A 288358-nucleotide genomic window follows, 5' to 3' on the forward strand; every position below is an offset into this window, starting at 1 on the left:
TAATGACTAGAATAAAGGTCGAGACAGAAGAGAGTCACTGCTGAGGTAAAATACCCAAAGAGGTATTTTGTTTTAGCCTGAGGAAGATGATGATTTATTACATTATTTGTGTTAGTGTTTAAGGCAGTAGATTCAATAAGTGTCTCTATCCTTGTGCCACTTAAAAGTTCACATTATTAACATTTAAAACTTTTTTTTTCTCAATTCAAAATACATAAATATGTATTTGTAGTTTGACAAAAGCCTGGCAGCTTTCTTATGATGTAATGAAGATGTTTGGGAGAATCTCCACTGGTATGAATCAAGTTAGTTTTTTGGAAGTCAGTGCGAGCAGCACCGACTTGTAGGACTTGGTCTATTTTTGTGTGCAATTTACCCCATTCACCCCCACACTTATGCCTTGCACTCACTTTGCACGAGCAGTTACAACCAATTTAAAAACATATTTTTGATTCACCGCAATGAAACACTTACGCTTGTCATATGTATTCTCTGTTGACATAGAAGCCTGTGAAAGCTTATTTCTGTGTATTTGTGTACGTTCTGGTGTGTGTATTCCTGTATGTACTTCTGTGTAGGAGTTGTGTTGGTGTGTCCACCCCTCAGCACTGCGCAGGGGCGGAGGGTCCGTGGATTTGGGTGCAATTCTCTGTACGTGCAGGTAGCCATGGTGTGTTTCTCTCCCTGTGCTGTTAGTGTGGTGTGGGGTGTGCGAGGTGTGTGTGTGAGCCCAGTGTCTGGGTGTGCTGTGTGAGTGCGGCGGTGGGGCGTGCAAGTGCATGGCGTGTGGAGTGTGAGGGAATGGGGGATGTGAGTGCAGGGTGCGTGGGGTGTGTGTGAGTGCGGGGTGTGAGGGGTGCGTGTGGTGGGGGGCGATGAAGGAGAGCGGGCAGCTGGTGTGTGTGTGTGGAGTGAGGAACTGCAGGTGTGTGGTGTGAGGGAGCGCGGGCCGTGAGGGAGCGCAGGCGTGTGGTGTGAGGGAGCGCGGGCCGTAAGGGAGCGCGGCTGTGTGGTGTGAGGGAGCGCGAGCTGTGTGGTGTGAGGGAGTGCTGGTGTGTGGTGTGAGGGAGCGCGGGTGTGTGGTGCGAGGGAGTGCGGGTGTGAGGGAGTGCGGGTGTGAGGGAGTGCGGGTGTGAGGGAGTGCGGGTGTGAGGGGAGTGTGTGCGCGCAGGGTGAGGAGATGAGGGGGTGCGGGTGTGAGGTGTGCGTGTGACGGAGTGTGAGGGGGTTTGAGGAGGCTGAGGCCGCCCGCCCGCGCTCTCGTCTCGCCGCCCCGCCAAGCCGCTGCCCTCCGCTGGCCCGGCCAGGCCTCTGGGGCCGGGCTCCGCCGCCTTCGCCCTCCCCGCTCCGCCCTCCCTGCCCGCCTCTCGCTCCCCCCGCCTCCCTCCCCGCCTCCGGGGCTTCCCTTCTCTCTTCATTCAGTGCTGCTTCAGCGCGGAGCGCTTGTCGTGCTGCTACCCCGGCATGTCCCGCAGCCGGGCTCCGCTCAGCGACCGGCCCCTGTAGCGCCTCCACCCGCGGGCGAGGCAGGGCCGAGGGGGCGGCAGAGGGTGCCGTTGCTCAGCCGCACCGGGCACCGCGCGGCCATGGGGGGCTCCTGAGGCGGCCAAGGAGAGCGGCGGGGAAGCGGAACGCCTCGCCCCGCGGCCCGCCACCATGGAGGAGCCGTCGCCGCCACCCGTTGCCCCCAGCGCCGCGGAGCCCGCCGGCTGCCCCAAGGACACCGACCGCCAGCTGCGCCTCCGCCTCTGCGTCCTCAACGAAATCCTCAGCACGGAGCGGGACTACGTGGGGACCCTCCACTTCCTGCAGTCGGTGAGCGGCGCGGCGGGGCGCGGGCGGGGGAAGCCCCCTCAGGGGCACCGGGGGCGCTAGGCGGGCGGCCCGGCCCGGAGCGGAGCGGCTCCTCCCCGGGCGGGCCGGGGGTGCGAGCGCGTCCCGGCGGGGCGGCAGCGCTGGGCACAACTTGCGGGAAGTGCCTGGGGCCAGGCCCGCTCCGCCGAGGGGGAGTTTCTTCTGCTCGAGAGGCTGAGGCGGGGGATGTGCGAGGGGCCGGCGTGGGTCCGCCGTGGGCAGAGCGGGACCGTCAGCAACCGCCTTCTCTCCTCCGGTGAGGAAAAGCCCTGGGGCCGGAGCGATGGAGGGGCCGGAGCGATGGAGGGGCCGGCTCTCGCAGCATCCTGGCGGTGCCCTGGCCGCTGGGCCGGGGGAAGCACGCTGCCTCGCTGGGGTGACGGGACTGATCCAGAAATGAATCTGCTTTTCAGAATGCCTCATCCCTTTTGTTGTTGTTGTTTATAAGTTGCTGTTACACCCACTTGGAAACTCTGTGCTTACTGCCTGTTATTTATAAATAAATATTACTTTTTTTTTTTTTTAATGGTAAACATAAATATATGATTGGGCCAGGTGTGTCTGTGCATGTGGAGACAATTATACCCACCCTCTGAAATTATTCACGGACTAGTTCAGAAGTAAAACTCCATCTGGGTATTTCCTTTTTCCTATATGGGCTCTAGATGTGGAATTCATCAGCATACCATCACACTCCTGCAAATAACTAGAAGAGCCTGCAGTAAAAGTTACTAGATAACAGATATGCAATAAAAAAAGAAGAATAAACTATTTGATCACACAGAGATCAAGAATCAAAGCAAGGGAAGTCTCTGCAGAGATTTCTAAAAGATTGGACAGGGCAGAAATTCTTTCTGGTGTGTTGCTAGATAAGTACTAAACCCTGATTTCATCTAAATGGTCTTAGACCCTGGACCCTTTTTCACTTGTCTTTCTGGCAAGGTTTTTGTTTGTTTGTTTTTTAAAATCAGTTTGTCTTCACTGTTTTTCAGAGTCACCCAAGTGGCAAACTGTCTAGCATAAAAGATAAATGAAAAGGATGTGGTTGCTTTATGAACTAGTCTCTACTTAAATCCTCCTTTTCTCTCTCAAATAGTTGAACTCAGAGTCCTTAATTTCAGAAAGCTTCCGACTGAAGTGCTGGTTAGCTTCCTTTAGAACTGGGATTCTGTCTCAGTGTGAGGAGATTCTTAAAAAAGCTGCAAGTTGCAGAAGTGCCCCACCCTAAAGACAAAACAAAACAAAAACCCTCAGAAAACTCCTCTGTCCTAAGTACTGAATTTGAGATTTTGTCAGCTGCAGGCTGGAATGCAGATTCAAGCTGCATGTATTTTTAGCTTCAGTGCTTCCAGCTAAATGCATTCCCAGTGTTAACTAATGGGACTTTCATATATTAAAAGACAAAACAAATCTTTTATTTGTTTATATTCATTAACTTGGCAGTTTTCATGAGGAATATGCCTTAGGTAATGGCAGGAGAAGATACTGACAGAGTACACTTGGCTGTGGTCTCAGGATGGCACTGCAGACAGTCAGAGCCCTTCACAGTCACTTTGTTACTAGCTACTAGGTGTAGATTTGCTGGAGTATTATCTTGGTGGGTTGATTCCGATAGTGCAGCTTTACCCCATTATGGAGTTTGTGTTTTGGCAATTATGTTTGAAAAAGCACTGGGGGCTAGAATCTTTCCTATCTCTAGACCTTGGTTTAGAACAGCATTCACATACAGGCTTAACTTTAAGCATGTGTTGAATGTTCATGTGCTGTCCTAAATAATGACAGTTTCTTCAGTCATTGACCTAGTTCTCATGGGCTGAATCTCTATACAGCTGCATTCAGATAGCTGAATGGTGTCAGTGCCAAGGAAAGGAGAATGAGGAGCTATTGCAGTATATGAGGGTAAAAACAGCAGTAGTGGGATGAAATTTTTAAAAATAAAAGTTGGAGTGAGAAATATTTTCTGCATAAATTTGGTGGATGGCCATAAGTTAATACCTTCTAACAAGATACCACAAAAAGAAAGAATTCTGCCCTGCCTCCCACATTGGACAGCTGACATGACATGCAAAGATAATATCATCTACATAGTCACTGGAATTACAGGCAGTTATAGGGTAAAAGTTTTGCCTTATGACACTAATAAAAGTAATGCTGTAGCACTGGGACCCTGTATTCTCAAATCTACGTGGGCCTCACAAATGAAGTCCACTTTACTCCCATTAGGTTGTTTTTCTGAGTGCTCTGACGTTACTGCATAGGAACTGCTGCTCCTGCCCCATGGGTCTCTTTCTTACCATCTCATGTTCTGTGTGAGTGGCACTTACCCAGTGCAAAATAAATGTAAACTATTACACTTTCTGAGGTAATGCAGCTAGTTAACACTCCGACGTGTTTGGGTGATGTTAGGTGTTTGTGGGTTGGTTGTTTTTTGTTTGTTTGTTTGTTTGGGGTTTTTTACAGTGTGAATTGTACTGAAATTGATTATACTTCCATATGCTGCAGAAACAATTTTGGCTGTAGTGGAGAAAAGACTGCTGTTCCTCTGTGCAGGACAGCTGCAGTTCCTAGATCTTATGGAAACTTGTTCCTGTCAAACATGAGATGAGAGATATGTGGGGTACAGGTTCCTTTGCTTAAGAAACTTTAATAGCTTTGATAAATAAAGGAAGGCTAAATCTCATATCTTTCTATGGTCAGAAGGAGTTTTCCCTAAGTAGGATGGGACAGTTGTGCTTTAGAAAAAGGTTAGGTGAGGGAATTTGTGCTCTTTGTTAAATATTTGCTATTGAAGCCCTAGTCCTCATTAAGTATTCTCAATAAACAGTGTTTTAAAAAGCAAACAACTAAATTCTATGGGTTTAGTCACAGCACTGACGTTGCTTGCTAGCAGCAGCTTCCTGTGTTCCCTGGTAATGTAAAAGAATCTCTTAAGTATTTAATACTATGGATTTGCAAATAAATCAAAGTACCTTTGATTTATTAAGAGTATTTTCGTCCTTTTTAGAAGACTAATATGCAACCATGTTAAAGGAAAGGTTTCCTTTTTCTTTTCTTTTTTGTATGCTTAGAAACCTTTTTGCGCTAAGCTGCAAGGAAAGTAGGTTTGCTATAAACATAAGGACTCATTCCTTATTTGCTTTGCCTAAAAGATTGTGGTCCTTATTTTGCTTCTATAGATTAATACAGTGGGTATCATTAAAGTTATAGAATATGGAGTTCTCTTTTCTCACAATAAAAATTGTGTTAGTCACCATGAAGAGCATTTTGCTCTGAGTTTTGTACTCATTTAATAAAAATGCTCCAGATGTTTACCTATTTAAATAAAATTTAGTCTCTAGAATCTATTATATTTCATACCTCAAGTAATTCTGCCAAAAGGAGTTATATCTGCAAATTTAACTTAGATGTCCTGTACCACTACAGATAAATTAGGCTATTCAGTCTGTTAGGTTTAATACATACTGTTAATTTTTCACTGTGTATGTTGTTTGTAACATTTTTATTCCATTGAATTTTGGACACAAGAAGGTGTTCCTAGTCAGTTTTACTCCTATCTAGTTTCTCCTGTTGAGAGATCACGTTACAGTATTATGTATCAGAACTGTGGTGAGAATGAAACCCAGCAGCTTTTCTCTGTGGTTTGTTCCAGATCTCACAAGATGAGATGATCAATTCCAAGGGATATAGCTATTTTTTTTTTTTTAAAAACAGAGTCTGGATTTTATATTAAATGGTAATACAATACAGATATGATACTCATATGCATATCATTATTTTGATAGTCTTACTTTTCCTCGGTTAGCCCTCAAAATGAGGAGTTACCATGCTGAGAGAGGGCAAACTCTTTCTACCAGCTCACAGCTGATGATCTGAAGTTATTGATTTAATTATGAATATGCAAATGCTGTATTGTGCCCTGTCTTATCTGCCATTTTGTTAGGTAGGTATGATGTTGCAAAATATGGAATCCTTCTTGAAGAAATGTTGTGTAAATCAGGAGTATTAATAGATAATACTGCAGTTATGCAGATATGTTAATAACACTACTAATAAAGGCTTGTTACACAGCCAAAGCTTTTAAGCAGCAGGGAGAACTACAGGGAATGGATGAAAACATACTGCTGCCAACGTCATTAAAGAACTACTGATCAAATAAGAAGCAAAGTGGAAAACGGTCAGAAGCTAATGGAACTTTACTAAAAGTTACTGTTGGAGTAAGATAAGAATACAGAGAGATAAAGGCAAATAATTCTGTTGTGAGTCTTTGGTGAGAGGTGAAACCATAAGGATTTTCAGTCTCCAGATTTCAAGATTCAATTAATCCTTTGCCTGCCTTTAGCCTCTTAACTCTCTGCAACATATGCAGAAATGTTTACGTTTTATATGTGGTCTTGCAAATATTTCTTTTCTGTGTGACTAAATTAAACCAGATGATAATTTAGTTTGGGTGACCAGTCAGGTAAATGTCAAAGCCATCTGTCTGGTAGCAGAGTCTTTGGGTACTGAGGTGCAATGTCTGCACATTGCAGTCCTTAAGCTGTTCTCTAGGTAACTGTTCTTGCCTGTGTTGTCAATCTGTATGGAAAAGTCGTAGAAAATTCATTGAGAAAAGAAAGGTTGTGGTTTGTTTGAATACCATGTGGTTATTCCACAGAATCCCAGTTAAATCTGTGATACTAATATTGCAGTAATTAAAGACCAGCTTTCAAGTAAGGAGGCACAGGAGCCCTGAGTAATTTCAGACATACTCATTGACCGTCATTCTAAAAATAGCTCGAATAGTGGGTACACAACAGTTAGATGTCAGTATTTAAAGGCTTGGTTTACCAGTTTGTAGATATAATCATATGAATTACATGTGAAAGTGTAGTAGCAGTAATTATCCAATACACTAGATTGCAAAGGTAGGTATTTTCTTGAATAGACATTGTTTTTTTTTTTGCCATCCTTTAATTTCACTGAACACTTAGCTCTAACCTGCACATACAGCTCCCACAACTTAGATAATTGCAAGTCTATAAAGCCAGATTGTTCTCCATGTTGTACGTAAATATGGCTCTTTCATCTTTACAAAGACAAACCACCAACTTGTAAATTTTAATGTCAGAATGACAGGATGTACTTTTAGCTTCAGCAATTGCTGCGTGTTCTGTGCAGGCATGAAAACAGTATGGAAGTTGAACTGTCCTTATCAGACAGGTCTCAAGTTGGATAAGTAGCTGTACCAGGACTATTTTTAGGTTTTAATATTATGCTATCCTTTAGTTTTATATGAAGACATTTCATCAATTGTATAAATATGTTACGTTAGGACATGTGCCATCAGATAAATTAACCCACATCCTACAGACTCAAAATATTTGTTATGCTCCCTTTTCTTGCTTGCTTTGTAGTTGTAATTGATCTAGTATTTTGCACTCCACCCATCTTGAAACATGATAAGCATCACACAGGCCTTTTTTTTTTTTTTTTTTTCATATTTCACAATCTTGTTTGCATCCAAGATCAGGGCTCTGGTGCTCAGATAGGGTAGCAAACAGACCATTTGTCTCAGCTGTGAGGTGTGGTTTCCTGTCCTACCCTGTTCTCTGCCTGTTTTACCATCAGTAGATACAGATAAACTCTGATTCTGGAAGGTGAACCATATGGTTTGGGTAATGTTGCTCCTTTATTATGAGACAGCTAAAAGAGCAATTGGGGAGAGGAAGGAGATGGAAAAGGAAATTTGTTTGGAAGTAATCTAAATTAGCTGTGCCCTTCTGTTGTTTTGGTCAGTTAGTCACATGCACTCACCTACAGCTGGTTGTTACGATTGTGAATAACCAAGATCTTCTACTGCTGAGTCTTAACAACATGTTAACAACAGTCTTAACAATACTCACATTGAGGAAGATCACAGCTTTCATTTTAAATGGCATGTGTGTAGCCCTTCTGGTTGTAAAGCAAAGTTTGAAGATATAATATCAGCAAAACATAAATGCTCATGGGTTTTCAGGAGCTTGTGTTATGACTCTTGAATATTTGGGGCTGGCAATTCTGCTAGTAGAGTTTTCTGTTCAGACTAAGTGTAGTGCAAAATTAGTTGCTAAAGGCTGAAATGCAAGCAGATTAAAAGGTTCTTTTGCTGTGGATACAAAGAGAGAATGTGAAGAAACCAGTTTATGTAGAAAGTGAAGCAGAACTGAAAAACAGAAAAGCAAAGCAAAGAGAAAGCTCTGAAAATATTTATTCCTCTGAGCCTGTGGTCTGCAGAGCCCAGTTTATGAGCCACAGGTCTAAGGGCAGGGATGGAGGATGCAGAATTCCCACGTTCTCTTCTGCTCTGAGATGCATGTCTGAGCTTAATTTTTCACTTGGAAAATTGTGTGACCAGCCCATGCCTTTTACAGCAAAGCTTTACAATTCAAAGGTATATAGGAGTACAGCAGATTTTTCCTATGAACAAAGCTGTTTAGTTCTTTTCGCACTCTCACAGTCTCCACAATGAGCAGATATCAATAAATTCCCTATGTAGTTTCACCAGTTTACTGCCACACAGGTGACAACTAAAACTCCTTTCTCTTTGCTTCCCTTAGCTCGTTCCAGCTTGGTGTGCATCTGACCCTTGTTATCCTTTATCTCAGACCTACTTTGGTCTAGTTACATCCTTCAGAATGAGGTGTCTGACCTGACTCTGGCTCTGCATCTCTCCCTCCTCTGAATTGCACTGATATCATCAATCAGCCCTTTTGCCATTTGTCCCTCCCTCTCACTTCAGGGATGCCAGTTGTTGTCATGATCTCTGGGGTGGGAGGGAGAGGTTGGCTGCCCTGTGCTTTCCCAGCACCATGCTGGTGCCTCTGCAGCAAAACTCACTTGCAATAGCAGTCTGGGAGCTGAGTGAGTGTAAGGGAGGGACAGAGACCCTGGGCTTTGGCAGGAAAGGGCACAGGGATCAAAAAGTGAAACAAGCATCACAGCAGAAATTATTTGAGTGAGTTGCTCCACACATAGGTGAATGTGTGTTTGATTATACACAAGTTTTGGCTGATTTTTGCAGGAAGCAGACTGATACCTTACGGGAGCTTATTTGTCCCTAAATCTAGGAAGAGAAAAAGTTTGCAAGCTTTGCTAATTTTCCACTTCCCAGGTCACACAGTGTTTGTGCCGTAGGCATGAGTACTGCTTTGAAGGGGTGGGAAATGTGGTTTTACAGTTTTACATCATATCATATAATCATGGAAGATAATCTTGGAGAGGATCTTGACAAACCATCCCATCAAAGGAGGGTCATTTCTGATAGTTTATCCTGGTGTTTCGATGTCATTATTATTAGAAATGTTCTCCTAATGCCTAACGTAATGTCTAATCTCGGGTTTTTTGCAGTGAGCACAGAGGTGATCTCTTTCTCTTTGCATCAGTCCCTCAAGTATTTCATGGATATTTTCACCTTTTGTTTCAGATTAGACAAAACTGTCAAATTATTTAACTTTTCTCTCGAAAACTGTTTAATTTTACCTCTGATAATTTCTGTGCTATTATCTGGATTCTCTAATCTGTATGTTTCTTGAACTCTAGTGCCCAAAACGCAGGCACAAGACACTCTCAAGGCTTTAGCAGTACTGAGTGAGGGAATGGATTACTTCACATTTTTTGTACATTATACGGGAGTATTATCATACCACAGGAGCCTTAAGAAAGGTTTATCTGAGTTTGTACCTGTATTTGAGGATAACTCATTGCTCATACCAGTGACTGTGACTAGGTGTCTGCATAGAGTATTTATGGGAGCAGTCTAATATTTAGACTTCTGGGATGTACCCTGAAAGGGCAACACTGAACCCTCATTAAGGGGAAGAGTGATGTGTTTTCAAGCCAGCTTTCCTATGTTCAGATCCTGGCAGTCCCAGAGGCATCCCACTCTGAGAGGGTATCTGAGGCTTGAAAAAGCAGGATCTCCCAAGTGCAGTGTCTGCCTGCAGGCGTTCAGATGAGTCCGTGACAGATGAAGCTTTCGAGAAATTACTTATTTCTGTTGCCTGCCTATTGTTTCCTTCAGGCACTTGCCAGAAAATGTAAGGGACTATGTGTGAGTTTTCCTCTTCTTTCCAGCTGTAGAATCCTTTTTTCTGTTGTTGTTGTTTCCAGCCTCAGATGGATTCCCAGCCTGCAATGGGTGTTTTCTCGGTAAAGGCGTTGCACAGTTGTAGGGTGTTTCAGGGTGCGTGAAGGCTGTTTGAATTAAGGATGTAAAAAGTAGAGTTGAACTTGTGGCATAGGGTGGCTGCTATCTCCCCCTCTGTTACGGTGGCTTCAATCCATTCCTCCCCTGCCCCCCTTTTTGTCCCTGTTTCTGTCTCAGTATTTTGTGTTCTGTTTTCAACTTGTGTTGAAGCAAACAGTCCTGTCTCTTTGAAGGATGGACTGGAAGTATCATTATCTTATCATGCTTCTTATCTATTTTGAAGAGTTCCCATTTAGCAGGGGGAATGACTGCAGCATTTTTGGCCTTTAGCAGCTAGAGGCAAGAAAAAGATTTGAAATATGCAACAACGTCATTTCTCAATCAGCTACAGAGACTTCATTGTGGAGCAATGCAATTCATGCAAAGCCATCTCTCATACAGACACTGAATGCTACCTTTTACTACTTTTCCCTGCTGGATCACAAAGTGAGGCTTGGACTGGGGATTGCACCAACAGCATGCCTAAGACACAAGCGAAGTCTTGAATTTAAATGTTACTGCAGATGAAGATTCCTGCTTGATTGCCTAGCCAAGCCTGATGAAAGCTTTAACACTGCCTTCTGCACATATGATTGAGTCAAGCTGCAGCGGACATCCAGAACTGCAGTAGGTCTGTACTGGGAGAGAACCTCAGGGTGGTTATCTGGACTAAAATGCCTGACTTCTGCATATACACTCTCCTTCACCCTTCTGGAGAAGCCACTCATCTGAAGAGGCTTTGGCTCCCTTTGAACTGCAGATCTCAAGACCAGAGTAAGAAAAAACAGCTCAGTGGGAAGAAAACAGTTCCTTCACTCTTCCTAATGAGCCCTCCTCCTTAGAAGAATAACTCATTGCTTACACAGCTGATAGCCATATGTCAAGCCATGAGATAGTGATTGCCCAAAGCTGAGTGGGAGCTCTGGTAGGCCCCTTGAAACCTAGTGACAGAAAGACAGGTATTGACTATTCTGGGCATCATGATGCTTATGTGTGAAAGCCCACCTACTTTTTCACCCAGTGCTAATAGTACAAGACCTTGTTACAAACTGGCTGGCAACGTGACTTCCTACAGTTCCAGAAACAGCTGCAATTTTATGTCATATATCTTTGAGTTGCAGAGAGAGCAATAGATTTCTACACCTCGATTATTTAAAGATTAGGGTGGTTACTGAGATGATGGGACTGTGGAACTGAGTTGAAGGAACATTTATGTTTGTGTAAGGATATTGTGTCAATCTCACTGCTATTGCCTTTGCTATTTTTATGGAAGCATATCAGCCATACAAATAATACCTTGCTGCAGCTTATCGGATGCCTCATGACTCATGGAGTAAATTTTGTGACCATTCTCAACCTGACTTTCATTTTGTACTTCTGGTTTTGCTTGTGGTCAGTTCTTGTGCCAACAGGTTAATTTGTTGGTTCCCAAACCACTTAACTTATATAAAATCAGGGCACTTTTTTTTTAACAAACACTGTCTTTTAGTCATTAAAAATCTTTGTAGACTAATCATCATTTAGTTGGCCCAGTAATACACTTTCAATTTAAAAAAAAAAAAAAAAGCAAAAATCAAATATGCAGGGTGCTGATTATATATTCCCTGTGGATTTGTCAGTTTTTTAGTTGCCAGTGTCTAAGATTTAGGGCCAACACATTCAGGGCTCCTTCAAGCATATATTAGGAACTGCTTGGCTGTATGTTTTGGGTGTGAAACTTGATGTGATTGGGCTAGGAGTTTGACTTGCACGAATCAGGCTGCTGGTTGAATTGTGAACCAGTGTCACTACTAGTGATACCAAACCCACGTTCTTTCTGCTAACACGTCTTGCTATAATGTGTCAGAATGAGCAAATATTGATCGCTGAAAGGTCACACTGCTCACCCCTTCCTTGAGTGGACCACTTTTAAAGAGAGAGGCTAGCACAGTTCTTTGCAACTGGTGACCCTGACTGCTGAAAGTTGCCACTGAGCAGTGATGCTTGTCTTTGTGATCTGAGCAATTTATTAAGAAACAGCTTTGAACCTGTGAGACTCCTTTTACTGGATGGCTGTCAGATGTTAACTACCTTTGAACATGATAGAATGGGCTTAGATTTAAAAATGCCTAACAACACCATCCACATCTTCTTATACATTTTCTTATCTATAGTAAATCACTTCAGTGATAACACTTTTGTCTTGGAAGTTTTGTCTGCTCATGCTTCTGGCATCCTAGTGTAGTTTGAGTAACTTGAAACAACCCGCTATGGGATACATGAGGGAAATCCATGTCAGGAAAGAGGGGGAAACATAAAAGGTTCCATTTGGGGATTATTTTGGAGGCTGAGGAAGCTGACAATGAGAGGAGTCCCTGATATTCAAAGTGCCACTGGTGGAGGGCCCTGCTTTGGGGACAGACTCCTGATAAGGGTTTGCATTTTAGTGAGTTCTTATCTCGGATAGGTGGGCGTGTTTTAGCTACATAGCAAAGTCTCTGGTCCCATGGGTCTTTCTGTCTAATCTGACAACTGCTTTGAATTCATCACCTCACTCACAGGGAGCCGTTTGCTGTTAACCTCATCACTAGGTGGCTAAAGAAGCCCCTTTCATTTTCTTTGAAGGGGCAATAACAGAAGGTTGTAAAACTTCTGAGCTGGTAAAATGTTTCGGGCTCAGAAACCTGATTCTTAAACAGAATCTAGGTGGTTGTGGGAACAATGGACAAGCCTAATGCAGGTATATATGAGTGGGCTGTGTGCTATTTAATATGTAGGTCACAGAGGAGGAGGCGTGGAGGCAAAAGTTTATCTGTCTTGTTAGATCTGATCAGTGGTTAATGCCCTGTATTGTTAAGCAAGAGACTTAGGCTACAAATGTAGTAAACAAAACAGTGCCAGGCTTTATTCTCTGGCCCTGAGGCCAACTGGCATGATCTGGTCTTGACCCACTGAAGTCTCAAAGTAGGATGGCTGCATTTGGACTGCCTACTGGGGATGGTCCTTGGCCCATCCTAACTCTGGCACCATGCATGAGAATTGTTTAGGAGAATGCTAGTAGGCCTGGGCCAAAGGATGCTAGGAAATATTCTAACAGGATTGCAAGGCTCAAGCCTGTGTCCTGGCACTGTTTGCTTACTAGTATAGGCATAGCCTGAGGTCCTACCCCAGGCTGTGGCACATCTGGCTGAAATAGGACTCTGGTTGAACAGTGATTGTGGCAGAGCTGACACCCAGCCCCAGTGCTGGCTTTTCTGTGCTGGTGCAGATGGGTTTATTTCCGATGCTTTGTTGTTATGTGAAAGTTCTAGATGCCAGGCCAGAAGTGCTTGAAATACGTTTTGTCAGCCTGCCTTAGATTTTTGTTGTTACTGACTCCGGTGTGGTCATTACTTGGGGTCTCCTGTTTTCTTGATCTATGGAGGAGGAGACAGAAAGGAAATACAGTTTGAATGGGTGGGGACTACTTCAGGACAGTGTGAAGAGGAACTGGATGTTAATTACGTAATCCTGACTGTCATTACTAACAGTTGTGAGCTGAGATCTCGTAGACTGAAAGCACTTTGGTCCTTCACATTAAGTACCACTTGCTCATTTCTGTTTTATTTACTTCCCTTTTTATTGTGGAAAATCAAAGGCTTCAAATGATAATCACTGGACATTTGCATATAATTTTTTAGCTCATATCCCTCTGGGTGCTGGTGGTTCTGTCTCTGTGTTACCGACACTGTGCTCAGAAATCAGCTCAGATGGGAAGCAGCTGTTTGTGAGGAGGGGGTGTTGACAAGACACAGAATAAAGGAAGAACAGTGGGGGAAGATTTCCAAAGAGAGCTGCAGAAGTGTGTTTGCTATGAGCATTCAGTTGTCAGAGGCATGATCCCTCAACAGGAAAACGAGAGATGCATATTGGGAAGACACTTTTCCCAGAGTTTGCCTCCTTTGTCAGCTCTTAAAACTTTGCATGTGAAACTATCCCTGTTGCAAATACATGTCTCCTTTGTATTGGCACAAGTGTTTTGTTCACATGTAAGGAGAACATGTTCTGAAAACTTCTCGGTAACGATTTTCATGCTATATGGGCCAAAGATGATTTTTTGGGGGAGGTACAGTTGAAAAGTGAGATTTACCAATTACGTTATTTATGCAAGACAAAACTACCACTGGAGTTTTTAACTTAGTCATTAAATGGTACAGGACACACACAATCCAGTGCATTTGGTGTTGCAGTGTCTGTTTTACTGGGCTTTTTACTGAGTGAGACCTCTAGCTTTGCCAGCACTGAATTTCTAGAATTCTGCTGCATTCAGTCTTCTGGCCTTCACATTGCACCCGCGTTCTTGGTTTACCATTGCCTTCCCTTGCAGTGGATTGCAAAGCTGCTGTACAAGGACAGATAATCTTACTGCACACATTTTCTTAACTTCTGTGCTTCCCTCCTTCCCTGTTCAGCGCTTACAAATAATATTTGCCAGAGTAACTGCACCTAGAAGTTAGGGAGCAAGGGCAAAAAGCATTTAGAAACAAAAATGGACCAATAATTTTAAGGTATAGTCAAGGCTTTTGAACTAAATGCAATTGGAAAGAGTGTTGGTTCTAGATGAATGGAAGAAGTCAAAAAGAAGGCCAGATCAGTACTTTTGGAATTAGAACGGGTCATTGCAGACATATTACATCATTATATAGTCTTTCAGTATTCACCAACTATGATGATTCTCTGAAAAAAATCAGGTGGGCAGTTCCTGTTGTTATAAATTAAAAATTGTGCACAGTTTTTACTAGTTTGCTTTGGTTTTTGTTGTTGGTTGGGTTTAGGTTTTTTGTATGTTTGCCAAATGGGGCAAAGCTTTCTTACTCTTTACTCAGTGAGCAAAACATTTTCTGAAGTAATGTGTATTTTCTTCTTTTTTTGACTGTTAAGTCTCTCTTTCTTTAAATATTTAATGTACTCAGCTGCATCTTGATTCTGACGTGAACAGATCAAGCTGATGAAACTTTGCTTTATGGATGGATTTGTTGGTGAAGGGTGCTGGAAGTTTTCTGTAGTTACCCTGAGTAGCAGAGGAAAAGGAAAGAAAAAGAAAGATTACTTAGGATGATAGTCTGTTTTGCATTATATCTGGTAGAGCACCTTTTGAGGATTCTGCTGTCTCTATGGACTTTATCCTGCAGGGCGCTGAAGCCAGGAGGAGCTGGGAAAGCTCATCCTGTTCTAGCAGGTGCCTGCCACCTTGCAGTATCAGCATTTTCTGGGTATAGAATATGAACATCATGAACAGCAAGGTACATCTGGGAATTTCACTCTGACCTCTGTTTCCTTCCCCATTTAAAAACAGCTTAATATGCATCTTGACATAAAATAAAGCTAGAAAGAACAGCCAGCCTCCTGACTGGTTTTGTCTGTTATACTGTGTATGCGGTGTATATGCATGTGTCCTAAGAGATCCTTTTGCACAATAGTGGCCAATGCATCTTTCTTAAGCGGTTGCACAAGAAAAGCCACAATATTTGGAAAGTAAAGTATGAATCAAAATTTTTACAGCGCACAACCAGAGGAACTGAAATTTGCAATCAGCAAGCAAGAATTAAATTGCAGTGGCAGCAGTTGCTGTGTCCAGGTGGTGTGTATTTGGAGGCAAGGCTGCATGACATCAGTTCTTTTTTAATGTAGTTCTGGGTGAGCTGCTGGGGCAGCATGGTATCAAAAAACAGCTTAACCCAGTGGAAAGGAAAGTTTCAGGCTATTTTACTTTCAGAAGAAGAAGATTTTCCTCTCAAGTGCATTAAGAATAAAGATACTAGTCTGTGTTTATGCAGCACTTTTTTGGCTGTATTATCTCAAAATAGAAAACCAGGATTTAGCAGGTGGAGAAACTGAGGCACAGAAAGGCAAAATGACTTGTCCGAAGGTTGCAGGGGAAGTGACTAACAGAGCCAGCAACTGAAGTTAAATATCTTGTCTTCATTCCTTACCTCTTTTAGGAGAAAAAGCAGAGCAAAAGATGTCACACAAGCTATGCATCTTTTTTTGTGGAAAAAGTGCAACAAAAATTTTAACTCTTTAATTCCGTCTTCTGGCAACCAGCTGACACATCCTTGGCAGTTAGTGCTTGATGAATTGGTGGTCTTAGCTCAGTTCCAGGGGGAACTTCTGGTTAGGCATAACCAGAAGCAGTATCGACAACCTCTGTGCACAGACCAAGAATCAATGGGGACGGGAGGCATTAGCAATTTTCTGTTCTGGAAGTACCTCTGCTGGATGCAAGGGACTGTGCTAGGAGAGTTTTCCTGCTGTAGTCATATGTGAACATACGGTGTAGAATATAAGTCTTGGCTCTTTAGGAATTGCCAGTCAGCAGCTTCCCATTGCTCTCAGTGAGTAATAAAAATGTAAATAAAGAAGCTATGTTATGTCTCAGAATTACTCAGTGGCAGTTGTCTCAACAGTTGTGCTTATGCTAGAATCTCAGCAAGTGCAAGTGCAAACACTCAGACATCTGGTTGTTTCACACTTGCCTAGTCTGTTTGTGTATGTGTTAGCTGCTGAAACTAACTTCTCAACGCTATGCAGAAGTACTTTTTAAAGGAGTAAGTGCAAGCCTGAGTTCCGCAATCGAGCACACATTGAGCACCAAGCGTGTAAAAGACAGAAATGAAGTGAAAATGTCAGTGGTTTGAATATACTGCTGGTGCTGCCCCTGCGTTCACTAGGAAAAGCCAGTCTGTTCCAGCAAAGTAAAACTGTTGAAGGCCAAACTGAGTCCATGGAGAGATTTGGAAAAAGTTTAGTTATAAAAGTCAGTATATAGAACATTTCACTTGTGTGGCTTCCCTGCACTTCTTGATTTTTGGTGAGGAGCTGGAACTTAAGAGATGCCATAGAAAGGAAGTCTCTTCCTCTGTAATTTTTTAGCTCCAAGGTTCAAACTTAAAGTTTGAAGGTGAATTAAAGAAGTAGTTGAATCCTGAAATTCACTCCACCAACCCGTCCTTTGGGACAAGAGAGTTTATTTTTGGTATGTTTTGCGCCACTGATCTTCCAAGACTTCAGTTGCCTCCTTTTTATTAATTTTGAAAATATATCTTCAGTCAACACCCTTGTTGGGTGTTGTCCTAATTCTCCTTATTTTCACATAAAAATATGTTTGTTCACCAGCTCTGACTCTGTCAGAGGCCACTACTGCTTTGTTCAAACTAACACAGTACCAAAATTAAAACAGTAGCATAACATATCTCTGCAAAATCATGATACTATTGAACCTTTTTAAAAAGAAATTGGTGAGATTTTGAGGGAGTGTGGTTTGGGGAGAGGTGGAGTAATACCGTCATAGGAACATTACTTTCCTTTTCTCTCACCCCAACTGATGTGATCTTTCTAGAAAGCCAAGACTTATGCTTGAGACATCTGATATGATGGGTACTGTAGCCCAAGATGATGTTAGACTGTTGATTTCTCCACTTGACTCAGTTCACTATCCCTGCACCAGTGCAACCTCCTGTTGTTTCTTGTTTCCCACATCAAGTATGGCCTTGCTGTACAACTGCTTGCGTCTAGACTGAGCTCTGATGGCTCTTCCAAGCCTTTGCTGGTCACCTAAGTCATCTGCACTGAGCCTCTACCATAAGGCTAGAGCTTGCTTTCTGGAATCAAGAAATGTTAAATACAGATGATATTTGAGTGACAATTTCAAAGGAGGAAGAGAAACATGTGCTGCCTTAGTCTGCTTCTGTTTTCTAGGCTTATGTTATTTTCTTATATTTGCTGTGTAAGCAAGTTTCAGCTGAGCTGGTGGAATTGGTGAGAAGGGTTGAGACATTAGGATGAAGGTAAAACAGATTCCCTAGGTGGTGTGCGTTTGGTTTTTTTTTATGTGGCGAGTAATTTGGGCTTGACTGTACTTTTTTTGTGACTAATGATACACCAGCTGTGGCATTAGTGACAGAAACCTCATGATCTTTTTATTGCACAGCTTCTCATTTAGAGATGTATTACTTGCCCATTCTAATGTGCATTTAAGTGGAATTTGGCTAAATGAATACTTTCTGTCTTCACTCAGCATTATATAAATCTTTTCTTAAAAAGTCTCTCTTTCCCAGCAGTCTAAACTCCAGGCAGTGACATGAACTAGGTACAAATCTCCCTGTATGTTGTGTGCCTTGGTAACATGATACTCAGTTGTCAAACTTCCCTGTTTTTCTGGGGCAGCTCTGCTGCTTTTAGAAGCTTTCGGATAGGATGCACCATGCCATCCACGAGTAACGTCCCTCCAATTAGAGACGCTCGGCATTATTTCCAGCACATGCTGCTTCATATGAGGCTCTGTGATGCTGTCAGGATTCTGGGATGCCTCTCCAAAGGGCTGATCTGCTTTGGAGTACTTGGAAGAAAAAGGTTTGATGCTCCGTAATATGTAGATCTCCTTAACAGCACTCTTCTGAAAAGGGGGGTTCTGTTTGTGCCCAGTGAGGCAGTCCTTTTATCACACCTTGTCCTTATTGGAGTTATCCTGTTTGTAGGAGTGAGGGAGAAGGAAAAGACGTATATTGATTTCAGATTAGTTTCAAATGTAGAGCTAAGTTCTGACGTGTAAAGAAATCCTATAGCAAGTTCTCTCTCCACATCTTGCTGTAATCAGCACTGAAATGAGATCTACGTGAGGTGTGCATGTTGTGCATACCAGCATTTCATGCCCGATGAAGAAGTTCTCAGTGATTTCAGGCAAAATATATTTCAGGAGATAGAGAGTAACCATGAAATGCCAATTCTCCATGTGTTCTATCTCTTCTTGTAGAGTTATGGGTGTGGGCAGGGGAGGGTTAGTATGAGACATAAAGATATGAAAGTTTTTAATCAGATACCATCAGCTATGAAAGTTTTCATGGGTCCAGAACTCGAGGAAAGTAATTGTATAAAGGTCTCCTGATTCAGAGTTATGGGAGAATGCTGGAAAAGCTGTTAATTTAATCTTCAGGGCTATGGGGCAGGGTTTTTTTTGTTATTTTTGGTGTTACTTGCACAAACCCCTGCTTTTTCCTGGATTCATCTCCCCTTGCTGTTCATTTGCCAGCTCTTCTTGGAGCTGCCCTTGTAGTGATTATAGTGTAAAATAACTATTTTCAAAGTGGCTCCAGTACTTATCTTAACCTTCAAGGTGATAAACAGAAGGGTGTGAACTGCTGAGAAATAAAGTATCTTTTTTTTTTCCTTCATGTAAAGGTTCTCAGTCATTTTGCTTATAAAGGAAGTGGATACCCAAAGATGTAAAGAAGATGGCAAGAGAACGGATTAGAAAAATAATCTTTTACATATTTCAGATTCAGCTGAATTTAGTCTGTGTCTATATGTAAAAAACTAATTTTGCAGGCAGTATTACAAAAGCAGGAGTAGTAATATTTCTAAAACACCCCTGAAATTGTTTTTTTGTGCAGTAAGTGGTGAATACACAAAAGACGAGGGGTATTCAGTTAGGTTTGTACTTGCACAAGAAGAGGTGGTGTGTGCAAGTCCCTGCCTGCACAGGGCCTGGGGTCCGCATGCTCTGCAGCAGGAAGGTACTGCACCCTGCTTACCGCCCAGGAAGAGTAAAAGATGAGGCCTGGCTAGAATACTGGCACCATCCTACCTAAGCATCTTGTTTGGCAGTAAATTGCTGCTAGTTTGGAGCAGTTTCCTGCTTTCTGTGTTTGGTTTTGGTTTCTAAAACTTACGCCAGGATGGTTCCTCCCACACCACTTATATACTTTGCCTATTTATTAACGGGATGTACCTTCTAGACTATAGCAGAATTGTGGGATTCTTGTTTCTTGGTGGTGAGTTCTTGGCTGTTACTGAGTCAAGTGGAGGCTTAATGAGTTTACATAGCAGTCATAACTCCAAATTCATAACCTATTGATGTGTGGTACCAACTGCTAAAGCATGCATGAGCTGGAAATCTTGGCAGAGTCTGGAGTGAGTTATGGAGGGTATTCATGCATGAAGAGTGTGGTGTTAAATATTAGATGATGCTGCTCCTCCTCATCAGCTCATATCTGCTTTCCAGGTCTTGAATTCTCCAGTTGCAGTGGCTGTTTATAGCAAATCTTTTGTCATTTTATTTTGATATGTTTTGTTGAAGATTTTCATATACTACTATGTATGTATTTCATTACATAAAATGTCAGGGAGGTATAGATTCACTTCTGTGGTGGGAACACAGTAGAAACTTTAATCCCTGCTGCTCTGAATTTTAAGAGGGAAAAATGGAATCTACAAATGAGTGGAGGAAACTGAGGCCAGCAGTTCTTCAGAGGCAGAAATAACTTGAACAGAATAACATGATTGCTCCAAGGGCTGGCTATGAGGGACCAACAAGAAAGCATTTCTCTTCGTTTCTGGGTGATAGCTTGCTTTGTCGGAGAACAGATGAGCTCACAGCAGAGCCAAGAGTAGGCATAGGCACAGCCCTGGAAGAAAATTAAAAGAAAGGATTTTTGAAAAGAGAAGGAAAAGGCTGAAAAATCCAATCAGAAGACTCAGAAACTGATATCTGCTTTTCCCTTTAAAAAGCAACCAAAGAGCCGTTAGCACGAGAAGAAACTGAAATGCCATTTGTCTGACATACTACTTCATAGCGTTCACTGTGTGCAAACCTGAAGTGTTTGTATACAAGAGCAGGGAGCCAGTCCATGTTTCCCTGTCTGGAATTGCCACCTAGCATCACAGAATCACAGAATGTTAGGGATTGGAAGGGACCTCGAAAGATCATCTAGTCAAGCATGTACTGCTTGGATGCCGTGCTAGTCGGTGTATGCAGCCTTGGCTCTGCTCCTTAGAAAATGAGCATGGTGATCGTATCGTTTACTGAATAAACAGCTGAATACCATTGTCTGTTTTTTGTTTATCTGTATTCATGACAGATGTAATCATCATATATGAGGACAAGGAAGGCTATGGGAGACACTGTGGACATGGGAAAAAGATTAATGGGCTATAAAGCAAGAATGACTGAATTCTGGGAAGCTCTTTTGAATGAATCTGATACTGTTAAAAATCAGTCACAAATAATAAATTCGTACACCTGTACGGCTAAAATGGAAAGAATTCTTAAATTATTCATTTTATTATTGAAGTTCTTTGCTCAACAGGACAGTGTCTAGTTTTGTGTGTAAGGTTCCCAAGTTGTTGGTATCCAGAAAAGAATAACAGAAATGTTCTAAAGCAAAACTTGAATGAATTTGGGTTGCTCAGAATGAAAATGTTGCTGAGATGGAGTAAACTCTTCTCTGTAGTTGATAGGACAAGAAGTAATGGGTTTAAATTGCAGCACCTGAGAAAATTAGGAGATGCTTTCAAAAAGTCAGGATAATGAAGCAGTGGAATAGATAAAGGGAATGTTGTGAAGCGTTGTGAAACTATTTCTTGTTGAGAATGAATGAGACAGACTGCTGACAGAAATGTAAAAGTTACTGTGCGCCTGCCTTGGTGTACAGGGTGGCATTCTGATCTCTTGTAGTCCTGATTTCTTTCATTCTTTGATTTTGAACAGTGGAGAGGAATTAGTCAAAGGCTTTTCTGATTGCTTTTAGGCAGCTTTCCTGTCTGATTAGTTCATCTTACCTTACCTTATGTGTTCATAACTCTTATCCTTTTGGTCTCATTGAAACTTGTGAGAGCTCTTTAATATATCCGAGTGAAAAGTTAGGAAGTTTAGCTTGAAGTGTTTCTTTGATGCCTTGAACTAAGCTGGCTGACACTATGCTGAAGCAAAGGAATAGCTCACACAAACTGGCTGAGAGCAGGCACCAGTAACTTCCAGCAGTGAAGTGGTAATGAAGTGGAAGTGGTGGTGAAGTCCTAAATCACTCCAGTCCAACAAAAGTAAAGTAAATGTGACTTAGTTTTGTAAGCCACTCTAAACAAGTTACCCTAACTTCTCCGAAAGCCAAGCGTATTTAAAAACAGAAAAAATCCTTAAAGAACATAAAAAGTGTGGATTCTTTTTTTGAAAAATAGTAGTAAAACAAGTGAAACAAAAGTAATCTTGGAAGTACAAGCTTCCCCAAAGTCAGAATGTGGAATACAGTTTTACGATGCTGTTACCAATGGTACAAAGGGGTACCATGGGGGACATCTCGTGATACTGGGTGGATGTTTCACATTTGGGGGAGATTAATCATGTAAAATTATTGCCTAGATTGTCCTTTTTTTTGCCAGGTGATTTCTTTTCTTTCTGTTTCAAATATGTCCTGCAAATATGGTGACCTGAAGATTTTGTGGCAATCCATATGTCATGTTTGGAAGCTCTCACCTTGTATAAAATTAGCCAAAGTCTCTCTAAGTGAGCTGGTTTATATGTTTTAAATTCGGAATGTTTCAGAAAACTCCCTCCCTTTTCTCTTTCATTCTTACCTGAAGAAAATTAGCTGGATTTAACCTGTCTTAGCATCCAAAATAAATTTGTGACGTGACTGTCAGAATACTAATATCCTCCATCATATGAGGAACTCAGTTGTTTTATACCTCTCTCTGTTTTTGTAGATACACACAATCACCTAACTTGATTAAGACTTTTCTCCTTCTAATTTGGGACAGTGTGCAACTCCCCTGCATTTCTGGCTATTCACTTGGGTCAAAAGAATAACATCATGTTTTGTCTGCCTGGATTCTCAAAGGTATAAATCACTGGACCATTTTCAATTGTACAGTGAAATTCTCTTTCCAGGTTCTCCTGGGGGAACTAGATGCTGCCTGTCAGCTTTCCCTGCATGCCTGGCTCTGCTGTCTCTGCACAGAGGAACACCATAGTAGAATGGAGGTTTGCTGTGCAGATGAAAGAATTTTGCCCATCGTTCATAAGTTACCATTTAGCTCCAGAACCTGGCTGGTTTCACCTTTTTTGAATGTTCTTGGCATCCAGCTGCCTCATTTCCAGTCATCTTTGTCCTGGCTAGCTTCGTTTTGCTGTGAAGTGGCTTCCTCACACCACTTCCTTACTGGTACAGCTGCGTTTTTTGCTCTTGTAGACAGTATTTTCCCCTTGGCACTCTTGCCTCTCAGCCCAGTATTCCCACACTTTATAAATATGCTTGCAGTGCTGCCATAAGCTATCCCTTCTTATTTATGGATAGAGTCGCAAATTTGATCCAGATGGTGCTGTTTTCTGAAGTCTGCTTCTGAAATCTGTTTGCAAGATACGATCTGCCTGAGCATATGCCTGATCAGCTGTTTTCAGGAGATCTCCTTTCAGGACTCCTGGTTATTTTTGTTGTATCAAAGTTGTGCTTCCTTAAATGTCTTGAGTCAGTGGGATGGATGCTTTTGTTTGTCACAGCAGCACATGCAGTGTCTAGAAGCTACTTAGACTTTTATTTTGTCATAATTGTTTCCAAGAGTCTTTGTGCTCTTTGAGCTTAATGAGAACAAAATATTATTTTATGTTATGTAGTAAAATGACAATTAATGATACCATTAATAATAATTACTAGCTTTGTATCAAGAGACATTTGACAGTAGCTCTAGCTATAATAGGGGATGTGGTTTCTCAGAATGCGTAGCAGAGTGCCAGCCACATTTAATGGTACACGTGCTGACTCGGTGTGTCTGAGCTACCCAAGACCACTTGCAGCTTGCACACTATCCTTCTTGGTTTCCCTTGTGGGCTTATTCTCATACAATTCCTATTGCCTCTTTTCTCTCCCTCTGTTATCTCTTTACGTGCTTACATTCCTTTGTTCTCAAAACTGGAGAAAAAAAATCATCTTTGGAGTGTAGTGTGCCTTAGCATTTTTTCTTAAGCATGCGAATTATCACAGAAGGCCTTGAGGAGGTCTCAGCTTCAGTTTTACAAAGTTGTATCTCTGGAGAGCAGAATAAAAAAACCACAGTTACACAGCAGAGGTGTGTAATGAAGTATGGTGAAGTATGGTGAAGTCTGTTCTTCAGTCAAATTGAGAACAGCTTGTAGAATAAGAGTGTACCAGTACTGAAAGGCTGAGAACTCAAAAGACAAGAATTAAAATACCACTCTCCCCACCCCCCACTCCCATAAAAACCCTGCTAAAAACCCCTTTTGATTTTAAAGACAGCTAAACTCTTATGGTTGGCAGGCCTCTGCTCTGTATCATTTGTCATGTAGTTAATTTGCTGGTCCGTAACTGTCAGTTTACACATTCAGCTACTTGTTCTTCTAGGTAGAAATTATGCTGGAAGTTTAGCAGGAGGAACATGGGTGGCATTGTCTTCTTCCGTGGTAAGCCTGAACTGTGCCTCTTCATGGGACAGAGCTCTGGTTTGTCCATACATTTAAGTCTGTTAGTAGCTGGCTTTGAGGAGACTGAATAACTAATGAGCGTGGGGGGGAAAAATAATGCAAATAGCTTGTGTCTTGAGCTTTCAAACCACAGTGGTTGCATTTTGAAAAAAAGACTTGGAAAACTGATATTTTTTACCATCACCTTCCACGCATTCAGGGTCAAGGGAACTTAGCAAAACCTGCTTTTGAGTGCTAGTGCCACACTGCACAAAACGTGTAGGATAGTGACCCAAAGCCTCTTTCAGGCGACCTCCAGCTGCTGTTGACAACTACTGAACAGATACATGCTTTGATGTGTAGAATTGTTGAGGCAATTTGACTTCTCTGTTTCAATGGGTGCAAAACCTCAACAGTGTGTTAAGTGCTTGGTAAAAGAGAGGCTGGAGCTCTCTCCTGCAGCAGGAGGGCAGTTGTTCTGTTGCATTGCATTGGCGTTGCAGCTTTTTGGTAGTTCTATTTCCATAACTTTCCAACACAGAAGCAATGCATACATCTTCAGGCAACATGTTAGTAAGACTAGCCTCCAGAAGAAGTTGTGACACCAGAAACCATTGATATTTGTGGACCACTACTTGATTATTTGGCAAACTTAGTAAGTGGAACTGGGAGAATAGTTACTTCTGCCTCATCTGTCTTACCAAGAGTTACCATCCTAGCAGTGACAAGCTGTTAAAAATTCACTCCTCCAGCAGTCTTGAAATTTGTTCCTTGGAGGAGTTTGACTTTGCCGTTGTCACTGTCCCTCTGTGTGCACCTCTGGAAGTGCTGTGAAGAGTTATATGCATGTCATCAGCACTCCCACTCAGAAGAGATGAGTGTATAGCCCAGAGAGAGAGAACATGCGAACAAACAAGCAAACTAATTAGGCTGCCTTCTGGTGTTACCCTGTTATTCTTACAGCTCTGCAAAGAGATTACTGCTCCAAGTCGTCTTCGTGTTAGTGGAGTGCTGAGGCAGGTTATTTAGAATACGGACTTGTCCTTTCTTTGTATCTTGTGCAGTGTACTGCTGAGCAAACTTTGTAAATGTTTGTCTTAAATCACACAGATCTCCAAAATTGGGGAGAGTTCTCTAATGCCGTGTCAATATTGGCTCAAACAGCCACATAAAAATATAGACAACTATGTTTTCTCACAGCAGAACACTCAGTATTGTACTAACCCTTGCTGAGAAGGCCTCCTCCCTTCTGCACTGCTTTTTAACTAATTGGAATAAAATATAACAAAATGGTTTTTTTTGTTATGCTTTTATCATTTTTGTTGTTATTACCAGGGAAGTCATAACTAGTTTCCACATGCTGTGTCACTTATCAAGCTGCTGGGGCAAGGGCTGAGTTGTTGGGGGTCTTGAGGATGTGAAGGAAAGAAGGGGGTCAGAGAGGTGCCTGGTTTGCCCTGTTTTAACTGATTTGAAAGAATAAGTTGTCTTGATTTCATTAATATTTTTGAAAACTTTCTGAAGGTCCTGAAAGAAACAATGGATGAATTTTCTCTGCTTCCCTCACTCCCCCTTTAGATTTTCTTTTGGGCAAATATTCATCCATATGCCTATAAAGTAGATTCTTCAATTGTTCCTTCCAAGTAAGGTATTTGAAATGAAACATCCTATCATCATATGTATAGCTCAGTTGAAAACTAAGCTGTTTCCTGATTTTTATTTTTTTTTTTTCTTTCCCTGCAGATCATAACATTCCTTTCTCTGTATGAAAATTTTCAACCAAACCCCAGGAATTTCCTACAACACAATTACTTTAATTTCAGACTTCTGGTTCAAAGCTTTGGTTTTTCACATTTTTGCGTTGAAAGAATATTATGAGTCGAAGACAGCGTTTTTGACATAGCAACTGTCAAAAAAGAGTCCAGCATGGAGTCTAGGTCCTTTCAAGCTGACACCTGTTGCCATGTTTATTTCCTTTTTTTTTTTTTTTTTTTTTTACACACTACAGACAGTGTTAATAAACTGGTTTTGCCCAGTAAGTGAGAACAGAAAGTGACATCACTGTAGTCAGAATTCATGTTGCAATGAGGAAATCAGAGTGTGTTGTTCATCCTTAACTTCTCCATAGTTAACTGTTGCGGAAGTTACACCTTCGGTTTACATGTTTTTGTTTGAAACTTGCTGTCCAACACAAAGGATATCCCACCTTTGCAAAGGTTTAGTCACTGGTGAACTGCTGTTCAGGTATGTTAACACAAAGCAGTCTGCCCACGCATTTAGCATGAGGGGTAGCAGTGGGTTGTTTTGTTGTGTTCTGCACGAAGACTAGAAATTCCTGCGGAAGCCTGGGGGCTGTTTTAAGAACAGGTGCCAGCGCTTGAGAGCTTTGCCTTCCCTGCACACATCAATATCTTGGAGAAGTGTGAATTTGATTTATAGGGAAAGGGAACAGCAAAGAGAAAAGTTGGAGAGGAGGGAGGGGGAAGGGGAGAAGTGGCTGAGGAAAGGGAAATGGCGACAGACGGACAGAAAGACAGAGAAAGAACTGTATCCCCTTTTATGAGGAGAGAGCGCCTCCAAATCAAGATGACTTAGTTCAGCTGTGCAGGCCACTTAATACCCATGAACTTGCAATTAAATGAGGAAGTGACAGACAAGAGGCAAGCTAAAGGAAGGTATTGTTAAATACTCAGCATTGGAGGATGCAGGGGGAAACTCGGAAAATGGACAGAGCCCAAGTCATGAATAAGCACTCAGTTTCCTGGGATTCTGCTGCTGGTGGGAGGAGTGCTGGAGCTGCTGGAGGCCCCTGTCATTCAGAAACGCTGCAGTGGCAGAGGCCTTTTGTCCTTCTCCCCTGGATGCTGCCACAAAGAGACGTTTTATTCAATTTCATGGTGCTGAGTCGACAGGCCTCTTTCTACTAAACGAAGGGTTTCTTCCCCAGGCCAGGCTCTCGGAGAGCTTTGCAGAGAGGCTCTGTGAACCTCGATTGTTGTTTGGCTTGGAAGTACATTGTTTGCTGCTTGAATTTTTCTTGATCTTTTGCCTAGATAACCTCAACTGGTTCCTATTTTGCTTTGGAAAATTACATATGCCTGATCAGTTTTTCCTGGATTATTTTACAGTATGGAGACACCCAAAAGGAGTCAGGATTGTTACTTTGTGGGATGGCCAGAAGGTTCTGAACTGTTTTTATTTTCTTTTGGGTTACAGGGTAAGAGCTTACCTACTCTCCTAATGACAGTTTGCATGTAATTGTGTGTTTTTAGTAACCTCTGCTGGCTGGTGAGAGGTAATCCCCACTTATTCCTGAAAGTGTGTTTTACCTCTTGCTTCTGGCCAGAAGGTAAACTCTTACAGTTGAAACATTAGCTAAAGCTTTGAAAGCATTTTGGAATTCTTTAGGCTAGAAGTTGCTGTGTGTGTGTGTGTGAGGTTCCTGAGAACCAGGGGCAGACAATGATTTCATAGGATAGGATAAAGCTATCACGTTTATTCCCCTGTCATATACTTTTTGAATATTGGAATGGGAAAAGTTTTCTTAATGTTTATGAAGACCTTAGTGGAACACAAAGGATGCTTTGCTGACTTTAACAACATCTGATCTACAAAATTCATAACCTGTGAGAGCAGAATCGGGGTTTTCACATCATAATCTGCCAAATTCACTGAAGTAATGGAGTTTTAACTTCAATAAGGACTCAACAGAAAGTGAACCATTCTTTGGGATCAAACCTTATCTCATGAGTCTGTGGCAAGCGTCTGAAATGCTCATGTATTAAAGATGTTTCTGTAAACTAGGTTTTATTACTCTAAGGACTAAGGCAATATTCAGATTATAGCACATGATTTAAACTGAAGTTTGTATATTATTAATAGGGACTAGGATGTGTCCCAGCTTGTAGAGAGTGAAAGTAGGTCATTCTGACTCCTCTGTAACATTACTACTCCAACACCAGTTTGCCTCAGCATATTAAATCAGGCTGAGGGAAGCCCTTGAATGGGGTGGTTATTTTGATAGCTGCTCTGACTGGTTCTGTCATAACATTCTGCCAGTTCCTTTTAACTTGGTTCTCTTCCCAAGATTGTGTCTGTTTGATTGTTTGAAATTGTTTCGAAGGTTATTTTATTTCTTTCACATGTACAGTGTTGGATTCGAGAGGCTGACCTGTATTGGTGCTGCTGTGGAAGGGACAACAAGCAGTTTTTCGTGCTATCATTTGGCAGGGAAGAGATCCAGAAAGCTGATGCAAAGCTAGTAGTTCTTTTTGTTACTACAGTGCTGTGTGGATTAGGCATTGTTGTAAAGGAGACATTTGGCTGCCTGATACCAGTTGTCTGCAAATTGTCTCTACGATGCAAATGTAGCTGTTAACTCACTCTGTTGCATTTATAACTTCTCACAGTCAAGTATACTGGCACTGGGTAACATGCTGCACTACCCACTATCAAATATCGATTCCTAGTAATTACAGACGTGTGGTGGGACCAGCTTTGTGTGAATTTCTGATTCTGTGCCCAGTGCACCTTGCTATCCACTCAATATGCTCTCTCACCTTAACAAGGTGCATGACCTGGGAAAACCTATTGCAAATTTCACCTCTTGTGTCAATATAAGCAACTGCTGTGATCACAAACCATGAAATGATTGGAAGTCTGGGAATAATGACATGCAGTCTTAAGCATGTTCTGACATTTTCTTTGGATTGGAGGAGCCCCCTAAAAGTTCTGCAGACCTGAAATGTCCCATAGAACTGGGTTGGTAATCACAGAACAGGATGTGTCTTAAATAATACACTCTATCAATACATGCCTGCTGCTTGTAGTCAACACTGTCAGACTTGGATGGAGTGTGAAATAAAGCAGCTCCCCAAATGGAGACTGCTTGTGTCTCCCAAACTTTTGTTTGTGGTTAGGGAAAGCATTGCTGGGAATTTTATTCAGAGTAGTTCATCTCCCATCATTTCCAGCTCTCAGTACTCCTGGCTAATTTGGTGATTTGGCCCTTGTGCAAAGATTCCTGTCTAAGGGAAGAAGTGTCTGTTTATAATTTTTATTTCTTTCCTCTCTGTTTTCAAGCATATGGAAAAAATGTGGAATAAACAATATTGAATAAATTTACTCTGCTCTGTCATCTTCATGATTTAATCACAAACTACTGGGGCTGCATTGTGCTTTGCCAGCATGAACATTTTATCTCATGAGGCCTTTCAGGCTGCCGCATGAGTTGTCGTTGCTGCCTAAACCAAATCCCTGGAAAGGATTATTGCCCCGTGGCAGGCAGCCATTTGACTGTTTCTTGAAACACTCAATTCCAGTGGCTAGTTCTAGTTCTGTTACTGTGACCAATTGGCCAGCATGTAACCTGTGATTCTTTGAGCAAAAAGGGACTGGTGGAGATGGACAGCGGATTCATGGGAGGACAGGATGAACAATGGGAAAAAGGGCAAGACTTTAGATTCAGGTGGGAAATCAAAGGCAGGTAGAGGAAATAAATGATTTTGTTCCTAGCAAGATTGATTACACATTAGCAGCTGGAAGTGACATGTGTCAAAGATCTCTTTTGTTGCTATCCTGCACCAACAGCCATATGGTAGCACTGTAAAGGAGTTACACATCAGACAAACTCCAGCTGTCCCTACCTTCAGTTGAACACTCATACTCTTTTGCCCCAGTATAAACAGATGCCTCTTTCTACTCTTATTCGTGTTTCACTGGGATTTCAAAATAAGGAGACAGGAATTATTTTTTTTTGGTTTGGGTAATATTTCTTTTTCTCTGTAGACTATAAAGCTGGGGAGAGCCCCTTGTAAAGAAATAGTATTACAGTAACAACTTGCATTGTATGTTAGGATTCCGAGCAATGTAGCGTAGAATACGAACAGATGCAGCAGCTAAAATGCCTCTGGTAACAACACCAGCATTTTAAAAACACATACACATGTGCATGTTTGAATTGAGAACTAAGAAAAGGTGGCAAGGAAAGCTGATTAGTGTCAGCCAATGTCTTGGTAGAGGCTAGGGCAAGCTCTCAGAGTTGGATTGGGTGAAGTGATGCAATGGAGACATATTGTCCTCTACTGTGAACTGACTGAATTCTCTGTTGGATTCAGTGCAGACAGATGATTCTGGCCCATGCTTTTCAGGAAGGAACTATTTCTGACAGAGGCCAAAGCACAGTCATAGTACACAAGGAAGGAGATCCAGCACTGCAAGTTAGTGTGGCTGAGTATCCTGTAGCCAGGACCGGCAGTGTTAAAGAGGAAATGCTGTTTGTTCACGGAACACTGAGTAAGGGACACATCTGCATCCTAACTCAGCGTATCTGAGGTGGAATAAGGTACGTGATGGACTTTGTGTATAGCTCGAGTGCAGATTCAGTGGAGCTTAGTAATATTGCACCATGGTGTGCATTATGTCTTTCCTGTACTCTTTGTGTTTCACAACTGTTGTGACTCCTCATTTTCTCCTGGGAGTTTGCATCCTTTTGCATATGTAGACCTGACCAGCCTCACCAATATGGGATGAGTGAATAAAATCTTCCAGTTGCAACACCTTAACCCAATTCTCTCTAGAAAGATGATACCCTTTGGTGATTCCTCAAAATGGTCCTGACTAGTAGTCCTGTTGGCATTTGTACAAAAAGTTCAGGCTATTGTGAGAACAGACATATTCATCTTTCTCTCTGCCTGAAGATTGCAGGGCTGCTACATAGTGGCTGGGCAGTCATGAGATCTCACGTATAAGTGGAATGAATCTTGTGTTCCCCTTTTGATGGATTTAATTTTCTAAAGTGTGAATCCAGCTTTTTTATCGATACTTGAATACTCTCAAAAAAAAATTAAAAATCTTATGAAATCTTTTACCAAACAGGGTTTTCTCTAAGGATTAAGTAACTGAGGGCAGTAGAATGGGATGTAAAGGGTCAAGAAAACAAAATTTTTTCATAATGTCTGGTACAGGTTCTGGAGTCACCTGGATTTTAGCTGGGAAAGCTGTGAGCAGAATGTGATTTGGTAATTTTGTTTCAGTCCTGAGTGAACTATCAGGTGTTCTTTGTTCTTGCAGCACATGTATTTTTTAATGATCTGAATCTTTCTTGACTAAATCTGTGTTGTTCTGATACCCTCATAATGCTTTTGAAAGCTGAAGCACAGCAATGGGTTCCCTTCGCTGCTGTTGGCTGGAGCTCCCTTGGCACTCACTGTCGCTCATCTGTTGTTGTACATTATTCAGAAGCAGTCAAGTGGAGACAGCTTTATACAAGTTCACAGGAAGAAAATGAGGGCAAATCTCCAGGAGATGGTTCTGGCTGATAGTACGTTCTCCCAGATGAGACTACTGCAGAGAGGAGCTGCTCAAAATGATTGCATTTCCTTCTCATGAGTTACTTGTTACGGACACCAAATCAAAGTGAGCTCAGGAATAAAGCAGAGGAGTTTTTAAATCCTCATATATTCCTTGCATCTTAAAGACCTTTTGTAGTTGTTTAATGCAGCATTTACAAGGTTTAAAGCTATGTCTGCAAAGATAATGATAAATAATAAAAATACTTAGCAAGACCCTGGAGTCTGGAACTGAATCACTGCTCCTCACAGGATTTATCTATCTAAAGTCTAAAGAAGTATCTAAGGCTAGAGAAGAAAGGGAAAACTAAAGAGTTAACCCTGATTACAGCCTGAGATCACCAGGAAGTTTTGGCACTGATTCTAAGGGCAGCTATGGGAAGTCTGAAGGTGATGAGTATGTTACATCCTGGTCTAAAAACATCACAGGTGGGGATGTGTCTCTTTATGTGGTGGTGTTCCAGTATTTTTTTAATGCATTGTCTTTGCTAATACATATATTTTTTTTGGTGAGGTGCCACAGTCTCGCCAGCAGCTATTTTGATGGAAAAAAAAGATCGTTTTGGCTTAGCAGTCTTCCTGAAGGAGCTTTGTCCTCTATTGAATTAGATGTCCTTTTATAATTAGCCCTTTCTATGAAAAGAATATGGCATCTGGGTCCAGTCAGTGACCTACAGATCTCATCTAACAGCCATTAATACTGAAGGGGATATTTTGTATACTAGACTGGCTCTGACCTTTAACTGACTTTCCCAGGTGTACTGCTTTCTCTTGTAGTCACTTGGGCCAGAGGATGGTTTCATATCTGCAGCCTTGTTCTGCACCCAAGACAGTGTAGGTGCTAAATATTTACTGTAATTATTACATTGGCGTAGCAAACAGAACTAGCCTATATCATTGTCATTTTAGTATGTAGCCCCTATATTTTACATTTTTATTGCTTGCAATTGAATTAATTCCAGTGAACATCATTCCACTGGGTCAAATGAAATCAAACACATAGGATGCTGCCCACAGAAATTTTGGAGCCTTCTTCAGTCTTCCTTTAACCCTTTTTCCTGCGTTCATGTATCTTACTAGAATAATTTCTGGATCAATCATGTGTTTCCAGGGGCAGAATTAAAAAAGGTGTTTTAAATTCTAAATCATATTGTGGCCTGCGGGCTGCTTTTGTAGATAGCTTTGATTTTATGTGTGTTGATGTTCAGCACTTGCTTTGACTGCTGTATGTTGCTGCTAGAGATGAGTAAGACATGTGCTTTGCAGCCTAGTAGCCAGGAGAGAGGGAGACAAAGACAGGCCCTTCTCATCTGTGATCTTCAGCAGAGAGCTATTAGTTACAGGAAAGGGGATGTGATCTTGTAGTTACTGCAACAAAAGAAGAAACTGGACTTCATGTGCTCTGTAGTTCAGCAAGAGAATTATGCTGTAGTTTGGATCACTTTTCTGTGCAGAGAACATTTTTTTTTTTTTACCTCTTGGGGTTTCATCATTTCTGGATAAAAGCTTTTTTTTTTTTCCTCCTGTTTTTCTGTGTTCCTTTCATTGGATCAGACTGAGTTCCCAGGAAGACTGCAAATAATTCTTTTAGAAGGAGCTTCACGTGGCAGTCTTGAGGCAAAATTCAGCACATCGTGTGTAACCAAATGGCCTGCTTTTTAGTACTGACTGACTTTCAGTATTCCCCTCTGCAGTGCAGATGCGTGCTTGCAAAGGGCTGGAATGACAGTGAAACTGCACTGAGGTATTAGGACCAAGAAGCAAGTCAGGAATGAAGCAATAGAGATGGTGAATGAGTGGGAAAAGGACTGGGAACACTCTCCTTTTTTCATATACACCATTAGAAATGGTGGAAGTGACAGAAAAAACATGGAGCTGAAGGGAATACACACACACACAGAGCCATGGCTTTTGTTCATGGACTACCTATTTTTCCCTTTTCTTCTGAACTAGCCTTTCTTAACATGCAGGCCAAGAAATGTGGCTACCCAGAAGCATCAGATTTTCTCTACACACACAGTATAGACACTATTTCCCACAAAGTGATGGGTTCTTGCACGCTACTCGATTTGGCTTTGAAAAGCAAATCCTATGCTTCCAAACGCAGAAAGAAGATAGCCTTCCATCAGGTTGAATAGGTCTGGCTTAGAGCATCAAAAAGTGCAAGGCTTTTCCAGGCAATCCCTTCAGGAGTTGCTGCCCCCACCACTGGCCAGCTGGAGGTTTTCTGTTGCCACAACAGTTTTGGAATTGGTTTCTTGCACCCTTCCCTCCTGTTGTGTGTGACTAATTACTGTGGTAAATCTAAGTCCTCTCACCCTGAAGGGTTAAAAATGATTTCTTGAGAACTGCTTTGTATCTCATCTCTGCTTGGGGGAGTCTGTCCTTGTGATTTCTTGCAACTAGTAACTCAATTCAAATTAAAACAGGCCTGAAATGCAGGGCCCCACACCTATCAGGTAAGTGCTACGATCTCCCCCACAGAGCTCTGTGTTTGAAATTATTCACAGCTTGGCCGGACTCTGCATATAGGGAGCAACGCTATCTCTGAATTGGTGTCTAGGCAGTGTCTAGCAGTCTAGCTCTCTCTGTGTCACCTCTGCTGATGGATTGAAATGTCCTTGTAGATACTCATCACTTCATTGGCATTGCAGATTTGGTACTGAGGCTGCTACATCACTCAGCAGGGGGTGGAGTAGGTCAGGGTGTGTGTGTAGGGGAGGGGCTGGGGGGGATGCACGAGAGCTGCCCATCGGACAGCTCGGTCCCTTTGCCTCCTTCTGTTATCCTATAGGAGATAGCACACTGTCTAATGGCTGAAGCAGATGACTGGGTGGAACGAGCCTCAGAGTGCCAGCACTTTAGACCTACATGTGTATATTTAATGCCACATCACAGACTGTGGTATAAATAGAAGAGATGTGATGCTGGAGTATCCTGAGAAGCTGACCCTAAATTAGAGGTGTGGTTCTGAAGCTGTTCCCATGGGTGGAAAGAATAGGGAAAGGAGAGACTTCCATAGCATGTACTTTCCTGTTTAACCCCAAGAGTACTGGTTAATGTGTTACACTGGAGGAAATGGAGTGCAGGGCAAGGTAACAGCAGCTTGACGGAGGAGGAAAACAGGAAGATTTAGATGACATTGATCAGTGGGCTGTAGATCACAGGTCTCTATAACCTCCTCTTATGAGAGTGAAAGGAACAGCACAGTGCTAGCTTCTGTGGCACACAGCTGACTGCACGGCTTGGGCCTCTTTGAAAGGAGTCAGACTCAAGCAATGCTGTATCCTTTTGCAAAAGAAGCTAAATTTTAAAGAGCCCAGATCATTTCCTCTAGTGTGTTATGGAAGAATCCAGAGTAGTTTTAGTGACTGGGTAGAAGTTATCTTCAGAGAAGTCAGGAGCAGAAGTTAGCTCAGAATGTTTTGCCCAGAGAGACTTGATCTTTTATCTGTTGGGGCAAATCCAGGTTGTTATTCCGTTCTGTACTTGGGCAAAAGAGAAGCTGACATTGATGCTATTTTTTGTGTCAGTGCTAGCAGGTGCACAAGAGCGGGCAAGACAGAACATACTTTTTTTCCTGTGTAACTCCCCAGGGACCCTTGAAGACTGCATGCACAGAATGTAGTGACATAGAGAAGAATCAGGCCTAGTCATTTTCTGAGTATTATGTGAGAATTGAAATATTCCCTGTCTTGCTTGGTTCAGAGGAATGATTGTGGCTGCAGAGAAGAAAGTTGAGGCGTGTTGCAGTGAGTGCATGGATGTTACTCATTTTGGGAGGCCTTTAGACTCACTGTTCCCTGCTAATGCATTTAGGTCTGTGATGCATTACAGGCTGAACATCTGGCTTGGTTTTTACAGGCATCACTAGAGTGTTATCTTCTCCTGAAGTGTTAAATTCCACAAAATACTGTAATTCTAGCCAAGCCGAGAAGTTAACCTCTACAGTATCATGAAGCTTGAGCTTCACGTGGCTGCTTGCATAAGGCTAGAAAGCAAACACAACATTAATTGTGATGCCGTTAGGAATTGTACAGGACTTAAGTCAGGTAGATAGTAACTCTCCCTCACTTCCTTCCATAGTAATGTTTTAGATGTGTCTGAAAAATATATTCCCAATCAGACATTGTTGGTATCTTATTTGTTTCACTTCCATGCAATTTTTGTGAGGCTGATGGGCTTGATGGTCTTTGAGGCCTTCCATTGCAGAAGGGCAAACACAGGCAGTAGCAGCACGCTTTAACCTTCAGTGCAACACACCTGATCTGTGTTTGAAAGGAAAGATATATTTCTCTCTGTTTAGACCACAACCAAGATTGCAGACGAGTGCCTACAGCAGTGGTGGTTTTGGAAGAGTTAATTTGTGACCCACAGAACTTTTTTCACACAGTTGCCAAATGAGAAAAATATTAAGACATTACTAGAGTGAGCTAAATTCAACTTGATGACCAAATTTTTATATAATTATATAAAAAAATATTTAGAGGAATATATTTTAAATATTCTTTACCAGCTCTAAGCCCCTGAAGTACCCAGTCTCCTCTTCCCTGTATTGTAATTGATTAACAGCTATACAGCAGCAGGATGTATCAGCTTCTGTCTTCTATTCACATCTTGCACCACGTGAGAATTACAACTGCCTTGTTGCTGAGATGGTAAATAACCGAATTACAAAAGAGTCCCTATTCCAAAAGGAGTAGGAAGATCAAAGTAAAATGTTGGACAAATGATGCTACAAAATATCACTGAAAGTTTGCTGTACTTGAATAATGCCAAGGTGATCAGCTGATTATTCTGGTACAAAGCTTCTTGTCTTGGCTACCAGAACATGGCAGAGTCATTGAGAAGAGATGGCACTTTTCAGGTATGAAGGTCATCAGTTTTACAGGTAAATCTTGAAATTATTTTGGCCATGGTGTTCATAGAATTCTAATCCTCAATGAGGCAACTCATGGTGTCGTCTTACCTTTTTCTAGATAACCTTGGTTTTATTTTTTTCTCCTGACTAAAGAGAAGGGAAGTCTCATGTTCTTAGGAATATGAAGTTGGGTTGAGCAGTTCCGTATGTGCAGCACTTGCAAATGTGTGATTATGCACGTAATAGGATGAGGATGAATCCATGTGGTGGATCTTTGGGCCTCTCCAATTTCCTCTGGAAGTGATTTCCCATAAGCTGAGATGGATTTTAGTAAAGCAGAGAGAATGCTCACAACAGGGAGCCACCTGAATGGGAGCTTTTGTGCAGGCACAACGTGAACAAAGCAAAATGATAAATTGACGTAAGCTTGTCTATCTTCCTCAAAGGATGATTTGGTGTCATATTTACCGACAGATTATGAGGTCAATTCTTCGCTAGAAACAATGGGTCTGTTGTTCAAAAGCCACTTTTGTAAAACAAAATTTAATTAACAGCTACAAACAACAGAAATATAAATTCAATATATGTATGGTTAAATCAGTGAACTAAAGAACCTAAAGCAGATCAAGAGAAATGCATGTATCCTTGACTTGTAAGCGAGAGGAGCTATCTGAACAGAAAGGACAAGCAGAGTAAGAAAGAAGTTTTGCTCAGTTAGTCAGACCCCAGGGCCCTTTTGAGAGCTAACATAGCACTGGATGAAGCCGTATGAATCTGCACTGGCTGTGAGAGCTGGATCTCACCACAGCCCTCGCCACTCTGTCCTGTCCTAGACAGCATTTGCTTCCATTTTGTTTAAAAATAAGCCACAACTTGTCTTCTGTGTGACTAAAAAGAACATCGCAGAACATATTTGAGAGATGTCTGTATGAAAGTCTGCATACAGTATGATCAACTTCACTGAATAGCAGAGAAAATAGTTGATAAGCTGTTGTGACTAGACTGCTGATGATTGCACTAGTCAGTTCAGTTTGCATAGGTATGGCTACTCATGCTAAGTGCAGCATGGACACACTTCTGAGTTTGCAGAGAGCCTGAAAGAGTAGATCTGAGGATGTGAACTATGTCGCACATCTGAGTGCTGCACTAACTCTGAGAACCCTGTTGATAATGGCAACTGTGTTAATTTTGAATAAATTTTACAGGTCATCATTAATATGACTTTCAGTAGTTTTGTTATCATGGAAAAAAGTTTACATCTTGAAAATAGTCTTCACTTCTTAAATGCATAGTGAATACATATGTATATATTGAAGAATGGATTCTCATCGTTGTCCAGTGAAGACCCTTTTAGAGAAAAAAAAAAAAAGTAATGGAAAACATTGTACTAGTTTCATATTTATTAAAAAATCTATCTTCTTGTGAAATGGGTATACTTTAGGGCCTGACAGTGTTTGTCATTATGAAAGCATTCTATATCATTTACTGAGAGATGAGACAGTATGTGTTCTCCACTGCTTGTTTTAGAGAATTCAAGTTTCATTCTACGTTAACCTCATTAAGTTTATTATGCAATCCTCATCTCTTCCCCAGAGACTTGCCCATTGTCAAGGGCAGCTGCATTTGCTTATTACAAGAACCTCAGTCATCAATACAAAGCAAAGCTCTTAATAGAACCCCAGGTTACAATTATACATCAACCCAAATTTCTTTTTAAGTGCAGTAGCAATGTATAGTTTTTGATGCATTCACCCTAAGGGCTGCTACTTATGTATTTTTTATTGTTTTTCCCCGAAAATTGTCTTCTCTACTAAGTGGAAGAATGAGTAGAGTGAGATCTTATTTATTTTGAAGATGAATGGATAAAACAGAGAATCCTACATCTGTGGAAATTTGTGTCTCTCAACAGTTCTCAGACATATTCTAGTGCCTTGCAGACTGAGTATCCTACAGGCAGAGCTGGTTGAAATTCAAATCCTGCAATTCAGATAGATCTTCTTATATGTTGACTTCTAATATTTCAGAAAGTCCTTTCATCCCAAATCAAGACTAATTAGCTAGTTTTAATTATGACAGTAGTGGGTCATAACATGAAGGGTGAATCAACATTTCTTTTGCTCATTGTGGAAACGGGTTACGAGTTGGGGCTGTCCAGGAACTATGGCTCTTAAGGACAGACTGGCTTTTGCAGCATTATTCCATATCTGTTTAGGCCATAGTTGTGTGGGTTTTTTTAAATCATAGCATTTGTGTTTTGCAAAATCAGCGTTATTGCTACAGATAAGTGATGCACAGAACTGATTGTAATGCTTATGTAGTAACTGGGACAACAGAATGTGAGAAGCAAGCAATGCAATGTAAGCCCTTGGTCTCAGTCCAGGACAGTGAATTGTTGTGTTAAGGGGAAAGCTTAAAGTGTCTTGCTATTACACGATCCTTCTGGGTCAAAGGAACTTTGCTTCTTGCCCACTGTGGAGAGGGGTGGTAGAATTTCACTGATCCTCTCCTTCTGGTACCATATACTACTAGTGCACTGGGATTTCCTATATACAAGCAAATCTAAAATCTCTGGGGAGGGAGACCCCTTGCATCAGAACTGGATTCAACTTTCTAGGCATGATTCCAAGATTCAAGTGTTACTGAATGCTTTGGGAAGAACTCGGAGCTGACATTTCTCTGGGAGATGTTAATGAAAGGAAGGGGGTGAGAGGCAGCTGGTTTCCTTAGGAACACAAAGACCTTAATCATTCCAGTTCTGCATTCATGTATTGGTTGCCTGTAACATTTTACATTGATTTCAGGATTCTTTTACATTCACTGTACTGCAATAATTAAGAGATTTGTGAGCATTTGACTAATGTTGTGTCATCTGATGTACATTGTGATTAAAAATACCTGGATTGTTTTGCATGTCTCAGTTTGATTATCAGAGTAATTTATAACGCTGCTTCTTGAAAGTAGAACTGATTTTTCTAGGGACATCTGTGCTGATCAGTTGCTCATCTTATTTATAACAAAATTTAAATAGCATGCACACTTCTCCTTTTAAGTACTCTGAGCACTGTTGATTTTGCTTGCATTTAATAGTCAGATTTCCTGTGGCTTCTTTTGTGGGTACTGAAGTTGTAAGTGCATTTTTGTTGATGAGACTTCAGAAACAGAGAGAAATGCAAGCCATCAGTGAAAATGTGTGCTGTGTGCAGAAGAATATCACTTGCAATGGGAGACTTACCTCAGTTTTCCATAGTTACTGTAATGTAAAATTGATGCTTCTGGGTCAGTGACAGCTTATGTTGCCATGTGACACTTTGGAAACTGAGCCTATCTTTCTTTGTGAGGGAGGCTTTCAGCTCCTCATATTTCTTCTTAGTGGGTGAATACTGAAGAGAGCATTGGGGAAGTAAGTTTTCATCGCACTCTTTAATGTGGTAACAACTTTAGAGGCTCTTGGGAATCCTGGAGTTACAGTCTGATCGTGTCATCATTCCTCTAGTTCCCGGAAGAGAGAGTTGCTGAACTACCAGGCACACTGACAAGACCTTAACTTTGGTACAATCTGCTTCCAGATAAATGTCCTAAGTCAATCAGGCATGTCTGATGCTTTCATTTTGTTAGTTAAATGCCCCAAATCCTGGGAACGCTGGAGATTCAGGAGTGAGAGCTTCATGAACTTCATGAATACTCAGATTTTAGAAATAGAAGAACATCCTTTTTCACCATCTGAATATGTTGTCCTCAATGAATGACAAAAGAGCTTTGGAACAAAGAGGAAACAGCCGTATTTTTAATGAGAGGGTTTGTAGGTAGTGTCAATTATAATGGTTGCTATGCAAGAATGAGGGCTGGAATCCATCCCTGTGTTGCTATGTAACATCAGTGTCACACTTGATACCTGAGCAGTAAAATCACATATCCTATTTAAAATGCCTTTCCAGATTTCACTCCATAAATAGAACCTTTATGGAGCATTTTAGAATTGGAGCTCCTCAGGAGCCAGCATCATTGCAATCAGCACACACAAATAGGTTACTTCAAGCTATGAAACTGGCCCTTGAGCAGAACCTTGAATCAAAGGAGCTGTTGGCAATGTTATGCAAATGTCAGCCTGACAGGCTCATGCTTTTTGATGCTCTTATTGTGACTTGAAGCAGAGATTGAAGGGATGGATAGAGCTGGACTGTGACTTCTTTTATTATTTTCATGTAGCCCTGTATGAAAAAGTATTCATTGCTTCCCTGAATTGTTTCCTCCTGACCTCTGCTTGCCACTCTTTCTCCTACATGCAGACTGTCACTTTAGTCCTTGTTTACACAAGCAGATGTGCTTATGTAACGCGAGAGGTGATTTTAAACCACATCACTACTCTTAGGCAGACCTCTTTTAGCAGTGGTTGTTTGCAGTTTAGCTTAGATCAACTGTGAACAGTTTAAAACTAACCTGACATAAGATACTTCCTTAGAAATCAAAGCATCTACATAGAGGTTTGCACCTGCTTAACTAAATCACTTCAAATCAACAAGGTCAAAATACTGTCCTTTCGCCACAGTTGAAAAATGTGATGCTTGTTCATTGTCACTTAAAGTCTGGATATGAGTGATTGCTTCAGCTCAGTTATTGTAACTGCCTCGTTTCTGGCCTCAGTGATACCTGTGTCCTTTCCTGCAAATTGCCCAGTATTTGCCAAAGTCAGATCAGCGCATCAGTAAACCTAAACCTTTGCAAGCCATTAGGCTTAGTTTCCTCAGCAGTCCAAGCAGTGAAATACTAGTTTTGGCTTGGTGAAGGGCTTTTACTAATTTAATTAAACCAGTGTAGACTTGCGTACAAATAATTCTTTACATTCACTGGATGAGCTAAGGAGGTTTAGGATTTTGATAAGTACTCAAGAGTTCAGTGGCTTTTAGCTAAAGCCTCTTTGGAGTTTTCTCCATTGCAAAATTTGACTAGAAATTGCATGGATTATTATTTGTTTTTTTGTGATGTTGCCATGTTTCTGTAGTTACATTTTCAGCACAGAAGCTCAGAGATACGTGAACTTAAGGAGCAAAGAGGGAAAAAAAATAACTGAACATGATGCAATCAAAAATAATATTGACCACAGGCTCCATCTTGAAGATTAGGTCTGGTGGTTTTTTTGGTCATCAGGCCTTAATTTCATTCTCTCACTGCTTTTGGCTTCTGAGAAAGCTGTCCTGTACCTGCTTGTTGAATGTGCAGTTGTTCACAAAACCAGCTTCACTGGGATGCTAGTTCCTCTCTGGCGTTGTTAGTGTAAATTTTTCTGGATTTGTATTATTGAAAAACCTTATTCACAAAGATGTTAGGAAAATTCACTGCTGGAGGAAAATACACTGTATAGGTTGCAAAATTGTGTTTTGTCTTTGATTCGTCTTTCTTCTTAAAAAGTAAAATCTATTTAGAACTTTTATTGGATGTTTTATCTGTCCGTTGGATCTTCCCGCAGGAGATTCATTTCTCTAAGCAGAATTTTAACCAAATGATTTCAGCTACTTTTGCTTCATTCTAGAAATGTTGAAGTTCATGTTCACGCCCTTCTCTCCCTTTCTGTTGGAAGGGAAATGGCTCTGATGTCTGATACTCTCCTTGAGGTTTTCTGTTTTTGTCAAATAACTAAGCATTTTGCTGTAGTTAATTTAAAGGGAAATGTTAGTAAGTTGTGAGGCTGATAGTGATTACAGGAATTCATACAGATACCTACATAATCTTCATAATTAATGCTAAATTTGTTAGCATAATAATTATAATAAATGCTGAATCAGGATTCAGCCCATTTACTGAGGAGCAAAAGACCTTTCTCTTTCAGAAGAATCACTTCCCTTAACATGAACATGTAATCCCAGGTATACCAGAGTATTGTGTTGCAGAATCTTGTACTGAGGATAGATTTCACCACTGGAGAGCAGGCTCTATGTTTTCCCATTACAAACTTGGTGTGGAACCACTTGGAACAAAAAAAACTGACTCCTGTAGTAGAGCCATGAAGGTGGAATAACAGAAGTAGCAGCCCAGAAGAGCTGATAACTCAGTAATGCACCAGTGAACAAAATGTCTTGCAACTATTCAGACTTCAGGGTCCGAGTTCTTAACAAAGAAAATAATTTCCCTGACTTTCTGTACAGGGCCAAATGTGGAAAGAATATGCCAGGAGGATATAACTTTTATTCCTCTTTAATATTTTCTGGTTGTCAGGCTGATAGGGTCCATGCTGATCTCTGTAATTGACTTAACTGTGTTCATTCTGGCAAACTGTTTTAATTTTCTGTACCTTATTTGAAGAGCAGCATGTATCTATTTTTCTTCTTTTGTTTTTATTATTGTGTTTGTGCTTTGAAATCCCTTTGCAGAGGGCTGGGGGCTGTAAAAACATGATCACTGCTTTTATAAAATGCCTCGAGTACCTCTGATGACAGACTCAAAAGAAATGGAACTTTTTTTATTGCATTGTCATGGAATTTAAGTAATTCCCCAAGTGTCAATACAAAGCACAGAGTCATTCCAGCAGCTGGTTTTACCTCTGAGTAATAATACCTGCTTTTATCTCTTCTGTTCTCCACCTAGATCATAGATATTTTCATCTTCATTACAGTGGAACAAGATGTGAATGGAGTTTGATATTACATTATCCTACCACTGGTACACTTCATGGAGAAAAGAATATAGTTGGCTCATGGTTTTAGCAGCCAGCATGTTGATGGTATCAATAAGAGCCCAGGGATATTGTAGAACCAGCGATTTTTAAAAGCACCTGCTTTATAGAAAGAAGCTGTAAATCTCTGCAAGAGGCTTGTCATTTCTGGTGTACATTGTGTAGAGGGTTTGGGTGTTTTGCAGAAAAAAACGCTGCTTCCTTGTCCATGCAGCCAATTCAGAAGCAATTTGTCAATCCTGAAAGATGATGTACAAGAGCAAATTGTAAGTGCGTGTCCTGCAAAAACTATCAAAAACATAACATGATAGAATACAGGACATGGAAATAATAACTTGTGAGGTATTCAGCCAGTCACAGAATGGTCTCTGGAACATGCTTAGAAAGGACGAGCAATTCTATGATGATTGAAGTTTTATCTGGTGAGTCGGAGCATTTAAAACGTTCTTGCGTGACTCACTGGTATTACCTAGCATAAACCTTCCCCTAGTTAATGGTCACCATGATGAGCCTTTGGACAACAGAGTATGTCTTTTAACCATTTATTCTGTGATTTATGTGATAGAGGCTAGCCTACACTAGTGTATGCAAATGTCTTTTAAAATCTGTGAACATGAAGTTTTTATAAAGGAAAACAGTTGGAAAATGTTCTTTGTTACTATTTTGCTGAATTTGAAGGGTGTCAGTGACTGGTGTGATGACTCGAAAGGAAGTGGCACGTAGGGGAGGCTTTTTTTATAAACTGTGCTCTTAGTTCTTGAATGCCAGGTGAGAGTCAGCAAAGAAGGTTCCCCTTAAGGAAAGCAGTATTTCCCTGCACATTTTAGGCAGATGACTTCTATTGCCTTGCAATACAGCCGTATCGGCTTCTGTCGCTATGTAGTTCAGTCAATATCATTTTTACCACTAAAAGCTTTGTTCTCCAGCCTGAAGATACTACAATGGAAAAATAATAATAGTGCAGGTTAGACTTAATTGTTCTTGGTGAGTGGAATGGTAAGGAGAAAGGATTTAAGTGTATTTGCCGGTGTCTTTAGATGCTTCTGTGGTATATACCTCAGTGGTACATCATAAGGTATAAGCTGATTGATGTAATCTTTTGCTGATTATGGAATAGTTTTGAAGAGCTCAACTTCCATGTTGTGATCAAGCAGCTTTCTGGTACCTGCTTTCTTAAGCACTACTTAAGCTGCTCCATGAAAAATTGATGGCAGCTGTCAGGAGTAGAAGGTACTTCATGTGCAAGATAGGTCCATTAATAGGAGATGTACATTTTTGCGTCCATTTGTGAAGTTAAGAGTAGCTCTGTGTTGTTATTGATTTGGTTCCCTTGTGTTATCCTGGAAGCACATTTTTTGATTCCTTCCCCCCTCGCCCCCAACTAAAATATGATGCTTTATCCATTGCTAGGATGTGAGTTTTCTATTCTTTCTTCTCAGATCCTGTTTTCATGTTCCCTTACTAGGTTTCTTTTATGCTAGGGTGCCAGAAGAAATTAAAACTAGAGGGACTTTATTTATATCAACTTCAAAAATCTGTATCTTAAACCAGTCCCTTAAGAACATAAGTAATTGTAAACAAAAGCTACTAACTGGAGACTGGGACGGCTCTGTGATTAGAATGGCTGCACTCTAATGCTGGTCCTGCTGCTTGTTTGTAGTTTGACTTTGTAATCCTCTGAGGCCTACATTTCATCACAAGTTTGCTTCTGTTTTTAATTGTACAGCCTCTGTAGCCAGTGCCCCGTTTTCACGTGTGGTCACTGCCATGGCTTGTGTTCAAGTCAGTATGACTTCTGTCACAAGACTGGTGTCTCTTCTGCTCTGTTCATATTTCTCTGTTGATCATAATTTAAGGGCATCTCTGCACAAGGATGTTTCTTGTCACAGTAGTTTCTCTGAGTGGTTTACTTACTTATGTCCTGTTTCTCTAATGACTCTCAGCTTGCCATCTCGTATAGTTCCTACAGCTTTAACATAGTTTAAAAGCATATATCCAAGTGTGTGCTTTTTTAGTACTAGTATATACAAAATGGATCAAATGTGGAAAAACAAGATGGTAATGCAGTAAATGGAGAACTGTTCATGGAAATCTAATATTCATTAAAAAAGAAAACATGTAAAAACTCCAGTGGGAACCTCATCATAGACGCAATGGGTAAAAGAAAGAGAATAACAGAGACTTATTCAGAGTTCAGGCTTTCTTAGGGATGAACTTTTCACTTCAATAATATACCTAGTGCCCCATTGACTTGATAGGATTTCACCTATATTTCACGCATGAAAGCAACTAATCCACCCCCCCAAAACTGGATGCCAAGCACATGGCGAAGAGGTGCCCTGGTGAGTATTAAACGTTATGATGTGAATGTCATCTCCAGAAATTATCAAAAACTAGGAGAGTATGCTGGTGGAATGAGCAGTTTGTACTTGCTCTCCTATGTTTATTCCTTAAGCAACTGCTGCTTGCCACTGTCAGAGATAAGATGGATAGGCTTTGTCTAAGTCTATATAATGTTTATGTTGTCACAGTGAGAATGCAGACAAATTATGTTATTTCCATTTTACAAATGAGGAAATACAACTGGAGAAGTTGAAGTGATTTGCTGCGAGTTGTAGGTGGCTTATTCCAGGTTATAAGTGGCAACATTTTATTGGTGGGATTTAAATTCAGGCATTGCTAGTTTGTCATTCTGTGTTTAAATTTAACGCTGAATAGATTGTGACTAGAGAACAATAAAAATTAACCGTTGACACTGAAAGACAATGACTTTTTCTCTAAACAATCCTGTGTATTCTGGCAGGGGGTGAAGTAATTCCCTTCTGTTGGGCTGGTTATGTTGATATAACGAGCTGAAGTCTCTAGAAACAATATACAAGAAACACAAAGGGTAAGAATAAGCTGGACTCTCGGGAAAGAAGCAAATGAGAAAAAAGTCTCTTGATACTTCCTGTGAAATTCTTTACCCAAACAAAAGTCATGGACAGCTGAAGAGAGGGAAAGTGTAGAGAGGGTTAGAGGAACTGAAGATATATACGTGTTTGTGTACTTGTTAATACAAAAAGCCATAAGCCTTGATATAAACCATAGGTATTTTGGTTTCTATAAAATCAAAATCCTTTTTAACCAGTTGTAGGTTGCATTGGTGGTCTGACATGCAAGCCATGTCCCACGGTGTCTTACTGACAGGGAGTTCCCATGTTAAATATCTTTCTGAGAAAGAGGTAGATGGTGAGTGCTTAGCATGAAATTTGGAGATACAAATGCAGAGGCACCTAGACCAAGAGGAACAGATCGTGCGAGATCGTAAACCCAAGAGCATATCTTGGAGTAATGTGAACCAAAAGGCATAGAGCAGTCAAGTGTGTCTGCTGTCCTTAAAGAGACCTCCATGAACTGACCACATGGAGCCCGTGTGGGTTGTGTTGACTGTCCCATCAGGACAGCAACTACCTTCTGATAAAGAAGTGATGCACGGGCTTTCTTCTTGCCACTGAAGTAGAACAAAACATCCTATCACATATTGTAAACCCCAAAGCAAGGATGTTATGACTGGATTTAGCAAAGAGCGAGAAAAGAAACAATGGAGCATAGAAATCTTGGCAAGGTATGGAGTATGTTCCTGGGCAGTGCTCATATTGCCACCATAACTTTTTTATCATGTCAAAGACAGCATTTAATACTGGCTTAGGTCAAAATTAGTTAATAATTTTTGGGACAACATTTAGACACGTTCTAAATTTTAAGCAAGGGTTCTCTGAAGTCACTCCACTGAGACGCAGACTAGTTCACACAACAGTGCTGTCTTATGCCAGGGCAGTATGTGAAACTTTGTAAGGAAAAGTTGGCCTTCTCTTCACCTCCCTCCCTTCTTTACAGGTCTGCCTTTCTCCTTCACCCCTGTTCTCTATTGTTCCTTCTGCTGTTTCTGGAAAAGGCTGAAGGAAAGAAGTTTGAATTCTGGGAAGGAAATTGTCACTTGTGCTGTACCTCCTTTTAACAGACGCTTTTGGATAATTGTGATTTAAATGCGAAACACGTATATAGGTATCATGAAGCTATTTTGATGAGAACAGTGGGCTTCAGTATCTCTAACATGTCTTTGTCCATGCCTAGCTATACTATGATTTTTTTTTACATTGTTATCCAGTTTCTGATCAAAGTGCCTCTCATAATTACCTGAAAAGACTTAGTTTCTACCTATTTTAATATGATCAGTGTTCTGTTTGTTTTACAGAGGGGTTTGAAATATTCTAATATTTTGCATAGAGTTTGCTTGAACCACACCATCCCTCCCTTGCAAATTAATGGTGATTTATTAAGCTTTTTTAGGAAAGATAATAAAACCAAGAAGCACTTAAACCAGATTTTCCTGTAATAACCCTGTGGTTATTTTGTGGCTTCAGCATTCAGATATAAAAAATTAATTCTTTGAATTAAATGGAAATGATTATTAAATAAAATACTTAGAAAAAAAAATCTCAGCATCTTTATGATGGAAGAAAGGCATTTCCTAGAAATTGCTCTAGTTCGTTTGGGGAATAAGGCTTAGTATTATTTGTTATAGTAGTAAAGTTATAATGTCATTTAATTAAAAGCTATGGATTTTGAAGGGAATGCTGGGATAAAGGGAAGGTTTTGTAAGTATGGGACTATAATTAGTTGTTTAGATTCTGAACAGTCATTGCCATTAGCTTCCTGCCTCCTGTATAAAGTGCCAGCGGCGCTATAATGCACAGGAGGACCTTGGATCCAGGGCCATGGATTACATCTCAGATGATTTCTGGCATCCCTGCATGCATGGTTCATTTCTTTAAGAGTTCTGCCCTAAAGATAAAGTTTGGTTTGTGACAGTTCTGTAATTAGAAGCATTGCTGGCAGCTTCAGGGCAAGGGATAAGATAAAGATGAGGTACCAGGCTGCCTCTACATTCAGTAATTGACAAGGCATCAGGAGCAATATGATGAAAGTTATGTAAATTAGCACTATGATAATGAGCCATAAATCCCATCAGTAGGAAAGGACCTGTCACCTTTAAGGCTGAGGTCAACACTTCTTAATTCTGTAGAATTATGCCAGTTCAATCAGCATGTGCATATGAAACAGATTGATCCTTTATTACATGGTGCCAAGGAGGGAAGAGCAACCAGTTAAGTGAGAGTCAATACAGACAGTGAGTACAGAGTAATTCAGGTTGTCTGTGGTGTCTCAGCCCGTGCATCTGTATTGCTAATTACCCTTAATATGTCCTTCCATCTGACCAATGCAGCCTTTCAAACTAACAAATAGTATGTATTTTGGTGATACCTTGGCATGCCAAAATGGCATTTCAGACTTGTATTTTTACGCTACTGGCATTCAGACACAGCAGAGTTAGGAGAGCACCAAGCCCTTTGTGAGAACAAGGAGAGAAAGTAAACCAGAAGGGGAAGGAGAGGGGAGAAAAGCTGGAAGACTCTTCCTCTTAGGAATGTCTTAGGATCTCTCTAATGTGTACATCACAGGCTGAGCCTTTTTTTTTATGTTATTGGAGAGAAATGCGCATGTAGGAAGTGGTACACTGCCCTCTTAATCTGTTTGTAGTGCTGAAGGGCTCAAGCAGCACGAAGAGCTGGGATGCAGTGCTGTCATGCTGAGGAATTTGTAGATTCTTTCTTTGAAAGAGTGTCCACTTTTGATCAATATGATGGGTGACCTCTCCTTGTCTTTGTCTCAGGAAGTTCTCCCATTCTGATGGAGTTATGCAGAAGTAACAGCATGTTCTTCTGGTCACCCAGTTTTCTTGTGTGTAGCTCACACAAACTTGTGGGATGGTTCTTCTTGCTGAAGAACCCCCAGTGCAACCAGTCCCAGTGCAACCAGTCCACCTGCACTGGCCTTTGAACCTATATGGTTATGCATAGCTTTATAGTAGTCTTTAATAAATAGGCTCTGTGCAGTTCCTGTACCTAGCAAGCAGTAATAAAATGCTTTGCTTTTATGGTTTTCTGCTCCAGTTGCTAGAAGTCATAACGTAAGAAATAGCATATAGACTTCTGTGGGTAATCACATCTTGCCTGATGTCGCTTTCCAGAGCGGTAAGTGAAGCCAACAAATGTTTGAATTCCTAGCTGGAGAGAGCCAGGAGTCACTGGAAAAGTATTAGAGCAGGCAACAGCCATTTCCCTTGGAGGTGTCTTGCATGGCCTTAAGGACTGTGCTACAGGGGGTGGCAGGAGGCGGGGGGGGAAGTCAAAAGAAAAAAAAAAACATCCACCTTGTCAGGTATATACAAAGGGATTGCCATGCTGACTTCTTACAGGTTCCATTCAAATATAGAGGCACTCATAGCATGACAGACGATATTTTCTATCAAAACAGAAAAGGCAGCAAGCATCAGAATCGAATTGTACAGAGGCACCTAGCCATAATGGTGATGTGTTTCCAGTTGTGAGGCTTTTTCAGCAGAGCATGTAGGCATGTGCATTGCCCCGAAGCAGGTTTTAGTTTTTTTTGGAGGGGAATTAAAGAATAAGTAAAATAAATATAAAGACTTCTTGTGACATCTTATGCTTACTACTTCCTGCTGTGGTTTCTCGGTGTTTTGCATGGGTGTTTTGTATCACCCACTTTCTATCTTTAGTGGGTGGCTGACAGCAAGAGCAAGCCACTGTTCTTTGGCATGGCTGTTTTTGTCTTGTCAGGAATGTTGGTGTCAGGGCTGTGTATTGGTTTTTCAAGGTTCAGTTAAGTGTCCTGAAGATTTTTTCAGTTATTTCTCATTTTGCTTCCCTTCTGCTTCCTATCTGGGGGACTAGCAGGGAATATTTTCCCTCTGGCTGAGCTTTCCTCCCAAGACATCCAGCAGAAGTTAAGCCTTTGGCCACACTGAGGCCATGATTTTGCCCAGCTCATAGCCATTGCTGAGTAGACACGAAGCTGCACCAGTGCAAACCTTTTGCAGAGTGGCAAAAGTTCCTATCTGCAGTGCTTTCCCTAAAAAAACAGAGTAAGCTGCTCCAGTGCCAGCTGAGGCTTGCAGCACTTTGTCCTGTGTACATTAGGGTAAAGCAAGAAGTATGGCTTGGGTCTGGCTGCTGCTGATCGTGACCAAAACCAGTCCCTCGGTGTAGGCAAGACCCGAGTTATGTCTCCAAGTCTTTCCTGTGCTTAAATGTGGAAAGCAGGAGCATGCATCAGGAGTTGTTGACTCTTTGCCCACTTCTTTGTGCTCCAGCTTAGCAGATGTAAAGACATGTCCCAAAGATGAGAAGCCTAGAGTACCCTTTGGGAAAAAAAAACAGGGAAAATGAAACAGGTAGCACTGTATAAAGTAAAATGGAGAAGTTCGTTAAGTACAGGGAAGGTCCTTAGATTGCTGAGAGGCAGATACCATGTTTTGTTTGTAGCTTCATCACTGCTGAACTGCCTGTTATTTGTTTTAGTTTAAGGACAAGCAGGCTGCCATTGTAACAGGAAAAAAACCCACAATGTTGAAATGAAAGCAGCTCTCTGTGCTTGAGTGGATGGATGGAGAAGGCTTGACACTGAAGCCACATGTCTTTTCTTTTGAAAATTTTCGAGAAAAATCCTGTGCCGTCCTCCCGGAATATTAAGCCATGCTTCTTGCTTACATACACTTGCCACTCAATTAACACTTCTTATGCACACACCAGCAGGGTGTTAGCCACAGGATGTTACAGTGAAACCCTTAAGCCTCTGTAATTTACTTTATAGTCAGAAAGTGTACTCAATAGTAGATTAGTGTAGCAAGTTCTCCTGTCGCTTTGGGCTTGATACATGGAGAATGGTGAACTGTCCTGCTCTACTGGGCCGTACTGGGCTTCAAAGACAGGGTGTAAATCTAAACTCCAGTTTAGACCAATCATTGCAGCCCGATCCTCACTGTCTCCCCAGTTTAACTTGAGTAGCTTAGTATGTTCTAGTGGAAGAAGGGTGCTTTCCCACGTAAGTTTTAGAAAGCACGAAGAGACCTGTGAGTGCAGTAACTTAAGCAGCTCTAATTTGTGTGTAACTTGCTTATGTATATTAGCAGTAATGCTCAGGTGGGTGGGTGATAAGGCAGTTTAGGAAGCTAGGGTGGCTTTAAGGGGATTATTTAATTTTTATGTGGTTAGTGTTTGGCTGTTTGAGTTACCTCAGCCGGCTGCAATCAGGCTGCAGTTGCCTAATTGCATAAGCAGCAATGTTGGTACAAGGCAGAGGATAGGAATGTGCAGCCAGGGAGTGGGTGCAGAGGGCGTTTTGGTTGGTGTAATTGCCTGTGGAATCACACCCTTATTTCCATCTTGTATTGCTTCTTTAATACCTAGGCTGGAGAAAACCAGAGGACAGCTTTCAGTGTCAATAGATTGAAACAGGAAGATGGGCTCTTTCCAGGTCGGAGGGGAGTGATTCCCCGGAGTACGGAGAGCAGGCAACTCTGCTTGGGCTGTTAGCGGAGAAGGAAGAGTTGCAGTCCCACTTTTACTTCTGTTTCTGCTTTATCCACCATCTGTAGTGCATTTAAACACAGTTCCTTGGTACATGCCTCAAGTAAAAACAAGAAGGTTTTAATAAAGGATCCTGTATCGAGGTGATAGTTGACTGAGTATCAAGAGTTCTTCTCTTGGGATCTTCACTGTACAAGAAGGCTGAAACAAACTCTCTAGAAAAAATATTGCCTCTATAAGCTTTCAGGGTAATTTTTATAAACACTTATTCCTAAAAAGCTTTTATATCTATTGTATTTTCTAAGGGAATGACCAACACTTTAAAACTCAGATGTCTAAATGCGATTTTGTATGTGCGTTTTGCCTTTAAGTTGGCTTATGCAGTTGTGCTTAGGTATGCAAATTGGATGTGTTTTTTCTCTGAACAGTCAGCTATTTAGGCAAAGTAACTGTGAAAATACATCCACAAATGGAGCCTGTTTACAATCCAGGACCTCACACTTTATTTTGTATAAGTAAAATTGGTTACTGTTTTAATACAAAACTGAGTTAAAACAGGCATTTATTTAATTGGCAGAACTTGAAAGTCCAGCTTTATTTATGTAGGGAATTCCGAGCATCTGAATAGATGCACCACAAATCATTGGCAATCTGAGACTGTTTCTTTTATTAAATTCTGGGGTGTTTTTCCACTCTAAATATTTTATTACAAATAAAAGCCCTGCTATGTGTGAGCACTCAGTAACTGGCAATCAGCTGGGTTTACAGATGCGGTTAGGACTCTTGCAAAGGCGAATTCAGTCCAGTGTGTAAACGCGGTAGATGAAGTGTTAAGTAAGCTATTTGCTTTGGCCCAGCGTGGACCTGCGTTTTGGCAGCATATTTAGAGGTTTGTTCTTTGGACTGGTAGAGATGGGTCATTTGGGGAAGTAGTGCCAGCAGTGTCTGAGGTGACTGATGATGGACTTGGATGGGGAGCTGCTGCATTGACAGATAGGATGAATGGCAGGAGTATTGGCTCCAAAGGGAACTCCTTGTGTGAATTTCTTGGCTAGACAGTAGGTGCTACTATTCAGCCTCTAATGAAAAGGCAGCTGAGGGGAAAATATTTGAGAAGAGAAAATGGCAGCCTGAATGAATGGACTGCTAAATGCACCAGTCAGTGCACTGGCACGTAGGCGGTGTGGTCAATGTCCTTTTCTTGGCAGGGACAATTCCTGTGGCTGGATGGTGGTGGTGGGCAAAACCGTATCTAATCCTAGCTCAGGTCTGCAGATACGAAGTACCTGCATTAAAGATAGTTGTTTCAATTTTCAGAGGACTGTCCTGGTGATAGGGCTCTAAGTTGCTTTAGTCATTCTTTTTGCTTTGCAAGGGAGAAACCTGTGGTGTTAGTGAAAAAAGGGCGGGTTGCAGAAACGAAAGTTGCATTGGGGAGATGTGCTTCACGTCTCCCAGCAGTATAACTGTGTTGACTTCAGATGAAGGGAACTCAAATTTTAGCTGTTTTTCATTTAAAGACATCAGAATACTTCGAACAATCTGTTTTGATCACAAAGCCACTTCTAGTAAAATTTAAATTTTAGTAATTCCTTTTAAGTTTTTCCATCTATTTGCACCTCTGTAAAGAAAGAGCAAATGGGTACCAAAGCTACATTTTTAGCTTTGCTCTAGAATATACATAAATTAGAAACACAACTGCTAGCTCACTTTCAACACCGCCCTCCTAACAGAGCACAAAACATTTGACCCGTCAGTTCTAAATAGCTCCAAGTGAAGATGACCTTTTAATATAGCCTATAGTTAAGAGAGCCCTGTCCATCCTCGTACATATCCAGGCAGTACTACTATGTCCTCGCAAACATTCAAAACTCAAAGTCAGAGGCCATGGGAATGCTGGGGAGGGCAGTCTGCTTGCTGGAGCCATTCAGTTTGGGGTCTGCTAGCAAGCTTCTCTCTCAACTTCCCCTTTATGTTTAAAGTATAATGGTCTAATTCTTTGCTGTGATTCAGAGGAAGCTGGGGTTTAAGACTGTGTGATATGATTGTGTTCTGCAAGAACATGTGTGCAGAGAAGAAATGCCACAATGAGAGGGAGCTTTTCTTTAGTCTGTTGCAACAAAATAAATGTACGTGAAGGGGAACCGTGAAACCCAGCTCTGTGACTGGCCTGGGGCAGTAGGACAGGCGATATTTTTAGACTGTGCTCTTGTCTAGCTCTTTGACCTGGCAAAATGGCATAATTTTCCGTTTGTCTGAGAAGGAATGGGACAGGTTACTGTTGAGTGTTGGATGCAGTGAAGTATGTAGGTCTGGCTAGGCACCCCAAAGTGGTGCTTTTTTGAATAGCCCAAATATTTTAAGTCTGTAAAACTGGGCAGGAACCCTGACATGAATAAGCCCTCTGAGGATGTTTCTGAGGTGTTCTGTGGATGGAGGTTGGCTCCCAATCACTCCGCAGAGGGCTTGTGCTTCTCTGTAGAGGTTAGGGCTGTAGTGCTATTTGGGAAAGAGAAGGAAAAAAAAAGCAAGGCCCATAAGTGACATTGTCTGCCTTCAGGAAGATTTCTAGTTTGGTTAAAATTTCAGCATCATATTTTGTAATTAATAGAGGATTTTCTCCTGCCTGCTTGTCCAGTTCAGTCTTTGCTTACTACTTTATTCCAGTATAGGAAAGATGGCTGGAAAACACTGTGTGCCATCACCGTGAACAGCTGCACTCAGATGGTGCACCCTTTAAAACGGTGCAGACGTTGTTAGATTGGGCTCAGTTAGGAAAACTAGCTCAGATCAGCTACTGTACTTTCAGCAAGCAGCTTTTCATCAGCTAAACTGTTTGTTCCTGCTCAGGGCTAGTGATGAAAAATGTGCTTGTGAGGTTAATTTTTCTAATTCCTCTTTTAAACCAACATGTGAAAGACGCTATTTCTTTTTTTTTTTTCCTCTTTTTTTGTGTGTAAATAATTGCAAATACATCAAGGCAGATTTTGCAAGGTGCAGCTGTGTGTGCAGCCCATCTTTCTCTGCGTGCAAGCATAATCAGCAGTTGTGTGTGAGCACTGACTGAGGGTAAAGCACATGCAAAGTGGCAGCTCTGAAGCTGTGTTCCTTTCTTTTCTGTGGTAGGAAGTATAAATGCATTGTGTTTCTTGCAAAAAAAACCCCAATGCTAAATTAACAGCTTTTTTGACTAGTTAGGTTTAGTCAAATGTTGAACTATTTCCTGCCATGTTGCCTGGAAATACCTCTCCTGAGGTGAAATCATGGTGTAGCTGAAACCAGACAAAACTCCCTGTTTTTGTTTTTGTTTTTGTTTTTTTTTTAATCAAAGTTGAGTGAAAAAACCTGAGTGCTTGGATAGAAAAGGTATGTTAAGTGCTGGGTAGTTTTTGTAAACTTGTTCCCTGTGTTTATAGAAAGGTTGGTGGCCTGATCAGAGACCAGGGACCTTCATTCTTATTTACAGCATTATTCTTTAGTGAATTATGAAATTGTAATACAGACAAGTATTTACTATGTAGTCAAAATACAGAAAAGGCTAGCTCTGTAACCAGATACTTTCTTTTCTCAGAAGACAGATAGCATGGCCTAACCGGCAGTTTGTATAAAGACAATAAATTGGAGACTAAACTTTGCTTTCATTGATTTCGGGGAGGTCATGTGTCACATTGCCTTGTGGCCTTTGCATGGGGAAGATGAAAATTCAGATCAGCATCCTTCTTGAGATTAATTTTCCTTTCCAGTTACCTGTAGAAGGTTAATCCTTTAGCTCACAAATAAACATACCCTAACCGCTGGTTTTATGAGATGGGAGAATCCATAGCAGGGAGAGCTTGACATGCTGTTCGCTTCTTGAAAGCAGCCAAAGCTGCATGAACCACACATAATCTGGTGTGCTCTGGTAGGAGGGGAGAGAGCCAATTCCATGAACGTCAGCCCATCCTGCCTTCAACAGAAAAGGCTTGGGGCTGTCAGAGTTCCCTTTTTCCCCCCCCTCACCCCTCCTCCCCTTCCCCTTCTGGTGTTCTACTCCTTTTCACCAAATCACATATTTTTCCATGCATTTGAAGTTCTTGGAAACCTTTCACAGGCTACAGAGAAACAGCCGCTCTCCTTAGGCTCCAGTGGTGAGAATCCCAGGACGTCACGGCCTTTTGTGGAGTTTGTACTGCCTCCACGGAAAGCTGCATTCCCCATTGTCCCACTACAGGCACTTAAGCAGATTTCTCCCAGCAGGAAATGTCAAGCTCCAAAGGCCAAGGCCAGGAATGCTAATGCTTTCGAGCTGCACCAGAGCCCCAGTTGCTGGTTATGAAGGAAGAAAAGTTCCATAAGAATTTAGAGCCCCAGCCAGGGAGCCCCTACAGACTCTGATGCTTGTAAGGAGCCTGAGGGGAGCTGACTGCAGGTGCTGCACAGGCAGATACCAGGATAGTCTCCTAAACTAGAAATAACTTTGGAATTTAAGTCCCTTGACCCATGACTGCACTTGTGTCTAGTATACCTGCATGGAGGTTCTCAAATGCAGTTATTACTAATTGCTACCTAAAAGCTCGTGGCCAATATGCCTGAAATCAGGACAGTTTCACTGGGATTTCTGGTAGTTGCTGCCAATTCCAATGCTAGTTTTCTGGGTAAGGCACCTACAGATTTCAGTGCTTCCCATTTTACCTCAGCTATGAAGACTGATTAATAGGAAACCTGTGAGTGCATAAACAGATCTGATGCAAATACTTCTGAGGACCTCTCTAAGGTGAGATGTCCAGTTTTGACATTTTGATTGGTTCTTTTGTATCTCTGAATTTTATCAGTTGAGAAGGTACAATTCTGTTCAGTCAGCTTGAACTTTTGGGTCCTTTTAAATATAAGAATCAAGCACAAGTATTTATACGTTATATGTACATTTGAGAGTTTGATACACAACCTGATAGAAACCCAGCACGTGTAAGTCAGTGCATGGAATACCGTTTGTTCAGCTTGTTAGCCACTGATATACACATGAATTGAGGTCAGGTAGACATCTCCTTGAGAAGATACCTGTAGAAACAATCTCAATATTTAGATCTGAAGTCTGATGCTAAACTGGCTTATGGGGCTCTAAGTACCTATCACCTGGGCATAGACAAAATGTTCCTAATGAAATAGGATCCTGGGATTTTGTTACGTGTTTGCAGCGTAGATCAAGTTTTTGGGTCACCAGAGATCATGGTACTTGGGCCCAGTGTAGATTCACAATGTAATTTAGAACAAGTGTCAGTGAACCTCATGGTAGTAACCTGAACTGGTCTGCTTCAGTTAGCTCAGAGATAAAATCTAAGCTTGAAAATTCATGTTAATCAATGTCATCACATAAACTCAGTTGGAAGACTAAGGGCCAGGTTGTCAGGTGGGTCTAGTCACATGCAAATCAATAAGTTTATGTGGATTTACACCCCTGCACATTTTGGCAGTTCTGTTACCTGACCATTCGCTTGAAGTGAAGTGACTCTGAAATGATCAGCTCATTATACATATTCAGAAAACTGAGTGTGCAAGACAAGATTCAACATTTTTAAAGCTTTTATCTATTCTCTATGATCCTTACTTGCTGAGAGGATAACACTGGTGAAGTCCTAGCCTATGTTGCAACTAATGTAAAAAATTCCTTTAATAATACTTGATTTCGTTTTAAAGTTTTTCTCTGTCTTGTCTATTTAGTGTTTAGTGTATTAAGACACCATCACTGGAAAGAGTAGAAAAGGGAGAGAAGAATCTTTCTGATATCAAAGTTCTTTATGTTAGATTGGAATCTTGAAATATTAATTGAAGAAATTCCAGTTTTTGCTACAATTACATTCAGCGTCTGGTCCTTACTATTTTTGGGGACCACTTGATATTTCTAGTCACACTGGAGCTTCTACCTCCCTCTTGAAAAAGGAGTAGCTGTGTAGAGCCTGAAACCTGGTTAACATTCCCTGGTACTGTTAGGATCTAAGTAGTTAGAGACATCACTGATCTAGAACTGACTGCAGTCTGCAGGCTTCTCTCAGTTATGGACATAGTGAATGTAAGTAATATGGGTCAAATCCTGAAGTATTTATATGTTGTTTACTGGGCCCTCACTCTTGAAGCAGACTTTTGTTAAAGTAACATAAAGGCTAAGCAGACACAGAGTTGTCAGGATTTATTCCTCTACATAAAAGAGGAATGAAGTAAAACACACTATTCAAACAAACGACATCCCGAAAGCATTTTGAAGAGTTCCACAGTGCAGTAAGAGGATCAAAATCATCTCATGATTGTAGAACAGGGAGAAAGACATGAAGAGGCCAGTAAAAGGGAGAATATTCCAAAGGCTTGAGAGAATTAGGCGCATAACTTTCTTAAGCTCCTTTGAAAATCCAAACAAATACATTTTCTGTTGTACTAAAAATGGGCTGGAGTCATACAGGGATAGATTTTCACAGAAGAGCATGCTTAAGCTGTGGATCTGCAAAGGAGAAAAGGGTTTTTTAAAAATCTACAATAATGAGGATATTCAAAGTGATTTAGGGGTAGTGTTGGAGAGGAGGGGGGAGCATGAGGAGTCAAGAGAGACAGGGTATGGGAGATATGAAGAAATCAGTAGAAATGAGCCCTGAAGGATTTCAAAGGTGAAAAGTGTAGCTTTGGCTGGGCCCTGAAATGAATTGGGATCTTCTGACCTGCCTGAGGATGCAAATATTAGTGACTGAGGGGAGGAGGGGATAGCAGAGGTCAGGGCAATGGTAGAGAAGAGACAATGGACCCCTCTGCAGCACCAGCCTTGCTTTCACTTCACAAAAAGTTTTTTGTAATTCAAATGAAAACAAACCCTCCTTAAGAAAGGGACCTCTCTTTGGAGTGAGAAACACTGCAACATATTTCACTCTCACTTCCCTTTGGTTTCACCTTCCTTCATCAGTCAATGCATGAATGAATTTGGTCTGACCTTTTTTTGTTTTTGCAGAATTCCATTGTAAACATCAGTACACTGGAAATACAGATACAGGCCGGGATCTTTTTGAAGCTTTCTTTGTAAATTACTTTTTCTGGGAAGTGCTGCTAGATCAATTCACTTGTGATGAGTCCCAGAATACTACTGTGCTGAGAATGTCTGTGCACATTAATTTTGCATGTGTCAACTTGCAGTGCCCCCATGTTCATAGCATCCATGCTGAGAGACACAGTCACTGGTTCACTTTTCGAAACGATTCAGTAGCACTTATTGCCCTGGAACTTTGTATTTGCAGATGCTGTGAAACTGCTACAGGCAAGGAGGGTGGTCTAATCTAAACTTGTCACCCAGGCTCTCTCTTGATGGAAAGAAGGTAATTTCTAGAGGGTAATTCAGCCTTTCTTCTTGAACATCACTCCTAGAGTGTAGTGACATCCTCTGAGGATGCCTGCCCATTGCTTTCTGTTGTAGAGGGAACATGTATCACTAACTTAAGGTAGGCTTCAACTTTTAGGTGGGTGCAATTAGATGAGGTGAATCCTAGCCACAGTGATTTGTTGACAGAAACCATTTTGTGGTGGACCCATGTCAAGAGAGTCAAGGTAAGTAAAAAGCAAATGGAATGTGTGACTGCCTCAAGCACCACTGAAAATCCCACTGCTATGCGATGCCAGTATTTTGCAACTGTTTTTCATTAACTTTGATGTTATAGACAGTATAACACCCAATGGTGACACAGATATAAGATAAATCAGCCAAGCATGGTCATAACTGCATGAGCATTAAAATGCAGGATTGGTTAAGGACAAATCAGTTTGATTTTTGGAAATATCTGAGGCATATAGCTTACATAAGCAGTGGCTATTTCTTTTATGTAGTATATAAAGAAATAATACGGTTTATTTATTCAAGCATTTTATTCATACATACACTTACATAATTTTAAACAGCTGAGTTTCTGAATGCTTCCCCATATTTCATTTGTTATTTATCAGGATTCACTGTATGTCAGACTAAGGAGTGGGGAAGAGGTTTCAAATTGCCATGATCAGCGCTTAGTTAATGTTTATTAAATTGTCAGTATCAGCGGAGGTTTTGTAATGTGTATAGATGTATTTGTTGCTTATATATCTATACAATTATAAAAAATACCTGTTGAAAATATGTTTCAGATAAAAAGATCTCTCCCCTGTGATACATCTGGATTTTGCCACTGAAGCTGCGTTTTTTTTTTCTGATGGTCTTTGCAGTTTCATTTGAGATGGAGTCTTCTGTGGGAAGAGATGATTCATGCTGTAACATCCATGCTTTTGTGTGTGTGAAATGGTTGTTACTCTAAATGACAACACTGAAATGAAAAAAGTCTTCTTAAAAGAAGGAAGTGTGGGTGTGGGGGGTGGAGTTGGGGCATACGAGCAAGAGAGACGTCCTCAGGGGTATGGGAGTAAGAGTTCTGAAGAGAGATCCTCATATTTTGTTTCAAAAATACTGCAATGAGTATCATAGAGCATAGGTGATCTGTATAAGCAGATCACCTCATTTCATGTCTAACATAGCCCAAGATTATGCAAGGGCTGTAACCTTTGGAAAAGAAGTGTCATTTTAAAAACTGTACAGTAGAGTCTATTTGACCTTCTGCTTAGCAGTGGGTAATGATGCAAGCTTACAGCTCAGACTGCCTGAGCTGTTTGCAGAGAATGTGTTTGATATTCTGTAATGTACATGACTACTTTTTTTTTTTTTTTTTTTTTTTAAATCATCTTGGCTAGCTAATAGTTTAGTTCCTCTTCAGGGGATAGATCAAAAAATAAATATGTACCAATAAGCTTTGAGGTTTTAAAGCCAATTTGATACACAGGAAGCCTGAAATTAGGGCAATAAAAGATATTTCTGATGCTATTTCCTCTTACTGAACACCTCTGCCTACCAGGCAAGTCCCTGTTCAGCTGTTTGCTGGTGAACTAATTTGGCTGTAGATCTGAGCTACTTTTTGCAGAGTTGCTCTCTCTCACAGCTGTGGCTCTTTATTGTTTTAAGAGGATCTAGAGAAAAACATTCTTCATAGGTGAAATACTCTGTGCAGGAATTTCAGTATAATGCGCTCATCTGATGCTTAAGTTCTTTCTTTCTTTACCAGACACTGGTCATTTAAAATATGTTTTTATAGAAATCTTAATGTAGGAGCCTGTAATTGAGCAATGAGTGAATATGGAATTGCCAGTTTAGAGTGTAAGAAGTACAGTAATACACTCTTTAACAGTAGTAGAGTTGCTTCAGCCTTGCTCAGTTTTACCTGTGTAATGCTAGTGATGTCAAAGGAGTTGCTTCTGATTTCCAATATTCTAACTGAAATTTCACAACTGAAAAACCTGAATCAGGCCCAGTATTCTACATGTATGTGCTGGATTTTGTCCAGGAAAGTAAGAGATGTTTGAAAACCAGTTGTCTGAATTTACACAAGAATTACTTAATCTGTCCTTAAAATCCAGCTGTCTCTAGGATGGAAGTCAGGATATCTTGGTTAACAGTGTGCAGTACTGCAGACCACTCTAGGAACAAGACAACTGAAGTAAGTTCACCTCCAATTGAAGTGACCTGATTCCCAATTGGTTGGTAACCCAGAGCTGTGCTGGCATTCAGTGAAAGATCTGCATTCAGGTATTTACAACATACTTAAAGGGAAATGCTGAAAGACTTAGTTTTCTATGGAAATGCACACTTCGTTGTTGCAAAGGCAGGGGGTGGGAGTGGAAAGTTGTGATGGGATTTATTTTGTATAAGTAGCCCTGTGCAGTCATTGTTAGGTTATTTTGAGATTATTTATTGCATTGTCTTTCAGACTTCAGTGCAGGTGACAACTGCGGTTCACATGTAGGATGCAGGATATTTGTTTCCTGTCATTTGTATAGAGCTTTAGCTTATAAACTGCGTATCTGATAGAAAGCAAAAGAACATGATCAGGATGACAAGGTTCAAAGCTCACAATTGAGTAACATGAGCAAGGATGCACCTGCTTTTAAAACACAAACTTCAGCAAACATTAATTTTAAATTGTCAGACTTTCAGTAGAGCCGTGTTCCCACAGGACTTTCAAGCCACTTTGCTAAAGACAATGGAGTTTTTTGGTGTCTTGCTTGTACTGCAATGGAGGCAAAGGCTTATCTAACAGCTGTATTTAGTGGCAACACTTACTCAAGTGATGAAAAGAAAAGAAATTAAAATTACACTTAAAAGTTCTTGTTCAAATCTTTATGACAATTTTTACTCTGTATTGTCAGAGACAGATTGATGCATAGCCCTTATGCTGTTGTTGCAAGGTGAAGATGCTAGTGATGGTCAAATGATGAAATTAATTGTCCATGTCACCTCTTCGTTTTTCACTGTGAGCATGTTTTTGTGGAATCAAAATGTCTGCACTTGCAAGAAGCTTTGAACAAATTGACTGCACAAGTGTAAAGCAATTTATACATTTTAACACTGAAAATACTAGGCTCATCTAGATCCCTGCGTTGTTCTGAATCAGTCCTGATCACTGATGAATTTAACAAAATTGTCTCACTTGTCTCTTAAGAGCAATATGAAATTCCAGTCACTTGTTCAGAAAATGTGTTTTACAGGATTGTGCCTTCAGATATTGCTCCTTCTGGATATGGTAGCCAGTTACCACATCATTGTCTGTTTCTGTTCTCCCTTTCATTTCCCTCAGGGTTATGCACAGTTTGCCTGCCCTGCTGTTTAATCAGAAATCTCTTGCTATTTCTGAACATTTGAGGAAGTATCTGCCTTAGACGTGAATTTTGAGAAGGGACATGAGCCAACTCTCACTGCCTCATCCCTAGTATTTGCCATGTGTTACTTATGCTACATAGAAGGTAGTAAACACTAATTTTCCCTAATGACGTTAAGGCTACAAGTCAAAGTTGAACAAGGACCATTTGAAAAGCATTTGAGAGAAATCCCAGTTGCTTCAGTCTGTTTCATGTGAGAACAACTCATAATTAGCAGATTCTTTCCTTGAAGTATGCTTTGTGCTTTTATGGTTCAGAAGTGCAGCAAAGACACTCAAAGCAACAAGGTTTCCTTGCAACAGTAGGTTGTAAGGCTAGTGAACTGAAGCAGAAAACACCATCATGAAAAAGGGGCCATTAAAAAATACTTATTTACTGAAATGAACTTTTATATCTAAATTGCGTTCTAGATTTGCGATGTGTTTGTATTAGTATTTATTGGAAGGAACTTACCCAACGTGACATGGTGCAGAAAGGAAGCATTTCACTCTGCTCATTCTAATTTGTCATAGATTTGCTTGAATCCTGCAAGGCATTTTTACTGTAAGACAAACTATAAACCGTGTTTATGCATGACATGAGGAGCATCAGACATGGCCTGCTGAGTTTGGAAGCAGCAAACCTCTAGGGCAACAAGCCACAGTGCACAAACAAATATGTTGATGCAGCAGCAGAATTTTAAACAAAACCAAATCCTCTGTGGGCTGCTTTCCTAATGATTAGCACATATGCATGGAAGATGAGACCTTCACAGACCTTTATCAGGAGAATGAAAATTTGTCAGCCTGGTTTCCCATAGTTTCCCTACATTGTGCTGTGACCTGTTTTTTGTTCTGGACCCATGGGCTCTACCAGTCCTTCTCCCCTCTTCTGTTGTTCAAGCAGTAGTCCACCATACAGCTTGGGTTGCTCAGACACCTGGCCCAGTGTGAGCACAGAAGAACACTATGAATGGCAAGAGAGCAAATGCAGCATCTGTGGGGATAAGAAGGAAAGATGTCATGTTATCTGCCATCTTCTTATCTCTGTTTTGTGAAGTCTTTAACCTTATATCAGTCCTGACCAGCGTACAACAAGCAGATAGAAGGGAGCAGAGTCTACTTTTGTTGCCTGTTCATCTATTTCTAGCTCTTCAACAGTGTCTTACTGATCTGATGTGTGATATGTCTATCATAAGCTGCTGTCCTTCCCTGAATTCCTGGTAGTTTGTAAGTGTAGGAAACCAACAGCACGCCACAGTAGAGAGTTCCACTTTTGATTGTGGTGGAGAGGTGATTGTGATCATCTTACTGTGTCCTAGGAATGATTTTCAGAGTTCCAAAGTCCTAGGAATGTTTTTCAAGAGCTCCCAAGAAACCCCATGTGCTTCCATATATCCCTGGAGGATAGTGAGTTCATTTTTGCAGAGATTGAAAGTGTTGCAGGTGAAGAGGGTTATACTGGGGGGTCCCTGAAAGTTCCTCATGGAAAGTGTCGAGGACTAGACTCCTTGAATTCATATATGAGTTGTGTAGAGTGTGAAGAGGTTGGAGCAGCCAGAGAGAGCATTTGCCTCAGTAACTTTTTAGGAGGCCAGAAAATCCTTTACCCCTTCAACTACTTCCTCTTTAATAATGATATGTTTTGGAATATAAATAAGATATGGGCGTGGCAAGTTTTCTAATGTTCACCACCACCATGCACTCTCTTACATCACCTTTGTCATGTCCTGGCCCAATACCTGTCTGATTTTCCAGATAAACCAATAGGTCTAATAAAAGATCATACCACTCCCTGTAGCTATTTCCCAGAGTTGCATACTACTTGTTGAATGGGTGTTAGAGTCGGTGTCACCAGGTGAATAGAGGGATGGTGTTGGTACGGATGAGCTTAGAGCCTAGTAAAACTGGTAGTACAAAAAAAATCACTTGAGAAGTTTGGAAAACACTGACCTGAATGTCTGAACGTCTCTGGGAAAAGGGCTGCTTTTCCAAGCTAGAAGCGGTTTGGAAGGAAAATGGTGTTGTCATGTGAACAGGGTATGCAACATTAGCTCTATGAGCTGCTTTTTAATAGCTTGTGTTTATTATGCTTTTTAATTTGAATGACTGTGTTGCCAAAGGTTTGATTTGCACATGAGAAGGTATTGAAAACTGGGGAACAAATAGTTCTGCATCCACCAAGTTTTGATATTTTGGGGGAGATTGCAGTTTGGAAAGTAGACTACTAAATTTCTAGGACCAAAATATCTTGTAACTGTCTTGTTTTGTTATTACTGGAGAGTTATTACTTGATGTGCTGTTCATGCACATCAAGACAAACCGGAGGCTGTAGAAGATTTGACAAACTTATCTACAAAGTTGACTGCCTCTTCCCCTCGTATGTCTTTCATCCTTTTTTACTCTCTCCCTACTTCTATGCCTTTCTCATTTTTTGTTTGATTTTTCTCTCTACTTTTCTCCCTTTCTCACGCTCACATTAAATGATCTTTTCAGACAAGCATCAGAGAAAAGCTGTTCTTTAGATTAACACAGACTCTGCTTTTTTATTGACTAGCCTGTAACAGCTAATGTGATTTGCACTTCTGTTTACCAGCTTTCTATTATTAGACCCACCATACTGGGACTAATATGCAGGTAACTATTAGTCACCAGTGGAGCTGCTAATTGTGTAGATTAATTAATCATTCCAGTTGGATTTGTTGTCTCCAGACAGAGATGTGATTAAAGCAAGGAAAAGTCTCTGCCTGGCTTATCTTTTGAGAATGAGTGACTTTAATATGATGTGCTACCTCATATAAATCAGATGCCTGATTATTAATGCTCAGATATCACACCCAACACCGAAGTGGGAGGGCAACAGCTATTCTTGTCAATCCTCCTGCCATTAGTCATCACACTGAACACTTCATCTCAGACAGTTCCCTGACAGTTGCCAAGGTGCTGGGCAACACATTAACGTTGCAGCAGTTCCTGGCCAGATTATTGGCAAGGTGGACTGGCTGGTTCTTATAAAATGACTCTTCTGCCGCTGGCACAAATGTCTTGTCCCTTTAACGCAGGAATCTGTCCTTCAGACATCTTAGTCCACACAACCTGCTCCAAGCTCTCTGTATCTAGCTGGAGTCTAGCCAGGATCTCCTTCCTGTTTAGCAATACAAGAGAAGCAATGTGGTTATAGTCCTTGAGATTTGTTGAAAAGCAGGTTGAGGATCCAGAGCCAAAAACAAATGTAGGGTCTGTGTGTCTCATTAATCTTTTTTTATTGGTGCCTGTCCTGTAAAGTGTGAATGGCTGACAAGTGACAGAAAGCCATGTCCAAGCAGAAACAGAGATGTGCCCCTTTTAGTGCTGGAAGTCAGACAGAGGGGCATGTTCACTGTCTTCCAACCAAAATACCAGAGATGAAGGCATTCCAGGAGCTCCAAGTTTGGTTCAGTGACATTGCTTCTTATCAGCTTGTAAGCTGCTGCCAATTCCAACAGGCAAAAGGAAAAAAGAAAAAGCTGAATGTGCATCAGCTGACATGGGCATTGCTCAGGAATAGTTCAACTTTTAAAAGCCTTTTATTATCAAGCTGTAACAAAGCTGCTTTGTACCGTAAATACAAAGAAGTGACCCGCTTCCCCTCTCTGTCTCAGGTGGATGAGAAAAGTTCCTTTCTTCCTTGTTCACAGCACTCCCCAAGGCTCACTCCTTTGTGTGGGAGGCAAATTAGAGAACAGAGAGGAAAGCCCTCTACCCTTCTGTGCATGGGTCATGTAGTTTATCACAGCAGATTCTGTCCTCACTGGCTTCCCTTCAGTCTCACCTGCGGGTGTTTGCAGCTCTCTTTGCTGATGCCTGTGGACGGTAAAATTCCCTACTCTTAGTTCAGAAGTACCCTGTAGCCAATAATTGCTAAAACAGTGGAGACTAGAGGTAGAAATCCCATGCAGTGTGCTTTGCTAAACCCTTCCCACTGGATCAAATATGTTGTGGGTATGTTCAGTGCAAATCTACTTGCGTAGATCCTGACTTCCATTAGCCAGAATTAAGCTTTGAAGGTTGATATTTGGATCACTGTCCATTTCTATCTGTCCTGGAGCTTTTTATTGATTTGCCTGTTAAAGCCAAAGTTGTGCAGAGCTGAGGAAAGGGGTAAACTGGCCTAGGTGAAAAGTTCCAGCATTGTTTTCTCTATTTTTAACCAGATGAAGTACAGCAAGCAGGATAATGTGTCCCAGGCGCTGTCTGGCAATTTCCATATCCCTTCCCCAAGTATTGAGTCTGTTGAACTTGTCCATAACCCTAGCTCATAGCTCTGACATGCCTCAGCTCCAGCAGCATGAATATCCTTTTGTCGTTCTTTGCAGTCCTTTTTGCTGACATATGTCTTGATGTGCGTCAGGCACACTGCCTCCCAAAGTCAAACCAGCTGCATCTTAGAGACAGGGCAAACCTTCAAAGAAAAAACAAACAGACCCTTGCTGTGGTCTGTTGGTAGTAACAGATAATTAAGTCTAAAAGTTTCAACAGAAGGAAGACATTTATGGCTGGGCAAAACCCAACAACATTGGAGGAAATGTCTTTTGTGTTACACTGAATGCAGCCCTGACTCTAAGAACTGTGCTGGTGATTTAGTAAATGTTTACATTCTTTCAGTCTTAAAGGTAATCAGCCACACTGTGTTGATGGGAACCTAGAGGATATAAAAGAGTGAAATCAAACTGTATCAAGCCATTTGAACATGATCTTTTTATCTCTGCAGGCATTTCTTCACCGGATCCGCCAGAATGCTGTGGACAAAGCTGAGAAGTACATAACAGAGGAGAATGTTAAGGTATTTATTCTATCTTCCTCATTTTCTTGGTACGGAAAATGATACATAATGAAAGGCTAGATTCAGGGGTATGAATATCAAATATCCTTATGTCATATTGATGCTTATTATTAAACTGGTTCCCTAAGGAAAAGAGTCTCATGTTGACAGTTTATCTGTCAATCTGTTTGCCCATTTGTATAGCTGTCATCTTCCAGCAATTTTTCATCCCACCAGCTAATTTCAGTAAAATTTGACAACAGTTTAGTGTTGTCAGAGGTACTAACTTTTGGCAAGATTTGTGAAATGGTGGGTAGAGGACAGAGAGGCCTTCTCAGTGTCTTTGAGAGGAAAGGCAGGGAATGCACAGCCCTTGTCTATTTTCCTTGGCAGTATTCAGTTAGCCAATTTGCATCTGCTGTCTTTTACAAATCTGAAATTGATAGGGCTTATGAGAAGGAGGCAGGAATATTCCTTCGTGTTCTAGTGGGAAAGAATTTGGGTTCTTGTGGGAGGACTAAGTAATGGAAGACCCTTGCATGAGGAGATTCCTGAATTAATTTTGCACTGAAAGGAGACATGGGACATAGAACACCAGGCTGTGAGGTACTAGCTTTTCTAGTGCCTATGGTCACAGGAGGCCTTGTTGTTGGTTATTTTCATAAATACAAGCAGCACTTTCTTGTAGTAATTTGGCTTAAAAACGTGCATTGTACACATATGCAAGTGAAACCTGATGATCAGTTGGACAGGGTGTGTTTTGTTTGCCATTAGAGGCTTACTTATTGGGCTTGCATTTGATCCTGTAGCTCCTAAATCAGCAGAAACTTTGCCCTTACACTTGTGGGAGCAGGGCACAGCAGTAATAGGTATGTCACACCTAGCCAGTGCTACTGCAGCTGGCATGCATTTCCCCAAGGCTGGTTCCTCCATTTCACATACTAGTACTGCCTGAATATATAGAGATCCTAGCAGGGTTCTAGCCCCTGTTTTTGCTATTCATTCGACAGGCTAGCTATACTGTCATATTGGAAGTCCCTCCTCCCCAGAAACTCACCATCTAGAGTCTGAAGTAAGTTTGAGGGTGGCTGAAGAAAACGTAGACAAGTGATTAGTGACAATAGATCTCGTGTGCAGAGAAGTGTGCAAAAAGTAGGCTCTGCATGGGAAATAAACCTACAGAACCGTTTGCCAAGTTGGTGAACAGCCGCAGAGGTTGATGAAAGTTATTATTCTATCATTATTCATGTATCATCAAAATGAATATTAATTATGACTGCCACATAATCAGGTGCAGTGCCCACAAAGCCTGTGCAGAACAATCCATATTTTCTCTGCTCATTTAAATGTATTTTTATTTGAAGTTTCATCATACTTCTCTGGGGAAGTACCTCTTCATTTTTGTGTCATATTTGAAGTGCCTTGGGGGTCTTTGTGAGGCCACTGTGAGACCTCATTTATTCTTACTATTACAATACCCAGCTTTCAATAACAGAGCTTCTCATCAGTAATAAAGGGCCTACACCTATTGCTGGTGAAATAGAATCACAAAGGCACAGTTTTCCTGATCAGAGTCAATATTATCTCCCCCTCCTGCCTCCCTTCCCCCCCTATCCAAGTAATTTCATTGTCTTTCCTGCAGTTGAAAGATATTTGTTCTTTCTTTCTGTCTCCTTTCTCCCTCCTTGCTGGTAGAGGCAGGACAAGCAAGGTGGTGTTGGGACTTCTGATAACTTTGCCTGCTAATATTATGTATCTTGAGTCGCCAGAGAGCTGTGAGGTGGCTGGCAGCAGCAAGGGTGATAGCAGAGACTGTATAAATGGTTTGCCAGGTTATGTAAGGAGACACTTGTCTTTTCCTCTCTTTCTTCATGCAGCAGAAATGTCTATAGAGGAAAATACAGGGTATTCTGGCAGTCACTCAGCTCTGAGCAAAAGGAGTAGGTACTTTTGAGGATAATTTGGGTTATTGCTCCTAGTATTATTTTTGCAGGTTTCTCCTACAGCTGGCACTAAGCACTGGAGATTTCAGTGATCTTTGGCTACTGTATCCCCTTCCAGAAAGGTCACACTGAGTCCTGTGCCAGGCCCAGATCTTACAAGTACTCCAGTGGCTAACAGCTGCAGCAACATCATAAAAAAATGTCTTTAGTTTATTTGCTGCCTCATGTAGGAATAACTCTATTGGTATGTTAGTATTATGCTACATTCACAGCAGGGCACTGGTGCCATTTTACTGATACACTACCTTGAAGGTAGTACAGCTTGAGGGTGTACGCAAGCTGCCAGACATAGATCCTCGCATGAGGCTTATAGATGGTAACTGTGTATTAGATACAGAAGCACGTGCAGTCAGGATCTGTCTGCTGCCTTGATTTTCAAGTGACGACTCTGATCTGCGAGTTCTGCTGCAAGCAGAGCTCTACTGACCACCACAGAATTCGTTAGATTACACAGATATTCCTTGGATCAAAAAATACCCCCCAAAGACTGCTCCTGAAGGATAAAATCATCCCTGACAGATGTTTTCCTCTTTCTTGTTAATCCCCTTTTGGCACAGCTTCTGGCAAAGCCATGCAGACAGAGGCTACTGTGTCATGACATCAATTTCAGCCACGTGACAGAACCATCGTATGCTCTGCTTGAACTATCATGGGAAGTTTTCTGGAAGCAATCAAATGGTCCTAGCTCCCTGTCCTTTATTTTGGTTCAGAGCCCATCAGTGCAAATTCAGTGTGTTGCAATCTTTTAGTTTATTGAGAGCTAGAAAGGAGCTGTGAGGCACAAGTATGCATTAATGATGGTGCATAGTACCATATCTCAGTATTCCTGAAGTGATAGGGAAGCAAAGACAAGGAAGACTCTGCTCTGCACGTGCAGCCAACTTGCAGGAAGAGTTTGAGAGAAATACTCTGCCTGTCCTTGAATAAGAGAAGGTATAGAGTTGAACCTGGATGCATGCAGAGAGGAAGGCACCTTGAAATCCTGATCTTGTCTACCCCTGCAAAACCAGAGAGAAACTGGTTTTAAACCGGGAATTGAGGTTTCATTCCTGTCTTTAATGATTAGACTTAATTTACAGATTATTGTTTTTCTGAATTAATGCCACATCACCAGCCACCAGGCTAAATCAGTTCGCATCTGGTGAATAAATACCACTGCATAAATTTGAAAAGCTTAGTATTACGATAAGGTGCTTTGGGAAGTGTTGGAAGATGTTAGGCTCCATCGCTTCCCACACTGAATGCCAGGAAGATGAAGACTGGCTCTGTCAGGCTGCACGCTTTGGGGTTCAGAGGAGTGTCACCCACTCACTCCAAGACCTGGGGGCTGCTTCCAATGTGAAAGCAGGTTTGACTGCAGATCTTCTCTTTGCAAGTGGCACAGTTAAAGGAGTGATAGAAAATGTCGTCTGCCATATGTATGTCACTGCAGACTCCAGGATTTACTCTGCCCTTTCAGGCTTTCCTCCAGTGGCTGCCAATGCTGATGGCTGTGTCACCATGCATCAGGACTTCTCCCCCTGTTTAGGTAGCATTTCATCTCTCATATGTGTATTCACACTTTCTTCTCAAGTTTTGTATGAAAATGATTAAGACTTAAAAAGCTTATGTGTTTATAGCAGCTTTCACCGTGGCAGTTTATTCCCCTTAGCATGTGTATATTCACATCACTAGGGATCATTTAACTGTGAGATTGCACAATTACCTTTTAGTACACATCCAGACTAGGGGCCTCTATCCCATTACATATGCCTTTTAGAACCACTGAGATCAGTGAAAGAGAACTCAAAAATGCTGCTCTTGTGGTTTGCAAGCATTTTACACTATTCTGTACTTCTGTCAGTGAAATGCTAGATACCACATGGCAGAGATTTGGTCTCTCATTTGCAGGTACATCTTTGTGTGTGATAGCTTCAAGTCCCTTTCTTCCAGAAAGTGATTTCTAATGCATGAGAAGGAAAGGCAAATGACTTCCTGCTTCTGTCTCCTGCAAAGTGAGTTTGATCCTTGTGATTCCATTCACCTGGTTGGTCTCATAGGAAATCTTCTCTAGACTTGAAAGAGGTTGCTCAAATTCATCATGCTCAAGTACCTGGAAAGATAACAGCAAGTACTTCACTAGCAGTAAAGATTTCCGTACGGGGCCAGGAAAGGGGCAAATACAGTGTAATTCGTTCTGTTTGAGTCTCTGTCTGTGCTTTAGATCCTATCGCAGCAAGTCTAGAGCCACAATATTTTGGTGCTACTACTTTAACAAAACACTCTCAGATATATTAAGAGCTAGCAATGCTTTTCTCTTTATATTTCAGATCTTATTTTCTAATATTGAAGACATTCTTGGTGTTCACAAGGAGTTCCTGGCTGCCCTGGAATTTTGTTTACAACCAGAACCTCAGTCTCAGCATGAACTGGGAAATGTTTTCTTAAAATTTGTAAGTACAATGACTTAACGCTATCTGAAAATGCAGTTTCCTGCCGTAAGCTCCCATGCCCCTTAGCTAGTGCTAATCTCTAAGGCTTGTGGCAATACTATGACAATGTGTGTCTTGTATGAAAGTTGTAGGTAGGGTGGGAAAAAACTTGTGAATGAGGTTAGAACAATGGAAACCACATCAAACTCAGCTAAACAACGAGGTATTTTTAGAAACTCTTTCTTTTCCCATTGAATATTTTTTTTTCCTTTTTTTCTCACCCAGCTGAGATATTTTATTGCTGAGAATTTTGTCTGCTTTGGTTCCAAATGTTTCAAAAAAGTAGCAATTGCAGCTTATGATCCTACCATTGCTTCTCTCATTGTAATTTGTTTCTTATAATGTGAAATTCTGCCTGTGGTAGATTTTTGTTTTGTTTTGTTTTTAACTTGACCCGATTTTCAATCATGTATGTGTGCCATCCTCTGACTAATATGTATGTAGAGCATACTGTATATGCAAGATCAGGTATTATATACACCTAGTTAGAAGCTGGACTCATTTAAATGCAGTTACCTAATTTACATGTATAATAGTTTGAAGTTGCACATTTTTTTCACTTGAAGCAGCCCTCCTGAGATGTTTGAAAATTAGAAAGCACGTACATAATAGCCATTTCTGCAAATTCTTATTAACTGCATTAAGCCACAGGCCAATTTTCTGTCAAAATATGTTCTATTATGCTTTCATAATCAAAATTCGTGCTTTCACAGTTCATCAGGTTTGAGAGGACATCAATTATACGGCCGTTCATTACTCACAGAGCTTTACCAACTAGCCCTCCTTGTTTAATTTTTATTTATGCTGTGAGAATTATTAAAAAAGTGTGTTGGAAAGTGTTATATTGAGAACATGCCCAAAAATTGTATCAGATGTGAGGACTGACTGTCAGCTGCTGCAAAACATACTGGTGAACTTAGTTAAAGCCTTGAATACACACTAGAATCACCAACCAACAATATGTGCTGTACTAATATATTAGCATTCATTAGCGAAGGTATCAAAATTAGAGGGCTTTTGCCTTCTTTTTTTGCCCTCTAATGCTGTCAAATTGTCTACTGTGTTTCAGAGTGTCACGGAATAACCAGAAACGTTAACATCCTGTCATTTGACTGAATTTAAGCCTTGTATGGGTAGTCATTGGTAGTGTTTTCTTGTATATCAACATATAATTTTGTAACTTCAGTACTGTTAAATTTAATAGTTATATAATGTTCCTTATTTATCAAACATACAACAATACAGGAATTATGAAACTATAATGCTTAGGGATGAGTGCTGATGAGAATTTGTCTTCTGATAGAGGCAGTTTGACTGAGATCAGCTTACATTGCTGTCTGTGGAGTGTATTGCAAATAATGTGTACATCAACTGTTTCATAATCCCCTAGAGAAGAAGCACCTTTTCCTGGTTTACCTTGGCCTAGAAGAGCCTCACTCAACAACAGTCCACTGATCTTCAGAAACAGGACACCACTTCTAGTTGTTATGAGTCTCTAGGATCAGAGTTGATCCATTTCTAATAATGCTAGGACATTCTCCCCTGGATCCCCATCTCATAAGGATTCAGATCTTGAGTAACACCTGAAGCAAGCAGGCAGATTTTGCAAGGGTTCCAAAAGAGCAATCGTTGCACATTGACTTTTTGAAGTATTTTAACAGATGATGAAATGCACTTGCTCTGACATTCAGGTGTGAAAAATTGTTTTGCTTCAGAAGACAGGCATTGTTTGCCCTAGTGTACTCCATTTGATCGGATGATCATAAGTTCATTGTATGATGCTAGCTGCTAGAATTTCTTCTGGAAATAGAAGAAGAAAGAATTTCTTCTTCTTCTGCTAGTTCAATATGACCATAACAGACACTGAAGAATGTACGTAAACATTCATTCAAAATTGAATCTGTAGCCTTAAACAAAATGGCATGTAGAACAAGTCTTTAACATCAAAGAGAGCATATACATTAGGCTTGGAATAATCATACCTCATCAGCATAGGCTCTTTTGTGCAGGTCATGAAAACATATGACTGTCTGCAGAGCAAAAGGGGCAGAGAATTCATTTCTGATATTGCCATATTGCTAGAGGTTTGGCGACATAATAGCTAGAAACTCGTTCGAGGGAAACATATTTTCTTTTCATTTTTAGGAGCAAAGTTGCATGAGTGATCAATTTTACTGTCTAAGTCATCAGGGATCTTGTTTTGTTGAGAATTATATCTTCTGTTTTGTTTAGGTTTTTCATGTTGACGAAATTGGTTTCAGCCTGCTTTGAAACAAGAAAATGCAGTGCTTTGTTAAAAATATGTCCAAATAAAATTGTTACAATTTTCCAAATGTCTTATTGGCTTTTCCTAGTCAAAACTATTTTCAAATTTGCACTAATTTGTGGGCAGTTCTAATGGACCCAAAATAACATATTTGGAGAATAAACTATTGGTTGAAGATTTATTTTAACCAAACTAAGAACAGTATAGACTTATTTCTGTCACCAAAATCAGAAGGTCTAGCTGTGTATCCAGCAGATTTGCTGAGTAAGAAGGTGCCATTTTTATGTGGTTACATCTTTAACCATAATTGCACTTTAATATAGAGTAACTGCAGGTTCAGAATTCCTGGGCTAACATCTGTAATTATGTAACTGATAATCTCCTCACCAGGAGATGGGAGAGTCCAGGACTGATTGTCACCCAGAAAGGAAATTAAACACTTCAGACACTGAGTAATTTAAAACATAGTTCTCATATTTGTGGGTCTCATGCATAAAGGACAGCTGGAAAAGACTTGATGAAAGCACTCTGGTGTGTGTATAATTACTGTATTGACTTGAGCTTTAGCAAAGGGATTTTGTCATGATCTAAATATAACCTCCCAAAACTCCAGGCACTCAAAGCTGCAGTCAGAAACCTGAGCAATGACATTTTGTGTGCATTGATGTAACGGATGCTGTTGTGTTAATAGTTACTATTTTTAGTTTCAAGAATGCTGCTTGTATGCATCCAGGGACTTGAGGAGAGGTGAGAGGAGGAAATGTAGGAAAAACTCAGATATCTGTCCCTTCATTCTGTAACTCTCCAGTTTTTATGGTTGAAAACAATCCCATGCCTCTCAATTGCCTCTTTTCTATTGTGCAATGGACCCAGCCCTGCCTTTTCCTGCATCTGGTGGTCAGAAGCTAGGAGTCCAATCAAAACTCAAAAAAAAAAATTAACTTCCTAGTTCTGGGGAGATGAAAAGGTTCAGATAGAATGTTTTCAGGCCAGGATCCTAAATAGAAAATGAATGATGTGAATGCCACAGCAAACTCTGGAGGGCATTGTCTACATGGCATGGTGCCCTGAGATGCCAGCTATGGAAGGCCTTGCATATTACCCCTGGCAGAGTGCCACACTAATGCATCTAAATTACTTCTGATATGCAAAGTATCTTGTCTGAGTACCACTGCATGGGGCTGCATTGTGGCATAGAAGCCAACCTGAACCAGGAAAGAAACTACTGTTGTGAGAAGCACCCAAAAAATGATGGGTCTTTTTGGCTTCTGAATCATTTAACCTGACTAAAGCTTACTACAGTCTCTTGACCCTGCTTTTATTCCAGTGAATGCAATACTGGAATCTTGTAACATAGCTGCTGAAAGTTCAGCCCTTCCCAACAGTCTTGAAAGGATCAGATAGCTCCTTGCCTGATCTGATCAGGCATGGAAATAGTTGTTACTGCTTCTTTTGTGAATCATTTCAGTGTTTCCAGATATCTGATGTTTGCATTGAGTTTAGCATCTCTGATCATTTTAGTTAGAAGAAGTTGCACTGTCTTTGATTCTGGAGATCAGTAAAGCAGAACTCGGTGCTGCCAGCTGACCCTTGTTTCTTAACAGGGGAATTTCATTCCACTGCGTGTGCTGGTGGGTGTGAAATGTTCCTGTGCAAGCACCTCAATGTAGTTGTGAAGCTACCTTTCCCTTCCTTTAATTTCTGTAATATGTTGGTTGTTTTGTGTGTATTTGATGAAATTCTTCCATTTAGGGAAACTGTTGTGGACAGCTGACCCACTGTTTAGTGTTGCATTGAAATAGTGAAGTCTGCTGCTTGTTTCAGAACACAAAGTGAACCAACCAACTCACTGAGGGTTCCATCTCAGCCCTGAAAGGCAGGGAGTTTCCAGATGGTTGCTTTGTATTATAGTTCCCCTCCGTATCTCTGAGCTTCTTCCAGGCCTTGGTTCTTCCCAGCCACCTCTGTTTCTTCCTCCTGCAGGAGTGGTCAGCACAGCTCAGAAATGTCCTGGCTACTCTGCTGGAATATCCTGACACACATGCAAGTATCCCGGAGATGGCACAATCCATTCTTTCAGCAAATAATATATTATTTCAGTGGTGCATTAAGAGGAAAAGTGCTGGAAGTCTCTGTGCTCAGAAAGCTGATGTTAACTTACAACAGAGTCAGTTAGGAATTAGTGGAACGCCTCTATACCTTATTCGCATTAGAGGAGTATTGCACATTTCATGTAGACTGCCACCCTAATGCCACTCTGAGTGTACACCCCTTTGTAAAGAATGTGGTATCAGACTGACAAAATAGTCACTCCAGTTTTGTCTGAGTCAATAAGTTACTACGTTTTTCCTTGCAGAAGGACAAATTCTTTGTGTATGAGGAGTACTGTAGCAACCACGAGAAAGCACTCAGACTACTGATGGAATTGAACAAGATCCCAACAGTGAGAACATTCCTCCTGGTAAGCACCTTTTCTAGCGCTCTTGAGTTAATGATCTGACTTTGCACTGTACTCATAATAACCCTTTGGTATCCCAGGAACGCTGGGCATTTTGCAAGATATTACCCATTCCAGGTATGCAGCACTCAGGATGGATAGGTATTGAAGTCACTGATGAGTTCAGGCACAGAACTAAGCACAGCTCTGGTATGAGTGTTTTAGTGGAAACAAGGAAGATTTTTTTTTTTTTTTTTTTTTTTTTAAAGCAGCAACAGAAAATTTGAGCAAAGGTTGTGAAAGGAGTAATGCAATAAGGCAACAGCAGGGCTGTGACTAGTTCCCAGTGGATCTGATTTCCTGCTCAGTTCTCTGACCAATTGACCATCTGTAGACCCACCAGAAAAATGTGGCCTGCTTCTGACACCCTTTTCGCAATGAGTCCAGTTGTGGGCAACAAATGTATGAATGATGAATTGTTTTGACTGCGTCATTGGTGCTTGTATCAAAAATGACCCAACTCCTCATCCAACCCATGACATATTAGTATCTATGTTGGGAGGAACTGTGGCATACAGCCTTCAAATGCCTCCTACAGATACTGGGCTGGGAGGAGAAACAACCAGTAGACAGTGCCTTCTGCCCAACATTCCTTGTTTTTCTTCTCCTTAGATGTGTCTTCTCCTAGCCTTCACTACAATTCTGCTTGATTTTTGGCTGTCTTGTTTTCCTGGACATGGATGCATGGCATTTGGAATGGGGTTGGCATGTGGGTGAGGGACTAATTCAGCACATTAGCTTTTTTTCTTAGTAAATGCTATGAGATAAAAAGAAAGGCTGTCTTTTTGCAAAGGATCTGCTCTTCTTTCTGCTCTTCTTTCTGCTCTTCTTTCTGCTCTTCTTTCTGCTCTTCTTTCTGCTCTTCTTTCTGCTCTTCTTTCTGCTCTTCTTTCTGCTCTTCTTTCTGCTCTTCTTTCTGCTCTTCTTTCTGCTCTTCTTTCTGCTCTTCTTTCTGCTCTTCTTTTTTCCTTTCTACCAAAGGTCTGCTCTTTCCCAATATAGTACAGCAAAAGAAAACTTCTGCATAAATGTCTGTCACAAGCAGGGCCAGAGCATTCTTTTAGCCACAAAATATAGGCCTCGGAGGGAGCAGCAGGGACAAGCAGTCATGGTATTGGGTAGTTAGAATCTCTTTGTCATGTCTGAGTTTTAATGAACCTCGTTAAACCATTAGTTTGAGTCACCAAATGACCCTTTCCTTGTTTGTGAGTTCTTCTGGGTGCTTCTGTTGAGGGAAACTAATGAGAAAGAGAAGAGACAAAAGTACATGTAAACACCATCCTTCCCAATGTTCAGAGTGTTCTCTACTTCCACTGGACTGGCAAAAGCCTCCTGTCTGTGTTACCAGCAGCAGCTGGCAAACTGATTGTGAGGCACATAAAAGATGTCACACTGTCTGCTGTGGCTTGCTGCAGCACCTGAATCCAAGAGACTTAAAATAGCAGTAAGTATGGGAGGAGAGGCTACACTGAAGTGTCTACTTTGCTGTGGCTGCTGTAATTTCTTCCAGGCTTCCCTTTTCTTCTCCACTGCCTCCTAAAGCCAATGCTATAATGCCACCGTGCAGAGAAAGCTGCATTAAAATACAAAGCTTTGCTTGTGAGGAAAGATTTGGCCCAATTGCCCCCTCACAGCTGCTGAAATATAGAATGTGGGAATGTGTTTGAAAAATCAGTAAGTGTTAAAGGGCAGTTTTGAGCCCAGAGCTAGAGAGAGGGCTGAAAGAAGAGACGGGAAGGACTGAATCACTCGAGACTTGGAAAATTGGACCGGGAGCATTGTGAGCTGGTAACCAAGGCCACAGATCTAGAATAGCCTGGGGAAGGGTTATTTTACAGATGATTGTCTGTAAAAATACCAGTTAGGACTAATGAGATTTATGTATGATGTCTGTGAACATTCTTTGAAGAGGATTGTTGAACTACAGCCAAAAGCCCACTAAATTTCACAGTGTGTCTGAGCCACAGCACAAATTTCACAGGGGAAAATGTTATCAGTGATATCTCAAAGCAAGCACATCTTAGCTGAACTGAATTTAAACTTCAGCTTCTGTTGACAGGACAGGTTTGCAACTGGGGTGATTTTTGGAGCAAAGTTGTCCAGATTCAAGGTCGAACATAGGAATGCAGACTAGTTTATCTGAAATAGATTTGAAGTCCATCTGAGTCCACTGCCTGTCTCAGGCAGCAGCCAATAACAGAATCTTCAGGGAAATGTATAAAAAGCTTACAGTAGGTTACTATTTGTTTATCACACGGAGATTACAGATTATTGTGACAAAATAAGAACAGGTCAAGGACTGTAGATTTTTTTTTTTTCAATGCCTTATGCAATTCTTATACTCCCCTTTCACGTCAATCCTGAGAAATGGATTTCCGTAATCTACTGAGAAGTTGAGCATCACTTGTTTTGAGGTAGTGTGCGCAAATTTGTCTGTGAAATGATTCTTCTGGGCTGCAGGGACCCTCCAAATTTGTGCGAATTCATTGTGTGTGTATTGCAAGGGTTGATCAGTTGCTTCTTTTCCTCAACCTAAAATCTATTTGGACTTGGATTTCTTTTGTGTATTGGCCTAATACTTGTCACCTTCCTTACTGTGTTTAAAAAACACTGGGAGAGTAGTAATTTTTCTAGGTAGAGAAATGCCCTTCACCTTCTTTCCGTTTGGAAGTCACAGAGCTTCACAAAATTAATGAGCATCAGAATTAATGAAACCTCATTTCCTTAAATTTCACTGTCTCTTGCACCTCCTACCTATAAGGTAGCCTTGCCTGCATGTCCCATAGCTTTTTTTAGCTGGGCAAACAGCAACATGTTCTGTGTCTGGTTGAGAGCTACGTGTGTGCTGGTTAGCCAGGCAGCGTGCCCGTGCTGTTTGTCCAGCTGTGCTTAGACGTAATGTTTTGCCAGAGAATTGGTGGATGTGATGCAGATGACTCATTTATTTCAATTCCACTTTGATTTTCTTCAGATATAAGGATTGGACTAGTTAATTACATGATTAATAGTGAGCAGGCTTTATTTTATCTTTCAAGAGTTTCTGGACCAACAGTGCAAACTTGGCATAGTGAACGAAGACTAATGGTTGTATCGATTGTGAGGGTGGGCTGGATTCTTTCAGGTAATGGTGCATCTGGGTTTGCTGATGGTCATTGTATTGTTATGACATTTTTTGAGTCACCAGCTGTATAATATTTCTCTGGGAAGGTACCTTTCTACACAGCCCATGTTATCCACAGCAAATTTTCTTTTGGTGATGCACGAAGAACTTTGCAGTCTTGATGGCTGTATTTCAGTGGTGAATGAAGTCCCATTTCCTCTACCTTAGGTGTGGCAAAGTGCTTTCTGACCATAATATGTGTTACAGGAATACAAAATCATGTCAAGGAGCATTTGAAAGCTTTGTGTCTGAGGTAATATTTGTTTCCTTTTCTGATCATAGGGTTGCATGCTGTTGGGAGGCAGAAAGACGACAGACATTCCACTAGAGGGTTATCTGCTGACTCCAATTCAGAGAATTTGCAAATATCCACTTCTGCTTAAGGTAAACTAAAGAAAGTATTTCTCCACATGGTTGTTTTATTCTTGGAGTGATTCTGCAATTTTTTAGCCCTGAGTTTTGTTGTCACTGCTGCCTTCCTAGTTTGCACTTCTAAAAGTTGGATCCTCTCTGAAGAAAATGGCTTTTTATGGGTACAGTCAAAAAAAGCTGGCTGATGCTGACAGGCTGCTAAACCTTGTAATGATGTGGGTAGACCAGACAGGGTAACTTACTGACCAATGCCTTTTGACTTCAGTTCTCTTCTAGTAAACATCTCTAGATGTTTACTAAGGCTTGTGAGTGCTATTTTAGCCACTTCCTGAAAAGCTGTGTTCTGATAGAATTGTGTCAGTGTTCTGAGGGACTGGATGGCTCTGGGGACTGGAAATGGGATACATCCTTCATCACGAGGTCCCTAGTTTGAGTGTGTTCAGGTCAAAATCCTGTATCATCTGACAGCTGTTTGGCAGCTTGTTTGAAAACTGATTATCTCAGATGAGTTCCCAATGGATGGGTGTCATTGCAGAAATGACTGCTGCAATTGGCACTAATTGGCCCCCTTGCTAGTGTTCTTACCTTGGGGCTAAAGAATAAAAGATCTAAAAAGATCTAACTTGCCTCTCATCCCTCCAGGTCAGGGCTGGGTCACACGCCTGGTGGGGACAAGGAGAGGGGAAAAGGAAGAAGCAGTTTCTGAGAGAGCTTGCATCACTGGTGGCCTTGTAGCTACTCTGTGGCTAACAGCCATCAGTCTTCAGTGATGTCAGTCTCTTTCTCAATCAGAGTAACATTACATTTACTAAAAGAAAATTAATTAATTAAAAATATAAGAAGAAAATGCCTCATATTTTGAAAGAAAGGTCCCTTGAGTTGTTACCCTTGTATGAAGGGAGTCATTAATTGGTAGAAAGCCTGAAGACAAGGTTCCTTCATCTATTTATTCCATGCTGGAAACATCTTAATCCAGCCAGAATGGTCAATATCTGGTGTACCCTTGCTATGCTTATCTAAAAGTGATCTTTAACCAGTTTTATCCCAGTATTTTCCAAACTTTTTGGACCAGAAGATCAGTGTGTTATCACTCTGTATTTCTTGTATTTTGCTCTGTGGCCTTGATAAGCTTGAAGTAGCTCTGAAGTCAGTGTGGTTTCATCAGACCTGACCACTCAATATGTGGACCACCAGTCATCTCTGGAGCACAGTTTGGGGATCTCAGCTCTAAGCCATGCCCATGGCTGTCGTAGGGAACTCCCTAATTTTCTTCTGCACCTCAGTGCCTCTTCTTTTTCTGTTTTTAGCCTGACTTGGTTGCTGGATCACCCATCGCTAATCAGACCTACTTAATTTATAAGCTTTTTGGAAAACATGATTATGAGTGGTAGATTTCTATCAGTTTGGATAATCTGTAGACTTTTTATTTACTGACAGAAGCTTGACTTGCAAATTAAAATCTCTGTTCTGTTTTAAAAGCTCTTCAAAATACTAGAATGGCAGAACCTGCCAATACTATAAAATTTTCTGAAATCTCAGGGCTTTTACTCAAATGCCATGAGGATGCTGGCTACAGAAACACACCTAAAGGAAACACACACGTTTGATTACAAGGTAGTAGCATCATCAGTGCAATGGTATTTTGGTGTTCTTCAGCTTAAATTTTTCCATTCCTCTGTACCATTCTAGGGCAGGTCTTGCGAAAAGTGTGGGGTTCTGTATTGGAGATTGGAAGAGCTGTGAAAGGACCAGTTTATCTTGCTTTTCTTTAAGAATTTGTTTTGCAAGGGGTAGTAAACAAAAGACTAGAACAAAATAAATATTTCTAAACCATAATTCAAATCTTTTCAAGTTCAATGGCAACTGAAGCCATCGTGCTCTGGGGATCAGAAATTGGCCTGTGGAAATAAACTGGCCATTTCCACTTTCTCACACGTGCACAGTTGTCTATGTCAAAAGGCCTGCTGGAACAAAACTCTCGTCTTTGAAAGCCAAGACCAGCAAGGCTAAGGCTGAAATAGTATTTTTTGCCTTCAAGCCACAGTGGGGTAGAATAAAGATAATTTTGTCCTCTGACGCCAACACTGTGCCTGCCTTCTGGGATGGGGACTCTGGTGTTTGTCTCCGGTGGTTCACCCAGCCCCGTGTGTACTTGTCGAACAAACAGCCGTGAAGGGAGCGAACGGGAGGAGCTGTGACGAGGTGTCTCGTGATGTTGCATTCCATTTTTCTATGGATTTCTTTTTGTTTACAGGCTGATACAAATCACACACTGTTCACTATGTGAAATTTCCTGGACAGGAAATACAGGTTTTAAGAAAAAGCTGAGGGGAATTTCATTTTGGTTAGGCAACAAATCTGCCTCAGCCAGCGAGATTATGCTGTTACCAGGGGTTGTTCAGCTCAGAAAATGTCTGCGATCATTAGCAAGTGTAGTTGATACTGATTCTCAAAGGTAGTGAATTCATAGTGAATAAACTGTATCCCGTTGGAGACTTGTTTGATACTTGCTAGCACAAAATTACCAGAGTGGACACAAATGTTTCAGACATGAGAACAGCTAAGGGAAAGTACGGGCTGATTCTGTTAGTGATGGCCAGGAAAGTGCAACTCTCCAAGCAAGCGGAAAAAAAAGGTAGATTTAAAAATAACATAACCCTCAAATTAAGTGTTTGCTCTCCCTTTGCTACTGAACTACAGTTATTGCTCCTGAAATAGCTGTTTTGTATTCATGGGAATTGGATCTTATTTTATTTAATTCCCAGGGCAAACAGATACTATTGTATTCCAACTGATTAGAAAAGTCATAGACCAGAACTATCCTACTTTCCTCTTTTACTTTGTTTTTAGCAAGAGTTTGTGAACATCCAGGTTTTCTGGTAACTTTGGTATGACCTTGTTATAGCATAAGAATTTAGTCTAGCTAAGTAGTTAGGTTTGATATAGTATGAACACAGTAATTCAGACTTGTCTGTGTTTGAAGGTCAACCTCAATAGTAGGGTAAGGCACATATTTAAAATACTATAACTATTTTTTTTTGTGTAATAACATATGTGAGTGTTCTTCAGAATAATAGTATCTAGCATGGAGTTAATTTCGAATAATAGTTAGGAATAATATACTGGAATATCTCCAAGTGCAGATACACCTTAAGCATATATTACCAATCATTTCCAATATAAAGTATGGCATCCTGCAATTAGTGATCTTATGTTTTCTCATCCTCTGATTAAACTTCTTTTTTTTTGATCTAACAAATGATGAAAATAGAACAATGATTCGAATGATGGTGATTGATATATTTCAATTTTATTTGTAGTTTCCATTTTTTTGTGAACCAAATATTGTAGCTTTGGAGTGTCTGTAAACAGGTTTTCTTGGTTGTTTTTTTGTTTGTTTTTAAATTTTGGTTGCTTTCTTTGGAATTTTGTCTAATTTGCAAGCCTTAAGTATGTTTTGAAGGGTGAGACTCAGACCTAGCCATGGTGTTTCATAATCTGTGTGCAAACAGAGCAGTAATGATATTAATATTTTTGTCCCTAATACAGTTTTTGTGTGCTTCTGACAGCCTGAAAAAAATTAGCACAGAATTTGTTGGTCAGTAAATTAGTTTTATTCCCAGTCCAAAACCTTCCTAATGTGGCTTCCACTTCTTTTTCTTGCTGTCAAAGTTCGGCAAATTGTTTGAAGTCTATTTGGGGATGTAGGAGCTCTGAATATTTGTTAGCAATGAGCTTCATTATAAAATTTCCTTAAAACTGAGAAAGGGGCTTGGTCTAGGCTTGAACAAAACAAAACTGTTCTTGCTGCGATGGGCATTATGATTTGGTAAGAAGAAAAGAAGCAAAGGCAAACAGATGCACAGACCTTGAGAGCATGCACTGTGTGAGTGACTTAAAACTCCAGTGCGTGTATGTACACCGGAAAGCGTGCCGAGTCAACATTTCTAACAGAACGTTTTGGATTAAGGCAGCTCTGTCTCACCGATAATAATTGTATGACTATGTATTAATTAATGTGAACTGTACTGCTTAAGAGTAGAAGCAGCTGTTGTGTAAACCAATCTCTGCACAAAAATAGCCTTTTTCCCTTAATAAAGAGCATTTATGTCAGCAAGAAGAAAACCCTGAAGGAGTGGTGATCATGAGTTAATCACACCACTGGGGGTGGGGATTAGGAGCAGTCCTTTCTGCCTCCCTCCTCCCAACACACGAGGAATGCACAGCACATGATAGCTGCGCCCCTACGGGCTCCTGATAGCCCAGAGCATGTCGCAGAGGTTGGTTCTTGTTTGATGTCTATTCTCTTAAGGAATTGCTCAGGCTCCAGCCAGAAATGCACATTCCATCTCTGATCCTTTAAAAATATCTCATAATGTACACAACTCCATGGATGTAATTGTGTATTGCTTCAAGTGATGGAATACTCATTGGTCCTAGGAGGGAAAGAAAAACCTGGATGCAAAAGGAGAAAGCCCAACAGTGAGGCACACGCAGGTCTTAATAAATGCAGTGCCTGGGCTTTGAAAGGGAAAGATGGGAAGCCAGTGGTGAGGGTACAGAACAGGATGAAGAAAGGTTAACTCACCATCTCCCCTTTTCTCCCTCTCCATTTTTCTCAGAGCTTTTTAAGGAACAGAGGTTTCTAATTGGCCATAATTGAATATATTTAATCTTTGGGCTTTTTTTCTTTTTATTCCTTTTTTTCCCCCAGGAAAAGTGGTGTTGTTCTTAGATTCATGAAATTGTGTGGTTGAAATCCAACTCTATGTAGCACAACATTAAGAATTATATATACACTACAGAGTTGTAAGGAACACTGCCAATTTATAAATCATACTTCTGTCTTCCACACTTTTTATATATAATCGCAAATATCTGGTAATATTTATAGAACTGGAAACGTGTTTTTATTACATTTTAATTTAGCATATGTCATAGATTCGATGGCACATTGAATATAGTCAGTTTTACTGATTTATCATTGTTTGTCTAGTCTTTACCCTGCAGAAACACTGACATAAATTACAAATTTTAAAAATACACACAAAAAAACCCTGCTTGGCTGGTACACAGTAACATTTATTTTCTGGTTAGTGTAAGTGGAAAATAAATTTTATTACAAGCAAATATTAAAAACTGTAAAATACAAAACTCCAGGAAACGTCTGTATTCACAGAAAGGGTTTGTTTGTTTTTTTTTTTTAAAAAGGAGCATATTTTGGAGCTGAACTGTTTATTAACACAACATTTTCAACTGATAAAGAAATATGTTGTGTTTCTTATCTCTATAATCCTGACATGTTCAGTAAGTAACCAACGGATGTATCTCAGAAACCCTATTTTATGCATGTGCTGGTTTGTAGTGCAAAGCGAGACAGCCTGGCAGGCAATGATTTGCACCACTCAGTGCACAGTGTTAACATTCATTGCGCAAAATCCATGTTAAGCCACGTCTGAGTGTCCTCAAGAGTGTAAAGATAGGAGGAAGGAATTTTTAAAATAGGGACTTGTAAATTTCAGCTGCAAAACATGTGTTCAATTGTCAGCTTTAGGTACACAAACAATCATTTTTGTGTGGCAAGGGAGGACATGGGGAAGATGACGGAGACTTCTTTTTTTAAAAAAGATCAGTTAAGCAGAGTAACATCCTTTTTTCTAGGAAATATTAGAACTGTTTTTACATTTAAACACCCTCTAGTTTCCTCTGCCTGCCTGCATTGTTCACTCATCATCCCTCCTGCCACCTCTTTGCATCTTCCTGTGTAATGTTCTTTTTGCTGAGTGCTCTCCTCATAGGTTTTTTTTGGTTTGTTGGTTGGTTTTGTTGGGGGTTGAGCACAGTTAGCAAATAGACAAATGTATGAGCAGCTGATATATCTTTTTAAATTTAGATTCTGTCATGTTTATAACTCTTTTAGTCTTAAGCTATTTAAAGCTGCATCTGAGATTGAAATACTTAAGTTGGAAATCCTTTTACTCCATTGCATAATCAAAACCTGGCATTTCTGAGTAGATCAGATGTAAATGTCCAGTCTTTCCTTTCTGTATGCTGTTCAGGAGGACGCTACAGCTGGATGTAGATGTCTTGGAGTGCTCTGTTACTCCCTTTGAAAATTAGTTGTGTTCGGTGTGTAGGTGTTATGAGTGGCACAACCTCAATCTTTGCAGCTATGAAAGAGGAATGAAATAAAAGGAAAATTCTGTGCCCAGATGATGCAGTTCTTAGTTCTTTAAAGGCTGTGAAAAATACCAGCTTTTCTGTTTTCCAATGCTGGTTACTCTGAAGGATTAAGAAGTCTGCAGCTAGAAAGTAGATGTGTTTTATGAATTAGTTTAAGAAACTCTTTGCAAGGAATAGTTTTCTTCAAGTGGCAGCAACCTCCTTTCCTGGTCCTGTTAGCACACAAGTTGCAATACATAACATAGTAATTCCAGACAACAATATATATGAGCTTTATGGAGGACACGACAGTCATACCCAAGGTTTGCCATCTGGTCTGTCTCAGCTGCCTTTCAAAATGTTGTCAAATGCTCTTAGAGTTTACACATCATAAATCTGTCACTAAAATAAATTAGCACCCAGAGCTCCCTGACTGTATTTCAGAAGTGCTAGGCTCTTTCGGGCAACGGCAGTCTCAGAGCAGCGTGGCTCTTCCTCAGATGGCTTAAGACTAGGCAGTGGTGGGACAAGTTCTCTGACTGTCTGTGCTGCTTATGGTTGTTGAGGCAATGTGACTGCCCCAACCAGCACCCTCCCTCCCTTTTCCAGCCTCCTCTCCTGCTCCTTGGGCAGAACTGCAGGCAGCTAGCAGGAGTGGGGAGATGCTGTGTTTATTGCAGCAGAGGCCTGCTGTGAATGAAGAGTTCTTTCTCTGTGGCTTTGTGATATTTCAGAAAGGGATGTTTAGCCAGTGCTAGTGTATACATACCTGTTTCCAAAGCAGTGTGGGTGACACTTGAGCTGCAGAACTGCACTGATCTTTAATGAGAGTCATGTAGCAAAAATTCTGTACTCTGTTTTGGAAGCATGGAGCAGAGGCCAGTGTCACCAAGGTGCAACACCTCTCTCCTGCCTTTTCTTTTTGAACACTTACTTTCCTTGGCCTTACTTTCAGGAAAAGTGGGGTAAAAACTTCCACAGGGAATTTCATTTGTTGATATCAACTGACATTTGTAGCAGCCAGCCTCTTTTTCCTGTGCATGTGTTACTTGCTCTGTAAATCATCCAAGAGTTTAAGATCATTAACTCCTCTCTCTTAATGGGATTCCCAGCTGTCAGTGTATTACCCATCTCCTCTGTCGTCTGTCTGACAAGAGCCATTGTCAATTTTCATTTACAATTTTCTGAAAAGAGAAATTGTAGCTATGAGTAAATTCTCAAAATACCAAATCTGTGCAAAGAACTGAATAGTTATATTTCATTGGACAAACATCCGACGTTCCCGTCCATTCATTTGGGGCTTTCTGTCTCCAGGACCTGTGTGGGAATGAGAGCGCCTCCCATTGCCATATTTTGATTCTCATGAGACCTGCCTCTTGTATTACTTAAAGGAGTCGCAGTGGCCAAGCAGTTTAATCTCAAGATTCAGATTTCACTTTAAAACATTCTGCAAACCAAGATTTTAATAAATAAATAATTAAAAGACTTTGCACTTCTGTAACACTGGGTCTCAAGATAGTTTGCTAGTGAATTAAGTCTTGTTCCAACCAGTGTGAGTAAGCAGAGAGGAAGCACTGAGAGGGTCTGTGCAAAGGTGGAAGCAAACCTGTGCTACTTTTAATTCTAGCTTCCTCCTTTCACATATGCTTTCCAATTTTGCTGATATCGGGGCACCTCACAGTCTAATTATTTATTCTGCAGTTACTTCTGCTGGTAGAAAAGTACAGCTAGGTATGCAGAAACCTTTCACATGCTAAAGGTGAATTCTGTCTGAAGAACTTTGTAGAGCAGATCAATGAATCAACACTAGGACAGAGAAAGTTCCTTGATTTAGCAAGTCAGAGTGTCTGGATTAGCAAAATGATTGGATTAGCAGCTATTATAGTTACTGTAAATCAGTACAAGCTTCAGCAGAACTTGGACTTCAGCCCACATCCCTCCACTCTCTGACAGGCAATGTAACTTGAGCCTAAAAGTACCAGTTAATTTGATCTAGAGGTTGTGTGTGGGCATAAGTCAGTTTAGGAGCAGTGGTCGTATTACAGGTTGTGCGACCAACTCGGGCAAAACAAACCCCAGTAATACTCAGGATCATACCTGAAATCAGAGTATGTCAGTGCCAAGCAAGACAGCATGGCACAAAGATCTTTAAATTAATGCCAATATGGCAAAATTTTGTGTGGTGAAGAGACACTTGCTGATGTGGAGAAGCAAAAGACAAATCAAACCACAGATTAAGCCTAGTTGGAGCCCATGACAGGCATTGGGGGATTGCAATCACTTATTTTGGATGAACTACAACTGTAACAGGCTGTCTTTGCCCTTAGCTGTGGGAACTATGGATTGAAGCAATTTAGCTGTGTTCAGACCACAGTGCTGTGCAGGCTCTCTGGCTATATTCAAACCCATTCTTGTGTCTCATGCAAAATGATGCAATTCAGCACCAGTTTGCCGTTTAGACATGGGACTTTAAAACAACTAAATACCATGTTGAGGCAAAACAGAACATAGTGAGAAAGTTAAATATTCCAGGCAATCTAAAAATGTGGGTCTTAAACACCATATTATGTATCAAGATGAAATTACCAGCCTTAGTTAAGGTTTCTTTAATGTATTTTTATCCAATTGTGGCTGACTATAAAATACTATTGGTCTAAAACATTATTAATTGTGAGTTGACAGTGGTTACCCCTTTTGCCAAACTGGTTAATATTGTCAGGTCCCAAGTTTTCCCACTGCTGTTTTTCAGTGGGCAGTGTTTAACTGGGCTGTTATGCATTGAATCAAGTGAAGCAGTCTCTTAGGAACTCCTTCAGAGCAGACACGTTGTTCATCTCTGTGTTAATCTCTCCAGTCAAAACATGTACCGTAACCTCCTAAATGTAATGTGGGGAAGAGTCCCTGCTAAACTCCTGCTGCTCTTTTGGCCTCTCTATTTCCCACTCCAGCAATTTTTCCCACTTTGCCTTTTGAGGAACCCTCTCCACTTGCCATGGGCCTGTCTTGGAGGTTAAAACACTGAACTGAATGCCAGAAAGTCTTGGTTGTACAAGTGACTTGCTGTTGGACAACTTACTTACTCTTCATTTCTCCTATACTACTTCATTTACTACTATATTACTCCCTACAATAAAATGATTATTATACTTCCTAACACATAAAAACGTGAGACAGCTGTGGCTAGTGCATTTCCCTGCAATTTCTGGATGTACAGACTCATCATGCACGTATGTGTAGGCACTTATCTGCATGTGGTGGGTTGACCTTGGCTGGCTGCTGGTTGCCCACTCAGCTACTCTCTCACTATTTGACAGGGTGGGGGAGAAAATGAGATGAAAAAATGCTTGTGGATTGAGATAAAAACAGGGACATCACTTACTGATTACCATCACAGGCAAAACAGACTTGACTTGATTTATTGCCAATTAAAATATATTTGGATGGTGAGAAACACAAACACTTTTATCCCAGCTCCCCCTGTTTTCCCCAGGCTGAACTTCACTCTCACATTCCCAACTCCTCTACTTTCCCCCCAGCCCTGAGCGGTGCAGGGGTTATGGGGAATGGGGGATTGCAGTCCATGTGTAACACTTCCTCTCTGCTGCTCCTTCATCCTCATGCTTTTCTCTGCTCCAGCGTGAGCTCTCCTGGGGCTGCTGTTCTTCAGGGTAAACCTGGTCCTGCGTGGGTCCCTTATGGGCTGTGGTTCCTGTCAGGAGAACTTGTTCTGCATGGGCTCTCCACCTGCCCCATATCCTTCAGAATATCCACCTGCTGTGGCACGGGGTCCTCCCCAGGCCGCAGTGTGGATATCTGCTCCGTCATGGTCCTCTCCAAGGGCTGCAGGGAGATACCTGCTCCAGCCTGGTCTCTCCAGGCGCTGCAGGGGAGTCTGCTCTGGCGCCTGGAGCGCCTCCTGCCCGCCTTTCTCTCAGGCCTTGGCACAGGCCTCACAGGGCCGTTTCTCTCATGTTTTTCCTTTCTGCTGTGCCGAGTTTTGCCCTTTCTTAAATGCATTTTCACAGAGGTGCCACCAGCTTCTCTGAGGGGCTCAGTGGGTCCTGCTGTGGGTCTGTTGTGGAACCAGCTGGAGCCGGCACAGGGCAGCCCCTCACCTCTCCTCACAGAGGCCCCTGCGGCCCCCTGCCAGTGCCTGGGTACGGACACCCAGTACACTGAGGTGTCTGGGTTAGGAGAGGTATCACTGGAATCCCTCCTTGGTCAGTGGAAAGAGACAGGCTTCTCACGAGGGCAGTTCCATTCCTAGGTACATCTGATTTGCACTTTGGTTGCATTTTTCTGCTGGTTAAAGATCTAAACAACCTAGATCCTAAAGCTTCATGTGGGTTGGGATTAATCTGTACCTGATAATTTCTGTAAGTACTGTGGGTGGGTATACAGCCGAGTATTATTCCTGTAAAGCAAAAGTTCACAGAACATTCCACTTCCGTAGCTCTAGTCATTCCTGATAAGACCTGCTATGGGCAGAATTTTACCTGATCGGAGGGGCCTGATCCAGCGTCACTGAAATACTGGATGCACATCACTGGGGCTGGTACAGCATCTAGACCGTGGCTAGGTTGACAGTCCATCACGTCTTTGAAGTGAACAGTGTGTTTTTTATATAATCTTTTCATTTATTTGGCCTTGGTTCACACTAGAAGCAAACATATGTGAACACAGCAAAATGTATTTGGCTTGAGCTCTCTTAATTTGGCCTATTTAACATGAGCGTTTGCTTCATTTATTTAGCAGCATTCATATAAAACGGCAGCCCTGCACAGATGAAGAACAGAGAACAACATCTATAGTAACATGCCCGCAACTTCTCTTTAATTTTGCAGTGGTTCTGGCATTTTCCTGTGGGATTGCACACTAAAGCTTGTGCCTTTCCATGAGCTGCTTCTGAGTTTACATTGTATGTTTTCTTTCCTTTTTTTTATTTTAAAGGAATTAGCTAAGAGGACTCCCTCTAAGCATCCTGATCACCCAGCTGTCCAGAATGCATTGCAGGCAATGAAGACAGTCTGCACAAATATCAACGAGACCAAGAGACAGATGGAGAAACTGGAAGCCCTTGAACAGTTGCAGTCCCACATTGAAGGATGGGAGGTATGATGTAGGACTAGCAAGCTCCCTGGAGGCAGTTCACTACACAGTTTAATGGGCTGAAGTTTAGTGACTCATACTGTGTACAGGGATTTCTGTTTCTTATGTGATGTGTAAATGCCCTTGAAGGTGTGGGCGGCATCGCTCTGATGAATTTAGAATTTAGTGTGTATTTTGGGTGTGCAGGCTGCTACTAAATTGTAGCAGAACAAATGGATTATGAAAGAAAGAAAGGTGTTAGAGCTAGAATGGACTGAAATTTCAAATGGACAGATCTCATTTGAAAGACAAGTAGGTCTAGAAGATTAAATCACGACTAGTTTAAATAACAGAAGTTTCTCTTCCCATTCCTACAAGCCTTTAGATTTTCCAGGAGCTTTGAAAGCTTCATATAGATTTCCTGAATAAAAGATAAAGATTAGATTAGCAAACATTAGATTAGAAAGCAACTGGTATATTTGTGTTTGCTTCAGTTAAGTTACTCATGGATGTGTTTCTAGTGATGTGTTTATCAGTAGGTGGATCTGCATAAGTAGAAGCATTTACTGTGGAAGGGAGAAAAATAAGAGAGGGAGAAAACTAGAATGTGAAGCTTGGGGGAAGATGAAATCTGGAAAAAGAGCCACTCAGCAGAAATACTGGGAAGTCAGGCTGGTGTGCAAAGGATTGGCAGCTTATCTTGTGATGACTTTAGTTGAGGTCTTTGAATCAGTGGAGTTGGAAGCCTCTGGGAGGTGCACCATAGGGAGTCAGTGGTGTTAAATGGTCTCATGGAGAGAATGGCGTCGGCGTTTAGTGAGACTGACATTTAAAATGTCGAGGCTGATCATTGCCAGCTGAGGATTTCGTAGCTGAGGACATTTTGTTAGAGGTCATGTAAACTTCCTCATGTTCGAACTCTTGGGTGCTCTCCATGACTCTCTTTTGGGTTGTTTTTTATCTTTCGTGTGTGTTTCAAACCTTGCTCATTTTTCCCTGAAGGATGTTCTTGGCATCCATGTAAAGACGTGAGAACAGCCCAGATATCCAGCTGTGTATTTTTTGGATAGCAAGCTCAGCAAACAAAGTCATACCATGTTCTGTATAGCAAGACTTCTAGAAACAGTTAAAACCATTTTGGGTTCAATGCAACTCATGGGTCATCTAGGCAAGAGACATAGTTTGAACTCTGGACCCTGAAGCATGACTGTTAAAAGTGTCTATGATGCCATAAATGAAGTGGTATCCAAACTTATTGCTTTTTTTTTGAGGATTTAACTTACCTACAGCAACATTCTGGGGCTGAAAACCCTTTCAGATTTGTTTATATATACTGTTTTGTAACGAAGTCATCTAGGTCACTCAGCTCACAATTTCAAAAAGGAAGAAGTGTTTTTCCCTCCCAGTAAGCTCTGGAACGTTTCTAAATTATTCTAGTGGCATATTAAAAGGAGGAAAACTAGCTCTATAAATCAGAGATACATGCCCATGCTCAACATGATGGCTTTTTTTTTCTTCTGTACATGTAAAGAAGTTTGAAACTGATTGACAGTTTCCTATCTTGGGTTTCCACAGTGCTTGGGGTCTTGTAAATTATATCTCTAGAGCAAAGTGCTATGTTCGTAAATACTGGTTTTAGTTCTTTCAGATGTATTTCACAGTTTATTCCTAATGAGAAGGGCTCCTAACTTCTATCTGTGGAACGCTGCAATTGCTGAATTAAATAAATTTTTAGCTTAACAATGCAGGAAGAGTCTATACGGCAAATTTATGCCTATTTTTAGTTTATCTGATGGCAATCTCTCCTATGAAGTAGAAAATTTCCCTTTTCCGTTAGCATGGATATGGGTTCTGAAGCACTGGTGCCCTGTATATATATGGTTATATACCATATATGCTAATTTGACAAGGCCTACGGCTTCCAGCTGTTTTAATCCAAGGCATCTAAATTGTCAAAAAGAAGTGAAGATCAGCTTACTTATGACCAAGTATTTTACAATTATAAGGAACGTAGCCTGAACCTGGGGAGTGTGCGGGCAGCCCAACATGAAGTTTGGCGTTAATTTGTTCACATAATTTGGAATAGGCTCCACCTTGTCTAATGTTTCCATTTAACCAAGCCCGCAAATCTGCGTCTCCCTGTCTAATACAACTTTCACACGCCAAACATATACTGGCATCATCCTGCCAGTCTCTTTCTGAGACAGATGATAATGAAGAGACATGTTAAAGGCCAAATCTGGGAAGCTGCTGAAGGCCTGCAGCTGAACCGGAGGTCTGTTCATCAAAATGAACTCTGCTCAGATTCATTCTTTTGGAATGTACAGAATCCTTGTAGATGTATGTTATGGATTAGTCTCGGGCAGGTCAATTTGATTCTGCTTAATCCTTCTGGGAAACAAAGTTTAGTTTAAAAAAACGGGAAGGAAAAGTAGAGGATGCATGAGAAGACCAACTTTTGTATACAATGTTTTTGTCTGCTTAGTGAAGAACAAGTTAATATGCTGTTTCTGTAAATTTTATACTGATTTTTCTGTGGAGAGAGCTCTTCCTCATGAGTCCTTGTGAATTATTTTTATGAACAATTGCTATATATCCCCCAATTCTCCCAGTCTGAAATGCATAGGGAAGCAAAACCCTCACCTCATCACAGAACAGCATGAGTTGTAAGATATGTGTTAGTCCTTTTTCAGATCAGTCATTTTATAATTGGCTGTAATTTGCAGTTCCACCAGCCATGATGTTTTCTTTTTCTCCTTCCCACCCCTGCAGCTTAAATCCACTTAGAAAGGTGAGAAATCCTGTGTTGTCTCTGAAAACATCAAATAAATCTTTTTACTCTTTCTTACTATTGAAAAACCCCTCAAATCGGTATAAATAGGAAGTAGCTAGGTCAACAGCAAACAGGAAACGCATCGACAGTGCTTAGATACCATCATGATGGGCCTGATGGAAAAATAAAGATTCTTAGATTTTAGGGCGAGAAGCGGCTGTTGCAATAATTTGCTTTCACTTCCTGCTCAAAATAGGCCAGATAATTTTACCCAGTAATTCCTGTGTCAGTAAAAGATTGACTCCAGTTACTGATGTCACTGTGCTCATTGCTTTTTCTGTCTTTGGGTATCTTTTGGAAAATTAAGTGCTTGATATTGAGGTGTTCTGAAGCCTTGATTTCTCCATGGGCAAACCACATGAGGAGCGTGCTTTTATGTTGTACAGTCAGTTGGTTTCTATTCCTATTTGTGTATGTGCTGGTAGGCCTTTGGGGTCAGAATTCTGAGATATGGTGATTGCTTCTGGAGATAGTAACAGGTCACTTTCAAAATAATAAGGGCTCTTTTCTGGACATGTATTAACTCTTTCTGGAGAATGATTAAGAAAATAAAAACTTATCAGGACAGCAGATGGAACTATTGCATCTAGCTAGTTCCTGCATCATTCTGTCCAGAATGTATAGAAACACATATGTGGAACACACAAATTGGTGCTGCATACTTGGCAGCCTTTAAAGAATAACTGCTTCCTTGTTAATTAAAAGCAAGACATGGACAGCACAGCTGGCAAGGTTTGATTTAGAAAACGGTGTAATCAGAGCTTCATTCACACCTTTAGGGTGACTGCATTGCATTTAGAAAGGCTGATTTCTATTCAGTGATTTCCCCTGAATAGCTTGATGGCAGCAAATTGTACCTTGGGGGAGGGGGGGTTGAGAAAAAAAAGCCAATCACTCCTGCAATGTCTAAAATAGTTCAAACAAATCCTTCTGGGGTGACTTTCTAGATGGAGCTGGATTTCATGCCTGCGCACAGAGATATCTTCAGTTTCTTTAAGTGCAATGAATTGCATTTTACAAAACTTTTCTATTATTTGTGAATATAGGGTTAATGGACCCTTGGAAATCAAGCAGTTTTGTTGATAATGAATGCCTTGCAATCCAAAGTCAGTTCTCTTTTCCAGTTAAGACTCCAGGCAGTGGGTCATATAATCTAGTTTACTTCCTTATCTGCATGCTGACCACGGAAGGAAGTTACTGTTACCCTAAGTTGTTCTTCCTTCCAACTCAAAGAGAAATGCAAAAGCTAATAAGTGATCCAGAACAGGATGGTAGATGTTTCCGATGCTTCAGGGTGTTTTTTTGAAAAGGGACCTTTATTGATAGGATGCTCTTGGACCTTTGAAGTAACACTAGATCAAGGAATTTAAGGCTAGTGCCTAAGATTTAGCCAAACCATCTTGTTTGGTCAATGGAACAGTTGAGTAGCAGATTCCCAACTGTGTGCATTCAGAATATGGGGACACTTGGAGTTTGCCTGTCCTGAGAGCAACCTGGGACAGTCCTGTAGTTGTTTTTCATTTGGACCCAACTGCTGTGGTCCTAAAGGGCCCCATTTAAGGGACTGTATGATTGCTTTTTCTAGGAATAATCTGAGTAACAGTCTGGGGAGTGAATGGTTTAGAGTGATCTACTGTGATTTTCAGCTTCTGGGCATCCTCATAGGCTAAAGTGTCTTTAGCAGCAAGCTCAGTTATCTCTATGGCTGTCTAGTGCATATAATGGCTTGCACATAGGTAGCACAGTGTCCAGGACCCAACCTCTGATTTTCATGGCTATGTTTCTAACTTGCATGTGTTTATTAGAACTCCAGAAAGGAGAGCACCTGTGTATATTTTGAACAAATGAGTTGGAGAAACATCACCACTGAGATGATTTTGCAGAGAGATGGTTAGTAGTGATGTATGTTGGTATCAGAGCTACAATGTTAGGGAAAAACCATTATTCTTTTATAAAGCATTCCTAAAGCCATCACTTTTGATTTTTGCAATGATAGCTCAGGGTATGAAGGGAAGACTAATGGTCTTGAGAGACTCACAATACAGCTGCTTTGAGAGTGAAAGATTTCTTCAGGAAAAAGTCTCCTGGAGTTTAATAGGGAAGATTTATTGCAGTGTATGAGGACTCTCAAAAAATATTTGTAATCCAGAGAAAACATGATGTGTTTAGCCACATTAAGAAATTGAGGACTTCCTCCTTATGAGTGCATCAGTTATCTCCAGTTTAGTGACATGCAGGTAAAATAACAGCATTTTAGTAAAAATTCTTCATTGTGCGCACACACAAAGTTAAAAATAAAGAATATCTCTTTTCTATTTCAGGGGTCAAATCTGACAGATATCTGCACACAGCTCTTGCTCCAAGGGACTTTGTTAAAAATCTCAGCAGGCAATATCCAGGAGAGAATGTTCTTTCTATTCGATAATCTACTGGTCTATTGCAAGAGGAAATCCAGGTGAGTCCCTCTGTCTTTACGGTTTTATAATGGGACCATTCAGAAGTTTTGTTAGTAGAAGCTATGATCAATTACTCATCACTCACTGTATTCCCTGTTGCTCTGTGGGGCTGAACCGCAGGTGTGACTTTCCTCTGTTCTTGACTATTGCTATTACTTAGAGTATATGAGAAAGAAGTCACTGTATGGTAGGATAAATATGCCAGACAGTAATGGGGTCCCGGCCCTGAGAAGTGCACAATCCAAAGACAGAAGTTGATACAATGCAGAAAAAGCACAGAGTGAGTTCTTACAACTGGAAAGCTTCCCAGAGCAGATGGGTCTCCAGGAGTGATGTGAAGAGGGAGGCCTTGCCAACTTTCATTGTGAGGTTATTCCAAGCAGAAGAAAGAGGGTGATGTGAAAACTTATACAAAGCCAATAAAGGGGAAAGTGGAAGACTAAGAAAGCATTAAATAGATGCAGGGCACAGAGGAGTGAGGAAGAGATTAACATCAGCAAGTTTTTGTTCAGCATTTGCAGCCCATGTGTTCTGTGCGTTGTCTTCCTTTCTTATCCTAGTAACAATTTTTTCATCATTCCACCTTACAAAACTTAAACATTATTAACACCTACTGCTTATTATTAAAACACCATTGGCAGTGTGGAGGGCAATTTGCTTCTGCAGCAATTGTACTGTATTTCAGTTCTTAAGCTTGTCACCTTCACAGCTCCAGTCCCATGCTCATGTCTTGGTCCTTTCTGAATTCACAATACATTCCCTACACTCTGGATTCTCCTACTCCGTTTCCTGTAATATCCTCCCCCTTCTTCAAGTTATACTTCTTTACTGGTGATGGCCAAGTAGAATGGCCAACCCAATTAGAATTTCTCAAAAACCAGAGTGTTCTCTCCAAAGGAAATTCTCATATCTCAAATTTGCGTTTATTTCCCAGTTTTTTCTTCAATGGAAATTTTGGAACCGTTACGCTGGGAAAAAAATAATTTTAGTAATGTTCAGACTTTTTGTGTGGATAATGCTGAAACTATACAATATAAATACAAATTATTAGGTGAAATCTACATTAGCAATTATTAGAATGTGGTGTAAACATTTAAATGAAATTTAAAAAAATTACAGAATTCAATGTTATATGGCTTTTAATATTATCTAACTGAAGCATTCTGACTCTGCCGAAATGAAGCAAGAAAGATGAAACATTTCATTTTGACACTTCACCAGATTTGTCAAAATCCAAACTTCCATATGAAACAGAGTTCAGAAATGTGTGTCTTCTAACAGAAAACTATTCCTTACAAAAAGAAAAAAAAAAAACCCAATTTGATACCTAGTCTTTTACTTCGTCAGAGCTCTTAGAAACTGGTTTTCTAGTACCGTTTGTAGTTCAAGTTAGCCTAGCCCCTCCCATGCTGTCCAGGCATTTTTCCCAGAATTCTAAGATTTAGAAAACAAAATGTTCTACTGCCTTTTAAGCAACTTTCTGTTTTTGTACAGAAGATATTACTGGGCTACTCTGTAGTTTGGCTTGATTTTGGAGGAGGCTGCTGTAACACTTTGATTTTCCCAAAGGATCAATATTGTTTATCTTTGTCTAATAATGTAGCTTGAACGGATGAAATAGCCAGAATCTGATTTTCATTAAAAAGTAGAATATTTTATTAAGTCTGCTGGGAATTGCCTAATGTAAAAGATATATTTAGGGATTGCTGAGCGACTTTTAATTTTGGATATTTCTCCTGTCTAGCTGCTATTTATAATTAGTCCAGGATGGAAATGAATGTCTATCCAGTTGTGCTGGTGTGATCATTTGGCCGGCTGCTTGACAAACAACTTACATGTTAGTGGGACACAGATTTTGAAAAAAAAAAAAACCCCAAACCTGCCTGTGTCTGTTCCTAATTTGAAATTGAGTGACGGTTCTCATCTCACTTATATTATGCTTGTCTTGTAGAAGCCACTGGAGTTTTTCTTGATTGAAAAGTGCAGTCAGAATTCAGGCCTCAATCTTTGATAAGCAGTCAACAATGCAGCCATTTGAATTTGGGCATCATATATTTTCACAATAGCATAAATTAGGAGTAGTGTTGTTGAAACCAATTTAAGATGTGTTTAGAATCAGAATTAGATCTGTGATTTTAGATCTAAGACTGCAATCTCACCTTTTGCAGAAGCTTAGGGAAGTCTGACAAACTGATGACATAGATTTTCAGGGCTGAGTATTGTTTTGTGTTTTTAGCAGGATCATAGACTGCTGTTTAAATTGAATCCTGATGTCAGGAACAATATGTTTCATGTGGGGAAATGGGCTGAGTGTCTAAAGTGTTTCACTGTGGCTGCCAGGACAGCTTTTCTTTTGACTCCAACAGTCGTCTTTAGGAAATGATCTAATAGCTCCAAGATCTCAGTCCCTGTCAGTCTGATGGGATGTAAATATATGGTCATCACTAAAGGTATACTTGTCACTAAAGCTAGTTGTAAAAGGAAAAATTGTTCAGAAAAACTTGGTGATTCTCCTCTCACCTCAGTTTATCATAGATATTTCACTTTGACAGAAATTTTCTCCCCAGCTGTTTTTTATTGCAATATTCCTTGAATCTTATGAGCTCCTGGCAAGTTGCCACAGCAATCCCGTCACTATACAGAGTTTGGACACCTGCCAGCTCAAATGATGATCATTTGACCAGTTGTGTTTTGGTTCACATAGCAGAGTTGTTCTTGGATATTAAAGCTCAGCAGGTGTCAGTTGGATAGTTTTAAACCTATTCTAGACATAAAAATCGGAATATAACTAGGAAAGAAAAGTACTTTCCTGAAATTTTTAATGAGACACTTCAACAGAGGCACTATAAAGCTTATGGATAAGGATGTAAACTTTGGTGCAAAATCGTCACAGCAGCACCTTCACAAATGCTGCGTACAATGGCATTTAACACCAAGAGACCACGTGACACTAGCCTCTTTACATGTTTCATTTTGTATTTGAAACTTGGTACACATACCACAAATTTATCAAGGCTTTAGGCAAACAAAGGAGGCAAATGTAACATTGTGTCAGGTGATACTGCAGTTTTTGTCCCAAAGCCATGTGCAGTTCAGTTGTACTGGCATTTCAGTCAGTTAATCGTCAAGAATGTAAATCTTGAAGGCATCCCAGTCTTCACATAATCTTGCAAAATAAGCTCTTTATCGCTGTACTGACATTGTTGTACGCTTATCTTTGTGAGCTGATTGAGTATTCCAATTATTTAAAATCAGAGACATGGTCAAATGCCACAAAACACTCTATTGGAATCCTTTTTTTTTAGTCGTATCTCATGTTGATTTATGCATATATATGTTACACTATTTGCTTATGTGTGGCTAACAGTCTAAATGCTAATTGCAGAGTTACTGGAAAAAAAACATCTAAACGGACAAAGTCAATCAACGGGTCGCTGTATATCTTCAGGGGCCGAATAAATACAGAAGTCATGGAGGTGGAGAATGTGGAAGATGGAACAGGTAAGAGACCAAATTCTGTCTTTTAACAACAATGAAGTCCAGATCTTGCATTGGAAGTTGGTACAGAAGTACTCGTCCATCTCCTTTAATGAAATCTTAAGTACACTTTGTAACTTCTGATGCCTTCATTATTAGACCAACTTATATAGTTGAAAGACTGGATGTGCTTTCAGGCACTAGTCTTCATTCTGAAATGACCTTATGAAGAGTTTGTGTACCCCAAAGCTTGTCTATTTTTTCTCCTAATCCAAGTTAATTTAGTAAAAGATACTCTTATCTTCTTTCCATCCTTTCTTTTCTTACATCTTAAGCCATTACAGCTATAATAACAGGACTTTTGGATGTTCTTCTCATTTAGAATACTACCAAATATTAGTCTTAGCATCATGGAATGTGGCTATGAACAAAACACAGGAATGCAGTTGTGTTAGATTCTTGTGTTCTGACACAGGCAGGAAGACTGGATGGGTTTCTGATTACATCCACAAAGGTCACATCAGCCCCTGCTCCTATTGTAACAAGTCAAGAATTAATATTATGTTCTTTAAACAGTTAACATTTGATGAGTTCCCATGTCTCATGGACAAAAATCTTTCCAGTGCAAGAAGTTAGCATCTCCCCAGAAAGTTCAGAACAAATAACCTGAACAAACATCATAGACTTTTTCACTGATGTCATTGTATTTGCAATATTTTAGTTCTTCTTTTGAGGTGAAATTACGAAGTGTCACTTGTAGGACTGAAACATTCAGTCAGGTGAACAGCCTAGCCATGGATACTTCTATTAGTATTTGTACTTCCAGAGTGGTAACTAGCCACCAGTCACATGGACAGTCAGTAAGACTGATTCATGAGGAACACCTCCAGAAATCAAGCTCCTCAAAGAAGAAAATTTTAATTGCAGTGTCCCACACTGATTTGATTAAAGTAGCAGGCCTTCAGTTCACTCTGTGTGTTGTGCTTTGGGTTTTTACAGCAGATTACCACAGCAACGGCTACACTGTGACAAATGGCTGGAAGATACACAACACAGCCAAAAACAAATGGTTTGTCTGTATGGCCAAGACTGCAGAGGACAAACAGAAATGGCTGGATGCTATAATCAAGGAAAGGGAGCAGAGAGAGAGTAAGTGGATAATGTATTTTCTAGTGCACTGAATGAGCTTGTGTACAAAGTGGAAATGTATATGCATGTATAAGTATCTGAGAGAAAAAGAAAAGGTGGCAGTTCCTCCGTGGGCAGAATTAAAACCTGTCCTTAATGACAAAGAAAATGAAGTGTTTGAAAACAAATATTTCAGAAAGTGTACCTTGGGGTGTTTATGGATTTGTGTCAGTATATTTATCAAATATTTTTATTTGCCAGAGTCAGTTTCTTTGATGCAGTGAATTACTGTGAAAAAATTACATTTAATCCATTTCATTTTTTGGTCTTTTATTTGTAAAGAAGATAAAATTGTATTTATCAGTAAAAGGAAAGAAGAAAATCCAGCGTGCAGCCTTTTTCCAGAGGCAGCGGCACAAACTCGTTCTCACAAACTCAGCCTCCATGATCTTGAAATAAACAGAACTTTCCATGGAGAAGAACTCTAGAAATATTACACTTAGACTGAGAACAGTGACAAATGTACGCAGATGCTTGTCACTTTTATCTTTTCTTGTGGAATGAAACAAAAGCTAAGCTTATCTTGAAACGGTTTTGTACAATAGAAGCAAGCACACAAAGCCATGAATCAGGGTGTGTCATGGAAGTTCTGAGTTCCCTTAAAAAGTCAGAACTATCTTTCACAAGTGAACCTGCTTCCCTGTTTGCTCAATGGGAAAAATAATAGCTCATTGCCAGAGGAACAACACTTATTTTATCTGTGCTTGACTTCTTGAAGTGGTTCCCCTCTCTGCACACACAACTCCAGTAAAAATGTAATAGTTCATCTATGCTAATATTGAAAGAGGTCAGTCTGAAAGCCTTTTTTAGTAGTATGTTTTCAGAACTGTACTTGCTAAGCAATAATGCTTTAGATTTTTGAAGTATTTTAAGAAAGTTACAGATTTGTCACTGAAGTTTAACAAAAGCAGAGAATCTAAATCCTTTAATGTCCTTTGAAATTCAAACCTTAGTTTTTGTGTTACAATGTTTTGTATCTAATCTGCTAAACACAACGCATGTTGCAGTGTTATTTGTTACCATAGAATATAAACCATTTCTAACATACCTTATCATATATGAACCCCAAAGCACCTTTTGATAATAGCAAGGATACTACCTTCAAAATGTAGGTCGAGCATGGTGTAAGTTCAAAAGAACTACCTGAAGGCAATGGAGAAGAATTAGTTTTGTTTTTTTTTTTTTTATTAAAAGGAAGTGTTTTACCATTCTGAGCTGGTGATTTGTGCTCATTGGTCAGTTCTGCATCCCACTGTACTGTAAGGATCCTGATCTTCCACATGATATATTTTTTTAATAAAATACATTTCTTGGATCTTACTTTTACCCTTAGAGTGCTAAATCATATCTCTAAAAGATCCAGTGAGTCTCCATTTCATAGTGAGTTTTTGCTTTGTGAGGTCACTTGCTCTGCAGAATTTCCTGTGCATCAGGTAAAATGTGTGAGGAGAGAGAAGGTTCAGTAAGAGGTAAAAAGACAGGACTAGAAAAACAGACCATATATAAACAGGGAGCTTGAGAATATGGGGAGGTGACTGAAATAAATACTAAGAAGGGAAAAGAACTATTCCTTAATAGAAAGTTTTTCAAAATTTTCCATGCAGCATTGGCCTGTAAGAGTGTTTTTTTTCTGATGCTTTTTGTCATATAGTTTTATGATGTGGCAGCTGATGACAGGCACTCGGGATAAGCATAGATGTTCTGGCAGACATTCCAGGCCTTATTGGAAAATCTCCTTTGGATCAGAGTACTTGCAAAGTCACAGAGATACGAGTGTTTGGATTAGAAAGCTTGGTGAGATTCCCAATTCTGTAGGATGAGTTGGGTAGAATGTGCATTCCAGTCTGCCATTTACATCAGAGCCTGGGGAATTCAGTGATGTAAGACCAGCAGGAAAAATGTATACTATTACACAGGCTGTTTTCTATCACAAGTTCACGTTGCAAATTAGCCTCGGCTACACGTGTCAGCATTCGCATTGAATTGGATCGCAGTATTGGGGGAAGAGAAGGATGGAAGAGTAACGGCAATAAGCCAGAGGATTTGTGGAGCCAAAACCTTTAGCCAGATATTGGACACATGAAAGAAATACTTTATTTGAAAGACAAAATATTGTGCAAGTCTAATTTCTGGATCGTGCATTTCAAGCCTCTAAAACAAATGCATTAAGCGTTTTCAGAAAGCTAGAAAGCAGCTCTGATGACACAGAAGACTGTTAATTCATTTCAGTATCTTACCATAAAGCAACAGGATTTATGTCCAGTTAGGGTGAACTGCTCTTCCCAAAGAAAGTCCAGTTTTCATTTCCAGCCTTACACTGGGCACTTAAATTCTGCTAATGTCGATCTCTGTAAAAATTAGGCACATAAGTACAGGCCCAATTCAGGCTGCCTGTTTTCAAGCTAATCTTAAAGATGTCTAAAATCTGTGCCTCTGTTTTAGATTCTGGAGTTGCCTAGATTTGCAAGTTCTAGAATAACATAGCCAGAAAACAATATGATTTTTCAGGCTAGAGGAGACAAAACATCTACAACAGCAAAACAGCTTTTCTCATGTGCTGTCCTCCTAGAGTAATTTGCAAGCCTAAAGGGAAGAGTGCCAGAAAATGCCAGTTATGACGATAGTTGTAACGTAGACACCTGTTGTTTTCAGAGATCATCTTTCTGACTGTAGCAATTTTCAAGTTAACATGAGCTATGTGGAAACTCATACAAAGTAGATGTGAAATTTCCTCTATATCCGATTGTCTATCATTCCTTAAATCATTCAGTATTTCTTTCATTGACTGGATAATATGATTGTCAAACTGTATTTTTAGCCGAGGGGTATTAGTAAATAGGCTAATTAAGAAACGGTGAGAAAATAATGTTCCTGTCTAGTTTTGATTTATTTAAGGATGTGAATTTGATTTCAGCAGTTTTGTATTTTTGGCTTCAAGTAATAGAACACTCAAAAAGTCATCTGCTCTGTCAAGCATTTAGCTGCCTTGAACAAGTCTTATGCTGGCAGTTATTTCAGGGTCAAAAGTGAAACTGCAATAGGAAATCAGTTTCAGAAGGTATATGTTTTATCTTGCTTTGTTTGGAACTTCTCCATGTTCTGTAAACCATTCTACTTTGTGTGATGTGATGTAACCATAAGTTTAAAGCTACTTTTTAAAATGGAGAAGAAAAGCTACAAGCATCTCGTTGGTGCTAAACTCACCAATGACAGTTTTGTACTCAGATAAATAAATGACCCAATTTCCCCCTTATTTGGAAAATAAGTCAGTTAATTTTTGTGTTTCTACCACTTTGTCTCTTTGGCCTCAGCTTTTGACTTTGAGCAAACACCTTATCTGCTGCTAAGGATCTGAAGGAATTTCTGCTTTGTATTCTAGGTTTGAAACTGGGAATGGAGAGAGATGCATACGTCATGATTGCAGAGAAAGGAGAGAAGCTGTACCAAATGATGATGAGCAAGAAAGTGAACCTTATCAAAGACAGGAGGAGAAAATTAAGTACTGTTCCCAAGTGCTTTCTTGGCAAGTAAGTGGCATTTGAATTAAAAAAGCCCTTTCATGCCAATTAAAAGAATAGATTCTGGATGTGCTGGGTGTGGCGCTGTGAGGTCAGATCAGACGTGCTTTGATGCAGCTTAATTGGAAAGGGCAGAAGCCCCATTATATTTGTGATTTATTAAAATTAATCATCGATTTCTATTTTATGCCATACATAGGCTGTATAGTGACAGCTCATTCTATTGTACAGTAACTCATAACATCTGTTTCAAATCAGCAAAAGGAATAAGAAAAAATACCCTAACTCCCACAGGCTCAGGGCTGTTGGTGGCCTAACCTGTGTCCTCTTTTGTATACAAGCAAATGCTTACCAGGTGATGTTTGAATCCAGCAGAACTTTCCAAGTCTCAGGATTGAATTTAGATGTTTCCTGTTTGTCAATGTAACAGACACAAATGAAATTTTGTGCATCAGGAGACCTGGTGCATTTGTTAGAAGTATAGGGCTTTATTGTCTGGAAAAAACCTATTTCACTCAGGCTAGATATTACAAAATAATTCTTAAGAATGACATGTATGAGACAGTAGAAGAAAAACCCCGTGGACGAATCAGATCAGAGATTAGATATGATAGCAGTGGGGCTGTTGTAGGGAAATGTCCTGCATGGCACAGAGAGACACATCAGTTAACCTGAGGAGACTTTTCCACCTCAGCTGTTTAGGATTGAAATGATCAGCTGTGGGAGGAAAAAAAAGTTCTGAGAGGCAGATTATCCATTCATTTCCCTTCCCTCCCCCTGGTCTCCGTAACTGCAGTTTGCAGGCAGCATTCCTTGTGTACAGGGTGTGGAAATGATGCATTGTCTTTCTGCCTGACAGAAGGCAATCTGGTAGCATAGGCTGGCGATATTTCAGCTACAAAAAAAAATTCTTGGTTTTTGGAGATTTGGTTGCTTTTTTCTTTCCCCTCCACGCTCCCCAATTGATCTTACTGGATTCAAATTGAAACCTTTAAGCTCTGATTTTGGAGGCATTTCCTATTTTCCATGCAACAAGAAGTACCAGCTCAGAAACTTATGTTCTTCCAGTGCTGATATATATGAGTCTGTGGTGGATTCCCCGATGTTTTGCTTAGTCTCAAATCCTACCTGAGGTTTCCTGCTACCTTTTTCTTCTAAAATGTCTATTTTCTTACATGCTCCACAATCTGTCCTGCTCATTGCCCTCAGTTTGCTTGACAGCCACCTGACGCTCCAGTAGTGAGGATTTGACCTAACCTTGCCAATGGGTAATTGAGCCCAGACTGAGATACCTACAAGTATCCTGATCTCTGACAAAAACATTGTCTGCTAATGTGCCAGCCTTCCCCATAGAAAATAACTCTGCTGATATCTTTTCAACAGTCACTTTTTGTTACAGTCCTGGGCAACTAGATGATCTTTAAGGTCCCTTCCAACCCAAACCATTCTATGATTCTATGAACTCAGTTGAGTGCAACTCAATCAGTGCAATCCAGTCATGACTCACAGACTTTTCGTATCATTTCTGGGGCTTCCCCTGAACAATGCACATTGGCTGTGACCTGTTCATTTTTTCAGATATTGCTGCCTAAGGGAGTCACTAATAACTGTGTAGAGATGTACTTAGTGGTTTTCTGCTATGTGCAGCCGAGAGCAACACTAAGGCTGCAAAAAATAATTTTTCTCTTGGCCTTTGGATATCAGATGGCATCTAATAATTCAAGAGATAAAATGTGTTTCCAGAAAAAAAAAAACCAGGAACTAATCCTAATAGCTTCAGAAATATCACATGCATTTATTTATAAGGCTGTTTATTGAACTTCACTTCAGCAACTGACTGGCTTGAGTGCACATCCGTTTTGCTAACCACTCCCAGGTATACTGGCATTTAGGCATGTGACTAGTGATATAATGGGAAAGATGTGTGTTGGTGCCAAAATATGTGAATAATATGCTTGCCATGCTTCTTTTCAGCAATGCACTAAATTGATTGCAAAACCTTGAGAGGATCTATTAACCTCAGCAGATTCCAAACATAACTGATCAGATTGCACAAACCTGGGTGGGTTGGATTTTCCTGTGTATTTCTTGAGCAGAAACCTAACTATTCCAAGTCCCTTAATTTCAGAGGTATAGTTGGGAGATGCTGTCCTGACTTGCATGCCAGATGAGACCTGAGCATGGCAGCACTGGGAAGTGAGAATACTCTCAGTTATACTGGAGAACTGCTATAGGACAAGATGAGGAAACAAATCAAGCTTTGCCATCCAGTTTTTGAGTTGATGCTTTTTTAGCAACAGTCCAGCATGTGCCTAAAAAACATCTTGGAATATTTCTGGATCATGCACTTTTCCATGCCTATAAAGCCTTCAGAGCAAATGATTACTGATTTTGCTTATGAATTAAATGCCACAGAAGTCTTAAAGTATCTCTTAAGAAAACGATCCCATGGTTCTGAAGCTTCAGGGCTGTGAGAGTAGTGCTCAGTCATTTTTCTTTTTCAGCTCGCAATTTCAAACTTTAAGATGGCTGCCTTACATTTACAATCCAAATGAACTCCAGGGACACAATTCCAACTAAAAGAAGCAGGAAAGCTGACAGGGTAACGGTGTTCCACTAAAGTTTTGGGCAACTGTTTAAGTGCTGTAAACAGCCCTAGACCCATTGCACCTGGTGGAAAAATGTATAGCAACTGGGCATCTACCCTGGGTACTTAACATGATTACAGTCATTGGCCAGCATGTCCATGATGGGGCACTCCACAGAGTGTGTGTCTTGTATTCTCAGTAATGAGTGGGGAGGATCATTCTTACTTCTCCTCCCTCTGCAGTTTATATTCTGTTTCAGCTTTTAAATACTTATAGAAAGAGTTCAGAATCACTGGGAAATTGAGAATGAGCTTTCCTTTAGGAGACAGAGAATCTGACTCATCACTACAGTACTCTGGCTTTAGGAGTTTTACAAAACTCTGCTGGTTTCCATGGGATTCCCCTGGCATAGTTGAATAGATTCTGCTGCTTTTTCTACACTGTGACAGTTACAGAGTAGCCCTTCAGCAAACCAAAGTTTTCAGTATTGAAGTTGTTGTTGTTGTTATTCTAAAGGCAAAATGAAAATACTACCTACAGCTTAGATGAGTCAGCTCTGATAAACATGAAGAGACTAAAAATACTTCATTTAGAGCCCACGGGCAGAGGCATGGATACTGGTTTTGATAAGCAGCAACCCTCTGCACGTTGGCAAGCACCCAAGTGGTTTACTGAACTCAGATTTCCCATATGTCGCTCTACTTTCATATATTCCTTTTGTTCTTCTCTATGAATTCAACATATTTCTGGTATAATCGCTAATTAACCTGGCAAACAAGTCAGCCCCCTAGGGCCTTGACAGTGCTGTATTCATCAGGCTTGCAATGTCTGTTTTTCTGTACTTACTGTTTCTAATTGAATAACATCCTACATATCTATCCATTTTTTGGCTTTTATTCTGCCCATATGTGCAGCTCTGTCCCTCACCAGAGAGAGGTTTTGTTTTGTGCTGCATGAGCACACAGACTTAGCACCTCTTGTCTATAAATTAGAAGCGTCATTTATGTATCTGCCAGGCACCACCTCCAGTAAATGACCTTAAATTAACCTGTCAGTAGGACTTGTGCTCTCTCTTACTGCTCTGTGCTTGAATTCAGTAGGTTGAATCTTCTGTCGTAAGTCCTACTGTGATTCCATTAAAGCCAATGCAATTACACCACTGGGCTGGGGGCAGGTGGGCAGAAATCAGACCCAGTGAAGAAAGGTGAGCATATGTAACTAAGACCACAAACACTGCTTGGAGGGATAGCTTGGATAGAAGTAGCTGTTTTCTCTACTGTCCAACTTGTTGTTTTTAAGGTCATCAGTTAATCTCGCTTTCCTTTCCCCCCTTGGATGTCTGGATTGCTCAATAAAGTAAGGATTTGCAGCATCTTTATAGATTCAGCCAGGTTGTCTTTCCTTTTGAGTGTATGCTAATCATGATGAGCTAAGGGGAATGGTGGGACAAGTCACGGATAGGAAATCTGGGTCTTCTGCAGAGCATTTCTTCCAGAAATGTAGGAAATGAGCCACCTAGTATAGGTATCATCACTTACAACAGTTTTCACACTTCCTTCAAGGAGAGAGTCTCCTGTGGTTGGCTGATGACTTGCAGAAGCATGTGTCTGCTTATATTCAGAGCAAAAGAGATAATTGTTTCTGTTCTGCTTCCTTTTGCAGTGAGTTTGTATCATGGCTCACAGAGATTGGAGAGATAAGCAAACCAGAGGAAGGGGTCAACCTGGGACAGGCACTATTGGAAAACGGAATTATTCATCATGGTGAGTGGTCCATGCCATAAAGACATGTCAGATTTGAGTGATGCCCTGGAAATGAGGGTGGAAAACTGACTGCAGCTGTTCACATGATGTTCAAATATTTTCCTGTACCATACCTATCAAATCCTCAAAACATTTAATGGCTTTTGGGATTAATGAGTGGGCAAATTTATGTCATGAAAACATGACTTGTCGGGTATCCTGAAAGCATTTATGCCTGCAGTTGCTTGATTTCTCTGCAACATCTTTGTTGCAGTGTATATTCCTTTGTACTTTGTGTGTTTGAAAAATCTCTTGTGATCAATAAATACAGCTTTCCATATGAGACATCAGCAATACAGAGGATAGTAGAGCAGCGCTCCTTTAAAGTGGGGCACAGGTATGAACAGAGTGAGGGGCTCCAGACAATGTGTCATTCTTTCTAATGAGACTGCTTGTCATGAGGAGAAGAGTTGGTGGAGGGTTTGTTGTGGGATTTGTTCTTTCCAGCTCATTTGGCAAGAATGTGTCTCTTTAAAATAGTGACGCATCCTATTTCTTCATCACACCCAGCAGATGATCTTGAAGCGTTGTGATGAGGGGTATTTTAGAAGAGTAGGATAGTGCATACAAAAGTGCTGCATGACCAAAGTAGCACAAGATGCTTGTTTAAAAATTTTCTGTTCTATCCATGTTTCTACTAAAATAGGGTCTTTCTTCAGCTTATGTCCTTTAAATCCAGATTTGTCCTGCTGTTTCCTATTATTTTCATGTTATGTTATGCAGACAGAGGAACATAGTCATATTCTAGTTAAACAGCAAATGCCCTCATTTCAACTTCCAGGTGAGTTTAGCTGCAAAATGCACATCAAAGGAATAAGGTATTTAGGTCTTAAGTCACCAGTGGTCTACATTTCCATACAGTCTCTTGGAAATCAATTTAAATAGGGGAGCCATTTAATTAGGCTAGTCTTGCTTTAATCTCTTGGTAGCTCAGCTCCACAAACTTGTCTTTCGGGTGACAATAGCCCTGTTAAGAAATGCTGTCTGTTATCTTCTTTTAATTAACATATAGAGAAATCTATTATGAGCAGTCCCCTAATCATTCATGCACATGTACTTCCAGCCCCAGGTATCAAGAGCACATTCAGACTTTGAAGGGCTTTGAGCAGGAGCTCAAAAGCACTGAATGCTTTTGAGTATTTGGCCCTAACTGTGGCTTTGGTGAACTGAATCACTCTGGCTCCAATGTGTAGGGATCCTCCTTTGGATTAAGAATGCTTGTTTGCGCTCACACCCTTACTTGCCTACGTTCTGAATGTGTACGCTTGCACTGTTGGTGCAAAAAGCTCTCCTGAGACTTGTTATTTCATGACTGTTTTACCTTGCCATAACTTCATACTTTGACACTTTCAGCAGTGGCCTTTTTCTCTAAACACAAATTTACAGCTCAAAGTTGTGCTGTTATATCTACTGCTCCCCGTATTCAAATGCCCTGTGTAAGATGCATCTGGTTTTGTTTTAATGTTGCCTTTGGTTAGAGTTCCTGATGTTAGTGTCTCCAATGACAGTTATTGCTAGACATTGGAAGGTGTTTGCAACACTGCATTTACTTAAGGAAATATCCCTTGAGATTTTGATAAATCATTAGATATGAAAGTATCCCTTTATGTGTCTCCTAATGTAGCAAGAACTTAAGCACCATAATGAAGCCCTTACCCTTATTCTACATTAGGCAATATCTTTTATCTTTTGTTTCCACTTGGCATAACACTACTGTCAGGTGAAAACTGCTGATCTCTCAGCCTGCCTGAGAAGCAGGGCCATAGAAGATTGCTAAATGCTGCGCTTTGTGCTAAGTGCTGAGCTCTGTGTGTTTTATCACTCAGTTTCCTCTATCTCCTTTAATTCTGGCTATTTTATCTGGGACTGCTGATGTGGAAGTTCTGGTACCTGTCACAGAGAGCAGAAGTGATCAGAACCTGATCTGCCGTGTGCCAGACACAAAAGACGCTTTCTGCAAACTCAATTCTTGATTGGATTTAGGAATACAAAATCCAGAGCATGCAGACACCCAAAGTCAACAGCTTACACAGCTTAGAGATGCCACTGTATACAAAAGGATATACATCAGATCCTGCAAATTTTGTTTTACTCTGTGAAATTAAGTCAAAATATCACCAAAAGCAGGAATCTTAATTAAATATTCCTAGACCAGGATGTCCTATGTAATGAGGGAAGGTCTTAAAAATTTCTGGTCTCTGCCTTCTAAACAATTATCCTGCCCACTCTGCAAGGGGCAGACTAAATCTCAAACTGTGTCCTGGTACTTCTGAGTCTGCCTAACCCAGTTTGTCTTTAGTCATCCAGTGCAATCAGTTTTCTCAGGTTAATCAAACTCAGGCTAAGATGCATGTTAAGTAGTGTAAATCGATATTTTCTCTCAGTTCATCAAATGCTGTGCCTGCACTGTGAAATACTGCATCCAAAATATTCAAGGGTGCTCCAGCACAAAGATCTAGCCATGCTTTTGTTACATTGGCAAAGGCAGGAAAGTTTACAGTGACTAAGCTGCCCCACCTTATCTGCTGTCTGCTTTGCTTGCTCTTCTCTATGTAGTTGTAACTGATCTCCATTAAATTAAGCTGTGAACAAGGGCATTTCTATACCCCTGTCCTGGCTTCATGGGGATGAAATTATAGAAATAGATTTTCTGTTACATTTTCAGTTTGTGGCCAGCTGTGGGATGGTGATCAAGGCCATTAGCAGTGAAAGCCAGGGCAGCTGCCCCAGGCTGGCCCACAGGTGTGTTCTATAACATTAATGTCATGTTCACTATAAATGGGAAAGCTGGGGAGGGGGGGGCTCTTTGCTCTGCTCTCCTCTTTCTCCTTCTTCTCTTTCTTCTCTCTTCTCTTTTTAATGGTTATGATCCCTGGAAGGACTTGCCACCACTCTATGGGCTAAGTACAGTTTTGTGTCTTTTGTATTAGTATTGATATTGGTTTTCTTATTTTATTAAATCTGTTTAAATTTCAACCCACGAGTCTCCCTCCTTTTCCCAATTCGCTTTCTTGGTCGGGGAGGGGAGATTGAGTGATAGAACAACTGGTTATTGTTTAGACCTGGGTGTGGGCTAAATGGAGACAACCACGTAGTGTAAAATCTGGAGGATACTTTATTACTTATTTTGAATTTGAACAATCGTTGGTGCTTTCTTCTTACAATTGCCACTTATTTAGTAATCAGTGAAACAAATAATTTCTAGTAGTTACTAAATTACTGTCTTCAGTATGAGGATTTCCCACCTCCATGTTCTATTTAAATAGTTCAACTTAGAATAGAGACAGGATAAACCTACATATAATTGGATATAGACTTCAACCCTCTTCCAGTCTGGTGCATTGGATAAATCTGTTTGAACCTGGGTATGGTTTTTAACTCTTTTCTGATTTTGGCCAATGCTTCTTTCGAAACGGTTCCTTATCACACTGAAACACCTTTTGTATCCTTGCCTTTAAAGTCTATCAGTATGTATACCTCCCACCAGTATGCTTCTGCTTTTGGAGTTGCAGAACTTTGGACAACTGCAAAAAGTACTTTAGTGCTGTGATAACTGTTGTGGGAATTTGCAGGCACTTTGTTCAAAACTTATCGAAAAAAGTCAGATGGTCCCGATTACCTTCCCAAGGACAGTTTCCAAAGCCTTACATAAACTGAATCTGGCGTACAAGGAAGAAATTTCAATTTTATTTGAGCTGCAGGATTCTAGAAAACTGCTTTTGTTGGTGGAGCTATTCGGAAGTGCACATGAGCATATATAAGGGGAAATTTGAGGACCTGTGTCCTCTCTTCAGAAAATGAGACATACCAGCAAATACTTAGGTGTAGATGTACCAGCTGGCCTTTGAAGAACATGGCAGGGGATAAAAGACTAATTTTAATTTTCATACTGGTGTTTTAGTTTCAGATAAGCACCAGTTTAAGAATGAGCAGGTGATGTACAGATTTCGCTATGATGATGGAACGTACAAGCCAAGAAGTGAATTGGAAGACATCATGTCCAAGGTTTGTATTATCATTCTTAGTTGGAACCTTGTGATTTGCACCAAAAGAGTTTACCTCTGAATGTCGTTGACCTGTTGTACAGGAGATCCCTAATGCTGTTTATCTTTGTTGCATTAAGCTATCCATCCTAATGCCATAGGAGATATTCACTCTAGGGAGAGGAAGCAGAGCTTAGCACTAAATAACAACACAGTTGTGACTGCACCCAAGACTGCTGGTTGCAATCCTAATATAGTAACAGAAGGTCTTAAAAGAAAAGAGTAGGCCATAATACAGCATGTCTGCTGAAAATCTGGGCATTATGGTTCAGGGAGATAGGAGAGATCAATATTAACTGCCATTCCTGATAATTGTATGTCAGATGATTTCTCTTGATCCCATATCTGCCCATATACCTTTTAATAAATTGGATTTCTTCTTATGGACATCAGTTCATGGGTTAATTGTGAAGAAGGATTAATGGAGAAAATGTTGGAATGGAGGTGATTAGAGATAAAAGAACAGATTTTTCGGTTTCTGAAGGCAGGGAAAGAAGAAAGAATGTTTGACAGAGAGGATAAGGGAACTGTTTTGAAAAACAGTTAATAGATAATTCCAGCTGAGTAGAGACATCAGTGTCCAGGTTTTGCTAGCTTTAGCTAGTCAGTGTTTCTTTGAAAAGGAAAAAACTGATAATACCATGCACCTTTCCTTCTTCAGGGTGTGAGGCTCTACTGCCGACTGCACTGCCTATATACTCCAGTGGTAAAGTAAGTTCATCTTCATGATCCCCTTATATATATTATCTGGTTTTGTTAAAAGGATCACATGTTACTGTTGAAATCTTTCTTCTTTCTTATTATAAACAGTAATTTTCTGCATTTTCTTGGCTCTTTCACTATTCCTCTATTTCCACAGTTTAGATCTAGTTGTACTTGTGCTGGAGGATGTTGGAACTGGGTTCTGGGAGAGTTAAAGGCTAGTGTTATAGTCTTCCTGCCATTTGCTTCCTCAATCAGCTCATGAGAGCTGTTAGCATGACACAAGTTTGTTTGTTTACTCTGGCATTTTCGGTGAGTTAAAGTGGGTGTGATTAATAAGTGACTACTGATTCAGGGCAGGTTGTGCAGTGTGATTGCAGCTGCTGTATTATTTCGGTTGTAGAAAATGTAAACAGATGCTAAAGTGATGTAAACAGATTCCAGTGTGATGCTAGGATTCTTTCACTCAAAGCACCCTAAACAAACAAAACCCAAATGGAATAAAACCTGAAGCTGTAATTTGAAAAACAACTCTGAAAATTTTGGGTGGATAGTTACAGTTCATCAGTCATAAATTTGCCTAATTAGATATCTGTTTTTTTCCCAGAATAGCCGTTCTACAATAGTACAGATTTTAGTTAGCCTAAAGGGTATGGAGGGAGCAGGAAAGCGTGATGCAGCCCATGGTAGGCAAAATGGTTATGTATATGCATGTGTGTATTTGCACATACACATTTCACCCCTTAAAATGGCAATTCATATGCAGAACAGGAATAATGGTAAGTGAAGCTGAAAAAATTTCACTGACCTCAGGGTACCCACAAACTGAAAGGGAGGTAGTCTTATGCTTTAGGGAATCAACAAGGACAAAATAACTACCATAGGCCTGTCTTGTGGTGTTTTATTAATGTGCTATTTTTGTAATAGAATCCCAGCTGGAGAATCTTGTAATATCACGATTAATCTGTGTTAGTGACAGCATGAATCTAAACTGTGTATGACCAGTGAAAAATAGCAGACTCTCAGAAGTTTTAGGATCCTTCTGGATAAATGTAACATTCTCAATATGCTCAGGCTCTTCTTCCTGCCATTCTCTTTCCTACTCACTCTTCCTTTTATCTCCCTGTTAGAAAATGGAATCGCCTAGATTGTCATCCTTTCTTGTCTTCGTGTCGTGTCTTTTTGCCTCCAATAAGCCTAATGTTAGCCTAAAGGAGCTAGCTTTTAGCCAAGTTAGTTGTGCAAAGCTATTACTTTCTGCTGTGCCTTTGGACCACTGCTTTATCTGGCATCTTCAGACTGCTGATCCCTGCAGTCATGCTAGCAATGTTGATGAGGCCTACTTTTCTGGTGCAACGTTCCTTCTAGAAAATCAGCAAAACTGCTTGGAGTAGCAGGTGCATATGCCAAGAGGATCTGGAAGAATCATAAAGTTCAAAATTCAATTATTTTGTTGACAACCTTGGAACATAAGTTTGCTTAGTTGTCTTCCCTGGAAACCTGGGAGTGTCCGTGTAGCCTTTGCCTTTATAATTTTCTTTAAGTAAACTCTGACACTGATGTACTTTGAGGATAAGATGATATACCCCACTGGAAACAAAGCATTCTACTTTGGCAGATGATACATAAAAAGTAAAACATTATGAAAAATCTTAGATGCAGAGAAGATTCTGAATATGTCTCTGATCTACTTTGAGGAAGTTGTGAGGGTGGGAGAGAGGTGTGGGTGCTCACGCTTACAGGTGATGGACAATACTTCAGTGCATAGATGGGCTATACCCTGTGAAGAACACTATATTCCTCTAGTTTCTGTGAGGCAGCAAGGTTCTGTCAAAATTCCAGTGGTTCCCACATCTGTATTTGACTATTCACCTGCAGCTCATGGTTCTGGATAACATTCTATGATTCATGCTATACTCTTGTTCAGGCTAGATCAAAATGGGGGGAAAAGTCAGTGAACTAATGTTGAAATATTCATCCTGACAAGCATTTATCTACAAGCAGTGAAAGACTGGGCCTTGGACCAAGATCCTGATGCCAGCTTATTCAAAACTAGCTCTATGTCAGCATTTGTATTAAAATGTTGGGAGTTGCTTCTCACAATGTGGAAACCCCTGCTCATTAGTACTCAATATTTTAATGCTTTGCTTTATTGTTTTGACATTTCAAAAGCACATTTTCTCAAGATAAGAGTGTGAGAGGGAAAAACTGCCCAGAAAACTCCCACAGTTTTGTGCTGGGTTTAGCACATTACTGGAAGACAAGTCGAAAAATGTGTGTAAGCACTATGAGGAAAGCTTTTGTTCTGAGGACACATATTTCTGGAAATGCTGTCATGTTTGGCTGTTTGTGTGGTGTTTTTTTTTTTTCCTGAGTTCTGAAAGTCCTGCTTCCCTTTCTAATTTCTCACACCCTGCATACTGCAAACACACAGGCGTTTCTGCTGCATTTATTTACAAAAGCCAGTCACAACATATTTGTATCTGTAGATGATTAGTAAAAGGAAAACATAAGTAGGATGAATTTTAGATGGTGGTTTGATTGTAGATTTTTTGGAAAAAAGGAAATGTCAAACAGTGTGGTGCTAATGAGACTGATTTGACAGAACTGAAGAATAAAGTCTTCTCTTGAGCTGCTGTACAGATACATCCAGACTGTAAAACAGTCACAGTGGCTGTGAGAGTTTCCTTCCACGGTCATGCCAGTGGATCTCAAGCTTGAAATAGGAGGACCACCTCCAAGAGCGAGAGAGGAATTACTTCTTCATAGGCATTCAGCATTTGGCCTCTCTACTGAGACTCTCAACAAGAGGGAGCCAATTAATGCAAATTAATTGCGGTAATGGCTTTTGTGATGTGAAACTAGGAACTGGATCAAGACCACCAAACTTATTTCACAGGAGCCAGTAAATAGCCTTAAAATGGAAAGAGCTTTTCATTCTCTCATGAGCTGGATTAAATCCAGTGACCTGAAGGTGAAAGGTGTTAGAGCCTAATGTCCTGAGCCACATAGTCCTCTTATATTTGTATCAAAATTCTTTAGAAGTATTTCATGAAAGACTAAAAAAGTCAATTACCTCCGTGGCTCTGAGAAGAGGAGTGGAAGAAAACTGCTAAATGCAGTTCCTTTTCCTTATTTCAGGAACAGTGCTGCTCTCTACAAAGGTTGTGTGTGATATGGTGCAAGTTGTGTTACAAGACCTAAATACAACACTTCTTTTTTTATTTACAATGGCTGAAATTAACTAATGCCATAAAGAACACTGTGTACTCATTGTATCTGGCTACTCTGTGATATTTTGCTAAAGGAAATAAAATCTGAACAGGTGTAGAGAATCGGGAAAATCTCTCTTGACAGAGTAGACTAAAAGGTGCTTAATTCGGTGAGCCTAAGAAAAACGGGAACAGAGGGAATATGTAGGGTCACTGTCTATGAATACATTGATGGGTAAAGACTAGAGAAGAACTATTTAAGCTTATAGATGGGGCTGGCACTGAGCCAATAAATGTAAACTGGACACGAATGGATTTCGGATGGAAACTAGAAGAACTTCTGACTTCCAGCCAGAAGGATGTGATTTTGAACAGGACCGATGGTGGTGGTGATCTAACCTGAGTTAAAGCAGCAGCTCAGCGCATCTGTGACAAGAATGTCCTGGTTGCCTCTGGCAGGAATATGAGCTCTCTGAAGATGGCTTGAAACAACTTCTAGAGGAATTTGAAGTAACACTGCTCTGTATTGATCTGAAATATCTTCCTAATTCAAGTTGTTAGAAAAGTTTAAAAAATAGTCCTTTCTTCTAGAGAAAAAGGATATCTGCTTCCTATTGTTTGTCTTATTTGTGACTTGGAGTCTCATTTTTTTTCCCATCTATAATTCTTCTTCTTTCCTCAACTTCATAATAGTAGGTCACAATAGTATATGTAGGTTTAAAGTGTAAAATAAATGTTTACCTTTTTGTCCTGATTTTCTCTGAATTCTCTTTCTTAATTAGAGACCGTGACTACCACCTAAAGACCTACAAATCAGTAATCCCTGCAAGTAAACTAGTGGATTGGCTTATTGCACAGGTAAGAAAATTCTAAGATACTGCTGTCTTTGACAAGTAGCTTAATTTTTCAGTTCCGTTTAAAAGCAAATAAAACACATTTATCTAGAGAATATAATTAAACATATTTTGATTCTTTGAACTTAAAATCTTATGCTTTCTGTTATTGTTCATTTGGTGAAAACTTATTATTTGGCAGCATAAAGAGCAAGAAAGTTCTTTGTTAGCCCTAGGAGTGGTGAACTGGCTGGTCTCAGGTATCTTTTCTATTTCTTGTGATTTTCTGAAGACATTTAAAGCAATGTTGATCTCATTTAATATCTCATAGAGGTGTGGTACAATTTTATTGAAAAATTAATCTAGAGTTTTACACCAACAACTACACCATCGTCTTTAGAAATTGCGGTTGCCCCACATTTACCTTGTAATTACAGAGAAGAGCCTGTAGCTTAGGAAATTAAAAATTTAGCTTTGATAGTCTAAAGCAACCTAAAGGGAGAGTGTGCCATGTTGCTCACCATCATAGAGTCAAATGCACATTCTGGTTTTGTCTTAAATGGTCGTCTGATTCACAATCACATTAAGTCCTATACTGCCAAAATGACATAAAGGGAGCCTAGTTTGAATGAGAATCAGGCCTCTGACAACCAGGGATATTGTCCTTCAGAAATGTTTCCTGCAATTGCATTTGACATCCTTCTACATTAATAAGATTGATATGATTTAAGGTTGTTTTGTGCCAAATAATTGAATGAGAATGGAATAGTCAATTGTTTTCCTGCTAAGAGCATAGAGGAGAGCAAGGATAGTAGTACTGAGGCTGTCATATCAGCTACATGTGATTTAATGGGGTCTTATTCATGGAAAGCTGAGGGAAAAAAAAAGTCTGCTTTAGCCAAAGAAGAGAGATGTAATCAGGCTAATCCGGCCAATAGAGTAGTTAATCATAGAGCTGTAGGCAGTAGAAAGACCCAGATAGCAAGGTAAAACCATCAGCTCTTGGTCTGGAAAAGGTAGCTCGTTTCCTTCCCCATTTTTCTTCATTTTGGTAGGTTAATCTGGCTGTTAGTTCTCCTGTTTACTGAACTTTACATTAAGATTGAACAAGAATGTACTAAAGCCAGATATGAAGATATAGAAGACTCTGTAGTTTATATTGTATATATGTGTGTGTACGTGCATATGTACAGATGCAAAGCTGAGGGAAATTTCTTCTGTGCTGAGTTAAAGGGGGATATTGTTAAACATTTAAATCACTGTTTGGTCAATCTAATTTTCGGGGGGGTTCGCTTGGAGTTTTCATACTAGATTGAGCTATTTTCTAGCAACCATTCATACTTTGTCTGTATTAGCTAACAACAAATTTTAGTGGGAGCTAATGAATACTGAACTTTTTACAGAGTAGTGCATTTATTTAACTGCTCAAATATCTACCTTTCAGTTTAAGTTTAGGCATCTGTTCTTGAAAATCTTAGGGATGGTGTCTGGTCTGATAACTGCCTGTTTCACACAAATGCCAGGATATATTTATTTCTGGTTTTGACAATCAATCTGCATCATGATTTTAGTTTAGAAGCGGTGCACAAAAAAGTGAGGACTATTGTTTCTGTTAGATTTAGTGGCATAGGGATGACTGTCTTGAAGGGTAGTCTCTCTCATTTCTGTTTGCAATTTAGACTATAAATGCCAGCAGGAGCCCTCCCTAATGAGAGCTGTTTTTCATTTCCTTGACCTTTACAAATATTCATAAGACCGAACAGAGCAAAAGAGTAAGAACTTTTTTTATAATCAAAGAAACAGCATCAGCTGTATTTGGTACCCTGATCCTCCTACCTTGAAATTGTTGGCTATTGTACTTCTGACAAGAGATAAGTTGTGTCCTCAACGAGGCTTAACCTTGTACATTTGAACAGTTGTATTCAAATGTGATATATGTTGTTATCCCCTATGTATTGTATGCACCCAGAGTCTGGGACTGGATAGGCATTAAGAGCTCTGTTATTAGATGTGCAGTGCATTTGTGGCGCTGTAGACATCAGGGGTCTGCAGGAGCTGAGCATCTCTGACTATCAGTTTTATTAATATGCCCTGTGATAAGCTAGCACAGATTATTCACTACAAGGGAGTTTTTGCATGTAATAGGGGATGGTCAAGGGATTTCCTAATGACTTGGAGATTTAATGCTGAATTTGTTTGATGTCTTTTTATGTTTATAGCTCTTCACAATAGCTGGATTGCAGTTATCCCCATAGTATGTCTTAGGCAAATTGTGCATGAGACACTAAAATAAAGCATTAAGTATGATGGTGGAGAGAAGCACGTATGAGCATAAGTGCTGATTGGAGATGGAAGTGATTATGCCTCTTCTAGAGGCACAAAGTCATATCCTGCAAAACATATTGCTGTATTAGAGTTCTCCATAGGCATTACTTTAGTGAGCCTTTGAATGTAACAGAGAAATGGTTTCAGCAGTCAGAGCCTGAAAGGAGAAATTTCTGATCTATATCCATGGATTTAGACTAAAAGTGTCTGTGAATCGTATTATGGTCTTTATGTATATTTAGAGGTAATCCTTGAAGGGAAGGGCTTCATTCTTCCATTGATTCTGGGCCCTCTCAACTTTGCAACTTAATCTTTCTCCTGCCAGTAGGCTGAGAACAAAGAGGAACACAGACCTCACTTATAAATGTCAGAGCCCTTGTACTTCACAGAATCTTAGGTGCTACTGAGGGTGTACTAAAAGACTGCACTGTTACAAAACCAGTACTTTTGTCATCTGGCTGAAGATTTATATCCAGACCTCCAGAAATGATCTGTGATAAAACACTACCAGTTGAATGCCCAGTCCGAAGTCTAAGAAATTTAAGATGGCAATTTTATGAAAGGTAGAATGAAAGTAAAGGGACAAATGCAAAGTAGAAACCTGCTGGTAAGATTCTTTAGGTCTTTTGCTCCAGTGGGTCTCTTATCTCTTTCCATTCATCCATCCTTCCATCCAGCCATCTGTTCCTTCTTTCTATTGCAGTATATATTGCATCTCTGCATTGCATTACCTTGGGCTTCCTTCCCACTTGGAAGGAGCACTTCATAATCTTAAAACTCTTTTCCATGATGTCAGCAAAATATTTAAAAGTGGTTTGGTTGCTCTTCTTAACTTAACCTGTGTTCATCTGCCGCCTTTTCTCCTACATGTGGGTTGTAAACAATCTAGGTCAAAGACCATCTTAATTGCTGGGCTTATGCATTTCAAAACAATCAGCCATGGACCATGATTAGGTCTTTAAACATCATATCATTACTAGAACTAGACAACAATAATGGTAAATAGTAATGGTGGCAGTAGTAAAAGTAATAATAATAGTGTGCTCTGGACATAATTCTTCACTGTGATACTGACTGTAAACTGTTTCTGTAATTCTGTTGACTCAAATTTAGTGATTGTATTTGAATAAACCTAAATTATCTTGTCAAAACTAGTGTATCTAGTTTCACATCCAATTTCTGTATGAAAAAGTTACAAGACGCGTTCTGTCAAGATTGTCGATTGTAAGTGGTTCTTTTTTCTTAAGATTTTTGTAACTGATTTCATTGTATTTGGACAAATTGCTACATGACATTTAGAAGTACTTACAGGTGAGCTGAAATGATATATTTAAGTTATATTTTATAATGAGAGAATGCTGTTTTGCTCGGGGAATGTTTTGAGGCCAAGTTAACATCATCAGAAGTAGCCAAGTCTGGTTTAGAGCCTTCCTACACAAAGATTTTGTTGCCTAAAACAAAAGTAGATTCCTAAAGGTTAAGAGAGTAACATTAGAAGGCGTTTCTCCTCCAGTTTATTTACAGTTGAAAGAATAAATTAGATTTTAAGTCGCAGCCTCTGTAAAATAAACTACCCATTTATCCCATAAAGTAAGGCAAAGTGAATGTTGAGAATTGTCACATGACAGGATGTTGAAAATGAGGAAAGACTTATGAAGACTTGAAATTAGTTTATAGTAACAGCTAAACTTTAGTTTTATTAAAGCCCTTTTCTTGGCTTTCCTTGTGTGATTACATAATCATGCAGTTCCCCCAGAACTGCCTTGGTCTTTTTCCTACCAAGACAACAGTATTTAGTTCTGAATTTGTACATGTCATGCTTTTATTTTTTTTTTCGCTCTCAGAAAGTCTCTTCAACAGGAGCCAGTAGCGCTGCTGATTGTCAAGAGCTGATCCTGTTTTATCCTGTATTTAAATAGTATCTTTACACCATAGTGATGTTCTTTGCCATTATTTGCCTGGCAAATGGCTACTGCTTTCCTTAGTAGGACTTGAAGTAGGACTGATGTTCTGCTGACAAGATCAGAGGGCTCTTGGTCTGCAAGCTGGTTTGCTTAAAACAAAGTCGGTATGCTACTCTACAGTTGATGCTAGAGCTTCAGGATATCTAGTTCTTCAGCTGGAGGGGAAAAAAGAAGGTATAATACTTGTGTAGGATACAGCTTCTAATTTAGTAGAACTGAAAGTAATATGTAGAAATTGGTCCTCTACCAAAGCAGCAAGTCCCCTGCCTGCTGCAATGAGCTGACCAATGGCTCTCAGTGAGATAGCAGATCTCGGATTCTCTTGTGCCTGTTTGGGATCTGGGAAGCAAGTAAACTTCCATCAAGTGACCAGTGTTAACAATATTTTTCATCTGGGTAAGACCAATAGTGCCTGCTGATTTTTACCAGCACTATTTAGAACTTATGTGTCTGCTTAAAAAGTACAACCAGCATGTTTGTAAAGTCTTCACTTGAGGCTGCAAATTAGCAGGTACATAGAGAATACCAGGCATTTCTTGTATTTAACTGAATTGTAGATGCAGAACTTAATGCTGCCATTTCAGGTAAATTTGCAAGTCACCTTTGGTAGCTGTTTTGAAGGTAGTGAGAAACTGAAGCCTTTGTTTGTAGGTCTGCTGTGTAAGAAAAGAATGCCACTGCAGTTTTAACCAGTCTGACCTTTGGAGTTCACATACACTGGGTTTACTCAGGTTTTTCTCCCTTTGGTCGAATATAGATAACATCTCTTAACTTCTCTAAGAATGAGTTTTATTGTCTGTGGCTAATGGATCCTGAAGTCCGACACTATGATTGCAAATAAAAAGTCTTTACCTTGAGATAATATTATGTCCCTTTGTGAGTTAAACAGCTACTTTCCAGAATCCTGGTCTTTGTCCTCCTGGTTCCTGTAGGAGGCAAGAGATGCTATATATAGGAATGAATGGGATCTGGGCAACAGGGTAGCTATTTTAATTTCTTGCTATTGTTCCCTACAAAGAGCATCCTGGTAATTTCAGAGCCACAAGCTATGTGGTGGGGAAGGGGAATAATTTAGCTTAGGAAGTTGTCTGAGATGTAATATTTATCGTCTTGTTTCTAGGGAGACTGTCAGACTCGGGAGGAAGCTGTCGCACTGGGTGTTGGACTCTGCAATAATGGCTTCATGCATCACGGTAATGAATCAATATTACTTCCCACGGCCAATTAAAGGAGCTCTTACTTCAGTCAGATTAGCTGACTGTCTGAAAATCCCTCTTCTATAGGCTGTGCCACACATGCTGACATGTGTACAATTGCAGGCATCCCAGCGGGTCCTAAAATACAGTCTTCAAGCTTACACAAAATGTCTAAGCCTAGTACCGTCCCAAGTGAATCCCCTTGCTAATATGATGAGCCCTGAAGTGAATAGACAAGCTAGAAGGGGAATGTTTGTTTTCACTGCATCTCTTCCAGAGCCATCAGACCAATGCACAAGCCAAGTACTGTCCTGAAATATTACCTAGAAATGTTGGGTATGACGTAAAATTGCCTAGTTCTTGCTACTTGGACAACAAGCACAATCCTCAGTGTTGAATCTCTGAAGTTTCCAAATCTGAACAGCCAAATGTTAGACATCATCCATCCTCAGTGATGCTGCTGCTACTAAACTGGGAAAGTGGACAAACCCCATCTGTATCAGTATCAAATAGCACATAGAAAGTCCTAAGAGTAAAACATAAGTTTGTTCAATGAAGCATTCAGTTTTAGTCATGAATAACATTTGCTCTCCATGTTTTGAATAGTGTTTTTGAGAGCAGATTATTGTAAATAACTAATAGAGAATTTGCATAGTACTTGATAAGAATGTAAGAATAGTTGTTTTTCTTTAAAGGATTTGATCTATTTTGAGCCCATGTAAACTTCTGGCATTCATAGCATCCTCTGGCAAGGAGTGCCTTTGCATTAGTGTTGCATGAAGAAGTTGTTCCTCAGGTTTTAAAATTGTCACTTGCTGCTTTTATTTGAAGCCCCCAGGTCTTGTATTTGAAAACATAGTAAAGAACTCTGTCATGCCTTCCAGAATTTTATAGATCTCATTTCCCTCTCAATTCCTTTTTAAGTTGAAAAGCCTTAGTCCGTTTAGCCATCTCACTTGCCTTTAAACAGCCATTTTACCCTTCTTTGCTCCTGTTATAGTTTTACCATATTAATTTTAACATGGGAAAGGGGCATAAGGTATTGAGTAACATCTTTCTTCCACGAGGATCTTCTGCATTTTGTATGCGTTCTACATGCCAGGGAGGTCAAAGATCATATCATGAGCTACTATGCACTGTGAAGGAAAGTATATCCCTAAAATACAGTAACAGCTTAAAAATAGAGAGCTGAATAGCTGACTGGTAGGCATCTGACCTTTGTTCTGTAAAGACTGGGGAAATGTTTAGGATTTCCTTTAACTTTAACTTTCTTTTTTGTTTCTCTCTTTCTTTCTCTGTGTCAATCCATGTACGTATTTCATATATATTGTTTTCAGTCCTGGAGAAAAGTGAATTTAAGGATGAATCCTTATATTTCCGCTTTTATGCTGATGAGGAGATGGAAGGTACCAGTTCCAAGAGCAAACAATTACGTAATGACTTCAAGCTTGTGGAAAACATCCTGGGAAAGAGTCTTCTGGTAAGAAATATGTTAATGTAAACGTTGATGTTTCTGTGAAACTGGTATTGTTTTATACTAGAGGAGGATGAGATGGAAGGGGGAATTGCACCTGTAGCTAAACTTTTCTTCACTGCATCAATACTAATTCTTGAGCTACTTGGCTGTAGAGCTCCAGCTTCTGTAGCTCTGACTTTTCTAGCTGGGCAGACCACACAGCTTATTCTAGTAGCAAGGGAAATCTGTAAGTTGCAGGGTCCCTCCTCTAGCATGTGACCATCCTGCACTACCTGGGAGCTTCGGATTCACAGCTCACACACACATACACAAATGCAAGTAAGTTTCTGCCTATTTCTGATAGGCCTCAAGAAAAGAGGAGACGCAGAGATATGACCGTTTCATCCAGTTTACAGCCCAACCCCTTTCGATTCCCATGGAGCCCTTGAGAGAGTCTGGACGGGAGCTGGAGATATTGTCTTAGCAGGCACCATATGTTTCTTGAGTTCGCTGAGCAGGCACCACAGTGTTGGTGTGGTGAAGGAGAAAGTAATGGGCACTGCTGTCTTGGGAGAGGTCTGCCATCAAGTTTAAACACAGTTTAAGTTTAAACACCCTTATATGTGAGGTAGATTCAGATGCAAGTTAAAGGACTGATAAGAACACAGATATTTCATGACACATTGTCTAAGTGATACGAATATGCCCTGCATTACTGGATCAAGTATCAGCTTTACTTTCTTTATGGAAACCATTTTCCAAAAAATACTGTTCTTTGTGTTCATGCTTTTGCAACATTACTGTTATCTCCAGATTCCCACCTCACTAAATGCCATCGCAGTCCTTACTGCACTGGGATTATTCTAACGCTGTTTGGACTTGGTAGTCGGATTGGTGCAAACTCTTTGTTCTGAGATCCTTGTTTACTGCCAGTGGCTCCAGGCCCATCTTTTTCTGCCTTTGAATGCTGACAAATGCAGGAGCAGGATAAAAACTTGGGTCAGAAACTACAAAAGCAGAATTGGTGGAAGAGATCCAGAGATCCATTATATGGGAAAATTGTTCCTGTGGTTCACACAAACTTCTCTGTCTCACTGTTGTCTTGTCTCCCAGGAGACCAGACAGTGTTTGTCTGAATGGCCAGAAGTAATATTTAAAGCACCATGGTCCCTCAAAATTATTCCTGTATGCATCCAGTGCCAGAGACTGGAGCGTCAGTTTAATATGATTATCTTCATGGAGAATTGTTGGATAAAGGTACTTAAAAGGTGGTAAACTTTGTGGGTTTTTTCAATTGTGATTTGTAAAGCACTCGGAGATCAGTTTCATGTAAGTTGGTGGGAACTGCCATTGTTCAAATATTTTTAATTTTCCTCCTTATCAAGACCAGAAAGTTTGAGGAAACAATAACTAGTATGTCTCTTCCGCTTTTTTCTGTCAGTTGAAGGCAATTCTGTTAAAATGACAAAACTCACAACGGTAGTATGTTAGCTGTGAAATGAGCGATTTAAAGTTCTTTGATTCTGTTTTCTGTTAATAATCATTTATTAGTATTCACTGAAGAGACAGAACAAACAAGCAAGTTGCACATGGACTATTTACTACTGATGAATCATAATCCCTAATTGGTCCTTCCAGTCACTCCATAATTTGGTAACTGAAATATTTGCAACAGGAATAATTTTAATATTACTATTATTGTAGTTCTGAAGTGCATCGGTCAGCCTCTGTCAAAATACAGTCTCATCTCAAAAAGTAAAAAATCGGAAATGAACAGCACGTGCTGAATAAGAGGTCTCCCACTTAGAGGGGACAGATTTTTGTCAAATGAGTAGAAGTCATGCTAAAGTTTTGAGTTGCCCTCATTTTCACAAATAAGTCAGCAGCTCCCTGAACATTTGTAAAGAAGATCCCACAAATAGCACTACAGTAAATGCATTACAGTTACCCACAAAATAATTTATGCCTGACTTCTGTGTTATTCTGTGTTTAGCAATTACGAGCAGCTGGAATCCTGAGGGTTTGCTGTCTGTGGAACATCACTACTTGCCTCTTTACGCTCATGATAGGACATCGATCCTTCCCATCCCCTGATCCCACCATAGGAAGTTTAATGGAATTTCCTCAGCACTGGCTTTTGAAACATGCTTTTATACTGCCATGAAATCCGAGCTGTTTAATGCACAGCTTCCCCCACCCCCTTCATCTAAGTTTGCTCTATCACAGGAGAGCTTGCCCTTGAAAACAGAAAACAACAGAAGCTTTGGCAAATATATCATTAGGAATGCCAAGGAAAAAAGGGCTTTCAGTCTCAAAAAATGCACTTCAAACAAAACTTAATGCTCATTTATTTGTGCAATTGTTTCTCATTGAAGGACATAAATCTTGACAAACTGGGAAAATATACAACATTCTTTGCATAGTTGAAGAGAATTTGGATTTTGGATTGACTCCAAGCATTGTGACTTGGTTACTGTGGTGTGCTGTTGACCTGTGATCAGCACCTCTACTGTTAGCCCAAGCCAACCACAATGCAAATTAAAGCCGGTAGCTTGGAGCTGACCCTCAGACAAGGATAGTTGCCTGTAGAGATGGGCCTCCGTCAAAGTTGCCTAAGAGGTTTAACGCACACACAACGCTAGAGTCCCCAGAAGACTCTAGTGTATCACTTACCTGATCTCAAAAGAAAAGCATTTCCCGTGATTTCTGAAGATGACGCCTGTGTACATTCTATGTAGCGTTCTCAAAACTGTTGTGCTGGATTGGAGATCTGGACTGTAAGTCTAAACCTCATCAACTTTCCAGACCTGTGATATCTCCTACATTCCTTCAGGGTACCCCATATTTCTTATACTCAGTAGTATGTTGCAGTAGTTGCAGGAGAGAGTAGTGGCCATGTCCCACTGCAATTCACAGCCAGGGCTGTGGCATGTCCTGGAATGCAGCTCATGCAGGGGCCTGAGTACTGCAGCATATTTGATGAAAGCCAATGGTTTGAGCACAAGAGTCAGGGCTACCTGGGTTTTAATTTAACTTCTCACATTAACTCAGTGTGGCCTGAGTCACTCCGTGCTTCAGTTTACCATCTGAAAATTAAGATGCTAAATCTCCTCTATCCATAGGGCTCTGCTACTGCTGTTACATCTAGAATCAGCTTTGAAAACGAGAGTGTCCTTATAATTCAGCATTTCAGATACCAAGTTTTTAGTTAATAGGTAGTATTATGATTTGAGTTCACGTCTTCTCCATTTTAAACCAGCTAATCCAATAAACGTAGCATTCACCTTAAAATTCTTATAAAACTATAGAACACATTTCTCCTAACTATGAATAAATAATAGTAATTTGTATTACTCAATAAAGCCATACTTGGTCTTTAATAAAAATCTCTTTCATCTTTAATCATTCCAGGGGAATTATTTTTGTGTGTTGTGCTAATATAAAATGACCTAATTCTGCAAAATTTCAGCAGAGAGTGAGCAAAAAAGAAATTTCCCTTTGTTCTTTACCATACTAGTGTACCACAGTCTATTGTAGCTTGAGAATTAAGATCATGGATTTAAACACCCCTGGGAAGAGAGCCACTAATAAGAGCCCATCCTCTAGGGATTTCTGATCTCCCAAGGAGAAAGGCTGGCAAGTCAGTAACAAGAGGCATCCATCATCCAGGCATAGGTGGCCAGATAAGGGCTTTGAGTGGATTTGGATACTAAAAATTACAGTGAACTCTGAAGTGAAAAACACCCTTTGGGTTGTAAATCTTTCACTGTTCAGAATGAACAGTTTGATTTCAGTGCTCGATTTCAAAGCTCACAAACCAGAAGCAACTTTGAGTAATTTTGTATATATTAAGCCTATTTTGCTAATGTGGCAAAACATACCTTTAAGAATAATAAGAGTAGGGCTGGCTAAGGTTCTGGAGCTTCTCTTTGGGAAGAAATTTTGTCTTTTCAAATTTTGTTTTAGTGCCTCAGAGCTGTGGACTTTTGAAAGGCTTGGGAGACTGGAACAACCTGGGACGTGAGGCGGCAGGAAACTAGCTGTCTTCAAATGAATGCTGCTGAGGGCCACAGAAACCTCATCGGTTTTGTGAAGCATTCAGACTTGCATTATCTGATAAGTCACTGCTCCTTAAGAAATTCTTAACCAAGTCAGACTGTTCAAGTGTGTCCAACAGAGAAGAGTTTATGCTGGAGAGCTGTAGGGAAGGCTGTGGGAGAAGGATGTGGATCCTGGACCCTAGTTTAGGAAATGGCGGTTGATCTGCCTATGCTGCATCTTCTGCTGCTGATATCCCCAGGAGTTGAGGCTGACAGTTCCTGCTTCTGCATTATATACGTGTAACAGACCATTCTTTGCACAGCTTTTCTTCTTCCCACTACCCCCCACCCCCAATTCTCTTTGAATATGTTCTGATTATGTTTTGATTAAACATGTTTATTTCTCATATGGTCTCATTTTTTAACGTGGTTGTCTTTCAAGTTAAACAGCTGCTGCCTTATGTTCAAAAACTGATTGGATTTCAGGGACACAGAAATAATTCTTGTAGATGGCAAGTTAGTTAATTGCTTTGGAGTCCTTAGGGATGAATGGTGTTCAGCTGTGGAATTGCAAGGTATTACTACTTCATAATAAAGAACGAATCATAGCCTTTTTCAAGTATTGCATATTAAATATTATCCATAGTCTACATTTTCATAAGAGAGTGTCCCCCGTACAGGAGCGTCGGTATACAGAATGTGAGATTTCTGTCTTTACAACATGGTGATAAAGTTCCTAATTTGATGCACTTGGGGTTTCTTAAAAATATTTTGGTTCTTTGCTTTCAAACAATACATGTTTGCAGAACTAATGAACAGAGAAAGGTATGTTATTAAAAATGATAGCATATAAAAGATCTTCATGCATAGTAATGGTAGATGCACCCAAGAGATCATGTCAGTGTGTCTAGCTGCTGGCTTCTTAAGCTTGGCAAATCAATGCCTCCAAATTTTTAAATATCTTTTTCACATATGCTTTCAAAATCCAACAAAAGAAACTGAACAGTCTCTTCAAGTGTAAAATGAGAATTGGATGGAGAGCTATCCTGGAAATTTTCTATTTAATCCCAAATGCAAAGTGATAAAAGTACATATTTTGTTGGGCTGAAACTCATTACACTTGCAACACTAAAAATCTAACCAGTGATATACCCAGTTTTCTAAAGTGTCCTTTTATTAAACATGCATAAATAGCGTTGCTTCTGAAAATACTTTGTTAGGAATGTCCAAGAATGGCAAACCTACCTTTCAGTCTTTTTACTTTCCTGTCCATCGTTTAATCTGAACATCATCTGATGAGGACTTTTTCCCTGCAGATATATTATGTCTTACGTTATTTTAACATGGTTGTGTTGCTCCTGCAGGAAAGGATTATTCTATTTCTTTAATTTTTATTTAAGGTGAATTCCTGTAAATGATAAAGCTTATAACCTGATGGCATTGACTTCAATAGAAAAGGGACACTATTGTACAATAGTGCAGAAATCATCAGAATCAAGGAAATAATTCTCAGTAATTTTTTTCCCAGTGGCATGCTAGATTATAGATAGCTTCATTTTTCCTTTTAACTCAATTGTAATTTATCAGATGGTTCTTAAATGTGTAGTGTTTGCTCAAATACAAGATGCTTATCTGGTAAAATTTCCACTTGTCCATTTACTAGTGGCCAGGCTTGCTTTATTTTTTTTAAATGGGAAGTGAGTTGTTAAGCTTTTTTTTCATTGTTAATAAACCCCTAGAAAAGGATGAGTGAAACATATATTTGCTATGATTGATGTGATTTTAAAAAATATTTATAAGGCAAGTCTGTGTGACCTCAGTGCAAATAAGAGGAAGCAGTGTGTGGTATTATAGATAAGAGATAGGCCTGAGATCCCCAATTTATCTGAAACTGAATGCTAAGAGGAACTCATAGATTGTTCGTTATTGGGTGTGTGGGATGTATTTTAAAAAATAAATAAATGACTACACTTTGATCTGTAAATACATTTGTCAATGAAAAATACTGAATATTGATGAATTCTGTAATCTAAAAGTGAAAGATCTATTGAAGAATGAAGAGCTAGAAGTTAAACCAAGTACAGTTTCTAATAGAAGAGTTCATTAACCATTGGAACAAACTCTCAAGGGTAGGAGTAGATTCATCACTTCTTAAAGACTGCAGATCATAACTGGATAACTCTCTGGAAAGTCTGCTTTAGTATAGTAAGGGCTTAATGCAGAAATAACTTGATTAAATTTTATGGCTTATGTTATGTAGGAGATCAGACCAAATGACCTAATAGTCCCTTTCAGCCTTAAGATCTACAGGTCTGTCAATCACGGCTTGCAATGACAAGTCCAGTTGCTCATCTCCATCCTTCAGGTTTTCAGCTAACTCCATATTTATGAAGCATTACCTTGTGCTCTTTTTAAGATTTTACCAGAAGAGGATGACTATGGATTTGACATAGAAGAAAAGAACAAAGCAATCGTGGTGAAGTCAGTTCGACGAGGGTCTTCTGCAGAGGTAGGATTTGGGTTTGGTACCTAAGAATATTTCAATGCTTTGAAAAGGTACAAACCCATCCTCTTAAATTCTGTTTAATTTTAAAGGCAGCTAGTAGAAAATTCGGTATCTTCCACAATTCCTGTGGTAATAAACTGTCTCTGTAAATTGCTAAGTGTTTTGGCATCTTTGGGTGACTTGCTGAATGTTTTTGATAAGTGATAGGACAACAGCAGTATCTCTGGTGACGATAGCGTACCTCAGGTTCGTTAGCAACTTAAATTTGAGGAGGGAGGGAAAGTAACATGTTTTGGGATAGCAAAGATGTTCAATGAGAAACAGGTTTATTGGAGTGAAAGCATGCATTTTTTTCTTAAAAAGCATGCACTCATTTCTCTCATGAGCCCTGGTATTTTTTAAGAGCTCTACAGAATATATTTGCTTTGTTTCTTTGAGGCACATAGGTGGCCCAAATGTTATAGGATCTGAGTATTTTATAATCATTTGTTTATCCATACAAAACCCTTGAGTGGATAACACAATGTGATCCTCCGTTTACAAGTAAGGCACAGACAGACTGAAAGTCTATTTTTTTAAAAGCTATTTAGGTGCCTTTTAGCACTTAATAGAAGATAAGAGAGGACTAAATGACTTGTCCAGGGTTTCACAGTAAATTGCGGCAGCACACAGACAGTACTTGTAATTAAAAGTCCAGGACAGCCATTACAGAATTTGTTAATGTCAACGTTCATTTGTTGGTCACTGCTTTAGGCTACAGATAACTCCTGGATGACTCGTCCAATGCAAACAGCTGAAGTGGACAGACTGACCTTAGCAAGTTGAGAATGTCAAACGGGAAGGAATTTTGAACTGAAATTTAATATTAGAATAAAATTATTTCAGTATTCCTCATTCTCGTTTGTTTTATGGTCACCAAAGAAACCAATCCTATGCTCTACCTCATGCTCAAAATCAACATAGGTTGGCCAAAAATCTTATTAATCTAAACCTCTGCTGTAAACCATTGCCTGACAGATAATCCTGCTGCACTTTCTTTGGCTGGATGCCTGTGGAATATCCTGCAAATCTGTTGTGTTTTAAGACAACAGAAGCACACAATTTTCTAAGGAATCTTTTTCTTGATCTTCCAAGACAAACTATCTGTGACCATGAGCCCATCTTTTCAACTTGATCTTAAAACATTGCTCCAGAAGAGAACTAGATCTGCATCTCTCTGCACGAGAGGGCTGTCAGCTCATTCTGCAAAGACCTGAGGTCCAACAGTAATGCATTTCATTACATTCTTGGGCTTTTTTAATTGCTTTGTGATACTGGAAAGATATCCAGCGTGTAGTTCTGTGTGGCTCAGCAGCTGTAGGCCATTTAGAGACCCTGTGCCTGCTGTCACACTCTTTAGGGACAAAAATTAAGACATGCAGCTTTGCTTCACAGTGCGTTGCATTCATTAGGACTGTCAGAATTTAGGCCAGAATAAGATTCCAGGTTCATCATTTAAGTGGGAACAAATCTATTACTTGCATGGATTTATTCAAGATTAACACATTCTGTTTGAGTTTGGGATTGCAATCTTTTTTTCCTAGTATACGTAGAAAAAACCTGTCATGCACAGGTTGTGGCAGCACACAGCATTGAACTCCATGCATGTGCAACAGGAGTTTTGGGGTTTTTTATTCAAAATCAGAGTTGCCAAGCATTGTTCTTTCTATTATTAGTGTCTTTTTTCTTCTCCAGCTATTTTAGAAACTGTTTTGTGAGCTGTTAGATTTGCCTATGCCAGAAGCAGTTCCCAAAATGTTTACAAGTTGTTAAGAAAAGAATTGCTGGAACATCAAATTCCTGTACTGATAAGGTACTTGAACTGCAGTTTGGGAACTCGTCACCTGACATGTCTTCAGCTTCTCAGTTTTGGCCCTTAGATAGAATAGTGCCCTAGTGGGCACTGCTCATGCACTTGCTCTTGTGATCCTGAATGATGAGCAGCTCTCAGCCTGGGACTCTTGCCTGTGGGAATTGTCCCCCCATGCTCCTGGCAGCAGCTGCCTGTGACTATTCACACTTGCTCAGCTCACCTAGATGGAGGGTTATAAAAAATCCTATAGCAGTGGTTGCTTGCTGTGGACTGTGGCACATCCCATGCCTATCCCAGGTTCTTGTGTCTTCAGAGGACATTCAGAAAGTCACTGTCTCCTCAGTTTGTACCTTATCTTCCTTTCTAAGCCAGCTCATTTGCAGGTTAATTGTAGCTGGGCTTACTCCCACAGGTTTTAATCCTGGAGCTGGATTATGAATGATACTCTATCAGAAGAAAGCAACAGTGAAAAAAATTATCCTTTTGGGAGGTGTGGGCGCTGTCTTACTCTGAACAGCCAACTGACAAGCAGATGTCGAGTGTTTGAACGGAGTGTGTTCGACAAGCAGCCAGCTGGCCAATGGCCATGCAGATGAACAGCAGATAGCAAGCTGCTGGCGTTTGGGAAAAACAATGGCCCAGATCCAGACAACTGCATTGAGTTGTCATAAGGAGCATCCGTTATTCAGCAGCTCTCTGACACTATAGGTCTTTACTCTTAAAGATACATGCTCTCTAATCTCCCTTAGCCTCATTAGTTATATCTCAGTAGAGTAGCAGATTTTTATTGGAAAGTTGCAAGTTTGTAGGGTTTAATATGCGACTTTGTACCTCATACATTCATGGATTTGCTATGATTATGTGTGCAGGTAGGTGTCCTGTATGCACAAGCAATAAGTTAGGAATATAAAGAGGTCATCCACAGGTAGAATGATTGCAGGTATGTAAAGAGTTTAGCTAATTGCACATACATTAAGTGCATGAGCTACTTTGAGAAGGGAATTTTGTATTTCCTTGATATCCTAACACCTAGTCTAAGTGCTATTATGTTACTTTCTAACTGATATAGATCATCAAGAGGTATGTTTAGTGTTATCGTCCAGTTGGCAGAATAGGAGATCTTGATTCTGTCATCGGATCTGTCTCTGACTTCCTGTATGACCATGACCAAATAACTGTTAGGTGCAACATCTAGGAATTAAAATGAAAATCTTGTGGCTTTTTAGGCTAATGAAGAGCCAGTACTTCACTTAAAGCAGAGACAGGTTTTTACCACCACTGAAAAACAGGTTACATTTACTTACGTGACTAGGTATAGACTGGTTTTGCATGGCTAGTGGTTGACTGTGTTCTTGGCTCCCTGCGCCTGAGCTGTAAGTTGTGGGAAGTCAGACTTCTGTATCTCACTGGATATCGCAGACAGCCTATTATAGTCGCCTATTTTTTAGTCCCTTTTTTTATATAGTCTCCTGTTTTAGTAGTCCCGTATTAAAAAAAATGTGGCAGAAAAGTACAAAGATACATCTGTTGCAAAGAAAGATGTATCTGTGGAGTGGCATATTTATACAGATACTGGTGAAATCTCTCTGTTTTCTGTAAATGCAGACAACTAAGGGTGACTGACAAATTATTTGATGAACCAGCATGGTATATACAGTATTCCATATGACAATAATCCTAGGAATTTCCATAAGTAGAGAACAGTTGGACCTCAGAGCCTGAACTTTCAGAGATGCTGCTAATGATCCAAAGTTTTCTGTGGTGTTTGTTTCATTTGCAGATGGCTGGCCTGCAGACAGGAAGAAAAATATATTCCATCAATGAGGACTTAATATTCCTACGCCCGTTTTCAGAAGTGGAAGCCATCTTAAACCAGTCCTTCTGCTCACGAAGGCCGCTCAGGCTTCTGGTAGCCACCAAATCAAAAGAGTAAGTGCCAACATGGGCCGACAGAGAAGATTATCTAGAAATGTCAATTACTAAATATTTCTTCTACACTTTGTAGTGAAAACTCTGTAAACACTTTGCTATGCAGAAGCTGTTCAATAGGAAAACAAATGACATAAATGAAAGAGATACAAGAGTCACAGGTTGTTTTCAGTGATGAACCTTGTGCTTCTAGAACAAGTTAAGATGTATTGTCTTTATACTGCAGTTAACTTTTGGCTTCCTTCTGCACAAACAGAACTGAATCACAAGGATTGTCATTCTGTCTCAGGTGTGAAGCTTCTCAGACTAATATATGTCCAAGGGAAAGCAACTTCCACCCCATTAAATCTTGGCTAATTTTTGGATGACTCTAATGATATCAGCCCTTAGAGTTTTTCAGTCCATCATTGTATCTTAGAATGAGGCTTGGCCCTGTTATGCGTTGTGCATTTTTAGATTCTGTAATCCCAGAATTTGCCATAGAATTGAACATCTCAATGAGCACTGGATGCTAAATTCTGGTCCAGGATATCTTGTCCAGTCTATTTTTTTTTTTTAATGGAAGAGATCCTCAGCTGGTGTAAGTCATCAGAGCTGCACTGAAGTTTGTCTAGAAATGAAAGGGAATATAAATACCAGAGAAAGTTTCTGTCCTGTGTTATTCACTTAAAGATGTAATAAATCTGGAAGTGCCAAATTTTAATTAACAAAGAGAATCTCTCATCTGCCTTGGAGAATGAAGATGGAGTGGATGATTTCTTCAGGTCTATTTATTTGTTAGTTATTTGTAAACTATGTGGGTGCTTTCTTTAATCCAAAACACGGTTGTGAATGCTGGGGAAAGATGGTGTTAGAACTGCCCAGAGCTCTGGCAGCCTAACTTAAAATGCTGCTTTCTCTTCTCCTTGATTTACCTGCAGGATTATTAAAATCCCAGATTGTCCTGAAGCACTTTGCTTTCAGATACGGGGAGCAGCACCACCATACGTTCACGCAGTAGGAAGAGGTAAGTAGAAAGGCTGTGGTATAGTTAAGCTTGGGAGTACAGCTAAATGTATATACATGTGTATATAAAGTGTGTGTGTGTATACATATCTCTCAATCAAGCAAGATCCCGATTTCATTGTCAAACTTGTTCTAAACAAGTTCTGACAACTTATTTTAATAACCATAATGATGACTAGGAACCCCGTCACAGAGAAGGATCACACTCATACATAAAACCATGGAACAACGAGACAGTTCCTGCCTCAAAGTGCTTCTAATCTAAATACAGTCTAAGAAAATGGTATCATTATTATGAACTGAGTGTTGGGTCACTAATCCCATCAACACAAAATAGGGAATAACTTAATTCTACAGTAGAAGAAACTTGGTGCTACTGCAATCCACAGTACTGTGGAAAGACTCTTGAGAAAGCGTTGTCACTTGAGCTCTTGCGTAGTGATCCTAACCTTGTTTCTTCTAAGACTACTAAGATACAGCTTTACAGCCACAGGGAATAAAAATTTAAAACTGAGGTGGCTGAGAAAAAGCTGAGGTGTGATGCTGTCTGTTGCGTCCTCAGTATTTTTGCCTGTGGTCAGCCGCAGTTTGGATCACTGCAGCTGTGAATGTGCTGTGGGATCAGCGGGTTGGTAGACAGATCATGTTTCTTAGTGGGCATCACAAAGTATGGTATAAGACTTGAAGACTACTTCTCCCTTTACATTGGCTTTTACTGCTATAAATTACCAATATAAGATAGCAGTGAACTGCTTTCCTTGGCCTTTTTAAAAGGAGAAAACGCAGTTTGACAGAGAAATTTACTACTTCCGTAACTGAAATGTGAAATGAGCTGCAAATAAAGCACAGATCTAACCTTTATTTTCAGCAGATGCAGAAAATAATGACCCTTCAGACATGTACCACTTCCTTCCTTCCTTCAGAACAAATACATATATCCAAATATGTGCAGTTAGTATACAGACAGCAGACAGCATCCAAATGCAACAAACAGTGTTCTCAGGGAGACACATTTATTATGCTCTTTCATAACAGCACCTGTAACCACTTTTTAACAGTCTGAAGAGTGCAAACGGGACGTGCCAGCTAGAAAGATTCTCCTTTTTCAGGACTTTGCTAGCAAAAGACAAATTGCATTTGGAATAAAACCCTATGAATTTTAAATGATGGTGCCTTAAAAAAGTTAATCACCTTAACTGTAGATTTCTAGGAGCTGGATTTGGGTCTGAGTCTTGTTCACATGAATCTGGAATACATCCATTGAAGTTGGTTATTGCACTCTAGACTTACTCTAGTTTTAAATACATCATGGTCTTTATTTCTTAGTCCATGGCAAATTGCATAGCATGCAAGTGTTCTCTGTCTTTCAAGTGCAACAAGCTGAAACAAATATAACTGTGTACATTTAAGCAAGGCCTCAGCTAATGTAACCATGAGGCTAGAAGAGCCATATAAGAATCCCAAATGATGTCCCACAGGAATTTCAATCTCTAGCATGAATGCGTTTAGGTCTAGGAGGTCTCTCTTTTTCCCAGCACTACTGAAAATCTGAAGGATAGATGCATGAGTTTTTCTGTATACAGCAAAGCTCTCAGAATACTTAGTAGCAAAAGCATGACAACATTCAACTAGCTTTTTTTTTCTTACTCTTCTTAACCAGAATCCCTTTACAAACTTTCCAGTTTTCCTTTCCACAGTCAGATGGCTTTACTGTCTAACTCCTCTCCTGTTGATTTTTCAGGATCCGAGGCTGCAGCTGCAGGCCTTCATCCAGGGCAGTGTATTTTGAAAGTTAATGGGAATAATGCAACACATGGAAATTATATGGAGGTTCTGGAGCACTTTACAGCCTACAGGACCAGACAACAGGAAGCACTGGTATGAATACAAACCTCAAAGGAAGTACATTAAGTCTGTCCTCCCCTTCTTTTGTGCTTTTAAGCTCACCAAATATTTAGAAAAACAACTTATACGTGTCTCTCTTGACTTATTTACTTCCTTGCCAAGGTCCTAATGTAACCGAGGGAGCTGATTACAGTTGCCTATAGTTGCAAAACATCTACAAATAATATGTATGCTAATTCATACACTGCATACAGTGCTAAATATTATTAACTATTGCTAAAACTAGAAGTTCACCCAGATATTGATCTAGATTGATCTAGATCCTCTGAAGTTTAGGGGGAAGCTGGGGGAATGTTGATATTTCAGCCAACTCAGAAGATGTAAAATTGATAGCTAGATTCACCTTTGTGGTCCAAACATATAGAGATAGGGCATTTTGACTGAGGTCACAGCTGAAGCTTTTTATCTCTTGAAAGGGATTGTACCAGTGGGTGTACAGAACACATGAAGATGCTGAGGAGGACAGAGTTCAGCAAGCAGTCTCCACTGCATATCTGAATGGCAGTCCTCCTGGCTCCAGCAAAGAAGACTCTTCACTGGAAGGAGGTGCAGAACTGGGTTCCCTTCAGAACAGCCAACAGGAATCAGGTAAAGATTCTCATGGAGGAAGAAAATGTAGGGAAAATTCAAGGGCTTCAGGAAGGAAAACTGCAGTAGAAATATAAAGTGTAATTATTATTGTAGAATATCTCTTGTCTTAGTAAAGCTTTGTAATAGGATGAGGTCTGCCAGAGGAAGTACATTTATGCTGCACTTCATTCAGGAGAAGAAAAAATTGAGATACAAACAGAAATCATACCCCTGTGACTCTCTGATCTTTACAAGAGAACCAGTTTCTGGAATGAAAAGGCTCAGCATTTTTGGAATCATTTGGTAGCCCCTGCAAACCAGGAATTTATGGGCAGTAGGCAGCTGGAGAGGGAAGGTCTGCAAGTAACTCCACCTAGAAAAATCTATATTTGCTGTGATTTAAGATTAAAGATTAAGATTTTAAATTACTTTGATCTGGAGCAAGTTTTCAGAGCATGTTACCACTGTGTCAGCAAAAAGTGTGGTTGTATTTCTTCCAATTTAGAAAAGTGTAACTCATAAAAACCACTGCTTTAGCTTCATTTTAAGAGCTTATCTGGAAAAGTAGATATAAGGGGAGAATACTGAAGCCAGATTCAATCCAAAGGACTGAGCCTGGACTCTCTGAATGCCATTGGCAACTTCTCCAGGAACACATGCACATCTGTGTGGATCCCATCTAAGGTCTGGTGAGCCTGGTAATCTAATGGTCAAACAGTGCAGCTCCATGGTGGAACAGCTGGAGCAGTGCCCTGGTAGAGGCATGCGAGCAATTCTCTGGCAAATCTCAATGTAATTTAAATCTGTTCTCTGGTGACAATAGCATTGCTGTGTGTAAAAGATGTTATCTCCTCACCCCAGCCCTGCCCTGCCATCTCAGTCTTATAGCTGCACAGGAAATGCATCTGGAGCATTTCCCAACATTGGACAGAAAAGTGGCAGTCGTCCAGAGGGTCATTACAAACAACAAGGCTCTGAGATTAACATACTTCACTTCCCTTTGAACGCTTCTGCTGGGGTCTGTGTGTCTAAATGCTGAACAGAACTAGAAGTAGTGTCCTGTGCATGGATGTGTGCATGCACACATGGAAGAACATCAGAATGTGGGCTGGAGCATGTGGATTGTCTAAACGTCTATCACTGTCTCCAGTAGTGGCCAACAGCAAATGTCTTCCTCAGAATATTCTCCCAGCCTCTAGCAGTATGTGGTTCAGAGACTCCTTGAGCCAAATGTTGTGTCTTTGCATTTAAAAATACCTCTCAACAGGTTTCTCTTCCCCATGCATTCACTATGTATTCATGTGTGCTGCCAAACACCTCTAATCACTTATTTTGGTTCCAGCCCAGACACCACAGACCATCAGCTCTCCACTGATCATTGGTGAAGAAACACCTCTCATTAGCCTGACTGTGGATAACATCCACCTGGAGCATGGGGTGGTGTACGAATATGTCAGCAGTGCAGGAATCAAATCCTTTGTCTTGGAGAAAATTGTGGAACCGAAAGGTTGCTTCAATCTCACTGCAAAGGTACCAGAAAACATACATGGCCAACTTCATTCCCAAAGAGAACAGGCAAGCCAATAATACAGGCATTTCTCTGGTGGCTTGGCTCTTCAGATGAGGTAGCACATGGTCTTCTCAACCCTGCCTGGAGTTTTCTTTATTAGGATGCACCAAGTTATAATAGCTTGTTTGGTTATGAGCAAGTCAGCAAATGCTTCCAGGATTTCAGATGTTGAGGTAGAGGGAGGGGAGCCCTCAGCCGTGGAATTCTTGCTTTTATCTGTCTGGTAACATACTCTTTGCTGATACTCAAGATTAATCTTTTCAGGCAAGAATTTCCTTTACCTTGGAAGAAAATCAAGCACCTTTTTGCCATCTGATAGGCTGGCTGGGTCACTAAAGGAAGCAAGTAGAACTGCTGCTATTGGAAAGCAGCAGTGCACTTAGTATTTTGGTCATCTATGACAATAATGAGCTAAAGGTAAATGTTTCTGTCACATCCCAGTAACATTGTTATGTCCCATGAAAGTACGCCAGAGCAGGTAACTTTGACAGTGCACAGTGGATATTTTGATCCATTTCAGTTATTCTAAAAATTTTTTAGGAATGTTTTATGACCCTGGGGATTAGACCTGATTGTGGTTCTCAGGCGATAATAAAGGCAACTTGTTCTGAAGGCAGCTTTATTCAACCATGACAACATGGGGCTTTGCCACTTATTCAGTGGAAGAAAACTGTATTTTCCCTCACTGTCAAGTCTGATATCATTGACATCCTGTCTTTTTGTTTAGATTTTAGAGGCCTTTGCTGCAGAGGACAATCACTTTGTAAGGAATTGCAAAAGACTTATATCCCTAAGCAGTGCTGTGGCCACCATGCCCCAGTATGAATTCCGGCAAATCTGTGACACTAAGCTGGAAAGCATTAGCAGAAGGCTCACAAACTACCAAGAGGTACAACACTACTAGTTCTTGGTGAAGTCTCAAGACTTTGTTGTGGTAACTGGGTCTTAGTATTCTTTATTAATGAATCCGAACTGCTTTAGAGGTAGGTGTCCTAGAGGCATGAAAACAGCTCTGCAGGTTATTGGAACTGCAAGTTTTGAGGAAAAAGGACCTTATCTGCAAATCACTCCTGTCAGCTTGTCAGAGCTGTGGGTTATAACATATTCATGCAGGTTCATTTCCACCATATGAGTGAATAAATATGACAACAGAAAGATCAGTGTCTGATTTAACATGAGCATAAGTGTAGTGTGTCATACCATAAACAAACTATGTGTGCTTTTTTGCGCAGTTACCTGAGCTGTTTGAAAAGAGAGTCCTAGAAGGTATAGCTAATGGCTTTCATTTGTTGTTTTATGAGCTTTTTTTTTCATGTGTTATTCCAGCAGCAGCAGAAATTATATGACTCTGGAATAGGAGGCAGGAAGAGAAAAGGATTGTCTGTATTGCATCATAATTTTTTGCAAATGAAGTAGCACATGCTTGCTTTATTTCTCCCAGTTTGCAGATGAACTGAAAACAAAGGTGAGCCCAGCCTTCAAACAAGCTGTCATGGAACCACATTCCCTCAACAGCATGGATTTCTGCCCCACCAACTGCCATGTTAACCACATGGAGGTATCATACCCCAAAAACACTACCTCAGCAGGGAGGTCGTTCAGCATTCGCATTGGACGGAAGCCCTCTATTATTGGTCTTGATCCAGAGCAAGGTGATAATTAACTTTCAAATCATACTGATTTTATCTGTATAAAAAGTCATGTCTTTCCACTGCTCAGCAAGGCCAAAATAAGTTCCAAAGAAACATGGTCTTGCCGGTACCCTTTTTCATCCTTAAAATTTTATAGTAAAATGACAGCCTCCTTGTGTTGTAAAATAGTAATGCCTTTAAGCATAGAGAGCCCTCAGGTCAAATGTTTTTACTAGCAAAGCAGTGTGGTCATCTCGCGATAATTAAGGATCCTGGAGTATTGTTTGCACTTAGTAGAGGTGACTTACTGACTAAAAGTGAATGGGGGCTAATGGTAGTGCTGGTGCTGTGAAGAGAGGCTACATTCAGGGGGAAAACATGAGTCAATCTGACTGTAGTGCTGTTTTCTTTTGTCATTACTAAATAAATTCTCTGCATTGGAGCAGAAAGTCTCTACTCCGTCAAGGGGGTCTATTTTCTGATAAATAGCTGCTACATAGCATTTGTCCTACAACCTGATTATTTGAGTTCCAACATTTCTTCATCATGATCTCACCTAATATGCTTCTGATTTATTGTCATGTGAAGGTCAGAGTGCAGAAATGTTTGGAAGAGAGACAGGGAAGTGTAGACTAACCAATCTTCTGAAGAATGGCATTGACTATTCAAAATGAGGTCGATAAAGAAGCCCTGCTTGCTTGAAGATATTAAAATTCTATAGTATTTGTAATGCAAGCTAAGGTGGTTAGCAAAGGTTAGCACACCAAAACTGTCAGCATTTTTAAATGAAAAGGAATTTTATTTATTTTCTGTAAGGACATAATCCTACTTCTTTTTATATATGTATATGTGTGCGTGTGTGTGTAACTGTTTGTAAAGGTGGAATAATAACACAGACAAACTCCTGAGAACCTGAATTCATGAACATTTCAACAAATGCTTTTAGATACTATCAATTGTCTATATGAGTATATGTGGGGACACTTGCTGTCTTCTCTAATTTAACCTGTTCCTGGACTGCAGTAAATTCAAAACATCTAGTTGGCATGCCAGGAAAAAAAATTATCTTTTTTTTTTTAAAGAATGTTTTTGTCATAGAATGTAATTATATAAAATAATTCTGTGAGATTTTATTTTTTTCTGTTAAAATTCTACCTATCCTAAACTACCGTTATTGGGATGGAGTGGGGAAAGTCATGAAAGCCGTACTAACTAGACCCTTCGATGTTTAGTAGGTACTTTAAATCCAGTCTCATATACTCAACATTGTATCACCACTATGGCTGCACCATCCTGGAGATGTCTGACCCCAGAAGATGGAGATCTTGATGGTAGCTTTGGCCAGCAGAATGGAGGAACAATTCAGGAAGAAAGGGGACTCAGTTTTCTGCTGAAACAGGAAGATCGGGAGATACAGGACTCATACTTGCACCTTTTTAACAAACTTGACGTTGCAGTGAAGGAAATGAAGCAATATGTCATTCAGATAAATAAGTGAGTAAAGAATCCCATACGCACTGCAGAGAGCAGTTCTGATAAAATGGAGGCATTAACCTGAGAAAATACGCTGTGCATATCGTCCCCAACAATACTCTTATACTCACCTATTCACACATGCACTTGCGTTACAGCTCCTTGCTGGTTGCATCAAACCTACTCCTGTGCAGATCCACCAATGTATATATTATCGTCCTTTCCTCCTGAAAGTCTACCTGAATTCAACAGCCACTGTTTTGCTTACTGTGTATTCCAATATAAGAATCTATTTGGTGCCAACAGCAGTTTTGGAATTCCATATAGACAGAGGCCCTACCCGTGAGATTTTGTCTGTCATAAGGCAGACTAAGCAAAACTTGTGATTTCAGGCACCTTTCTCTATGGCATCTGTGTTTTCCTTTCTTCTTTTTGTCTTTTTCTCATCACGGGTCTCTTAGTAGTAGTAATGAAGGATTTGAGTAGTGTGTTTGTGTATTGTGCGTAACTGGCAGGGTTTTGGTAGCAGGAGCTGCAGGGGTGATCTGTGTGGGAGAAGGCCATAAGCTGCCCTAAGCCACTCCCAGACACTTCCAGTAACAAAAAAGAACAGCCCATCGTACACCAGAACTTCAACTGACCATAAAGCATGTGGAGCCTTGGCTCAAACGTGTTTAAGAAAGGGCGGTAGCTGCTGGGTAGAGCCAGCGAGATGAGGCACTGCCCCAGAGGTGAAACCTGGCGCCTTGGATGGAGAAAGTGAGGACTTTGGCAAATTAAAAACAGAGCCCTTTCAGGCCACCATGGTTACAGTGATTACGCTGTACCTTATGGAGGTAGGGTACCTATGGAAACAGGACCTTTTGTGAACTGAGATTCATGGATTTCGATGAACCCCTTTCAGAGCTCACAATTTTACATAGCTGTAGTCTATGTAGAATACTGGCAAGGTTGCTTTTGATTTCACATAGCTGAATTCCAACCTTACTCATTATACTTCATTTGTGAGACTACCCACCAGGCCCTGAGAGCTGCACGTTTTACTTTTGCAGACTTTTGTCCACCATAACAGAACCTACAGATGGTGGTGCCTGTGAGCCACCATCTGCTGAGGAGACATCTCCACCTTCCCTGGGAACAGAAGAGAGTGATCCTGACAAAGCTGAGCATGGTGGAATCAAGAAGGTCTGTTTCAAAGTTTCTGAGGAGGACCAGGAAGACTCTGGACATGACACAATGAGTTTCAGAGACTCCTACAGGTTAGTCTGAAGATTGTGCCACTTTTACCTTACTAATATAATGTTTTAAAGCTCTAATCCAAGTATGGATTCAACAAGCAGGAGAACCTTGTGTGATTTTTTTTTTTTTTTTTTTTTTTACCCAAAACTACACAGTTGTCACATGAACTCTTGCTAAAAATATGCTGTAGTACCTGCAGCTCTTTTCCTCTGTCTCATTTTCTCCTAATATTATAGTAGTAGATGACAAATTGGTATCAGGATTCTTTTCTAGAGCAGACTATCCACTATTTACATACACCAGCAGGTACATCTTGTGTGACTAAAATGGCCAGGTATCAATCTGAATTTTCCAAAGTGTGGTACACGTGCATGAACATGGTGCATTTCTCCATGGTTCACCAGAAGGACTTCATGTGATCTTAATCTGAACAGTGTCCATGGAGTAACATCTATGAAAAGGAAGCAATCAAAGAGATTGCAAGCCTTGATGCAAGTGTGCGTCTGTTGCTGTGCCATGAGGATAACCCCTCTTTGTGTGGCTCTGTGATGAGGAGTGATGAATTGCCATGTGAGTCCTCCTAGCAGAGCGGAGGTCTAGATTTCCCCAAGCTGTATCTTCATTCCTGTAATGAGTGTTTTCTCGGAGGTTTTCTGTTCCCAAGAATTCTTCTGTTCTTGGGGTTATGTGAACAGAGTTACACATCAAGTAAGAGGCTGCTGCACTTGCTTTATTTAACTAAGACCTCTAGAATTCACTATCAGGGCTGACATCTGCCTGGTTCTGAACTGTGCTGCTCACATCACAATGAGCAGTATAGTAGTAGAAAGCGCCAAAACCCAGCAGACCTGACAGACCTTCTGTGGACACTGGATTTCTGCTGATCTGATGACCCTCAGAACAACCTTAAGATCTCGTGATTGGCTTTTTCACAGTTGAGGTTTTCTAGTCATGGTGTTAGCTGTGCATCCCCTAGTGAACACCATAGGTTTTTGTCCAAAGAAACATTCAGGAATTAAACTAACTTCCTTAGTCCCTTGAAAATACCACTCCAGCCCTCAACCTCTTCAAGGTTAGAACTAGTTTTTCTGAGTTTGAGTATTTGAAATAATGTTATTTTCCAGTCAGTCAATTGTTCTGTATTCACTTAGTAAAGCATTCACGAGCTATAGTTATTTCATTACATTTATTACCGTGGAGACACACAGCAAAAAACCTTTTCTCCTAACAATGCCAAAATACCATCACTTCTAGAAAATTGAATAAAATGAAATAGGTCTAGTGTGACTGTCCCTGTCTATATCGTATAGCTGGAAACTGCAGAAGCTCAGCAGAGTTTGCAAACTGCTCGGTCTTACAATAGCCGCTATTGTAAGGGAATGTTTCCATTCAATTCTGCAAACAATTTTCCCAAAAGTCTAAGACACTGAGAAACAGAAATGGACATTGAGGTTTTTTTATTTTTAATGGGTCTTTGAAACCGCAAATGCAAATGATTATTCCGGTGTCTCAAAATCTTGTTTTTGGGACACAATTGACTGCTGCTTCTCCAGGAATATTTGCTACCAAAGGAAATCTCTACACACTCTAAATCTGTCTTTCTTGGGAGGAAACATTTGGAAAATCAGCTTCAGATGAAATGGAACAACAAGTTGCAGTCATGTCTGACCATTGCAATTTTACATCCTTAATAGGCCATTTTTACATTTGTAGTAAGGCCATAGGACTTTGCCTACACAAAGGAGTAAACACACTTTACAGTGAGTTGGGAGGATTAGAATAACCTGAATAAATGATGTGTCTTTGAAACTTCCACACTACAGGCCTGATTCTTTACTTGCTCTTGGTTTTACAAGTAGCAATATGTTACATTTACGCAGCGCTGCAGAAATGACAGAATCGGAACAGTTCACATTGGATGGGGCCAGTTGAATACTGAGCGTCTCCAAGGACAGCAAATATGAAGTCAGTAAAGAAAGAGAACCCGCACTCACAATGTTGAGATCTGTGGCATCTGTTTATTGTGCTGGATTTAAATCTGCACATGTGCTCTGAAGCTTTTTTTATTGAAATGTGCTGTATTTCTTTCATTGTTAATAGGAATCCCATTTATGATCACTGTTTAGTTTAAATGGTTTCTGTAATTGAGGCTAATCTATTCCGGGTAACAAAGTGACATCACAAGCAGTCTCTGTGGGTCTGTCACTTGTTCCAAAATCCTACACATAACTGTGAGATGAGAAAGATTATTCTGTCTTATCTTTATTAGACAGAGGCAGAGAATTAAGCATATATTACAGATAGTAGTTACTCAAGGGGGAATAAAATGTATTTTTATGGTTTTTGATCTGAAAAACTACTGAGGAGGTACAAAAGTTAGCAAATTACAGCTAAGAAAATATTTTGTTTGCATTAGCCTTGCTTCTCTCTGCAGTATCATTTGGAGGTGTAATTCAAATTTCGTAAGAGTTTGTACTGCAGAGTAGTTGCAGTAAGTATTGGTCGTCTTCAGAAAAAAACAGATTTCTTTGATAACAGGTTTAACAAAGGACAGGCAAGAACGCTGATTAGGGTTCTTGCAATTGCTTTTATATTTTTGTCTCATCTCAGTCGAAAATAAAAACAGAGGAAGAGACAATATGGAGAATTTTGTAGACTTTGTTTTGGGCTTGTACCATTAAAAACACTGTGTCACTTAATTGGAGGGGGACAGACTGAGATCCACAGCCTTTTTGATTACTTTCATTAAGTTATGGTTAGTGGAAAGTGAACTTTCAACAGAGGAGATTCATACTAGAAATTTCCAGGTGTGCATGAGCCAACATTGGTGTGAAGCCAACTGTAGTGACTGCTCTGCTTCCTGAGATAATTTTAGGATCTGCAGTGCCTGATTCTCCGATGGGATAGATTCCTTAAATCTCCTCTCCCATCTCCGACATCTGTGCTACTGCAGCTTCAGTTTATGCTGGAGTTGGATGCTGTAATATCCTGAGAATTGGTAACAAATGTTGAGTTTAGTGGAGATTCAATCTCATAGATTTTAATTATTTCTCCCCTACTCGATGCTCATAGAGTAGGGGAGATGATGCGACCCAGATGATGTCTGTGGTGGGAAGTCCGTTTTCATTATTTATAGTATCCAGGCGATATATTAAGCATTGAGTGGTCCCTACAAATGGAAAAAGACATCTTACAGTGCCAGCCCCAGAGGCCTTGCTTAATGGTTGTTCTGCATGCAATTAGTTTTTCTTTTGTATATGCCCAACAGAATTAGTTTGGGGGATTTCGGTGTTAATAAAACCAGAATGATAGTATAGCAGAGACTGGGTGTAAGAACAGCTTTTTTTCAATCACCTTCTTTGCTTTTCTTTCTAGTGAATGTAACAGTAACCGGGACTCAGTGTTGTCATACACCAGTGTCCGGAGTAACAGCTCTTACTTGGGCAGTGATGAGATGGGATCAGGTGAGTACATGCATAGGTTACGTGCATGTTTCTCATACCAGACCTCTTAGCAGAGCTGATAAGTCTTTGCTGATTATAAGCCACTTGCATATTTAAGTTGCAAATGTGGTTTCTTCAAATCTAATCACAAGAACGCAAAGACAGAGATTTGTTCTTTTTCTAATGAAGCACAGTACATTTGGAATGTGGAAGAGAGATTAGGCAGGGATAAGCTGCTTTAGTTACTGGACATTTGCATTATATGAAAAATCGTGAGTATTTTGATCTATGATTAGAGATAAAGCAGCGATCATTTTTCACCCACTCCAGTGAGAAGGTGTGCTTGTGTCACCTGTGGCCTCATCACACATTACATTGGTGAGACAGTTAAAAGCTTTTCATCTTTCATTTATTAGGAGATGAGCTTCCCAGTGATATGAGGATTCCTTTAGACAAGCAAGACAAACTTCATGGCTGTCTGGAACATCTTTTCAACCAGGTATGTAAAGCAGTACTCTTGCACAGAATTGCTTTCTCTTTATCAATGTCAATACAAGAAATTGGAAGTATCACATTGTTTAATGAGACCATATTTTGAGAGAAGGCAAATTATCAAGATTCTGGGGTACACTGTAAGCAAGTTTATTATAGGACAGTTTGAGGAATCAATTTTGTCAACATTCAGGTTGCCTTGTGTGATTTAAGCAAGGTTGACCTGCCTTATCTCAGGCGTTAGACTAAGGGGAAAAAAGCTTTCATGAAAAAAAGGAAAAGGCGAGCAGAATTCTAATACCTTGTATGATGTAAATGGATCACATTTACGGATCTCGGGAGAGTCCTCCCAAGTTTAGCCAACAGATGTCTTTATAGATGGATAGCACCAGAGAATTGTTTTGCATCATCTTTGTGCAAAATGCTGTATTCAATGTGAGCGGCTCTCGAGGCCAGTTCATAGTTAGAAAGTCTCAGTGCTATTTGTCAACAAGAAATCATTCCAGAATACAAAGAGTGTAATGGCTTTTGCATTTTCCCACAAGAGTTCTGTTCAAATTTTTTTCTGCAAGTCTTACTAACACTGATTGAAAACATTCCAATTGTAGGTTGATGCAATTAATGCACTTCTAAAAGGACCAGTAATAACTAAAGCCTTTGAAGAAACCAAGCACTTTCCAATGGACCACAGTTTGCAAGGTAAAGAAAAAGATTGATTGTATTTAATAATGTCATTTTCTAGGACCAGCGCTTAACACAAATGCATATATGCTATACGGCCACGCAGGGTTACTTAACCATGCAGTTTACCCAGTCATATGTTAATGGCAGGTACCGTGTCTGACTATCGAAATTTTGCATCCTTAAAAGGTCATTTTCACATGAACTCCTTCTGAAACGCACAGAACGCTTTTCTGTTTTATGCGCTGAATCCTCAGAGCTTTTTCACCAGTCTCCAAATCTATCCTTTGATGTGAATGTGGATATGTATCTCAAAAGGTACAAGGTAGAGATAGGTGAGATACAAGGTAAATGAGCACTCTGATAAGCGGATGAGGGGCTGACCACTGTAGATCTGAGGCACCAAAAGGTTCTGCCTGAGTTTGCTTAATGACTTATTCTGCTTTCCTTCAGATGGGTAATTGCCAGAGTAAACTCATCCTCACATGACACTTATTTTGAAAACTGATTCCCATAGAGAGCAAACAAATGATACCGTGTTTTCTTTTTCCTCAGGGAGCATGATGAGAATTTGGTCTTAATGGTTTTGAGGCCCAGGATGTGGTTTCTTCTCTCATTGAAATACACAGGACTTTATTTTCTGAACATTTGCTGCATTTCCTTTCCCACTTGAAATCTGAAATGTTTCTTACTATTCCTACAGCAGCACCTACTTCAGGTGCTGTTGCCATACTCCAGCCTTTGACAAGCTCGATGTTTAAGTTACAGTGAGCTCTAGAAGAGACCTTTTTCTGCTTTTTTTCCTGACTCCAGAAATAATTCCTATGAAGTTCTGTTCCATGAACTCATCTCTACAAACACATTCACGTTTATGTGAATATCTGTTAGCTTTTCCATGCACTGTTTGAATGAAGTGAAGAAATAACAGACACCCTGTGTCCACTTCCTTTATTTTATTTTGCTTAAACGGAGTCTTATTTATTAAAACTAGATCAATTACGTTGAGAGTCTTTTAGTTAACTGAAGTGAACTGATGATCCCACATTCATCACACTAAGGAACAGGCAAGCCCTGCTTACATTCAGCTGGAATCCCGGACCAAAGTGTCTGTTTAATAGCTACCATGGACACCTTTCAGTGATGGATGTAAATCTGAATGCTGTCCCGGTTCTGTTCGGGAGCAGTTATTTGGCACAGGTTTTCTGTGTTTCTCTGTCTGCTTATGCATTTTATCACCAGCAATGGGGTATTTGGCTTAGCTCCATTTGGCATGGAGAATAAATCTTCTACTCTGTAATTAAATAATTAGCTTCCATCAGGTGAAAGAAAGCAGAATATTTCATAACTTCTCATCAGTATTATGGGATGTGACAGCTGCAGCCAAAAAGTTGATCTGATTCTGCACAGCCAGAGAGACTAGATCTACCCAAAACAGCTGCCTGCATGTTGTTAAAGGCAGAGAAAACAGAAGGGAACTCTGTGCTTTGTCAGTAGTGCAGAGCTCCCTTCACTGTGCATGTCACCCATGGACATAACGTCTAGTCCATAATCCTGAAAACTATGCTCGGAGACTGCTGATCATGAGATTATAGGAATAGCCTTTTTTTCCTTCTGTATTAGATCTATTTAAGAACTTTTTTCATTCACAGTTGTTGCTATTGATACTGTATCTCTGCTTTCGTCTATATACACATGATAACTCATAAGCCACTCTCGGCTATGCAGCATTTCCTAATGGCTAACAACCTCCGTTTTTTCTAGAATTTAAACAGAAGGAAGAAACCACAGTTAGGTGCCGAAATAATATTCAAGCCAGCATTCAAGAAGATCCATGGAATCTTCCATTGCGGATCAAGAACCTTGTTGAAATCATACAAAAATATGTGGAAGGTCTGTAAATAAGGAAAAGTTGTTATCGGCTTCAGGGAGAAAAGATCTTGATCTATTCAAGTCTGGCAGTTCATTTTATCATTTTATCTCAGTTTGTAATAAGGCTCTAGAGAACAACAGGTAAAACAGGTTATTGTTTGCAGAGTCCCAGTGCTGTATGGTAACATCTCACCTGTGCAGCCATTCCAAAGGACTTTCTCTCCCTTAGTTTATTCTGTCAGCCCATTCAGACAGAATGATATCAGACCGATCGATTTCTCTGTGCTTTTTTTAACCCTTTTAGAAGATGAGGAGAGAGATGTTTGGTATATTTCAAAATGAAATGAATGCTAATCAGATACTACAACATCCTAAACCATTGCAGTCTGGTTGAACTGGAACAGGAGTCGAATCTGATGTTTACAGTCCAGTGCAAAGCACTGGACAGAAATCACCTCCTTAGAGATTCACTACATGTGCAATTTGCTTCCAATAATTCATGGTAGTTAATAGAGCATTTAGCCTGTAAAATTCTTTGATTTACACCTTGTTTCTTTTTCAATCATTGACATGTCTGTGTGAATAAGGACTACTAGAGTAAATAGAAATGGCCACATGGGCACCAGGGATTGTGGGGAATGAGGAGACAACCAAAATCAATCAAACCTAACTTGGTATCATGTTGACTAGAGCATTCCTTTTCTTCGCTGTTTTAGATGGGAAGAATCAGCTGCTTTTGGCCTTGTTAAAATGCACAGGTAAGGGGTTTTATTTGTTGCAAAACAACATCATATACACAGAAGTCCCTAACACTTAAGTTTTATGTGCATGCACATACATACGTCAGAATGTTATGTTTTTCCTTAGCATTTAGGTTTTTTCCCTGGCATTTTTATACTAACATTTCTCATGCTCTGCATCTAGGGCAACCTTTCCATACATCTGACATCTGTTCTTCAGTTTACATTATTTCAATTCACTGTAGGTTGCTTGTGTTACCTGGCTGGTCGCTCATGTTTCACAAGCACTGTTTTTCTTCTTACTGTCTTCATTTTTTTCCTTTGTACAATCCTCCTTCCCAGATGGCCTTTACTGTTTCCTGCTGTGGTGAGAACATGCAGCAAAAATGAGACCTATTGCACAACTTTCTGTGAGACCATGGACTCTGTCATCTTTCCAAACAGAGCAGGCGTGTTAGGAGTTGGGATTGTGTGTACTGAAATTACAGCCAGGAGCAGACTTAAGAACCTAAATGGGCAGGCGGCACCTAAATACACCATGGACATCATTAATCTGTTACCATGCACAAAACATTGTGCTCGCAGATCAAGGGACGGACCTTTTCCAGGAGTGAATGTGCAGTCTTTCTGTAATTGACACACCTACTTGGTGTACTTTTGTTTGAAAATGAGGTAATAAATAACTGGAATAGGGTGTCGTTATTTCCCTGTGCCAGACTTGACTCTCAAGTCTTCATAGAATGAAGATGAGAGATGTGTATGGCTCTAAGTCACTTCTCAGCTCCTGCCAGGGCTGGTCCACGTGTCTGTCCAAACCAGCCTGTGGCATCAGTCTAGCGTCCATAAAGGATGTTTTTACTGATAGCAGCTACGACTTTCTAAGTCCCTACCTGCGTTCCATCTCCTACAGCATTTCCATGAACACCCTCTGGAAAGAATGGAGGAGCAGATGGCACTGACCTGGCTATGGCAGGTTTATGGTGCCAGGGATTCCCTTGCCTTGAGAGCAGTCCTAAACTCTCTTTGCCTTGTTTCCAGCAGTACAGAGGTGTACTGCTAGAAGGATTGGTTGCCCTTAAGTTGAGAATATGGCCCAGGGCCTGGAGTGTATTAGTTGGTCTATTGTGTTCAGTGCTTTATAAAAATAATCCAGACCTTCAAAGCCTCTGGGTGATGTCTTCAGCTTCTTTCTCTGGGGAACACTGCCTTGACAATGAGAGACTGCTGTACTGCAGTGCCTGCTGGAGGAGCCCAGGGTGCCTGGGAAGTAGCTCTTCACTTATTCATGTGCCCCTTTGGCCTGCAATTCCCTTAAGTAAGTGTGACGAGGCTGATTTGACCAGTATGTGGCTGCCTGGCAGGCAGACTGGAAGCAAACTTAACACAGGGTAAATTCTCCCAGGAAACATAAACCAATTGGTACCGTATGGGCAGGCCCAGTTAATGCGTTAAGCATATGGGAAGCCCACAAAATACAGATGGATGGGGGAAGATGAATCTCTAATAGCCCAGGAGAGAAGTAATGGCAGAGACCTTCTTTCAAGAATTCTCTTGCTTCTGTAAACATAAAAAGAAGGGAATCAGTCCAGATATGGCACTAAGGAGTTACAGCTCTTCCCAGGCAGAAGAATGAGCGTGCAGATGGCAGAGGTAGTAACAAACAGTCAAGTGGACTAGAAAATTCTCAAACATGCATGTACTCCAGCTGTGCTGTCTTTATCTGTACACCCAGGTCACACAGCAAGAAGAGGTTATCTGTTAAGTCTGCAAAGCTACAGCAGAAGCCAAATGTCATGCACATACACACACGCAAACTGCTGCTTAGGCAGTGAGATTAAAGACAAGTACACTCATGAATTCTTTGTGCTTCTCTCCCCTTCTCCGGCAGATACTGAGCTACAGCTGAGACGTGATTCCATCTTCTGTCAGTCTCTTGTGGCTGCCATTTGCACCTTTTCAGAGCAGTTGTTGGCAGCTCTCAACTATCGATACAACAACAATGGAGAATACGAAGAGAGCAGCAGAGACGCCAGCAGAAAATGGCTGGAACAGATCGCAGCCACTGGTGTTTTACTAAACTACCAGTCTCTTCTCTCCCCCGCTGTGGTAAGATGAAGAATTGTGGCACCCTTGGGTCTGCTCACACTTGCCTGTATGCTTCTGGGCCACTCGGCACAGCCAGAGCCCTTCCTTCTAGCAGCATGTTTAGACTCTCACTACAGCAAATCTGGAGATTCCCACTGCTGACAATCATGTGCCAATATTCCATATCTCATCATTCTCATCTGGACCCACTGTCACACTAGAGGAGTCTGTCTACCTTTGTATTTGGAGGAAGGCTGCTGCATTTAGGGAGGTTTTACTGCTTAGCTGTGGGTGACGCGGGTGTGACCTGCCATCTGCTGGGGGAAACACGTGTTTCAACAGCTAGGTGACAAGGTTCTGAGTATTTCAAGCCTTTGGACAACATGAAAATCTCGGCTTTTGTGCACACGCTGGGCACTTTTAGAGACTAGATAGACTGCAGTCTCTCACTCCGTGGTGCTGGTATTTGAGGCACCACATCTAAGGTGGAGGGGAGCTGGTCTTGCATAATTCATCTGCACCTAATGAACAGATAAGCCACAGCTACAGTAGATGAGCTACCAGAACTGTAAAAATGCTAAGAAAAAAGGACCATAAAAAAAGACAAGTAGCTCTGATACTATAGAGAAGCAACATTTTTTTTTTTTTGACTTTGTAAACATTGTAGATTGAGTGTGGGGTTTTTTTTTAAATACAATCCAATCCAAACTACTATTTCTTCATATTGCATGGAATGTATGGATGTTTATTTTGCAGTAACTGATAGGCTGTTCTTCACATTTGTAGGTATAAAGTTTGGAGAAAGAGATCCCTTCAAACTTATTCAGTCCTTAAACCTCTCTACTCTCTGTGAACCACATCAAATGATAGCTGAGCAAAGGGTAGTTAAACTTGTATCACAAAGTTAGAGACATTAGTAATTACCTGGCTGGGATGGCGTTAATGGAAAGCTCCACATTCTGCTCTAGGTCTCCTGAACCAAAGCATGCCCGTAACAACTACACCATCCTGCCATTGATCTCTTTCTGGCAGATTATAACCTATTTATATCTGTTCCTTTGCTCTCCAGAAGGAGGAGCGTACCATGCTGGAAGACATCCAGGTTACTCTGACTGAAATGGACAAAGTTGCCTTCTATTTCAAGCAGCTGGATGAAAGTCTTGTAGCAAGTGAGTATTCTCTGTTTCTTCTGTTTCTTTGATGCTCTTTTTTTCTTGTTTGTTTTATGGGTTAATATCCTCCATGATTATAAATCTAACAGACCATGTCAGACCCAGAGAGCACTGACCAGCTTCTCTGAAGCACTGTTGCATTCCCTCAGCTTCCACTGCAAACACACAGCATGGAAGTCAGGACGGACATCGTGGGATGCTGGTGGCACATTCTGTGATTTGTAACCCTGTGCCAGCGCACCTTACCTGTGTGATTTCACACACAGGGAGATAGGGCAGATGATGAGCGGTTCCTGACACGTGTTTGTAGTTCACCACATTACCTAAGGTAGAAGGACTGTCCCTCCCCAGCTCTTCTGTCCCCTGCATCCCACCCTGCCAGATCTCTCTCCATGTTTATGGACTACAAGATGCCATGACACAAGATGGGATTTTAATTGTGAACCGTGTTGATTGTATTAGCATCAAACACCATGCTAGGTCATGCTAACAGCGTATCTTTTTAAGTATAATATTTTAGAGCCTGCATTCTCTCAATAAAGGCTCTCCCTTACTCATCTAATGGGGGAAATAGGAAATGTCATTAGATAATCTAACGAACTCAGGTTTTGCATTTCTCCTGCCGTGGTAAAGCAGCAAGTGTTTTATCTTTATTTCTCCAGATACTCATGTCTTCTACCACATTGAAGGAAGTCGTCAGGCCTTGAAGGTTATCTTTTATCTTGACAGCTACTACTTCTCCAAACTGCCTTCTCGGTTTCAGAATGGGGGAAGCTTGAAACTGCACACGGTGCTCTTTACAAAAGGTGTCTATAAAAAGCTTTTTGAGAAAAATAAACTAACTGATGATGTTAGAAGATTCAAAATAAAAAATGACCATGAAGCTCTTAACATAATGCAGCTGAGAATGACAGACATATTTAAGAAGCAGATGTTTCTATTCTAGGCAGACCTGGGGTGTGCTAGATTTTAGAATAAGACACAGTCATGAGAAGAAGATATGCCTGTTTGGGGCTTTTTTATGGCTTCCTGGAAAGGCCATAGAGAGATTATATTGGAGTACATGGACAATCTGATCTAGGGTGGCATCAGGAGATGTTCCCAGGCTACAGAGAAGTGTTTTTAAAAGTGTACACCATGACAGAATCATCTGGGCTGGAAATTTACTTGATAAGCAAATATTCAACACCAAAATACAATACAGGAAATTTCCTTCAAGGGGATATTAGTGGGGAGTAATTGCTGTTAGATAGAACTGCTTTCTGTGAGGCTCACCTTTATGATACTATCACTATATTCCCATACTGGGAAATGTATTAAATTTATGCAGTAACAGAATCAGCCTTGACACAGTCCAACAGTCGTTTGCTGACTGATATAGAGATAAATAAATAAATGACTCAAAAGAAAACTAATAACATAGGTTTAGTAAAATTCTTTTTCTTCTTCAGCTCTGGAGAGTATGGAGGGGCAATCACAACCAGCTGGCTCATCTCTAGAAGAACTTCCACAGCAAATTAATGGTATTTCACTTGAAAAAGTGCAGCAATACTACCGTAAACTCAGGTATTTCATGCTTTTTCTTTGCTTTAAAAGAGATTGAAAAGAGCGCTCCTTGCTAAGGACCTTAAAATTGAATGAAAAAGAGATTCTGTTCCTGATGGTTTCTTGTACAAATATAATTTTTGGAGACCCTCAGTGTGTGGGAAACTTGTTAATTTTATTTCCATAGTTAAGCTCATTCTGAACCAGTGCACTGTACAGAATGAAATTCCCACCTAATTTGACTTCAGAATTTTGTGCAGAGCTAAAATTACATAAAAAAGGGGGATTTGGAATGTTTTAGTAAAGACTGTAAACTACTGCAATCAAAATGGTTCAATAGGAAAGCAGGTCTTGAAGTACAGGATTTTTAGCATAGCCTTCTCAGATGTTTTGTACAAGCTAGTATACATATATGTGCTTGAAATGAGACACACCAACCAATGTAGTCCTTGCTGGCCTCGTTGCAGGACATTTTACCTAGAGCGATCAAACTTGCCCACTGATTCCAATACTACTGCAGTGAAGATTGACCAGGTATTGTTACTGTGTTTATTTCTGCAATAAATTCTCTCATAGAAATATTATTTCTACATCTCTAAAATCCCAGCTGTGGGATACCCATATGGCAGAGCTGTATAAACCCAAACATCATTTAAAAACTGTTCCCTACCCTGAAGAAGTGATGTGATTTCTCTGACACTTGGCTACAGTTCTTTTGTTCAGAAGAAAATGTGCAGAACTCAGGGAGACACAAAACCCGTACCTTAGGCACTAATAAGACTCCATATCACCCTGACTGCCCCTGCTAAATATGGTATCTGATGTTAGACAGAAGGAATTAATTTTCATCTCCCACAGATGCATGAAAATGAACATTCAATTTGCACGTTATGCTTTGTTCACAGTTATAGAAGAGAACAACAGGAAAACAGTACTTCCAGCATCTCATGTAAAGGCAGTCTGTCTAACTGGGGCAGGTGACATATGTGAATATATGCACGTAAAGCATTAAATACTGCTGCAGGGAAGACAAAATCAGAGATGATCTTTGCAATTGTAATATACATTGTAAACAATCTATGTAATTTGTGATAATCACAAAAAATTGCCCCAAGCCTAAGTAACTGTTCGTATTTTTCCACTTCCAAAGTTCATATATACTCTAAATAGTTGTTACTGTGTGGCAGTTACTCTTGTGTAGATTATTGTGCTTAGACATAGGATAAAGAATTGTAAATGTCTTTTTTTATAACTGAAGGTGTAAGTGTGCCACTGATGCAGTTTTTTTATTGCCTTGTTTAGCTTATTCGCCCCATTAATGCAATGGATGAGCTTTGCAGGCTGATGAAGTCTTTCATTAATACAAAACCAACGCAGTCAGGATATTCTAGCAGTAGCACATCAGGAGCTGGCCTGCTACCTATATCCTCTGAGCTCTGCTATCGACTTGGAGCCTGTCAGATTACGATGTGCGGCACTGGGATGCAGAGGTGAGGTTTAAGAAACCTGTGTGTTAGTGGTGTGATGAGACTTGTGTCCTTTCTAGAGATTGGAGCAAGATATTTGATTCTGTTCAAAGCAATAGAAAGGCAGATCATAAGGGAATACAATGAGTACCTAAATCTACTGACATCTTTATTTTAGCGTAGGTTGTGACTTTCAATCCTTCTGTTAATAATTAGTATCGACACATGAACTTTTTTATGTTTCAGTGCATCAACCAATGCAACTGACTGAGTGATCTCATTGCACATAACTTTCAGTCAATGTTGTCTTCAAGCACACACTGAAAATGTAGAAAGTTGCCCAAAAATAGCTTTAGAATCTTGGTGTGTGCAAGCATTGATTCTAAACACACCACTGTCCTTCCAGTGTCTCAAAACCATTGAGAAAAGAAAAGATTCATTTGTGGATAACTTTACATGAATCAATGCAGAAGAGCAGTGAAACATAGCCTTGTAGTAACGATGTTGGAGACTCAAACAATTGCAGTATCTAGGTGTCACGAGGCTGGAAATGCAGGACTGAGATTTTATAGTTTTATAAGTGAAAAAAATAAAAGCAAATAGAAGAACACTGGCTAACAGAAGTCATACTGAACAGGTGAGTGTCCTGTACATACCTATTTATACATTTTTAAATATGATCTGTGATTTACTATCTCTTGTTCCCATGCTCAGAAGTACATTGAGTGTGTCCCTGGAGCAAGCAGCCATACTGGCTCGAAGTCATGGACTCTTGCCCAAGTGTATCATGCAAGCTACAGACATCATGCGAAAGCAAGTAAGTATTTGGATGTGTGTCTGCTGCACGCCACCGTTTTCGTTTCAGTAACATCAGGGTACAAACACCAATTTATTTTGATGTGGCACTGTATTTTGTGCACTACAAACCCATATAGCCAAACTTCCATTAATGTCTGAGTAGCTACACATATATTTGACAGGAACAAATCAAGTTTTGCATGTACAGCCATTACTGCAATTAAAACATATGCCTCAGTGTACATTATTTAAAGTGTGTGCCTCAATGGTTAGAAAGTAGAGACTATCCAGTATATTTAAGACATTTTCTGTCTATAAAAAAAACAAATCTCAATCACAGTGTTAAATGGTAGAAATTCCCTCGTGCTAGACAGCAGTGCTTGTGAAGTGATTTGGGACTAATTCCATCTTTTAAGTAAACACAGATGACTAATGTATCCACCCAATGGATTCCAAATCTTCTAAAAGTAGTTAATGGATTCTCAAATAGAAACCACACTCCCATTATAATATTTTCCCCTAAGGATCAGATGCTTTATTGATACTGTCAGTACCATAAATTCTGTTTCCTTAGGGACCAAGGGTTGAAATCTCTGCCAAGAATCTGAAAGTGATGGACCAAATGCCACAGTGTGCACCTCGGTAGGTTATTATGTATTATGCATTTTGTCTGAGTGCTGGTTTTATGTTTCTGTAACAGTTATGGAGTTCCTGTTATAACCAAAGATCTCCCTAGTAGCAATAGTGGAAAAAAGAAAAAAATCCTGTTCTTTCTCATTGTAGATTAATCAGCTTTGCTGCTTACAATTTGCTGATCATTAACTTCAAAAGTTTCTGCATTTTCTGACTAAAACATCTCTGATCAGAGAGAAGGGGCTTTTTTGGACTGTTGCTGTGAGTTGGCAAAGCTCGTGATTGACAACCGCCTGTGGAATGCTTAGAAAGAACAATTCCTGACTGGCAAATCTGACTGCAGATATGCAAAGATAATTCATAGGCTGATACTATTGTGTGCTTAGAAGAGCTTGACTGCTTAGTTATGGCAAAGCAAGTTTAAGAGCAAGCACTTCAAGTTGAAGTAACCGTACAGTAATGCAGCTCTAAGGAAGATCAGTTGCCCAGGGTTATACGTGTGTTTGTCTAAAAGACAACTCTGAAAAGTACTGTACATTTGTGAATCCTACTGCACCTAACGGGAGCTAGAGATGTTTGTCATCTCTCTCTACAGGGTAAGAATACCTTTATTTTTAAGAAAGGTATATCTTTTTCTGGTCAATTTTCCCCGACTTCATATATCAGAGAGAAGAGAATATTCTTTAATAAACTGTAACACAGCATTTTCCCACAATGGTAGTAACAAATTGTCATGATTTAGGTGACAATATATATGGAATCAGTCTGTGCAAATATCAGAGAAACTTCGGATTCTTCTCTTGTTAATAGCATTGTTTACATGAAGGCAAAACAGTTCTGGCACGCAGGAATCCGCATCAGAAAAGATCCAGTAAAGTCTGTGCCACCCCTTTAGATAGAACGTTAGTTCAGTGTCAAAAAGATTTCGTTAAAACACTGATATCTTATTCACCCATTAAAATGTCTGAGTCTAAACAAGCCCTGCCTCTTTTTTTTTTTAAATCCTATTTGCTCCTCAGGAAATTATTTTAAACTTTAGAGACTGCGATGATGCTTACTGTAACAGCCTGGCCTTGGTTTATTTTTTCAGAGACCTTAAAAAGAACAATATTTCGCCTTTAGAACCTTATCCTTCTCTTGGATTGTAATTGCTATTTCAAAAAGGAATACAATAATAGTCGGTGGTGGCTCCTGTGCCACGTCCCCAGTGTGATACATCAGCATTTTAGGAGCATGGTTACTGTGCCGTATTAACGGCCGTACATTACTTTGGTTTCATTTTTATGACCATAACAGCATGCTGTGTTCAAAAGAAAACAGCTTGAGAAACAAATTGTAAGATGAAGCCTTTATCTTCTTTTGTATACACTCTAAATCACAATGACAAATTCCGGGACTATTTACTTAGATTATTTCAGAGCAATAAAGCTCAGATACTGGTGTTCCTACTGGGTTTCATCATCACAATGTGAAATAAAACTGAGCAAAGTTAAAAGGAGATGTGGTGAATTACTGTTAATTCTCAGGATTATATTTCCTAGCATTGAGGTTTGTCAAACTCTGTAGTAGCAATCTTGAAAGAGGAGCTATAGAAGACTTGGGTTTTTTCAAATGTAAAGTAGAAAAAGCCAAGAAAAAGCTACCACAAACAGTCATATATGAATGACAGTCAAGATGCGCTTGGCTTTAACCACTGGTCTCAATTTGCTGATCTTGTGATTCAAAAAATTTATCTGAAAACATGATTACTAATTTTAAAGTCCGTTCAACCATGTGAACAAGCAAATATGTGCTTTTATCTGTTTGGTATCCCAGTTGGTATGAGGGTTGAAATCTTTTGTTCAGGAAAAATGTTGAACTGGGTTTAAACCAAAAGAAACAGAAGAAGAGAGAAGGGACTGTCAAAGACCCACACTGGGCCAAAGTTAAAAGGAAGTGATGGAAAGTCTCAAATAGTGTTTAAACAATGATTGTAAATACTTTAGTTAATAAATCACTAGTGGCACTTCTAAATTTACAATTATCAAAATTAAAAATAGTGGTATTCTTAATATCAGATTGCCTTTACAGCTTGCAGAATGATGAAGGAGAAGTTGACTCTCACATATGATGCCAGTAACGATATTTAATACCATACTCTTCATCTGCCTTAAAGACTCTATAGGTTGTGCCAGCCACCTACAGATGGGGATTTATAAAAGTGAGAGGCACCTACATTGCAGCATCGTTAAAGCATTCGACTACGAGCAGCCCTGCCTGAAGACCCACGCTAACGGACACTGATGGTGCTGAATCAAGAGAGGAAGAGAGATTGCTCTGGTTTAGTGGGAGATGAACCTGACCCAGGCACCAAGAATCTGCCTTTGAACTCCTACAGCACGCGCAGGGATTCTGGTATTTCTTTGATTTCTTGAAGAAATTCTTGAAACACCGCAGAGCTGAGATGGTTGTTACTGCCCTTTGCTACATGCCTGGAAAAGTGGCAATTGTATTTCAAGAAAGCACAGTTTTACTCATGACTTGGTTGTGCTGCCACCTAAAACTTGTGGACTTCAAGATACAGACTGGTTAAGAAAATCCAGAATGACGCAGATCTCTCTCCCTGTACTGCATCTGGCATCCATTTAATTGCCAGCATAATTTTGGTCAGCGTCCTTGAGCAGTAGCTTCATAAACACCACTTTTTCATGAACTGACCTGCACTTTCAAACAACGAATAGCACAAACTATGGTTTATTCAATATGAACATAAAGGATTTTCTTCTGGAGTAATTTTCCACTTCAGCCCAGTGAGAACCAATCTCTATGCTGCAGAGTATACATTCCATAATACTTCTTAACATTACTTCATTTTACTTACTGTAGCTTTCAGGTTTTCTATTAACTCTTTTTACTAATGCCCTATTACGTACTCTGGAAATACAGTGCTATTGAAGAGGAGAGATTGGGAGTGAAGGATTTTAAAGGAAATTTTACAAAGGAAAAATACAGTCTTATAATCTGATTATTTGAACAGATGTAGTTTTTAAAACAGGTCAGAAGAACTATACTTATTTATGTGGAGTGGAATATGTGTTTTCGATCATGTTATTATATAGACAAGATTTAAATAAAAATTATATTGTTGAAAATGGGACCAATATGCTGGCAATTACACAGCTACTCCCAGTTTACTGAAAAAAAAATCTACATTATTTAAAACCTTTCAATATTTAAGTAGTCTTTAATACAGTTATTAAGATGTATTAGGGATGCTTTTAAGTTAAAAGAAAAAAGGAATCATGTATATAATGTACTTTATTTTTTCTTGTTTGAAAAATGTTCTCCATTCTGTCAGTATTATCCTAAAGCACAGTAATTTTTTGCAAATTACTGGCTGAAACTAATTGAAACACATCAGCAGTCTCAGGACAGAAATAATGTTCTTTTGGAGTGAGTGCCTTAATATGACCACCCATCCCTAAGGAATTTCAATTGTAGCAGGTCTCAGTAGGAGGGTGTGTAGGAAACTTACCATTCCTCTGGTTCTCCACAGCCTCGTTTAAAACAGTTCATAGTTAGGAGATCTGGAAGCGCTTTGCAGTGATGTATATTCTAGAAAATAAAGGTTTGGGGTTTTTATTTGTGACATTGTTTGTTTTATAGCTGGCTTAATTTTATTTTATTAACATCCAAACCAACTCAAAAACTAAAATTAGACTTTTTCCATTTGGCTATGAAGGTCTTAAATTTTTTAATCTACCTTTCAACACAAAATGGGTTATGACAAGTTTGGGGATGCAGATTGTTCTGAACCTTGTTTCTTAATTGTTTAATTTTTTAAAGAAGAACACATAGGCCAAGATCCTCGCTTTGTCTACGTCAGCTCCGTTCAGCTGAACTGCAGCAATTTGCGCAGCCTGGTGAGGATCCTGGCCCACACTTAGGCAGTCACTGTAAACATTAAAGACACATAGAAGAGTATCTAAGGGCATTTACACTGTGCACTGTTTTACATTGAAATGTATGTTATTCTCATTGAAAACATGATAGAAGTTTTTATTATTAAAAGTTGCTTTATATTATAAGGAAAGAAGGCATGATCTTATTTTTCTGTTATACCCTTTAATTCCCTAGCTCTAAGTTCTGTTGAACAGTTTAAGTTCTAATATTTGTATGGAGCAATGAGGAGTCAAAGTTTAAACTGTAAGGGAAAGGTGGTGGTTGGTATCAGCTCAAACTGGCAGTGTAGAGCTAAACCTTCCTGTTTGGGCAGTGTCAGCTACAGATGTTTCACTGCAGACTTCCTATTGAAGTAGAAAATGTTTTGATGCTGTAAAATTGCAAGGTTTAAATCCAGTGCTGAAAAAAAAACCATGTTTAAATGGAAAATAAGAGGGCAATGCACAAGGCAGCCTGCAAGTAAAGAGAGTAGATTAGGTCTGCAGAATTTCCGTGGCCAAAAGCAAAGTAAGAATCAGGCCTGCCACAACTGAGCCAGTGCAGGTTACATAGATCTGGAGCATCTGATACTCTGGAAGTGTGGAAAACACAGTCGAGATGGAGAAAATGGAAACCAGCAGCACGATGATGAGGTGTGTAAGCACCTGGCTAAAGGCAACTGAAAAGGAAGTGGGTTGGGTGGCAGCTGCAAGGGGAATTTCTTATGTATCTGTCTTTAACTGAATTTGCTTAGGATTTTCATTAATCACTGAAGCACAGGTACCACGAGGCTGGGGTTGATGGTGAGTTGGGAGGCAGTGATCTAGAGAAGGATCAGGGTACACACAAAAACCCTGGAAGACTTTCAACACTGAAGGGGATGAAATGAAGGGGATGGAATTTTACAGTACAAACATTAGCTCATGCACTTGAAGATTAAACAAAGTATTTTGCTAGATTTCTTGTTAATAGTAAAAGGACCTTGGTTATAGAGTTGGTCACAAGATGACTCTGATGCAATTTGATAGAACCATGAAAGCTCAGCCTGCACTAAGAGACAAATTTCCAGTTGGGATGGAGAAGTATTCAAGGCACTGTGCAGAGGCTAAATAATTAAGTGAAACTGCAGTAGCTAGATGTTGAGAAATGATACTCAAATGGTATCAATAAAGTGGATACAATTCTGCAAGATAAGGCCAGGAGAGCTTGATTTATTTAGCCTAAGACACAAGTATAACTGATGTCTTTATAAGAAGATAATAATGAGAAAAGGCAAAGACAGTTCAATCTAAACATAAATACAGCCACAAGGAGAAAAAGGAGTACAAGCCATCAGGGATAAATATTGGCTGAAAATTGTTATGCACCCTAGAAACGTGTTTTGTTTTTTTTTTCCCCAATCAGGCTCTGACAAAAAAAGAAATAACTTTTACAAAGGGGCTTGTAAAAGACAAAGCAGTGGGGCCTAGAGCCACAGGAGAGCCCCTCTGAGGGGGACAAGGGACCTGTCCCCGTCCAGCCCCCCTGGGCAGCAGAAGCTGTGTTTGGCTGACGGGAGAGAGCGTGAACCGTCCCTGCTTTGTCCGGGGCATTTCAACAGGTGGGAGCTGCTTTTCAAGTCCAGGCCTTGGCTATCTATTAGCATTAGACAGTTTCATGTTCCAGAATTCATTTGCGGACTGAAATTCTGGGATTTTTAGATGAGAAACCACAGATTTAGACAAATATACATCTCGTTTCCATTTAGGATAAAAAAAAAAAACCAACAAACAAACCAAAAAACAAAAAAACATTGAAAAGAAAATTCCACCTGGCAAATCGTTTTTCCTCTGTCATATTTTCTTATCAGCAAATAGTGCTAATTTGGGAATATTTTGAGCACTAATTATTTCATGGTTCTAAAGTGATTTGAAGATATAAAACACTAAGACCTAACAATCAGAATTTCAATGTAAAAATAATTTGAAACACTCCTACTTCCATAACAGCACATATAGTATCTCATCTGTCGTAACATTTGGCATTATAAGTGTCTGACACAGCTTCTAAGCACCTGGTCATTGTTCATTGGTAAAAGTGGACACCCCCCCCCACCCCAACAAACAGACCATGAAACCAGCTTATCAATAAGTCTGTGCTTCTGTGAATAAGATATCATCGATTATCTAATTACCCAGTACAATTTGTATCTAAAACTAGTAGTTGTGTTGCACTAGAGTGTTCGAATATGAAGTTCAAATTTGGCATTCAGAGAAGTCTGCAGTAGCTGTTCACAGGGAAGAAAAGCCTTCAAACGGCAAAAAGTCCTTTTGCCACCTTTTAGAACGAGAGTCCTGGCTTCGATTAGCACTGAGAAACCACTGTCGTGCCATTGGGTTCTGATCCTTCTGATCCTTCCTATGCAAAACTCCTTTCTGTTTTCTGTTAAATAACACAGTGCAAGAGCAGTTTGGATGGTCCTGTCGCAGCATCGCTACGCTACAGCCCTAAAGGAGACTTTGTTTAATATAAACTGAAAAAATCCTAGTGTCCTTAAGGCCTGGATTTCCGAGCGCTCAGTCTCACCGTGCCCGACTTCCTTTCCTATACTGAGCAATTCACTTTTCCTCCCTGCTGCAGTTTGGGGAGGGAACTGGGGAACTATTTTCTTACCACTGGTATTGTGAAGATTCAAAGGAGGAAAACTGTTAACTGCTTTGAGACCTGTCAGTGCTTTACATATATAACATAGTTCTAATGACTTTAAAAACAGGAAACTACATGGAAAAAAGGATAAACATCACAAAGACATATAAAAATCTCTGCTTTTCATTCCCATAAATATATTGAGAGCACTTGGTATGAGGAAAGATGACTGAGCATATTTTTGATATAAATGCCCCATTTCAGGGTTCAGAAGTACTATGCATTAATACCATCAAGGAACCTAATTTAACAATCTGTTTTCATTAGGGGAAAAAGGATAAATTCGTATTTTTGTGTGAAGCTTCTTCAGACTCCCTCATCTTCAGCAGTTCCTTCAACTCCTTGATTTGAAGAATATCAGAATTCAGAACATAAGGAAATGTTAGGCAAATAATATTTTTAAAATGTGGTCTTGGCAAGAGGATATTCAATTTGGATTTCAGAGTAGCACCTTTTCATTTGTAAAAGAATTGGTAATTCTTTTATCACACAGTTTGGCACGAGGATAATACTGTTTATCTAAGGTCCTTCTAATTGTCAGCCTATATACCCTGAGAACTGGGCTCTGGTGCACTGTCGCAATCAAGTGTACCAGAAGAAAGATTTGTTGGTACCTGGACCCCAATCAGCTGAGTGGGTGACGCCTTTGTACTCTGAAGCCTACACTGGCTTCAGTGCTGAATTAAAGACAAGGACCTGATTATCTTAGAACAATAGGTTTGCTTTTCCTAGTTAACCTTTCACACAGATGTTTCTAGATCAGCTAAGACCACAGGATGCAAATGACTGCTCTAGTACAAAGCCATAGAATAAACAATTAACTCATTGAAGAGGACAAAGGACTTTTGAAAGGCCTTTGTTTTTGCCCTTTTTACAGAGGGTAGGAATGGCCACAGTAGTCTGACCATAGGTTAGGCCAAATTTAAAAGGCTTTTAAAAGTTAATTGATGGTCAGCTATAGGAGCTCAAGGAAGATTGCTACAGCATTACTGCATTTACAGCTCATTTTGCACCTAAGATCAATTACCTCGTCTGGGCAGGGGGGCAATTCCGAAATGACACAAGTTGTATAGTATGTTTTGCATGAAACGGAACTTTTCATGGTTGTAGGAAAATGTTCCAGAGATGATATTTTTATATCAGTTTATAGGATTGGCATTTTCAAATGTTTTGTAAAAAGAAAAAATGTACAGAATATTTGAGAGGGTTTTTCCCATTAAGTTTGAGGGATTCTAGTGTACTAATAGTGTTATATTTTTCTTCATGTTTCTGTATTTTTAACTAAGCACATGTATCCTGCATTAAGATAAAAGTCTTAATATAATTTGTTCAACTTTTTGTGTTGTATTGTCTAATCCATGTTGTCATTTTAGCATTACTGATCTGTGTGGGCTTGGTATGCTCTATGCTCTGTGTCTGTCAAGCCATTCAGAGAACACTGCCCAGATGGCCATAACGATGGCTCTTCTGTGAGACAGGATTCCGAGCGCTCCTCTTGGGTTTGGAAGGTTGATAGTATCTGAACAGGGGACATTTCCATTGGGTTATTAAAAATACTTGGGCTATAGCTTTAAGCAGAACCTTTTGAACCGCAAGAAGATTGAGGAAGTAAAAAGAAAACTGTATTTGATGGTCAAGTCCTTTTTTGTTTTGTGGGACAAGGGACAATTAAAACAGCTCTTTCCTGCTGTGTGCAAACTGCATTCTGACTTTCTAGGGCATGAAGTAAAGAACTAGATCTCTTTCCCCTCCTCTGCAAAAAGAAAGACAAAAACGGGAGCCAGGAAAATGCATTGCTGTCTTTGATTCCCCCAAATGTGCATCTAAAATCTCCCTTGACCCTGAAACTGAGACAGGTCCTGAGTTTTCCCTCAGACTATTAAACTCAGCTTTTTATGTTCTGACACTTATTCAGAACACCAGAATTGGTTACAATATTTATTTCCGTGGTGTCTGTGTTGCATCAAGTGCACAGCAACCCAGAATGAGGAAGTTCTGGACAGCCAGCCAGACTTACCTCATCACCTTACTCTGCTCATAAATGCCTCTTGCCTTCGATACACTCAGCTTGGCAGTGCTCTCAGACATCTTTAAAATGGGAAGTCTCCATTTTCCTGTCTATCCAGGGGCTTGCGCTGGGGGAGACTTTCTATTTGCTGAAAGAATCAACTGAAGAGATTAAACCTGCACACCCAAAAGGGTTCAATAGTTTTCCAAGAAAGAAGAGAACAATATAAGAGTTAAATCCCTTCATCCATGCCTCTGATCAAGGTACTTGATTCAGGCTTCCTTCTCTTTGTAGCAATAGAGAGAAACGTGACAAAGGAGAGATTCAAGAACAGTTTGTTTGTGGCTTCCCGTGCAGTGAGAAATGAACTTCTGTTTTGTCCCATTACTACATGTTGAGATATGTTAGATTTTGGTTCTTAGCCAAAATCACCCTGTCAATTCCCTAAGTCCTCGAAGTCTATAAGGCAAGGACAAGCCTCTAGTCTTTAACAGTGGTTTAATTTCCACTTCACTTGCAAGAAACTTAAAGAAGTGCTACTGGTTCAGTAACTCCTGAACAAGAGACCGATTTGAGCCTTAAAAGAGTTGAATATATGACACTGGGACAGAAACCAAAGAGAAACAAACTAAGCCAACAGGCCATAGATAGTAGCAATAATGGGCTACTCTCCAAGCAATATTTTATGCCGGAGAAAATTACAGAAATCAGAGAACGAGGCAGTTGGTGCATGTCTCCTCTCTCTGGCTAACAAGTTATGCAGAGCTGTGTGATCATGGCTCAAGTTTTTGGAGATAATATTCTGTTTCAGAGGCTACTTCACATGGGAGGAAGAGGAAAACCAGAAAAATAAGGTAAATAGGCATAAGGAATTCAAATTAAGAAACAGAGCCCTCAACTAGTAAGCTTTCCTTCTGAGGGTAATGCAGATCATGAAAGGGACACTGGAGTAGTCTTACAGAGTGCATTAACATACCTAGCTCAATGTGTCTCAACCCATCAAGAGCCCAACATTTCCCACTTTCTTAATCAGCAACGTTTTTTATAAAGCTCCTGTCCTTTTCCCTGGTGAATTTGACTGGCTTTCTTTCCAGCCTGCTTTCTCCTTTGATCCTGATCAACTGGGCAATCAGCTAGTCACTAGAAAAGGAATTAGCTGCTTGCTTACTGGAAATCAGTTGAGATGTCGGCATTGTTTTCACTTTACAGTTCAGGCAAGATGAGGGACAGGGACTGTGACTGTGCCAGCTCTTTGCCTTAGCATCTTAACAGCTGTTCAATAGCCTGGACTCATAAGCTGTCTTGAGCAAAGAACAAATAGCATCAGGGAATCTTCAAAATGAGAACTTGTACCAGTACTCCCAGTACTAACCCATCCGTGGCTCACATAGAATTGATGTGAAGTAAAATTCTGCCACCTTAGAACAATAGGGCAAAAAAGTAATCCCCGTTCAGAGGGATAGGAACTACTTTTAGAAAGTCTCTGACACTCTTTTTGCTTGTACAGCTACCAGTAACAGTGGCTCACCCAGGGGCACGCTGCTGCTGCGGGTGCCAAGGGGCGATGCTGAAGACCTGCTGACAAACCCTGCGTGCTGTGCTCGCTGTCTGCCCTCAGCTCACCAGCTGCTGTGATCATCTGCAGGGAGATGGCTGCAGCCCAACCAGACCAGGACCAGGGCACCCCAGAGACTACCTGCTTCCAAACTTTGCCTACAGGGAGACCTAGACATTAAACCTGCCAGGGCAGGAGCTGCCCACCTCCTGCAGGCACAAGTATACAGGAGGAAATTTTGGGAAGAAGACACAGCACTCGTCCCCTTTGCCCAGTCTCCACCTGGGCGCTACATTACGCTAGGCAGCTTTTGCTACAGCTGACATATGGCCTTAATCTTCAGTGTTATTTCCAATTTTTTTTTTTAAATTGTTGTCCTGTGCTCATTAAAAGGCTGGGAGTACTCTTCAGTGATTAACTGTTTTCATCTTACAGATAGCTTTCTATTAGAATAAACGTCTGTCTTGTATGGGTTGTTCTGGTTTACACTGACAATTTAACTAATACATCATGATTTCCCCCCATTAAGCAGCAAATAAGAGTTACTCCAGGCTTATCCATTTGTATTTACACAGCTTCAATAAAATATCTTCCCCCGCCCCATTTCAGGTCATTAAATTTCTGCAGAGAAAGGTGATGTTTGGACAATGTGTTTGCTGCATTGAACATCTCAGTTTCTATTTTCAGTTGTGTTCTCTTTATCCCAAGGTCTAGTGAATGGCTGACAGCATTTTGAGTCAGTACAAAATAATACCTTCTCTATGGAGCAAAAAGAACAAAGATTACCTGTTTGCTGGTTTTCCTTCACAATTTAAATGATTCCTTGTCAAAACTGTAGTTCTGTTGATTTTTCAGTCGCGGAAGCTGTGTCCAGTTCTGTCTGTGATTAAGATGGATTCTCTAAGGAGCAAAAAAGATGAGAAGGGTGAAACTGATAAGTATAAAAATGTAGGCTGAACAGGAAATGTTCCTGAAAGTATTGTCGATAAAATAATAGTACAATCCCTTAGGTGGAGTCCTGCTCACCTGGGACTTACAAGGCACACAATCTGAGCAAGCAAAATGGAGCTATTGAATGAGCTGCAGGAATAAGAGGTAAAACCCATGGGTTATACTGGTCAGTATGTTACATGACAGTTACAATAATACCATTGGGGCGTAAGATCTACTATCAGAAAAATTACTGATTTATTAATGTAAATTTTCTTAATATATCTTATAGAACCACTTAGCCATTGGGTTAAACTCCATATACATTTCAAAAAGGTAGTCCTTCCTCAAAGGAATTTACAATCCAAAAGTTTGTCAAGTTTTTGGAGGGTGTTGGTATTGTCCCCAGTTCCTATCAAAGGAGGCTAGCTAGTATAAACAAGCTAGACAAAAACCTCCCCACAAAACCAGTCCTATAATTGTAAGGCATTACACTCCAGGACCAAATCCTGAGCAAATTGCTCAGATTCTCTATCCTTTTCCAATTTGACTGGAAAGAAAGCAATAAACCTCCTGATTCTTACTTCTCAACTGACCTGAACTGTTCCCTATCCTGTTCCAGTTTGTCTCAATAAAGCTGTTTGCTTTAGGATACTTTTTCTTCAGCTTACTCTCCTATTACCAGTAATTAAAGGTAGTTAGCAGTTCCCTGGCTAGTGTGAGTAGTACAGAGTTACAAGTACTTTTCCAGTCAACCTGGAGAAGCTGAACTGCTGCTAAATAGAGCTGCTTTTTCTAAGAAGTCAAAGCTCCCTCTGAGCTCTTTAACAATCCCTTCTGGTAGTCATCATTCACCGTCTGAAAAATACGTCTCCATGCCAAAATGATGACTCATTTTGAAAATGTCAATTAATGCCCTGCAGAGTCTGCAAAAAAAAAAAATAGGTCTGTTTTTAATGAGTTAGAATTAAAATTAGTAATTAATGTTTGAATCAAGTGATTATTTTCTTGATCCTGCTTAAAATGAAATTTGGTTATAAGCACTTTGAAGGCAATGGGCAAGAAATCATTATTACTTAATCATTTTTAAATTACATAATTACTTACATGTGTGACGTATTTTTATCTTGAGATAATTGAAAAAATTAGTATGGCTTTATTACAGTTTTAATGTGCAAAAATCAAATTCATATTATTAGTGGTGCTTGAATACTTGCTTTTTTTTGGATGAAATTTATCTGCAAATTATTGCATGAAAGTTATCACACAAATGCATTGCTTGGAAATAGTGATTTGAAAAGGATGCATCATTTATCTCTGATCCCATGTGAACTCAGCTCTATTTTATTTTTCAGGGGGTTTTATTAAAGTTTTCTGAAATAATAAGCAATTTTATAGCCAGTACAACACAGAATGTGTCTTGCTGCAAGAAATAACAAACCTTGGGCCTTATTTCTTTTGCCTACTCTGGCATAAATCAAATGTAGATTTCATAAATTCAGTGGAATCACAATGCTATAGAGAGTATATAACCCAAACCCAGCAACAACTGACAGGTTTGAGTATATCACTCAACCCCAACAAAAGTTTTCAACTTTTTTAAACAATGTGGATGAAATATTCACCTAATTCTTGCCTATCTGTATTATATTTCACAAATTATCGTGCATTCTTTGACTAATAGCATATCATCAGTTCAACTACCTGAAAGACTCAGCTTACATAGAAAGGCAAGACGAAGAAAATACTCGAGGAGGTATTTTTACCTTTTAAAGCAATCTAACTTTAAAAGGCAATTTAATTGCCTTTCAAAGCAGTTTAACAGATGGAGATAAAAAGGAGGAGCCAGTATAATGTCATTAGCCAGAAGTGCTTTATGGACCACATTTATTAAAATTTCTCATTAGAGCATTACGCTGGGGTTTTGGGATGCAGTCTAGACCAGGGCTGTGGTTCACTTATTTTTATAAAGAGGAGATAATTACAAAGCTGAGAACAGAAGTTTGCCAACTGTTCAGGATCTTTGGGGTTTTCACACCTACTTCTTATAACAAACAATCCTTGTTTACCAACATATTCCTCTAGCTTTAGCAGTTAGTGAGTGCCTCAGCTGAATCTTCTGCCACCAGGTTGTCAGCATAGGGCTCTGTTTACTGGTGATCTCACATTTCGGCTGCTGTTACCCTTCCCCTTGACCACACTGCTCTTACCAAAGAAAGGGGCTGCTGTTATGCCTGCCTCTGACATTTTGCTGCAGTGGAATAAACATTTTCCTTCCTCACTCACTAAGGATATTATCTATATTACCAGACCGAGGAGGGCCTCCCAGCTCCTAGCCTGAGGGATTGCCAGCTCTGGGTCGAGATCAAGCACTCGGTGTATCTGCTTCTCCTCTGACTGCAGTTTCTGACTAGCTTGCAATAATATTGAGATGTAATGTCGACAGCATCCCTTTAAAGTAGGAAGCAGTATTTCCCCACTGTAGAGATGGGAAATAAGAACAAGATTTCAGAGATTTAATTCTAACTGAAATGACTGCATTAAAATTGTTGAAGACAAGAAACAAACAGTGGTGTTCACGCGGGATGGGTGTTACCAGCACTATGCTTCTTGAATCTGTCTTGGGATCTGCCAGGGCTTGCTCACCAGTGATTTTAAAAAAGGGGTGAACAGTCTTGTGAAAAAATTTCAAATGATAAAATGTTATTTAGGATAACAAAATCCAAAGGCAATTGAAAAGAGCTGCAGAAGAATGTTACAGTAATGACTGACTGGCAACTAAAATTCAGTATCAGTAACTGCAGAGTATTGATCACATGAAAAAATTAATTAGGCATTGGATGTACAAAGTCAGGTTTTAAATGTGATACCCAAGCTTTGGAAAATCTTTCAGAGTTTTTGTGGATCAGTCTCTGTAACCGTTCGTTCAGAGCTGTGGCTATCAAAGAAACTAGAACAATAGAATTATTAGGAAAGGCAAAGAAACTGTAGCAGAAAACCTTATTAATTCCATGGTGCCCCTGAATCTTAAACACTACAAGAATTATTCTTATGGTTTAGGCCTCCAAACACTTTTGAAGAACCTTGAGAATCTGCGCGCAAGCAATTCCCAGCATCATACGAGAAGCTTCTTGCGCAGCAGAGAACTGACTCCGTTTCAGGAGCCTAGGCTCCCTCTGACCACTGAGCCTTCCTTGCTTTAAAATCGGCCACTGTTCCTCCTGCTCTTCCTCTCTGTATACACCCAGAAAGCTTCTTGTTGAGAAGCTTCTCCCTTAATGCAGGGCTTCTCCCTCCATCAAGTAAGTTTCCTTTAGTTTGGAGTTTTTTCCCCCATTAAAAAATGTCAGAAATACTGTTTAGAATCTGCCTTAACTATCAGAGTCTGGTCTCAGATGAAAAAAAGCCATAGGAAACTACATATTTTTAGCTTCATTCCTCATTACTAGATAACTTTTATTCGTGGACACTCATAAAATTGTAAAATACATTAAATCTCATGGAAATATCAGTATTTAGCAGCAGTAAGTAAAAACCCTGCTGGTTTCAACAGCCTTTTTCAGACATAAAAGTAGGCAGGGGGAAAGACTTTATGGCAAGTAGCCATGACTTACAAAACCACAGTCCCACTTAGTATGTCTCTTTTTGATAAAGGTTCCAGGAAACTTCCCAGTTTCCTATTAGTAGTGAAATTAAAGCTACAATTTCAGCATACCTCTGCATTAGCAATCCATAGCAACTACAGAGGCTGGGCATTTACTGACTGATGAACAGCCTTACCCCTCTTTGCATGTGGAGAAATTAAATACAGAGAAGGTAAATTACCATGTCAAGAATGCAAAGGAGAGAACAAGATTCATCCCTTCCTCAGTCTGAAACTTTTCCTGCTGGGCCAAACCACCTTGCTTATGGCTTCCAGAAAGTTGCTGGTGGTCAGCACACAGTCCATGCAGCCGCCTTTTACTCCCAAAATAGCCAAACACTAGCTAACCATTAAAGTTGTGTAAGTTTTTATCACAGTTGAAAATATGCTTCTGGATTCATGTTCAAGGAAAGTCATAAAAGGACAGGCATTCTTCCAAATTAATGCTGCATTAGATGCGAATCTGAAACTTGCATTGTCAGATTTTGAAAAATGACAGTGGGTGCGGAATTAAAACTAAAAAAAACCTGTTAAGCAAAGAAATTTCCAGTATCTCTTTACAATTATGCTGTCTATATCTAAAGCCAAAAGGAGAATGCATCAAGAATACTAGGCTACGTTTTCAATGCTGCCTGGAGTAGCTGGAACCTCTAAAGAGAGAAAAGAAGTAAATACGCAGTTAGCTCCCCTGGGATAAATTGGCTAGTTTTGTCGGTAGGACATTTCAAAAGAATAATCCATATAGCTATATACAGACACATAAAATAATGAGCTTTCTAAAACAGAGATACACATGGAACTCAGCTTTTCTGTGTAGAAAGATTCAACAGCCCCTGTAATGACAAAGCAGGTAAGTTAGTTGTTAACTGCCTTAGACTGGTCCTCCCGGTGATATTCTTTACTACAGTTGAATGATACTCCCAACAGATGTGAAATAGTTTCTTACCTGTGAAAGCCAGAGGAAATGAAGGGAATCTCTCTCAGTCTCTCTCTCCCCAAATGAATTTTCCCACTTATTAACATGAGTAAGAAGCAAACATGCCAGCAGTCACCGGAAATTGTTTTTGGAAAGCAATTTTTGATCGATACGACTGAATGATCACTATTAAGAGTGATTATTAAAAATGAATTTCACTGTTCATATCTTTTTGCACATGATGTCATTCACATGATTTGTTGCATAATATCACTCCAGTAATATTACTTTTTTTTCCCCACTTGCTCATCTGGAGAAACCACAGATGATGGACTGCTATAGAGACTCTCCATAACTAGCTTCAAACACGTTCAGCCTCATTAGTTTCAGACAGACCAGCCCATAAAAATCTTCAAACATACTGAGAGGTTCCATGTGTGTCCCAAAACAGATTTAAAAGACAGCACAAACCTCCACTCCCACTCCTTTCACATTATTGCAACAGTACGACTTGAATGCGTTCAGAGTAGTATCACCAACAATGGAAGCTGATGACAGTAGGTGCTGAAGCGTAGTGTCTTTTCCATACACTCCAATTACATTAAAGTGGCAGAGGTTTGGGAGTGTCAAACTATTCAGTTATTGATTGGCCTTTAGGTAGAGAGCATTTGTTTCCAGTTTCTCACTTTAACCCTGTGTTCCATTAAACTCGCTACAGCTAGCACTCGGAATAAATTGCATTTTGGAAGATTAACTAAGTCAGGTGGTAAGGCTAAGTGCACAATCTATTCTCTCTCTTACCAATCACTTTCAGTTCATCAGCTCTTGCAAAAAAAAATTAGAAAGGTAAAAGTCTCAGAAAGAGCAGGGTTAAAAAGGGATGTTATGTTTTAATCACATGATTTTTTTTTTTCCCCTTTTCCACCTAACAGTGAAGAGCATGGGACTGCCAAAGGGAAGACTGAGACATTCTTTCATTTCCTGATTGAAAATACCTTAAGAGATGATTGCTTCACAAAACCATGTCAGGATGCATTTTTTTCTGTTTAAGCCAGCTTCCTCACAGGAAGAATGATCATTTGTTATTAAAATTAAAATCACCGCTAAAGGATCAATAGCTAATCCTACAGATGAATCCCATCAACAGTATCTAAAAAGCTTTTAGCTAATTCTTTTAAAAATGTGTCTATGTGTCTCTGCTGAAAGCAGTGGAAGTCTAGTCAGTATAAAGGGAAGGAAAATTTGGTTCCCTGCATTCAGATCACCCTGTGTGCAGCTGTTTCAATCCTGCAATAAGTGCTACAGTATGATTTAATATGGGATGCTGTAGAACAAAGATGAAAATAAGCCAGATTGTAAAATAATAGATTTTTTCTATTTATAGGTTCTTCACAATCGTCTAGCTTATATGGAAGAGATTTTTAATAAATAGCTGTCTTTGCAGAACCACAAAACATCATCACTTTATACACATGACAGTGAGAAGAGATAGGCTGGCATCCACCCACGTGATTGAGATATCCTGCAACACCAAAATCCTTAGCTCTTGTTTAATCTTTTCCTAGACAAAACTTCTACAGAAACCAACAGATTTCTGTTCATTTAATTTAGTTCCCTGAAAATCCCTTCCTTTGATTCTAGATGCTGCTTGGCAAAGCAGTTAATGTATGCTAAAATGTAAGGTCAAATGGGTTGGTTGCCTGAGAGCAAGGGTACACAGTGTACAAGGAGAGCCACTGTCACAGCCAAAAAGATGTCCAGCTACATGGTTCTGGCCCCGTCCTGTGCCGGTTTTGGCACTCATCCGACTTCTCTGTGAGCTGATTCAACTTGCTAGCTCAGCAGAAATCTATTCATTCTTCTGCTGGTGTGTTTCCTGCTCAGTTAGCATGCTGAAGCAGCTCAGAGCAAGGTTCAATGAATCAGTACAAGGTGACGAGTGAGGAGTGGAAGCAGCAGGCTGTCCTCCTTCCAGCAGAAATGAGCTGTTGTACTGCCTTCTCCATGTTGTGCAACTTCACTCTGAGGTACATTAGTAAAATCTGGCATTCACCTTTCTGGAACTCTGGACACAGGCATACCTAAGAGAAGATTTTCCTGGTGGCCGGCTGAGCGCTGCAGCCATCGGTACTACAATTACTGTGAAGAAGGCTGCTGGCAGCTAATTGTGTTACCTGTGCCAGGGGCTTACCATTGCCTCCCCACTGCAGCTCAGAGCCCTACACCTGAACAAACAGCTCATGCCAGCCTTTCTCATCTGCTTCAGTGCCAAGCTGAAGGGCTCACTTTATCGCACTGTTGAATGCTGTTTGGCAAACTTGGGCTGCCTTTGCGACAAACCGCACAACGAGCAGAGGGCTAACCTACCCTGTCAGCTCCGCTTGCGCCTCCACCAAGGGCACAGGGAAAACTGGTAACATCCACCATCTTTTGCGTAGTGATCACAGCCTTCAGTTTTACACCTCAGAGGAGGGGAAGGAAAGCTGAAGGGAGATGAGGAGGTTCAGCTAGGTGAAGGACCCTGTGAAATGATAACAATAATGATTTCTTTTTCAGTAGAAAGGAACACTGTGGAGCCTACTATACGTGATGGCCCTGTACTGTTTAGAGATTTAGGAAAGTATAGTCTTGACAGTAAACCTGAAGGATGAAAACTGTTGCTGTCTTCACTGGTTTCGTCCTTTGACCAACAGAAAAGGAGGGTGCTGTAGAACAGAACAGGAAAACAAGTGCAATCTTTCACTGACTCCCAGCTCAGCAAGGTTGGTAGATGTTTTTTTGAAGTGAGTTTAAACATCAATTACCAGGTTAGAAGTGAAATCTTTTGCAATTTCTATTATTGATGAGGTCCCAGAGAGAATTCCTTTGTTAGTGGCACCACATCAGATCACAATGCATTTTCAGATGCTGTCAGTGAACCAGAAAGCAGCAAGAGGATTTCACAGAGCACAGAAGAATAATCTTATGAGTCTCTAAAATGAGTGCCCTGCTGGTCTGCTGAATGTGGGCAAAATCCATGATTATCTGCTACCATTCCTGCTTTGCTGTCTGCTGTTGTCAGGCTTTATATCAAAGACAGGTCAAAATCTTAATCTGCATTCATCTTGTATGTCCATTGAAGATAATTTAAAAAACCCCAAAACTTACTGGCATCAGGTTTGATTTCTTCTAAACCATTTCCTGGTGATAGGCTTTTTACAATTATCTGTACTGCTGCTTTTGTTTTTTCCTGCACTACGGAACATTTGGCTCATATATATGATACAAACATGCAACTTCAGGGCATAACAAAATGCTCTGAGATCATTTATTTACTAGAAACAGTTAATGGGATGAGCAAAGGCCTACTGAGTATGAGAAAGAATGCCATAAATTACTCTCTGATCTTTAAGAAGAACATGAAAACCAAAACGCAAAGTCCTTTATCCTGAAAGTCCCACAAACTACACGGTGGGGAGGAAAAGACTATTGCACTTCATTGTAAATATGAATAGAAACTATGAATAACAAAAATTAAGATTAAATGTTGCTCCTAGTCTTGTTGTTGAGAAAAAGTGCCAACTTCTGGCCAAAACTTTTCTTATGTGCAGAGTCCATTGAGAGGGCTGAGGAATTAGAGCACAGAGAAGACATGAACAAGCACAATGAATCTAAATGTTAAGTCAAATGCTGTACATGGCTGCAGGCCTCTGGTCTCATTCTTTAAGTATTTTTTTCTTGTAAAACACAAGCCAAACTCTCAAAATGCTGTAATAGTACTTTCCAGATTTGCCTCGTTACTTGTTAGTCTTTTCCAGACAGCACAATATACAATGCACCCAGCATTTAGAAGATCAACCTTTCTATTTTACTAGCTGGCAGATTCACTCCAAAGGTGGCTATACTTAAGTGGTTTTTTTAATTACTTCTGCCTATGAACTCAGAGGTCACAATGAAGGCAAGGTATTAGAAGATAAAAATTAGGAGATGATCATTCCAAGCTGGTATATGGATAAATAAAAATTTAAGCTGGCGTACATATAAGGCAGAATTTTCTGATGAAGAAAGATCACAGAAGATGTAATCATACTGAAGATTATGTTCTTAGGGGAAACATAAATGCCTTATAGAAATGATTGTTCCCAAGAAATGAAAGGCAATCATTTTGTCCCCTTTCACATGCAGTTGCAGGAATACTATTTAAACAGTAAAGAAAATATAAGGCATTTACTGGCAATATATGGCCAGTTGAGAGGAACTGATGCCCTTCAGCTGTGCCTTTAGCCATTCACCCCAACTGATTTTTAAGCTCTTGAATGGCCTGTGCTGAAACGGTCATTTCAGGAAGCAAAAATAAAAGTACAGACTCAATTTATGTTGATCTGCAACACAAAGGGGTATTGTTGATCTGTAAGGGCTATTGTTGAAGAAGTCTAAGACATTGTCTAATGCAAGAATGCCTAAATTTTCCTTGTTTTACAGCACAGATAATTGACTTGTCTCCACTCACACCAGTGATGGAACCACGTACAAATCTCAGAGTAGACAGGACCCATTGGACGAGGCTGCCAGCCTACGATGAGTTACGTGTTCCCTTTTTCTCTGAATGGTCAGATAAATAACTGGTATAATCATCGTACCGGAACGGCCTGCACCGAATCCATGGGGATCCCCGTGGAAAATCTCTGCTTCCAGGGGTGGGGTGATTGCACAGCTCACGAGTAGGTGGAGGTATTTTGTTATTCTCTGTCGCTTGACCAGGAGATGGCGGTAATTCCCTTCGTATAAATAAGAAAGCTCGAAAAAGATATTCAGAAAAGCAGACAAGGCGTTGGGGCGGGGGGGGGGGGTAAGAAATTCAGAAAACAGCCTGCTAGAGCTAAGTGAACAAAATTGCATTGCAGATAACAGAAGGAACATAGTTAAGCTCTTTTTCTTGTTTCTGTGACTATTTTTACTATTTCTTTGGTGTCTAAAAGAAAGACAAATTATTGGAAAGACATACAGCTCCCAGAGCTTTTCGTTAGGTATTATTTTTAGCACTAATCACATCTGCATATTGCAGAAAGAACAACACATTTCTAGCTGGCGTTCAGCAGCTGTATGTTAATGTTATTTGTGAAAATATGCTCAAAAGCTTCTACATTAGAAAGAACTTGAATATGCAGAAGAGACCACTTTTCCCCCAGGCACCTCCACAGCGAAATGCACAATATTCTTGTACCAGTGCTGTGACCCTAAATTACGTAGCTTAGCAGCACTCCTCCATGCCATGGCCCCTTTGTCTCGTATCTCTCTTCCCTCCTTGCAGCTTTACAGATAGATCACACCAATTATTGTGCTACCCTCAGAGCATAACCTGGGTATGTTCTGTAAACCCTTTTCTGCCTCAGTCTCGGCCAACCCTTTCACCCCACTTGCATTGCTCCTGAACTTGCCTTCTGAAAGAAGCAATAGGAATTGTGTGCCTATACCCGAAACTCTTACTTCTCTGGCCTGCAAAATGCACAGGCACAAAAAATTCTTTCGAAACGGTTTACTTCCCTCATTTTGCTCAATTTCTATAAATATTTTGCAGAGGCAATATCCAGGCAGAGCTTCTGAAAGATACAGTGAATTTGGTGTGGCTATTAAAAGGTATTAATGATAACCACATTTCAAAATCATATTTATTCTGGAAATATAAGAGTTATAAATTTATTAAATTACCACGACAGATCCATGTGTGATATAATTGATGCTGCTGCATTCATCTCAATCCAAAAGACATATGCTGATTTTTACCAATCGAGAATCTGGCAGAATGAGTGGAGGAATATAACATTCCCCCTATGACCAGTCAAAAGAGCTAACATTTCAAAAGTAATTATGAACATTCCTGGCAAGCAGCTTGCAGAAGCTCCCATGAGAGACACTTTTTACATCAAATATTCATTACATCATTACAAATACACACCACAAGTTAGTCAACAATGGTATGTCAATGCAAGAAAAGGCAAGAGTCTTTCTGTAAATTACATCGTGTGGATTTTAGAAGACTTCTGCAGGGAAGGACTGTTGGGATAGGACCTTCTCTGCATCTTTGTCATTTTATTTTCTACAGGTATATGTGATGATTACAGTGGTCTGTCTGAGCCATATAATTCTGTTGTCATCTGCATCTCAGAAAAAGTATTTATCCCTGCCTTGTCAGTCTGAACTCCTTCCACTGCCCAGACAGAACAACTCCTCATGTTATCTTTTTGCAGACTGGCATTAGCTACTTCCATATCACCCTATCCTCCATCCCCCAGATATATAAATTCCAGTCCCTTCAAGGTTATAGTATCCTTTGGACTTACACTGAAGCACTGCAGATAGTACACCCTAAATTCAATAGCTTTGTGCTGGATCCCACTATGTCAAGAAGGTACTTTGCAAGTAAATGTGAGCATATTCTGCGTGTGCTCCAAGCAAGCTGGCTAAACTTTATTTCAAGCCAAGAAGCTGAAAAGTCACATTACCACAGCCTAGAGCATGATGGAGTAAATTCACATCACCCAGAGGGTGGAGGACAGGTATTGCCTTTCTAGCAATAATTCTTGTGCATCTACAAAGCCAGTCCAGTTCTAGGTAGTTGTGGATGCAACCAGTCTCCGCTTAGGATCTCCCTTTATCTTAAGGGGCAATGAAGTTCTGTGTGATGTCCACAGTCCAGCCCTGTCTGGAGAGACTGTCAGTGTCTTCAAATGAGTTAGACAATAAGAGGTACTGAAAGGCTTTTAGAGGAACCGACTTTTGAATAATTCCATTGGCTTCAAAAAGATTGCATTTGGGTAGCTGTTGCAGTCTGTCACTAATGAGAGTGGCAACTTCTATTTCAGCCATAACACTTAAATTAAATGCTGCCTTTAGTCTCTTAGTGAATTGAAAATACATGTCAACACTGGGTACCTCAGGAGTGCCACCTGGGTGGAGACATGCTGCCATAGCATTAATGAAAACAACATGCATGAGGTTTGCATTATTTCTCTGTTAGATTTTTATCCTCCTGTCTCATTACAGCTCAAAGACAGAAATGTCAGTCTTTGTATTAGTATTTATTTGCTTTATAGTGTATTATCATATGCACAGTAAAAAGTGTTACTGTTAAACATTACTGCACTATTTGATCAATATAAAGCATGACGGCTTTTCTCCCATTAGCCAGTATTTACTCACACAGTTTGCTTTTAGGAAGCTTCTTTAAACACTTTTTACATTCTTTGTATACTTTGTATACTTCCCTCCTACAGCTTCACTATCACTATCATACATTGGTATTATATTATGGATTATGTATTGGTTTAGATTTATACTGTAACCACCTGATGAAGTTTTAAAGATTCATTTCTTCAGTGTCAGCTTGTTGGCTTTACCCCCATATAGTCACAAAATCATCAAAGCAAATACCAGGATATTTTCTTGAATATACCAAACAAATTATGAGTTAATTGTTTTTAGTGAGAGAATCAGTTAGTTCGAAGACAGACAGGTACGCAGCACAACTCGAGTATGTCAGAAATAATATGACTAGCAGGCACACTGAGAAGGTCCAAAAAGCCATTGTCCATTGCTGTTTTACTACAAACTAATCTGCATATTCATCAGTTACATATGGTATATATTACTGATGATAAGCTTGGGAAATTGTATTTTTGTTGGATATGACTACTATAACTGGAGTAATGTGTCACAGTGACAGTAAATCCTGTTTATTTAACCTCAGTCTAATATCTGATCATTAGAAGGAACTACTTCTTCACCACATCTTATCTAAACTACCTTTTCAAGTTTTCCTTTAAAAACAGCAAGTTCTTTCCTTTTGTCTAATCAAAACAAACTGTGACTTAAATTGTGCTCCAGACTTGTCATTTTCCAATATTTTGTAATCCATTCCCCAATTAACAAACATAATTCTCCTTTTTAATTTGTCCTTTACGAAAGCTAAGCCTTTGCAATTTTGGCCAGACACTTGCTGTCTACTTCCTTGATTCTAGTCAGAAATCATATTTACAGCAACTATATATTCTTAAAAGTTTAAGACAAAGACAACCAAACCCCTTTAGGGTCAGTGATTCCTTTTCAAACCTAGGTCAGGACAGACAGTCTTGAAAACTGCTGCATATGTCATCCAATAAAATGATATCCAATTCACTTGAAAGTTATGGCTCCAAGAGTACAACAGAACAGGGAGTTCCCCACATGTGGAAATCAGAATCATGCACACATTCGACATCAATTTCCTTCCACCCTAACTTTCAGCTAAGATTATTCCAACCTGAGCACTGGCATGAGCAGATGTGTCCCCTCACTTAAACATTGCAACTTTTTCCAAATGGCCTCTAATCTTGTTGGTTGTCAAGCTGCAGGATAAAAAAAACCTGTCAGTAAACAGCTTCCTAAGTCCCTCTGTAATTCTCATTCCAGTCAATGTCAGAGTAATTGCAGTTTCATATGATCCATGTCCTAGCCCAAGTACAGTCCTCCATCTGCATAAGTATTTCCTGATCTCTCTTTTCACCTAGCCCTGGGAGATCAGTAATTGTTTTCTATTATAATTGTTTTACCATTTCAGTCTTTAGCCTCAAGTTCAAGGTGCCTCTGAGTTGCCATCCATGTGAATGTTATTCTGTTTTCAGCATAATGTCCTTTCTCATTTATGCTGTCATATCTCCTTCTCCTTTCTCAGTAAGAATTGCCTGTCCTTAAACTCTGCATCTGGGTAATGTAATATTACAGCCTATTTCCTGAACTGGCCACATTTCAGTTACTCCAATTACACCAGATTGGTCTTTAAGCAGCAGATGTCCTTGCTCTTCCAATCTTGTTTGCTGTTTCCCTCCTTGCCTCATCATGCCCTCCAGCACACAAAGTATTCACCTGCTAAACAGTAAACAGAAGCTGGTCTGCCTCATTCAAGCATTTTTCATACCTGTCTAAATGGAAGAGGGGGTGGTTGGGCAGTTGTTATCTCTGGGAAATAGAAATCTAGTATCTTATATCACATCGGTATTAGCCCCAGTTTCAACGATAGGAGGTGCTCAGTAAAACCCTCTAACATAGACAAGGCAAAACAGTGTTACACAGGAAGAGCTTTCCCATGTTTGTAGCTCATGTAACCTCCTAAAGAGTCAACTGTAACTTTTCCCAACTAGAGGGAGGCCTGTGCATCAGTTGTAAAAGAGCATCTGTATCAGTTTCTGGTCACCAATTGCTGAAAGTGAGATAAACGTCAATGCACCTGTGAAAAGACAGGTCCAAAACTCATAGATGTCTGCAAAGATTTTCACTTCACTTGAGTGTTTCTGGATCTCAAAGTCAGGCTCTTTGCCGTGCAGCTTACAACCTAGGTTTTGCCATTTATTTCCACAGATACGTCTGCATTAGCAGGAAGGCCATATTATGTCCTTCCTTTGTCCTTAGGCCAGAACAATTACAGTCCATCTGTCACTCTGCCTTTTATTCCCAAGGGGGTAGGCATGTAGTCGTATATTTTCTGGTTTACGTCTCCAGGAACCCTGGCTGTACTAGTGCTACAACTCTAAACACCAGAGGCCTTTCCTTCTGCTCTAGGGAAATACAGCTTTACACCCAAGCTCATCAACATTAGTCATAAAAATGGCATAAGGTTTTCCAGCTCACACACTCACTGCACATTTTATTTCATTTTTATTTTACTTGAAAACATGTATTGCATATGCATTAAGCAGGCTATGCCAGAAGCATCATTCCAGAAACATATTTAACTCGACAGCCTGCTCAAGTGGAACAGCAGTGTTACCCATTACATATTGGACTGAAAGTCCTACCAGAGCAGAGACTTCCAACGGAAGCTTTCCTTCCCCTCTCTGACCTACCAAGAACAGAGGAATTGCTATTCTCTGCCTCAGGTATGAGCAACACATCACCATGTTGGCTACAAAGTGGATGTAGTCGGGATATGACAACCCAGATAGAGGACAGTTTTGTTTCTCAGAATATGCGAAGAGGAGTAAAATTATAATCCATTGTCTGCAAGTTCAATAAAAACAAACCAAGCTGTGTATGTATGTTTGCTCTCTCTAGTATTACTTTCTAGCTACCATGGGTTAAGTTTAAATTTCTGATCTAACTACATTCAAATTACAGAGCTATGGCATGTACGAATTTCTTTCATATGAAAAGTACATTTTTGTATCCATTTTCTTGCATTTAAAAAAAGTTAAGAGCATTTGGCATTTTAAGTGCCTACAAATGAGTTGAATGGATGCCAAAAAGAATAGATATTGGAAGCGTGATTAAACTTTCTGTAACTGAAACACATGAAGTATTAGTGGCATGAGGTACTTTCCAAAAAAGCATCAGAGGGTTTTCATTGTGGCATCTCTGAGGGAACAATAAAATATCTTGAAGCCCTGAGAAAGCATAGTCAGGTACATGACCACTTAGTAACTTGAATTCAAGTACAAGTGAAAAAGAATATTATTAGAAATATTTTTTTCTCTTCTTTTGACAAGTCTAACCAATTTCAAGGCCTGAAGAGGAGTATAAGTTAGCAAGGTCACAGATACTATGAATATAAAACGTCTAACTCATATTAGCTCTTCTGTACTTTATAAATAGTAGTTAAATGATCCTCACAGCTCCCAGGCTAAATAACTAGCCCAGTTTTACAAGTAGAAAAGTGCCAGCTCAGGTGCCCAATCTGACATGGGTATAGGTATTCTTTTTCATTCAGCTACCCAGATTGAAGCAGAAGATACCTTGCCTTGATGGAAGTCAGATACAAGGGACGGGAAAAAAATCCAGGCCTGAAATTTCCATCTTTCTGCTGTCTTATTTGCAAAAGAGGAGGAAGAGATGAGAAATTTAATTTTGAGAAACATCTCATGGAGCAGTGTGCTGTGCCCCCACATGTGAGGCTGGTCTGTTCACTAGCAGTTAACTCAGCTTTCCTTTTCTGTCTTTTGTCTATCACGATAAGGTCAAACTCGCTGCAAAGAGTGGGGAAATTGCAGTCCCACTGCATTTATGTCATTACAGCATTAACAAAATTCTCTCAGAACCAGCACTCTATTTAGAGCAGTACAAGACCCATCTGAAACAAGCAAAGCTCATACTGTTACTTTTATTTATTCCACAGGTGCTAAGAGCCAGATCAGAAAGATTAATGTACAGCATCCAGAGCTGCCCTGATTCCACAAGAACCTTGCCCTGTCCTCACAGCTCACCAGGCTGCGTGGGGCAGCGGAGGTCTCTGCAGTTTCCCTGAATGTCATTCATAATCAGCGGTAATTTTTTATCACTTACATACTCTGCAACCAAAACAAAAATTCTTACAGAAAGATCTAGCTAGCCTGCCTTTATAGATTATAATGACCGTTCTCAGTCCTAACTGACCAGAAAGGAGATGGCAAATGGCACTTTTACCTCAAGCTCACAAATATTTTCTGTTGCTAGAAAGGAGATGTGATTTCCCTCCTTGGGATAGGTGGTTTCCTTGGTTTCCTGGCAAGAAAGGAATATATTTACAATACTAAGACTCTTAGTCAAGTATATGTTGCCAAACATTCGTGTCCTAGAAATACTGCTGTTTCCGATTAGTTATTACACCAACTATGTATAATGCCATATGGCCTTAATAACATGCCTGTCACTTTCAGAGAGTAATTACTTCAATTTTGGCAGCATTAATCTGCAATATTTGCTGTCTCTTTGGATGACATCGTAATGGGGTAATGCAAGTGATCAACATCTCCCAGGCTGTGAGAAAGGCAGTGTCTGAACAGATTAAGATTTAAACAAGGCAAGGGCATTTTTCTTGAAAAACAATAAATTATTTTCACTAATGCTATATTTAGGAATATTTGGGAATGAAGAGACCACATTGCTCAATATAGAGTTGCTATAATCCTCCAAGATTCAAAATTTGAATATTAAAAAATGCAGAAAAAACCCTGCCTGTTTCCAGATCACTACAAAAAGTAAAAAATAAACTGCTAAATTAGAAAAAATAATTTATGATCATATTCTGTGGTCAACAAACCAGCTAAGGACACCACTTACATTTGTAGTTTTAGTACAGATTTTAAATCCTTGTACTAATCTAATTCTGGAGGATTCTAATTTTAATTGCTGGATAAGGAGACGCTGCGGCTTTGTAACTGATTAGAGATCCTCCAAAAGAGTCAGTGAGCTGGACGTGGCTGCCCTCTAGGTACCGCAAAACCACTTCATAAATTTGTGAAGCATTAGTTCACACGTGACTAATCGTATGTATCAGTGTAATCTCAAACGACTTACGACCTGATTTGGTCTCATTATCCATGTAGTGAAGTGATGTCTGCCACTATTTTAATTGCTTGCAAGTCTGAGAAGTGGAAACAGAAGTCAAAATTTGTTAGTCTGCACAAACACCAACTAAAATTAACACGCTGAAAGCCTGGACTTATGTTCACTTCACCCTGTGCATACACAAAACTAATGTCCTGTCAAGACCTATGTATGCTCTTAGCATTACTACCATTAGCATTCTTGCTGATGTGAATGGAAGTAAAGTTAGCATATGAGTCTGAGCAGAACTAGAGCAGAATGACATTACAACAAAGCAAGACAAACAGCTCAGACACAGTACAGGGCTGTACCGTATCTTCCTTGTCAAATTACTCACAAGAACCTGTGGAAAACCAATGGTATCAATCACAGCTTTGATATATGATCATACTTCAAATGATCATCCTATAATTATACTTAAAATATCTGTGTGTAGGTCTTTTCTAGGCAGAAAGCAAGCCCACCTGCTGTAAAAGACCAATAAAGCCTTCATTTGCCATTCTGTTGTCTTCAGATGCTCAGTCCTGACCATAAGCACAACACCCGAGCACTTGTAGAAACTGCATATACTGAACAGCCTGGATGCTTACACACCCACTCACAAAGCCAACATCCATACACTTATGCCCATTTAACATACTCTATATGTTTGTCAGTGTATAGACCTATTCCAGATTTCACAAATTTTTTTCTTGGATGGATACTTTTACAGTTACTGTTCTATATTAAATTCAGATAGATCCATGTGATATGCTACACTGCTGTTACAATAAGCTATATACATAGCAACACAAATGATCCACATTCCATTGAAAAGCAGAATTATTAATGCTATGTCCTATGTTAATATGTCAGTTGGACATACATGTAGAGGAAATCTCATGCAGGGATACAATTAATGCACTTGCACAGAATACAAGTCATTATTTGTCATTACCAGAATACTGGTCACTACTCAATACAGAACAACATCTCTACATTGAAAGGCAGGGAATTCAGCTATGCCACAGAACTGTGGTGTTCCTAATGAAAGGAGTCACTTTGGATTTTCAAGGATTTCACTGAAACAGAGGGGCCTCTGTCCGTACAGAATGAGAAAGAGACTCACAACAGAATCTGAAAAAAGTGGTATCACAGGCTTTGTCTGATTATGGAGAAGACATGGGTTTATTTCTAGGCCTGGCAGTTGATTGTTATATACATCAATTATCATTTACTATGCACAAGAACATGATGATCCACTTTTACCTCCCACCACATATTTCATTGTTAACAAGGAATAGAGGCATCCCTTCAGCATGTTCTACTTTTCACAAACTGCCACTCTTATTTCTGACACTATCATTACAGATTATGGGTTTTTTATAGGACAGAATGATTAATTATTTTTGTGAAACCACACAAGCTGATAAATGAAACGCAGAAGGTACTTTGGTATAAAAATCCCAAGTCCCGGTGGGCGCCAGCCTACAAAATAAAACAGCATTGAAGATTCTGAAAGCAGCTAAAGTCTTACCACGGCCAGTTCCAATAATAAAATAGAGGCTTTATATTTCTAGGCTATACCATAACATACAAAGCCAAAGAGTCTTTTTCTGGTGCTGTTTGCTACCAAATTCGATGTCAAAATTAGTATTTATTTCACTGGATGAGTCCAAAACAAAGCAGAATGCCTATACTGCATACACTCCTTTGCTGCTGCTTCATTGCTCTCCTCTGAGCTCTACAAAGCACTCAAGGACACTGACCTGCTTTTCATATCCTCGGATACAGTCAAGCACTTCCTTAACAGTATTTCTATGCCATATGATCTAATCCTGTGTAAAGATTTTTGGTACCTTTGAGCAAGAAATCCTGCACAGCAGAAGTCACATAATCCTATTAGTGCAGCTCTCCACAGGGGCTAAATAGCCTTGTTGAGAAGGACTTTGCTGAGCAGGGCTTCTCAAGTCAGGCTTGGCAGCTCCCTGGTGGTAATTCAGGTATCTGCTTTGTGCTGTGCAGACACCCCTTTGTTTTCCTTTACCTAAGATCTGGATCACCCTCAGCTTCACTTCTGCTCTTTCTTTCCCTAGCCTGACTGGTTCCACAGTCTTTTATTGCAGATCAAGAAATATACTTCTGATTTATGTATGTGGCTGCTGTCAAGATTACAAAATAATATTAACTCCTTCATTTCAGTGGGAAGAACTGCTGCATAGCTAAAAAATGAAGACGACATTTCCATACTCCCAAGCAGTGACTGTGCTTTCAGGTAACCCACCCCAAAGGGAAAATGCATTTGAAGTGCTCAGGAGCTGCCTTTACCATTCTTCTGGCAGAATTTTGTATTTCTAAGCCTTATAGGAAACCTGTGAATTTTACAAACATATAGGACTAGCATCCTTCAGTGTTTATAGAACATCCTGAATGATTCAGCTGCATTGCTGGGTACCTGATGTTGCTCAGTTCTAAGAGGCTCCTTAGATTTAAACAGCTCTAATCTGTTTGAGTTGTTGGGAATGATCAGTTTCTTCCTGCGACAGGTTTTCCTAAAAGTTTATGGTGCGAAAAACATTTGAGATGCCACCAGCAAAACAGCTCCTCCAGCTGCACTGCTTTGTTTACAGTTCACTTCAGAAGGGTGGGAAGTCATTATGTACCAATAACCCAAGCAGCAGGACATTTCCCTTTTCTCTTTGCTTCCCTCTTCCTTGCAAATGAAGATGATAGCATCTACTGATACAAAGATCCCAACAAAAGTGGTTCCTCATGAGGATGTGACTTAGTGAAATGAGGAGTAATGGAAGCTTATCATTTTCTTTGTCCTGTTCCTATAGTTGCCGGTCTTCTGAATCCGAAAACCCTCTGTTGGTCTCTAGTGTAGAAATAAATAGAAAATGAAGGAGCAAGGCAGGTGGGTGGAGATTGGAAAACAGCATTTCCTAACGAACAAAACTAAATACGGCAGAACAAAGCTAAATATTCAGAAAGTTTCAGGGATGTAGTTTTAGTTATTGAAGAAACTGAATGGCAACCCCTGGGATGCCACAAACTTTGTCATAAAAACAAAGTCATTCTGATTGAATCAATCCGCTCCAGAAATGTTGGATATAAAACACTCCTCAGAACTCAGATAGAGAATCAATTTTCTGTGATTGAAGTATTCACTATGCATCAAATACATACTACACTATATACAGCTACACTACAATTATCAAACGCGTACTCTTAGCCAATAATAAATGTGATATAAATCAGACCAAACCTTGGTGAAAGAGACTAATTTAATTCTTTTGAGTCCATATTTAGAACAGGCTAAAAGAATGCATGTAGGTTTACTATTATTCAGTAGTCATGGAGTAACTCATTAAGCCACAGTAACTCAATTGTGTATCAGACCTTTAGTGGCTCATCTAATTATGTAAACATGTTTAAATGCATAATTATCACTTCTTGCATGTTGCAACTGCACACTTAACTTTTAAATTAATAGTCCTTTTATCTTTCTAAATACCCGCGTGACAGAAAATTATAGCATATTTATGCGAGAGGCTAGATTGTATCTTAATTTTTCCTCATATTTTTCCTGTCCAAATACAAATAATTTAAATCAGAACTCTACATCTAAGTAAAGAAATCCTGTCCCTAAATAACCCTGTGGTTCTGTACCCAAATTACTTTCTTCTTTCAGCAGTACTGCACAGCCTTCCTGAAGATAGATGCAAGCACAGTGATTGTTTGTTTCAAGGTTGCTATTAAGAAGGAACAAGATCAATGCTGCAGGTCAACACAGGAACTAGTGGAGGAATGCAGCACCTGGATGTGGGGTGTAGTTAGTAATATTTATGCTTACCAGGCTATTCAGTCTCTATGGCCTGCAGTGTATATCTATAATTTCCCAAGACAGATCTGCCATTACACACATCACCCAGTGAGTGCAAACAGAAAGATTTATCAGCACATTAGCAAATGACTTTATGAAGAGCAAACAAATATTTCCCTCAGCGAAATTAAAATTAAACGTCAATGGCATGACTGCCAAATGTTCATCTGCACTCAAATTGGTTTGTACTGAGATCAAGGATCAGATACTTTTTCAACAATTCTAAATCTCCTGAGGGTCAAACTACAGAAAGGGGACCCAAGGATGGATTGGCAAGTAAGCAGAGAAGCGAACAGAAAAGAAAAAGAAGAAAATAAATGAAAGGTTACCGGCATTAGCAGAAATCTATTTGCTCTGCACAAGATTTTAGGCATCAGCACCACTTGTCTGATTATCAATGCCAAATAAGTGCCAGTGAGATTCAGCATTGCCACTGTTCTGAATACAAAGGAAATATGCTCAGTTATGTGTGATCTCCAAAAATTCTTTCAAATACTATAGAAAGCTATGGTTGCAGCTGAATGCTCACAAAGACTGACACAGGAGCATGGCATTTGGTTCAACCCCAGAGCCTAACCACTTCAGAAACATGAACACCTTCTTTAGCAGCTCTTTCTGCAAGCTTATTCTTATGTACACAAAAAACAGGACCAAGTTAAAATTTTCATCCTTCTCAAGCTTATAGTATAACTAGTTTTCTGCTGGAAAACTGATTTTCCTCTAAAACTGCTATAAAGTGAAATGGTTGTTTCAAATGCAGCAATGCACCATGAGTGCAATCTAACTTACAAAATCCCAGCTCTCTTCATGGACATCTATAAATCTTTGCCCTTTAGACCAGAACTATTGGGCATCCCAGCTTGCTAAACCCTCCTAATTTAATGACATACATTTATTTGGAAATACTGTAGCAGAACAGCTTCAAAAGCATTACTTTGGCATTATTACAGTGTGAGAAATTATGGTGGTTTGGGGTCTTCTAGCCTAATTAGATTCCATTTTGTTCAGTCATCCTCAAATGAAACTTCTATTTTCAAAGGATTTTGTGAACAGTCTGCTAATGAAAGAGAATTTATAGTATTTATGGGGCAACAGTATAAATGGAATTTAATAGCCAAGTGCCGGCAGGGAACCGTCTAATCTTTATCAAATGCTGATTAGTGACCAAGGATTTCTGGTGAGATAAGGAGCCCTGGACTGGCTTCTGTCCAGTTTTTGACACTGGCACCAACGTACATCTACTGATTGCTAGAGGAATACATATAATAACTGAACTTCAACTAATTAGCAGAGATTTAACCAAGCCATTGATGTTTATACCTTTGAAATTCACAAAAATACAAAAAGTCAGATAATTACCACAGGCACTTAACGTACCTTAGTTATCCTATGCAAATAAATTAAGAAATGAATTTCTAGAACTGGGTGACTCCTCAAGAAACTTAACACTGCAATGAGAATGTATTGCAAGAACTACCATCAGTCCGGACCTAGGAACTAAAAGTGGTCCTATGCCAAACTGAATAAGCCCTGCAAACCTAGAGTGATTTCTCTCGTAAGGTCCTTGTAACAGGATCCGTGTGTGAACTTCATTATCAGGTCCTGAAAGTTGAAGTCACCAAACCAAAATCACTGAATTCCGAGAACTTTAACATCTAGATCCATTTTCTCTGTCTTTACTAAGAGGGCCACCACACTGAAACCTGAGAGCTAGTTAGACACTCATGTGCACAGCCAAGTATAGAATTTTATGTATTTCTAGAACCAAGACCCCAAATTTTTTAAGCTTTTGTATCTGAATGGAGTTTTATCTCCATTCAGTAATCCCCAAAGCGTCACTTCCCTAAGTGCTAATACACATTTAAAAATTCCTGACTACTTACGTAACTGCAAAAAAAAATCACTACGAATCTCAAGGTCTGTGAAAATGGGAGTGACCCTAAGTAAAACACAAAAAAACCCTCAACAAACAAACTGCTTTCCTTCTCCTGGTGCATGGGGAACAAAATGATTCCACAAGCATCACACTCAGGCTGAGTGCAGCAGAGCCCCTGTCTCCCATCAGAACCTGCTGTAACTCCAAAGGTATCCACACACCTTAATTCACAATATCTATCAGCGCACGTTCTTGTCACAGCATTAGGAGCCCTCAGCAGTTCCATACCTGAATGAGATGGCATTGTGCCATAAACCTTAAATATCCTCTTAAGTGAGCAAGAGGGATACTGTCACTAATTAGAGTCTGTTAAACAAATGAGAATAAAAGAGCCAATAATTTGTGGATGCCAGAGCATAGGTGTGACCGATAAAAGAAAGAATAAGACCACTGTCAAAGAGTTCAATACAGCATTGTAAGTAATAGAGATTGAGGGGAATTTCAAAACAGTTAACTGAATGAAATTAAAAAAGGAAAAAAATATATGTTCCATCCAGCTAAGAAAATAAACTTCCAAACCACACATAATTGCTAAAAATACATGGCTTGGAAAGGGGAAGCTGCGGAGACAATCAACTTACATAACATTTCAAATCTATTGTATTAATGTCATAAATATATACACCTTTAATGGGTTGCTACTGGTTGTAATTACATCTCAATGGGCGAGACAAACAATTAATTCAGATTCAACAGTACAAATCTCCAAAGCTGAAATGATGCATCTGAGAAATCTTGCCATTACTCTCTTCTAGGTAAGAAATTCAGGTTGTTTTGACCCAATTAAAGATTGCAAAAAACCTGAGTCTGTATGAAAATGAAAGTCCTGAGCTGGGAGACAGAGAGCAAACACACAAGGTACAAGAGAGCAGTGATGTTATCACGAGATTACTGATAGCATGAACTGACTGCACTTGAATTACTCTAAGAATTGCCCATGTGGAAGTTTTAAGTTTGTTAGTTGCAAAGTACTTTGAAGAATAAACGACACTAAATTCACCATGGAATGGTGACAGATAAGCACACATATGGAAAACTACTGGAGGTTTGCTAATGCCCTGCAGGTTTTCCTTACTCTTCTTCCCTTTTGCTTATCTACCACTAATCCAGAAACAGAGAGGTGAGAAACCGACTGATTAACCTCATGCAGAAGATGGATAAATAATTTCATGCTTACTAGCATACAAATGAACACCACAGTTTTCTGGAAAATTTTCTCTAAAATCTTTTTGAGGCTTCAAAAGCTCTGCAAAATCTCTATTGATGGTATGATCTTCTATGGGCATCACCTATAAAGATATTTCAAGCTCTGTCTCCTTGAAGCACTTCACTAAAAAGAAAAAAAAGATATTAGAACTAGTATTCACCTGTATCTAAAAAAAGAAATGAAATTTTATTGCAGTGATGACCTTCTGCGCAGCACAAAGTAAACTTTGCTTATGTACCTATGAATTGTAGCCTGCAGCTAACCTAATTTTTCTAATTAATTTATTTCCCATAAGGACTGCATGACTAGCAGGTAGTTCTTCACATTCTTCCAGCTGCAAGATAATGCATAGCAGGAGATCTCTGTGAGCTATGCAGCTATTCTGGACACCACAGAAGCACTGAACACCAGGGAGATCTATGTTATCCTAACTCTGTAACTAATGGGGTTTTTTTTTGTTGTGGTCTCAAGAGAAAGGTGTGTTTGTCAGTGGTTGTAACCTGTTGCTTCTGGGATTTCTCCTAATTAGAGCTTTTTAAAAGTACAGTAGTTACCTTCATTGCATGTAAGGACTGTGGGGCATGAAAACCTTCAAGAAAGGAAGATTTGTATCCTTTGTATTTTCAGTAGCCCTGTCTCTCATTAAGAAAAAAACCCACAACACAAAACCAAACAGAGTTTTGTACACACACAGGTATTGTGTTGTTTTGCCCCAAGCAGATGAACCAGTGTAATATACTGCTTGCCAGCTCCTCTGCAGAGTGCTGCTTTGGGACTCTTGAAGTTGGATAGAATGAATCAGCTGTTATGGTCAGAGATAATTATTTCCTTGGATCACATTGGCACTGCTCTCTTAAATGCAGATCCCCTGAAACATTTTTCGTGGTTGGTGGGTTCGGACAAAATCCATACTATTTCTTTCCTCTTTATAATTAAGAATTAGACTTCAAGTGGGCATCAATATTCATTGGTAACACAGGACATCTTCTGAAAACTCTTTTAATTTATCAAGCAGCAGAGGGAAATAACTGGAGACAATAGGTGGCAAAAAGTTCATAGCAATGGGTAGCTTCATGGGGTTTCTGGGGTTTTTTGAACTTTTATGACCGGTGAGAAAGACCTCTGGTGTAGAAGGATATGCATGTAAGACACTGTTTCATAGACTTTTGTCTTTTTACAAAAGCAAAAAGCCAGAATGTGTCTTGAGTGTGTGAAGAACTTGGATGTCCCCATTACTGAATACCATTCCTATTTATACCCTGTTGGATATTTGCTTAACAAGTCAGAGCTGGCAGGTTGAAAAGCTACTGTAATGTAGCTACTACATGTTCAGAAAGTAACATCAGGGATGTAAAATAAGACTATCAAAGTATTAATTTAAAGGACTTCAAGAATAAAATGAATTTAATTCTGTCTAACAATGTTTAAAGGCTAGATTATGCATTTGTAGTGGATCTAAGGGCACAGGAAAAAATATACACCCTTTATACTTCTAAGAAGGTTTTTCTAATTTAGGCCCAGGATTTCAGTCAGAAATAACAATTCTCACCCCTTCGGTCTGTCCTGTTCCATCTGTATCTGGGATTTCATTTAAGTCCTTTTTAAAACAGAACCTTTCTCTACAGTTTTGATTTAGATTCATTTTCCCATAGAACCTTTGCAAACCACTTCCCTCTTATGCCTAGTGCTGAGATCTAAGTGGCCTTGTTTCCCCTACGAAGCCAAATTACAGGCATCTGAAACAAATGGAGAGACTACAGAAGAGCATTCTTTTTTGGATACAACTTGCTCAGTTTATTTTCCATAAATGAGCTGTTGAATAAATTAAGAGGCTGTCTCTGACTTCTCAGAAGATGTAAAGAAAAAGAAATAGCAGTGAGAAAAGAGCATACGATCATACGATAATAAAATGGGCAAGCGCTACCACAGGCAACTGTTTAGTAAAATAATCCCAGTGTGGAAAGCTCAAGACAGATGAAAAGCGTATATCACACTTGAGTGATCTGCATGCCAAGTTATGTAAGGAAAATAGACCCCAGTCATTCAATCACTGCAGGCTTATTTTTAGTTGGCTTTGCTTAATAAAAAAGTTCGTTATATTTCTAAATTGCAAGATGAGCGGCCTCATTACTGGTATGTCTATTTGACCTACAATGAAATATACCTTTTGGTACCCAGCGTGGGCATCAGAAGTTCTGGGTCACAAGCCATAGTCTGAGTATGCTTTATTCTGCAAGCAAGTGACAGCTGTTGCTCTTTTGAATCACACATTTGGTATATTCCTTTACAGGTAATCAATTTGGAACATACATGATAAGAATGATTTTCACCAGCAGTGCGTGCTATTCATGTGCTACTCAGGTAGGAAAGTGTTGGCAATATACCGGAGAAATGTTGCAGAATCATCTCAAGATTAATTTCTAAGTAGTGGACCTTTCTAGAGTAGCTATGACCTATGGGTAAAATTGTATCTACTGTATTTTCAAGACCAGCATTTCTAGACATTTGCTGTGAGCTTTATATTCTTCCAAATCAGGTGGAGAATGCAAAACTGGAAAAAAAAAAAAAAAAAAAGAAAGAAAAACTGTACATGGTGAACATCAGTTCTGCTGTAATCATATAAGGTCATAAAACCTCCTTGGGAAATTCGGAATGCTTGTATCACACACCTTTTCTTGCTAATAGGGTTTGGGTAGTGCTGGAGATTATATTTTAGATTAGATTTACCTCCAGTTTCATCTAGCCTGGAAATTCCTGTGTTCCATGTTCCTATGCTTAACACGGCCTCATGAGATTAGGAGGACTTCAGCAGGTCAAAGAGAAAACAACAAAGGGAAACTTGGGACACATAGTTAAGGAAATTACTGGAAGAGGAGGAGTTACATAACTGTGTTTTTGCTAGGTTCATAATTTCACATTCATATTTTATTACTTTTTAAAAAATATATCTTTGCTGTACACTGCACAAGGAAGGCACAATCTTAAATTACTAGTTCTGGCCCATTTTGTCTTTAAAGGACTGGATTGTTGTTTCTGATTTTTTTTATATGAACATATCCAACTGCTTTTCCTTCAGTCTTTCAGCAACCTCCAGTAACAGAAATGACATTAAAATCTCATCAACATTATTTTAATATGTTTTCCTTTTTTTACTAAATCTTTTTCATCAAAATGGAAAGACTGTCAGAACAATGGATGACTGCTGCCTCTTCTGTTCCAGCCAGAATCCGTTGTATAGCAGCGGGTTATCTCATAACTATATAATCACTGATATTTCCTTGCTCCTGTGGCATATTATTATGACAAGTGCAGAAAAATAGCATCAACAACATACTGTTTCCTTGGCACACTGAAAAATACTGAACAGAAATGGAACAAAATTAACATAGACTACTAAGGCTTGGCTATCGTACCACCGAGTTCTCATCACCCTTTAGTGACTATATAGACTTATCTCCTGACACATGTTCTACCTGCTATAGCTAGCTAGATAAACATTTTTTCAAAGCAGAACCAAAATTTACTATGTGTGTGTTGCACAGCCTTTATGCTGCACTTATTAATTTCCAGGTCTTTCTATCATATTCCTTCATAGGGACAAGATATTTCAGGAAGAGCAAGATAAAGAAAGAAAGAATTACCAAAATACTCCGAAATAAGTTTTGAACATCTCATGACTACTTCCTGAATGTTCACTTTCACTGTTAGGTCTCTTCCACATTCATTGGAAAATTAGTTTTTAAGAAATCAAACTGTTTTGAAGCTTGTTTATATTACGGAAGGAGCACTTGGGGGGGAGGAGGGTGAAGATGTGTCCTTAATTCTTCAAAAAGAGCAAATTTGTGCCTTGCTCCTGTCTGAATATGCCTGCCACAAAGTATCCCATTCAAAGATTATTATAGTTGATCTAATTAAAACCCTGTCATTTAAAGAATGGTATCTCTCTCCTATGCACATGCAAGACTTAACCAAAATTAGATCTCTTAGTTCACCCTCTAGTCCAAATTTTTACTTTCAACTAGTTTCATTTTAATCCTATGTCATTAAAACCACAACCCTCTTCACATAAAGAAACGAAATCTGGTCCTCCCTGCAGATGTTTTCATACTATTTGGATACAGCAGAGATGTAACCTGGTAGGTGACTTTAATGTTTGTTCTATGTACATGTAAGATTTGGCATACTCTACGCCCTTGGCTTGCTTGAGCTACTAAGGAGATCTGGGCAAAAGCTGTTATGATTACTCAAGGCCAAAATGTCAAGATAAGGTTTTTAGCATGAATGCTTACTAGACAGCTCCATTTCTGGCTTCTCATTCTTCCAAACTTCCTCTGCCTTTAAAAATGATTTTGGTATTTTTGAAAACATGGGGTTACCTTAATTTACTGTAATTGAACACAGAAATAGAATATTGATTTGCACAGACTAATTGGACACTGCCAATCCATTTACATGAATTAATGTCTAACAGGCACATAAAATTACAGCAACTATGCTTGAATATTGGGCACTCAATTTTATTCAGCCAGGCTTCTGAAGTGATGAAAACCAAAGTCTTTGGATTGTAAATTTAAGTTTCTCCAAAATCTTTTTTTTGCTTTGCTCTATTACAATCGACAAACCATCTTTGCTTTGTTTATAATGTTCACTGAGTATACAAAGGCCTGACACATATTATACTTGAGATAGGTAAGTTACATGATAAATGGAGTTCATTTTTCTTATGTTGTTAATTTAAAGACTAGTAATGTATTGCTATTTCAAACAAGCTGCTGCGTTCTCTGAGCCTTTGACCATATATCCTTTGTACAGAGGTTATTTATTATTTCTATTGCACCACTGGCGTACATAGCTTCTTACAATTACTGATTATATGACAGAAGAAAGATTTCAGTCAATCATGGCCAAGAAGAAAAATGTTATTTTCCCACCTCTGCTGATAGCTTTATTAGCATCGAGCTAAATTCATTCCTCAGTAACATCATTGATTCCAATGGCACTAAAACAGCAATGAATTATGGGCTCATATCCCATTTATTTGTCTGCCCTTTCACAGTTAGCCACCACGGCTTATCTCTTCTATGCCCTGAAGATAGTCCAATTTTTAGAGTGCCTTATTTAAGGAACAGAAGACCTCAGTTCATTTCGCTTTGTACTAAATTACCTCAGTCAACCCTTTCAGACCTCAGCCTCAATATCAATAGGCTAAAAAGCACCTCTTCTACTCTCCATCCACTGCATATATTTTAGTTATTTCCATAAGATGAAACAGCCTCAAAAGGATGCCCTTACTCCCAGAGCACCCAAAAGCCTGCTAGGAGGGCATTCTCCTGCCGTATGGGAGATCTGGACTCAAGGCCCTGCTACAAATCAGGTCAAGTCTTTCACATTGTAGAAGAGTGAACACTTACAGTAGGCTCTTGGGTTTGATAGAGAGTACATCAGCCTCACCAAATATACTCAGCTGCCTTCTCTGCAAAGCTCCAAGACAAAACCCTGAAAAAAGCTATCAGATTGACTAACATATGGAAAAGAAACACTGGTTTGAAAAACCCATGGGGATTATTAGTGAATTATTTCTTTAGGAAGGTTGGTAGTTTCAGCAGTTACAATTTTCCTTACTTCCGTACATGTTTCCTTACTTGCATCTAAGCTCCAAGAGGTTTTTGCTGCAGAGAAGCACGTGTTTTGGGATCCCAGCAATACTTCAGTGTTCTCCCCAGACCTAAAAGCGATAGCTAGATGCTTTCACAGAAATCCACAGACTTCACTGAAGTATACGAGCAACAGTATTTGTAGACTGGAGTCATGGCTTTATTTTAACAACTTACTACAGAGGCTATTAGTTTCCCATCCAAAAATAACAAGCAACAGCCAGAAATTATTAAATAATAAAGATATCTAGGAGACAAGATCTGCTGCTTCTTTGGTCTGGTCAGAAGAGCAAAGGTCTCTTCCTTTTATTAAATCTAATACCTGTTAATCTGTAGTGATTTCAGATTAATTGCTACTTATATTTGGAATCGCTTACCTACTAAATTTGACTTGTTGATGAAACGCTTATGGGAAGCTTAGAAATCTGGATCTGGGTCAGTGAGAGCAAAAGTTCCTGCTCTTAACAGCAGCTTTTAGAATACAGAGCATTAAATCTAGTTCAGTTAGGGTTTTCCTTTTAAAGGGATGTTGTCCATCCAGCCCTTTCAGCAAGAGACATCCAGCATCTTTTCTTGAATAGCAAAGTACATCAGTATCTTTCTTACTTTATTTGATTAATGTAAATGATTTGCCTGCAGCAATCAGACTGTTTGCCGGGATAGTCATTATACAGTGTCAGAGATTAGTGAGGTACTTAATCAAAACCAGCAGTGATTGATACTCTGTCAGTTTTGGTCTTTAATCAGTGAAGCTTTCATCCAATCATCAGCCATTAAAGAGTCTCATTTATCTGATTACTTTTGGAGTATTGGACTTAAAAAAGAAATATATAAAGGTAAGCTATAGCCTTCCCGTGACATTACCCAGATATATGACTGCTTTTTCAGCTTTCTGTAGCAGGGAAAAAATAACCCAGATCAACAATTATTTATAGAGGATGGTTTGCACAGATGGTTGGGATGAGGACAGGAAATTTTTCAGTTCAGCTATAGAGCACTAGTAGAATTTAGCCTCAGGTCAACAATGACCCAAACTCATTTTCATTTTATAGCTTTTTGGTGGCCTACTGTAAATGAGTTGGTGGTCTCAGTCTGGTTTCTAGAAAGAAGCAAATCTGCCAATAAATTTGTCACTTTTCATTTCTTCTCATAATGGCTAACCTACATTATAGGATGGAGAAGCCAACTGAAATAACCAAAATTTCTTTTAGAAGGTACATATAATTTAAGATGTTACACATAGCGAGTGAGCCAGCTCCTGGACATAACTTCCTCTCAACTTTCTCTGCATGTTAGCAACATGTCTAATCACTACCAAATGGAAGATATGTTTCACAGTGTGTACCATGAAACTACATAAATCCCAACCAGTTCTTCAGGAGCTTTAAGAATCTCCCAGTTTTGATGAATTATGGTATAAACAAAGCCTAAATTGGAATGTCAGGTAGTGTAGAGTTATTAAGGAGAAAGAACTTAATGGTCAATTTTGATGTATAGAGAGGTGCAAAACCAGCTGGTGATAATTGTGCAGATGAGGTAGATCCCCTTAACAGGTAGAAAGGTAAATAAAATGAAAATAACGAAGCTGTGAGATTCCACTTCCTCCCAATAGAAAGACAAAACCCATCAATTAAATAGCTGCAAGTGTAAAAGGTACTAAAAAGACAGGATATAGACTGACCAAACTCAATCACAGAATTAGGAAAAATATTCTTGTTTCACATTCTTAGAATTGTGCATTTCTTAAAATGCACGTCAATATGTGAAATTAGCACAATGGTACTCATGGCATCTCCAAGCAATAATGATACATATTAGCATACGTACTTTTCACAAGCGGAAACCCATGGATGGCTCTAAGCCTTTAGCCAGAATAATTGATTCCTAAAAATTATACCCTCTTATGCATATGATTGGTGTAATTGCATAATAGTAAACGAATTTACACAGGTGGAAAAATCAGAGTATTCTGGAAAGCCTGGACATGCATATCAATTATCAATCAAATCTCACTAAATTAGGAGTATCGGAAGAATTCCTCAAAGCAGCTGCTTCAGCTATATACCCAGGTCCAGCAATAATTTGGCTGAGAGAACATAGTCTATTAAATACATTATCATGTTCTTACTCTTGGCTCTGTGTTAATGTAGACAAGATGTATGGGCAAGAAAGCTTGGTGCTTGAAAAAGGGAAGAAGGATGTATGTATGGCATATAAATCTGGTAGTTTAGAGATGATCATGTCGAATATTGATATTCTACAAATTATGGAATTTATTCACACCAGTTATATTTCCACTACTGGGATAGAAAAGGGGCTTTTGTTTAGAAATGAAAGCTTTATTTTTCTATCACTATAATCCTTCAAAACAACTAATATAAACTGCTTTGAAAAAACCCCACACTTTTTATTTTACTTTTGAGTTCAAAAAGGGTACACTGACTGTACATACTCCTGACATCTGGAATTAAAACCAGGCATGGTGACAAGAGGCTGTAGCAAATTGCAATGGGACAGTAAACCTACACAGTACTACTATGTTGGGTTGAATTTTAAGCAAGATAACAAAAACAAGTAGTGACTGAACATTATTTTGTCCTAGACTTATGAAACAAAACTGACAGAACTCAAGTCTACTTTCCAAACATGACATCTCTGATTCACTGAACGCCAGAGCAAACCAGGAGAAACTCCAATGAAGTTGGCAGTACACTTATGCTATAACAAAACTGGAAATCACAATACTTCAGGACTTGATTGTCAGGAGTAAAACGCTGAGGTCAATAGTTAGACTGCTTCATACAAACTACGGACCTATCCCTTCCTATGCTATTCTAAGTACAGCCTGAGGTATGCAAAAAGACTCAAGGTTTATGTCAACAACATTGAATTTTCAGATTCCTAGATCATAGAAACTCTTCCTCCCCATTTCCTCACATTATTTACACTGCAAAAGCATCCTAAAGTTCACAATGTAACAGCACTTAACATCTTACTTCATTGCACAGATGATTTAGCTAAAGAATTTTCTACTTTGTTTAAATTAATGATGATAAATTATATCATATTTCTTATACTATTCTTAAAGGATTGTTTATCATATTGTTGCTACATATGGATATAAAGAACACAAGAATCATACGGAGCCACATTCTCTAGTATTCCAATATATGACACTCAACACTGGAAGAAAACTAAAATTTGAACAAGCTGTTTGACCCAGTAAAAGAACACTTAGTTGTCATCAGGAGATGGTGTAATGTGCATGGTTAAAAATAGGCTCAGCAAATTTTCCCCTCAGCCATCCAAATACGCTGGCATTTATTATTATTGGCACAAAAATTAGGGTTACTTTCTTTATGACTCTCATTTACATTTATGTAGTTTCAACAGAATGATTCTGAAAGAGTAGAAGATTCATAACATTCAAACAACCGGTTACTAACGTATAGACTGGATGAATCATCTGCATTGGGGCCTCCTTGGAGTTGAGCTGCTACAGCTTTATAAATAGTAGCAATAACCATAACAAAATAAATCCACTTCAGCAAACAATGTAACTCTATGCTCAAATTCCTTTTTACTGAGTAACTATACAACTAGTACTGAATCCTTAAAGTTTGCTTTAAAAGTGGTGGTGACACTTCCATTGGTTTCCAAAATTACGTTAGTTTTGGCTGGTTTTGAAAATCCCATTCTTATACATACCCTTGAATACAGTTTTATTAGAGACTTAAGCGTGTGCTGAATGAAGTATCTTGCATAAATGATTACAGGACAAGGTTGCATACAACCCCAGGACATTGAATCCTGTGCGTCCCTGACAGTCATGTTTATATTAATTGAAGACGATGATCACATCACAGCTAAATAAATCCTATCAGCTTGCTTGCAAGTTGAGATACTGACTCCAGCTTGTCTTGCTATAGACGGAATGTTCTTAATTTTGAAAAGCGAGAACAAAAGACAGTGTTTCTGATGTCACAAAATGGCACGGGAAATCAACATTTCATTTCACATTTGTTTTCTTTCAAATGCCACCACGTGCCCATAGACAACATGTTAAACATCTTTGCAAATAGCCACACACTACGTATATCCGCTTCAGCGATATTTCCTTCTTCAGCCAAGGTGACAGAAATAACTGCATTGCTAACCCTAAAGACAGACATATTTACAAATTTCAGATAAGAGTATCACTGGGCAGAGAAACTCAGTGATTCTAGTACTTGATGAACAAATGATGTAGTACTGGATCTCATTAACTCTCTCTGCTAAAACAGTGGGACAAGTTTAACCTGGCAGAAGACTATAGGTTTCACTGAGTTTATGGAATTTTACTGAATTAAATTAGGTTTGCAGATATTTGCTCAAAATTAGAATAAGATGGTGACTTCTTTTTTTTAAAGTGCAATTATATCTGCAAATTCATTTCATGACTTGCAACTTGAAAGGCACTTCAAAGGAAATAAAGATGTATTAATCCATGTTTTCTGAGGTTTATTCTTCACTATATTCTGTTGAATTGTTACCCAACAGCTAAACAAAATGTACAGGTTTTATACAATATGCAATTCTGCAAAAGAAGCCAACTTAGACTGTGATCCCCCCCTGTCCCCTTGATTCAGAAACTATCTTTCAGCCTTTATACCGTATTTTAAAAGGACTAGTCCCAGCCTATTTTGCTAGATATTAAATGTGCAGATCTCAAAGGCAGAGTAAATTTTATGGAATTTCTGAGAAGAGGATAGATTCTAATCAAATGGCACATCCCTCAGGATATGATCACAAGTGTTCTTTTAAGTGGAAGAGATAAAATATAACATCTGCTAAGCTTCTTGTGACTGATTTTCTAACTTTCATGGGTCTGGTAGCAAAGAAATGAAAAAAACACTAAATTAATGCACACAACCCATGAGTTCAAATGCCAGCAACACATGGCCATCATGGACAACACATTATTAAATTCTGCTCTCCTAAAAGGGGCTATTGTGCTTAACACCCTAATGGGTTCCTAATAAAAGAAAGGGGAAAGACTTTTTCACAGTTCCATATGAATATACATTATGTTAGTAATCCAGTAAATTATTGTTTTTCCATTCACAAATATATGATATTTTTTTATTTGAGATTGCTCAATCTTGAAAAATACCAATGCAAGTCTTCCAGAAATATCTCCCGAATCTCAGTAGAGATTTTCAGTGCTAACAAAGGATTTTCACTGTGGCCTAAAGAAAAACAAAAGGCACAAACTAAGATCTCTGGCCATCACAAAATATTGCTGTATGTTACTACCACTAAAAGTATTAACTTCTCTGGGGAAATAATGTAAGTAGCTGCACAGCTGGAACTTTAGTTTTATTGATTGTTCCTCTAGATGCATTTTAAATGCAAAGGAGATTTTATTTCAGTCTAAAACTTACTATGGAAAACATCTCAAGATAACATATTGGGAACTTTAAAATATACGCATAAAAGAATGATCCTTTATAGGTTCATAGTTATTGTCATGCACATATTTTTTTAATTTAGTCTTTATAAATAGAATTCAAAATGTGGCCATTATACAAAGAAGAAGTTTCAACTTGATTTCAAAGCAAGTGGGCTCAGGCAGAAAGTATGCTAATACAAACACAGAGTCAGAGATGAAGGCTGCTTATTGTGGAAACCAAGAGCAGGTATTTCCCAGGCCTTCGAGAGAGGGACTACCAGGCTTAAAACACATTTCTTAAAAAACCTTTGAGTGCAACATCTGTAGGCGTGATCAGATCATGTTTGTTGAATAGGCTGAGCATTAAAGATAAGAAATAGAGGAAAACACTCATTTTTCGAGTGAGTTCTTAGGTTTAGCTATGAGGTTGTGAAGCAACTAGATAAGATCTCTGTTCATTTAACAATCTGAGAAGGACACTCTAAGCTGCCACTTATTCAATTGAACAGAGACTTCTTAGCTGAGATTTTGAGAAGTGATTATAAGAGCAAGAGAATCTAAAATATGGGACTGGATCTATTAAAAACAGAAGTCAGATATGTATATATAGTCACACTGACAGAATTTTGATCGGCTAGATACAATCACCTTCTACATCAAAAATTATGAGGAAGCTAGGCAAAATAAGTGATGACCTACGATCACAAGAGAGAGACTATGGCACACCCAGTGATAGAAGCTAGACTTTTCTCTGGAATTCTCACTTTTATATCACAGCTGATGTCTAGAAATAAATGTGCTAGGGAGATGCAACCAAAGACCACTCTTGGAGATTAATAGCTCTGGGGTTAAAAAAATGAACATTGAGTTCATAAAGAAACCAGACAAAAGTCTGGAGGTAACAACGGCTAGATTGAGAGGTAGTTGTAATGAACTATAATCAAGGAATTAAAGTACCATAGAATTTCAGGATATTGCTGACATTAAAGGTCCTTAAAGACCAATACAACTCGCGTGAATAGTTTAAAATCGAAGGGATGCAAAGAGTCCAAATGAACCATAACATTTATTTCATACACACTGCAGAAGAAGAATCTCCATGCTGAGATGATTAACTGAAAATCTCATAAAGCTGAACAACAAACTGCTACAAACAAGGAATATTTTGCCTGTCTGGACACAAACCAAAACTTCCAGGGAAAAATTTTTACATTTAGCAGCAGTCTGTGATGAGAACAGATTGAACATTAACATAAATCTCCTTTATATTGCCAGCCCTTTACAAAAGGGAGCTAGTGTAAATGAGAATCATATACCTTAAATCAAAGGAACAATGGACTAAGCAAAATAACTTCAGTCACATCTCAGTGAAATGTATCTGAGCACACTAATTGGAGACTCCATTTTGAAAATTAACACTCAGAGAAAGTCAGGAGTATAGGAAAAGCCCTGAAAGTGTCACAAAGCAATTTTCCCCAAAAAAGTCAATTTTACAATTATGTGGGAAATAATTAAATTAAACAAAGCAGGAAAAGTGTGGAAAAAAACCTGAATGAGATCCCTAGGCTTACACAATATGCCCTAGGCTTGTATGTTCCACAACCAACAATAAATACACTAACATTAAAAAAGGGTCAACATTTATGAATGGCCATTTGCAAAGACTAACCAAGCTTATGAAAGAGGCTTTGGGAGGGAATAAAATATTTAACAGTGAGAAGTCTGAAAGGACAACAAAATGAAGGTTAAGACATACTCATGATAGGAAGGTAGAAATCGAAGGATAATTACACACTGTTTAGAAAACTACTAGAACAATTTCCTGGCATATAAAGAATGAGATGTCAGTAAAAGAGAAAACTGACTCTTAAGAGACAGTCTGAGTAATTTATTGAGAGTACAGGATGATTCTGCTAAAATAATTAATCATTTTTATCTACACTTGCAAAAAATGATTTGTTGAAAACTGCCAAATGGATATCTCTCCCAAAGAAACAAAACTGAATTATAAAGGAGATTATCAAGAAAGACAGATCCCAATACTCACATTTGGCTATAATGCATAAGGCAAAAAACTTCACGTGCCAAGCAGAGGTGTACTTTGTCCTTTGCTGCTGGGAACTGATTACAGCCCCCTCCATGTAAAATAGCATGGTGTCTGGGCAACAATATTTATGACGGCCTCCAGGAGAAGTTAAGAAGTCATTATGACAACAAAGTGTGAGAGTGCAATACGTCCTATGTGTATCTCTTCCCTCTTTCTACTTCCTTGACAGATAAAATTAATGCAATTGATTCCGTATTGTTCCTTCTCATCTCATTTGCTATTTTTCTGCATGCCAGTGGAATTCCCAACTGGCCAGTAGAAGAAAGTTCAGGCAGCTTCATCAGATTGTAGTTGCCAGTTTGTGAAAGTATTAAAACTTTGTGTCCAAGTCCTAATTCTAAAGGAAGTTGCAGGGGCAGAAGATATTGATTTTCAAGTGTTCACGTTATTAATCTTCCTTCTTTGAGGGAGAGAAAGCACCAGTGTGGAGAAATAAAAAATACATCTTTGCTGACAGCAGACAGGTTGTATACTCATTTCTAGAGCCATCAGCCAAGACAATGCAAATTTCCAGGGCTGAATGGCATTCCAGGTGTAATGAAATAGTCACATCCATATCACAAAATATCTTCCCATTTTGGTGCAAGTTTGTCATATAGCCAAGAAAGTTATACAGGTAGAAATGCTGACAATTTTCCACCCATTTTTACCTAAGTCTATTCACGGCAGTACTTATTTATCCTAAAGGTTGTTAGCAAAGATTAGTTTGTCTACATTTGTAAGGTACTTTTGAAGAGAGAACACAATACCCAGCAGGAATGCTGAGTTCTGTTGTTCTTGCTGCATTTGAACCTCACAAAACAAACAAACAAAAAATTACCACAGAGGATTTTTTTTTAATCTTTTAAACGTGAGTAGTGTTAAATCACAAATTGCCTTTGTTAATTGTCTAAAAACTGTATATTCATGGAAGGTTTGTTCAAGAACGGTACATCAGTTCTGCTACAGTTCTTACACCTGACCTACACTTTTACTTATGCCACTGGTATATAAGCCATGCCCCCCAAAATACTTAATTGAAAGTATAGCCATTCTATCATATTGATCTCCATTCTGGCTTAAATGATTCCAGTCTTAGAAAAGATGTAACCCTGGAATAATACATGATCATAGCTTTAGATCAGGTGCTGTACAATGTATCTCAGCTCCTTACAGAAATGAAGAACCGAACCAGTTTGTACATCTGCCATGCCTTTGGGCTATAAGGAAGAACCGAAGAGGACAAGAGAGCAATATAAACAAATCTCAATTATTCAGCACTTACTGCAATGCTTTTTAGCTATAAATAGGAATAATACATGACAACTTGGGCAAGAAGTGGATTATCAGCTGTCTCAGTAATACCCAAGAGGCAACACAATCTCTGACCATCATTTATTAAAAATGAAGGTGGCTAAAGGGAAATTTCATCCACAACAAGGTTAGCGCAGATTTTGCTCCTTCAGCAAAAGGAAATTCCCGATTGATTTTTCAAGCAGCCTGACTACCTACAGACCACACAGGTCTAGCCTGAATCACAGCGATAAGGTCTGGGACAGAAGTGGACCAGATGCTCCTCCCACACCAAGCTCATTAACCACAAGGAGCACATTAAAGCCATTGGCTTCAGCAGAGTTACAGCAGTGTAAATTAGAAGTGCAACAGCTCAAACAAGTCAGGCCACCAGATGGCAGATCATTAATAGTTTAAAGCCTAGTTTGGGGTCTGGTCACCATTTCACATTCTGAAGTTTTATGAATATTAAAAGGTAGGGCTTCATTTAATAAAACAACACTAGCTTTATAGGAGAATGGACTGCTTTGAACAGAAAACCTTGGATTTCTGAAATAAATCTAAATGAAAAAAAGTCTCTTGACTGCAATTTTCTATGCAAAAATTTATGAAATACATACAGGTTTACAACTACATGTAACTGCTGTTTCTTAGCTGGCATTTGGCCATGCTGCAACCATAATCAATTTGAGACTGAGAAACAAGACCTAATTAAAAAGCTTTGTTCAGTCTTCACAGTGAAAAATTAGGCTGAGAAATACACAGTGAAGCTATATATAATATTTGGTGCAGAGTGGATACAACAGAGGTACGTCCTCCCTGCTGTCTGTCGTTAGCAGATCCACAGCTAGTTATATTTAATGTACTAAGGCTCTTACATTTCTTTACCACCTTACGGCTTTATTACTATTGGGCAAAATATTTAGTATGTGTAAATTGGAATAGCTTCATTGAATTTAACGGGGCTACAGCAATAGATGCAGGCCAGCATTCCAGTTATTATTTGTTAAACAGATTAGTAGCTTTCTTTTCTACAGTGTAGTGTGAGAAAAAGCTCAAGTAAAAAATTCTTCCCCATAGCAGCTAAGCAAAGTAGAGTACTACGCATAGTCTATCATAATTACTACTGGGTGACCAAATGGACTTTGAAGCTTCTAATTAAATCTCATCTCCAAACAGCAAGAAAGTTTCTATGACCCTTGAAGCTCCTGAAGTTTAATTTGTGTCAGCAGGAAAGCTTCCCTAGTCTATAGGTAAATCATGTTTTACTATTCTTGTTTCTCAAGTTCCAATAATCATATTTGGATTTTGGATTTTTAACAGCACAAAGAGGGCTTTGGCATAGCAGAAGAAGGAAAACGGTGTGGTAGCACTCGTATCTTATCTTTATTTCAATTCATAGGGGTAAGTCATGCCAGAATTTGGGATCTATGGCTTTCTTTTCAGCACTTAAAAAACAAAAACAAACAAACAAACAAAAACAAAAAAAAAAAGAGCTGCTGTTCCCTAAACTCTAAACTACAACCATCAGTTTCAGTGAGTTGCTACTCTCCAGGAGCTGAGGCAGCAGCAGCAAGACTTACAGAGCATGCACACCCATAAGTGGTATAGTTACAGGAGCTTATTCTCAGAGCATCCTTTCCTTTGTTGTTAGAAGCATGGGTATAAGTACTAAAATACTGTAAAGACTCCGACCTGTGACTTTCACCAAGACACTCTTTTACTTTGAATTCAGTAAGAGGCTGGAGTTAGTATTTCTAAGATCTAGACTTGTTCTCTCTCATTGGCATGTGTTTCTTTCCTCTATGCTTCAGTTTCTCTACCTGTAACATAAGGATAATGCTTATCTACCTCACCCAGAACTTGTGAAGTGTCAGCAATCAGCCAAATTCCAAATAGAAGGATATTACTGCCATTCAAAGACTGCAATAAAATGTAACAGTGTATTCATCTGAGTTGCCTTGCATTGGTGGCTGCAGGCCTAAATCTGTTCATCTCAAAAATCAAGAACATCCTTTTTGAGTCCTACAAAAGATAGATGGTCATGTTAGGGGAAATGAGGCAGGAAGATTACAGACAAAACCCTTACTATTTCACAAGCTTTTCTGAGGTTTAGTGCAAAGTCTTCATTGCCTACTAAAGCAAGGCAGGACTAGCTTTATACAAAATATACATGAAAGAAGCTGCTAGAGTTAGTGTTGAATAGTGAGATCCCTCTCTCAATTATGAGAGTGTGTGTATTGAAGCTGATACAGCTCTACCACGAAGTGGTTAAATAGTTTTTTTTTCTTGAGACATAACTGTGGTTAATTTTTCTTTCTACAGTTTGTTTCTTTCTGGAATTTCCATTTTATCAGAGTGTCCAAAGAGGGAATGGAACATCTGAATCTGCTCTAAGAGAGCTGGGGGTGTCCTGTGTTTGTAAACACAATATACTGTGCTCACATATGCAGCAATCTTATTTATTTAGGTATCAAAGTAAGATGATTTTCATCAGCCTTCACCAGAGCTGATGTTCCAGGCTGCACTTTCAAAGTCAGATTTCACAAGAAATACTTATAATGGTGCATAAGAACAGTGGTGATGGTTTTGCTCAAAAGCTCAAAATAAAAAGACCATTGAGCAACCTTTCACTGATGCAGAATTTATTTTTTCCAGGAAGCTTTTAAAACCTCTCTTATATAACTGAATCATAGCCAATCTTAGATAATGAATACACTGTAGAGTTGTAATTTTTTTGTGAGCAGCTGAGTTCATATAGATATACAATATACGTTATATGTACCATATACAGATTTGCCCTTGTGATGACATAATTCAAACCTAGAGATTAGAGTCCAGGAAAAGCATGTAATAAATTAATGAAACTTAATGAAAAAGTATATTTTGGGCTAGTTTTTTCTTTGTACTTTAATATAACTAATTTACTAGGCTTGGTTGAATGTTAGAATGTCTTTTAAGCACTGACGTATACACTCTCCGCAGCTCTGGAGACAAGGCTTTCAAGACTCGCTCTCCCACTCCATTTGAACACCAGGACTGAAATAGCAGCAGTGGATTTACAAAATCCTGACATGCCAGGCAATGAAGTAACTTTTTTTCTTGCTCCTTGAGGAAATCCAGTGGGATTAAAAGGAAAATAATTGACCGTGTTCTTATTAGGCTGGCAAGCATGAATCTCTGGAATGGGATCAGACACTGGCTGTCAAGGCTTTAGTGAAGTTGTATAATACTCCAAAACTATACAGCTGTCTCCAGGAAGGAGAATGCAATATGAAACTGTTTTTCAAAACAAAAAGCCCACAATTTTAAATCAGGATCTGACGTAAATTCAACAGGCTTCTGCTGGGTGTTAGGCGAGGAATAAAATTGGCCCTGTTACACTAACACTAAGTGGATTGCTCATTCTAAAACAACTATCATAATTTGGAGTGAAGAACACATTGTCCATAGTTGGTTAATTCTAAAATAGTTAATACTGTGCTATTCACATTAAAATTAAAATCTTGATTTGGCTAACGTTTTCAGTTATGTCGTTAATTATCAACCATTTCAGAATGGAAAAGAGTTTTCCAAAAAAGCAATCTAGCTTCATACAAATCTAAACTGAACTTATTATTGCACAGGATTTCAGCCATACCCAGTTTTATTCTCATTCCTAGTTAGATATAAAAGAACAAACAGCTTCCATGCCCTCAATAGTATTTTGAAATCAACATTGAAGCAGCTTGTTAGCATAGTGATATAACATATTCATTACATGCCAGCTGAAGTATTGCAAAGTTTGCATCTGTTGTCATGAAGATAGATGGATATCAGATAGGATTCATTACAATTTTACACCATTCTAGCCTGTATTGTCCCTGCTTTCAAGCTAAGTAAAGAGCTGTTTCCACAACAACTATGGAACAATTTATTTATACCCTTTCAGAATGCACAACATCATTACCGCTGTGCCAAAACAACCTTCTGACAGAAGGCCCTTCTAAATGATAAATTGCACATTCAAGAAATGTAGTTTAGAAGACTATGATTCCAAACTGGTTCCCTCTTGTATTCCTAACCTCTATGTGTCAATGAGCTGATGAGTTGCAATTTTAGGAACTATATTTTACTACTGGATGTACATGTCTGTTACACAAACACTTTCAATAACAGTGCACAGGTACCTTGTACATTCAGCTGCAATCAACTAATCAGCTACATCTGCATTCCCATATTTCCTTGCACCCACAGTCATGGGGAATGTACACACAACTTAAAATCATACTTTTCTGCTTGTATTTGCCAAGTTTTAAAAAATGTAGCCAAAATCGTGCAACCTAGCATAACCTAAACACTTGGCTGACCATACATACAGCCATACTTTAAAACTGCACAAACACTTCTGAATATTAATTACCACAATCAAACATCCGTGAAACTGCATGCTGCACATACAACTGAAGCTAGGGGAGTGATGAGCATTATCCATCCGATTAGCTATGCCCTTTCAAGTTTCAGATTTCCTGAATACACACGTACCCCAAGATGAATTATCAAAATCTAATTAAAAATTTATAAATCCCCCACTATTTAAGACACTCTATAGAGTAACAAACGGTGATAAAATAGAGGTTCATCAACATTTCCATTAGGAATTATATTGTTCAAATGTCTAAAAGTAATTAAACCCATAAAAAGTGCTTTAGTTATTTATTTGCATTTTTACTAGTCTCTAATACCAGAACACCATTCAACACCATAGGTGCCCTTGGCAGTCTTTTGAAGAAAGTAATAAAAGATAATAATACCTAGCTCTTATACAGTGTTTTCACTAGTAGACCTTAAAGTGCTTTACAAAGGAACTAAGTCTCTTTATAGTCTTTATTTGCAGCAAGTGAAAATCAGGTCTACACGTGTATCCATATTTTGTGTGTAACAGTGGTGCACTAGCCATATACGTTATGATTATTCTTAGAGATAGCTCAGTTTAAAAATATACCCACTCCAGTTTATTACACTCCTTAGAATTTGTTTTCCTGAAGACTGGAAGAAATGGTGAAAAATGTTGAGCGTTTCAGGACTGTCAAATGTAACACATGATGCATTCGTATTCCTGGAGGCTCATGAAAGTCAGTTAACATTCAGATGTCCATCCCCAGGCTGTCATTCCTTGGTGCCAGGTAAGAAAACAACATGAGCCTCTCTTGCCTACAGTACAGAAGTAATAATTAAGCCTCTTTAATGGATACATTGTTGCAAAATTTCAACACCTTTATAGTTCATAACTCTAATTTCTCTACTCAGAGACCCTGTGGGTGAGATTTATGCATTAAACAAGAACTGCGATCACAACATAGTAACATTTTTTGAAACATGACCAAATTAGCTTCATGGAAGAGAAAACAAATGCTTCAAAGAGGACAACATGTTCAGTAGTTGTCAAGTAGTATTTCAATTTTAAAGAGAAATAGCAAATGCACTTTGGGTCCTAGTCTATTTTTACTTCTCTGTATGTTTGCCTTGTCTCATTCAAAAGTATACCCGGTTTGAAATACATCCCCATCTGTTGAGAACTATGGGATGTTGAAACAGTGCTTTCATGATGATTGAATGACCTAATTCAGATCTCACCTAAAGACCATGATAATTACTCAGGAAACTCTAACTCCAAGTTTCTTCAACCACGTGTTAGGCTTTGGTTCACCTCCTTTCATTTACAAGAAGATATGTTAATAATGAAATTTCCCTCGTCTCAGATTAGTCTGAGGGTCACAGTGTATCAACAATGTTATATCAGTTAGTCTGATATGTACCTGTACTTTCCTCCACAACAATACTTTTGATAATAAGAGCCCTTCCTTCAAGCAACAAATTATTGATTAGTAGAAAGTAGACATGTCTTACAAATACTGAAAAATGCTAGACACACACAGCTTTCCTCTTATGGTCACCAGTACCACCATACTGGGATAATGAATTCCTACAGAAACTTCCACAGACTATCTTCCATGAAGTGTACCCTGCGAATGATGCCAGTGACACCTCCTGATGTTTGACAATTGTTTTTCTTCTTAAGACTAATTATTTTACGTCCTTAGAATCTCTTGCTTCCTGGTCAAAGGCCTCAAAAAACACACACGTACACAACTGCCTTATCTGGCAAGCCGTTTTACCTCCCAGGTGTTTTTCTTCACAAATCCAATGTAAGGTTTAAAGCAGTGATACTCCCTCCATGAATTTCTGTCACAGACCTTGGCTCCATACGCACACTGCGGTTGCTGTCAAGCATCTCATGCTCCCTACCTCCCCCGTGTTTTGAGAAAACTTCCCACCTCTGCCATCTTCCAACTCTCTCCCATGTTCCCTTCCTTCCTCTCCCACAACGGCTCCCCCTTCTCTTGTCCCCAGACACTCCCAACCAATCCTGAAGTGTCCTATCATCCACTCATACTCCTACCCTTTCCCTTTTACCATAGCAAAGACTGAGCTTTTCTGTCTTTTCCCTCTTTTGCAATACCCCCCTGTCAGTCCCTTTTCACCTGCCTCCTCTTTTCAATTACCTTTTGCTGCTCAGTGTCCCAAAATGCAACAAAAGACCTATCATATACTACATGACTCCACATGCTTTGACACACATAGTGCACCTCAAGAGGTAGTACAGGCTGTTTGGCTCATCCAGAGTTTATCATTTCCATTATGCAGCTGTTCTGTTAGACTGGATGTACACCTTGGCTGTTTGGCCAACTGGCATGAATGTATGTCCTGGTCAGTCAGACGTTTGGTTGTGGTATTGTCTGTCAGTCCTCAGGAGAAATAAAGAATGCAGGCTGCCTCTTAACTGTTGATACGCCAAGGAAATTGTCCTGCAAAGTAAATGCTGTACAAGTCTGTCACAGAGTCTCTCTCAATAACTAGGTGACGTATCAATATTTCTAGATATTTACACCGCCTCATCTGTGGTGTTCATAACATTATTACATTTCAGCTCCCCTTCTGTCACAATCATATGTGATATATCATGTTTTATTTTAAAATATGTACATGCCCTAACTTTGCTTGAGAATTCTAAGCAGGATCTGTGCAAAGCTACAGAACATATGTTTGCTTCTACTAATTGATATAAACTGTTTTCCTCTTTAGAGAGCCCTGTTCAAAATAATTCCAAAATAATTGGATTTAAACCAGAAAATAAACTGTTTCAAGGTGGAATGGATGACAGCAGCGTGCTGATTGATCGGCCCATCACAAAGGAGGGATCCAGATTAACTTGTGTCTAGTGATGGCAGTTGTTGCTCCGTCAAGATGTGACTCTAAAAGCATGATGCTTAGTTTCCCTGCCTGCACAAATGGTAATATAGGCCATTTTGTAATACGGAAATCTACTTTATTTCTTCAGCTAATGAGCATTTAAACTGTCACCATGCATGCCAGCAAACTACTGGAAATCAGCTTTTTCACCTACAGATCCCATCCCCCAAAAGATAAGGATTACTGATCTAAGTAGGATTGCCTACAAACACAACAGACGAGAAATATTTATGAAAGCGGTAAAGGCAACAGTCTGATGAATGATCAAAAGATTTCAGAGTATGCACAACACAGGAGCTGAGATTCTCACACATATGGAAATATTAGAGAAAAATGTTTTCCTGGGGATATCACCTCCAGTCATCACATAGAAATGAACATCGATAATACACTTTTCTAAGGATGATTTTGCTTTGGAGTAGGAAGAGGGTTTTAAGGTGCTTTAAATTTCTGTAAATTCATGGTCAGATTCACCACTGCTGTAATGAAACATGGTATTCTTAAAGGATGCAATGAAAAGCACCCTAAGTGCAGTGTGATTTGAAAATTACTTTGGTGTTGATTAAAATCTCACAAAAGCACACTGAAGTCCATAGTTTTTAGCATTTAATGTGTCACTGCCAAAATATTAATCCTGCTTTCATGATCACTCATTGTGAACAAAGAGTTTTATAAGAACAATATGGTGAATAACAAAATAATACAACCGCATCAAAAAAATCTCATCACAAAAAAAAAAGAATGTGAACCAGATTCTCAAAAGCAGACATAAAAATCATGCTTATGTACACTCATGCATGCAAACTTTTGAAATGCTGGCTCTAAAAAATAAAAATTACATTTAAAAATACTATTCAGTTCTATAGTTCATGGCATAAATCCAGGAAATATCTTAGATAACGGATTCACAGCCAGGAATCTTTCTCCAACTTGGCCTATGAAAGCTCAGGGGCAAGCTTCAGAAACCAGTCTTTTAAAACACAGTATCCTAAAGCTATGCACATAAACAAGCGCACTATTTTTTACTCTGGTAAGCAGGAAAGTTATTAATACAATCATTGGAAACTCCTTGTGGTGTTTCCCTTTGTTAAGCCAAGGCCAGGTATTTCAGTTCTCCTGAAAATGGGCATTATTGATGTTAGTAAGCATTCCTCGCTGAGAATTCTGATCCTGATGATCAATTTAATCAGCCCAAGAGAAGAAGATAAGTCACTGAAAAATAGATAGTAATGGTAGGAACAGAAATGGCAAACATAATGAAAAGTCACAATTGTCAAGTATGTCACTACACACAGTATGCTACCATACTCCTTGTCACCTCTGAAAATATTCATAAAATGTAACTTCTGTGCAAAACCACTGAGCTAACCAATTGTCACTATTAAGCCCTGTGTTTTCTGAGTTTTGTAGACTTAAATTTGCGAGCAGCAATTCCTTTTCTCTTCCCAAAACAATTGCTTCTGCTCTGAAAATAATTGTCTGAAACAATAAAAAGGCATTTCTGTAGTTTAAGGAGTTTCTTGACTGATGAGAAACAGCAAACACATCTGTTTGCAAATACTGCCAAGTGAGAACTTCTCCAAAAACTCCGCCTATTTGGCAAGTGTCAGGTAACTAAATGCAGCTACCAGCTTCCTCACTAACACTAGCGTAAAGAAATAATGCGATAAGTTTAGCTCAGATTTGCAACTACGTAATTTTTATCTTTTTAATGTGCTGAGATATATTTACCTACTGTACTACACATTTGTACCAAGTGTTTCCAAAAGTGTATACCTTAATTCTCTGTGGAACTCATGCATGAGAGAGCGCACGAGGTGATACCAAATCTCTGCAAATACGATTTTTTCAAGACACAACAGGATGAGCTGGATAAGCAGAACAGTTTCACAGGAGACACAGGAATAGGGTTATCCCACCTTTTGAAGTGTTTCACATAGGTGGAAAGGAAAGAAGGGTCTTGAAGGCATAAAGTAGTAATTCAAAGCCACAAAGATTGATATTCAGGTCAATAATCCTGTCCACAACTGGCACTTCCTGGTAATGCTAAATATTTCCTAGAACGAGGACCCTTAAAACACATTATCATCAGTGAGACACACGGGCATAATTTTAATCTTGGCTTGTAGCTCTTCCCTATTGATTGTATTTGAACTCCTTAATAGAGAATATGAAAATATTCTGACATATAAATACCCAGAGAAACTCAAATACGACATAAATTATTCAAAACTTTCACACCTAAACTGTAAAGCAAATTGATCTATGATGTTTTCTTAGTCCTTTCAGTGTCATTTACCAACTCAACCAAGGAAAACTGAAAGGAGTTAGGCAGGCAATGTATTTGTGTACCTGAAGCCCCAGGGAGTTCATGATAGTTATGACTTCATGTCATATCATATTATAAATTTGAGGTGATTACCATACCAATAGCTTAATTGTACTTCAAACCTGCAATGGCTTTTTACTAGGAGAGAAACCGAGGAGCTTTCCGTGATTATGCCAAGTGATAATTTCCTTATCCACCATATTTCACATATATTGCAGACCACTAATATAAAATCCAGGAGATGTGTCTTCAAGTTTCAATTTACTACAAGATGTACTGACATGGTATTCAGTTATTTTCCTAACAGAGAAAATCTTTATACATAATAAAATCTACAACAGTAAAATACTGCACTAGTATGTAATATGGTACTTTTGAAAATAAAGGAGAATGTAGAAAGACAGAAATCAGGTAGCACCACTAAGGTTAACAGCTTTTTAGACTACCCAAGTGTGTAAATAAGGGCTTGTGTATATATAATTGCAGTAGAACACATATACTGCAATGACTTGCATCCCTGCCTTGCTCACGCGTCAGTCACTCATAGGTGTTTGATTCCAAATATTACACAACTACCATACCCACAGGCAAGGCCAAGCTGCAGAATTCGGTGGAAGGAGATGGTTGCTCCTCTCTCTTGCAGGGCAGGTAAAAGCAACTTAAACAGCTCTACAGAGAACACAAAAGGCTTCTGATTCTTCTTTTACACTGTTTTATCTGTAGACATTTTACTAGTGGACCGAGTACACTAAAAAGGTTCTAGCTTTCACTATATGATTGTTTAATATGATATTTGGATAAAATAAGTGTATCTTAAAGCCTAGAGCTCTCCTTACTTGCCTGTGCAACCACTCAACTGAGTTTTGTGCTGTGTCTGTAAGAGAATCATAAGTGTAATATAGCTCAATTCCAGTAAACATTGTAGGAGTAAAAGCCGTATTACACATGCTATGCCTGTGGTATGAGTAGCTGTAGAAAACAATTCACTACTTAGAAACTAGTTCTACCTGCACACACACATACACAAACATCACCTAATGTTGACTATCTACAAAACACCAGGTTCTGTGTGGGTTAATCCCAAGTAGTGTTTTCATTAACTGATAATATTTACCAAGTTTTCTTTACGGCAAAGAGAGAGAGCTATTTAATATGCATAGTGACAACAACATTAATTTGCAGATTTTTGTGTTTGGCATTTTGAATCTATCTTTCTTAAGTTGGCTTTCTTGTAAGAAATTATCTTGATGGCCAATATTCCAGAGAGATTCAATAACTGTAGATGGATGGGGTTTAGATTTGGTTGGTTCATTGGCTTTCCTTTCTCTGGGGATGCTTTACTGTACAGCCAGTTGGGTCTCCACTAGAGTAATGCTGGAGGATCCTTACTGGGGTAGATAATGTGTCTAACAGTTACATTAATTGCACTGTAATCAGATGGCTCGCAGTACTACCCATCTTTTGCAGTTTACCTGCCTTCTCTTCTCTCAATATCTGTCTATGATCCCAAGTTGCACAGTATTTGTCATTCTGGATCCTTTGCAGCTCTGTATTCTCCCAGCTTTCCTTCCTCTCATCCACGTCAATTTTAGTGCTATGCATTTCATTCTTTTACAGTGTTTATAATTGAGCTTCCTTCAAAAATATTTTTTTCTTGGCATATTTTCCTCTGTCTTTGAGTTATCCAGATGGAATTTGCTAAGAGTTTCTCTCATTTGGAAGTATTTTTAATTAGGAGAAAAACAACTTATTTTTTCCTCATCCTATTATTTAGAATTCTTCTTTAATTAAGAACTAATGCATGAAAGGATTAAATACATTATATTAAAATGAAGATGTATTAACCAATAGCATTAACTTTCTCATGGTCTGTGGGGTAGAAGAGTGGAAAACACTCTCTGATACAGAAAATTTAAAGCTGGCACCAGGGGACATGTGCATGCTCATTGGCATTTAATTAAAAAAGTCATTGGAGAGCTGCTGAATAACTTCCATCTTAAAAAACTAAGCCTAAATAGTGACTCAGGCTTCTCTAGATCATTCATTAGAAGAAGTTCTCAGTGTCTAGGTACAATAGACTCATAATGTCAGCTGCAGAATAATGTTCATGGCATTCAGAGATACACAAGTTAAGCTATGTATCAGAAGACTACTAAAAAGTTAATTTTGTGGAAGGCACTTAATCTAGAATTGAAACACAGTTATGTCACTGGGCTGCCAAGGAGAAAGTGTACCTAATGAAAGAGTGAGGAGGAAAAAAATGAGGACAAGAGTATATTAATAAAATAGCAATACAGGTACTTAAACAGATGTGGGCTTCAGTGCCCAGGCTATAAATCTGATCTCTCTTGGCTTCAATTTCCGAACTTAGTGCTTCTGACATAAATAATTTTCAGAAGATACTAAGTCCATATAGGACAGGAATACATTTGGTCTTTAATAAGGAAACTTGAAGCATTCGCTGGTGGAGACAGAGTAAAGAAGGAAGAGTACAGCCATAACTGGTTAGCTCCGCTGGAGCAACGCTGCATGATGTGGTCACCCTTCATAAGCAGGGGCAGGGGACAAGGGCAATGATGGAACTGCCTGGGTATTTTAAAAACATAGCATTCTACAGCGATTAGAAATTAGGCTTCAGCTTAGTCTTCCATTTAAAACATTTTTATATGCATATTTACATGTCCATATAGACAAAGAAAACATTTCTGTGAGATGAGATCTCATCCTAAGGTTTTGAATTTTATCATGAAGTACAAGAACAAGCCTCCTTTCTTTCTATTTCTTCCTGAGATTGATGTAATCTCTGACTAGAAAACTACATTATAAACTGTTTTAAAGTTAATTATTGCAACATTGCCTATTGTTGGAAAGGGGTCACATATAATATGGCTTATGGCAGTGAAGGATTTAAATTATTCAAATAACTTTTTGGGGTAGTTAATAGAGTAACAAGCTCAAAAAAAAATATTATTCTTGCATTCCAAATCAGTTTCTTCACAGAAAGCAATTACATATAAAACAACTGATGCACACTTAAGAGCATTAAATTAACTTCTACCACTCAGGAAAAAGTACCATATGTCACTGTGGCCAGTTCAATGAAAAACTTCTGTTTGACACAGATAATCCATCAGAAAGATCAGAGGTGTTTAGAAAAGCATTAGGAACTGATTGAACAATAATACCCAAACCTAATGTCTCTGTATCAGCAAGCAGTATACTCCCATCTGGAGTGCTGTGGTCAGGTATGGTCCCACAATCTTAAAAAGGATACAACATGAAAAATGGATTTGGGAACAGTGAAGTGCTGCCTAAAGGAGCAATGAGATTCATGTGTGAGAAGAAATAGATGAGAATAGGATTGCTTTGCGTAGAGGATTTTTAAAAGGAGGGGGAAGAAGCGAATTGCAAGAGCAATTTGAGAGCACAGTGACAACCATCTCTGGGAACCTTGCAGGTCACTGACTTTCCATGGTGTCAGAAGGCGCTGAGGGCACGCAGACACTCCCGGACTGTAGCATTGCTTGCCCATCATTTCTCTGTGCTCTCAAGGTGAGCACAGAAAATGTTCTCCCTGTTGTTTTCTTCAAATGCTCTTTCTAGCTCGCATTGCTCTTTCAGCTTGTTTATTGCTGCTTTTACTTCATTGACTTCACTTTTTTTTGTGTTTCTGACTTGGCTCCACAGTACTATCCATCTGCTCAGCTTCAACTTTACTGCCTATAATAGCCAAAAAAACTCAGCTCTAATAAAATAACCACAGCCTTTGAGTATGTGGATATAATAAATACACTAAGCTGTTCAAATGCAATTTATCTATGAAAAATTCAAGAAACAGATTCCCAAATGAAAAATCCGGGCTCTCCCGAAAAGGTGGTTATATTTTTAGTCCTTTCACTGGGCCACATTCTCAGATGGTTTAACTATGTCATATCCATTTACTTAGATTTGTATTAATTCCCAGCACCAAAAGATACAAACTTCTTCACATAGAAATCGAATCAGATGCAGACAGTTATATGTCTGTGTATCCCACAATCAGATTCACATTCAACAAATGCAACATCACACCCGTACACAGTAACCTCTGTTACACTGGAAGCTAACACATAATTTAGAAACCACAATTTTTGAAGAAATTCCAAAAGACCTTCTTTGCTCTCACAGTACTGAGGGAGAAACAGTTCTACATGCATGATTCTGTACCTGGTAATAATTCTATACATGAAATTACTGTCACAGCTAATTACAGGGACACTCAGAGTGTCACAACCATTGAGAAGAGATGAGAAGGAGAAAGAGGGAAGGGAGAAAAAAGCAGAGCAAAGAGCCCCCCCATCCCCAGCTTTCCCATTTATAGTGAACATGACGTTACTGTTATAGAACATACCTGTGGGCCAGCCTGGGGCAGCTGCCCTGGCTCTCACTGCTAATGGCCTTGATCACCATCCCACAGCTGGCCACAAACTGAAACAAAATCTAACAGAAAAGTGATTCTATAAATTTCATCCCTGCAAAACCAGGACAGCTGACTACATCCATTTTATTATTGTTTAGGAAATAATTTTTGTTATCTTTTCTTTGTTTCTCAGATCATATAGCTATGCAATAGCTCCTCTATTTCTTCTTGGTCTGATATTCAACCTCCAAATAATAACAGGCAAACAGACCACTCTCGAAACAGAATGAGAAGGAATCAGTGGGCAATAGGGAGAATACATTTAATTAGCACAATGTACTGCTTCGAATATGCTAAGCTCTGTAAAAGAAAAAGATACTCCAAAATTAAATGCATAAGACAGAGTAATATATAGCCTCCATTAGAACATGGCTTCCATGTCAATGCCTGCCTCCTGACAACCCAACACAGAATATGAAATCCACTGTAAAAAGACATAGGTTTCATGCCCTCATTAATCTTATTGCAACACTGACTTCCGTGAAAAAAAAAAGATTTTCTTTGCCTATCTGTGTGAGAAAGAGACAGAGAGGATCCATGCAGTTCTGGTCCCAGGTGGGATTCTGCTGCTCCACCCTCCAACATAAATTACCATTACCATTGACCTAACTCACATTTACTGCTGAAAAGCTATTAAGACTGTAGGTGAACTTCCTCCTACAGATGAAGACTGATGCTCTAGTATGACTTTGATCACAAGTCACGTCTTTGCTTTCTGTATCCAGTTATTCCATCGTCAATGCCACATAATTTTAATCAATTCTGCAGAATTTCTTCTCCCAGAGAAGCTGTAAACACTGGATAAGAATTTTGGATGAGCTATGGCTCTTCCCCGCTCCCCCCCCCCCCCCCCCCCCATTTTAATTAATAAACCAAACAAACCTCAATAAACCTAATGAGAAAGGTGCAACAAGTTTGAAGTTTCACTGAAGATGACTAGTGCTAGTTTTGTACAATCCCTGGTCCCACATCAGGAAGGTCTGGGTTACTGTGAGAATCAGTAAGTCCCATCTTCAGTACAAGAAAACAGTGTTGAGCTGAGCAAAAGAAAAATACAGAAGATGAGTGAGATGTAAATGAGTGAGCTGAGAAAACGCCGAAAACAAGCTAAAAGCCAAAAGCATCCCTGGTGTAATTTCAGGGAAGTTAATGGATTGACAACAAGGATAAAATTGAGACTTGGCATCAATGTACAGAAGGTTGAAAAGGTTCTACCTTGAACAAAAATTGAGTTGCCTGAACCAAACGCTAAGAAGTCATGCAACAGTTTCTGTATGATTGAAAGCTGCCTTCTGTTGGTTTCCTGTTTTCATTTGACCCTTCATAAGAGCTATTCAGGGCCTGTCATTGTCAATGTAAAAAGCAATTCTAAGCACAAAGCTTTGACTATATGAGCAGATGGCGACCTTATCCCTGAATCTTAGTTCAGCAGGCCATACGCAGCAGGCTTTCACATTAAAATTTAATCGAGATGACCGTACAGATGTAGAACAAAGCAGTTTCAAACATGCACAAAGCAAACAAGGAATGTGTCTAAACTGGGCAGGTTTGAACGGCTGAAAACAAAATAGTTTTTGACTTGTTCTTAATAGTCACATTCAATTGTCAGAACTAAAGAAAAATTCCCTCTGGCAGTTAACAGAGCAAGCTCACTTCAACAACAGCTACTTAGATGGAGATTCACAACCAGAGTCTTCCAGCCTTTTCAAACACACATGCACAAACCCAGATTCCTAAAATGATACTGGGGCATTTCTCATGGGCATGCCAAGTGTTCCCTCATTTCAGCAGGGTTTTGCAGGTACTGATAACATTTCATACACAACTCCACATATGCACTTAGGATCCCCTGTATATCAAAACATACAAATTTACCTATGCTCCCTTCCAACTTAACAGCTTTTCCTACTTCAAAATCAACTGTGACACTGATTCAAATTCATTAATACAAAGCACGGGGTTTGATGTTTTTTATAGCTTTGTTCTAATTATACCTGTTGTGGGATGATAGGACACATGAATATGTGTTTACCCTCAACCTACATCTGAAGAGGAAGGACTTCTGGTGCTGCTAATTATTTGAAGTGCTATTTAACCTTTTCTGGTATTGACATCATTTCCTTTGGGAGTGGAACAGAGCCTGCCATAGGTTATAGCTTTTATTCAGCACAGTAGATCTCATCTAGTCTGGCAAAGGTTCTTCTCTAGCAATTAATTCCATGTTTTATTCATCCCAGAATTCTTTAAAGCTGCAAATCAAAATGCCACTCTGTGCATTGCTAACCACATTATGAACTGCCAGTATTGCAAATAAAGGTGCGTTTTGCATAGCAATCAGATTGCCTCTTTTCAGAGAAAATTAATTTAGCTCTGTATTTATCTCACTAATTGCATTCACAGCATCACAGACAAAGTATCACCCGCCTCAGATTTACATTATGCAAAACCTAATCTCCGTAAGTTACTAAACCAAAAGTGAGCCATACGTTTCCTCCCGAGACCCAGAAAACACATTGTTGGAACTGTCAATACATATGAATTGGATTTGTCGGGAAAAAAGTTTAGATACCATAAACGATAAGAGAATAATCGCCTCAGAGCATATGGGTGCTGTAAATTCACTGCTTAGGAGAAAACAGGACAGCTGACCAAGCACATGTTGCTGAATTTATGTTCCCCCAATAACCACGAAAGTGAAGAGACAGTGTCTTACTTGAGTTCAGTTCAGTTAAATTCAAGAAATAACATAACATTCAAATGGAAAGCAGTGAGTGCTCTTACAGCTATCCCTCCCAGATGCCCCCAGGGCTCCATTAAGTTTATGGGTAAGGTTAGTCGGTTTTCATTGTCCTACTGCAAGGTTGAAAAATTAAAATCATCCACAAAGAGGTATATAAATGTGCATCCCAACCAGCAAGAAAACCACGCAACACAAAGAGTTACAACTCAGGGGGCAGCATCTGCTGCTCTTATTTAGGCACAACTCCCACTGACATCAATGGGTTCTTTGCTTGAAGCTGTTCTGAGCAAAAACTGAGAGACTGAACCCCAGGTAGAAATGCTGAAGCTTAGAAAAAGTCTATAGGGTACATTATTGTAGTTAAGTATTGCCAAGGGTTTTTAAGTACTGCTTTGTACTGTAATTAGTGTTCCACCTCCTACTCTATTAGCTCTATCAGTGTGTAAAGCACTCTTCACAAATTTCTACAACAGAACAGATTGAGAGAGTACATTAGAGACAGTGTTTTCATACCATGAATTCTTTTCCATTTTTAATTCTTTGTAAAGGTCCGTGTTCACTGGAATGACTCACAAGGTTGGTGCATTATTATTCCACAGACTTTCTTTCAAATTGCCAGTGGTTTAGACTTTTGAGATGAAACCATGCCACACCAGAAGCAATGCATATCGTTTGTGAAGTCCAACTGGAGCTTTTTCAGAAGGACTTTGCATTGACGTGTATCTGTCTCATCATATTATGATACAAACATGAGAGACTGTAGGATACTAAGGAGAATCTAGTGCTTTGAATATCCGCATATACGTAAGACAAGGCAGTAAAATTGATCTGTGTTTGGACACAAAAAGAAGAATATTAAAACTAAGATAACAAAGCTAAAAGAACATAAGAATGGCAGCAAAGGCCAGACCACAGGCCCAGCACCCTGCCTCTGACTGGAGTCAACAGCAAAGGCTGAGTGAAGCTTACAGGGATATCTTCTCAAAATACCAGTTTACTGTATTTAGACTTCCTGAGTGAGAACTTGTATCTTGATATTTAATAGCTTTCAGTGGATTTTTCTTTCATCAATTTCTCCACTAATTTTTAAACCTACAATTACTTTGCCTCCAAATGTCTCCTAGCAAGGAGGACAGCTTAACTTGTATATGCAAGTGAGATTTTCCTTTGTATAAAAGCATAAACTTCTTCCACAAAGGTTTTAAAATGTGGCATCCATTATTTATTGCCATTGCAAACTTTATCACTGCTTTTCTGTGGCACTCACTAAAATGAAGAGCATCACAAACGTTAATGAATTTACTCTGAAACTTCTGAGTTAGGTAGATAAATATCTTAAGTTTGTGTTATAGTATAAAGAGACTATTTGCCTCCATATGTCAAATGCCATTGGTAGCGTGTGGCAAATGCAAGAGCAGAATCTCAGTCATCAGCTTCTCTGATTCCTAAAGTACAAGATAAGGAAGCAAAAGCACAAGAAACTGCAGAGAAGGAAAAGATCAATACCGAAGAGCTTTTCAAAGCTTAAGAATAAACTCAGATCTGACCCGAGTTAATGAAGCTGAAAGGAGTTGTAGTCATTTTTCTTATTTTTTCAGTATTTGTACTTTTTCTGGTCTCCACAGCTACTAGCTTTGCAGATGGGTAGTGTTCCATGCTCTTATAAAATATCTGTATTTTCCTCTCTACTCTTTCATAGTATGCCTCTCTTTTTAAGTAAACCATATTGCTTTTGCTTCATTATTGGCTAAATGGAGTTTTGGAACATTTCTGCTTTGGAATATTCTGCCTATGGGACAAGCCTACTGGTCAGAATCCTTTGCAGATGGTTCTCAGCAGAACAGAAGCTGCTATATGAAACCACTAATTTAAAGGTAATACTATCACTGCAGTTTGATCCTTCCTGTATGAACTACCTAAATTTTTTGTAATAGCTTATCTGCCAAATTCCATGTTTTCCCTTACACAAATTTTTCAAAAATTCTTGTAAATAATGAGTGCTAGACTGTGTCATGTAAATATGATTCAGTCTAGCTTTGGGAAAATGAAATAAAAATGCATTTGTGAACATTTTCTATTGCTTGCAAGAATAAAGCTGTAGGCAATTAATTATTTAACTTCACACATGCACACTGAAAAGATTTTATTAGTCACATAGTGCAACAGTTCTGAATGTTCACAAATATTCAGAAAATAGTGAAAGCTGTTTATTACACTTCAAAGTTCAAACAAAGACTAATTTGCATCTTAGATGACCAATTATAAATTGTGTAGGCAAACTGTGTAACTGAAAGATAAAATTTGTTGAAGTAAACTACATAGGAATGAGTCACAAACAAATTGATGATCTGTTTACAAAAGCAGAAAAAAATGCTGACTTTGTCAGGAAGATGGTGCACTGGACTGAGTTCATACAGTTCCGACTCAGTGACGACTTGCTTTGAACCGTTCTGAGATCTGTAGCACTCACTATTCTCGCCGACTGGCCACTCTCATCACCTACTAAAGTGCCAGTGGTGTGACTAATGTACGGAGTTATAACAAATGTCATAAAGCCAGAGCCAACCAAAGACAGCGCTAGTTAGTATGTGAGTGTTGTTGCCATGACTTGGTGCAGGTACAGCTTCACACAGCTCATTATATGAAACATTACTAATTTTTGCACATTCAGTAACATTTTGAAAAGAGGTATCTTCAGAAAGGCACAGTCAATTTTTCCTACACACATTTTAAAGTGTATTCAGTATTCTCAATGTTGTGTAAAAGTTTCCGTAGATGTAACTGGAAAAGGTCAAACAGGTGTGTGTCCTAGTAATCTCTATCAATTATTTTTTTCCTGGAGAACAAGCTAACAGCACTTTGGAACACGGTTTTAGTTTTGCATTAATTCCCTTATTTAAATATCATGTTTGCTAGTGATATCAACACTGCGATATGGAATTCTGGTCATTGCTGCTGGGCATTCAGCTTCCTTGCAAGAATGTGTAAAATGACCTGTGGAACTCGTCACTAACTTTAACAAGGCTTCAAAAGACGATAAAACATGAGGTTCGTTATCATTATTGAAAACCTTTTGTTAGGTTTCAGTGTGTTTGAATCAAATTTTAATGAGTAAGCAGAGCCTCTGGATAATCTTAATTCAAAAGGATACAAATTGTGAAGGCTGGCTATAACAAACTAATCACCAGCTGAAGGAAGACTCTCCCCTCCTTTCCCTACAATGTTCATGTGTGTTTCATGGATATAACACACACATACACCAGGTTAAGACTGTATTCAAAAAGCATAAAATGCCAGCAAAAAAAGATTCTTTTTACTTTAATATATTTTCCTACTATTGCTCTACTTTTTTTTTTATTTGACAGCCCAATAGCCAAGTCCCTTTATTTGTTAACTATACTCCTTATTTATCCTGAGCAACATAAATCTAATTTTCTAGTAATGTGAGGAGGAGATATATACACTATGAGTCTGTAAAAGCACCTCAGTTTACTACCACCTTCATACAAGTAAGTCTGTAACTTAGCAGGGATCCCCATTTCACCTGCTCAGATGACACTGTCCACCAAGAGGCCCACATTCTCTATATTAATCTGATGCTGGGCTAAGAGGGGAGGCTGAAGAATGCCAAATCTCTGTCTCTTTTCAAGAATATCTTCCACCACCCCCTCTTTCTCTGAACCTCGCTTCAGCTGATGTCACTTACTTTGGGCAGGGTTCCTCTGAACTGTACCACTAGCAAAGACAGACAGATTTACAGTAAAACACTTAGTCTTACTCTACATGCTGTCTCATCCGACTGGATTTTGAAAATGAGGAAATAATCTTTAACAGATATTGCTAGCAATGTCAGTGAAAGTTAAAGAGAGTCCTAAACCTGTCTGCTAGAGGGTAGATAAAAGGCATATAGCCTCTCTACCTCTTCATGCTAGTCATTCAGATGTACATTTTGACAAAGATACCAAAAGGCCTGTTCAGTGACCATCCTTTACTTGCAAAAGGAGATAGCTAACACTGCGGCAAATGTCTGGCTCAAAAGCTTATTTTCACATATTATAGATAAGACACTGCTGAATCAGGAGAGCTACAGTTTCTATTATTCTTCATCTATTTCCACACAGAAGTATACAGGATAAAGACATGTGCTCCCTTTTCCATTTTTTAGTGTCTTTTGCTTCTTCATGTGTTTGTATCCCCTCAGACACATGACTGTCCCTTTCAACTGCCAGATACAGACCAGAGCTCCCTCAAATGCATCTATGCAATGTCAAATGTCTCATCAGTGCTCAGCAAGTAATAAATAAGATGTAATAACAATTTAAAAATTATTCCTCCCATAACTTCCTTGTGAACCTTGCTTATAATTTTCTCCCATGAGAGAGAGAGAATAATACTGGATTCAAGATCTGACATGTAAATTAAGAAGTGAATTTTGGTGGAAGAGTTTGTTATTTTCTATCCAGAGACGTAAACTTGGTATAACAAAATCACTTTGAAGGTTTATATTACAGTTTTAGTAGGGCAAATAATATGTATAGTACAATGGGTCCAGCAGAAGTAAACAATAGCTATTATGCTGTTATTAAAATAAAAAAAACTCTGAAAAATTTCTTCAGTATTCAGAAACTACTTTTAAATTAATTTCATTTTGGATACAGACCCTACTGGGATAACCACAGTGATTAAAGAATCAATATAGCATAAGCTAGCCTGAGGGAATTAGGGCCTGCAAGGATACACTAGGTTCAGAGCTCACTCTGTAACGGCATGTATCAGCATAACAAATCTCACGACAACGAAGAGAAGAAAAACAGATGTGGGGAGAAATACAGAGATTACTACTACCCCATCCCCCAGACCTGCTGTTGCTGTATGTTTTGTCTTCCCTGTCCCTCATTCAGCAAAATTTTATTTTCTCCATGCCTCTCCTACCAAGTTTCCAGTTCCATTCCCTGGTACAATACATGGTACCAGAAGCTTATATTGCAGTCCTTTGGACAGAGGCTCTTCTATCCTCAGAGACTAAATAGAGAGAAAAACATGAGGCTGAAGTTTTCATAATACACCTTGAGATCCAGGATTGATCCCTCTGCTCAGCAAAACCGATGTTGATCTTCAGCCAGCTAATGTTAGTTCTGCGGCTCAGATTGAAGACATCTATTCCACACTAATGGGTTTTCCAGACATAACCCTGCTGTTGGGGTAGGATGGGATAAGCACCATGCAGATTTCCCTTTTAATCTTAGGAACACACACACATACGTGGACACAATTTCAAGGGACATCAAAGTCAAGCAGTAGAACATGCAATCTCAATTCTGCATTTTTGAGTTTCTGCATTACGAGAGAGTCTTGAATCACAACTTAATATGATACTTATTCCACATGATCCCTTCAATTTAATAAGCAGCAGAGCCAAAAGACTGTATTAAGACTACACAGATGACGAATAAACTGACATATCCCTATGCATGTTCGATGTTCCCTACATACAGGCACAACTTTGAACTGCAGCCTAAAGAATACTTCTGAAGGTGTTCTTCATGAACTGAGAAACACAAGTACTTCCAGCTAACTGAATCCAGACCATGTTACTATTAACTATGTAATATGCAACAGATTAAAAGAAAAAATCCCTAATCAAAGCTTGCAACATGCCTTAAGTTTCTCTAGTAGAGCACTAGAAATAATCCCTGAGGAATCTACTGTTTTCACTGTAAAATATTTCTGTCCAGTTTCTGCTGTGATTTTGACTTCGGAAAACTGATAAAATGACAACAGTTTTCCTGCAGCACTCATGGGATGAGAGGCTGTGAGGATTCAAATTCTCACACTGTTCATCAGCCACTGGTGCCTTTCACTGCTTGGGAAGTTGGATGATTCAAAGGCATTACATGCTGGTTGTAAGGGAAGAAGTCTTACAGAGAAATTTTTCCTGAGAGGCACAAAGAGTCAGAATTGCCTATTTCACAGTTCACCCACCTTTTACTTTAGGATCTGAAAAAATATTATCATTAATTTTATCTAACAAAACAATAGGAGAGCTACTTGGGCTGCCTGGCAAAGAATAAACAGTGTATTAAGTCCCCCATTTGGATATAAACACTGCTACTGTCAAAGCAGTCCCTGACCTTGCTTCAACAAGAACAAAGAAAACTAAACTGAACTAATTTAGCATTGGGTATTTTTTAACCTTTTAACCTTTATGTAAATTATACCACTGTAGAACTACTACCTCTTAAATTTACATCTCTTCTCTAAAACCCTGACACATAAGAGAAAGGAATATGCACCAGCAATTACAGATCAATACAGTGTTTGTTTATCACTGATGGGGTAGAGCTTTTCTCTCTCTAATGACTAAAATTCATTTTCTAATCAGACATGCATTTCCTCTATAACTATGTTTCGCTGAAGACAATCATTTGGATGATATGAGACATAACAAATCAGTCATTTTTGCCATGCCATTTTCAATGTTAACGTAGTGACTTTGAATCCAGTAAGTGCCTTGCACAGATGATGCCTATCTGGTTTCGTGCAAGTTTTGCATTCTTGCAGTTATAATGCAAAGCCAGATGGTTCAATCAATCAGCGCCTGGCAGGTGGATCCTGCTCACAAAGTCGGGGAGAATGCCAGCATTCTTGACAGCATGGATGTTCCACCATCTCCACCTCTTGGCTTGAAATTTATCAGAGGTGAGAGTGATCAGAATTACACTTGAAGTCTGCATGCGAGCGGTTTTGGCATCGCACCACACTTACAGGAAAAACAGGCAGGCTGAAGGCTTGAATTATGATCTTGCTCTTTCCCCTCCCGTCTTCCACTGCCAACTTTTTCTTAATGTCCTTTCAAAAACCTGGCATCATAACAGAATGTAAAAAAGTGGAAAGAATGATGTTCAGATTCTCTTGGATGTACATCTGTGGTTGATCCCAACCACAGTGAGCAAGCAGCCAGTAAGTTTGCCCTTGGGGTTCTCAAGCAGAGAAATAGTCTCACATCACCTTACTCTCTTTTCTTTCTTTTTCTATTCTTTTTAACAAATTAAGGTGTGATTTGTCTTTACTTTTGGTTCTGTGGGGGTTTGGATTATGAGAAATCAAAATTAGGGGAGGTTTATTTGCTGATTCAACTCAAAATGAGCCCTTTCATTTCAGCACCAGGAAGCATCATGAATTGAAAGTTAAATATATATGATTTGAAAGTTCTGGTCCACATTTGAAAAATGTAGTCACTCAAAGATTGTTCTCTAGAATATAGGCTGAGAAGATATGTCAAGAGATTATTACTTCATTACCCTGCCCCAATCCAGAATCGATTATCTGTATTGAACAGGGACTCACTTGTTTTCTTTCATTGCTTAAAGAAACAAGAGCTAAGACAGGCTATGGGAGCGCAAAAGCCAGACTCTAAACTGAGCTGAACTCTACACCACTCTCCTGCCCCCCTGGGCCAGAGGGGATGTGTTGGCCTTCACCATAGCTCCAGCTGTACAAATGGAACTTGGAAACACAGGATAATGCTGCAAACTACATATTTCAACAAATTGTTTTCAACAAGGTTTTTGACAAGAAACTCAACTTCTTCACAGCCTACTCTATGCACAGATGCTCTGATTTGGTATTGATGCCAGCCACCAACAACAGTAACCCTTGTGACAACTGTTAGCCTTTATTGTAAGCTCAGCAGAACCTCCCCTGTACCATCCCTTCGCTGCTTAGGTAAAGTACTTAGGTTACAAACTCAGATAAAGAAATGTCTGTATAGAAGCTGCACTGTAATGAATATAACCAAGACATCATGATGTATTCATCACTTGGTCAGAAATACAACTTTTTTTTTTTTTTCTTCCTTCAGCCAACTCCTGAAGAAACCAGTGTCCAAAAGCTGCTTCTGTTAAAGCTGAAATTAGACATGATTCATTAGCCATCCTAATAGAGTAGAAACAACACAATTCTTGTCAAGCACTTCAAATCCTCTAGAAGACAAAAGGCAAGTAACAGATACTACACTGATAATGAATTTATGATTTTCAAACTTACTTAGTAAAAGAAACAAGAGCAGAATTCTGTATTTCTTAGCTTTTTCCATCCTTTGGAAGCATTCACAACTGGCTGAAATTAGGCACCCAGTTTAGACATGCGAGTCAGGAAGCTGGTCTCTCTGGGATTACAGAATAATCAGTAATCAAAAACAGGCTTATTAGAATTCAGAGGACAAATTTCCACATCTTTTGGGGATCTTCTGAAATAAGCCAAGCACAATCCAAAATTTCAGTGTAATTTTTTTCTCATAGATATTTCTCTACAAAGAAGAAGCCACCCCCTCAAAGAGCGCTTCTATGAAAAAAACCTGTTAAATAGCTCCATGGAAACAATTCTACAACTAATAAAAGGCTTTCATACAATTAGCCCTCTCTCCTTCAGAGGATTTAATTTTTTACTGGCAAATATGATCCACTGTTACTTGCCTTTTGTCTTCTAGAGGATTTGAGGTGCTTGACAAGAATTTTGTTGTGCCTACTCTATTAGGACAACTAATGAATCATGTTCTAATTACTTCCCTTACTTTCTTACACACACAAGAAGAACACAGAGCAAATCTTGTGATTAGATATGGAGGGGGTTTATCTGTAATAAACTATGTATGGGATGACTAAAACATTTGCTCATCATTTTCTGCAAACAGACTTTGGTATTTATGAAGCTGTTGGTTATGCATTACTTTATTCGTAAGCATATTTCAGCCTGGCAGGGCTTGAAAAACTATTGGTTTTTAATTGATTTTATCTATTTGGTACTTTGTGAAGCTGCTTGTGAGTTACAGGGTCAGTTATTGTTTCCTCCAAACTGTAAATAAGTCATTAGCCTCTTTTTCTTAACTGCCTATATACATGCAGCCTTTCCCAGGAACTGGGATGAACAGAGGCCTATTTGCATGAGGGCACAATGAAAATAAAAAGGAAAAACTGTCTGACTGTGGTTGAACTGAGTGCATTTGAATAAATATCCATGAACACAGCTTTACAGTGTTTACTTAGCTTTACCCTTTAGCTTATTTTTTTTCCAAGGACTAGTGAGAGAGGCATATGTTCCTGCAGTATAACACAAGAGACACCAGTTCTGCCCTCTTCTAGAAATTGTATCCTCCTCCTCCCAACTTAGACTTCATAACCATTTTAGATACTGTGACCCAAAATGTCTTACTATGGCTCTAAAAGCAGAATGACAGTAAGAAGCATAAACACTTCCACTTGCAGTAATTTGAAGTGGAGCCTGTGTTTGAACACTTGTTTGTGTAGAATTTTCAAGCCAGGCCTCCAAAACCAGACTTGCCAGTCCACACTGGTCATTTTGTGTCCACCAATAAGTGCATGTGCACTAACACATCGGGATGTTCCATTTAAAATTATGCTTTTGGCTTGAGCTGTCCCTTCAGGATAAACATATTAACTCCCTAATGTTTATGTATCTGCTTGACAACTCTCTAGCCATGAGGATGGAATTCTGCCAACCAAAATTTTCTGCTTCATCCTTTATGTAAACAGTTGCTTTGAAGTGCTCCAGGTTTTGAGCAAACAAATAACTTGTTTATGTAAAATATTCAGGGAAAATTTCCACAAGACTTCAGTATATAATTGCAGTTTGCCTTCAGACTCATACAGTGTATCAACAAGTCTGGTTTTATATGTACAGAGGCTCTCCCATATAGTTCAACCTTAGAACAATGCTATTTCTGAAAGATAAAACTGAGTGAATAGGAAAAGCTGAGGAAAGCAAAGCAAGCTGTTGGCTTAAGCCAACATGTTCAAATCTAGATACCTAAGGTTAAGCACCTAAAGTCATATCTGCATACCAGTCACATAAATATTATTTTTAGAAGTAACTAGACTTTTAGAGGCATCACAAGTGGCTTTCCTGACAAAGACAGCACTGGTAAATGAGTTTATCTTGCAGTATATAATATTGATTCTTAAGAATAATGCAATGTAAATGAAGTAAATATCAACTGCGTAAGAATTATTTTACTTGTCTCTCCCTTGGGGCTGCCTCTTCCAGGACTGCTCCTCAACCACAGGTTGAAGAAAACTTCCAGCTGCAGCCACTTGTATCTATCCGCTCTCTAGTCTGGACACTTTGCAACTTTTGCACCTGACCTGTACAGCGCACAACTGGTTGTTCCAGGAAGCAACAACACAACTGTGCTGTCTATATGGTAGGTGCACTTGTATGGGTGGGGAGGGTATGTAGTATAGCGTAGGATCCTACTCACAGCTGGAGAATTGATATTCTTACCCTGCTCCTTGATTTGGTAATTCTACTTTTTAATGCATCATGTTTATGTTTACTAATTGAAAGTCAGGTTCCATTTATCCTGTTGATCAAGATAATCTCCTTTGATGGCCAAACAGCAGAAGTATATAAATCCAGTGCATGCTTTTGAAAGTTATTATGGCTTCTTTGGCTTCTAAAAATTTTCTTAATCTGGAATAACATACACAGAAATCAAAGAAGTCAAACCTATTCTGTTTTTAAAAACTCTTTTCAGTAATTTTAATCAGGTGGAACTGTATTCTTAACATGTGCATGCTTCAAAAACGTTTTTCATTCAAATATTACTAGACTGTATGAAGCACTTAGTGAACAAAGTCAGCTGCCACTGAAGTCTTAAATCCAGAGGCATTCTTGTACAAGCCTCACCTTCTAGGAGCACCACCAGTTAACCAGTTTCTGTTCCTATACATCCCATGGAAGTAGGACTGGAAAACATATTTCACTTCTGCCAGCAAGGCCAGGTTCCAGTGAGACCTGGAGTCTCTCCAGAATCTGGGAAAGAAGCCAATGGGGAGTCCCAAAAACAGGTCCCTCCCAAGCAAAAAAGACATTGGCAAGTGTCTCTATCTCCCAACAGATAAAGGTTGTGAAACCCTACCACACAGGAATACTGTCTTTGAGGACATGTTATTTGTGATTTACACACATAGTGGTTAACTTCTTCTCTAACAGAAGGTAGTTTCTAGCACTTGGGATACCAGCCACATGATAAGACTGTTCTACTGTTCTATAAATATTGTATTTTAGACCACTTTTTAAAAAATTCCCATTCACATTCTCATACAACTTGTAACTACACTAATGCATGATTAATATGCTCTATTATCTACAGTAAATACATTTATCTCATTTACTAACAATGGTGTCATGCTCATCCATGTTACATAAAGAATAATCTCAACCGGTTTAGAATCAAGAATCTGAGTTAGATTAGGCTCCTGTTCCGTATTGCTCCTGTAAGAGATATGCAGGAACTCTCTTTCTGCTGACTATATAGGAATCCAAGGGAGACTAGCTCTTAACTTCATTTTTTTAAACCAGATGCCTAATGTTAATCTGTGTGAGAACAATCATCTTACATGCTCACTTTCACCCTCACTAAATTAATTGGGTAAGAATTCTTGCTATGTTCTCTCACTTTCATGCATCAATAGCATGAGCTAGACCTGCAGCCATATATTACCCTGTAGTCTGTTTGCTTAGCATCTAGGCACCTCATTAATTAGCCACATGATGGATATAATGACAGTTGCTGCCATTAGGATGCCATTCATTCAAACATTTCAGACAGGTTTGAGAGAAGTGCTGGATAATGTTATGACCAAAAGACAACTGCATAGTCATGGAAGATTACGATCAGGAAAAACAGCATTATGGTTCAGGGCTTACTTACAGACTCCCTTATCTAAATTAGTACCTCAGCACAAACTGATGGGAGAGAACAGTAACTGATTATCTTTTTAGCTTGTTTGTCTTCCACTAAAATGTCAGGAACTGGGCAAAGCTAGAGACAGAATGTTGCTCCAGATGGATCAGTGATCCCATGCGGTACACCAAACTCAGAAATCCCGGAATCGTGTATGTTACAACTTTACTAAATAATTGTAAGTGATTTGAATACATATGTGTGAACAGCTGACTTTTTATTTCATCACTGACCTGGAAAACAATTTTTAAAGAAATTAGTTTGACACTAATTTCTCAAAGCTTCTCCCCTTTTTTTTTTTTTCCTCCAGTGAGCTAACATTTTTAGTTGACTGCAGACTTATTAAAATTTTTCATTCACCGAAATAAAACATGGTTGAAGCATTTACATTTTTATTTTCTCATTTAAAAAACTCAAATGTCTTGTTTTCAGAAGGATCATACAAATTTTTTACCAACTTCCTCCTTCTTATGCCTGCTTATCTGAAAGGTAGGCAGCAAGTTCCCATTCCTCAGAAAGATTTCATTTCTCTGCCAAGCCCTGTGTCATATTCATCTCCCCCTTCATAGCTGCAAATCTGACTTCAGTTTAAGCTGATGAAGTCAGCTTCTTATTTTTTTGATACAGACAAACTCCTCCCTCTCCCTCAACCATGAAGTTTTCTCACTGACTTTAACTTCCTCTGACTTGGCTATAAACAAATTATTCAAATAATTTGAAAAGCCAGTATCATTAAATATTTTCTATTCATCACTCTAAACTGACCTGTTTGGACATAACTGAACCATGTGTCTTTCTTTACATGAGGGAAGTGTTGCTTGGCTCTTCCTCTATGCATTTTTTTCCTCAAAATATTTGCTCTTAAACAGATTAATTGTTTTCCCCTGCCCACACTGAGTCTGTCAGGAAGGTAAATGCACAGCTAACCTTAACACACACTTCCCCAGGAAAGAGAGTAATTTATCATCACAAGAACTATAGCAGATCTAGGAGACATTAATAGCTTGCCAGCCAAGTGACCTACATATGGCAGGGTAAAGCTACAATCAGCACAAGAAATCTTATATACACAAAAGAAGCATGACTCCATCTGGTTCGAGTTGCCATCTTGCTTTTATCTCCTTTTGCTGAAAGTTTTGACTGCTTCTTTGACTGAGCATCTCTTTACGTTAGATCCTAACAAGAGAGCAATTGTTTGCAGCAACACAGCGTTCTCACACTGTTATGATTATGTGCTAGTGGGAAGGTCTGGAAAACCACTAAGGGTGTATAAACAGCAATAAATTAGTTCCACCTTCCTTAAGTGGTAGGTGTAAAAGGCATAGTGCAAATGTGTACCAACCTATTCTTGAAAAAAATAGTAAAGACCTAGTGGTCTTTTTGCACATCCATCATGCCAATAACCACTGTTCTTGTCATGTAGCAACCATGACACATTAACTATAGGCTTCTTAATCTGTACAAGGCACTGTAACACTTCAGTGTGTACCTCTCACGCGCTGTTTTGGACCTCTCTTCCTGCTGAAAAACACTCTCCATGGCAGCCGTCACCAGGTGGCACCATGGCACAGTCTGTGCCAAGCCCTCTTCCCAGTGTGTGAGCAAACGGCCATTCTTTGGAAGACATGTTGATAATGGAATTACTGGTTATATTTTTGTTATACAAAATTTTGTGTCAAAGGCAGGACAGTTTGCTATCTGCTTTGCTCTTTGATGGAAATCAATTCCTTCCAGGCAAATTTACTCCCTGGCAGTAGGATTCTGTAGAAGAGGGTGCCCATCTGCTCTTTGTGACTACTGTTCCAGGACTGATGTACGTAACAAAACAAGTTACATTTAGAATACATCCACAGTATATCACTGATTTCTCCTCCACTGGGAGGTCAACTTAGAAGGTCCCATATATGTCTACTGCTATTCAACAAAGGAAAGCCACTACTCTGAGTGAAGGGTAAGGCTTTAACTAGTCTGAAATTTCAAGTAGACTGAAATATGACTTGGATATAACCTGCACCACTGTGTCTATATTGAAAACCACACAAGTAAACAAAGCACATACACAAGACTCACTTTGAGGCACTAAGTTCATTTCTCTTAGTATTAACAGGGAAGAGTGAAAATTCACACTAAATTTGTGTGTATTTCTGCATACCTCAATGGTTAATGTAGGTTGCTTAAAATCACATTCTGCTAGATGCCCCTCCATTGGCAAGGCAAGGAAACACCCACATTTTTGAACAAGTCAAATGAACTATGTCTTGGTGTATTGTTCAATGCATGTATCTTAAAAACATTCTGTTCTATGATCTATGATCTCAAATAATGTTAACACAGCAATCCCACTGTAAGGTGTGCAGCAGGCATTAACAACTACTATACAATTGCCTTTCTCATAGGAAGAAGGGAAGAATTTGTGAAACAAGTCCAGAAAATTCCCTGGAAATGCAGAGCAGGGGCTGAAGTAATAAGCCTTATTAACCCCTAACGTTCAGAAAGCATAAGGCACACACCACTCACCACTCAAAAGTAACAATTTCCCACCGCTCTGTCACAGAACTGAGCTGCTAGAATGTTTTTCTGGTTTTTCAGAAGTGTTGACTGTGCTGTTTCTGCTGGCTACCATTGACCTTTTAACTTTCAAAACAGCAAGTGGGATCAATGCTACCCATGGAAAAGGATTGAGGCACCTTAAAAAAAAAAAAAAAAAAAAAAAAAGAGTTTTCATGGAAAACTGCAGTAGTCATGTTATCACGTTTGGTCAGATAAAACCCCGAGTTTCTATGTAAGAACATACATATATCAGTCTTGTGTACTGTGACCCTTAGATTTCCCTGAAAGTGACACTGCTTAAAAGAGCACTACCTTCAGCAGTCTATACATCAAGCAATCACTTTTCAACACCTATCAAACACTTCAACACTTAGTGTTACAGAAAGGGGACCAAAACTGTTTTCAAAACAGTAAAGTGTACAGTTAACACCTGTGATTTTGTCCTGTTGCCTTCCCTGCTTCTCCAGCCATCACCTTTGAATGTCTCCTGACTCTTCATCAGTGAACAGAGTATGAACTGCAGAAATCTAACACTGAGCACTGAGCGTTTGTGTATTTTCCTGGCATTTTCTGATTACAATAAGAACTTCAGTAAGCAGGCCAACTGCCAACAGGCCAACATCAAGCTACTCATCTTTGTGAATCAGAAATAAAAAAAGATCACAGTAGTGACCTATAAATATACCTACTCAGTTACTGAAACTTAAACTGGCTAGTACTTGTTTTCAAGACTTCCAAAGCAAATCAGGGGTTTTGCAGGACGTGTGCTTGCATTTCATTCTCTCAAAATCTACACTGAACTGAAGGTCCTAGTGGTCTATTGCATGAACTGTGAGATGTTCTGCTAGTTAACTTTTGAACCAAGTGCATTAAACATGCAGGCTATATTCATCCTCACCAGAAGGAGTTACCCATCAGGGACTCATTTGGTCCAGTACATAATAATTGCTGTGACCTTTCAGTACCTGATTTTGTCAATTGTTTCTGAATACAAACTATGTAACTGATACCATATAGCAGCTGATGGTCAGAGCACATAAAAAGACTGCTTATGCCACTGTTTCTTTGCTTTTCTTGTTTCAAAATCATTTTGATACACTACAATGGTTTTACACTTTATTTTCATAGAATCATAGAATTATTTTGGTTGGAAAGAACCTTTAAGATCATCGAGTCCAACCGTTAACTAGTTCTTCCTCAATAGCACCAGAGGTAATTGCTACAAACTAGTGCTGGTATTTATTAACAGCAGGCATAATAAGGCTGAACTCACGAGAAACAAGGTAAATGTACTGTCCAGCATTCTTTTATAAAAGGAAGTTTGGCTTTGATAAGAAACAAATGCGTATGCTTGGATAAAAGCACAGAGATGTCTAGTCCCATCCAAACTGAAAGATAACTACAAACCACATGTAAATCACCTATGAAAAACAGCTACATATCAAATGCTTGCAAATAAAGCATCAAAGTAAACCTACAACAAAAATATTGGACTGTTTCTACTTGCTAACTGTAAAGATTTTCAAGTATAATTTAGAGTTTGTACTAATTGTTGAGATGTAATACAACTAGCATTTATATAGCATATCCTGCAATAATATACTATTACAGAGAATTAAACATTACTAAAACTCAATGATTGTTTCTAGCCTGTTATCCCTAGTGTGAGTAATAATACTTGGTACTCATGAAACGTGCTAAATGAACAGACTCCCTTTACCCATAAAAGATGCATGATAGAGGCAGCCTGAGGTTTAAGCACTCCCTGCCCCTTACCAGCATGCCTCAGGGCTGACCTAGAGGTGGTTAGTTCAGCCTTCAAATTCCATTCAATCTCTGACCTCTAAGCTGAGACTGTCATCACAGGTGCCAATTAGTGGCAAAGCACTTTTGCTGGGGGATTCTGTGCCTGACCTGAGCATGAAGGGCTCTGTATCCCATTACCTCTTCCTGCACAAACCACCTCTCCTTTTTCACTCGCTCGTTACTAATCCCACTCTGATGTGCTGTAGAGATTTAATTATTTTAACTGGTCTGCATTTGTGCAGTAAAGTGACAGTTCTTTACCACACCATTGACCTGTTCGTTTCTTTACAGGTCTATAAGTAAAGCAGTGATTAACTTCAGCCATATCAAAAAGGATACCACCAGACTTTTGGAGAGGCTTTAAAAGAGTTATTTTCAGAAATATTCGCACTGGGCCACCTGCCAACTTGACCCTGAGCTCTGGGCTCATATGATGAGTTGAAGCCATTTATGATTTTAAGAAGATTACTACTGCAGCAACTATCACTGCATTTAGGGGGGATTCTGACTTAGAGTTGTCCAGTCATAATCCCGCAGACAGCAGACTTGCTTCAGTGCCTCCTCAGCCAAGCACATAGTGTCTGTCAAGATTCACAACCTGTAGTCCCTCTCGTATTGAGTAGGAGCGTGTCTTTGAAGAAGTTATCAACCAGATGGAGTCAGGCTTTTTAAAGCCATATGTAGCAGGATGATAAGAGACTGGGCATAAGCTGAAACAAGAAGGGTTTTGACTGGATATAGGGAAAAACTTTTTCACCATTAGGGAAGGAAAGCATTGGACTACTTTGCCTAGAAAGGCTGTGCAGTTTCCACCTTTGGAGATTTTCAAGACCAAACTGGAGAAAGCCCTGAGGAACCTGGTCTGTTCCCATTGCTGACTTTGCTATGAGCAAGCAGTCATACCAGAGACCTGCTGAAGCCCTTTCCAATCTGAATTATGTTATGATGGTTCTATGATTACCATGATCATCATATACAACCAGCTCGACTGCTTAAAAACATCCGAGGGTGGAGACTGCACAACCTTTCTGGGTAGCCTGTTCTGACGATTGTTTCAATTCATGCCTTTTGTCTTTTGCCCTCCTGCTACAAACTGCTGCAAAGAGTCTGGGTCTGAATTCTTGATACCTACTCACCCCGCACGTATAAGAAGATTGCTATTGGATTGCTATTAAGCCTTTCCCAGGCTAAACAAGCCACCTTCCCTCAGTGTCTTCTCTTAGCACGTGAGCTCTAGTCCTCAACCATTTTCCTAGCCCTTCACTGAACTTGCTTCAGTTTATCAATGTTTTTTTTTGTACCAGGAGACCCAAAACTGGATGCAGTATTCTAGATGTGGTCTAATGAGTGCCAAGCACTGTAGTGTAATGCATTAACAGAATTTTCATCTTGCCATGGGTACCTAAAACGTTCAATCATTAAGGTTTTGGAAAGAAGGTAACAATGAACCTCCTTCTGTTTGTGTACACAGAAATTCACCAAAGACAAGGTCTGAAGCAATTAATTTTGTACCCTAAATATTTAGCAAAATGAAGAATATTTTGAAAAAATTAAGATATTGTTTCCCTTTAGGTCTGTCTGTTATGGTGCAGCATGTTTGGGAAGTGATTAAGATGGGTAAATGGATACCTCTTTATGAGGGAGCAGCATATTTTAGTGTAGTTTATTTTTTTATATATATACACACATACACAATATATACCTGTGTGTGTATATATATATATATATCATGTTCGTTCCCACATATTTCAAGTGCATTTGGAGGACCCTCCTCCTAGACGTGCTAGGGATGCCATGGGTAAACAGCACAATTATCACAAAATGCGGCAATAATGGCATTTTACTGTGCCGTGGCTTTCAGCAATTATTTCCAACAGACATGTACGACCTCCATAATTTCTTCAGTGTACTCTGTGTCAAATATATTCCCTGCTTTTCTTCTACTGCATACTAACACAACTACTCAGTTGCCCTTACCAGCAAGTAATTCAAACAAATTTGGCCCATATGACCAAAATATGGGCAAGTTTCAGTAAGAAAATGGGAAGGCTGATGTGACTTTGCTGTCATCTTCAAAGTCAAATCCACGGACTCATGCTGCTAGAGTTACATTTTTGACCGACATCAAAAGCAATTGTTCAAAATCAAACCCATTCAGTCTTTTAGCTTTAGCTGATCTTTATAGTGACTGCAAAAAAACAGGTGCACACCTACTCTCCAGGATACAGCTAGGAACTAGACTGTTCTAGAAACTAATGTCCTAGCTCTATTTTAGTGCAGGTAATCAGATTCATTCTACTAAATTCATCCTGCAAGATCATTTAAATACACAAGAATCTTCTTCATTTTCCCTCAAAAATATTGCACAGACTGTTAGAAGATTTTTAACTTGTTTTTGAGAAGCATCATTGGAAGTGCTGAGTAAAATGCGTGCTAGTTATGATTTACACAGCCCAAAGCTTGTCTTTGAATAGTTGAGTTTTGTTTTACATTCATCACAAAGTGACATTGGAAACACCCCAGTAACACCCCCTCATTTATAACCAGACATAAGGATGGCATCCTGCATCCGTGAATAGCAATTACTGATAAAAATCTGGCTTTTGGAAGGTAAAGACAGTATATCACTTCAAGTAGGTATTTAAGGGACTTTCAGCATAAGATCCAACATACAACAGCAAGTTACACCACTATATTTGTTACAAAGTGAAGCAGTAGAGCTGCAGATGTTTAACTTATTAACTATACTCCAGATAGAAGTCTTGTAGCTAAAGTACCGATGCCAGTGCCATAACTACTACACCTGAGAACACAGTACATTTGAGGCGTCTGCAACACTGCAAGCTGACTTTTCACATTGTTTCTAACTGCTTATATGATCTATTTTTTGGCTTTTGAAACACATTTCCTAACCTCTTTGATTTGTGGTCGATTTTATTGTTTTTCTTTTTGGGTTCTAGAAACTCTGTATCTATGAAAAAGCTATATTCACAAAGCCCAGCAACATATACTTCTGTATAATAAATAATCTTCTGCATTTTACAATGAGCATATTTGCTTTGCTAATCATAGATGCAGAAGAGACTTACACAGTCCTGGAATGTTCAGAGGATGGGAAATCAGGGAACTCCCTTTTCTGGTAAGGGTTCGACTCCAGCCTAGGTTATTCTTGCAGAAAAGCCATTAACAGTGGATAACTTTTGTCTGGCCTCTTGTCTTGGCAATTGGCAATACTGCTGACTGGCCCATAGCCCATCTGTATTTATATTGTATCAGGCTCAGCAAAGCTCAAGCAAATTGAAAGGGCTTGAGGGCTGCAGCCTTCCAGATTGTAACGAGGCTATTGGGTCTTAACTGAATGAGGGTTATAGCTCTGTATGAGTCTCTGTATGAGCAATAACCACTGTTACTAATCCAAGCTTTCTGCAATTGTTAAAAACATGAGATTCATGACTAAAATATGATCTCGTGTTTCAGGGCTATCCAGCTTACATTTTGAAGCTTTAATCCATGAATTCCAGAACACTATTTTTTTTAATGGCATCTATGGTTCTTACATGATCACACAACTCCAGCAGCTACATATTTAAGGAAAAAATTACTGTAAAATTAGTGCTATCATAATAATTCACAACACTGTACATCTAAATGTTAAAGTCAACTTCATCTGCAATGTTACATTCTTGCATTTCATCAAGCAACACTAGTATCTTGCAAATTAACATTTACCCCACCGTGACAGCTTTTGTAATGGCGTAACAGTTTAATAATGGCTACAATGGTATTGCGGTAATCCTTATATTATAACTTCATGGACTAGAATTCCTCTCTGGCTAGAGGGGTATAGCCATTAGAAGAAAAGTAGGTTTAGGCAACAGCTAGGTCTAGAGAGGTAAATTGAATTGGACTAACATCTACATATCCAGTCACTTAAAAGCATTGCCACAACCATCTACTGACTGAAGGACTTCCTGGAGCGATCCTAGGCACCGACGGAATATACAAGGGTGCCAAGTTGTACAAGGATTCCCTTGACTGCTTGCAGTCACAGTACGTGAAAGTGTTTCAATGGCTGGTGAACTGCAGGTCTGCTTTTATCACACGTAGAAGTCAAAGGACTTTGTCCTGCAAGGATAGTAATTCCCATACAAGATGCTAAACTGAAAGCCAAAGTCACAAATTCCTTATCCAGGAGAGTCACTTCTACTAGCAAGACCTTTCTTTTATGCTTTCACTTGTTCAGGACACTGCTGCTTATGCAGAATGCTCTTTTGTATCCATAACCTGTGTGCTGTCACGCACAAGAAATAGGCTATTGCTGGAGTTCAGCACCCCCGCAGTCATCGGAAATCCTGGTCAATTCGCATATAATACCCTTATTCCCTCACCTAGTTCACTTAAGTTATTCAACTAATCTCCCCCAGTCTAACAAGAATACCACATGAATGGGATGGGGGACACTGCGGGGGACAACACGACACTGTGAAACACCACTAGAGTTCAGTAGAAAGATGTAAATAACAGCACAGATTGATTGAATAAGGAACTGATATGTTATGCTGAGCTGTGAATCAGCTTGTAGCTGTAATCCAATTGCACAGCTAGCCACCCTGCTGGAAACAATCAGCCTCCAGGTCATACTCCATGACAGGACGGACACTTTGAGTCTGAAGTAGTATGTAATAGGAGTGAGAAATGTTTTCATGCTAGCGGGAGTCAGAATAGGATAAGAACCAAGTTCAGCATCGCTGCATTAAGACCCTAGCACAATCTGAAAAATTACTAGTCTGTTATATCTGCCAACTCAAGAAAAAAATGTCTGTTTGGTGGCTGTTTCTTATTTGTCTCTAACCTTACTAGAGTTAGAAATTTTGAAAGTGACATTTACAGCGCAAAACAAACACTCATGGTTTGTTTCAAAAAGCCTGCCTTCAGGTGTTGAAGTCACAAGAATATTCTTTTTCTGTATTTCATTGTCAAAACATTTTCTATAAAAATCATCATCTTGTAGGTATATATATATGTGTGTATATATATATATATATAATTTTACAGATTTGTAACAATATTCCTAAGTAACCCAAAGAGCCTACACAAAGTTTGCTGTAGAGTGTATGAAGTGTAGGAATAATCATATTTACAGCTTGTACATCCTCCAAAATCATTCCTTAGAAGTTGAAAGAACAGAATTATTTCAATGAAGAGTGCTTAGTCTAAAACATCTCTCTCGCCCCAGGAACCTGCTGTAGTAAGTGCAGTTGAATGCCAACGCATGGCTGCATCAATCTAAATTCTTCCTTATGGACAGTGTCCAAGACCGTGGCATCTTGGATATGAGACTTTCAGGCCAAGCCTAAGCTTTCAATTTCTTACAATGATGCCAAGCGGAAATCATCCCAGCAGAGAGAGCCCAAGGAATGCTTTCTGCATCATTAATCCCTGAAACAGGGATTTAAAATAGCTTTAGGTCCATGTGTGAGTCCTCTGTTGTGGTGAATTACGTTTCCATGCATAGTCTCTCTTCAGTTCATTTCACTATCAGCAAAGCAACGTGTTAGTGAAGAGAATAATGTGTGAAGTTTAAAAATAAAACATCAAGTCTATTTTAATGATGAATTTTACTACAAATCCAAAGATTTCACTATTGCCAGGTTCAGGATTTTGAATTTTTTTTTTTTTTTAAATCGGTATATAAAAAACCCAATCAGAATATGCCTTTGTCTATGGACTTGGCTTTTGGATTTCAAGCAGCTCAGTGATTATGCAGTGCAGGCCCATATTTTATACATATATGTGTGTATATATAGTTACACACATGTATGTGTGTGTGTGCTGATCAGCAATGGTCATACGTCTCTGGCAAGTAACCAGTGAAAACATTCTGGATGTTCCTGTTTTATGCTGACAACAGAATCCTCATGACAGTCTGTCTGTCTTGGGGCCGTGCTTACCACTGACAAGCAATGAACACTGAATTTGATTTCACTGCTTCTACAGGGGAAAAACAAAAACTGCAGAAAGAAAACAAGTTATATTGCAGCCTACGCTTGAATTACATTATAAAAATAGAACAAAGCTACACGTCTCATGTTTCAATTCTGACTACAGCAATCTTGAGATCTGAAAAAAACAGAAGAATGCCCAAATGATGAGAAATAAGTACCATTGAAAGACAAAGGTATTTGTGCAGTATCTGCCAGAATTATTTTTCTATAACCATTAATGAAAATATTTTTTAATCAAAAGAAAGTTCTCCAGCACAGTCATTAAAAGACAACAGGTTAAAGGAAAATAATGAAGACCAAGAGACAAAGGAAGTTAACAGCAGCTTGGGTCCTAAATTACTTTTATTTGCATTTTAACCTGATGAGAGCATTTCTTGACATTAGTAGATACTAGTCAGAATGACATGCTTCCTCTGATCTTTGATTAGGGTGAAAGCCTCAGATTTCATACTTAACTGAGTGTTGTTTGCAGACATTAAAAATTCACACTAGCGTGAACAAGTGAGAAAAAATTTGAGATCAGTCTTATTTAGAATAGTTCTGGCTGATTTTTCATACTGCAGGGGAAATTATTTGGAGAACTATCATGAGAGAAATTAGAATAATTATTGCACAGAAAATATTCCCAGTCAGGTAACCCTACATTGTTTGTGTCTCACACAAATGCAGACATGTGTTCAGAAATTTGGTTAATAAACTAAATAAAAAGACTCACTGCATTAAAGATCAATGTGGAATGCTGCACCTTTTTTTAACTCAGGCAAATTTTATCCCATCACAGATTTGTATTCTACAGACTTTAACACAGATTCTGGTGCAGATATGACACATTAACATGACAAAGATTTCATTACACATACTCTACCTGAGTTTAAGTACTGCAAGCAGCTCAGCTGCTACATCCATGGTACCAACTATTGCACAGTCAGCAAAAGTCATCTGAAACACTAGGCAAATTCTTAACAGTTGGTGTGTATAAGCAATACTCCTACCTAGGCACTTTAAAACTGGATTCAGTAACCCCTTGAGAGCTGCAGTTACATTTTGGTTACTACATAGGCATACTCATTTACTTTACTCATACGGAGGAGTATCTTACTCTGTAAGGAGTCTCAAATAAAAGAATGAGATCATTTGTGGAGTAAAATGTGGTATGATAGTGGCTCTTAATTACAGAACAGCGAGAACTAGTGTAATCACAATAGAATACGTGCTTTAAAATTAAATTTGAGGAGATCTGGAGAATCAATGAACAGTACATTAAAGCCTCTAGGAAATACAAAGAAGGTCCTTACACAAAATGTATGAAAGGACAGAATGGAACATATAGAAAATAGGAAAAGTGAAAGGCAACTAGATATGGGTCTATCCAGTGACACAAAGTAAATCTGTCGAGAAAGGAAAAGCAAAGCAGGAAGTTTTGAATCAGACACAAAAAAGCAATACTCCTTTTCCATCCCTCTCACAAACAGAAATTTTTAAATAGTAAATTTTAAACTTCAGAGGTTGAAAGGCAAACTTCAACTAACAGTGGATTACATGATTCCTAGAATAATACAGAATACAGATCACTTCTCGTGCTTCAGTGTTCTGGGTAAGAAGCCATGTCTGCTCATCTTCATAAATATTATGAAAACTTGCTACCTACACAAGGTCTCCTCCAAACATCATAAATTATTTTCTCGGTTAAAAGCTTCCTCATTATTGTTAAATTAGATTACACTGAGATTCTGAAGTGCTTTTGTCATTTCTCTTTTAAAAGTACACTTAATGAATAACGTTTTTCTGTTTTTACTGTGCAAACATCAGAACAAAAGATATCAACATAGTATATTTAATAGACTGTATCTCTGAGAACAAACTGTTAATTAGAGTACCAGCTGCATCCAGCTCCATCCTTTGAGTGTAATGAGCAAATCAGTTAGGCATTTAAAAATCTATTTAAACTTGATTTAAATGTTTTGACGGAGACAAGTGAAGTGTGAATTCCAAAAATGTTAATTTTGTTAAACAATTGGCTAAAACTTGAAAAGAATCATAGACCGTCGTGCAACAACAAACAGATCTCATCATACTACATTAGTGGGAGAAATAGCCAAGTTCAAGTGAACAGTAGGTGGCAAGAGAAGTTAATGACAACAAGCCAAGTTTGACCATAAGTCACTTTGGATCTATGCATTCATTTTTAAAAGAGCTATCGCCCTCATATCAGCAAAAATAACGTATATGGCTTTTGTTTTCTCTTCTTTAACCTCGAGACCTGGTCCCACGGTTGTCTTGGAACTGACATGCCATAGATTGCTAGAACCAATAAAGTGTGATCTGTGTTTTCTTTGGGTCTTTGTAGCCATGAAAATAAGACAAGCTGACAGTGTCTGCAGAAGTCATGGCCTCTCTGTAGGTCAGTTGTTCAAAAGACATGTGTATCATTTGCTTCCTTGGAAAGGTGAACACACCAAGTGAAAATAAACCAAACCGTGGTTGGTGAATTTCAAAGGCCATTGTTTAGGTGACTGAACTGGTTAAAAGAATTACATGCTTTTTGTGTTCAAATTTCAGCTGATTCTGTCCCTTCTCCCCTATTTTCTGATAATGTGTTCTGTATTAAGTAACAAAAACCCTGGCAGCTTGCTAAGTGCTGTACCTCAGCAATGCCCTGGGCCCCCCCAACAGTCATCTTTTGACAGCAGACAGGAGCAAACTCATTAGTTAATGGTCAGAAGAAAAAAAACCAAAAGGAGTAGCCAATGTACTGAGAAGCCTGTCATTAACAGCAGTCATGTCCATTCCTGTGATTGCAGCAGTAATACACCGTATTCAGTGGATTTATAATCACAGTGATCTACTAGACAGCTAAGTACTGTTGGGTGAGGGGAATATGGAACTGCACAAAGTTTCATCTGACATCACATAGGTAAATGATCTATTTTCCTCTCTCAACGTAGGGTAATAACTTTTCATAATTTAATAATTAAGATACAGGTAGCTTAAAATTCCTTTTTTTTTTTTTTTTTTAGAATTAGAGCACTGTACTCTTACACAACCTATAGGTGAGATTCCCTACTGAAAAATATAACTGCCCCCAGTCTGAAAGTGAGGAGTTCCTAACCACTACAAGAGCTGCCCTTGAAATCAAGCCTCTTGTCAATAACTCTTTCAGTTTGTCCTCATTAATTGAGCAGATTCTAATGGATTGAATAGTCACGTCGTATCTTGCCACAATGGAATTAAAAATCATCTGGGGAGAAGGAGGACTGCATAAACCTTAACAACACAGGTTATATTGTCAAAGTCTCCCAAAGGCTTTGCACCATTTTAATAGCTATTTAGACCTAAAAATCTTGTTGACAAGTTGCAAAATCTGAGTCCGTTAGAGAGATCTTATAAACTCCAAATATTGATTAATTCTGGAGGGTAAAGGAGAATGAAGGTGTATGTCTGGAATCACATTTGCAATAACTTATTAACAGGTTATAGAGCAAGCGATTATCCCAACCTAAGAAAAAATACCATACAAGATGAAATACTTTTTAGGGATTAACATACAAAGAATAACATACTAGTCCCTTTATGTCAAGTTTTCTACTTACCTGGCTTCCCTATGAGTTATATATCAATATAAACCGGTATTTTCTTACCTTCTAATCTCAGCAATAGAAATATAACTGTCAGCAGCTTCTTTGACTCTATCAATTCAGCATATTTTCCCCCATCTGTCAGCAAACAGCAGTGCAGTAAACAGAGACACAACAGCCTAACTTAGCTATGAATATATAACAAAGTAAATCACCCATATCAATCTAAGTTAAATTGTTATGGTTGGCAAAAAAAAAAAAGACCTATATTAGGCAACTGCTAGATTTGACTTGAACAACTGATCTGCCATAGCAGCATGAAAACAATGTCCCTCATTCCCTAGAGTTTTGGACCTAACAGCATGACATCCCGTTAGGTATGCAAGTAATGATCATCTTGGGAACAGTAACAGCTTAAACAGCACTAACTGGGTCCTCAGCAATGCAACAGGTGCTGGCACTTTGGAGATCACTATTCTGGGTAACTTCTGATTTCAGCTGTAACTAACTTATGTAAAAGGAAGCTAAAAACCAACCCATTATAGCTTTCTGGCCTGAGTGTACGGGAAGCATTAATATCAGTTCATGTTTGGCATATAATAAAGCAGCCTAAGGCTTCTGTAACCTTTCACTATCTGGTACCTGAGTAACCACACTAACTCAAAGAGCTGTTTTGCAGGAGATAAGGTGTAATTGCCAACCACACCATCTCCTTTGGAAGGACTTACAAAAGTTGACCTATTCCCATTTTCAGATCATCTGACGCAGGATAGTTTTCAGAACTGTGGACCTCGTTCACAAAGAGAAGCTTCTGTCATGTCCAGAAAGAGTACACAAGTCCTGCTTCAGAAGCATATATAACCTTTCTTGCATGTCTTATTAACTAGATTTTTTTACTACTTGAGCTGCTAGGCAGATGCTTAAGGCAGCCTGGCTAAAGATAGATCTAGAAAGCCTTTTGCAGACATCAGAAAGCAAATCCTACTTGCACCAGAGACAAACTAAATATGAACTTGCTCTGAAAAAGAAGTCATGTAGGCACAACTAAAAGAGGGCAAGCTTATTAATTAAAGCACCATGACTGCAGCTGATGGTTAGAACTAACTCAAACCTGGACAGCTTACATCACAGAGTAAAGTTGCATCTGTTTGCAAAAGTGTGTGCAGACATACCCTAAGTACATACCCAGCTACACTGGGCAGATGGACATCCAAGATCTTGCTGCAAAGCCTGGAGTTCCAGCACATAATGTCCCTTCATGATTTATCCTTGGTTTCCCCATATCCTGGGTGTCCATCAGTACAGATATGATGATAATATTTACCTCCTACAGACATGGCTTTTATGTTCAATACATTTAAATTTCCAAAGCATTTCGGGAGTTTTCTTTACATTCCTCCCCATTTCCCCTCTCTCTTCAATTAACACTGTGCCTTTCTCTGTAAAATATCCCACTGTTTGCTCTGCTTTTCTCTCCACCCAGTCTTTCCCAAAAACACTGAAGGCAAGAGCAGAACTTTCCAGTCCACAGTGTTTGGAATGGTTCGTAATTAGGCAAAATGTGCTCACCGACACCTCTAGCAATTGCTCATTATGAAGAAGCTGAGAAAACAAATGAAGGAAAAGGAATTAAGGAGGTCACTAACTATGGAGCCATTTGAGATTTACAGGCGTAACGAACAGCCTTCTGGAACAAGAGAGCTCGGGCCACACAGACTGCCGCCTTTGGTGAACTGTTGAAACAGTTTATTTCTGTCATTCCTCTTGACCAAAACCAGGTAAACTAATGGCTTCCAAAAGGTGGAAATATCTTACATGTTTCAGTTAAAAGGACTATTTAAACATGAAATGGGTGGCCTGGGCAGACTGTCAAGACGGGCACCTCTTGCAAACTTTCCCCTGACGTGATTCTACCTAAGGACATATGCTTTCATGTGGATCGTGTGGGGTTTTTTTTTAAGGGCATAGCCAAAGTTTGGAGTGCAGAAAAGTTTCAAATCCTATAGTTAAGGAATCCTTTTGAGAGAGTAACACATGACGTTCATTTGGCTTCGCTTTTCCAGAAAGCAAGCACAGTGAGTCTGAGCAAAGGAGAATAGAGTGGAAAAACATAACTACAGTATGGAGCTGCATTCTATCATAAAACTTTACATAGACATCATAAAAGTTTACATACAGACAAGAAACAAAATCTTGCATCAGAGCCAAATTACAGTTAAAGCAGTGCAAAATGAAATGACTGGAACAAACACATTCCAGCATGTACCAATTAATATCAGTATTTTACAAAGGAGAAGGTAGGAGGTGTGGAGAGTAGAAGTAGCCTCAAATTTTATCTTTTCCTTTCCAAAACAAAAAACTTTACTCATGTCTTGTGTTCTGTCAGGGCTCAGCCCTTCAGAACACTGAGCAACCACAGCTCTCAGAGAAGTCCAGGACACTTGATGGCTTTCAGCACATTGCAGAACAAAAATATACTATTGTACTGCATTTATGAACACAAACACTCGCTTTTCAAATCAGTGAACCAACACAGCAGGTTTTTTTTGAGTGAGGTGTACAACATACAGGCTGTGGAAACTGAATCTGACCCAAAGTCAATGGAATGATTCCTATCAGTTTCCCTGGGACTGGGATCAGGCATTTAAGTGTTTTTGAAAGAGGCCAGATTGACAGCCCTGGAGACCACAGGTTCTGTTTATCCACATAATAAGCACAGTACAGGCAGGAGCATGTGATCTTAACCCACACTGAGTCCCCGGAGAGGGGGCCTCAATCGTTCATTGGAAGAACAGCTTTTTTAGGTGAAAAGGGAATTTACTCTGGGTAGTACTCTCTGCTGAAGCTGCCAATTACTGTCAAATTTTGGCAGCTTATTTCTCCTTCCCCAAACTATTGCCACCTCCGGTGGTGCAGATTTAATTGAAATGCTTTTGCCACAGGTTGAAAAGAGGATTTGTAACTTACTCCAGCCGCAGCTACAGCTAACTAGAGCAACTGGCTTTGCAGACTTATTTATTATGTTATCTTACAAAATCAACCAGAACTGTCAACAACCTTGAGAAAGCCCTGACCTTGAAACGAAGGTAGTACCCACTCCTTAAGTTTGCATTTATTTGTACGTACAGCATGACAGTGAGAACAGTCATTGCTGACATCTTTGGCTTGGACAAGGGGATTAATTCTTGTGCAAAAGGCCAGCACAAGCACCAACAAATTCCTCAGCAGAGGGGTACCTTACAGCCCTGTTCTGCCAGCTACTCACTGAAAAGTTTCAGTCACACTAAATTTATCTTCTTAAAGGAAATAAATGAAACAAGGCATTTCAAATATGTCAACATAAAAATAATCTCTGCTAATCTGCTATATTTTTCCATCTAGAAATTATTTCACTTTCTGATGCATATGTATTTCCCACCCTGCGAATTTCAGGCAAGACTTCAATCATAGAAAAAATCTAAACAAACCAGGCTTTACTGAAAGTTAACTGTTATATAGATGCAACTCCAAAAACCTACAGAAATTTGATGTGGAGTGGGAACACTCTGCATTAATTTTTTTAAAAAGAACAAAACTTCACCATATTGAACTCTCCAAAAGGAACAGTATTGTTTAATTCAATTCTACAGCGTTTACTGAAAGGGCACTAAAACTAATTTTCTTTCAGTTCTTTCATCATCTAAGTAAGTGTTTCAAATAATACCATTCCTGCTGAAGAACAAGTTTCTCTCATTTCCTCATTTATCCACCCCCAACCTTCAGCACGGTTCCACCTGCCCTGTCCCACATGGTTGCAAACCACCAGCTCAGAGGTGAAGAATGCAGGTCTTGTCTGTGTAACCCACAATGGAGTCGACAGAGCTCACCTGAGGTGTGTGAGAGTCATGTTCCCCAGCTCCGAGGGGCTTTTGGGCAACTGACATGAAAATCAGCACTGCACAAGGGTGTAAGTGGTTTCAAGAGAAGGTCTCTGGTAATTTTCAGGATGTCAACTAGCTCTCTAAACACTTACCTCATGCTATCCAGCCTTTTACCACCTAGCTTTGACACAATGCACACACACACAGAGAAAGCTTTGCAGCTCAAGAAACTCTTCAGCACATACAGAGGAAGTCAGTCCAAATAGTTTTCCCTGCTCTAACTCCATCCTGGGGCTAAATCGTTCTCTCCTTTAAGCAAGCTACAGAAGGGAAAAATGCCCATTTGGAAAGTAAGAGAGGTGCAAAAAAGTTCCAGTCTATCCTCTCCTCAGTTTACAGACATGCCAGGCTCTTGAGAACAAAAGCCAGGAGAATTTCATAACGTGGAAGGGTCTGGTTCAGCTCAGGATCCTTCCAGAAGCTTCCCATGATGTCATTGCTCCACTATTAGCAGCCTTGCCACTTTGCACTTTCCCTTCCCTTTCCACACTGGCACACAGCAGAGGAGGCAAAGGAGAACTTAACTATGTCTAAAGTAGTCTTGACACCCGAGCATAATACTGTTTGCAAAACTGTCAGATCACAGTAGCACATACTGCAGAGATTGCCTTGCATTTCTCCATTCCTAAAAATTGTGATACTACAAAAGTCACACATGGACTTCAGGTCTTAAAATACATGAACGTGACCAGTGCACAAAATCCCGACACCCTTCATCATGTTTATCCTCAATGCTTCTGCACGGCAGGACAGTGCTTCCGTCCCCATTTTACAAAAAGAGAAGTATAGCCCAGAGATTTGTGCTCAGTCCAGACAAAACTGCTTATGTGTCTGACTCGTGCTGAAATCAGGGGCATGTGAACCAGGGGCACTGAACATATAGGTCTCTAAGGTTATTTGCATTAACTCTCATGGGAGGTCTGCAGCAGAGTCATAACAACTTCCACTCTCTCACACCCCTTGCTTCAGCCCCCATTTGCCTGCCTACTGCTTTAACAACATTTTTATGACCTCAGCTAGTCTCATCTGGGTGGTTCTGAAAGAAAATATCACCGTTTAAAAAAGAAAAATATATTTCCCACCTCTTTCAATTCTTTACATTTCCCAAATTTGTTGCCCTCCTCTGGGAGATAAAGCTGAGCTCTGCCCCCTGACATCTTTATGGAAAATACATAGTGTTAATATATATTAATATATAATATAGCCTTTTCATTATTACTTTTTAAATGTAGAATGAATTTCCAAGCTGACAAAAAGTAGGTCTGCAAATACTTACTGAAATCCAAACTGAGTTTTCTTTGCTTGTCTGCACCACTGTGAAATTGGAATTACCGTGCTGCGGGAGCACCCAACTGAAATCCAAATAGATTCCCACTTTCCTCTCAGGATACTCAAATTTTCCAGCATCCCTGACTAATTTCAGGATTAACAGATTTTTGGGATCATGGCCCAATGTAAGGAGGGGACCCAACATCTAAGCCGGGCGCAGCAGGCAGCTGTGTGTCAGTCTAGAGCAGAAGGGAAACTGTAGCTGGCATTCCTCAGAGCTGATAGCTGCTGGCTGGAGGCCTAATGTTAAGGAACTATAATTAGGACCTGAAGGGCTATAGAAGGAGACTCATAGCACCATCCCAGAGTCTGCATCACTTTGACCTGTGGGAAAGGGAGAAGCTGAAAATATCCCACTTGCGGGATGCAAGGTGGCTAGCTATTACAGAAGAGCCAAAGAAATGAAGCCAAAACCAGCACCTTTGTGCTCACAATGCCAAGTCATGTGCAGCTTGTAAAAGACTGAAAGCAATATGCTGTGACATCTAGGTGACTATCACATGCCTTCACCAGGCTGAAAACCCATACCTTCCTGCAGTCTCATGTAAAAGCACATAGATCAGGAATAATTTCTTCAAAATTAATGACATTATATTCTCATAGAAAGCAAGGGGTTCAGAATGAGGCTCAGCACTTCTGAGGATGAACGGGTTCACTCCAAGATGACTGGCCTTCAACACAAGCACATTATCAGTACCAGACAAGGAAAGAATAAGTAATCCTACTTACAGTTCATCCCTAGGTTGATAACTGCCAGCTGAGGAGAGAAAGATGTCCTTCTAATTTAGATAGGAGAAATAGACTGGTCAGGCCTCTCTGGATGTGGTGACCATATGCAGGGACTTGTTGCCACTGAACTGCATTTGGCATAATTACAGAAGTCAGTGATTTTGATGGAATTGTCTAATCTCTGTTTCCTGTTCCTGGAGTCCCCTAATAAAAAGTCCTGTTTGCACATCAACTCCTTTCTACACATAATAGCCTTTTGATCACAACGGTATTTAAAAATCTGGTGTATTTTGTCAAACATAATTTAGATTAAACTCTTCAGGTGACATGCCTCTGTTACCTATGCAAAAGCAAGCATTTGAAAACTCCCTCCAAAAGAAGGGCACATGTACAAAGTTCACAGTAGGTCCCCAGCCTCTGGCTTGTCTAAAAAGATACCTAGAAAAGAGTCTGAACACAACAACTGCACATCTCCAGACAGATCTGCAGTGCCTCTAACTTTGGCTTTTATCCTTCTACTGGATGTCATTCAATCACTTCCTCTCCAAGGGGAAACACTCAGCTATAGCACAGCTGTATACAACATGGCTGACACTAAACTACATCATGGGACAGAAAAGGTGACACAGAAGTGACCTTTTGGCTCAATGAAATCCCAAACAGCTCAGTCAGCAGAGAGAATTTAGACAAACATGCAGAGGTCTGATACCTTCCATCCAATAGAGACCTACAAATGCAAGCACAAGTCAAAACACTGCAATGACACGGTTGCCTTGGTGCAACAGTAAATTCCAAATATTTCTGCATTGCCTCAGGACACAGCTCCATTAATCCTCTGTCACTATCCTTCTGGTTTTTGGCAACGGATCTTTTTACTGCTTCATGTCTGAAACTTGTGTTCTTAAAGCTACAATGAGTCCCAGTGCATATACTCTAAAAACAGCAGGAGAAATCAGAGGTTGAAATATATCTTTCATACCAGAAAATATATTTGGATTGTACTTCAACCCAAGATCACTGGACTAAACAATACTCTTTACATATGTCAGTCAGCATGAGCAAAAGACAAAAGAAATAAAAAACCCCTTTGATCAGAGAGTAAATCATGCAGGATTCTGGATTTGGTCTGACCCTTGGTTTTGAACCCTTATTTTCAAACTCTCTCCCCAGCAACACTCTCACTGGAACCAGGGTCAAATATAGTAGAAGAGCTCTCAAGATGCCAGTGGGATTTTAATTATCTGAAACCTGTCGTTTTTTCAATGCAAAGACAGAATGGCTGAGCTTAGCACTGCAAAAAAAATTATTCAGGATACCTGTTCTAAAGAGAACCACCAGCATAGGCTGTATTGCTTTCTTTCCTGGCATAGTCACTGCCCTTCAGCACAATACAGGACACCAAACTCTAAGTAGTCTGCAGATCATCAGAACAGTGCTGGCTCAGGATTCTCTTCGTGTCATTATCTCCTTGCTCTATGCAAGCCTGAGAAACTTCTGTAACAGCAGTTCCCAAGTTGTGGTCTACAGGGAGCTGCCTTGCTCTCCTCCTCATTTCCACAGAAGTCCTTAGAAAGAAAGAATATGCACCAGCTTAGCTCTTGCAACATAATAAGGTGAGGAGATCAGCCAGCTGGAAGCTTCCCCTAGAGATTAAGCAAGAAATGAAAGTAAGTTCAATAAGCACCAACTTGAGGTCTGAAGCTGCCAGCCATAAATAAGAAGCAACAGCCTTCAAGTGGAGAAAGAAACAAGACAGCCAACTGGCCAGTCATCAGGGCAAAGAACAGAGAATAAAGTGAAATAAATGGAGGACAAACAAACTCACACAATTTATTTTCTCACTTCAAAGATCTGACTGTACAGAAACAAAACTATCACCCTCCACAATTGTTGCAGGCATGTTCACAATGAAAGAGAAGGGGGTGTCCACATGGCATTTAAGAATAGCTTCCCCCAAAAAAATCACTGAACTGAGCTTTAGAACAAAGGTTGAATAAAAGAGGTAAGTAAAGATAGAGGGATTATGGGAATGAGATAAAATACAACGCGGATTTAGCAATCTAGTATCTTTTTCCTAAGGTAACTGATGGTCTAAGGAAATACAGCAGAAAAACACAGAAGACCTAATCTAGCAAAACTTTAAGGGATCATTTGATAAAATGCCATATCAGAAATATCTTATTACTAAAGATAGCAAAGATGGAGATTAATTAGACTGGTGAGGAGCTGCCTAAAAAAAGCTTGATTTGTGTTCACAAAAGCTCCAGTTTTGGACTGGCCATTTCATATTTTCATTAACATTCACAGCAGAAGAGCAAGGAAGGAAACAACAGAACCTGCTGATGACAAAAAGTTGGAAGGCCTCATTAATAAGACGACCAGGGTATCATACAGGAAGAAGTCAGTAACTTGTGACTGGAATGACAGAACTAGGATGTAAAGTATCTTGAATCAGTTATTTATTAAATCTGCCATGGATTTTCATAGAAACAACTTTCAAGTGGTAGACCTAAATAAATGAAAAATGATTAGGACAGATTTTCTTTTTCAGCTTCCCTGGCAGCTTAGTGCAGACCCCGTGAATCAAAAACATCTAATGGTTTAGTTTAAATCTTATGATGCAACAAACAAAACGTTTGCAGAAATGTAAGTTACATGATAGCACAAAAGCACAAACTTGATTTTACAGCACAGAGTATATAGAACAAGGTTTTGCATTTCCTTCCACCCTAGACATAAACGTAGCCATCCTGAAGCTCTGCACTGCAGAACTAAATTCCAATAGATATGTATGTGTTGCCCTGTACATGCTACACTTGTGTTCAGCTACCCCTGAAGTATGGAGAACTGCCTTGAAAATGGAGCTAGCATGGGTTGAAATCAGCTTGTGAAACATCTAAGTTTAGGCAACAGATCCAACAAGGCTTCAACCCTTGAGGTACAACTGTGAAATCCAAAATGCCACGAAGTTAGCTTGCAATAGCATGAAAAGACTTTTGAAGTACAGGGGAGGATGGGGGAGAAGCAACGTGACAGTGAATGCAGACAGATAACTCTAAGCATTGTAGGTATCGAAGCCATGGGTAGGTCTTGTTTTCTTTTAGAGGTTTCTTTGAGTTTCACCTTTTTCATGTCTGTGGAGACATCACAGAAACTGGCAGAAGAAATGATACCACCCACACAGGATTTCCATTTTTCACAGGGGCAGAAATGCCAAGATATCTTTCACAATTTCAATATCAACTGCAGTAAAATTTTCTTTAGTCTAGCAACAAGATTAAAAATAACTGTTCCACTATTAAATTTCAGTTTTATTTTCAACACAAAAACACTACCATTTTAAATCCAAGATATTGTGGTATAGAACTGATAAACTACGATTTCTTATCACCAGCAAAAAGGTAAAGATGAAAAAATGTTCTATGAAACTGCTTTTCAAAATACTATACTTCAAGAAGGAAAAAAAAGAAAAACAACCTCCATATGGCCTCATTCTCCTCTGTGGATCTGAGTTTAGCGCAGACTATGTTTACTACATTGCATCTGCCATCCCTCTGACTGAGCTTCCATGTGCATCACAGGAATCGCATATCATAGAAAACTAAGTCCAATTACAGTTCACTCGTTCACAGAGATGACTGGAATGTGTAGTATTTAAATTAAAATTTGTAGGAAAAACCACAGTGAAAATGCAAACCTAGTTTTAGGGGAATATCTGGTGATCTTTGACAAAAAAGCCAACACTGTAGACAGAAGGTGGGTCCTCTGATCAGTCAGAAAAACAGTTTCCTGGCTGTTGATGGGAAATGTTTGAGGAAGAAGCCTTGTTAATTCTGGTTTCAGACACCTTTAATGAATATTTTCTCTGCTGAGTATTCCTCAAAGAGAAGACTTAACATATATGGTGTTTAAGGCCTTGATTCTGTAAATACTCATGCACAAGAACAGTTTTATGTATACAAACGGCAGCCTCTCGTTAAATGGGATGTTCAGTTGTGTGAACTAAAGCTACGAGACCTGGAGGAATGATGTGTATTTAAGAACTTGAGCACACTATCTTTTTTTCTGAAAAAAATTATTCATTCACATCATGTTCTGTGACGAGTTCTTTGAACTACATGTTTTGTTGAACTCATGCCTGCTTCTGGATTCTTCCCCCACCATCTGTTCTATTTTCTGCTATTCACTTTCACTATGGGACTGGTCATCCAAATCACTGTTACTTTGGCTGTTTAGTTGAATGACTAGGCTTTTAAAACAGGGAAAAAAAAAAAAAAAAGATATTTCAAGATGGCTGTGTACTGTTTCTGAATGGAATGCATTGACATGCATGTCTGGGAGGCACACTCAACCTAAAAACTGGGAATAAAAATTTTATTAAAAGAATTTTTATTCAGAAAATTAATTTGAAGACATCACAGCATTGTTTCTCTCTTCAGAGTTAAATTTTCCTTTTTTAAAAATGTAATTCCCCAAAATACTAACAAAACAAAGCTCTGTCCATTAGATGAAGGTTTCTGAAACTAGCTCTAATTTAGTGAACGTTTTCCTAAACAATAGCTTGAATGCACACACAAGAACTGAAAACAACTTATTTGGCTTAGCATGAGTATCTGTGCATGCTCACATTTTGCTCTTTTGTTTCACATTATTTATTTAAAAAACTGCATCACTTTATAAGGATATATTCAGCCCTGTGGCACTTGTAAACAAACCATGGTCTCCAGAGAAAGAGCAGAAAAAGGAAGAGACTTCTCCCTTTCCCAGTCACCCTGAGCCTCAGAACATTCACACTGAAGTCTGTCATATGCATCGTATGGCCAAACTGCAGTTGCTCTGAGAAACACGGTAGTGAATCGTAAAGATTCACAAAAACAGACAAGTGCAAAGGGATAAAAATATGACAGAAAAATATTTTCCAAATAATGTCTATGGAAACGTAGTAGTGATCCTCCAAACAAGGAACAGAAGGAATGTCATATGGTTCCACTGCATCTCCTGAATGTTCCCAACTAATAACATGGCCTCACTGAATAAATTGAAATGACTGATATGTCTGAGACCATGAATGAAGTAGTTACAGTGTATTACCTGTTTAGCATTACTTAAAATGTTAATACAAATCAGAATATTCTAAACTCTTACTAAATTCCTAGTGGAACTACAAACATCCATCACAGCATTCAGGAATCTTTGCTGAAGGATCACACAAAGAATCCTTTGCTGAATAGACAAGGGGGAAAAATAGTCTCTAGAGAATTCTGTCTGGTTTGCTTCAAATATTCTCCCTGCAATTCTCCATCTCTGGAAGACAAAGGAGGGAGAATCTTCTCCCTGATGCTAGTGTGAATTTAGCTTGTGTCTTTGTGTCTCCATGGAGACAATGTAAACACATCTGTTTTCTTTTTGCCCTTGTGATGGAAGCATTCTACACAGAATTCATCATTGAGCGGAATGAAAACATTATCTCAGGGCACAAACAGGGAGAATTCTTCACCACGGTGACCGATGCAGACCTAGTTCAGTTAATTTCCATCAATGATCAGTGTCACCAGAAGAAAAGACCAGTGAGTGTAAAGTCATAGCTGGAAGCTCAGGGCCTGTGTCTCTTGATACTTGAATTTAATGTTTAGTAAAATAATAGATATTAAGCTCATCTTGCAAGGGGAGACAAAGAAATTTAAATGCAGGATATTCAAGACCATCAGGTGAAATGCAAGGTTCTAGACTTCTGAAATGCCAATGTGATATCATAATGTTGCCACAGCTGTTATACATTGTTGCCCCTTTTGTAGCCACTACAAATGAATAATTCCCAAGACCTTACAACAAGGCTTCATTGTAAAAACTATTTTGTATATACATTATTTGTAACTTTATTTTACATTTCTCCCAACATTTATTCATTGCCAGTTAATAATAGGAAAACACATTGCACTGCAACTGTGTCAAAGTTATTTGTTCATCTCATTAAACACATTCCAACTCCAGAACTGGCAAAGGAAAGCAAAAGTTTAAACCAGCGCTTATTGTTTCAATAGCTGCATGCTCATTCAGCACCTGAAGCATGCTAAGCTGGTTTTTACTGCTCATAAGAATGTCCCATGTTAATACATTAATATAATGGAGTATATCACACTCAAACATCACTCTCTGCAAAAGGAGTAAATATGAAATCAAGATACTCTACCAGAATTCTAGTGTTTTTTACTAAATCAAACCATTGATTTTAGAAAACATACCACATTTACCACAACCTCACAACCTTCAATATACGTTCCTAATATTCCAGCATTTTATTCATCATTCCCGCTTGTGAAATCTTTAGCCTTCAATATGGAATAGTTCCATGACACACTAACTGGTTTTTGGCTGTGACTTCAAGCCTAAAAATAATAAGTTCTTTCTGTAAAGTACCTTCTCTTAAATAGAAGTGATTACTCTTTGCCACACAAAGCAGAAACGTTGTTTTAAAGATATATTGGAAATTGCAAATAACAAATCTTTTTGTTATGGACTAGTAAAGTACTAGCAGTTTGCTTAAAAAAAAAAAAATTAATGCATATGCTTTATAGGGGGAAAGTACTGAGAATATGACAAATGTGGAAAGCAATTAATTTGTACATTTAATAGCTTATCATTTTTAAGGCCCTTGAGACAGGTCTATGTGATAAGCAATATAATGTTATCCTTCTAACGCTCATGATATAGTATTCAGAGCTCCAGAGTCTGATAACTACGGTCCACCTTGAGCTTTTCCAAAACAGTAACTGAAGATGGGATTTTTGATATCTTTGCTTTGTGCTACCAAATAACTACCATTTCCCAGACCTTTGGGACTGAAAGAAATGTATAGATGCAGCCCCTGCGTATAACAGTGTATTCCTTCATATATGAAAGCTTTAGGTCCTTTCATTAAAAGCATAAGTACATTTAAATAAATCATATTCATTTGTGTTTAACTAAATACTTGCTTCTCAGATAAGCACCAAAAAATAGAGCAGGCATCCATTTATTCTGTGCAAGTCTCTAAATGAATGACACTACCTGACAGTATTTTGCAATGTTTAACATTTTGGCTGTTATTTTCTTCCCTACTAAAGAAAGCTACACAATTATGAAAATAAAATTATGCAAAACTACTTTCGTAGCACTGAAATGAGAGAAATAATTCCCTTATCATGGAAGTCTCTCTGCTTTGCAAGACAAGTGGCAGAGTTCAACATGCAAGAGGGAATAAATCATTCAAACCCTTGGAGGCCTTCCCCCCACTTTTCTCCACCCCAACCTTCTTTCTGTTCATATCATGAAATTAAGAAAATAAAACATCTCATATGACAGAGTAGAGAGGACTATAACAATAAAGATATAACAAATTTAGAAAACAGTATTAGGTAGCTACCCTAGGTTAGTTATCTACAGTACAAAAGTCACTTCCCTAGAGAGCTTCCACCTGTAGCTTTTTAAGCTCTTGCTGTTCTCAGGGTGTACGTTTTTTTATGTTCACACACATTTGAAAGAAGGTGTTCCACATCATGATTCAGGATCCACATCAGGGAAGTAAACACAAAGAACCCGAATGCAGAGAAGTATACTTGAACACTCTCTAGTTGAACAGGACAACAGGTTGTTGTAAACCTGTTCTGCTCCCAAGTAAAACAAACCGACAACATCTCTATTTACTTCAATGGACAATACACTTTGCACATGCAAAAGGACAATTCTTGGAATTTAATTTATTTTGTTAGTATCCTCCTTTGAAAAACCCTGTAGGTATGTAAAGTCTATTTCCGAAATCTAATGAAAATCTGATGAAAATGAAATAAAGTCTTCCATTAACATGGGTGGCTACTGAATCATACCCTCAACCATTACCATAAACACCTGCAAATGCAATAATTAGATATTTATTGTTCTGCATTTTAATTTTTGAACAATTATAATCTGCGATACACGGATTACTACAGTTCTTTCCTCAGAATTCTGTTTTATTGTGTTCATTTCATAATGTTTGTTCTCCCCTTAGTGACAGTGTTTATTGAATGATTTATTCTGATTTATATCTAGCTCCATTTCCTACTAAGCTTGTTAAGTGCTTCATTCAATAAACTGTATAGACAGCTCCCTAAAAATAAACATATGTTTACTTCTGAGATGTCACCTTTAAAGGATTTAAATTCATCTCCCAGAGAAGAAAAGAAGTAATTGCAGATAACAGCTCAAACTTAGGTTTTGTCCCTTGCAAACTCAATACTTGAAATTGTCCAGAAACTCACATGAGATTGGGGTCTGGGCACAAGAGACATCTGTCCAACCTTCATCCACAACTAATACTGAACAGATATGCATTCTAGGGAAGGATTATGCCTTCCTGGCAAAATAACTACCAGCATCACGAGGAAGAATTAAAGTAATCACATGAAAGAAAACAAGCTTAAGCATAAACTTTCTTTAAGATAATAATAAAAATAGTGTTATTTATAGCTGTCTGCAAAACACTACATAAGTTTAAAACACATGGCTTGGAGCCATTTTGGTGACAGGCACAAATAAAGAGAAGGCATGAAATAGTCATGTGAAGTGCAGTGCCCTTACATTCATAAAGAAACATCCTTTTTTGTATTTTTGGTTCTAGCATAAATCCCTCTCTACCTCTGCCCTACCCAAAAACCAGTCTTGCCTAAGTCTTACTTCCTTTCACAAGTCACAGATAGAGCACACCCCCCTGGCTTCCTACGCTGAAGGTGAAACTACTCATATCATGCCAATTTATGTTTCCAATGAACAGCACCTTACATTTCAGTTTTATACAAAACCTATTGCAATTAACATGAAAAGGTCTTTGACATCAGTGAACTTTGAATCAGTCTTCAAACTCCAAGCCCAGCATGCAAGTGATGTGGGAGCAGAATAAATACCTTATATCCAGGGGCAGGCAACAAGAAAATCAAGTGTCTAGAATTAGACAGCACTGAGGCTAATGAGGAGAACTCCTTCTGTTCAGGTGAGAAAGAAGTATCAGGTTCATTGTTTGCTAGTTTTCTGATATTCAGGCAGGTTTCTAAAAATAAGCTATTATTTCACTGATATTCAGGCAGGTTTCTAAAAATAAGCTATTATTTCAATTTGCTTTGAATTTCCTGAAAAGAAGAATTTTAAATCATATTACAAAGGTTTGGAAATTAGCTTCTGCGAGCAGCAGAAGCCTGAACAGCATTCAGCTATCTCATTAGCTGAGGAAAAAACTGGGAGGTGAGATTTTGCTAGTCCAACCTTAACATATAAAAGACTCTTCCTTTCTAGGACAATAAAAGACACTTTGTGAAGAATTCATACTTTTGTTTTAGTGTTGGGCTTATCCCTTTAAACGTTGCACATTTATTAGCTTTGCAGCTGCCATTTCAATGCTAGTTAAACATCCCAACTTTCAATATTTATTTTAGAAAGGTATCAGCTACCTCACAATAGGAACCCCCCAGGCAGGCAGAGATACTAGCATTCATATTGCAATTTAAACTCTTTAATTGCTAACTACATATGCATGATGTCCCAAAGATGTGTCACAGAAAAGACGCACAGCAAGTCATGTTCTCTCAAAGGACAGGTCAGATGATTAAAGCTGAAGCCATTAGTCATTTCACAGCTTGTTTGAGTTGGCTGTGATTTTTTTATGCCTTTCAGAATACTTAGCTAAGGAATTTCATGACATGGCAATATTTAAAGTGAAAAGGGCACAGTAATCAGTTCAAAGCATGAAAGGAATTTGATTTTATAATGTCAATTTTTTTGACTGCATAATGCATAATAAAAGGAGCTTGTGAGGTTTTGTTTCACAAAACCACAAAATTATCCTCGGAGGTGATGTGAAAAGTTTCCCTTAAGTTTTTGCAGAGTAAGATAGAAGTCAAAATGCCTGAGCTTCTTTTCAATAAAATAAACATTTCTTATTGTCAAATATAAGGCTGTGGATTGTCATCCCAGAGTAGAAGTCATTAGTCAGTATTTACTAACGATACTCTTCTTCAGCTACGGCTGCCCAGCCTGGGTCTGACAGAGCCCAGCTCTGGGCACGCACCCAGCTGGCACTCTTGAATCACAGTAGCTCTTGTCCCTTTTTCAACTTTGCTGGCAAAGCATCAGCACAGATCCCAGGGATGAATTAATCTACTGTATAAATACATACTGTGGAATCTTCCCTTGGGAAAAGAGTACATGTTCACAGAGAACTGTCATTCTAATTGAAAGTTTCATTGACGTAGGAAGTGGTACTTAGTTACAATTTAAGACACTTATAAATTTATTCTATAGCTTTTACAGAAGGATGTTTGCTAGAAATGGCTTCTAAATACCAATAAAGAACACAGAATGTATATTTTCTTGATAGATTTACAAAAACATTGAAGTGTTGAAATGTTTTATTTCATTCTTTCAAAAGGTCAAAGTAGTCTTTATTTGGAGGAAATTCTAGAATTAAAAAAAAGAGGTAAAAGGACCAAGAAAACTTTTGGGCAATGTGATTTCTTCCTTTTCTCCTCATTCCCCAGTTTTCAAACAGAAACAACTAATATATTCTCTATTTACAGATTTCTAAAACAGCAAACAAGTCTACCAAAGCGACTTGACTCTCCTTCTTCCTACCCAGACAAAGTATCAATAGCTTTTCATTTATAAATAGGAAAATTGACATAGAAAGTGGAAAGAATACAGCAGGTCTAGAAAAAGAACTCAGAATTCTTAACCATTCTAGCTCAAATCCGTTACACCAAGTGACACTGCTGCCCATTAACTTCAGACTCACAGAATGGAAAATTCAGATTGCACATCTTGTTTACTAAAGGAGTGCTCTTGCTGGGCAGCACTACACAATTAGGTATAACAGTAGTAATAATTTGAAGAGTCTGTCTGTGTAATACTTGACCGGAATTCTGAATTACTTTTCTTTTCTAATCACAGTGAAAAATGATGAAACACGTATGTGAAGTGTGAAATCCATGATTTCCTAACAGACATTTGTCACAATGGCTATTCTCCCCTACCGAAATACAGAACAGCCACACATTTTTCATCTCCCTCCTTCAAATGTGAGCACTTTAAAACAATGGAATGAGCACATATTTGGGAAGTCAGTTTTTCTCTTGACTTACCACAGAAGACATGCAGCAGAACACAAGAAAACATTTAGACAGAGATAAAATTAACCAAGTATTAATACTGAGTGTCCAAAGCCACAGAACAAAAGAGAGAGTGCTCTGATCAGGGAAAAGAACATCAGTGTCAGGGCCCTGAGCACATCCTCCCCACTCCTGGAGGTTTGGTTGCCTAGGCTGAGGGCTGCCTGTGTCTCTGAAGATATAAGCCACAAATTCTGTGCTCAGAGCTGGAGGTTCAACAGTACATAGGACTTTTCAAACTACAAAGCCTGTTTCTGTGAAGCAGGATCAGATGTTCTTGATTGAAGAGCTATGACAGAGAATGCAGAACAGAAGTCATTTACTGGACCTTGCTAAGATTCAAGTGTGAAAAAGCAGGAAGTTTTAGACACAACAACTGGTGGTATCCCACCATGGATGATTTCTATTAGATCCATGCCAAAGCATTTCTGTCTTTTTTAAAAGATCTTGTCATTGCAATAAAGGGTATGCACCAAATCCTAAGGACATTAATGTCAGCTGACCTAAGTCTTTCTAAATGTTACCAGTACGGTAAGTGGATACGTATTATGGATTTTCACAAAACAAACAGCCACCTTATTTAAGACGATTCCTGTCATCTTGTTGATAGAAATATATCTTATCTTGTTACTTATAGTGATACTTAAAATGGCCCATCATGCCTTCAAAGACAACTAGCCTCTGCCCAAAAAAAAGCATGTTATAATTAAACATACAAGAATCTATTGCTGAGCAAGAATATAATGTTTTAAAAGACTTCCCTTTTCTTCCAAATAGGTCCTGCACAAAATCAGCATCCAGTTAATAACAAAATGTGGTAAATATTTCTGATCCACGTGGAACAGAAGTCAGTTTTGCACCGAGAGCTGAACACTGTGTGTACTCTTCTGCAGAGCTGGTTGCACAGCTGCATCTCACCAGCTGCTGTCTGTAGGAAACCTTCCCAATGTGACTTTCTAGCAAACGCTTTGCAATTTGGTACCCATCTGGCAATCAGCACTATATTGTCGTCAACTCCTCCTACTCTGAGACAGTTTTCTCTTTGAATTCAAAGTCATCACTGTAGTATCATTAATTTTAAAAAAATGGATCTCCAAACCTCTGGAGAAAAGGTTCAAGTAATTTTTTTTTGTAACAGGCCTCTGCTGAACTTCACTCACAAAACAATCGGGTACAGCTTCACTGCTTAGAACAGAAGCCAGAGCAATGAAACCGTATGTTCCATTAATGTAAATCAGCACAGTGATTTAGATTACTGTGGATCTGGCCAGTACAACTCTAGTTTATACTAAATCTAAGTTTCGATGATGAACGTGACCCAGAGTCTAAGCAATCAAATGCAACACACAATTAGTATGAACAAATAACCAATTTGGCCTTTTGTGTACATAATTAATTCAGATATTTAGTTGCATAAGTAAATATCTTTTACATCCATTTAGCTTACTGTGTAATAAAAAACCCATCCATCATATAATTAACTAAGCACTTCAGAAATATGAGAACGATGCATAGCTCTTATACAGCCGTTACCTGAACCTCAGGCTTTCAGAAATCAAGGGCTAATGTCTTTTAGGGTAAAAAGTAAGAGAGAACTCTAAAATGGCATTTTAGAACAGTTAATCAATTTTAGATTCTTTATTCTTGGAGATTCCATGTAAATAACTGTTTCCAACAGCTAAGACTGCAAGTAAAACTCCATATGTACCAAGAGCAAGCCAGGAAGGAGATATGTGATCACATAAAAAGGAGAGCTAACCACTGGGAAGTGTCAGTTAGAGCAAACAACAGGGATATCAATATGTAGTTATTGTTACGAACTCTGCAAGCCATAATTCACTACTTACATCATCCATATATAAAATAAGTAAAACATCACCACCACTCTGGTTCCTCATAGAAGAATTTAATGGAATTAATCGTTGCTGTAAAACTCTGTAGAATTTATTTCTGAAAGAAAAAAAGTATTTCTTCTAGTTTAGAGAAGAAATAAGTAGCTGAGAACTGCAACAAGAAAGAAACTCTTCATCTATGAAAGCTGAAGGCTAGAAATAAAGCAAGAATTCCCTTGGTTTGAATTCTGTTGCATCCCTTAAAATTAGAATCCATAGCTTTCCTCAGGGCTCAGTTTGCTAGGCCTTGCATGTTTCTCATGTTTAGCAAATATGGGTACTGAACCCTGCTGTGCCCCTGTGATTCATTCACATTGCACTCTTCCGTATTATTACCCTCTTTACATTTGATATGAAGAACAAAAGAGAAGAGCCAGCGCCTTGGCTGGTTTCCTAATACAAGGGTATGCTGACACAGAGTGAAGGCACAAGCCTGCTGTTTTGAAACTTGAAACTGCAACCACAGAAACTGACTCAGCTGGGTGTTTTCACCTGTACTACAAATACCTTGGATTATCCTCATCTCTTCAGAAACACTTGAACAAATGTACTGATATAGTGCACACCTTGGGTAAATTACAATAGAAAAAGAAGTAGAGGCATATAGCGTAAGAGTAGAAGGAGCAGGCAACGGGAAATCAGGACACAAATGGCTGCCAAGAGAAGCTGGCTTTTGGGGAGCACAGGCAGGAGGGCATCAAGGAAAAGAGAGCCATGGAATAAACTGCCCACACATACACATTACACCTACTCTGCTACTGAACTGCAGGCAGCTTGATGGTTCTTTCTGTCTCTCTCCTCTCTCTCTCCCCTTACTTTGTGAAAACACTGTATTTTTCATATACAAAACAGGAAAGAATATATTTGGCTATTCTAGATAAATATCTGACTGTTCAGTTGAAGAGTAGCTCATCTATAATAGGAACCATAACATTACATAAATCAAGAATAGCATAAACAGTGAAGATAAGATATGCTTTACTAATTCCAGTGAAGAGTATTTCTGCTGTGTGCCCCAAGAGTTCCTAGCTAATGCAGAAATTTTACCAAGATGGATGATCTTCTGTAATCTTAGAATTACTACTGATGGTACAACATTCTGCATTACAAGCATGTGAAAAAAAAGCCCGTACCATTCAATGATGTACCTGTGGCATAGTTCACAGACTGAAGCAATACAAAACCACCTAGGGATTAAGCTTTGCTTAGCTCTGAAGCACTGTCGTATTAAGAGATAAATGCTAAAGGACTGGTACATGTCATCCATGGAAATCGCAGAAGGAGGATATATAACCTGCTGAGAAATGTTCCTCTGTCAAACAGTGGAAATATTTTAACTGGGATCCTTTGCGTGGTGTTGTTCTAAACTCAATTTAAAAAAAATAAATTCAAAATCATCTTGACAGGTTGGAGAGAATCTAAACACATCAAAGTTAAATTCAATAAAGATAAGTGTAAAATGCTATACACTTAGGAAATGCACAAAAGCAAAAGGGGGACCAGCTGGCAAGGCAGCAGTTCAGCAGAAAAACATCTAAAGCTTATGGTGAATCAATAACATGATGCTCAAATAAAAAAGGCTAATCTTATCCTGGGAGGCATTGTTACAGGAGTCATATGTAAGGCACAGAGGCAATCTATTCCACTCCATTTGAGAAATGAGGATAGTGTTTCCAGTTTGGGGAACCAGATAAGAAAAAAGTAGAAGAATTGGAGAGATTCTAGAAGAGCAGGGCCAGCAAGAGACACGGACACAACTTGCAGAGAAAATAAATATAGAACTGCCTAGAATGTCCTGTAACAAAGAGAGTCAAGACTTAAGTAAAAGATGCCCCAGCAAAAGAGATTTCACAATAGAAACGAATCTTATTTAAGGACAGATAGTCAGCAGATCTTTTATCCTGACTGGCAGAGCAAAAATTAGTTATGTGTATAAAAGGTTACTACCTTTAACTCAACACAAAAACTAATTGAACTTCAGGACAAGGCAGCCAATGTTTTCCCTAGTAAAAGTATAAAAATAAAATTGCCCTTAAAGAAAGAACCCCTACACTTTGCAAAGCCTGGTTATTACATACTGCAATATTTTCAGAGAGCAGGCAATTTAATAGAAGAGAATGAGGTACCCATAAATTGCTAATAATCAAAACCAGGACTGTTCATATTTGTGGCGATTCCAAGGTTACTGTTATCCAACACTGTCTGACATTTTATTTCCTTTTTGTAATTTAGAGAATGGCTTTTCCCCCATTGTTGTGGTTAACATTTCTTCAGTCTCAGTGAAATCAGCCTCTTATTCTCATGTTGGCTTTTAAACAGGAAATGTAAATAAGCAAATAACGGCACTGGGGGTATTGGGCAGTGCTGCAATTAACATTACAGGGAGAGTGCCTGCTGCATTAGGGAATGCTAATGCAAGAGCTATGGTCCCTGTACCTCCTGGTTAGGTCTGTGCCTAATTATGAACAAATCATACAGACACATTAGGAGTCATCTAATCCTTTTAACTAAACAAACACAGAATGCCAGGCCTAGCTCAATATACTTACTGTTATGCCAGCAGCTTTCTTAAATACAAAAAAAACCATTTAAAACTCTGCAAGCTATATATAAGTATTCCAGCCAGTTATATTATCATCAATTGGTCAGTTTAATCTTTTTTTTTGGAATCCTGGATAAACCAGTCTGTTTCCACAGGCAAACCAGTTACATTAACTGGTGTTAAGCTATCTTTTCATTTCATTCCATTTCTGCTTTGATCATTTTAGGGGAAAAGCATCCATTGATCTCATCAGGGGAAACAGAGCCCAATAACTCACTGAAACTTTTCACAGTTGGTAATGGTGACCAGCACTGAAATCCAACTCTTTCTGGTTAGCACAGGGACCTGGGGAAAAAGGGAATTGTATACACTGATGCGTATTTTTTGACAGCAGAAAAATAGATTATTGCTCTTCCACTGCAAGTGGATTATTATCTTCCTGTGAATTTACAATATTCAAACAATGACCAAGGAAATATTAGAGATGTTTATGAGAATATAAATCCAGTGAAAAATGTGCTCCATTTCATTGCTAGGATCCAGAATACACTCCCCCACAATGATTCAGCATTAGAAAGAAGTTCCTCTATCTTCATTTTTCTCTGTGATACATCCACTCGCTTCCATATTGTGTGTTTTATCATCTGAGTTTTACTTTTCCAATGTCTTCCAGTGCATTTGTGACAATGAATGACAATACAGCAAAAATATGATTTGCTTAGCATCATACATAAGAGGCAAATGTTTCTCTGCTCCAAATCAGCACATCACCAACAATAAATTATCCTGCTACTGTGTGTACTATAAGGGGGGAGGGAATTATTAAGAATCAGTCAAAACCTCCGTTTAAGACCCTTTTCCACTCCACGCACCCACTTATTCTGTCCACTGGGAAAATAACTTACTAAAAGCCGAGGGGATTCTCTCAGGTAACAGGGACAGACTTCACTCTTAATTTTCTCTGCAGCAACAATGAAGATTTAAATTAACTTTAGTATGTACAAATATTATTCCTGTGATTCTCTGGGAGAAGCACACCCAACATCCCCTGAAAACTGCACTCCCAAAATTCAAAATGTAATTCATAGCACAACACCTGCTTCAGGACAAAATGCCAGACTCCTGGAAGTCTTAGCATTCTCTCTGCTCTGCTGCTGAAGGATTGCTATTCCTAGAAGAATTCAGCTCTGTAAGATAAGTGTTAATACATTATTTCTTTAGGTCTCCAGGGCCTGAAGTTTGAATTTAATGTGAACTGAAAGAAATCATTTGCTTTTTATCAGCATGGTCCATGAACCATGGTTTGAGGCCAATATGTGACTCTAAGGAAAATGAGTTTAGCTTCAAGTCCCTAATCCCTGGGTAAGATCATAAAATCACCACACATCACTCAGTACTGTTTAGCAAGAAATGCCTGCCTCTGTAGTAATAATAAAAAAACTGAATTACAGTCACTGGCTCCTCAAAGATGATGGCTCTTGCAGGTTCAGGTGAAGTACATGATTGTGTATGAAGAGGATGGAGTGCAGCCAATACAGCACAATAACCTCTACTCAGAACTCTGCTTTTAAAAAGGAACTATCCTCTTGCACGCTCTTACTCTCTTAAATACACACACTTTTATGCATAATAATTCTGAGTCAAACTCATGCTCTGCTGTAGGTATAATTCCAGAATAAACATGGGATGAACTCCTGATGCAGACTGTTGTAGTAACAAATTTAGTTATGATTTATTCAGCTTATTCACATGCAAACATGGAAACTCAAATGTAGAGACAGTTGCTGAAACAATTAGCGTTTTCCATAAAATTCATAGAACTACATATGCTAGAGAAGGAAAAGACTCAAATATGTAACAGCCAAGGTGTACTAGTTCATTCACTGTTATTTCAAATATTGGTGCCACCTCTCTTGATTACATGCAACTAATTTCACTAAATATATAATAACCTGATTTGTGTGCTTACAATGCATTTGGCATGCCAGCGTTACATGTTTCTGGAAGGTAGAAACCAGAGAAACCGATCAGAAAACCCTTGGCCATCAGCTTCTGCTGTGTGTCCAGTGAAGATTTGTAAGTGGAACAAGACTAATAGAGAAAATAATACACACTGCAAACAAGTGGTATTGCATGGTTACTAAACATTTACTGTTTTACCACAGTTGCCCTAACTGTCCAGGCACAATTCCAAATTCCTATTTGGTTTCCACTAAGGCTTGGTCACACAAAATTTTCCTCTTTTTTTTTTTTTTTTCTCTTCACAGTTAGATAGCTGTTATGAATTAAGGCGGTTCCAGGAATTTAGATGAATTGATCACGTTTAAGGTACACGTTCCATTACTGAACTTATGAAATAAAAGATTCCAAACAGATACACATTGATTGCCTCCAAAAAAAAGCATGTATTAACACACATTTTTAGGAAAGACTCAGACTAGCAGTATCTACATGGCTGGAAGGTGATACAAAAAATGAGTAACAGATGAAGGAATTGTTGCAGTTAATGTAGCTTTATAACACAAGAAAATACAATTTTTTAAGATTGTTTTTAGTAGATTTAACCTGATATGTTTATTCCAGTTATCTTAGACAAGAGGCAAGGATAACTATTTACAGTATTTCTTTCAAGGGAGGGGCTTCTTGAATGTAAAGGATTTTTGTAAAGTTAACATAGACTTTGGGTTTGTTGGGCAGAAGCCTATTTAACCATAGCTGTGGTGGCAAATACACAGGAAAGGCAATTTACTTGTGAAATGGTAATTGTCTGGTTTCACTAATTGGTGTACTGGGTAAGAAATCCCGTGAAAAATATATGGAATACATTTGGTTTATTTCTATGATATATAAAATGAAGTGTGCTTTGACTACATTGACTAGGTAAAGGAGTATGGAATTTGTAAGAGAAAATGTGAAGTCGTCATTAGTTTCATGGTAGAATATTGGTGTAAGATTAAATGAATAATAAAGTTAGCATGATTTAATGTTGCTGTGACACATATGTTAATGAAACTATGGTAATCAACAGATTTACCCTGAGTTTACTGTGAGATTATGTATGCCCAACATATAATTAATGAATATGTAAATCAGCACAAAGAGAACACGGATTCTAAAGAATGACTTTTTACAGCTGTTCCCTATGGGCATGCTGCAATGCCTGCTCTATATCCTGTTTTAGGCAAATCGTAGCGGGAGCTGGAAAGCTTCTGTCTTTTGATCCTTTCAGTAAGCATTACTCCTGTCTATCTGGATTTTGCAAAAACTATTTCCCTATAATAATTTATGCAATACTGTTCAGAGGGACAAACCATCTAACATTATTCACAGCCACAGGAAATACAAAAGTTACAATTAAAGACAACTGGCGTAGTGAAGTACAATGTTTGAAGCACTGTATTCAGTTACAGCCTGATCCAAAGGTTCCTGAGGCTGAATTGATCTTTTATTTTGCAGTAGTAGCACCCAATGTTTCTTCACCTCCCACTAAGTGGACTGATGGACAAAATGTAGGTAACACTTAGAAAATTACCTCCAACTTAGATGGGGTGAAATTAAACTTAGTAACTGCAACATACACTGTCTCTGAGTTCAATGGCTTAGGCCCCTACTGCTCCGTAACAACATGGTAAGAGCAAATTACCAGATGTACCACAGTGACAAACGTCTGCTCATTAGCAAGGTTACTATTTTGCCAGGGAAGACAACCACTTAAAAAGAAGCATTCTTCATGCTGGAAGACTGAGAACCACAGCAGCATTGTGCTTTCTTAGATCTCCAAATTAGTACACATTTTTGTCATGTCAGGGCTCTACATCTGTTTAAATGTTGCGAACATTTATGAATATTAATTACCATTTGTTCCAGAAGAGCTGTAAATCAGTTAATTAAGAACCTGTAATCATGTTTATACTGTCTAAAGGAAAATCCAAACCACAACAGAATATGAAATTAAGCTAAAATTTAGTCTACAATCACCATTCATAAATACATAAATTGGTGCATGCAGAGCCTTCACATAACATGGTGATTTTTTTTTTTCCTACTGGTCATATTTTGATCTAATAAATAAATACAAGAGCTGAAAGATGTATTGTGATAACATTCCATTAACAGTTATGCAAAGCACAGATCAAATGGGCCAGTTTTGGACTCTCAGCTGAAAGAGACCAGCAACTCAGAAGGTGCTCAATTCAACAACCTGAGAATTACAGAGAATGAACCCCTAAAATCAGCAATAAAAATAAATTATCCCTAAATAAATGATATACTGACAAATAATGAAGGCTCAACTGGTAAATATTTAACATTGGAACTTTTCTTCCTATACACCTTCTTCTAATACTTACTAAGCTAATCATTTCAGTGTTTTATGAATGCAAATTGTTTTTTCTCCATAGTTAGTTAATTTTGTCTCTAAATAATGAAGTCTCTTCACTGATTCACGTCGCTTACACTGTGGATCATTCATATACCCCAGCCAGCAATACTTATGATTTACATTCTTCTCTCACAGCTTGGGGAGAATATAGCATATATAAACTGGCAGCACAAGCGTAACAAAAGGTCCTCTGAAATATTTGCCAGACTTTGGCCCTTCTGTAAATCTCATGTATTAAAAAGAGGCTCTGCAGAAAGACTCAGCTATACCCAAATGTTGTTTTTGTTAATATTCTAAGATCCAGAAGTCTTACCTGTGAACCAGTCCCCTTCTAGGTTTTAAGATTTCTCACTGAAGAAAGTACATAATTTAAGTCTCTTAATAGGTGCAAAAAAATTAGCAGTGCCTTTACTAAGTAGCAGTCTTAGACTGTTAACACTGGCTCAGTAATGTTATTTCAGCGCACAGGAGGAAATGACTTATATGAGGGACAAACATGTAACTGTCTAATACTTAAATGCAAACCTCTCCAATATGGAGAGCGGTGAAGGAGACAAAGCCAGCCACCAAGAAGAAATATATTTCTCTACACAATCTTCCCAGTGTAGGTGGCTTTTTGACTTTAAATGACTTTTGATGGATATTCATTCACTCCTTTTCTATTCATTTTCAATTAAAACTTGTATGCATTAAATTTCAACATTATCAGAAAAGCCAGCAAACACTTCCAAAGCTTCCATGCAGCTGACAGCTAATACATAAATGCCTAAAATTTTACGTTGCTTCATGAGAAGTATCTGCATGTAAATTTTACATCTTTTTTTCACTTTCATGCGAATGAAATAGTGTAGGGCATGTAGGTTAATTCCCTTTGTCACACATTTTACCCCTTTTACGACTATTATGACTTATGTGCAACAGAAAAAGTATAGGGTGTTTCCCCATGAGTTAAAGCCCAGTTGAAGTTAATTACTGCTTTCTCTTTTTTGGGGCCATCAAGTCTCAGCTCAGTGGTCATCAGCCCCCAGGAAATGCCTGATTCCTGAAATCATTATTGCTTAATTGAAAGGATAGCAACCAAAACAGTAGAAAACATATAGCCTTCTACTGGGAATGTATGAAGTACAGGCTCACATTGAGGAACTCTTTTTTCCATATGCTCAGATCAGAAGTTGAGAACAACCTGGGAGGGGAAATAAATCTGAGGATACAAAGAGCATCAGCAACAAACCAGCAGGTCATAAATAAAATCCCCCCACAAATGCCAAGCGGTTTTTCTTTTTTCTCTCTCTCTCTTTTTTAAAATCATTATTCACCCTGACATGAATCCTAATTAAAATTTTACACAGTGTGTCTTTTAATTAGCCATGGCTGGAGTGGTGAAAGCTATCAATATTTAGCAGGATAATTGCACGAAATGACTTTTCAAAAACGAACAGCAGGCATGAATCCACTCAACAGCAGGGGGTTATTCAGACACACACTGTGCAAGATGGGGTGCCTCAGATAATGTGTGAGAGATAATAATGCACACAGGGAGTGACACATGCTGCCATATTTTGTACTTCATTGGTTTTCTGCAAACAGCATTTGGCTCTTGTTGCACTCAGGACATCAGGGTTCACACAAGCTTCAAGCTGGTGATTTTTATCTTTATGTTGTTGATTTATTTTATCTTAAATAGAAGGATGTGTTTAATAACACTGCACATGACCAAAAGACTGAGACACAGCTCCATGTATGACTTAGTTTGATTATACTTCTCAGAAGCTAACAATGAACAAGATCAAGAACAGAGGCTTGCTTGCTTTCTTCTTTTTACCAAAAAGAAAACGAAGAAGCTTTGCCCATCCTGGCAGAATACAAAGCAGTAAATTAATGTCTGTTTTGCAAATGCATGGAGGAAATATACTCATCTTTATTTTGAAATAGCTTTGTAACAGTTCACTTCTCACATAATCTTTCTCTCCTTTCTTTCACGAAAGAACTGGGATAGGCAAGTTGCAACGTAACGTGCTTGCTATAGCACAGCAAAAAAAAAAAAGCAGGAAACACCTGCAAATGTTTCCCACATGCACCAAGGAAACGTTCAGTAACATCACAGAAAATGGGGTTCTGAGGCAGTTATTCACAGTGAAAGCAGTCTGTGGGACAAAGTCCTTGAGGAACTATGTATTCAAGAGTAAGAACACAAATCCCAACACACAAATTCCCTACACAGACAGATATAAAGCCCAGATGAGAGTAGCAGTGTGCACGTTCAGGTGAAATGTATGCAAGAACCAGCTGTTCAGTTTTAGATGTGAATAAGCATGTTTCTACCAGTTGCCTGCAGAAAATCTCTTGCTTTACCATCATGGGAAAGAGGATTCCCTCAGCTTCAAGTGATTCCCTCAGCTTCAAGTGATTCCCTCAGCTTCAAGTGATTCCCTCAGCTTCAAGTGATTCCCTCAGCTTCAAGTGATTCCCTCAGCTTCAAGTGATTCCCTCAGCTTCAAGTGATTCCCTCAGCTTCAAGTGATTCCCTCAGCTTCAAGTGATTCCCTCAGCTCCTGCAACTAGGCAGGTAGAGCAGAACACCAGTGTATGTCCAAGGCCCTTAATAATACTAGAATTAAATGTAAAGGGCCTAACTGGTACTGAAATTTCTGCTCATCAGTAAGGCAGCAGATTGATGACTGAAAACTGCAAGGATTCTGTACAAGATGATGGTACCTGTATGATTTCAACACACAGAACCACCACAGTGCAACAGACCTCTAAAATACACATAATTTCAGTATACTCTGGCTTTCTCTTTTTTTCTTCCCCTTTCATAGCACGAGATGAATAGAAATAGCCTGGGCCCGCAATGCAGTATATGAGCAGAAATAGTAACTATAACTTAGATATGGCACATAATGCAGCATCAACTGCACCCAAATCTTTCCCATAATTCATTACAGCCAAATCAGCTATAAAACTGAGACCTAGACACGTAGCCACATTGTATATCATCTCAATGCACTGCATACCAGCAACAGAACAATTATGAAGTTGCTAATGGAATTAGATTGACAGAAACATGAGAGGTTTACACAGCAACGCCACTAGGAAAGACTTTTTTTCACAACTCAACAGAAGTGCAAAGCACTAAGGTTTACAGCACAGCAGCCATTTGCAGTGCTATACCACTGATGAATTACCCCGTCACGGGCTCTGATCTAAAGCCCTGTGAAGCTACAGGAGTCCCTTCACTGAGTTCAATGACTACTGGAATGGGCTCCCAAATTAAATTTGTGTGCAAGCCTGGGAATCCAAAGTCTCGTTCTCAATACCGTAAGAGATTTGTTGAGTGACTTCATCCAGCTCATTTCACCCTTCTGTGCCTTAGTTTCAATTTAAACTGAGAATCACAGTTTTTACAACCTCCATTGAGTAACAGTTGTAAATCTCTCTCAAATTCCTGGGAGGTGGTACGCTGGTGCTAAGTATTTTTAACACTAAACACATTACCACATACAAAGTTGGAACTTAATGGTTAAGCAGGAAAGAGGAGAGGCACAAAACACCCAGAGAAGTAGAAACCACACATCAAAGTATCCTAAAGTTTAAAAAAAAAAAAAAATCAAATACATTTAAAACCCAAGACAACTGATTTACCCAACTAACTACTTTAAAACAGTTCTATATAAATACAAGAGTTTACACTTCTCTAAACACAAATCAGATCACAATCAGAATTTGTTTTGTCAAAAAAAAAAAAAAAAGGACAAAATATGAACTTTGGGAATTTCAGTTAATTTTTCAAAGTCTATTATGTGGCATAGTATTTCAACAAAAGCTCTTTCCTTTATCTTCACATAAGCTGAACTGATTCTTATTTTTTAAATAAAGAGCTACATGTGGGTGTTTATTATTACCTTGCGCTATTAATTTCAGAAAAAACAGAACCTCTCAAAGAAGACTGAATTATTACATTCTGTTTTTAAGACAATCTAACCTGAGCCTGCAAAATCTGCAGGTAGGAATGAAAATAATCCACTTTTTAAACTTCTACTGACTGTTCTAACAATACTTTCATTTGCAAATTTATATTCTGTATGAAATGCACATATTGAAGACAGCTAATTGAGAGCTGTGTAATACAGTAGATAAAGAACGAAATGTGTCTCCTGTCAATAGTGACTCCAGAATGGAAAAAAGAAATGCTGTGACAGAAAAGCATCAAGCTGCACAAAGAGAGGCAGCATAGTTTTAATTCATTTCATATAAAAACAATTCATCCATTTTATATTGCGTAAGAGGAGGGAAAAGGTTGTGCAAGCAAAAGAAAGGCTTCCTGATGAATATGATGGATACAATGAATTTACAAAAAGCAGTTTGACATATGTTTAATAGTGAAAGAGTATTGGGTGGGGTTATTGCATTAAAATGACACCACCAACTATTTTGGCTTTCAGACAACAGGAGAACATCAGCAGTAACTTAACGTAACACACAATGGAATGACTACAACTGACAGAAGGGTAGTAACAAGAAAGTCAATAAGTACAGGAAGACTGAGTGGTACAGCAGCTATAATAAAAGAACTAGTTTCATGGTTATATAGAGTATGAGCATCAAGGAATGACCAAGGTTAGCATCACCAGCAGGCTGATGTTTGCCAAGTGTTTTAGAGATGGGAAGCTCCGGCTGAGAACTGGAGCCGGGGTGGGGGCACTGGCATCAGAAGCTTGGTCCTTCAGTTAACATAACTCAGCAAAGGAATGAAGTTCTCTGTCATATCTATTACATACCTCAAGGGGCAGAGCCTGGTTCAACACTGGTTGCACACTCTTGTCCCCTGGAGCTCCTACAAACCATCACCCTGACTCTTCCAACTCCCAGACAAATAAATTAGAAAAATAATTACATGCAATAATCTATGTAGAGCCAGCAGCATCTGGATTGGGTGAGTAACCCCAGAGACCTTGTTACACATTCACATCATTCACAATACATTAATCTTGCTGCCAGTAAAAGTAATTGCTTAAGAATTAACTTGGGTATTTATAAAGGCACCTTACCCTTCATATAAATGAAAGCTCTGTCATTTAGTGTGCCTTACGAAAGATACCATAACTAAAGGGATGCTTGGATTAACCAAGAAAATAGTGTTGGATCCTAAGGGAATGAATCTGCCATAAGTAAAAAAAAAAAAAAGATCTAAACATAAAGTACTACAGTAATTTATAAACTGAGTGGTTGTCTCTCCACAATGTTAATAGGTAACGAACACCAAAATCTTAGATGTTTTGAAAAAAAGTTACTAAATAATAAGGCCTAGATTTCAGACACATTAAATATGTAGCCCTGGTAATCCATGCCTAGAACAGAAGGTTTAACAGGCAGAAATAGACTCAACTATTCTACTACTGAGATATGTTTCTCAGAAGGATAATGTGTGACTACAATACTGCAATAAAAAAGTCATTTAGTTGGGTATAACAGCTGTCTGAAACGTTGGCAAGTTTGCCATGCGTTATATAACGCAGGGCTTTCAATTTAGCTTTGCTTCCATCCAGAACTGGTGAATGGTGTTGATGTTATGAATGAAATGAACAGAGATTTATTTCTCCTTGGGTTTTTTTTTTAAATACCAATGTACGTCATTATCCCTGGCACGACCATCAACATCTTGTGCTGTGATATGTACCCTTGGTCTTTTAATAAGAAGCAAATGTGTTACAAATATTCCAAGCACAACTTACAGACCTTTAGTCTAGGAAATAGGAGAGAGAAAGGAAAGTGAATTAACAGTTATGTCAGTTCCCCTTCTCACCTGTTTGCATAAATGCTCAGAGGGCACTGCAGGCCTGATTTCAAGGGGTAAGATGGTTGGACAGGCAGGCAGTTGTCTGTGAAAGCAAACATGAGACAGGGATGGGAAAGCCATCCAGTGGGAATAGAAGGGAGGTGAAATCACTGATGTGTAAGTAACCTGGAGCAATCACTGGGGAACCAAGAATCACCATGGGCGAGCTGAAAACTATGAAGAACTGACAAAACCAGGATAATCTTAACCAAAAAGGAAGAGAAGCTTTGAAAGCTTGAAAAAGAAAACAAGTTGTCCCTGCAGCTTTTGTTGTATATAGAACAAGTTTATAAACTTCTTTTCTTGCATTCCTGGAGCCATTTCAGATCCTTAAGTAAGAAGTAAGCAGCTAGAGGAAGTGATATCTCCTGGCCCTTGCCAGTCTAGGGAACGAAGGGCACTATGTTCAGTGAGTGTGCAGCTGCCACTTAAGTAGAACACATGGAACTTACGGATTTGAAAGACTCACCTTTGGAGAAAGGCAACATAATTCTGCATGCACAGATGGATAGACAACCTCTTTGCTGCTAGCAGGAGAGTATGTCCATATCCAAATGCATCAAGCCTCTTTTATTTTTGAAATCTAGGACCAGGCTTTACTGCAAGCTTTGTGCCTTGACCCCATTTTATTACAAACTGAACCACTGCTGGGCAAGAAATAGTTTAAGGTCAGTCTGTGGATTATTACCAGTAGGAGATGACAAACTTAAAAAGTTCTGATGAGACTAACTCTTCAATTTGTCCAATATTCTGTTTTTGACCATATCAGTTTTAATCATAATCAGTTACCATAATAGACTTTAAAACATCGTTAAGTCGCTTGGGAATTCTTCCGTCTAAGGAATGGGTGGGAGACGTGCAGGAACAACTCTTGGGACTATTAGATTAAACTAAGCAACAATCAAGAAAGAGACTGCCTTTATTTTTAGAATATTCAAAAATCTCTATGATATTACAAGCGAAGCCAAGACAGCTGCACTAAAACACATATACAGCTGAGTGCCAAAAAAATCCAGAAAGTGTTACCAAAACTGCATCGGAGGGATTCCTAAACAAACATTGATTTCCAACACTGAACAGAAAAATCAAAGCTGGGTTTTACTTTACAAAAACTACCTGTGATAAAATTCCAAATAATGAATGAATATAACAATGTGCAACTACCTGTTCGGCATACAGAAGAGCTTCGCATGTAAACTGTTGAAAATTCTTCCTGCTAACTACAACCAAATATATGACTCAACTTTTTTCTTTAAATCAAATCTTATGGAAAACTGTTTCACAACATAAGCGCCCCTGTCAAAATCCTCAAAAGAATCAATAAGGATCATAATTAAAGTCATTATTTGTAGATTGACACTTGAAAAATTTCAAGAACATCTGTTTTACTGTTGGATTAACTAAGGTGGAGAAGCAGTTAATATAAAATCAAAGTCAGTCAATGGAAGACTCCTAAGTGACTTCTTCATGACCTAAGGGCTATATGAGTCATTAGCGCTCATTCCTTTCCCAGCAGTAAATTATTCCTCAAAGGGCAGAAAGTTAACTTTAAGCTGTCATGTCCCTGACAAGAGTAATATCCTTTATATAACCTCTTCTATTTGCCTATCTGTGCCAAAAGTGCTGCATGCACCACTGAAGTCTTTAAAGAGCAGGAATCCACTGAAGGGCAAGACCTAAATGACTTATTTCCTTTCAGCCTGTAGATACAGGAGAGCAAGTTTTCTCAGCACAAGCTTAACAGTGAGCCCTTTAACATTTCTCCTTCATATCAAAACCAATATCAATTTATAGCTGGGACACAAAGATGAAAGCAAATCAAGAAATATTTCAAGCATCTCCAGGAAAGAAGAAATTTCTTCTTCGAATGTGTTTAATTTCTCAAACAACTGTCATCAAAATATAAAGTCATGGAGGAAAAACATTAAACTATTGTAAGAAGTCAGTTAAAAACAAGATTATGAAAGTGTAATATTTGACCAGGTGAAAATATTGTCTAACACCTTAATAAGAGCTTCAACCGGTTTCTAAAGATCCCACAGAAAAATCTTTATGAAAAAATGCAGCTAAAACTGAGCAAGTAGTGACAACTTTAATTTATAAAGTATTTTTAGTACCTCCAGAATAATTTTTTATTTGTACTTCGGTCCAGAATTTCCATGCCAAATAATCTGAGAAATAAGAACTTCCATGCTTTCACAGACATGTGAGGGATAACTAAGATGCAGAATGTTTTCTTTATAATAATTTTCATTAAAATGTTATTAGCTATTCTGTTGCAGAGGAGCTCCGAAGCTTAACACATATGTCTGTTTTTTAATTTGAAGCAAATAATAACTTTTTTGCTTCCAAATTAATATTGGAGCTTTAAGCAAAATTCTGCATTAACTTTCTTTTCTGAAAGCTTTGCCATGATCTATCCAAGAACAGGATCAGAACTACAGTCCCTGCTCCAATAAATTTATATGTATTAACACTAAGCTGTCTGCGTAGCAGTTAGAACAACTACATTAAAAATTGTATTTCAGCCATATCAGGTGAAACTCACTCTGGAAGACCTCAATGACACCAGCCCTCTAAGGCAGAGGTGAGTTTTACCCTCTTACAAGTCCCAGGTGATTTGCAGCGCTGTAGGTTTCTTTTTTTTTTTTATTTCAAAGTGATTTTAGTACTTGATATCTTCTAGGTGATTGGTTAAAGCTACTTGCTTCACAAAGCAAGAACACCGTGGAGAGGTAGCTGAGGAACTTCATTAGAGCCCACTCAGCAAAGACCAGAAAACTTGTGTACCAATTCAAATAATTTAACTGGAGTTTCAGCGCCTAACTGAAACAGGTATGGAAAGAGGGTGTAGGGTGGAGATGACAGCCAGAAAAGCGTAAACTGTTGAAAGGCCTATGAAGAACCAGTAAGTAACAAGTAAAATAGTGACTGCAAAGGGCTGTGCATATGATTAAGACAGAGAGACAGATTCCAAATGTTGAGTCCACTACCAGACATTGACCAACTGGCAACAGCAACAGTGTAAATGCAAACTTTCTCACTAACTTCAAAAGAAACTGTATCAGACTCCGTAAGAGTTCACCAAGGAGTCAGATCTTCTGCCGTCTGCTTGAGTTATTCATTATAAGATTAATATCTGCCCTGATATTTAAATAAAAAAAAAAGAGTTGAAATATGCTGAACATCATTTTGCTTTAAAGTGTTAGTGACACTTTTCCCAAAAAGTATTAAGGATTGGACATTGCTTTTTTATCTCAGAATAAATGTTCTCTTAAGCAAGAAATAAGGCAGGTGCAAATGGGACAAGGGAAGACAGTAACTAAAGACTTTCAGAATTCTGAAAGAGGCTGATCACAGGTAACAAGGGATCTGAATTAAATCACACTTGTTTTAGCATTTAAACATAAGTATAGATGAGCTGTCATTCTACCAGCTGGAGATTTTATTTCCTAAAACAGCTTCTCAAATGGAAACACTTAAAATCCACTTTGAACACACAGCTGAGTCATGAGTGTGTTTATTCTTGTTATTTCTCTCATAATGTACCTTAAATTTGAAAAATGCTTATTGAAATATTTGTACTGGGATAGAAATAAAGAAATGGCTTTTTTTGTTGCTGTTCTTCTTATTCCCTCTGGTGACCAGCATATCCCAATTTTGCCCTGAAATCCCTTCTGCTAATTTATCAGTATTGTCTCTTTCTAAATGAAACTTGTTACTTGTCTTCCTGGGGGCAATTAATTTTTTTCTCGTTTGGTCTGTGTTTAAATAAGCTATTGATTTTATTTTCAAGTTAATTTAAGGTGGGAATACAGTTCTTATTTGATAACTACCAGCCTAATGTGCTTTAAGTAAACAAGTGTTATGGTTTCAATTTGTTATTTTTGCCATCAAAATCGACCAAGCAGCAACGACTACTCATGTGGTTGGATTTGGAGACTAAATGGTGTGTGAAGCCATAAGTAACATTAATAATTCAGTAAAGTGTTACCCATGGCTAAATAATTACAAGAGATGGGACATAACACACTATAGTGGTACAAGAAGCTTATCATTAAAATATACCCTAAAGCAGGTGACAACAGGGTAGCTGCATAAATAAAATTAAATACCAAAGGTTTTTAGAGGCCATACTTCTATTACATGAGACTCATTTCTGCTACAGGTGTTGTCTGAGGATGTCCACTTGAATGACATGGTAATGTTGCCATCAGCTGCTGGATTGCTCAGAAATCAGAAACAGTTTGTACAGGCTGTTCTTTCCAGCACCTGAAGTTAGTCACACCCAAAAAAGGGTGGAGACAGAGATAAACTATCACTATGCACATTTTTAACCTCCATCTTTTCTACAAGTTTAGAAGCCTAAGCTGTTCACATTTTCTTAATAAGTACTCCCAATATCCGTGTCTGTATGTAAAGCACATTTTAAAAATGTATTACTGGTTCTAGGATAGGTCTCAAACTGCCTGAAGCTTTTACATATCGTAGAATGAAAATTAACACCACCACCCCCCATACCAGACTTTCATTTTGAAAAACAGTAGCAGCTCTTTAGTCCATCTTTAACAACACGTTGCTCAGTTTTTCAAGGGAAAACAATATAATCCTGTATTTCTTGACACTAAAGCCTGGACTAAAACCCCACCAGTAAGCATTTTCAAACGCTATGCTCCTATTTTAAATATCCTCTCATAAAATCATATTCCAAATATTCATAATTTAGAACTAAAGCATCCACAGTAATAGTTTGTATTTTTTCAGTGTAAACTGTTGAAAGGCCTATGAAGAACCAGTAGGCAACAAGTAAAATAGTGACTGCAAAGGGTTGAGCATATGATTAAGACCGAGAACCAAATTCATGGCTTAGGAGTAGATAGCGGAGTAACTTTCAGGAAGACTTGACAACTTTCAACAGGAAAAAACAATAGGAAAAATGTATCTTTGGCAAAAAGAAACAGTGACAAATTGCAGCCTGAGCCATCTATTAACAGCAATAATGAATTAGTACTTACTATTCAGGTACACCGCTTCATTTCCTTTAAAGATCAACATGTCACTGCATATCTTTTTCAACTGTTTTCCTATTCTGTGTTACACAAAAGAAAAGGACCTTGAGAACAGAAATCTTAAACAAGACCAACTAGATCTTGAAAATATTATTGCAATGCATTAATAGTACATGATTCCCTTTCTGTTATGAAGCACACAATCAAGTCTGCATTTGTCTAAATGTAAAACCACA

General features: G+C 39.2%; 1 protein-coding gene across 4 annotated transcripts; it reads left to right on the plus strand.

The window, feature by feature from the left end:
- The first annotated feature begins 1531 nt into the window (after window positions 1-1531).
- PREX1 (phosphatidylinositol-3,4,5-trisphosphate dependent Rac exchange factor 1) lies at window positions 1532-169187 on the plus strand. 4 transcript variants are annotated; one of them, XM_068416018.1, is made up of 40 exons: window positions 1532-1815; window positions 67044-67115; window positions 71407-71529; window positions 76191-76295; window positions 79774-79875; window positions 90976-91137; window positions 96268-96401; window positions 99788-99903; window positions 100879-101028; window positions 104447-104594; window positions 108836-108936; window positions 112877-112980; window positions 113680-113729; window positions 117715-117790; window positions 123175-123247; window positions 124588-124730; window positions 131163-131255; window positions 134885-135033; window positions 135954-136039; window positions 137780-137916; window positions 138360-138531; window positions 139856-140043; window positions 140811-140972; window positions 141525-141735; window positions 142947-143208; window positions 144240-144446; window positions 147802-147890; window positions 148286-148368; window positions 148970-149060; window positions 150804-150932; window positions 151628-151669; window positions 153540-153757; window positions 154806-154905; window positions 155571-155714; window positions 156360-156474; window positions 156921-156987; window positions 157756-157943; window positions 158634-158736; window positions 159292-159358; window positions 169033-169187. In XM_068416018.1, the coding sequence occupies exons 1-40, from the start codon at window positions 1657-1659 to the stop codon at window positions 169185-169187; spliced, it is 5076 nt and encodes a 1691-aa protein (XP_068272119.1). In that variant the 5' UTR covers window positions 1532-1656. The 4 variants fall into 4 exon arrangements, with proteins under 4 accessions (XP_068272119.1, XP_068272120.1, XP_068272121.1 ...); XM_068416019.1 differs by lacking the exon at window positions 169033-169187 and adding an exon at window positions 161506-162493 and having other exon boundaries at window positions 159292-159359; XM_068416020.1 differs by lacking the exon at window positions 169033-169187 and adding an exon at window positions 161506-162493 and having other exon boundaries at window positions 142950-143208; window positions 159292-159359.
- Window positions 169188-288358: the final 119171 nt, after the last annotated feature.

The sequence above is a fragment of the Nyctibius grandis genome, chromosome 19 (genome assembly GCF_013368605.1).
Source record: "Nyctibius grandis isolate bNycGra1 chromosome 19, bNycGra1.pri, whole genome shotgun sequence".
Lineage (NCBI taxonomy): Eukaryota > Metazoa > Chordata > Aves > Nyctibiiformes > Nyctibiidae > Nyctibius > Nyctibius grandis.

Bases quoted from the DNA above. Each gene is read 5' to 3' on its own strand.
- PREX1 (XM_068416018.1), top strand. From the start codon at position 1,657: ATGGAGGAGCCGTCGCCGCCACCCGTTGCCCCCAGCGCCGCGGAGCCC. The intron at 112,981-113,679 runs GTTTGTATTATC...TTCCTTCTTCAG, and splicing joins TGGAAGACATCATGTCCAAG to GGTGTGAGGCTCTACTGCCG. The intron at 141,736-142,946 runs GTGATAATTAAC...TTCGATGTTTAG, and splicing joins TGGTCTTGATCCAGAGCAAG to TAGGTACTTTAAATCCAGTC.